Genomic DNA, 287,607 nt, shown 5'->3' with positions numbered 1-287,607 from the left:
CCAAGCATTTTGTTGCTTTTGTATTTTGTTAAGATCTGCTAAAGTAAAGAACAGAATTAAAAGACGTTCGTCAAAAATACATGATGTATTCGTGAAATAGAAACAGAAGCCAGTTACAGATAAATTAATTATCTGATGCTACGGTACTCTGTCGTCCTTTTGGTAGATGGTCAGTGATCTACGTGACATGGCCGCAGCTCGTGTCTGTTCCTCAAGTTAGAACTTCGTGACCGGGACTAATGTGTTCAAGTACCGAATACCTAGGAATTAAACCGCTTCCTTCAAATCTACAAAAACGAAACAAAATTCCTTCGGGGTCAATTTGGGAAAAAATCACCGTTACGTACTTAGATGAGTAATAAAAACTAGACAGCCCGTTATTCAAAAACGCATTTTAGTTGAAAATAACAGTTTTAATTATGTCTACGTATCTAGCAGTTACGAGACTTATTGTTAGGTTCAATGAGTAAAATAAAAATGTTAAAAGCGTATCTATACAATTTTAAATTGATAGAAAAAAATCTGAATGTGAGTGCAGGCGGTTCCTAGAAGGCGGTGGTCACATCTAGATGATATTTTCAGCTATTAAAATAAAAAGATAAAAATGCTGACACATCATTATGTCGCCTCCTCGGGGAGTTAATTGGTAGTTTCGCGTTGGTTGCGTGTGCGCAGCGTTTAAAGCATATTCCGGGAACTATGGAGCGGTGACCATGACTCGCTTCACTGCGTCCTTGGGGAAATCCTGGGACTACATAATCACTATCACCATAAAACTAAATAAATTTAGGACTGCTATTTAGAAAATATTATCAGTTATTATACATGTAAATCATACGAAAATAATTTTATTGTGTAATAAATACTGCTTTCCGCGTTTTTTGTTAATTTGTTAAATTATTATATTTTATTTAGATTATGTATTGTGTACCATGTTACACGCAATATTTTGTTAATAAATAAAAAATAAAATTACACGCTCATTTGTATAAACGCTTCCAGCATTTCGATATTACGTACGCACGAATCTTGAAATATCATTTTTTATACATTTAAAAATTATATACGTAGTAATATGTACCTAACTTGATTATATACACATACGAAATCTATTGGTACGATCGTGATTGCCACATCTTATAATTGTAAATAATTATTGGTATTTTTATTCAAGGCAACACTACGTCCTTATACAGCATCTATTTGCTTCGGTGTTGGCACCATGTATAATTCTTAATTGTGTAATAGCAGCACTTTGGCTTCACCACTAAACACATAACAAAATGGCTGAAAACTAAGATACTAGTATTATATATACGATACTATAATATAAAACTGTCTTATTTTCCAATCAATCATTAAATGCCTTGAGAGTTATAAAACATCTTGAAAATAATTACAACAATGGGAGAATCTAATGAAGTTATTGCGTCTATTGTTTTGAAACGTTAAATAATAATATACAGCGAATTGTTCGATAATATAGTTATACACCGAGCTCCCCATTAATCATTTTTACCGAGTAATCCAAATACGACCTAGCGTGGTTTACGTAACATTCAAAGTGGCACATCGCTTTTAATATTGACACGCCATGAATCTACTTCCTCGGCGAGTTCAATACTTTCTCATGTTTTATGTAATTCCATTATCATGCGATATGACAATGATATTATGTGTATGCAAATGAAAGAGTGCTAAATGCTAAGCATTGTATTTTTCTCAATAGTGGGACGGGGTGACGGAGCAGCGAACGGTGGAAACACATCTATATGTTTAGCAATATATAGCTATATGTTCAGCATTGTCCGTTATATGACGCTAAATATCTATTGCAACGCCAAATTGATATAATATGTATTCTATACATAATTATCGCTATATGTTGAACTAGGTCTGAATGAAGCTATACAATAACTGTCTCGAACTGTTACAATACTCGTCTTATGTATGTTAAAACAAGAAATCCAAAGGTATTCAACTGCAGTTAGAATTAATCATTCATTATTCAATACAAATTAGGCATTCCAAATTCCTAGACCTGATACGATAATAATAAAACTATTCCTAAATAAAATGTGATAATTATATAAGGTTTTTAAACTGGCAGATATTTGGAGAATTCGGTGCCGTTATTGCTCTAAGTTATTCGGTCAACTGTTTACACTATATTGAGCTAAATACTTAGCATATTTATTATTGAATGGAAAGGACGTTCATTCTCCTTTATCTAATAATTTTGTGTGAGATTTTCTGAAGATCGCATTCTCAAGTAGTTTTTAGTGCATAGCAACAGACAGAGAGTTATACTTATTACATTAGAGTTATAACATAACTAGCCAAAAGTGGGTGTCATACGTAATATTATTATATGTTCGTCAACCACCTACACTACATCTTTGTAGAATAAGATGCGTAATGTCAATATTATTTCTCACTTTGTGTGAACAGAAGAGAGTCATCGTTTTAAAGAATTAACTTAAGAAATATGTATTAAATATTAGGTTTATGATACTGGTCTACTTTAAATTAGTGTTGTAAATTGGAAAACAATGCTAGGAGTTACGCGAAGAGAAAGCGGGAAACTTTGTTATGGATACTTTACTTAGTTTCGCGGTAACAACTGTAAACTACTACAATAGCCAATACTTAAATAATAACGTTGCATTACTATATTTCTGTGAAAAGATGCTTGATGGTGGTGCTTGATAAAGAATCTAACACTGAACCCACTATTCAGTAAATAAGCTTACTTAAAGCAATGAAACAAGGTAATATGACGCAACATGTGGGCCATAACCCGCATTAGCTAAGCAAATAATAAAACCAAATATGTTAATTTCAACCTCCGGCACCTACAGATTAAATAAAACATGTTTTACATCGATACTTAAAAAATGTACAGAGTCAGGTAGCTGTCACCCGTGTCTTATGCTATTACCCCATGCATCATAAGGTGACATAAATCCGAACAAATATTTAACGGGATTCGGATTTCATTCTTAGCTCAATCGGATTTTCGGTAATAAATTTTTACCTGTCTAACGCCATTATTACGTAAAAATAATATTTTTCCACTTTTATGCTCGTAAACTTAGTTGTTAGGTAATGGATGCTGTAAACGTCACATGAGAGTATATTAATAAATCTTCACTTTAACTGCTTTATCGTTGCGCTTTGGCCCTTCGAGGGTTATCAGATACAGTGATGCAACTCTGGGAAACTTGAGTTTGACAAGTTTACATTTTTCTATTTCACAAAACATTCATCACTGTAAACGGCGTTGCGTCATAACATATGTATTATATATCCGATGGATGTTACCACATTGGGCGCGAAGGAGGCACAAAATGCGTTAAATTATAAGGTCATGCGGTGACCTGCGGAGGCAGTGCCGAGACTCAATTAACTGTCCCGTGGACCGTAGCCCCAGGTTCGAGGCTCGGTGTGCCCAAGCCGCGGGCGATGCACTTTCTCCCATGGACTTATTTAAAAACGTCTCCAACGCATGATTGACGTTCAAACCAAACTATTGTTAAGTATAACGTGACGTAACACATTTCATGTGCCGTCACTCAATTTACAAGAGGTTTTGTTAATGTGTAATGATGCGTATTCTTTGTGCTTGCCATTTAATTGTTAGGCAATAGATCTGTCCGCTTAACACATGTCTATGTACGAATTATTGCTAAATACGTGCATGCGATGATTTTCACGCCTCGGACGTACACGAAACTATTGAAGTCATTGATATTACTAATGCATCGCAGAGTACAATAAGACTGATAAGTTTGATATTTACTTCGCAATAAGAATTGCAAAAGTTGCTCGTCAATGTACTCTTAGCAATGACACTGACTGTTAAGGGAATCTTAATGAGTAACTAAAGAAATAACAAAACATTGTTCTGGTTTCAACTGTTCAAGTCCGACTACTTCCAGTCAAGCAGTTTATAGAATGCTATTTTTTAAAGCTCTCTTCAGGTTGAACTATATTTTTGTATCGCATTCTTTTTTGTTCTGAAACGCTCGTATGTTAAACGGCATTCCATGTAAATTGGTCAGATTCAGAGAGCAAGAATAATGTTTTATCGTTGCCATTAATTGTCGAGTTCCCGAACGCAATCCAAGTGGACATCTTATTTGAAAGATTGTTAATTTCCAAGAGGTGTTCTTGTTTTAAAATGAATGTTGTCGAGGGCTCAGGGTTTGTAAGAAGGCCGTTGACCGCAAACTCCTGCGTGCCGTGATTCGGCCCAGAATGCATTATTCCGAATGACCGCGGCAGTCCTATATCATTCTCAATCGAAAATTCCACGCTTCACGTCTTCTTTGGTAACAACGCTGCTTTCGATATGATTTATGATCATACTGCTTCAACCGGTAATTACTTGACATTATTTCATACGTACTTTGTTTTTCATCAACATGACTGAGTTTATGTTTTGCTTCTAGTTACTAAAAAAGTTACTTCGTGCTTTCAACGTAATTTGTATACATTTGTTTCGATCATTTAAATTGTTGCCTATATCAGTCTTCATACAAAAGACATCAACGCGCAAAATATTCGATTCTTAAAAAATATATGCGTGCCTCTGTGAATGCGTACCCAGTATTCCGTAACAGCATTTAGTAATAAGTTAGCATGTTAATTAACATAATTATCAAACTTTCAGGTGCAAACAGGGGCCTGTGTTCTAGTTACCACTTATTCTATTAACGGGAACGAATGAGTACATGTTTATTTAGGTCAGTCGGAAGAAATAATCGAATAAACAATACAGGCTCTCATTACTTTACGTTATCTTGAAATCGATACTGCGCGATTTTGTTCGAGCAATAATATGCCCATTGTATTGATGTTGACATGAAAAATATACACGTAGGTACCTACTGGCGTTTGACAGCAATTGATTGCCAAACTGAATGAGAAATAACATAGGCTAAGTAGGCGAGTAAATAGAACGTACTCTTGCTTTAGTTTCTATCGTTGACCTTTGATAAACATATCACTTTTACTGAGTGGTATTTTGTCCAAAAGTGAAATGTTATCTGCGATCTCGAGCTGTTTTCATGGAGGATGAGTAGGCGCTTGCAGTGTGGCACAACAATAGAGATATATGCGGCGACCCGCGCGACCCGCCCGATGTCGCCGCGATAACTTGCGAGAATACAGAATACTTCTTATGCCGGATGAACTTTGCGGGTATTTAGTTCAACGTGAACGGCGTCGTGTACCAAGTACCGTAATACTACAGGGACCGATTTCCCTTTCGATTTATGAAGACAGAAAGGAATTTTATGAATTTATTCGGGCAACACTCCGAATTCAATTAATTAACGCGAATGGTATCTCACAGCTATTTATTGTGCAGAACATTTTTGCTCACACACAAATTGCTTCAAGGTATCTCAAATTATTCCCATGTAATTGAATTCGTTAACGAGGCCTCCAACGTTCGTTGTCGGACAAAATAACATTGGAAATCAGAATTATAAATTCAAATACTAGGTTTATTATAGAATGACCTTTGTTGCAATAAATCTAAATAACTTCGTATATATAAAGTATATGGCAGACTATCTGATAATGCCAGTTTTAAGCTTTAAGCTTAAGATTTAAGGTTCAAAAGCTAGTGACAAATTGATACTCAAACTATTTGATGGCCATTGAGTCAGGTATTAAGTTAAATCACTGGGTTTCTACTTTAAAAAGGCCAAAATGCTTAAGAACTAAACTACTCTTGTACTAAACTTTTGGCAAAAGCCATCTTGAAGAGGAAGAAGCGAGGAAGTAAGGATTTTAATATAATAAATTGTGAAAAGAGTTAGGACTTGACCCATTTGCCACAAGTAGTTCGATGGTGCGAAGGAAACTAAACCTTAATTTTTTTGATAATAGACACCCTTGTTTTTCTATTTTTATATGCATTGTACACGCAAAACCTGTATAAAGATACACCCAAATTAAAGTAAATAAATGCTCACATCCTTGTTCCGATCTCCGGTCGCTCGATGAATCACGCGCATTGCATTCCATGGTCCGCATGCCGCATTACCGTTAATATCTTATATGGCATTAAATTCCCCTTAAAAACCAATGTCAAGTGATAATTCTGCCGTAATTATGGCGCCTCGGCAGCTCATTGCGAGTGTAAATGGCTCATTTGGTAATAATGTCTCTGTTTTCGGCAAAGAATGAGAGCAAAGAATATACGGATAATGAAGAAAGTTCAAAGTTTTATTTGTAGTGATCCGATTTATATTTTGTGTTGAGTAGGTTCAGGTTATTTGGTAAAATGTTCAAAATTCCTTAAACACTTTTTTATTTCTTTTTAATCATTAGCCTAAGTACAAAGTTTGGTATTCCTCTGGTCAAAAACAATACATTTCCCATACAAACATCCACTGAACCTGACTCTATTTTGACTCCTTCGGGGTGGAATTTTTGAAAATCCCTTCTTAGTGAGTGTCTGCGTAACCAAGTGAATATACAGTTCGAATTTTGCTTGATATACTTACCTAATATATTTTTTCTTGATTGGCTGATTTTGACTGATTAGCTCAAGACAAAACATATTGTATTCGAATCAATGTAATGTAGCTTCACTTTGCACCATGTTTCTGCCAATTATAACATTTTTTCAAACGTTGGAAAAGATCAAATTTTTCAATTTAATTACACAGACGGTTACATAAATCACAGCATAAACCACACGATGACAACTTTCAACTTCCTTTGCGCAATACTGATATGTTACGTAAAGTAAAACGTGTTCAAAGCAGACAGAAGACCTCCTATCATACTCCACTTTACTATTGATAAACAAGGCTACTAAAGATTGACCGACAAACCGACCTACATTTAGGACAGTATTATGACACTTAGAAATAACAGGGCCGGCTTAAAATATTAGAAATACGTTTTACAACGAGGCGTGTCCGCTTAAGTAGGAAACGTAAAACCTTAAGATAAAGAACATTTGTAAAAAGCTGTTTTTTATGGAGGAGGGAGGGGCTCAGTGCACGCGCACCTTATCTCAGTTTAGGACAGTTCACTTGTTATCTAAAAACTTACGCCCGAACCCACTTACTGTAAAGTAAACATTTGAGTTAGAAAGTGGAGTTCCGTGTAACGCGTATAGATAACACTCGCGTGTTTGTGATGCTCTGGATGCGTGCCTTCTAATAATAACTCCAAGAAATGGATTTCATTGCGAAGCAAACATGATATCTCCGAACTTGACAGAGGATTTATAATCTTTCACAAGATTCTCCAATGATTATCTTGACAAAAACCACTTCACTTTTCTTCCATAACAAAAAAAAACTTAATCCCTTTTTAAGTAGAGATAATTTTACAACTGTAAAAAAATTAGAAGTTTGAGTACGGCTCAATAGATTGCCTCAGAATCTGAAGTATAAATACTTTTGTGCTGTATTATTAAAACCGGCTCAAGGAATTTCTCAGAAAAGATTGAACGGATTTATAAGTAAGGGAACGCATTAGCCTAATTTTGTTAACATTAAATATATTATGATGAACACAAATCTATGCTTAGCAGTATCTAATAGAGGACTCGAATTGTGTATTCAAGATTTGAACACATCGATCGTGTTCTAGACTTTAAAATAGTAATTTAAAACTGTAATTTTTTAATCTGAATTTAGTCACGAGTTAGTCAGTCGTCGTACAAAGACAAAGTAACGGTCTCGCTGTTAGGTACGTTGTCTATTCAAATGAAAATCACAGTGATCGCGTCAGTTCGCGGTTGTGCGCACATTAATATATAATTATTAACAGTACAATAACTCTGTCTCACCCACACATCTTTAACGAAGCCGTCAATAACGATCAACAGTTTTTGTGCGAACCATATTCAAAACTTGCTTAAACCGCGGAGGTGTTTTAAAAACCCCAGAGACGATTACTGTTAATACGTAATCCGTCACTCTGGTCATTAAAACTAATGGCGAATACTTTTTTATGTGAAACCACAGGATATTATGACCGCTACAGAGAACCGTCGCAAACGCAACCATTTCTCGGAACACAATGGAAGCGCAGCAGTAACTGAGCGTAATGTTGGTCATCGCTACTCAAACGCATAATTTTACGTACCACTGAACACGTCTACACACAAACCGAATCATTTGATATCACCATTGAACATGAAATACTAATTTCTGTTTGAATAAAAGCGTAAAACCGTAAACAAATATGTTACGGTTCTTCTTGCTTAAGAACTGTAAGTCATAAGTCAAGGTTTAGTATAAATGTTCATTGTAAAAGTTTTAAACAATACGTTTAATTGATTGACATTTAAACAAAGAATGTTCGTATGTGAATCTATTCAAGTTGTTACTGTGTGAGAGGGGTTTGTTACTGTGACAATAGTGGTAAACTCTCACGGTTCCAGCCCTGTTATAATAAGCTATTATTGTCATGGACACGGTTCAGAGGAGTGTCGTGGTCGTGAGGGAGCACCCTAAGGACTCCTTGTACGTCGCGATGAGAATTAAGATTACGCTTTGTTACAACTGATGACTTTAATGTACTTACGCTTCAACGGATATGAACGCATCACTGTACGCTTAGTTTGTAGAGTATATTATTGTACATGGATAGTTGTCGTTAACTTAGCTTACTTACTTAGCTTAGCTACTGTATGACAGAGATTGTAAAAAGAATTTCAATTAAAATGTCTTTGAGTACATGTTGATATAATAATGAGTAGCGGACAGTTATACCTAGTTTAGACCTTATCCTTAGTACCATCTAGAGACATATCTTTAAGAATAAAGTTGTTAATGAAATTTCTTTGTTTAATTGCAGATTGAGCGATTGGCGCAATATGAGCGGCTGGTTGGTGGAGGCTGCGCGCGCAGAAGGGCAGCGCGTCTCTCTGACCTGGAGCGCGTACAGGACCTGTTCCCCCACGACTACCTCGCGCTGCACGACGCTGATGCACCTGCAGCTCTGGCCTCGCACCATGCTCAGGTAAATAGAGCTCTAGATGGATCATTTATAATACGAATTTGTTCATACTCCCTTATAATGGATCAACATAAGATCTTTGCTAAACATAACGTGTTGTCCAAACTTAAACCTAAACGAAATCCTATCCGAGATCCCTTATTCGGTACCTACTGCACTAGTCTTTATTCATTGCACCAACGAGACGTTTAATTTCTTATGAATAACTAATTAATCTATGTATTTACTTTGGCTATTTCAGAAACAGAAAAGCCTGCGTAAGCGACCGAGCCTGGACATCAGCGGGACCATCAGTGCGAGCAGTAGCTCCCTGTCCCCGCGCACCTTCATCATGGAGGCGCCGGTGCAGCTCAGTCCACTCGGCACCACCTCCCCGCCGCTCGACCGGCATCTGTTCCTCTTCAGCGACCTCCTGCTCGTCGGCAAAGCAAGGGGAACCAACTGCTTCAAACTCAAAGAAAGTGTCCGCCTGGCTGAAGTGTGGATCTCCTTATCAGACGGTGATGACACAGGGTTCATGATCGGGTGGCCCACCATCACCGGTGTCGCCAACTACCTCGCCATTTACCCCACGCAGGCGGCACGAGACACTTGGTATAGGTAAGTGATTTTGAATTCTACCTGAATTAAATATGTATTATCCGATTAGTGATATTTCAAATCTAACTCGTCTTCTTTTTTTGCAGAAAAATACAAAATGCTTTAACCGCCCAGCTGTCGACTGAACCAAAATCGACGAATATTCAGATATTTTATAAAGACGCGACGAGTTCGATTGAATTTGTAAGTAATAATTCACAATTGCGAACAATAGTATACCACTTTTTTATGACTAGAAAACTTTGGAATACTTATATAACTATTATGATAAATAATATCTTAAATTTGATATTCCAGTGTAAGACAGTGTCAGTGAGCCCGGAGATGAGCGCGCACTGCGTGGTGCGGCAGGCGCTGCAGGTGCTGCAGAACGGGAGCACGGAGCCCGACGCCGACGGCGACGCCGACGACCACGAGACGGACACACGCTGGGGAGCTGTCAACGAGTTCACTCTCTGTGTTCGCACCTCCAGAGACGCACCGCCCACTCCGCTCAGGGGCATCGAGAGACCTCACGCTGTGCAGGTACATACAACACTTATACTACTTACCCAGATTCCAGAAAAGATAAATGTCGGAATCGCTGGATTTCTTAATAACTTCTTTCTATTTAACAGTAATTTCATTTCAATTTCAGATGTCAAGAATAAGGCAAACGCTATCTAACGAGGACGGGTTTGACCTTGAACATGTGAATGCTAAGAACAATCCGTGTGGACTGGTCTTCGAACTGAGGAAGAAAAATCAGGGTTTAAAAAAGTAAGTGGATTTGAAAAGTTAAGATTATCTATGTTTGTTTATGACATTATACACACACACTATTGCAACTTTTTGGAGGTGTTACGGTTAGCTAATGAGTGGTATGTGTTACAGCGGCAACTCGACTGGCGGGCGAGGGTTGAGGCTGCTCCGTCGTGGCGGAAGGCTGTTCGGCGTGGCTCTGACCCGGCTGTGCGGAGGCGCACCGCCGCCCGCGCTGCTACTGGCCATGCGTCGTCTGCGAGCACTCGCGCCGCTCACTCACGGCGTATTCCGCAGAAGTGCTAATGCTAAAGCGCTAAGACTGCTTAGAGATAAGGTAATTACCTTCTCATGTTCTAATTTTTCATTTAAACGTCTTTATTTAAAAAAATTTAAAAGTGTTACGAATGTATTTTAAAAATCAATGTTTATTTTTTAGTTGGACACACTGGGTCCCTGGGCGGAAGGCTGTCCGGAGTTGGAGCGAGCGCCAGTACTATTGCTTGCTGCTCTAGTGAAAGAGTTCTTCCGCGCGCTGCCCCAGCCTTTGCTCTCCGCAGATCTGTACCCTGCTTGGCTTCAAGTTCTAAGTAAGTATCATAATTATCTTAAAATTACACACTAGTACTATATAAGTTAAATATATCTGAGACTGTATAGTTATTTATATTGTATTGCTATAATGATTCCTTTTCATTTATTTCAGCGTTATCACAAAATGAGAAAGTGACGGCGGTGCGCTCGCTGCTCTTGAAGTTGCCGAAGGCTCACTACACGATGCTGACCTACTTCATATGTTTACTGCAAGCTATCGCTAAGAAGTCAAACATAAATCTCATGTGTCCCATGAACCTCGGCGTATGCGTCGGTCCTAGCTTACTATGGCCCAACACACCCTGCGACAAAGCTCCAAAAGCAGTGCCAATGGTCGTAGAACTCCTGATCGTTAAAGCGGAAGCTTTGTTTGGACCACAGATTTCTGGTCTACTGGGCAATGGTAACCCTGAGTCTTCAAATGCATTATTAGACTCTGGAGCCGAGGAAAGCGATAGTCTGCATTCAGTCGGAATATCCTTAGACTCTATGGAACTATCAACACCACGTAAGGAAAAGCTATCGCTAAGCCGAGACTCAGGACTGACGCTCTCAGAAGACGATTCAAACAGTAACGGAGGAAACAGCCCCGCGCCTCGAAACATCCTCCACAGCATGTCCGCGCCCACGTGCAACATGCAGCAAGAATCTAAGCTAGTAGCGCGATACAATATCGATAATCATAATGTAAGCGGCTTGCCTCAAGTCAACCAAAGGCAGAATATTTATTCCAACAAAGCGGAACTTTACAGCACTGTCAATGAAGAGTTATATACTACGCCATATATGGGAGAGAGATATGTACATAACTCCATTAACATTGGTATATCGAATGGTATAGATGAAAGGAATTATATACCAAAGAAAGGATTGCAACGTTCGACAGCTGATATTTACGAACAAAGCCCAGCTAAATATATAACGGGTTTAGAGCCCCAAAAACCACCAAGAAGTAATGTTTCAAAGGCAGCTCGAACTTCAAAGTGTATAGCATGTTTGCAGAAACTCAAGAAGCAAACAAAAATATCTCTAACAAAAATTTCAACAGAGCCAAGAGCTCAGACAATCTCTTAGAATCAAAGCAAGAAAATTTCGACAGTAAACGAGACCTGGTTTCTAGTCAAGAAAATATTGTGTATAGTAACATACACGATCTAGCCATGTTTACAGAAAATATTCAACGACAGAATCATTATCAATCACAAGCAGAAACAGTTTCTAACACGAATTATGCTAGAGTGTATACAGGTTGGGAAAAAAAGAGTGCCAACTATACTAGCAAAACGAACAACAACAATACGGAAAATATATATGGGCAGATGACGAAGAAACAGGGAGAACCATCACAATCAAAAGCGGACGGAAATTTAACACCGGCAGCCACCATTTTTACACGAAATGACTGGACTCGTCAAGCAGCTAGAACAAAAAGTTTAGAAGTTAGCGAAGAAGTCCTCGCAAACGCGGACAAATTACGCAACGGCAGCTATGAAGTAACAAACTGTTGCAGGAAGAGACGGTTTGATCCTGCACACATGTGCACTAAAAGTTGCACCGCTCAACCGGCGAACAGAGAGCAGGAGAAACATACCCCTAATCCTTTACAAAACTCGTATTCTTATGTCGACAGCATACAGAACACCAATTCAGAAGACCACAAGAAATCAAGGCTACGCAATTACAACACGAATAAATTAAACCAATCAAAATCTTTGGCTAATATCATACTCCACAGTGATTCGAGTAGTAGCGACACTTTGTACCAGCCTCAAAATTCGTTCAACAGCCGATCTACGGAGTCACCGGCAAGCGAAAACTCCTTTGAGAATTGCTACACCACGCAATATATTGAGCCCTTGTACACCTCGGTTTATAACCGACGAAGAGACATATTTCACGACATGAAATCCCAAAACATGTTCCCTTCTGACATTTACAAAGCTACTCCGACTGCAGTCAAACCCGAATACAACAATTCGGAATATGAACGCAACAATAATAATAAGGCTCCTCCCCACATGCCTCCACCTGTGCCGCCAAGAAAAATGGTGTATCAGAGAGTGCTTAAGAAGTTCCAACCGGTGCACGTGAATAAGGACGACAAGAACTCACGGTCTAAATCTGTGCCGCGCCTGTTCAGGGAACCATCCAACGGCGCCGACGCGAAAGACCAAAACAATATTATAGCTTTAGAAGGCTCCGAGTCCGATACGGAGTCCGAATCCTATGTTTAGACCTTTCTCAACTAAACACAAAATTAATGTAAGCAATGATTAATGGAGACATATATTTAAATTATTAATAATGCGTATCCTACGTGTTGAAATTGAAGTAACCATGATTTATTTTGAACAAATTTGTTATAGGTAAACAATGAATTAATCTCGATAAGTTTTGAAAGAGTATGTTTAATATCTTCTACGTTTCTAAGACCTTAAGACGACTATGAATTCATAGGAATTATGTAGTTAATATCTAGAGAATCCCGCCTTAAAATTATAATGTGTGACCATAACCAGAGTTGTTTTGGTGATTTAATTCCAAAGACGTAAGAATAGTTTCAAACTAAATGGTATAATGTAGATGGATGTATCAATGGGATATAACTTTATTTTGTCCTAAATCTATTAATGTAGGACATATTTATGCCAATCACTCGCTTTTAAATTTTATTTAACGTTAAATATTTGTGTAACACCGCCCATAAGGACCGGTTCACACGTACGATCCGACGAGCTATGTATCAGGCACAGTAAGAGTTCTCTTAGTGCGCTGACCAGTAAAGTCCTGCAGATGGCGCGTACATGTGAGCCGCTAATTAAGGTCTATATAATTATGTGTCTAGCGCTGTATCAAATAAATGAACCCTTTGGGTATAGTCTAATAACTGAAAATATTGTAATAATATTTGACAATGTAATTAATGAATGCCTGCCGTGTATATAATGTAGATAATTATATTGTACGTACATTTTTAATAAAATATATTAAATGGTTTCGTTGATTTTTTATTTGCAAACTCCTCAATTTTAGAGTCAAAGAACTGCATCATTCATCATACTAAATTACTAAATAGAATTGTAAAATATTTTGTTACATATAAAAAATATGACACTTAATGAAAAATATCATTTATGACTCACCACACTATCCTTAAGAATGTATAGGAAAAAATAATGAAGATGACAACTTTCTACAAATACACAATTTCACTGAGTAATCAAAAATATTACTACATTTTGTAACAGTACATATTTAGGTTGACGATGAATAACAATGAATCTCAATTACACAAAAATTAATTCGCATTCGGGTGGTGGTGGCGGTGATGGTGCGTACCCAATATCTAGGAGGTATAATAAATAGGATATAGGAGTATAATATATAGGAGGTAGGAGTAGTACCTATCCGGACCTGTGGACTACCTAGCGGGTTTACCGGGGCTCCGGCTCGACAAGCAGGAGTAGGAACGGGGTGGTTTTTAGTCAGTAAGAGTCTGACACTCCCTCTCGCCTCGCCCAGGGCGGGAAAAGTCATTAGATGATATTACCCCTAAAAAAAAGGAGTAGTACCTATGGTAGGAGTAGTAGGTACTAACATATTGTCATAAACTTCTCAACTTGAAAAACTCTATAGGAATCAAACTTAGATTCTAGAGGAATCAGACTTACCTATTAAGGTGACATAAAATTGTACTATGACCACAAAACAATATTATAATTAATTTCTAATAATAAAATAAAAACAGGTCTCATATAGAATAATTTAATTAATTTTTAAAAAATTCACATAATTCACTCTTAAATCATCATCACAGTCACGAATAAAACAAAACCTTAATAGTTCAAGTAAACTTATAAAACTTGTGTACAGTCATTAAATTAAAGTATTTATTAATAATTCGGCTATTTACAATAAATGATCATTATTCAATTCGAAAGTACTTATGCGAATATTATATCAATGTATAGGAGTGCCATTGACATACGACAAATTACGTCAAAGCTTCAAAATAGTCAATCCCATAGGCCCAGTAACACTAGGGCGGAACTGTGTCATAATTATCGGGAACTTAGAAACCGAATACTAGCTATTTAGTCCAGTCAATTTAGGAATTCACCTCGGAATTCGAGATACCCAGCTGTAATTTTGTATACACTTGTATATTGACCCCCTAAAACTTGTCTCAAAACCTACATATGATAGGGTGTAAGCAACCCTTAAAATTCAGGGTCAAAGGGCCCAAAAATCGTTTTTTCGCGGTTTTTTCGAAATATCTCATTTCCTATGGGTTTTTGGTAGTTGTATTCAATAGCAATATTGTGGAATACAAAATTTTCTACAACTTTTGTCTGAACTTTTTTTTTATACGGTGAACCGTTTTCGAGATAGAGGGCGGAGAGCGCGCGGTCACTGCATCTCTTCAAAAAATTTTTTTTCGTCTAACCTATCCGTGATGGTTGTCTATGGATAGGACATTAAAAAATACGTCATGGTTCCTAAAACCATTTTTCGTCAAAATCAATCGTTTGAAAGATAGACGCTTCCAAAGTAGAAAAATGAGGTCTATAGAATGTGTCCTGCCCTCTAACTTTTAAAATAAGTGAGTAAGAAAACTAAAAAAAATATATGCTATAGATTTTAATGGAAACTTTCAACGAAAATTGGTTTGAATGAGATATCATAATTAGTTTTTAAGAATTGATTAAAAGAATTGAGAAAGTGGAAAATTAAGTGTGTTTTTTTTTTAAATGTATCAATTCTTAAAAACTAATTATGATATCTCGTTCAAACCAATTTTCTTTGAAAGTTTCCATTAAAATCTACAGCATATATTTTTTTTAGTTTTCTTACTAACTTATTTTAAAAGTTAGAGGGCAGGACACATTCTATAGACCTCATTTTTCCACTTTGGAAGCGTCTATCTTTCAAACGATTGATTTTGACGAAAAATGGTTTTAGGAACCATGACGTATTTTTTAATGTCCTATCCATAGACAACCATCACGGATAGATTAGACGAAAAAAAAATTTTTTGAAGAGATGCAGTGACCGCGCCCTCTCCGCCCTCTATCTCGAAAACGGTTCACCGTATAAAAAAAAAGTTCAGACAAAAGTTGTAGAAAATTTTGTATTTCACAATATTGCTATTGAATACAACTACCAAAAACCCATAGGAAATGAGATATTTCGAAAAAACCGCAAAAAAACGATTTTTGGGCCCTTTGACCCTGAATTTTAAGGGTTGCTTACACCCTACCATATGTAGGTTTTGAGACAAGTTTTAGGGGTCAATATACAAGTATATACAAAATTACAGCTGGGTATCTCGCATTCCGAGATTCTTACCTAATTTTGCCTTATTTGACTGGACTAATTCGGTTAAGTAAGCGGTAAGCGCCCGCACTTGCGGCTTTGTCCCGCACCAGATTTTCATACAATCGGTTCAAAACCGCTGCAGTTCCAACCTAGTGCAACCGAAACCCGGGTTGGTTAGTCATCGCTATAATGAACTTGTGTGAATCAACTAAAAGAGAGCATCTTATAATTCTCCCGCTTTGTATTAGGTCTGTCTGGTCGATTAATAAATTATTATAAAGCACTATCGAAATAACGAATCCAATTAACATTTTAAGTATGACCATACGCTTTCGAATCTCCATTGAATCATCAATATAAATTATTATGTTATCAAGACATTTATTTTCTTACGACATTAATCTATTTTATTTATTTATTGATCCATCAGTACTTTCATGTTCATAATTCATCTTTAGTAACATCATCGTCAACATCATTACATTTGGCCCGCCTGGCGATATTTTCAAAACGATTCTAAAGCTAATATAGCTAAAGTACACATCCACAAGTTACAATTGATCGGTAAAATAATACAAATCGCCAATCGTACTAAAAGTACTGGGCTTATAATTTCATTTCATATAATTATAAATTTGAAATCGCCAACCCGCATTGAGCAAGCGTGGTGATTAATGCTCAAACCTTCTCTGTGTATGAAGAGGCTTTTGGTCAGCAGTGGCCACTTACAGGCTGTTGATGATGTATGTACGTCGAAGTAAGATAGCAGCACTAAAGTATCAAAAACAAAAATGTATGTACTTATATTGACATCTTGTAGCTCAAGTAATTAAATAATTATGGCGATTTAATAATACAAACTTAAATACTACTTAGGGATAAAAATACCTATTCTGCAGACTTATGTACGCGTTACTTGTTGCATTTGTGTGCACTACTTATATATCGGCCTATGTCTTAGGTGAGATCGTGACAGTTGTATCTGTTGTGGAGTTGGAATTCGTCTGTCTCTTGTCTTCTTCTTCTTCTTCTACGGGAGCGATGTAGTTCCAGGATTGAGTCTCGGCTGTGCCAAACAGAATGAAGTAGCCGGCAGACGCAATGTACAGCGACGCACCCGTGATGAACACTGGCCGCCATTCTGCGAATCCATTCTGGAAACGAGGTTAAGAGGTGAGACACACTACTTGGTATAGAAATCCGCAGGTACCTTGAGGCAAATATAAAACTTATGTATGAGCTATGTTTATAAAGAAATAGTGTTAAATGAACAAATCAACACTTGAACTACTTACTCCATTCTTAGTGAAGTGAGCAGTGACCAGCGGCGTAACGAAGCCGGCAGTGTTGCCTATTCCATTGGCAATGCCATACAGTGTGCCAGCGAAGTTAGGTGCCAGGTCCTGATGGTTCACCAAGTTGGTCAGCGTGGCCGCACCGTTGGATCCCATGGAGAATGTGATTAGGGCTACAGATAGGATGGGTGCGCAGCCCGTGTATCCTAACCCGATGAGGAGCAGACCAGGCACCACGTGGGAGAACAGACAGAAGAACTTCCTCATAAACGTTGTTGATACGATGTTTTGTTTGACGATCCTGTAAACAAAGACACGCGTGTTACTTTTCTAAACTAAAATCACAATCACATTATGGCAAAAAAATATATACATAGGTACTCAAAACGGTAGTCTTGAAAATTATACTCGGACAACAGATTACCGTTATCAATAGTTCTTATTACATAAGCAACAGGTGTTATATTCGTAAATCAGATGTCTGATTAACGGTGCAGTTTATTATGTACATATTTGAATAAATGTAGGTACCTGTCACCGATGGCTCCAAATATGAGTGAGAATATCATTCTGGCGAGGTATGGTAGGGAGGAGAGAGTGCCGGTGGAAGTCAGGTTGAAGCCGAGGGCACTGGACACGAACTTGGGAGCCGCTGTCATCACGAAGTATAGACCCCAGTTGCTACCGTAGTGCAAGATCACCATCGCAAGGAATGGGAATGATGTCAAAATTTTTCTGAAGGGAGGAACGACCTGAAATTGAAAACCAAAAAATTTAAACACCGTCTATAAAACTTGAATAGAAATCGTGTAAAATAATCTTTCGATTTTGATTTATTCATAATGTATAGATACTCGAAATTATACTAAAAACCTTTCTAACACTTTATATTGTGTAACATTTAAAGCTATCGTGTACTATTTAACCGTATTTAAAGGACAGTACTACGAAGGCTTTGACTCAAAACCTTGCACCATCGCCGATCACTCCACGTTTCTTCCTCACAACATAAAAAACCCTCACGATTTTACTAATGAGCAAAACAACACGCACTGACATTGAGGTCGCTCGTAAAACATGTATAAGGCAATAGATTAAAGCTAAAAATTCGTATTTGTGCATGGCCAAAATGTTAGTAGAATTTATTTTCTGATTTAATTTCAAGGTATGTCCTAATTTATTTAGTTGTCGTTTTCCTATTAGAGTGTTTTAAGTTGAGGGACATCTGAGCCGTGCATCTGTGTCGTGAATTAAGTTGTTGCTATTAGAAGAAAGGACACATTCAAGTATTATATAGATACCTATGCAAGTATGCACTCAAAAATCATAAAATGTGTTAACTACAGTTTGTTTCACATATTCTTAGCGAAGTAATAGTTTAGAAAGTCTTGACGTCATAAAAAAATACTAATACAATCACCCGTATTTACCTTAGTCTCCGTTGAACTCTGGTTAACTTTGTCGCCTATAGCATCAAGGATGTACTTCTTCTCAGCGTCAGATATCCGAGGATGTTGCACTGGAGAGTCGTAAACCAAAAACCACCATAGGAAACACCATACTAACGCGATTGCTCCTGGAATATGGAAAATACGAAGCGTTAGGGATCGAAGATCACAGATGGGGCTTAGTAGGGCTGTTGCTTATGGAGCTTGCTTGATATGGAGCAGCGAAAGACCTGACATGTTGCTGAGGGTCTGGTTTGAAGAGCAGGAGTAGGAACAGGGAATCGATACCAAGGTTATAATGAAATTGAGATTCAAAAGATAAAAAACTCATACTTAAAATTTTCATTATTTTCTTTAGATTGAAAATTTTAAGTATTAAAACAACCTTTTTCCATTTTAACCTATTTAAATAAATAACATTAGTATTTAATATTATGTTACATTTAAACTAATTCTCGAAGTAATAACTATTTCAAAGACATCTGCAATCCCGTCACGGCTCAATTAACTATGTAGAAATCAGCACCCACCGTCTCGGAATTTAAATAGAGGTAGGTAATAAGAAAGCCAATTTTGTAATACTGCCATTATCTGAGATACCTTGTATTTAAGAATTAAGAAATATGTATTAAGAAATTATTACTGTCTGTCGAATTTAAAAAATAGAAGAGCTAGCTAGCACTCAAATAATCGAAAAACCGAATACTTTATTTATAAATAGCAAGATATTGCAAGTTTTTTTAATTTTATTATTTAAAAATTTGCATTCAAGTTGAATAAACAACTCGAAGAATTAATAAAACAGTAATAGATATAGTTAAAATATACTACAAATATCTATAGTTATTGTCGACCAAAATATTATAGTTAGGTAATTATACTGTCATTTGCGGCTGTTACATAATACTTATGTAAATTCTCTCATCTCGATAAACGATGTGTCCTTTGAGAATACATAATTTAAGGTGACGCATTTCGTACAGTTACACCGGGAGTTCGCTCACCCCAAAAAAGAAATAAGCGTAATAATACGTTCCTGCATAAATTTATGGGAACAAGTCTGCCATCGCTTTAATTTATTTTAAAGTTGCAAAGCAAGCTAAGCCTGGCATTTTTGATAAAGAATGATGTAGGTAGAGGAAATCCCATGTATCGAATAGCAGTTAAGATATTTTTAGATTATAAATTGTGTAATATATTATAAATAAAATAAGTATTGAAAATCTATCATAATGTAAAATTTACAAACTCCATACATTAAAGATTAAAAATTTCAAAATTAAAGATTAGCCAATCAACATAACACATATTTCTTCGCAAAGAATAAACATATTTGCTACGACTCTTTAAAAAATACTTACCGGGAACATAAAACGCGTAATCCCATCCGAAGTTTTCAATAAGAGGTCCTGTTAGCGACCAGGTGACTACAGTACCGATAGCGCCACCTAGCAGAGCGCTCACGAACTTGCCCTTCTCCTGGGGAGGCGCCCAGTGAGCCACTAATGCGTGAAGTGAAGGAAACAGGAATCCCTGAAACAACCGATATATTATTTACATAATGTGGCATAAGATTCCCTTGGAATACTTAAGATCCCGTAATTGATTTCAACAATTCGATTTTTTAATAGAATTCGCACGTCCTACAGTCTAATCTGTCTTAGACATATAAATTGCAATCCAAAATAAGACACTTGTGTCATATTGTGTACAAACAGTATTAGAACTAGTCTCTATTTAAAATTCTTCCCGAGTAGACCGTGCAAAAATATGTACAATAGCATCGATGACACAGATTACATTAATAACACGTAACTTGTCATGGCTACTGTTACACCATGCCACATTGAAGTTATATTCCACGTCTGTTCAAACTATAATAATAACTGTACAGTAACTGTACTGGACAGTACTAGAAATACCAAATCATGTACTATTACTGGGAATTTCGAAATAATATAATCTAAATAACCGCACTAACAACCTTTGTTAATACAAGGGCTTAAAGGGCTCTTTAGGCAAATGTGCTAAAAATGACTTAAATGTATCATTATGACTACAAAACATCATATTACCATAGTTTCACTGTACATACGATATGGCTACTTACGGGCTACGCCATGACTACTTTTTGGATACGCCAAGACTACGTAATACTCGTAGCTACTCAGCGGCTACGCGCTATCTAAGTGACAGATTTGTTTACAATCCTGTTAAGGAAATGTCAACAATCAATGATATTCTGAAATTATGAATATTTAGTTAAAAAAGGCAGTGATGCCTTTTAAATGCTAAGGACATGCAAAGATTGGAAGAATCTTTTATTGTTTTGTAGCCCAGCTCTTACGCCACCCATATAGACTATGTCCATAAATACAAATAGTTGTGTAAAATTATAAAGCCTCCATAAAACACAGGTTGTGGCTAAGACAGCGAAGGTGTTGGACACAAGGCCACTGTAAATCACTTACTTCAACGCAACGTACAGACAAAGATTAAATCTACTAACAACTTCTTGATTTAGTTTAAATTACAAAGACGACCATAATTCCTATACGTTGACATGCCTTTGAAAATTATTATGACGTAGGTTATATTAATTACGTCGAGTGACAACAATTGAGTAACGACTTCATTAAATCGCTGTTACTTATACAGTGGCAATTCCTAGATATACCCTATTCTTTGGGCAATAAGGAACAAAATTGCATCAACGCCGATACGTTGACTGATCATAATAAGTCCACCATTTCCATAAACACCGAGAGAACATTCTGCGAACTTCTATGTACCTACGTGTATTCATAAATATGAAATTATTGTTCAACAGATAACGATTATCGCAAAAAAATGTTCTCTAGCTGTCATAAACGCTTCAACATAAGTATGAACATAAAATATGCGAAAAACCTCCGTTCATTTAAAATAACTGAATAATGTTTTGCTAGACTATTCAGTTTGTTGGTAAGTTTTTAGAAGTATTCATGAACAGGTTAATTTACATTGAAATAAATACAATTGGCACTACCATAAATATATAATGGCCGTGGGAAATTAGGAGTCATCTTTGCTTGTATTAGCGTTCTCCTAAACTGGCGTCTATTAAATATCATAGTTTGAGGTCGTTGTAATTTGTTTCTTATAGTAGCGGAATGGGTTTGGCTTACAAGGCTTTAGGCAAAAAAGTACCTACCTATACGAACATGTTTCATTTTATGGTATAATAAAGACGCATTAATCTTCATTTCTGCTGAGAGTATGGTGCAGACATTTATTATTGTTTACCAATTTGAGGAAAGACTTGTCTGTGTGTGACTGTCACTTAACTAAACAACACCAACGAACTTGTACTGTTAGATGTGATTTATAAGTGAAAAGAAAAATGACTTAAAGTGTCATCTATCTTAGTGGTCTCTTTGAATTTAGGAGAGATTGCACTGAAAACTGAAGATGTTGTTCTTGTTGCTATTTATAAATGTAGGTATAGACATTGTAAGTTTTCCACTGTATATTAAAGATACTTATATACATATATTACATACACTTACTATTTTAATGACAATTTCTGAACGTGTGAATGTTTCTAAATGTTTATTTTACAAAACCTAACTACAGGTGAGAATACAGTTAATATGTATTTGTACTATTAATTCAATTCATGGAATCCGTAATTTCTCGTGTCATAAACGTTAAAGTATCATAAAACATGTTTGCAAATGTAGTTATGTGCCTTATCTACTTCGGTAAATTGAAAATGAATGCGATGAAGCGCACTTTAAAAGGAAAATAACTGTACCTATAATAAGTACCTGTGTATAATAAGCTTTATTTCCTTCAGTAATACCACACTTTTACGACTGTTACAAATTGCTTGCGGTTTTATTATAGCCTTTTAGAAAAGGACTTCGAATAGACAGTTAAATTAATTATTTCCAAGAAATATGTACCTAACGTTAGTTTAGCTTTGTATTCGTGTAGTATGATTTAATAAATGCTAGAATTAAAAGCAAAATTCTATGTTGTATATTAATAGCTTCAAATGATAGAAAGTTTGTCAATATTTTTGTTTACACCTCTTAGGAATTTTAGGTCTTCTTACATGAATTTAGATTTTATTAGATATAAAATGAAAAAAAGAGATGCTTATGCATATAATATTGAAATCATTACTTTTCAAGTCGTCGTTATACCTTTTCCATAAAGTCCTTTTAAAATACCCATTCATAGCACATAAGTACAATTGGATATGCTAATTAATACTTGAATTATAAGCAATTAAAATCAGTATCTCACTAAAATCTTGGTATACTGTAATTATGCCAGCATCATAAAGTACATGTAAGTACATAAATACTTATTTACAATCATAGATAAAGTGTACAAGTAAATTACTATTTGTTTGTCTACCTATACATGTAAAAATTAATCTAGATGTCCCTTGCTCACGTAATAACTTTAAATGCCTTTTGGGGTTAGGAATTAAAGGGTTGTTGGGGAATCAGGATTTGGGAAGATTAGGAAGGGGGTAATTGGGCCTCCGGTAACCTCACTCACCGAAATACCCCTGTTTTACATCGGTTTTCTATGAGGCTGTATTATCACTCCGGTCGAACCGGCCCATTCATGCCGAATCCCACAGTTAAATGGTACCGTACGTTTTTTGTTATTGTAATGGTGTTATCAAACTTTGTAACTTTAAACAAAAAATGATAAATACATACATAATATGTAGTTATCTTTTATAAAAATAGCAAATGGCGTATACGCTAAGACAGAACGAGACACAGCTTTAACAATAAATTCAGATTGTAGTTTCCATTTTCATTAAAACGTATAATTACGATTGTCATTGAGAATTATGAGTATATTGAGTTATGTACTGAATACCGAATAGATTACAGAGTTTATTAATTTGGACAAAGAAACATGCTTGTACACTACGATATTTAAATAATATGACATTTAATTCTATGTAGGTTGTGTCTAATTATAAAAATCTAATGGTCGTTGGTCTTCGAATACCAAATTATTATGCAAATGCCTGTTCTTGAAGGAACTAAGATCTCTACCTATATTCTTACATCGAATTAAATAATAAGACGAAAAGGAACGTTGCTATTTTTTGTTGTTGTCTCTGTCGTTTGATAATCTCATATTTATGATGTAAAATCTAATTTTGTTTTTGAATTGATGATTATCAAAGTATTTTTATTAAGGAATTAATTAACTCTCAATTGAAACTCAAGTAAATATTATTTATAATGACAAAAAATGGTCAACGCTTTGTAACAATATAATAAAACATTATGTATATAAATAAGTAAATATGGCTATGAGCTTGTGACTTCAAGCTTGTGAAGCTTCAAGCTTTGCTTTGCTTCAAGCTTGTAAAAAGGTAGATCGCGTATAAAATTTGCAATCCGCAATAAATAATATCTATCTTTTTACTTTTTGACCATTTCGGAATGACTATTCTTGGCATCATATTTTTTATATTTCTTATATTTAAAGAATAACATGAGTACAAAATAATAATAACTTACCGCTGCTAATCCACTGACGAATCTGACAGCCACGAGTGCCATATAATGTATTCTTGCTGCCTGAGGACTCAAGATAGTCAGGATGGCGATCAACAGCATGGTGACGAAGACCAGCTTCCTTGGACCCCAGAACTCGGCGGCGGTTCCTCCTACCAGGCAGGAGATGGAGTACCCCCAGAAGTATCCGGACAGCACGTAAGCCTGCTGCTGAGCTGTCCAATCGAAGGTAACCACTCCATCTGGCTGTACAAAAAATTATTTATTTTAAAACTGTTTTAATCATTTTGTTGGTAGGTATCGGATTTGATCTCTAGATAATACTGAATGCTGGAAACAATAACTGGTCAAAAATGACTACTCTTACAGGAATTAAAAGTGATTACATTACTTATACTACATTTATGTATATCCTTAGGATAGATAGATGTCCATAGAAATGTACACTATGGAACGAGCAAATAGCTTCACTAGAGGACTGACCGACAGACAGACAATTTGATTTTTTTAATAATGTAATATTTGCTTTAACGTTCAAAAGTACCTTCCTGGTATATTTGAAATAAATAATGTTGACTTTTGACTTTGACTTTTATGTGTGTAAATAATACACGCTGTAGTTAAGGTTAGTTCTAAAATGTCCCATATTTCGCTTTTCAGTTCATACATTGCTATTAGTAAACAATAAACCCGGTAGGTAGTATGTAGCCGTAGTATGTAAAGCCGTTAAACCTCTTTATTATTATTTACCTTGCCACCGCATGAATGTTTGAAGTACTCATTTCTAGTAATAAAATCTCATATCTCTTTGTTGACTATGACATAAATAAATATATGTACAAACATTGGTTTATAACCAACGATCTTTACCTGTTAATATAAATGACTAAGGTATTACTAAAGCCTCTTCTTATTCCAACATAATTTATATTCTTATCAAAACATGTCATACAAAATTATTATAATTCACAATTTAGTAAATTAATCAACAGAAAAACCTAACCGTGAAATATGGCTATTATTCTGCGATTCCATTATATTTGACAAGTCACATTTAAAATTAATATAAGGCATTAATGAAAACACTGTTTAAATGAGAGTTAAAATGAAGGTTTTAATTTTCAAGACACACCTGTGTTACGGAAAATTCGCATGGCGATACGATGAATAGAAAACCATTCATGAATAGGTCGCGTGAATATATACCTACGTTATACTACCTACATGTTACGGTGGAACGTACGAATAAAAAGACGAGACCGTGTGTCCATTGTTTTAAAAAACATAATTTACAAAAAGCAACACGTGCATAAAATTGAACGTGCATAAATTAAAAAGTTAGTAAAAAAGTAAAATTGTTTAGTTCATATATTTAGTAATTTTGTAACTATAGAATCCGATTGGGAAGAATTGAAAACCTTCATTAATGTCTTGGAAAGATTCTATATATAAAGATCTTAAAAAGAAAGGATAAGACTATGAAGGAGAAGGATAGATGTTATATTGTAGTCATTACTACTTATTTTAGAACATTTAAAGGTTATATATGTGACTCCCGCGATGTTCGAGTGGTCGCAAGTGCGACTGCTGGTCAAGGGGTTGATTCCCGGATCGGGCAAATTATTATTGGATTATTTCGTTTTTTTTTAAAAATCTCAGTAGTTCCACGGAGTCTGGGATTGTGCCCAGTATATGGCAATAGGCTCACCCTCTGTTACATGGGACTTATAACACAAATGCTAAAAAGTGGGTGTACATTGTATAGCGGCATTACTTGCCGTAATGTGCACCTCTGCCTACCCTTCGGAGATAAACGGCAAGACGTTTGCTTTCTTTTTCTTGAAGGTTATATAGTAAGTATTTAGTATAAAATATAATATTACCTGTCTTAGTTCTCGCTTGGTGACCACGGTACTGTTATACAACGAAGTGTCGTTTGTCACAATGGCCTCGCACTCGCTTTTCACCCTGTGAATTACAATGAAATAACTATTGTGTACATAAATATAAATGTCTCAACTATCTGATTATAAATACGTGATCCTATTACAAACATTGAACCAATATGCATAGATCAGTACCTAGTTTTATTCTAGCACAGACAAATTTTATTTAAAAATGTAGCTAGAACTAGGAATTACGCAAAATAAATAGTTTAATAAATGTTTTGCTTTAACTGTTGAGTCTAAAAGCAGACAACATGCAAGCAAATATTAATTTGCTTGCTTAATTTGTTTGCTTGCATGTTGTCTACATGAATAACAAAACAAAATACTTTTAAGAAAAAGTAACCCCAATGAAGTTACATTCAAAGCAAGCTTAAAAGGTTTTGTAGAATTAAAAGATAAACCAAATATGCTAAACCTAATCCATTAACATAGTTTTAAAACTAAATCTAATATAATCCACAGTCCGTGTATACAATCTGTTGTCAACATTACTCAGTTTTCATTGAGCCACTAATTGTTACTTAACACGAACACACGCGTGACGTCACTGCGGAAACCTCAAGCAGACGTTATAATCGCACAATGCAATAAGCTGGGTAAAGACTGCTACTTACTATTTACTTATGTTACGAAAATTATGTTAATTGCAGGAACATAATTGTTTAACTTGCAGAAATACTGAGATAATTTTTGCAATACGTGTATTTAGAAACAGGATGGAGTAATCCTACTAATATTATAAATGCGAAAGTTTGTATGTATGTTTGTTTGTTTGTTACTGCTTCACGTCAAAACAACTGAAGGGATAGACATGAAATTTGAAACAGGGGTAAAATTTGGTATGGAATAACACATAGGCTACTTTTTATCCCACTGGAATTCGAAAACGCTGGCAGAAGCTAGTTTCAAATAAAATATGACCTGAAACACTTATTACGTACACGTACTTTTTTAGATAAAGTTATAGGATTACTCTTTTTGCAATGAGCCTATTTCGAACCGAAACTAAAATATAGGTATTTCTAACAACAGTGAGCTATGTAAGTTAACATCGTCATATAGGTACATAGCCAATACACATGAAAAGTCGTAAACAGTTGACACGTATTACTGAAATCGAATGAAAGATAAGTGAGTGTTTACCATGGACGATGTTAATTAACTTTACGTCATAAAAGTGCATTAACAGAGTCATATTATGACACATCTACGTTTATTCTTAGACCTTAATGACAAGGAAATAATTTTCAGAATGTTTCTCTTTCTTTTCTCTAATGGTTATTATGAAAGCTACTGCATCCTTACATAACAGATGCACAGAGATGTTATTATATATAATTATATTATTATTAAACAAATTGCTAAGATTTAAACTAATTATGCATTCGTTACTTAACTGTCGAGCTCACGTGCAGACGTGAAGTTTATGTATAAACCAGTTTATTTACTTGTTTATTACATATGTAGTGTTGAAAATATGAAAATATCTCAGTTCTGTTATACGGAAAGTAATAAAGTAACAATTAGAGTGATTATAAGTAATATAGTGGTACTGTTAGTGCGATGATCGTGAGAATGTTGGCGGCACGTGTCCGGCAACGCGTGGCGAACTGATGCGATTTGAAGCATTGGATATCGGCCTCACGTGTTAACCGCATATTTAATATGCACATTTTTTTACCAAGGTCTCCTTCATGAGTCATACTTATATTAGAGAACGGCGAAAAGTCTAGCAATTTGCGGGTTTTTCCTAATAAATAGCTGAATATTGTTAGAATTAAAATGTCCGTCGACAAAACCGCTCAACTTACAGACGTTTATGTTTCCGGATAAAAAAATAGCTCCTTAGAGATTCTTGTTACTATAGACGTAGTTATTATCCAAATTATTTATTTCATGGAACTAATAGATAAAGTAGTTAATAAAAATATGATTTGAATAAACACGCTAAACAGACTAACTTGTAAACATCACTTGTATTTCCTTGAAAAAAAAGTAAGATGTTACCTACTGAAATAAATAACAAACAACAGGCAAAACTTTCACTATATTTTTATAAAGTATTTAAAAAACAAAGTAGGATCAATGACCTCCACAAACTGAAACATAATTGACCAACTATCTATTATTGCACCTTGAACATTTAGATTGGATTTTTATGAGAAATTACAAATAAATTGTGCTCAAAGTCAAAATTACTTATTTAAAATAGACCGAGAAGGCACTTTTGAACGTCAAGAAGTTGCTATATATTTTATATGTTATGATTGTGTTCTTAGAACAGTCAATTAGTGAGTAATCGCAGATAGCAATTACACATATTAAGGTAACACTTTTTTTAATCTAAACTAATTAGTGTAATCTAGACTGTAACTTTCTAAATAATTTAAGACGGTGCTTATTAACACTTTTGAAATGAAATAATTATGTATCATGTCTAAATTTCACGGAAATTGCAACGTGTATGTTTTCAAAAGGTGCTACACAATCAATTACACTATAAATAATAGAAATATTATAAAAATTTTCAATGAACTACGTGTGAAAAACGCCTTGGTTTTTTAAGTCCGTTAAAATGTGTTCATTTTATACATACTTAAATGGTAAAAAACTCATCTCTGCTAAATGTTGAGAACATATTAATATTTTTATTTATAACAAGTTAATTATGATGATCTAATAAAAACAACGTAATACTTGAATCTGAATAACAATGGCCTAAAAAAAAAGATAATCCTACAAAAATTCCCACCAAATGGTAAAAAAATCTTAACGTTAAAAGGATTTAGCTAATTATTCTAATGGTGTGTAATACCTAAATGATATTTAATCTGATTCTGTATGTAGCGTTGCAGTTGGATGCACATGCAGTTTATACATCTTGCACCACGGCACAGCTTCCTTACAATCTATCGTCATGCATCGCTGATGATTATACCTACATCTTAGTTAGCAAAAACTTCATTCAAAACTAATATTTTTCAACTTTTCACAAAAAATTAGGACATAGAAAGTATCTTATAGTAGTTTTAGGAAGCCATTCATCATTCATTACATTTTATTATTTACTGTGTCGAACAAAATACTTTTAACAATTTTATCAGAAAACTAAAGTATTCTATCATGATCCGAAAAGTACCACAAAATTCTTCGCAAATACTGTCCGTTTTGTCAATTTTGAGATACGAGTAATTGAGTAACTTGTTTAGATTAATAAATGAAAGTTATTGCCATAATTATTGATAAAATTAATATTGAAAACAATAGAAAAAAACAAAGAAAGGAAAGTTTTGTACGTCAATAAAAATAAATAAAATATTTCCTTGAATACTATTTTTATAGTATAAGAAAACCAAGTAATAAATAGGACGAAGGCCTCTCAGCTGATGGGGAAAATGGAAAGTGAAAACTGACAACCTCAAATACCTACCTAAGGGTGTTAGGATACCAATCGATCGATCTCAGAATATAGTAATCGACGTCGTTCGACAGTTTCCAGCTTCTCGAGATTATTATGTATTGCTCCCCAGTAACAAACTGCTTCAAGTATCTTGTTATTGTTTTGTCTAACAATCAACTTTTAAGAATTATATAATACGTATCTATTTTATCAACTGTCACTTAGTCAAATTTTAACATCTTCAGAGGCCGATAAGATAACCGAAATGTATTAGAGAAATGTACTTAAGATTGCGATAGCTTTGAGAAGAGTGGTCTGATAATATTATTGCGTGCACGTGCTAAAATCTACAATGAGTAAACATAAATTTTTTGCACCGTGTATTGCGACGACAGAGTAGAACACATGTATCACCATCCCTGCTCTTCCTATGGGTCATGTTTTTTTTAAACCAGCTGACGGATTTACAGTTTGTAAGCTGTCCGCCCGAAACACCAGAGGCGTTAGATCAAGAATATGACTCATAAAGGCCGACTAAGAGACTACATATTGATAAACACTGGGCAACAGCATTCTCTTAAGAACCCTATATCTTTCAAGCAACGATCTTGAAACCAAGCCAAGTGCATAGCAAACCCCTCTGTGTAAGAGATGGTTCAAAGTCCAACAGTGGACTGACATGGATTATTCCTTAAATTTCTATGGTTTTAGTTCTTGACCTTAATTTTTAGGTATACCATAACGTTTTCATTATTGTCAGATAGACAAAACATAAAATATTACGAATGCTACCTTGGCGCTTATTTCTAATAAGGAAACAAATTAAATAAAATATTTTATAATAGTAACATTATTACCTACTTTATTTTATTCTGGTTTTACGAGTATTGTATCCTTCTTATTGTTGCCTTTAAAAACATAAAAGTTTCTTTACAATGAAAATAATATCTCATTAAACTTTTATCGTCACTTTTTAAAACGAACAGGGGAATAAATATTAAATAATTAATAAATAAATAAATACATTTTAAATAATTAATAAGTATTATTTTTTTATGAATTTAAATGCGGAATTTTGCATGTTTATTTATTTGTTTCACGTCTTCACGTCAAAACAACTGAAGGACACGAGTTGAAATTTGGAACAGATCAAAGATCTGGAGTAACCTGGGAATAACACATAGGCCACTTTTTATTCCCTGGGAAGGCGGATGAGGCCGCTGGCAAATGCTATTTATGTTGAATACTTCTGTGGTCTGGTAAGTACTAAGTCTAGCTTTGGTATATCGAGAAAACAAAATACAATCAAAAACTTATTATTGACAAAATGACGTAAGAGTATCGGTCGCTAAATAACCACAGAGTGTAAGTAGCAATTTGTATGATTATTTAAATATCTATCAATTTATTCTTCTCTTCATTGGTGTATTTCCCAGCCCGTATGCGTCATTTGATTGCTTAATTATTATTTACCTAATTTAAATATGTATAATGTATTACGCAACGAATCTCTTAATTTATTACCTTTCTCAGAAAACTAATACCGCAAAATTAACCAAAGCGAAATTTTATAACTACATCTTTTACTCCCTGAATGGACAGGCAGACAAGTACCTACAAATATAAGAGTGCTTTTCCACTAGAGATGAGCTTTATAGCTGTGCTTCGAAAATGTAATAGCCACTGCTAAGCTATGTGTACCAATGAATACGATTGGTAGAAGCCAAACACATCCACAGCAACATAGCATAGCGCATCTCTGGTTGAAAAGCTGCCTAATGTAACACCGACTTTTCACCGATTAATAGTTCCATGTATTAGGTGACGAGTTAATGATCCATAAATTATTGCCTATTAACACAGGCAATAATAATTGCGATAAAAATATATTACATTTATCGCATAGGGGTGAAACCTACAGCTACATGTAACCATTACTTGTTATACATATTATGACCTAAAAACTAAACAGCGATAATTTTTCTTTAAACATGTCCCAATCCCAATGTAACATTCATAATTTATGTATCAGGGGTCAGTGTACGTAATAATAACAGTAAAGGTAAGTTTCTAATTTTTTGGGCAAAGACCCATTTAAGTCATTAAGGCGAGATAGCGGCCAAACGTGGACCCATCAGATATAAAAAAATAAGGTAAATAGATAATAGAATTATTCTATACATTACGTACATAACATTTCCAAAGCAGTTACGATACAATACGTTGATACTGCGTTAAGTCACGTAGTTACAGATAACGTATTGCGTGGCTTCAAGACCCTTAGTAAAGTATCACTAGTTTATTTTTCTAAGCTATACACACGCTAGATAATTGTACATATTTCTCATTAATTATATTAGTACATATAGCGATTAATCAATATTTTATTAATTGATCACACGCATGTTCAGTGTCTGTATTTAACCAGGAATTCATTAATCTATGCTGGTATCAAAAATAGCTACGGGTTTGTGATTATCAGTTAACAAAGTCTTATACTAATGCTTTCCTAAAACCTTAACCCGTCGTATGCTGGAGCGCAGATCTGTGCGAGACACAGACACAACAGACGAAAGGTTAATATGTATATAGGTCTAATGTTTGTAATTAGTGCTTTCACCATCATGCTTTTAAGATAATCAAATCACTAGAGCATTTTCTAAATTCACCATTTTATCAAACACACTTACGAAGTAGTAGTACTGTCATCGGGCACCATAGCGATGATGTTGACACTCATGTTGACTCGCATCATGTAGTTGACCCAACACGCGAAGAACATCATGATGGCCACGTTGAACCGCGCCGGTATAAAGTCTGTAAAGAATACACCTTCGATTAACATACTACCGTTATGTATAAAAGGTAAATAAACAAGAAGGTATTCAAGGAACCCGGGCAATTACTCAAGCACAAAGCTGAAAGCATTTTCCTTATCGACTCATATTATGTTGATCAACAACCAAACATGTCATAACAAAGTATTATGTAACAAGGTTGAACGCACATTTTAATAACCTTGCATAATTAATTGATAACTTAATCATTCGCCCTGGTACGTTCAATGATTCGAGATGAGATGATTTCGTCATCGACCTTAGACGTATACACGAATGCGGAAATGGACGCGGCTTTTAGACTTTGGCAAATAGTTGTCGACAAGAATTCATGACCTCGCAGTACTGGTAAGTGTGCAGTACATAAACTTTCGAATACATTGTCAATATCAGACGGACAAGCGTTGACGAACGCGCGGTTCATTGCACCCTACATGTTACCTGTTCATTAGAAATACCCTGATTATGCATAAATAAAAAACAAGGCAAAGCGAAAGTCACATATTTTTGCCGCATGAACTAGTTTCTTTCTCCGAAATTACTGACATGATGCAAGTGAATTGATTTCTTCTAAACATAAATGACGCGTTAAATCGTGGCCATAATATTATAATCCACAATCCCAAACGAGTTTTGTCTATTATCACGTTCACAAAAAATGTTTCTGTTCAATGGAACTAGTTTAAAACGCGAAACGCTGCAAAAGTTTTAAACCGTTTATTTTTTTCCGTTTTTATCTTCCTCCTACATTCCAATCTAAAACTGGTAGAATTCCAATAACTTTGGCATATGGAGACTAAGGACTACAATATACAATATTTAAAATGCTCGGCTCCAATTGGCCATAGTGTGATGTTTTATACCCTACTAGCAAACCAGGCGAACTCCGTTTCGCCACCAATTATTTTCCTGTTTTCCTGCTTTCCCTAATATTTTTTTTTAATTTTCTTTGCTATATACGTCGGAGCCCGAGACCTTTCCAACGAATGCAAAACCGTAGAAATCGGTTCGTGCGTTCTGGAGTTATAGCGTCAGGAAGGAAAACCCGACTTATTTTTATATACCCTATAACTTTCCTCGATTAATACACTATCTCACACTAAAATAATTAATCAAATCGAACCAGTAATTCCAGAGATTAGCGCGTGTAAGCAACCAAACTCTTCAGCTTTATGTATTAAGTATAGATAATTATAGATATTAAAAAAAGAAATAAAATAAAAAATAATAATACTAAAACGTAAAAGTATAATAAGTATAGATATAAATAACCACATAGTATTAGTGAGATTGCAAATACCCGAACCTCTCGTCAGTGAATTTTATTTACTTTGCTAACTAAACAAGAGAATCTTATTCATCCCGTGTCAGGCAGACAACATGTATTTCCATAGATTATGTAAAATCGTTTACATACATGTGTAAATTGACTAAAAAGTATATAATATCAACGTTACGTTATCAACAACTCAGGCTGCTATGCATGAAAAAAATAAGATGCCATTTTACTCGGTAAAAAAAAACTATTTTTCTTTATAACTTTTTATGTCATTTTATTATTTTTCTATCAAAAGCGACCAGTATTTGAGTATTTTTTTTAGTTAACGGCCAGTATTTGAATACATAATATACTACAAAAAAGTATTTTATTGTACTCATTGAAAAGAGGTTGACCTATCGACTGGTTTTGTACTACTTATACCAGACAGCAAATTAATTTTGATTACATATATACCACAAAAAGTCATATCGTCTCATAGCTACTATATAAGAAGCTTCGTATTAGATCACGGTAAATACCTAGTAGAATTAATAATCAGCATCTCTTGCAAAAGATCGTGTTTTTCTATGGCCATGGCCTCGTTGAATAACCCCGCGTGATGACAACAAAACAACCTCACGCGGCTACTATTGGCGACTACGGACCATCCATTTTTGTTTTTTCGAAGAAGATACAAACGACCTCTTGGTTCGGCGCTTAAGACACGCCTATCTCACCTATCTGAATAAATTAGCATGACGTAACCTCACAAGACTTCATCAAACTATAATCAAAGAAAAAAGTCTGCGAATTCGACAATTACCAATTTATTGATTAGGAACCAAATATTTGCTGTTAATTGTGTACCTGAACCTAACTGCAATTACTATAAAACACCATTTCCAGTCACTATTGACGTAGGTCAACGTCATTTATTTAATAATTACTATTGTAACAGCTGAATAATTGTGACTTACTTACATGTTTACGTTTTTATAGTTCCACTGAATTGTTATTTATAGTCGTTCAATGAATTTTGATAAAGCGCCTTATTACAATGGGATAATATTGTAAGTCCTGTAAATTATAAGTCTAGTAAGGTTAGGTTACGGTTAAATTATGTGCTTTTAATATAGTTGGTATGAAAATCACAGTTACGAGAATTATAAGCTTTTAGCAAATGAAAATCATAATTTTCAGTATTGCAGATGTTTCCTATTTCAATGTGAGTGCTTGTGACATTTACCATTACCCCATTGGAATTGAAATTGGGCGGTATGAAATAAAATGTTATTGTTCTTAACAAGCGATTTGTTTATCCAAATTACAAAAGTCAGCATCATCTTTTTGCCGCTGGGCGTGATACGATGACATTAAATGTTATGTAGTTTCGCAGAAACATCTGACCGAGGGCGGAGTAGTACATTGTGATGGCAGCCATTGTTATTTGGTGGTCCTATTGTGTCGCCGTGAATAGTCTGTCGTTTACTTAATTGATGTGGTTGCAAACGTAGTCATTACTGCTCGTACCTAGCTGCGTACCAGGCGCGGTGATGAGGCTTGTCGTACCTACTACAAATATATAGGTACTTGTGAACCTTCATAAATCATATAGACGTATGTAGATGTAGAATCTATTGTTTATCATTTTAACGACTTCAAATTAGACGTTTCATAAAGGTTACAAAAAAGCATGAAGAAGGTACCTACATTGTGGTTGGTGTGTTAGCAATTTATTAATGTCAGATTTAATTTATCTGTGAAAATGACAAATGTAGGAACTCTGGTACTCATATAATACTTGTGACTGCGATATGTCTTAGGAGTATTAAAGTCGTCGATTTACGAGCTTTCAATAGGATAGATTATCTAGACACACGGCAGTGTGTCCGCCAAGTTCGAGCAAAAAAACCGACACACCGGCCGTGGGTTATATTACACGAACCATTTCGGGCCAAGTTCGACCCACCTATAACTCAAAATCTATTTTATCTACGCATATGAAATTTCTAGTATCTGTCGAGATCTACTTACTTATCTAAAATACAAAATTTCATTAATGTACCTATTGTAGGTCTTGAGATATTGACGTCAGAAAATCGCTATTTTTACTATACACTCACTGACTGACTCACTCATCAAAAACCTAGACCACTTCCAATGGTCGTATTGACTTGAAATTTGGCATGGAGGTAGGTCTTTAGGTCAAGGTAAAGGAAAAAATCTGAAAATGGCCAAGTGTGAGTCGGTTTTAAAAATAATGAAGGTGTAAATTCATACCCCTAAGGAACTAAAACAAAAAATTTATATTATATCTTCCAATGGTCGTACCGACCTAAAATTCGTTACGAAGGTTTGTATTTAGTCAAAGTAAAGTAAAATAAGAAAAAAAGAAAATAAACCTTACAAAAATAAATGAAATCCCACCCAAAACATAAATGTGAAAGGATGCCAAGTTCGATAATATTGGAATGCTTCGCCTATAAAAGAAGTGAGATCTAAATAAGTACCAAGTTCCATACACAGACCTCAGTTAAAAATGATATAACTTGGCAAGTTTTAATAGAAAATTATATACTTGACTCATTGCGTTTAGTAGGTTTATAACAAAGTGTGTGAAAACTTGCCAACTTGTTATATCATTTTAACTGAGGTCTGTGTATGGAACTTGGTACTTATTTAGATCTCACTTCTTTTATAGGCGAAGCATTCCAATATTATCGAACTTGGCATCCTTTCACATTTATGTTTTGGGTGGTTACTACTACGAGAGTGAGACTTCAACGCATGCTTATCTCAATTAGCTGTTTGACGCAGACAGTGTCAATAATTTGCGTAACGGTGAGTTCTGAACTCGTGCTTGCATTCTGGAAGAATCCGAATGTCTGCGTAGCGGTGAAAGTGCAAGAATGCAGGGTCTGGCTAGGCAGGCGCCGCACGGCCGGCGCGGGCGCCGCGTCCGCTGCAGGCCGGCGCCAGACTCGCGCGCTAATCACTGCCCATCCCGTTCCTGCCCCATAACACTTTATTAGGCCCTTGCGGATTACTTTTATTATTGCGTGTACATTAAATTACTTAAGTGGAGGTCCTAGCAAATTCTTCCTTAATAGTATTTTAATTATTATTGCTTTTACTGTCGTTTTGTATGAGTTTTCTTTTTATTATATGAATGTACATAGCAAGTAAAAATGTAATAATATACATATACTAGTAGTTAAACATAATAAAAGATAGTTATGAATAGATATGCTAAAAATAATATAAAGCAATTTTGATAGTAATGTTGTGCCCTAGGAAGTATCAAAAATATTTTTGCCAAGCAACTGCTGGGGGCTGTCCCTAACTTTCACCGGTCACTATTTATTAGCTAGAGGCGGTCAAGGTCTTTGAAAGTAAGCCAGAAGCTTTTTCTACATGCCTATCTCCCGTATTAATCTCGTGAACACAAAACCTAACGGCGGGCGCTGGATGCAAACACTTATCGAAATAACAAAAGTGACAGATGTCGAACACTGAACTTTCAAATTGATTAAACAGTCGCCGGCGACTTGTTACAAGTACACATACTCTAACGGTACAGCCTACTTATATTAAAAAGGTTTATGATTCATTTCGCATGGCGACGCCGAGATGCAAAATTTCGTCTTCGGAGAACCGGTCAGTGTTTACATCCTTATTCTTTATCGTCGAACTCAATGAGAAACCAGTAACTGAAATATGCATGCAGTTATCGTGGTGTTGATTGTCATTTGTCGTACTCTGTCGGTGATTTAGTATTACTATTATATAGTAGGTCTAGCTCAAGTAAGTCTACCTAGTAGCTCTTAGATGTCGTTATAGCAAACTTATATACAATGTGAATAAATCATCAATAAAGATTGAAATTACAACCTAATAAACCTAGGTAAAATGTGGTGTAAATATTGTATACGGATACGGATACTATTACAGATAGTACAAATACCGTAGCCAATTTAGTACCTAATAAGTATAAACTACAAGGACATACGTAGGTAAATCAATTATCTAAAAATATTCGGGTGCGGAAAACCACATTGATTGTGCAAGTGACCTGTAACTAACTAAGTATATCAATTTCCTATTAGTTCCGCTAACCTCCAGAGAGGCCTTACGTCCACATAATAAAACTGTCACTACTACCTTATTGCTAAACAAACTGCACGTGTAACCTTACAAAACAAAGGACAATGCTGAAAAACACAGCACCGTTGCAAACGAAATGTGTCACAATTTCTAGGTTACCTATAGACCAAATTCGAATGTAAAGATACTCTTTATACAGGATTTCACAAGAATTATTTTTGTTGTAACATTTAAAATTATCATGCTTCAGGCCCGGGTTTTTTGTCATACAAAATGAGTTTTATCCTTTAACATTTCCCTATTTTTATATATAGAACAGCAAAATTAGGTATCTACTGTAGACTAGATCAAAATACTGTAGAATAAAGTGTATCCTCTTACTGAGATCATTATTTAACAGTCACTTACAGTATAAACCTAATCGATATATTTAACTACGGAGCTATTTTTATCTACTACTCTATTTACACTACTTTTTTGATTTATTGCACACAATAAATATGTGCAATTAAACTAATAAATATGTACCTGTTTAAGGTAAAAAAAAACAAATTATAATTTGTATATAACTTACAAATTAATAACTAACAAATTATACTTTTATAGGATAGGCTGGTAAACGAACAGCTGATGGTAAGCAATCGGCGCCACTCACACAATCACGCCTCTTATAGTATGTTGTTACGTTACATACTTAGCAAAGCACTTGTGCTTTACAGGTCTATGGGTGTTAGGAATTTCAGGATTGTTGGGGATTGAGGAAATTGAGGAGGGGGTAATATAATATAGATACATAATAAAATATACAATTAATGAGATAGGGGGAAATCGAGCAAAAGTATCACCTGATAATAAGCCATCAGCTCCACCCACAAATGTCAGCTATAATAATGTAGGTAGCTGTTGACTGCACAGTTGTAGTATCTAACGACTAACTTAATTAAAGGATTTGAATGTCTTAAATATTATCTTTCATGAGACTAACTATCTATGTATGAGAAAAACATTGTCGTTATCTGTTTGTCAAATAAGACTTAAAGATAACAATATTATTTCATTATTAATGAAAACACTAAACAGCACTACCTGAATTGAGATTGCTAGGTAAAAAGTTGAGCACTGGTTTGTTATTTCGGGTGAATAACAATTCAGCAATCGTCCGGAACTGATGAGAATCACTGAACCGCATAGGGACGGATCCAAGCGTGTTAGGTCCCCGCCAAGGGCGTCAGCAATGAACACAAGCCGTGCATAATGTTGTATCATGTATTTTATAAAAAAAACACAAGTTTTCTGCGAACCAAGCCATTATTAACGATGTTTGTACATCCCACATTAATCATCTATTCATTCCATTCGCTTTAGAGCCTTATTTAGGTAGTTTCATTAAAGACATAACTCGTTTCGATTTGGGATTTAGCTCTCTCTTTCCGACAAGTTGTGTTAGTCTTGATTTCGCATAACATCACCGCCGTTGACCATTATTACTACGCGTATAAAAACAAGTTTCTTTTATGCTTTGAACAAACAATATTGCCCATGTTCACACATCTAATTGGCTGTCAAGTTGTAAAGTTGATTGAACATGACTGCAACGTCAATAACGGGCAGTTTGTTTTACATTCAACGTGTTGCAAGTAAACAACAACAACATGCAACAAAGTAACGTGTTCAAGTAACTAGATAGATACAGCCACACAAACATACGCTATACGCCCAGTAAGGCTGATGCCGACCTGAAGCTGCGGACTGCTTAGTGGGTTTACCGGGGCTTCGGTTCGAAAAGCAGGAGTAGGAACGGGATGGTTTTTAATCAATAAGAGCCCGGCACTCCCTGTCACCTCGCCCAAGGCGAGAGAAGTCATTAGATAATTCCCCCCCCCCCCAAAAGGTATTTCGTTATGTTATCTCAGTTCTAATAATATGCTAGTATGTATGTATGTACCCACAAGAAAATTCATTTACGTTCAATAAGGATGAGTCTGACGTAGATAGGATACATTTCTAAAATATTTTTAAGGACTAGGCTTTTATATTTTGATGACACTAGATCCACAAAACACATTATCTTCACTATAATTATACATAGTCACAAACACCCAGGTGCTCCTCTAAACTACATAATTCTCTCGCCATATCGAACTTGCAAACAATATTATTTTCTGACGTGCCACTCAAATCCGACCGGCACCATGGCAAACTGACGCCATTATTCAATTATCAACGCTACATTTCTATTTACAAAGGAAAATAACAAGGTTTAAAATAAAACTGAAAACATTGTAACATATTAACATCTATATACTTACCTGCTTCTAATATCTTAACATTTATCACGTAATTTGTCATCTTACCTAAGTATATTGTTTGTTATTGTATAGGTAAACAGGTATGTATACCTAGTTGATATAGAAAGTTGTATAGGTGTTAAGATGTATTTTATTTATCCATAACTTAGGTAATCCAAACAACATCACACTATTTCTCCACAGATGGTACATACGTATTATGTAAACATATAGATGTGCTTAGCAAAACAAAAACTCAGCGATTTTTCTTTCTGAGGTAATTACATGTTTTTTTTTTGTTGACAGATTTCAAAGTTTCTATATAAAACACGACATTAGTGATCTGCACATACATTTCTTAAGGTAGAATAGAAAAAAATTGAAGTGATTTCCTCTTTTGGAAATGACAATTTCATGATTTTTTTATCAAAATGTAACGAGAGGCAGTATCGTATGCCAAGGTTCAGTTATCTAATTCAGATACAAATGTTCACATGGAATACGAATCATATCATCATATATGATCATATCATCTCTTTATCATGGCACAAGGACTTAAAGAAGATTTGCTTCAAAATAAACAAATATTATTCTTATTATTTACAACTAGCTTTCCGCCCGCGGCTTCGCCCACGTGTAATTCGGTTATATATAGCGTTTTTTAATGATCTCGACAGGGCTTTTTCTTCCACAGGCTGAAATCTTTTTTTCATTTCAATTACGTTTTTGACAATTTCATAGATCTGTTTAAGTATTTGCGTCTGATAGTCATCATCCCATGTGAATGAGCTGATGATGGAAGGTACAACTCCTCAACGGTTAGGAGTTGAAAGAAAATTCTTACGAAGTTATACGTACATGTGAGGCTATTAGGTTGACCTGATAATAAAAAGTAAATCTCATTAACGTTAAGAATTTAGGTGAAAATGGATGCGGACAAATTTCGTCTCTTCACTTGTTTCCTTTTAGCTGTTTGTATGGGTAGTGTTAACACAAAATAGGGATTTAAAGGCGTGATGTTATTAATGTTATGCATGTATGTACATAATTACCTATGTATGTTATTATGTATGTTAAAGAGACGACTGAAAGTTGTCATACAAAGTCTTTTTTTTAAGGATGGGAAATCATCAAATGACCTCTCCCGCTCTGGGTGGAACGGAAGGGAGTGTCAGACTTTTACTGACTAAAACCCACCTCGTTCCTTCAGTTGCCCTTTGCGTTCCGGGGCCACGGTATCTCGTTAGAACTTTCCCGCAGCCCCGGCTCAGTTTATCCCGTTTCCCCCCTTGGGGGTTGACATTTCAAAAATCCCTTCTCAGTGCTCACTTATGTTACTAAAGGAACCTCTGTTCAAAATCTCAGACTCCTATACCGAGCGGTTTCGGCTGTGCGTTAATAAATCAGTCACCCGATCGCACCCCTAAATCACGATTGGAGGGTAGTTTGAAAAAACTTATAATGTCAAACATATTTACTTGCCTATGTACGTGTTCATGCCAAGTTTCAAGTTTATAAACCCAAGGAATAAGATTTTTCATAGAAACGTTTTTACCCCTTTTCCCCCCCCTTGGGGGTTGAATTTCAAAAAATCCTTTCTTAGTGCTCCCCTACATATCCCAAGGAACCTACATTCCAAATTTCAGCTGTCTACGACCAGTAGTTTCGACTGCGTTGTCTGTCAGTCAGTCAGTCACTCAGTAACGGAAGAGTTTTATATATATAGATAACGCAGAAGTAAACTTTACGAAGCCGTGATGGCGCAAAATTACCTACCAACTTTTTATAAATTAAAGATATGTGTACACAAACATAGTCAAGAAAAAAATTTAATCGATTGTGTTTTTTCACAACAAGATATTATAGATTCAAAACTTATTTAGCCAATTCAGTATATTTAGACAGGAATTTCGTAGGCAAAAATACAAGAAAAACCCATCAGCGAACTCCAGCGCATTAAATATCACCTATCAACCCACACACTGGACGGAGTATCTCTGTAATTAAATAATAATAATTCATTCACATGATACACGTTCCTCTAATTCGAATTTTAATAGTTCTTTTTTTCTCTTTTTCTGTTTCGTGGCAATCTGTTGTGTATAACAATAAGTCCCAACTTTGTCTGATATAGTCAATATCTGGTAATAGTTTTTATCTTGGAAGGACATTTCTCAGTTCCGTGTCTCATTCCATCTTTTATTTTTGAATAAATCAAACATGAATTTTATATAAATAAATATCGTCTTAGCTATACGTAGACGCTTATATTCAGTATGTTTCAACAGCTGTTTATTCGTCTGAGGTATATAGATGCCAGTATTTACTAACAGTTACCTATAGAAATCAAAGTAATTAATTGCCTAGCAATAAAAATAACACATTATTTGGGTTATATTACCGACCTAAGTTATGGAAGTAGCAGTTTTCACTATTGTTTTTATTTACGACCTTATTGGTTGAATGATTGCAACAGTGAATGCTGTACAATATGTACTTAATTATGAATCTCTAGAAACCGCTGGCAGAAGCTAGTGCTTCTGCCAGCGGTTTCCCGTCGTAAGATACAAAAATGTCCTATGTGATATTCCAGATCACAATCTACACCTGTTCCAAATTTCATCTCGTTCAGTCAGCTCATTACTTCAGCCATTTTGACATGATTGAGTTATAAACATACCAACACACAAACTCACTAACATTCGCATTTATAATATTAGTAAGATGATGATGGACGTTTTAGTACTTCTGTCTAGTACCTAATCTGCTTGTAGTAAAAAGTCGTTTAGCATTTTTAATTATATAAAATCTCTTCATAATATATATAATTTACGTTTAAAAACATTATATACCAACAGCTTAAGAATGACTATAAGTACTATTGCTGCTTAGCTACCCTGTTTATGCTGTAGGAAAAGCAGGTGCAATATAAATGTTCCTTTCTGTTCCGAGTGCATAACTGTTGTGTAAAAATGTTTAATTGTTCACACATATTGTTTTGTTGCGTTTCTAATTTCTATACAATAATGTTGGATAGGTACTTATACCAACTATGTGTGCGTACATTATTGACAATAATAACAACACTGCAGCACCAAGTCCTTTCAATATGACTGATTTGAATATAATCGCCTAGTTTCTACCACTGGTGTGTTCATGCTGCATTTATTAGAACCTTAATTGAATACTTGAACCATAGAGGTACAATTCGCTGCACAAATCACGCAAAAACTTTATAAGTATCTGATCTGACGGCCACTTACATTAATTACTTTGAACAACACCTCTCGCCTCCACTCGCTGTCCGATAAAAACAACAAATTACGTATTCACTGAAGTTTTCATACAAAAACCACTTCATGGGAATTACCGGCCAAATCTGATGGCACAAATTATCTTGTCATTGTAAATATTGATGGCGGATTTAATTGTTAGGAATACACCTGTAATTACTACTTATTGTGTTAATTACCTTCGCTGTGCCATAAATTTGTCTATGTAAATAAATAATTAAACTTATATTTCTTATTAAATTAACTTACCGAAAAATTTAATGTGAAATTTCATTTTGTTGTATTATGCACGTAACATGGAGAACACAAACAGCCGCACTGAGGTAAGCACGCACGCGCGACGGAGGTTGCGAATACTAGCGAGCTGCGCGCACGCTTGTCTTCCTGCGACTGCCTTGCTCCGCAGCGATGGTTGATCGTCGCCTGCTTTTAGATCCGCACACTGCATTCAACGAAGGCCTCACCTCGCGTGCCACTTCAAAACATCCGATCGTCAATGGGCATTAGCATCAACGTCGTAACTTGAAACCTATGCCGCATACTTGACTGCTAATACTTGCATCTACATACGTCGGTACACTATCTACTTTTGGTGAAATGACCTGTTAAGTAAATAGACTGTATTTAAGTGTTCCACTAATATCTAAGCTAGAGATGCATCTACATACACGTGATCTTGAGAGCGTGTTACTAGTGTCGTACTTGACATTTATCTTAATTTCTAAGTAATTCTAATTGATTATACATACTATGAAGGCTCATTTGGTTTACAACTAAGTCTATTCTAAGAACTTTTACGTCTGTATATCTTTACTGGAACATGTAGGTACGTAAGTAAGACTAACTCTTCCTCGTAGTAAAAATAATGTCAGTACATGCACGAGACAGGTACAGTCTCGCACAGAAATATACTTGTTATTTAAGTCCCAATTCATAACAAATTACTGTAATGGAAAATAAAATTAAACAAAATTGACACCCTCATTTTTCATTGCAATTGACAACATTTTAACTGTACTGTTTACAAATTTATTCATACCTTCCTATCCAAGTAAGTACTACTTTTACCTGCACGTGGCCTATACTGAGACAAAATCTAATTCACTGCTAGACCTCTAGATGACTGACCCTAGGTATTTGCATCGCATTACCTAAGTAAGTGCATCTTTTATTGCTTGTAGGATAAACATAACATTGCCGATTTAATATATACAATGTCCATTTTACTTACCCGTGTAATGTGTTGGAACATAAATATTATAGTGAATCCTATTGCCCTTACTAAGGTCGGCTCTTACGACACCCAAACGCGGGAAGAATAAGGGTGGTGACATATTATGTTCTACTTTGCTGTTACCACACAACATTATGCTACGTAGAGGCTTATAATAACAATAGAAAATCGCAAGTTGAATAAATTATTATAATTACAAGCTTTGTAGTGATCAGATCGACCATTGTTAACTAATAATCCTATTAAAATAGAACAAAAAATCGAAAATGGAAAATAACACCATGCTAATGTAATAAGGAATAATGATTTTGATACTGATTCTTGTAGCACTACTACTACGCCTCTGCTACGCCCCTGCTACGCTACTGCTACGCCTCTGGTACACTGATGCTACGCTACTGCTACGCCTCTGGTACACTGATGCTACGCTACTTCTACGCCTCTGTTACGCTACTACTACGCTTTTGCTATGCCTCTGCTACGCTACTATTCAATATAGGTTGGTTCCCGTGGCAAAATATTATATTAGGTACTGAGTAAAATTTAGTTAATTTTCAGAAATATACCTAATGATAGAGTACTAATAAAAGCATATAAAATACTGATTTCTGGTTAAAAACTTAATTAGATTCATTTAGAGCAGCAAATACCCTATTGTCGTACTTAGTATAGCATCTAATACATAAACCCAACTCTAACCCTGTACGATCGATGGAATGCCTATACGCCCACAAGAAAAAAAACTTAAAAGCAAAACGTAACAATAATTAATTAGACGATACGAAACTCGCAAACCAGTTGGCTTGGCTTTATCTACACAGTAGCTAAGCTAGTAAAAAACGCTATCCGCTAGTGTCAGTGGCCAGAGGCCGTCCCTACTTCTAAAGAGGTACTATGTACCTAAGTACCTACGTTCAGAAGCCGACTCACCTTGACGCCATCGAAGGTCCTATTAGACAAAAGATACCAGAAACTACTCAAGTGAAAGTAACGAAATTAACTTTCAAAAAGTAATAAATTATTTGTAATAAAAACTATATTTTATTTTTAATTTATGTTCCCTGTATTATGGGCGCGTACACTTACACTTTCGCTGTTTTGTTAATGATGAATTTAGATTGACAATCTTGTTTACTTACCTTTCTAACACTATTTTTGGTATCAGTAGCATGGTCTATCAAATTAAGGACTATACAATTTAAAGATGCACGCTACCTCCAACATATAGTTAGTATCCTATCACAATATTTCCAACAGGGATCTCAGACAATTAGCTTAGTAAATAATAGGAACGATTACGGAGCATCGGAGGCAAGATCTAAATAAAATGCCATTGCTCTCGAGTGGTTTGCGATGTTGTACACTTTTTATTCGTTTTCTCATAAACGATGAGGACTTACGTGTATCGTAAGACCAGTTCTGGATGCGGGACAACAGCCCGGTGTAAATTTATGCCATGTACTTACAATAAGAAATAAAAAACCTACAGAAATATTACACGTCTGCCCGAACTTATCTGCTGATTCAACATTGGTAATTTTTTACTTGCCAAAAAAATCAAGATACATCTACAGTAAGCACATATAGACAATTGGCAACAAACGATTGTACCACATACCTACCACATTACATAACCGATGGCTAAGTATAAAAAATAATTGATGGTTGATGGTAGGTACCTATATGCCGTGCAGGGTTACTCCTAGCTTCTGGTTCGTGTATTAAAAATGTTTTGTAGGCACTTATTTACCAGGTTTCTTATTCTCTAAATCATTATGAAATTATTAACAAATAAATAAAATTATGCCTTCTGACGTGTCATACCTACCTGGTATGTACCTATGCAAAAATGAATACAAAATCGTTTATGGTGAGTAGGTAAACCTACCTACTATAAAAGTAAGATAAAAAGAAGATCTGCTCTTTGATCCCTCCCTAGTTCAATATCAACAACATTAATAGACCTAATCGATTAATCTGGATTGATTGACAACAAGCTTATCGATTAAATAAGGATACTCGTAAATAGATTAGATAACAATACTTTCAAAATTCTAAGATTATAAAAATCTCTTGTATCTCTTGAGATGTTTGTTTTGATAGTCTTCATGGCTGCAGCAGCAAGAAGCAACGTGGCCACATCTGTTATCTTAAGATAATGATCTACTATTGACAGATTTGACATAAAGAAGTGCGTGAGTGAAGATAAAAAGACAACAGCACGTGCCATTGAACACGAGGTTTCGTTCTTAATATGACAAAGCATTTACCTATGGATGTTTATAAATCATAAAGAATTAAAACAATAACATGAACCGAAGTCGTGTAACGATCGCATAGAATGCAATAGTACCGAAGCGCTGTATTATGTGAGTATGTAAGTACAATGACTTCGTCACTTCGTTTGTAAACTAGAGAACTATATTGAATAGATTTTTGTAAAATAGTATAATTAACTAAATATTTTTATTTTATTTTTATTTTATTTTTATTTTATTTTTATTTATTTTTATTTATATTTATTTTTATTTTTAATTTATTTTTATTTTATTTTTATTTTATTTTTATTTTTATTTTATTTTTATTTTATTTTTATTTTATTTTTATTTTATTTTTATTTTTATTTTATTTTTATTTTATTTTTATTTTATTTTTATTTTATTTTTATTTTATTTTTATTTTATTTTTATTTTATTTTTATTTTATTTTTATTTTATTTTTATTTTATTTTTTTTTTATTTTTATTTTTATTTTTATTTTTATTTTATTTTTTGTGTGTACATGAGTAACACTGAATTACAAACTCACTACTATTTCTACTCTCATCAAACAATAACGTATTGTCTAAACATGTAATGTAGGTACCAATCAATCTACGTAAGATAAGTATGGTCACAAATTACATAAATAAAACGCAAAATTATTTGGCTATTACATCTATATTTAAAATAAAATCATGTAGTAACGCAAACTAAAGGAAGTAAACATGACTAGTTAATAATTACCTAAATATAATGCTGTTAAGTACATGTCACGTAATATTACGGTAAAGTACTAATCATTATTTGTATTTCTATTTAAGGTGGGATAAACGCCCGATACTCAAACTAGTAATTTACAATACTTTGACAAGTGTAAGAAAACTAGATATAAGCTGTAAAGATTGTTAAGAAAATTACTTACCATTTGTTGTAAATAGAGATATTAAAGTAAATAAACTGATATTTCAAATTATACACAGAATACGAAAAGAAAATAGAACATTTCCCGGTTTTAAAGTTGAAACTCAAGAATTGTATTTCAAGATTAGAAATATTATTACGTATCTTAGAGTTTGAGTATATGGCGTCGATTTTGGTTTTGGGAATCATAAATGATTAAAATATAGTTTTATTTTATTATTGCAGGTAGGACTAAACAATAAAATAATAATTAAACATGCGTTTAACATCGCTGTAGTTCATTAATGGCAAAGCTACACATTTTTTACTACCTATCTACTTTATCTAGGTAATTAAAATAATTATATAATTTTACTTTTTTCCGGATAAAAGTATGATATGAAAAATTACACATTTTAAGGGTAAAATTGATTATATTTATAGCTATGTTTATATAGTTTAAAGTTTAAACAGTGAATCTACACTGTTAAAATATTAATTGATTGACTATTAAAATGTGATTAAACAGTTTTTTATTAATATTATTTTATGGGACTTATTGCACGTAACAAACACGAATTATTGCACGTAACTAAGGTGTTAAATACACATTATTCACGGAACTACTCTATAATTTATTTCTGATTTTTCGATTTACTCGTTTAACAAAGGAATTTGTGTTGATAAATCGGATTAGTAGAAAACCGTAATACAAATATCAGGGTTAGGCTGAAAACACTAATATTTATAGAGTCATATTATAACTTCAATTATTACTATGTATTAAATTTATTAAAATGTTAAAACACGGTGTCCAAGCTTCATTCTGTACAGCGATAAAGTTGAAAAATTCTAAATGTCTACTTCTCTGACTGGTATACAGTGAGCTTCGACTCTTTAGTAAAATGTTAATAAACAACATGTATGTATAGGTCTACATTAAGTTGACGTGACACGGTGACACGCGAGCCGGTAGTGTGACAGCCATTCCCTTTACAAGGTCTATTACCAACTATCCGCCGTTCTCATGTTCACAACAAAAGAACATGTTATTAAGATTCCAAGATTCACGCTTCGTTAATTCAAACATTAATACTATTTAATGTAGCTATGTATGTAAATCTAAACATCAATTGTGGTTCCCATACAAAAACAGACAAAAAACCAAAAAGTATCACGCATTAAAATTAAGTTTGGTGGTAGTCAAGTACAAGTAATAAATATAATTTATTTAAAAGTTTATTGCATTGACGTAAACACTCCATATTTCTGCAAGGACTTAAAAACACTAAAAAGCTTTACATTAAAACTCAATTATGGCTTGTAATTGATTGAAATAGGGACTATTAATTAAGATAAGTCTATCGAACTAAAATTAAACTCTTTAATGATTTGGTGCCGACCAGACGTGCGTATTCCATGAGATCTCCAGTGTCGCTGTCTTTGGCGTTTGTACGTCTCTTGTAATGTCTGTACAACATTATGACTCCGTTCACCCACATGGGGATATAATTCAAGTCGCTTTCTTCAGGATAATTGTCATCGGTGCAGTCCACATCAGGATTGAGCCTCGCGTACGGCGTCGCTTCTAGCTTGGGAATACAGTCTTCCAAGGAGAACCACTTATAGGTCTCCGGGCACAACAAGTCTGATGGGAAGAAGTTTCCTTTATACCGCATTTTGCGGCAGGAGTGTATGTAGTATCCCATGTAGTAATACTCGATTTTAGGGCACACGGAGTGCAATTGTTTTGTGAACTCGATCTCCCTAAAATAAATAACCAATTTTCAGAACTTGAATAACTTTATTTAATTAAAACGTAGTTTGATTGAAAATTATGGCTTCAATATCTATCTACCAGATGAAATAGAACGTAAATTGTGTGTTAAGTTTTTCGGTTTACTCACGTTAACCGTTTGACGAGGAACTCAACTAGTTTAATTTAGTATGTCTGACAAAAGTTACAATACAAGAAATGTAAGGAACTACATGCCAGTTAAACTTATCGGGTAGTTATATTATTATCAGAGTAGTGAATGGTAACCTGGCACAAATTCAAACCATGAGATTCAAAATCTTGACACTCATTCTATTATGAAGTTTCAATACCGTGAAAATAAAGTGCTTTTAAATTTGACTATTTACAAAACTAGTTCGTAAAAACAGCTTACCTCAGCGCACCATAAGTTCCTAAAGTCATGTTCATATACTGAGGGTCGTAGAAGAAGTAGACAGAAGACACGCACTTGGGCAGTATATCTATGACTCCGACGGCAATGATCTTGCCATCTAACCAGTACTGCTGGTGGAACGACCCGTACCCACTCTCTGGACCATCCTCGGTATGTTCTTCCTAATAAAAAGAAAAAGAATATTAAATTCACATTGAATTTTGCGCAGACGAACAACAAAATAAAGTTTAAAATCTATTTAAGAAAATCATACCTGTATAATGTTCAAAACATCAACAAAATACTTCACGGAATAAAATTGTTATCCACGGTTCTATCGAGTATAGTAGCGACATCTATCGTAAACATTCGTAATTATAATTCTTAACGTTAGGCAAATATGTGTAGTGCTAATGACTAGAGCTGTGATTAATGCGAATATTGAAATGATAACCTCTCATAAAGATGGTTTATTATTCAAAAATCTATGTGACAGACTTAAGTGTGACTTGCATCTTCCCCTAATTTAAAGCTAAGGACTTTTCCCATAGTAATAAATTATACTTACCAACAAAGGACTCTGGACTAGAAAGTCATGGAACTTTGGTTCAGTACATTTATCTGGTTTATCATCGTGTATTGTCGTCTGATACTTAACGTACACTTCGTGAGCCTGCTTCGACGTCGCCAGCCATTCAGGGCTGGGAGGTGCTGTTCTTACCAATTTTATCTAGAAAGAAATATTAATATGTAAGCAAGACAATGTGTGGAATCACCTAGAAGTGAAAACGAAGTCATAATAAGTACCATTTAGTATGGTACACCCGCGACACACTTTGATATTAGATGTTTACTCATTCTAGTGTTTACTATAGAGAATTCTGAACAATTATTCTGGCTCATTGGAGCTCGAATCCAAGCCTGAACCCCAAATTCAGCTTACTTGCTTAGCCATTGTAATATGACTAGCCAACCAGACAAAGCAGATTCACCATAACAAACGAATTAGCACTACAAAAAACAATTGACGAACAACAACTCATTCATACGATCGTTATCGATTGGGGAAATACGTCTAACAATTCGACTTATAATGCAAATGGTCATTGAGAAAAAAATCACAATGGGTTGGAAAAAAAACGAATGGTAACTATGTACCTCTCAGATGCGGCCCAGTAGGGCTTATGCCTGATCCGGAGCTGCGGACTACCTAGCGGGTTTACCGGGACTCCGGCTCGAAAATCAGGATAAGGAACGGGGTGGTTTTTAGTCAGTAAGAGTCTGACACTCCCTCTCGCTTCGCCCAAGGCGGGAGAAGACATTGGACGATTTTGCCACCTCAAAAAAAAAAAAAAAAACCATGTACCTCTAGCTTATGTTTGACATCATCGGGTAACTCGTTCAGATAGTCCTCGAGCTGTTTCTCTTTGAACCTCGGCACGGTCGGAGGGAGCTCGTTAATGCCCTTCTCTTTAAGTTTTTCTAATCGCCTCTCTCGCCTGAACTGCTTCGCTTTCTTACGTGATGGTTTATCAGCAACAGGCGGCTCCTGCTCCTGCAATTCTGTAAAATAATATTGATTGTTGTGATTTATGGAAAAGTACTTTTTCAAGTGGAAGAAAAAAGTGATTACACTAACAACAACAAATGTTTTATTTTGTAACAACACTAACACATGTTTTATTTTCCGAAGGGTCGAATGCGAAAGGCTGTCTTGCAATTCAAGAACACATTAGTCAAGTTATTCAAAGGCTCAATTCCAAACTCCGTGAGATGTATATGTATTGCTGAGAATTTAGAAAATAGAACTAATAATAAAATAGAATCTCGCCCGGTCTTTGCATGACCCACAAATTGTTATTCCGGGTTTGGGTGTCAATTGTAATATTGTATGTTTGTAAATGTATGTATATTCATGAGCGGCGCTGATCGCTTACCATCTGGTGACCCGTCTGCTCGTTTTCCCCCTATTCCATAATAAAATAATAATAAAAAAAGTGCAGCCACAGACCAATGGAGAGGAAAAAATCCCAATATTCATTATCTAACTTAGAGACTAAATAGATGTATCATTGTGTTTTAGATACTATTTTACTAAGTGACATAAAAATATTCTACATCCGTAAATGGTAAAATACGATTGTACATTCTGTTACTTGGCTAATAAAAAGAGTTTGTTTATCAAAGTCTAGAGGAAATTACATAAAAATAACAATTTTAAAACAATGGTTTAATTACCCTATGACTCAGGCTTGAATGGGACAGATGAGTCTTATTTTGCTCTAAAACATAGTACATTTTAAAAGACTGCATCTTTTAATTTTCAAATGTGCAACTGATACTGGGTATACCCCTGTCTTCTATGTCACGCCTGTCCATTACTCATACCCATGAAACTTAAAAGGGTCACTAGTATATCCCACTTAAAAGGGGATATCAAACAGAAATTAATAAAGGTTGCCACGTTGGTCGAGTGGCCGCAAGTGCGACTGCCGAGCAAGGGGTCTCCGGTTCGATCCCTGGGTGGGGCGAAGTACAGCAGAGCTTTTTCGGTTTTTCAAAAATTTCTCATTGGTAGAACGGAGTCCGGAAATGTGCCCGATATATGGCAATAGGCTCATTATTACACACCTATTACATACAACATATATTGTGAAAAGTGGGTGTACATTGTACAGTGGCATTACATGCCATAATGTGCACCTCTGCCTACCCCTTCAGGGATTAAAGGCGTGACGATATATTATTATTATAGAAATTAATAAACATGGTAAATATCCCACTTTAAGTTCTAATGATTTGTTGTAAATTGTTAACTATGAAAGCTAGGATAAAGAAATAAAAATTATAACAAACCTTTCTTCACTATTTTCTCCTGTGAAGAATTAGGTTTAGGTTCATTTTTCTTTGCTAAGTCCTTCTGTGCGATACTATCTGAAATTAAACAGTCATAAAATATAAGTTTTCCAATATTGTTTAATAACTCATAATCAGTGTGACAGCCGTATTGATTAAAAATGAGTAATTCTCTACTTTTATTATTAAAATTTTCTTAATTTCCTTACATGACTTTAACATAATAAAGTGTAATTAAAATGTTCTTCAACAAATATAATCTGTATAGCTATCCTATGTTAGTAGGATAGCAGAGATTACAGTTATGATATTAGCTGCCGCACTCAGAGACATTTCATGATAACTTAATGTGTTCCTTAATAACTATTTGGTTCCAAAAACAATTGCTAAGGACTGGATTAAGTAACCATTAAATGACTCTGAGTATGGCAGTAAGCATTTCTACCTGAATAAGGAATGCCACTGAAATATAGATTTTATTGCAATGAACAAAGAGCATTTAATTGAAAAAACAAATTATAATACAAACCTCCAGCTTGTTCCCCAGCGCTGCCGTCAAGCAGTTCACTGTTCTTTACAACATCAAAGTTCAAGTCTTGATGGTCTCTCATAGTTTCAATGAACTGTTCACCTCCTTCCTCGAACCCTTCAGCTAGGACTTCACTACCACTGCTGCAGGTAGACATCTTCCTTTTACTATCACCAGCTGATGCGGCGGCATCTTGACTGGCCAGTATCTTATTCACACGCTTCAACACTTTCTTTTGAGACTTAGTCAGTTTGAACTCTAAAGCTCTGCACCTAAATATCATATTTGAATGTATCATTAAAAATATTCCAGTTAGAATTTTATAACACAACAAACAAATATTTCAGCAATAAAATAGCTTTCTGTGTCATTGGGAATAGTTCAGAATAACTATATACTTACTACTTATACCATTATGTTAATTTATACAAAGTTTTGGTTATGGATTTGAGATATTCATTCAAAATTATAGTAAAGCTTTGAAAGGAAAAATTATAAAATAGTAGTACACTTCATTGTTTGATACCAAGATCCTGAGCAAGCTACAGGCAGAAACTTTATGAAAAAAATACAAACCGTATAGTATACATGGGGCAACAAGTAACTTCCATTGTAGGCTTATAACAATATTTTCCTGACCGCCTCCATCCTCTATCTATTAAATCTTGATAATCGCTTACAGTCATGGCATGAGCCCACATACCTGAATCAATACAACCACTTAAGATTATGTTATAAACAGACATAATATTAAGAAAATGTTTATAAACTTACCATGACTATAATTGGTATCAGGGCTCTTACAGTATCCACATCTATACTGTTCATGTTCTGCATAATACTCCACAATACTGCGCAGCATTTTGTAAGTTATGAATTATTACCACTTTATTATTCAGTTTAGTCAACAATAGAACTAAAATAGCTGACCAACCGAATCCGAAGTGAATAGGAAAATAGGGGTAATAAATGAATGGTTCTGACAGTGACAATCAAAATTTGACAATAAACAGTCTCGTAAAGAAATGTCAAAAAATATTACTTTTTTTAACATGAAACCTAGTCTTTTTGCTTACCCATTTAATATGATTTTTTAGATATTAGCTGTCTTACAGCCTCAAGGCTAATATTTTAAGTGTAGTTAGTCGGTCCTTTATCATTAGTAAATTATTTTAATATCATTATCATCATCAACAGCCGGAAGACGTCCACTGCTAAACCAAAGCCTCCCCCTTGTCCTCCACGTAATATATTTCGTCTAAATTTAAGCATAATTAAATCAAGCCAGATATTAGATAGTGATTATATGCCTTAATTATACCTCATAAGCGCGGTCAATCTCGTAAGGTTATTTTAAGTGGTGAGGTTTAGACTTGACTCCCTACCGTTAACCAACCTCAAGTGTTTTAAAGGATAAATATGTTTGTGAATAGTGAAAAAAATGCAAAACATCATGTATTACGGTGTAACGTACCTTTTTCTGGTAACCAGACACACACACTTTTTTTCCAGTCCTATAAGGAAATAGTTAATAGGAATAACCCTATTGCTATATAGCTACCGGATACAATTCCAGATTTAGGTAATTTCTAATCCAACGTGAAAATTAAACAAATAAATAAGTTAAATTACAATATCTTAATTGATCTTCAAAATAATTTTCCTACCTATTACAAAATATCTAAGCTAAAAGAAACTTTCAAACCATGTAAGTAAATCGGAGTATTAATTTTAATTTTGTGATGGAATCTTTAACATTGATGATCTGATACTGCCTTCTTCAGATATGTTGGACAATATTGACGGTAAAGGGTTGATCGTATATTTTCGCGAGCCTATATTTCGACGCCTGAAAAAGTATTAAAATTTGTGTACACATTTTTATTGATCGAATAATCGAGGTACCTAGGTAAAATATATCGCAATGGTATATGAGCAATCAAGCAATGGTGATTACCTAAAGGGTTACTTTTCTAACTAATCTATCTTGGTATTATTTCAGGACAAATTTAAAAAATCCTTACACTCTTCGAGTTTCATTCCATGGTTGTATGTGAGTTTCTCCCCATATTAAAAATATAAGTCCACTCAGTAATAATATTAGGGCGTGAAAACACCAAATATGCTTCCAGACGATAGGTAGGTTCTAAAATAAAATACCTATGATTATTATAGGTGGTTAGTTTTAGTACCATAAGGTACATCTAAGTCCTAATATGAATACTGAATAGTGCGGACGGATAATAATACGTATGTAATTTATACCAAAATGTATTATAAAACCCTCCTGAATTTCGTTAATAATGCTTTCCAAAGAACCTTCTCTGGTTTACTACCCCATTTTCTAATAGAAAATTGACCTCAGTTTTGAAATCTGTACCAGTAGACCAACAGGACAGTCACGTCTTCTTTGTAAACCTATCAATCAGATTGCACGTAACCATGGGCTTGTATGAACCTACATTATATAAGAATTGCACATACATGGCATTGTATTTAAATATATGGGTGTATTGTGACCAAGGCTTGGACGTAAACTAGGTTTGAAATCACAGCACGCATGCACGTCCTATAGTAGGTAAGTGGATCAGGTCAAAAGTCGAAACTATATGTTCACCATAGAACCACTAGAATCAACATCTAGAGACCCCTATAGAGGAGACTAAAATATACTTACGCTAAATCTGTATGTTACTTGTCCAACACATAGGGAAACTATTATACCCGATGTGTTCCCAATTATTTTGATAACAGTGTTAAGTGAGTTTACAAACGTCGGTGAAAGCTCCTGAAAAAAGCAAACATGAAACCTAAAATTTATAGAGTACACTGTTGTACTTGCTTAATACACTTTATGAAATAATAAAGATTACTTTTTAAGGAGTTAATGTGGTTATTCTTACATAACACAGGTCCAATGTAAGGTCCATTCCCGCAGCGGTCAATGCCACTGCTATAGTTAGTAGAAGAGGACCCGGTATTATTGGCAGCATCCACGAAACACATATCAAAAGTCCTGGGATCACATGAGCTTAATCAAACAAATAATTTTAATAAGTACCTAATCATTAATTGCCTTTTTGCATTTACTTTCAATATGGATACTGCAAAGGAACTGTAATCTTAAAATTTTGGTTAAGTAATATGTATCTAATAATTAATATGTATGTTGTTTGTTTGAAATAATCTCCGGAACTACTGGTTTTTCTCTTGTCTTGGGTTGTCCAATTATCGAGAAAAACAATAGACAGTAAAGCATCACGCTACGATCAATTAGAGCCAAACGGCAGATAAAACCGCGTAGGGAGAGGCTAGTCTTAGATAAGTTACGAAAATAAAATTTCTTACAGACAACAATAAAATATTTTCTTAAGTGGTTAATCCTTCTTACTCGAGGCCTGTGTTTGTACTTTTGAAAAGTTTGAATAAGGATTGTGCCCAACACTAAACGTAAGAAAAACGGAAGGGCTGTAAGTGCTGATGCCTGAAAGAGTAATATTGATATTTATTCTAACCTGAAATAGAGTTAAATTAACCGACACGGAGGTACGTAAGATTCGTAGCAATTGGCGTTCCATTTACTCTACCTACCCCATGGGAGATAGGCATGAAGTTATGCGTATGTATGTATGAAATATAGTGGGAATATTACATGAGCAACAGATACTTGTAATATACTAACAGTGTAAATGCTGAATTTGGAGACCTTTGAGTAGTATAGTGGACCAAAAAGACAAAGCGAGATTATCATCCACGAGTATCCAAAATTAAGTATGCAGAGTGTCCAAAATGATGCAGATCTCACAATCAAGTTCCAAGGAGCTTGAGAGTTAGTCATCTGAAACATAATTTGGTAATTTTCCATATTTATGATTATGGCTGTATGAGGAAATAAAATTAGGGCCAACATAACATGGCACAAGTTCGATGACGTCAAAACTTTCTCATATTTGTTTTCAACTGTCTTGTAAATATAAGGAGCACCCATATTTACATAAATAATGTTGTTTATGTCACCAGAGAGTTGCGTCGACACGTCCTCGAAGATAATGCAAGAGTTTGTACCCATATCCCACTACCTCGCTGGTCGCGTGAGTGAGCACGTGTTCTTGGATTAAATTTCCTGATCGAATAAACCAGTGTTTGTCGATTATGAAATCTCTTAACTAGATAGAACCTACGTGTTTGTTTTTCTCATCATTCTTCCTTATACCACCCTACCCAAGTATCATTGGGAAATATCTCATCGTGCCTACTTATTTTTATGAGTTCTTGAGAAATTATTCGTTACAACACTTACTTTAATCGGAAATATGTTGCCAATAGTGTTAGTTAAATACGTCACTTCATCATTAGATATGTAAGGATGTTGCTTAGGACTATCGGTAACAATAAGGACCCACGTAATTGACCAGATGATTTGCACCCCGCCGGTTATGAAGAATCCTACTGGCCATCGAGAGTAGTAGTGCACTGCGGCGCACATAAGAAACGTGCAGAAAGTTCCTGTGGTAATACCTGGTAACAAATACATGTATGTATACTTTGTTGTTAGTCAGACGTTTTCCAATTATTGTAGTACCTAAGTCGATAAAATACAATTCAATATACGTACAAAATATCAACAATAATTTGTGAATGTGAATGCACTGTATCATGTTAATTTTAATAACTGCAATGGGAGATTAGAAGTTAACTTACCACAATATGCCCACATAAAGTGGTTTCTTTCAATTGGTGGCACCCAATGCCTCAGTACTTGCACCATGCTTGGCTGCATAGCGCCCTATATGAGACAGATTGTTATAAGATTGCACTTGTAACATGTAGTAATGGAACATATTACATCAATTACAACAATAATTAGGTAGGATGATCGTCAACATTTTATTCAGAAGACTGGAAAGATTATATCATCTTTGCCGTCACATGTAGTTCCTTTGGCGTCATTCGAGTGATGGTTGCTTAACTACTAACAAACGTTAATAATCTTTTCAAGAAACTACAACTCGTTTTCTACTATAACGTAGGAAGACAATAGATACTAACAGCACAAAATCCCTTTATAATTCGTACCAAAAATAGCAGCCAAAAGTGATAGTAAGCGGAGGCTGGTGCTAGGCAGCTTAACACTCCGGATAACAAGCCAGCAATACCCACCACCCATGTGGGTCCCAATCTGAAATATAAATAAAACTGAGTCCTATCCTCAAACAAATCTAGTAGTCTTAAAATTCGTTGAGCAAGAAACCCAAATCTTTAACATGTAGCTGTACGACAATACCTACCTGTGTCGTATGTCCCAGTATCCCTGATTAAGTAGGTACTGCGGTAGGTATTTCTCATGAATATAAACCCCATATGGCTTGAAATAATTAGTCAAACCGTCACGTGAGCAAGTCGAAAACCATAATAGGATAAACAAGCGTTTTTTATTTTACTAATCGAAATTTCCAATTGCTACATGTTTCATTGGACTATGTTGTGTTTTACAAGGTTCCTTATGTAAATATTTCATCTAGAAGAAAGCACTGCTCAGAAACGACTTAATCGCTGGTAGTCGTTAGCACGTACTATTTGTTTGAATGCTACTCGAGATCAATGTCGATAAGGAAATGTATTTACCTATCTCATCAAGTAACGTGCATTTTTTCTAATCATAAGGCATCCATCTCACCATATCTACATATACCAAACACATTACTGGCTAACTGTTGATTAAAATTTTGTCTTAAGGCTTTGAAATCAGCATTGCAACAATGAACCTCTCGAAAATTACTGTAGGTCGAATTTACTTTTGGAAATCGGTAAGTAATCCAATTTCAGTAGGTGCCCACAGTAACTTCCCAGTAGTTCGTAGTTGCTACACGGTCGCTATATAATAAGTAATCATAAACTTTAACTACACTTACTTATCTCCAAAGCTATGGAAGATGGGGAAGCAAATGCAATAGCCTATGTGATAGGCTGAGAATAATTTACCAACTTTAGTGTCATCCCAATTAAGTAAGTCCATCATCTGAAAAGTTATGATGAAATACTTAACGTAAATTGCTAATAAATGTCGCATAAACGTTCTTTGAAAGATATGAAAAAGAATATATAGCTCTTATTGTTATTCTATAGAGTTTACTTTACAACAACAACTTTGAAACCACTTTAAAATACTTATGTTTATACTAAATCACCAATAAATTATCTAAGTACCCCAGTCCTCTTCGCCGAACGCCTTTTCGCAACACTCTCTATATCCAGAAGATCGTCATCTCTCAGCATCACTTGTGCCATATCGACTATATGAACACTCAAATTATTACGGACAACATAGATCAAAAAGTACCCAAGAAATATCATTACTCCCACCTACAACAGAATTCAAACATTATAGAAATAGATCAAACGTCTAAATAACTGCATAATACTGCAACTGCTCACTATTGCACGTATCCTAATTTTAATCATTGTCAATGTCCAAAAATATGTGTAAAATGTCAGTGTTAGGTTCTGTGACTGAGCCATGACCAAATGGAAATTAAATACAATTTGACCAATGAAAACATCTAAAAAAGTCGTGTGAGGACTAAAATCACCATCACCCTCAGTTAGTTACATCGACGACTCACTTTGTAAGACGTCGATAGTTGGCTACTGAAATCTTATTTAGTCCTTCTCTCAAAACCATTAAGGGGAAACATTTTTCAAATAAAATAACCATATCACAATCGACGTTTATTTATTTCATGATTGACGATGTTTTAAATAAGTCTAATTAAAATTTTCACATCAATTAAAATTTAAAATCCATAACTAGAATAACTCACAACTAAAAATAAAAACCTAAAACACAATGATCTCAGCGCACCATAATTGATACCAATAAAATCACACGAAAATAGGGATATTATGTTACACATTTATAATTAAAATCCAATCTTTATGCAATAATGTTGCCCTTTCGAAACACCTCCGAGTCCACAGCAGTCATGTCTTGTTACTCTTTAAATCTTATTGTGACATAATTCCAAAAACTTTACAAACAAACAGTCAAGTTTGTCTAAGCATTCATATCGTCATTTCATAAAATAAATCTTACAAAAATTATATGAAAATGGTATCAAATGTATTTGGTTACTAAACGTGATCCTAAACCACTTCTTGGCTGATATAAATATACTTATATTCATTATTAATAAACTTAATTCTTTAGACAGGGTCGTCGTCCCACAGCAGGCAAGATCAATAAGTAGCAACTTGCTACTCAGCACATAAAATAACTGCTATACAATTCCAGTACCTACACGGCTGAACCAGTGCGAGGCTATAACAGTCTATAGTACTAATGAACTATAAATAAATTTATTAATACCACTGGGGATGGCTCCTAACCATAATATGAATATTAATTGTCAGTACATTACATTTTCAATAAATTCAATAAAGATCACAGCGATTACAATGCATTTACATTATTTTAAGATTTACGTCATCATAATAATTTTAACAATAATTACTAATTACCTAAACATAAATGCAAGTACATAAAATAAATAATACATCAATAAAAACTGCTCGAAATGGTAATATTATTGTCAGTTTCAATTAACATTAGATTATAATAAAATATATACATTCATGTCAACATCAGAGCTCCTATTATAGAAGCGTCCCACTAGGCAGTATCTTAGGTCCAATCTTAATAAATGCACTTTGCAGAGATACTCTGGATATAGCAACTATTAATTTCATAATTCTAAGTACACTGCCTTAAGATTCAACTAACAAATGTCTAGAACGAAACTTATCACAATAGAAGGACCATTGTAAAGACTTTGTATGTAGCAACACCTCTATAATAGAACTCTAAAAGCTATCACTTATTTATACAATTCCGTCATTTGTGAAATTTTATATAGGTGGAAGCAAAAATTCCGTCTATATCCTAGTATCTATTTCTTTATCACATATTTGCAGTACATCTTTTACATCAACATGATGTCGACGATCGGAACTATGATGCAAGTTATATTCCCAGTCGCGCTCTCTTATGCCCATATCATTTTACTTAGAAACATTTAAGGCGGTTTCTTTTATCTCTTTCGTCTCAACATTTTTGGGTGGCGCACCATTCATTTCTTTGAGATCTCCATTTGACTTATCATCTTTACCCTTATCTTCAGGTGGGAAGTTCCAAGATTGGATGTTTCCAGTTCCAAAGAATATGAAGAATAGTGCTGATATAATGTAAACTGATGCTCCCACGAAGAAAACTGGACGCCAGCTCTCGAAACTATTCTGTAGGCAAAAAAAAATATTTGTTACGCAATATAAAAAAAAATTAGGCATTGAGTTGGAACTAGTTACATAACCGATATGTATAACCAAAAAAAAAAATTATTCTAAGAACAACATTCTACCGGCGCCTATTAATTGTTTTAATTTAGAATAACAGATAAGCCAGACATTTTTCTTAGTGATAAATACTTAATAAACATTTTCTGTTACGTACCCCTGAGCTTGTAAAATATGCGGTTATCATTGGTGTGAAAAATCCAGCGGTACTGCCAACACAATTAGCGATGCCATACAAGGTCCCTGCATAATTCGGAGCCAAGTCTTGATGATTCTGTAGGTTGGTCAGTGTCGCGGCGCCGTTGAATCCCATTGACATTGTGATCAGAGACACTGATAGTGCTGTAGAACATCCAGCGTATACAAGCAACACTAACAGGACACCAGGCAAGATATGGGAGAACAGACAGAAGAATTTCCTTATAACTGTCGTGGACATCAGTTTCCTTGCCAATATAAAGTCTCCAACCACTCCGAATATCGTCGCAAGGAACAACCTTGCAAGGTATGGAAGAGCAGATATCACTCCTGCGGCTGACAACTCGAATCCTAAGACGCTTGAAACGAACTTTGGTCCCACTGTCATTATAAAGTATAAGCCCCACAGATTTCCGTAATGCAGAATAGTCATAGCCAAGAACGGGAACGATGTTATAATACTCTTGAATGGGGGCAATCCCTGAAAACAAAAAGAGGTATTGTACTTGTGGCAAATGTTACAGTTTCAATTAACACGGACAGGGTCACATACGTGCATAACAAACATTTATCTTTGCACAGTACTATAAACATTATTATTGATGATGTAATGGGGTTTTCGCTACACATCCCATTAGTAGACTTTATTATTTATCCATAGTTAACTAACTGAATGTTTGCCTAACCGAATATATATTTGTCAATTAGCATCAACACGAATAAATTCAAACGATTCGCTATAATTCTTATATATCGGAGAAGCGCGAAACTAACCTTAACATGACAACGTGATTGCAAACATTATCTCACCTTTGATTTCTTGACCTTGTCTCCTAATGCGTCTAATATGTAATTCTTTTCTGCTTCGGTTATCCTGGGATGCTCTGACGGCGTGTCAGCCACGAGGTACCACCAGAAGAAACACCAAACTAGAGTCAAGGCAGCTGGTACGTAGAAGGCTGATGCCCATCCAAACTTTTCCATGAGAGGTCCGGTGAGGGACCATGTGATCACCGTCCCCAAAGTTCCTCCCATCATAGCGCTTACGAACTTGCCTTTTTCCGCGGGCGGGGCCCAGCGCGCCACCAACACGTGAAGTGCAGGATATATAAAACCCTGGAAAGTAGAACAATCATTTACCGTTTACAAACGTGTTTAAGTAACGATCCCGTTGCGATGATCGCAAATACCTCTCTACACATCTGATTCCACACAAGGTTAAAAATGTCATTAGGCATATTTTAAGGACCGGTAAAATAGAAAATACCATCCTATTTGATTTGCTAATAAGTAGTATACCTGATTGTCTTCGTTGCGAAATATGAGGAAAAAAAATGATGTATGCGGCCGATATTTTCTTAACGTATGCGGTCATTAGGCGATCGACTTAATATTTGTTTGTCTATGAATGACTCATTAAATATTGGTTAGGCGACAGCTTACACGTGAGCCTACGGTTGATCATTTCAATTAACATAATGTATAACAAGTTATCCTATAAAGTACAAATGGTTCTCAAACAATATATGTATAAGGAATCACGTTTTTGCAAAACTGTCCACATTATTTCTCTAATTACCCGACTGCGCCAGAAGGAGGGTTATGTTTTTCGAGAGTAAGTATGTATGTATGTATAATTGTTTGGCACGCTCTGCAGCCTAAACGGCTTGATGGATTTTGGCTTGAGAGGTGTCGTTGGATTCGTATTTACTGTGAGAATGACCTCTCTAAACAATACTTTCGTGGAAGTTACTCATATATATGACCAAAACCATCGTCTTGAAGCATTGGTCCCGACCCATTTAAATATAAGTAACTCTTTAATTTTACGGTTGGATTTTTGCGGATAATACCTCTCTATAACACATATTAAATATAAGTAACCTAAGTACGGATAAAAATAACACATACCTATACCTGGTAAATGTAATCTCAAGGAAAAACAAACACTTATGTTTTTTGAAGTCATAATATAAATTAACTTTGAAAACTTTTACGATAACTACTCTTATTTAAGCCTCCTTGGTTGACTGTTCCATTGGTCGAGTAGTTGTGCATTACGCATGGAAATCGACTCCAGAGTTACAGCGTATCTAGAATTGTATCAGATGTGTGGCAACAGGCTCATAATTTATATGTCATGAAACTCTTAGGATAACTGGTGAAAAGTGACTATTCTTCATGTGCTGAGTACCTTTGTTTGCCTTTCCAGTGTGATATTATATTATGTGTAATCCAGCCAAGCCAGAAACCATAATAATTGCTAACGTCTATCTAATTTTTACAGTCAATAACTTTATTTAAAGTCAACTTACCCCAGCACAGCCTAAAAAGAACCTTATAACCACTAAGGCTATATGGCTCAAATTCGCTGCCAATGGGCTGAGGGCTGTCAATACGGCACTGGCGAAGGAGGACACGAGGACGACGTAGCGCGGGCCCCAGCGCTCGGCGGCCATGCCTCCGACCAGTGACGTCACTGGGTAACACCAGAAATATGATCCCAGGATCAACGCCTGCTGCTCGGCTGACCAGTTGAAAGATGCACCTCCCGGGATTTGCTAAAAATAAAAGTACATTATGTGCAAAGAAAATACATGCATAGTGTTTGTAAGAAAGACATTTTTTCCTTAATGGTTGATTAATTCTCTCGATCTCTTGCTCATTCGATTCCGGAAAGACTACCTACTGTTATTTGATCATAATTCTCTTATTTTTAACCTTTTAAATTTGATAGGAAACTGAGGTTTTTGTTTATTATTTTCGACATTCAAAGAATATCATCATATAATTTCTTAGGTACAATATTAGATAGAAGTACCTACATATGTTGATAAGTAACATCCAAAAGCGCAAATTCACAAACCAAAGAAGTACCAAGTGACATCAATGCAAATATTTGAGTATTTATTATTTGAAGCGCTCACCGACTAGACGTCACATTGTACTCTTAGATACCATAATGGACACATATGAATAATTCACTGAACATAACTTTATGTGATAAAAACCTAGCAGATACATTAATATGTTACATAAAAATACTTGATTGTAAGAAATGAAATAACAGGACCTCTTAGATAAGAACACCAAGCTCATGTGGGTTTTTCCCTTCGGCATTTCTTCGGTAAAATTATAAAGAAATCGTTATTACCTTAACATGGGATGCGTGCACATGGACACCGTCGACACGGCGAAGAGTTTCATTTGTCAACACGTCATCTTTCGGGTCACACTGGGATCGTGATCTGATGGAAAACAATAAACTTGAATAAACGTGTCCAAATTACACTAGAGTACAGGGTGGTAGACGAAACATTCGTTGTTATATAGTATCGAGGCTTAGAGATAATACCTGTTTGCAAATAACCCTTTGATATCGCTGAAATATATTCAGATAAGAGAATATGTAAATATACCTACCGACACCATTACATATGTAGATAGTTACTCCTTTCCAGCAAATGGCGCAAAATAACGTAATAGATAGGACTTCAATTGCTTAGATTGCTCTCATAGCTTAAAATCAAAGTAATTGGATAGCAATGAAAAAATATAAGATCAATTTTCCAGTAAATATCTTTGTGCGTCAACGATGACCACACGGCACCTTCATTGATTTAACTAGCAAAACAGATTAATAACTAACCTTTTTAATTAGATATTGTTCTTCTAGTATTTCCATGCCTACATAAAGTGTAGAGTAGAGAGCCTTAAAGAAAATATTATTTTTCCCTGTCATAACACTCATTATTACAAGCAATAAGTTTCATTTTATACGCTTGCCTACGTCAATGGAAGATCTCCGACAACTTGCTTTGAAAAAACTTGTACCTATGTATTAATGTATACATTCATTAAAACGCACATACCTATTCAAAACGATCTCGACTGAGTCAACCCAGTTCTATATTGTAAAAAAAATACCTATACCTGCTTTCTGAGCAATTTTTTATTATAATGACAAAATTATAAATCTACCTAAAAATAGGACAGCCTTGACTTTTTGTGTAGATACTTTTACAAAAACAACCGTTTTACCTTAGAATACTATAGCTTATACTTCAATTTCTAACCACTTCCTCGTCAGTTACCTGCGCACGCACAGGTGAACCACAGCAGTTATACGAACGGAGGAGATTAGTGTAATCAGTACTTGTTACAATGCACGTTAGGAGGCAACCATATTGCCATTTCATCAGAGACAATTTTAAGCTTCTTTATGAGATAGAATGGTAATTCAACATCATCATCATATCAGCCACAAGACGTCCACTGCTGAACATAGGCCTCCCCCAATGACTTCCAATGAATGGCAATTATGATATGGATAAGTTGCGAAAATGAATTCGGAAATCTGCGCCAGTCTTTTTAGTATTCTACAGATTTAAAGGCAGCCCATAATTAATACATACATAACCTCACGCCTGTCTCCCATGAGGGTAGGCAGAAACAATGGAACGCCAATTGCCACGGTTCTTACACACTTCTTTCGCTTCATCAACAATCATCAGTCTTTTCATGCATGCTCGTCGGTTAAAGGTACTTTTAATTTGGCCCTTTTTTAATATATCGCCAATCTGGTCGCTATATGTCCGTCTGGGGCGCCCTCTACCGACGGTCCCACTCATATTCGCCTTGTATACTTCTTTCGTAAATCTGCTTTCATCCATCCTTTCTACATGTCATAATGAATAACGTGTAATATACGTACATAGAGCCATTGGAGTGTGTCTGCGGTACCATGGCAATGAGATTGAGACTCATATTCACTCGGAGCATGTACACCACCCAGCAGCTGGTGAACAGCATCACCCACAAATTGAAACGCACTGGCACCACATCTGTGAAAAGAGAGAGTTAATTTTACATCTAGATTTTTGCTATACTCAAAATCAAATACTATTCTCAAGATATTTTTATCACTGCTTATGTAAAAACAATTAAAATAATTAATTAAACAAATAATTAAGATTAAAAAAGATATTGATATTAATAATTAATATTTTATTAATTAATTATTAAGTTAATATGATATTATTAATAATTAAGACTTTCGCTGTAACAGAGCTTTACAGGTTTCGTACAAACGTAATATGATGTTATTGATGTCTAACCATTTCTAATAACTTAGAATGTAAAGAAGACACCAATCAGCAAAATAGAGACCATTAAGTTCAACGCATAGAAATACGAACAAACCCGTCTCGATTCAATGAAGCAATTAATATAAGTATGATAAAGGAAAAAGACTTCGCATAATAAAATTATACGAAGCTTCCATGAAAACATTGCTTTATAACCTTTATATAACGACGATATTAAATCGTAAACAACAATTTCGAAATCACTTTAAATGAAAGTTTATTCGTAGTATCTATTACATTACCTATAACAATATATTATGTGTTATCTTTATTATAATAACTGACTAACCTAATTTTGTAAGCCACAGAATTAATTATTTAATAATGTTGTATTATGTAGCCATAGTATAAGTTGAACGTTTACAAATAAATTATACAATTTTTGTTAATCTACAATTTGAATCTGATTTTAAGCAGACACGTAGAAAGTATGGATAAACCGAGACAAGACTTTTGGAAACTGTATCAACACAAAATCTTGAATGCCATAGGAACGTGATATACCTCCTTTACTAGCGATTCCCCAAGTTTGCACCTTCGTGCTTCATTTCTTAGTATTGTAGTGATGATCGATTTCTAAGTTATTTGCCAGTCATTATCAAATATTTATTGATCTACGTATGAAGTAGTTTACAGGAACATTCTCTAATTAACCATTTCAACAAGGGTACCTAACTTATTAAGTTCTGTGCCTAATCTCATACAAGGAGGGCAAGAATGTATGCTGTGTTTATAAAACTTACGCAGTAATTCTATTGTCGACTTCACACTTGTCACTTTTTTGTGTTCTAACTTCATTATTTTACTTTATTTTATTATAATCAAATGTTAACTAAAATGTGTACAAAATAAAAATAAAAAATCTAAATTATAAAATTAAACTTATCAAAATGACACTTCTGACAAATTAGAGCTTGGCAATTTGGTGTTAAAAATAAACTATGTGAAAAGGCTAAAAAGGTTCGTTAATAAGTTTGTGATTCACAGAAGAATTAAATAACGCATATAACCCATTGAACCGATAAATAAAATTGCCTAGTGAAATATTGGTTAATCATTTACCTACCTAAACAGTTGTTGATTTTGGATATCCACCTTAGTAAGAATAACACATAAACAAGCACGAAGCACACGCTACACATAAAACAACAATAGCAAAGTCAAAACCTAGGCTTGTTCAAGAATAATTACTTAGGGAAAAAAATGAAAAAATCTTTTACTACGTGAAATTGGTGAAAACTGTCTCTAGAAACGATAAAGTTACAAATAAGCCATAAAATCATAGTAAAAGAAACAAATATACTTAGACTTGTTTTTCTGTAATTAGGTTTCGTTTTGTCATCTATATCTATACATATAATAAAATCGTAGAAAAGTGCTGTCTGTACGATCTTTACCAATCCTAATTCCTCAATCAATCAGCTTATAATCATCATTATCACATCATAAATGCATATATAAGCATTCCCCTATGACTTCTAGCCAAGGATTACCAAATTGTCTGCCTACCTTGTGACTGGACGTCCAACAGTGCGCTTGCCGGTACATAGCCTCCATTACAAAACTTACCACCATAAATTATCGGTTAAGTAAAGGAAAATTCGTAGTAAAATAGAATAAATATTTCCTCCAAACTAAATAGTTATCCTCTAACCTCTATCTCCTACCTAACTTCCTTGTCAGTAAAATCACTTAATTAATTGAAAACACGTAATTAATGTGATTTTCCCTAAACTTTCAGACATTGTCGTGCGAATTGCTTATTACGAATACAAACATAATCAAGAGGAATAAAATTATATTTTAGTTTCAATATTTACTTAAAAGCGTTCGAATTTGACCCTAAATGAAATAGCCAGCAATCAAGTAGACTTATAATCTAGCAACTTTTACAGTAATATGAAGCCTCGTGCGCAAATTACCCTAAATCTGCCACTTTTATAATATTTATATGAAAATTGTGCAAAAGGTCGGTCTAAGTTGAACCAGGAAATCAATTTGTCAGTTATCATATGACGGTCGTATAAACAGTTCAGTGTCCCATGAAACATAAGATGGGCACATTATGCCGATCAACCAACCATACCTAATAATACCGCGGTTAATACGTGTCTGGCTACTTAGCACATGTACCTAATGATAGGTAAATTGTTCCTGCAGAGATGACAATTCTAATCTTCAAGATTATAATCTAAATAGAATACTACCTTATAGAAAAACAAGTGGAAGTTATTATTTCTTTCGTTGCACGTTCTTGCAAAAAAAATATCCTAAATATTGTAATCGAATTCAAAATATTTAAATCAAGTAATGGCCTCCGCTTTAGTCACACGCATGAATTTCATGGACGTACTATTTGTCCAAAAAATTATAGCAACAAAAAAATAAATATATAATGATATTCCGCTACTATCCATTTTGCAAACGATTGTGTACATAATATTATTATAATAGCACGATTTAATTTCTTTATTTATCTAGTCTGCTATGTAGATTGTGGGCATAATAAAATAATGAGCCATTTGTGATCGCAATAAAATATTCAAAGTAATTATAGCATATGGAAATCTTTTTTAAAACAGGTGTTTAATACGGAACCTTGTAAAACTAAAGATGATGTCAAGTATCTTTATCAAAATAGACATAAAGTTGGTCCTAAAGTATTATTTAGCTGCCACAAAAGTAATTAAACTGTGGCATTGTAAATGGTCTCTGCGGTTTCTTTATAGTTACTTTAATCTGAAGTAAAGTGCGACTCACGTAATGTTTGTACTTCAAGAAAATCTTTGCAACTTTATTTTTTCGCAATCATAAAAAAACCTGCCTTAGTGTCATCTTTTTACCGAGATATTTTTCTTAGTAGTTAATGGTTTTAAGATTACAAAAAAAAACAATATACGGCCTTTCTTTAAACATAAACAGCACATTATTCTTATTTGAACAAAAATTAAAGAAGAATTCAAATATCAACAGTAGTTATTACTGTGCAGCCTAATCCTTATTATTGACATCAACCTAGTATTCATTTCGCAATATGCAATGCAATGTGTTCTCAGCCACTAGAACAAATGCCCATTAGAAATAACTACATGCACAGCTACCAATCACAATAATCAAGAGCATATATTCATTTATACTTATCATTGCAATTAAAATAAATGCGGAAAACAATAGGAAATGCGACACGGCATTTGTAATCAAAACGATCATAACATTTACCTATATGAATAGAAAAAAGTACTTAAACCTAATATGGAAAATGTCATAAAACATGAGCATGTTGCTGTAAATGATTAACGTTCCACGTAATACTGAAACAATAATTATGTTACCTAACATTTATATGTTCATGTTACTAACCAATGTATAAGCATTGCAAGACAGAGAACACAAACCCAGATTAATTTTTACAGCCTCAAAGACGTTTCTGGTCCTAAACAAAAACATTCTAATTATGTATTTTAAAGTGCACACGTTTGTATTGTATAGCGATATCATTAAAATATATTTCAAAGCACGAAACTGTAAATTGTTAGCACAAAGAGTGACGAAACTTCGTTGTGACTGTTAAATAATTAACTAGCTTTAACGAGACAATGGTCCTGTCCTCAAATATGTTACACTTGGAACATTATACCAACTGTGTCTAAGTGACAATGCCATTGCTTTCTTGTCAGGATTTTCCAGAACGAAGTCATTGGCCAGTCAATGAGATTTGCGTCGCTAGAGGCCTAGCTTAACATATGTTCTCTGAAGCAATAATATTTGGTAAGAAAACACAAACTCAAATATCAGTTTCTATATTGGATCGATAGTTTGAAGGATAGAATGCATTCGTTGGAAAAGTCTCGGGTTCCGTGAGGTTTATAGCAAAGAAAATTCAGGAAAAATTCAAAAGACAGCAGGAAAACAGGGAAAATCATTGGTGGCGAACCGGAGTTCGCCGGATTTGCTAGTGATGTATAGATACTACTTTTAATCAAACTACTGATTAAAAGTAACCCATGGATTTATACCATACTTCAGTAGTTTATCTAACTCGAAAAACATCATGTGATATAAGGTAAATCTCACATGACATGTCGTTAAGTACATTAGGTCTGTAAAGGCAATAAGTAGTTGACATTGTGTATTTTAGCAAAACATTGTAACCTTAGGGCGAAGGACACATATACGGAAAACATGTTTAGGTACTTCCAAACATACATTAGTAAGAACATAGGTACATCACATACTCGTATCATCACATGATAACATGAACCGATCAATTACCTACTAAAGAAAAATCCGAATTCCATCAAGGACGTATTGTAGTAGGATGTAATAATACTGAAGCACTGTAACTCAATGCCAATGGCGTTTTATAACATGGCCTCGATTACGCACATGGCTGCATTATATTCCGCGTATACACTAAACTAACTATATATAAAACTATTGTTTGCTACATAATGCATCGAGTTATTGTTACAATAAAATCAATCAGTGTCGCTTATTTAAAATCTGTTTTCAATCTAAATCATGAAATCTTCAATATTATTAATTTTTCTTTTCCTTTTTAATAGCTCGGCTTCTGGGCCGGATTTCAGAGTTAGTACGGGCCAAAGCCAAGTGCTAACTCACATTGATGTATTAATTTTAGGTGCGGGTGAACGAAACATTATCTGTTTCGCTTAGGAACTTTCTGACTATGTGGCATGTGTTTAAAATAGCAGCTTTCTGCAGGTTTTGATATGTGTAGGACGGAAGGTCGAGGGTTTTTATGGACTGATGAAGTTGTTTAGGGATGACTCCTGTTGTTGAAAGTACTATAGGGACTATAGTGACGCTGTTAAGTCGCCACATTCGGGTGATTTCAATTTTGAGGTCGGTATACTTAGACAGTTTTTCAGCTATTGTATTTTGGAGGTTGTGGGTGTTTGGTATGGCTATGTCTATAATTTGTGCAGTTTTATTTGTTTTGTCAATGAGGGTGATGTCAGGTCTATTGTAATGAGTTGTTTTGTCTGTGAGGATGGCTCGGTCAAAGTATAATTTATGGGACGAATTTTCAAGCACAGTTTCTGGTTGATATTTATAATACGGTACTGGCGGGGTAGAAATAAGGTTATATTTTAAAGCTATTTTTTGATGGATGATATTTGCTACTTGGTCATGCCTGTGCTTGTAATCCGTTTGAACTATGGATTTGCAGGCGCCTGTAATATGCTGGATAGTTTCCGGGGCACTATTACATCGCCTGCAGGTATCGGTTGCTATAGGGATACGCATGATGTGCTTCTGGTAATTGCGTGTCTCTATTACCTGATCCTGAATCGCGATCATGAATCCTTCAGTCTCGGGAAACAATTCACCACGCCTTAGCCATTCGTTCGATGCAACTTTATCGACGTTAGGCTGGCTAAGATCGTGGTAGTGTCTCCCATGTAGTGACTTCTGGATCCACTCGGAGATTTTGGTTTGTCGGTCGGTTTGTTTTTCATTATTTTGTGTCGCTTGATCGGCCATATTCAAAGGTGTGAGTTTTTTGTCAGATTGAACTATTGCTCTATGTAAGTTTGATACAGTGCTTCTATTGAAAAAGTATGTTCTGAGTGTAGTGATCTGTTTGTTGTGTAAATTTGTGATATCTATGATGCCTCTCCCGCCGTCGTTTCTTGGAAGAGTGAGTCTTTGCACGCATGATCTCGGATGATGTCTCCTGTGTTTTGTTAGGGTGGTGTTTATATTTCGTTGCAGGTTTTGGAGTTCGGTTTTGGACCAGTTTATGATGCCAAAAGAATACGTGAGGGATGGTATAGCATAAGTGTTAATGGCTTTTATAGTGTTCCGGGAATTTAGCTGAGTATTGCATATTACTTTTAATCTATGTTTGAACTGTTTTGTTAGTTGGGATTTAATTTGTTTATGTAGAATTTGTTTTGATTGTATATAGCCTAAATATTTGTATGTACCGTTTTCGTCCAAAGACTCTATATTTTCACCTGACTGTAGTTGGTAAGAGTGTGTATAGGTTTTTCCTGCTTTAACTGAGTTAATTTTGCATTTGTCTATTCCAAAATCCATTTTTATATCCGTTGAAAATCTTTCTGTCGTGTCTGCTAATAAATCTAGATCCTCCGGGGTAGTTGCGTATAGCTTTATGTCATCCATATATAGTAGATGATTTATTTTACAGTTTTCGTTGTCGGTCTGTACAGTAGACATTGATTCCCTATATTGAAATTGTATGCCAGATTCTAAAGACCTTAACTTATTTGAGAGGGGGTTTAACGCTAGACAGAACCATAAAGGGCTTAGTGAGTCGCCTTGGAAAATACCTCGCTGGATCTTTATGGATTCTGTTGCTATAGTTCCTGTAGGTGTATTTAGGTAAAGTCTGGTTTGCCATGTCCTAATAATGTTTTCCAAAAAGTATATGATATGTGGGTGTATTTTGTAGATGTTTAGAATTTGAAGTAACCAGGAGTGAGGCACTGAGTCATACGCTTTTTTGTAATCAATATACATTGTATATAGATCTTTTTTATGTCGTTGTACGTCTTTAAGAATAACCGAGTCTATTATTAATTGCTCTTTACATCCTTGGCTGAATTTCCTGCATCCTTTCTGTTCTTCAGTTAATATTTTTTGGCTATCAATGTGTTTATAAATGATTTGAGTTAAGCATGACGTCATTATTTTATAAATTGTTTGCAAACAGGTTATAGGTCTATATTTGGCGGGGTTAACTGTGTCATTTGGGTCTTTCGGCAACATGTAGGTAATTCCTTCGGATATGTATGAGGGCATGTTAATGGGGTCTTTAATAAAATCGTTAATATGGTTATATAGGTGTGGGTGAATAGTCGTGAATTTCTTGTACCAGTAGTTGTGAATGTGATCGGATCCTGGTGCTTTCCAGTTGTGGGCCTTATTGAGAGCATTATGAAATGTTTGAATATCAATTTGTTCGAATGGCATTTGCTGGATATTGTTATGTTCAGTTATCTCGGCTTTTATCCACTCTGCTTCATTATTATGACAAACAGAGTTTTCCCATATCCCTGCCCAAAATTGCCGTAAACTTTCTTGTGTTGGGAATGTTGTGTGTGTTGTGTTATTTGGTAGTGTGTTGTTAGTTGTTAAATTTTTTAATGTCCGATAAAATTGTTTTTCGTTAGTTTTAAACTGATTATTTTGTGTTTTTCGAAGTGTGCATTTGGTATATCTACATAATCGACTTTTGATTACTACAAGTTTTTGTTTGAGTGTGTCTAAAAAATGTGTGAGTTGTGTGTTAGGTTCTTCATGTATTGTGTGTGTCCTGTAATCTCTAAGTATCCTGTTAACCTCTTTCTCTAATTTCCTACTCCTATGGCCCTGCATGTAGTACGTCAGTCTTCCTATTTTAGCTCTAATTGTATCTAATTTGCGTTCTAACCGTTTTTGCCATTTGGGTTTGTAATCTTTTCGCAGGTTTATTTGATCTTGAGCATATGACAAAGTGACCCTACTACCATTGGCTTTGGCAGCTGTCCACGCCGCACTGTATATAATAGTTTGTAATTGATTAAAATCTGTATATGTACTAACATGTTCTGGTAATATGACTTTGTTAATATAATCTACTATTTGTGCTAACTTTTTGGACGTCTTTTGTTTCGGTAAATAACATCTATTGGTCGGGTGTACGTCGGTAAAGTATTGTAAAGCTTCTAAAAATTGTTGATCTATTTCAGGATTCCTTTCGTAGTTTTCTGTGGTATGTGTAGGTTGTGGTTCTATAATATTATTGTCATTTGTTTCTTGTAAAATACTGAATTCCGCCGATTCTAAAGTCATAGGTTGTGTATATGTGTTTTCTATGTGTATTTGTGATGCTGAATGTATATTACTAGTACTTGTGTGTGAACTTGAATTATTCAGTCTGTCTGGGGCTACCGTACCTGATTCTCGTAATTATTATTAGGGCTATACTCGTAACTATCTGCCTAGCGCTTCTCAAGCGTAAGTAAATATACGAAAACTTGCAAATACTAACGTAATTTTTCCTAACATATGAGTTTATACTTTATTTTGGCATCTCGTACGTAGATTCATGCCAAACATTTGTAGGTCCGAATAGCAATAATGATTATACTTTAGATGTCAAACAGGGTACCCTGTTTCTAAACTAAAGATTGAGTATTATGTATTTGTTAGTACTCCTGAAATCTTTAGCATTAAAATACAACTATTGATAAAGTATTCACCTACACAAGAAAAAGAAAAAAATCCTTATTGAAAAAGTAGTAGAAAAAGTAGATAAAACGCAAAGAGGTAACAAGCAAACTTTCGTATTAACGTATACTTAGTTAGGATTAAGGCAAATAGGACTGTATGACATACAAGGTTTGTTGACAGTGAATCATTAGGCTGATCTAGATTGACCAGTTCAGATTAAAAAGTGTTCCAAAACTACTTTAGAATGTATTATAGTCAGGTCAGTGGTAATTGATTGGAGTGATTTAAAAATAATTAATTCTTATACCAGTTCTTAATGTAAGTGTCGTCTAGTAACCTGGTTCATCCAATCTCAATACTTGACTAAAAATAGTACATTTAAGTGCAAAGTAATCGAATAATGCGTTGCTTTATCCAGTACAAAATGCAGGTTTCATTTATAAAAGCTTACGAACCGTATAAGCTTATAAATTAAATTATTCAGTTACTATAAGTTGAACATTCTATGACTCGCATTTCATGAAATATAAAGTTTTTAATACGGTGTAATATTACCAAAATTTTTAGAGAAGTCAAACATTTTTTTCTAATAAACTACTCAGTATCCTTTGGTAAAATGTTCTACTTTCCACCGACATAAATTACACAATTACATTAGTCCACAATAGGTACTTTTCCTGACACGAGGTTTGAACTTAGCTTAATGTTTACATGGGTAGCAATTGTTTGATTCTTTTTTATTAACTTTTTGATTGTAAAGATTTAATTTAATCGTAACCAATTGTGATTATGTGGTTAGATAAAGGAGCAAGTTCTAGTTTGTGGGCAAGTCATTTTATCGTCGTTTTTTATAGTTATATAGTTTATGGCACTATTGTTCTATTTTATTAAGTTAAGTTCTATATAAATGCTTCCAAGTTAATTCACGACAAAGTGAACTGGGAGTTCTTCTTCATGGCTATGTTCATGTGCAACGGCCGTGCAAGTATGTGCATCGGTATGCAAACACTAAGTGTTTTGGCCGTAATAAAATAAAAACAAATTAATCGGTTTTACACGAAGCGAGATAAAAATCTAATAAAATCACGTTCAAGCGGCCCGCTGGACGGTGCGGCTGCGCTCGCTGAGCGAAAATTCTTTATCGTGGACGGCGTTGTTTCGATACCATCAACATCGGCGAGTATTTGATAACACGGAGGCGACGGTCCGACCAACCAATCCCTCTGTTGACATAACTAGCATGTCGGTCGATACGATTCAATCACTCTGATTTCACAAACATCATTCTTAATGTCTTTTACATATTTTTATCTCGATTATCTCGGTAATGAAATTATAGAAACACATTGTCACCTTACCCTGTTACTGTATAGCATGACACGTGTTACATTCGAGAATGACGAGACTTAATGACATGATGAACCCCAGCAGATAACAAATTGGCATCTTAAGAGCGGTCTAGTCGGCTGCTCGAACTTGCTTTTCGGTGTGGCAAATATGCATGCTGTTCCACCCTACGAGTGTGCAAGTGAGACACACTCATCACATACTCATTAAATAGCAGTATGAAGATATTTCTCTCCGAGAGGAAAAGAGAAATTAAATTACATATGAAATTAATTAAACTCATTACTAATCGAACTTGGTTGGTTCGGTTTTTGTTTAGGAAATGTATGGTGGTTTGTTATTAATTTGCACCCAAAGTTGCGGTAAAATAACTAAAAAACGAAGACTTTGACGGCTTACAACTTTTTAGTGGTTTGTTATTTTAAAACTCTAAAACCGTACCATGTTTAATTGTCATGTTTAATTTTGGATGTAGGTACGAACCCCCGAAATGCATACAGGAAAAAGAATGACTGGAGCCACCATAACAGCAAAGTCTTATGTCGTAGCGGTTAGTCACAAAATGTGAACGTATAGAAATAACAAGGTAACAATATTATGATTTAGTCTATCTATGTCGTAAAATGTAAACAGCTACACTGGAAACTTACCATGGAATTTGTAATAAAAAAACCTATTTGTTGAGTCTAGAAATTACCGGAGTTTCTATACACGTCATAAAGAATGCAATTCATATTATTCGAACTTGGAACGCATGGTTACTTTTTCAGATGGAATGGAACAGCGTGGAGTGTAGTGTACTCCGCAGCTGAGAGCCAACGTGGGTCGTTTTTTGCCAGTGGTTTCTACAACTGCAGTATTTTCTAGAATGACTGTTTATCAACCAATAAGTGAAAGCCGCTCCACAACGTAGGTACTGAGCGTTAGTTTGTTCCAGAATAATTTGTTACCACAACAGTAATTGCTAATGTTATACTTAACCACATTTTCTATGCTACGGTTCAGTTTTATGTAAATTATTTCACAAAGAAATATGTGCAGTACAATGGCTAATTCGAAAGAAATTGGATATTATAACAGTACCTAGCAACCTGTATGTGTAGATAACGAAGACCAATCAGTTTCATTCGTTGAACTAATTGAAAATCACGTTTAAACTATGATAGATTGATAAAGAAACAATGATATTATTTTCATAGTAATTCTTGAAAATCTTCACAAGGAATTACAATACCTCATTCTTCAATTCTCTATGTCAACTAAAGACTGAACTCGCTCAGTCATGCCCGCAAATATCGTAACTTACATAAAAACTTAATATAGGCATTAGCTTTTTGTCACAGAGAAGTTATTATGAATAAGCACATTGCGATACCCATCTATTGTAATTTTGCTTTACATGATATATTTATGTACTTAACTTTAAGTACCAAAGTTAGGTACAGAGTACCTACAGACGCATGACACGCAGATGTGTGCAGACAATGGATCTGCTAAATCCATTGAATACGCCCTGACTTCTTGTATATACTTTAAACAATAACTCTTCCTGGTTCTCTTACGCACATTCCAATGGAATTTTATTACTCAAGTAAGTACTTGAATGAATATGTCATGTACGTCATTGTAAGACCGAGGTAAGAAAATAAATGTTTGGATTTAGATTATAAATGACAATACTTTATTTACACCTAAACTGGACTAACCAATAAGGGGATATGAAAATTAAAAATCTATTTAGTGCGTCAGTTAGGCAATGAAATAATATATATTAGACACGTATTTTTCAACATCACTTACATAAAATTAATCAAGGTATAGGAGTGGAAGCAAATGCGTCATTTCTACATATAAAACGTACCTAGAGGTGAAGATATTTCTAATCAAAAGGTAGGTATATCCTCGAAAGTATTTGTTTCCCTAAGAAAATAAAAAATACATATCGACTGTTTTAAAAAAACCTACAAGACGGAGATTGAAATAAAAATGAGTCATCTACCCAATTTTATAAGTTTTACATGTGCTACAATTTAAAAGCTTTTGATATTATCGTATAATAAATCAACCATAATTTTCAAATCAGGTAAATAAATGTCGAAATGTTTTACAGTGGTTATGAAAGAAGGGAAATGGGCTATCACAAGGAAAATTGTTTGCCTTTTCCGCAATCAATTTGTAGATACTATGAAAATTGAATTGTTTAGCCAGTTCATTCTTTGTATAACAATACGGTCAAGTAAGGTAAACAACTTAGCAAGAGTAACTGTTCTACAAGTATATTATCATGAAAACTTAATGGCACAGCGACTGAAAGGACAGACCAATGCTCGTTATCCACTGATTTCATACTTTCAGAGTACTCAAATTAAATTCGATTCACGAGTCAATTAGGATACGCAGTTAGGATTGTTAGTGAAACAGTCTTATTGACTGCTGTACTTAGGTATTGACGAAGAGTGATTTTGCGAAAAACATAGTAATCGGATAAAAAGGATGGAAATCAAACAAATTGGTTGTACATAATGCAAAACATGAAGTAAAAAAGGGTCATCTTAAACATCGTCGTTAAAAACAGTTTAAGCATTAGGTATTTAGGTAACAACCATAATTCCTCTAAAGTAGTACGGTAAGTAAGTAGATAAGTTAAATCATTTGGATATTATGACTTCTTGTGACTCAAGCTAATGAGCTTAATTTTTCGGCGAAATTAGTGTAATGTCATGTTGAAGTGATAATGGTTTTTTAAAGCATCACATGCCTTTTAGGGAACTATCCAAAACAACTTCCTAACAATAAGTATGGAAATAAAATAAAACTAAGTAAATATTTTTCCCTCAGTATAAAATATGTAAGACAATGTCTCAAGTTATCGTCCTAAGATTTATAAACATTAGCGGATAACGTTCTCGACTTGTAAATGGTCAATATCAGACGCGACCAAAGTGAATGCGATAGCAGCGGTATATCTAGAATATTTAGTCTAACCAAACACTCGAGTATCACTTGAAAATGATCTTAAAAGTATTAAAACATCTGCGATACACAAGTACACTAGGTAATGTAGTCGAACATACATTTAACTCAAAATTGAGAAGCGTGTCAGTATCAATGACTCACTTTACTACTTTCTGAGGGACAGTAACTTGGATATTTGTTTACATTACACTTAATAGCGGTTAGTACCATCATGCCTTATATACCTCAAAAATATTCCATAAGCAAATGTTTTCCCCAGTTTTATATGAGGAGTCTCGTCTCATATGGAACCTAATGCAATAAATTACCGACATACTGAACTTTTATTTTCTGTAATTTAAACAAGTAATACATAAGAATATTTTTTATGTTAAACCAGTTTTAATGAGCTTGCATTGTATGGTCATCAAGATTAAGAGTGTGTACCAAATATCAGATCGATCAGACGTCAGGAAGGGGGTTAAATTGCCAATTACTAGATTTGACCCAAACGAACAAACAGGTCCAGCTAAATAAACCCGTTTAAAAACATGATGTATACAAGCTATAAGTACCTACTTAGCAGTCATCAATACAAGAAACTTTCAAACACGATAATAAAGCACCATACCTAAAGCTGGTTATAATAAATATAAAGCTTGAAGTAATACAAGGTACTTATAAAGTACAGATAAAAATAGCTTTTTATTCGCGTCATTACTTGAGAATAGAAAACAAGCCTCCGTAAACAGGATCGACGTAATTCTGATGGCGCCGCCACGAGACTTGTTGCGTGTAAAAAACGTGCAAAGCTATGTTTGTCCAATAACATGGGTCCTGCGAGATATAAATAGAAGATAGTTCACACATTACTGTACCTAACAACGTTTACTTTCACGTACAGACTTATATCCTTAAATCTTATCTTATTAGTTTACGCAATTTCGCATAACGGCTAAAATCTTATCCTGGCATTCTTAAAATAAGAATTTGGATAAAAATCAACACGGCAACTGTTATTTTTATAACGGTCTTTTAGGTATCGTGATTAACGTGACTTATTGTACAAATAACTACGGCTCAGAATTATGTAGAACGACTCAAACATTTATATATGCTGGCATCCTAGAAATTATAACAGCTGATTATCGCGGCATACCTAAGTACGTATTTTTCCTACGACAACCTACATTGTTTTCAATTAATAATTATAATGTACGTATATTATGAATGTTCGATTAATTTATAAACGATTTTTTATTTGTTCCGTGGAAAATCGGACCTATTCATTAAAAGGTTCGCGTAGTAAAAACTTACAATACAATATGTGCATACAAAAGGTAAACATAAATACAAGATGTTCGTAATTGTGACATGTTAGTTATACAATTACACTTCATTAATCACATACAACATAATTAATATTTCCTTTATAATCTATCATGTTTGCTTTTGTATACATTATACTACTGGTAGTTAACAACCCCGTGGCGTGTTTATAAGCACACTGCTCATGTCGAAAACAATTTATCGACATGGTGCATATAATGAATGTATTTATTATTACATGTTGGAACTAATGATCGTCAAATAAACACATACTGAAGACAATAGCGTGCTTTGTACAAATTTTTATAACAAAGTTGCCATACGTTTGTGTTTAAGAGTGCAACGGAAAATAGTACTTATTGTTGTACCATGACGTGAAAAATACGCGGATGAATTAGATGTTTTACAGAATTTACTAAATCACCTTCCGGAGACTGACCTCGCGTGTCTGATTGTCACTGTCAAAGTCGCGGGCACTAACCACGTGGACCTTAATAGCATAATATGATGAGTTGAGCATGGATAAAATACATTGTAGTTTTACGATTGCCATATACATCATAAGATTTTCTAAGTTAAGTTTATAATTTTCTCTGAAAGTTAAGGCAGGAGCGTCTTTGTAAATCACTTAACTAATATGCGTGTAAGTTATTTATGCGCTTTTATTACCCGACTGCAAAGGAAGGGTTAAGTTTTTAATCCCAATATGATGAGGGTAAGTTTTTAATCCCAATATACATACTAAAGACAAAGTTAACTTAAAATCTTGAAGAAGATTTCGTGAGTATTATGTGACCATCATTATAAAAGATTGCTCTTGGGTTTATCCATTATCTATGAGCTCAACTACCAAGATCCATTAAGTAAACAATTGACGAATCTTTGTTGACAAATTGAATGAAAAAGTTTAAACTTTTTACAGTAATGGATAATCCAGTTACATACACATACCCCGTACTTAAATTAACCCGTAAATTGCAGCAAGATATTTTATTTTATTGCATTTTTTTAATATTATTAATTATTAATAAAGTAATTTATGTTTTACTTTATTACTTAATTGCCTTTAAACATTAATTGTTAAATCGGAAAATTATAATTTCCTAATTTTAAAATGCGTAGTCCAAACAGTAATTACAAATTGAAAGCGAACTAAAACAGCTTCTATTGGATTTACATCATAAACCCATTGATTCATTAAACAATTTCACTTTTCTATTGCCCATAAAATTAATTGGAAAATCTTGAACGTATATGGCTTGTGTTATGTTTTATCTTGACCACGTCAATCTTCCGTTTTATTTCCACAATGTTTAAAAAATCCCTGTTCCATTTAACACCACCAGAATATTTTTTGATCTTATATGGGCGGTAGATTTAAAACTGATAACCGAAACTGCGGACATTATTTAATATTTTTCTTAATTATGATGAAAGGGGTACTTACCAAAAAATTTAATAAATATCACTGCCATTTTGATTAATTTGAGAAATAATGTTTGAAGCAATGTATCACAAGTCAACCGTCACTCTAGAATACGACCATGTTTCCAATAAACGGTAGTTGGCAGGTTGATGGTGGCGGGCAGCGTACAGGTCGCGGCGGCAGGCGACTGCGGAATAAATAAGTGGCTGCGGCGGCTGCCGGCCGACCCGCGGACCATGGGCCACGAACATTGTTTCATCAACAACCCGGGGAGGCTTCGCGTCTCACTATCGCCGCACTTCCGCCGTGACAAACGCACCGCTAACACATTACTTACGGATACTTTCGCGTGCAATCGCTTACTCCTTTTCATATGCAAATTGTTACAATTTTGTGCGTAAGTTCGTAACGTAAAGTCAAGGACATGTCGACATACTTCTAGATAGACAGATTGTAATCTGATTATTAAGCTAATCGGAAAAGTCATGGACTGTTTTTCTTCTTATTATACAAGCAATTATTTTTGAGGAAGATCCACGCTACACCATGACTGCGTCAGTCATGCGTTACAATGTTGGTGGCTATTGTGTGACCGTGCCAGCGCCCGGCCGATGCACGACCTGGTCGCGAAACGATGTATTTTAGTAATACTTATATTTCTCTATATTTATTTAAAATTCTCTAAATTTACATTTTTAAATACTACAACATACAAAATAAAATAATATTTAAAAATATAAAAATAGGAGCCGACCAGTAGCGGGAGCATGGTCCAAGCTACCGGTGGTTAGGGCTCCAGAGACAGAAACCTCCTCACAATACGTGCCCTTTCAAGGAGTACTAACCTTCTGCATCAGACCCTTGATCCATCCGCCCAACCCCAGCCTCCTAAGGTGATTGTCGAGGCATACATATACTTATATTAATTAATTATTATCATTCCAACTTTCACGGAACCCAAATCGCACTTGACCAGCTATTCATTGGAGTATGATTATTGGTTTTCTTTACATTAACCCTGAAACCATTTTACATTGGTAAATAAACCCTTATCAACGTTTGATTTAATTTACTTTCTTATCGTCAAATAGAAACATAAATACGTTAATTACAGTCGCATACTTCGACTGCCTCTGTCGAGTGGTCGCATATACTGAAAGATTCGTCTCGAATTCGATTAATGTTAGATAGGTAAAGTTATTAATAAAGTATTTTTGGTAATAAACTCCACTCCCCTCAAAAAAAGCGACAATTGTTCAAAAGTAAGCTGATAATGTGATTTCATTCTCCGAGTGTAAATACCTATTCCTGTAAATAAATGTAATGCAATCAGTTACACAAATACGCATTGCGATACAATTTCGCCATTGTTGACTCAATAATTGCAAAATGTTATTGACACAGGAGCTAATCGTAATATTTCACTACGCTGTTTTTGTTAAAAAATCTACATTTCCCCAGTTTATGAATCGCTACGCAGTACCTAAGCGTTCCATACTACGCATTTACTACGCTACTACGACGATCTGCTACGCGGTTACTACGTTTCTGCTACGCTACTACGACGTATGTGCTAGGCGGGTACTACATTTCTGCTATGCTACTACAACATATCTGCTACCCTGCTACAGCGTATATGCTACGCTACTACGACGTACGTGCTACGGGGGTACTACGTACGTACGTACGTGGTTACGACCTGTCTGCTAAGCTCCTATTATTTGCCTACTACGCTACTACTAATTTACATTTTTGCTATTATCTATAACACAGATATTACATAATTATGTAAGTGGCTACTACGTAGATGTTACGTAACTACTACGCACAATATTTCTACGTTGCTTCTACTAGTTGTTATAACACAACTACCATTATGTTATGGAAAACTCACGCCGTGGTGGATACGGAACTGTAACGCCACTACCGCGGCACTAAACTTGTACGCATTTGTTTAACTGCTACGCGGCCTAAGGAAGACATCAACGCAGGGTCAAAATTGTAGTTTCATTCGAATGCTGATTTTTTGAAGAGACTAGTACCAAGTCTTCAGTTGCTAATATATATTTGGGAATTGGTGTCGTCTGTCTACAAATAAATTGGCATGAAACATAATCTCGTTTTCATTTTCATGAAAATGTGAATTAGTTGTATTACTACTACTAGTCTTCAGGAAACATTAATTCATAACATTATATTATCATACACTATGACAAACATTCGTCATAGTGTTACTATCGTCTAGCGAGTTATTTAATGTCGACCAATAAAATAGCATTGGTAATGAGGATGACAGGCGCCTTATATCATACAATAAAAAAACCTGAAACAAAAAAAGTTCGTTCCTATAAGTTATACAAAAAATCATATACATATTCTGTTTCTAAGAACTTCAATGAGACGACATCTTCAACACGTGTGTAGAGGAAAAAAGTTAACACGTAATTACTCATCTTGAATCGTTATAAAAGCATTCTCTATACAATGCCTAATGATTAAATCTACCATTACTAGCTATCGGTGAGATGTTAAAAAAGTTCGTGATTTTTTTACAATACATTTTTTAATTGTAAATGTCCTATGAACTACTGGCGTAAATTACCTCAAATGTAAGTATTTGTAGACATATAAGTATGTTTTACTTTCCTCCATAAAATTATATTAAAAAACTTTATAACTTTATACTCTTTGGACCATTTTTTAATACAAACTATAACTGAATAAAATTTTCCAGTTCCAATTTCTGCTCCGAGCCGGGCGGCTGTACCTAATAGTGACCTTACCTCAACCCCGGCCGGAAAATACATCAGTCAAATATTATAACATAGGTAATAGAAATGACTTACGTAATATTTTCCTGTTTAAATTTCTATAGCAAAAAAATAGCATATGATTGTGTTTTTATCAAGTCGATTAGTCCTTGTAAATCACGTGTCTATATTGTTGTATTACCTCGTGAGTACTAGTAAAAAGTGTAGGTATAATATTCACTGATGCTACTTAAAAAGCTTTTGAAAACCTACAATGAATAGACATTATAAATACTTGACATACCTGCTGTTATTCCCCGAATCCCGTGACTTGGAAAGCACGCGTTAGAGCCTTTGGTCCCGCATCTGACCTCTCTCCGGCCCGGTGGTGTCAGTCTGCCGTCTCATCAGGTTCAGAGAGTGCACCTGTGTTTGCGCGCACACTTGTGCACTATAATATCTCCTGCATTCTAGTAGTCGGCTAGTTTAGTTAGACAGACTGGCCACCATGATTAAAAAGTCAGAAAATTTCACGTCGGTTTTCTGTGAGGCTGTAGTATCACTCCGGTCGAGCCGGCCCATTCGCGCCGAAGCATGGCTCTCCCACACTTTAAAATAGATAAATGAACTTTTAACAATAAACTTTTCGAGTTCACATTATTTCTAAGCAAGATGCGAACATTTATCTTTTGTGGGCCTTTTATTGTGGATAGTAGTTCTCATCCATTGAGATAGCATTAATAGGCTTACCTGCAATGTTGATAAATTATTGCAATCTTATTATATTACTCATTTAGAACATTAATTAAGTTTATATTCACTTCACAGTAACAATTAGCACAGTTCTTAAAAAATGGCGCCAAAAAATAAATAAGTTACCAATGTAAAAAAAAAATCTATTATGGTAGATTTTTTTATTGTGAATTTGAAATTAGATTAATAACTGCAACAAAACTGCAACGTAAGTATACTAAAGTTCTATAATAATGTTGTAATTAATGAAGTTTGGTGGACTACCAGAGTGAAAACGCACAAACACAAATCTTTATTTTTTCCATCGCTATGGAAATCGCCTGTGACTGTGACCCAGGGTACATTAAGGAATCATCACACCCAGCAGGCTTCGACCAACCGTTACTTTTGCGGCAGATCCCGCCACATTAACGGTCCTGCGAGTCTGTTTCCCTTCCTAGATGGGCGCGCGTAGAACGCAACACTAACGCCTATTCCCGCCTATACAGCGGACGTCTGACTCCTCCAAGCACAAAAAATTTATTGACTATGCACAAGCAGTAAAATAAATTATCTACAAATGCAAAATAAAATTAAGTTAAAGTAAATTATTTATATATCAAAGACGTATATTTATAATACTGATCTATATTGATGATGCAATCGGCTAAACTGGAAGTCGTTGTGCAGGCATTATATTAAACACTGAACGTCTTGTACCTACCAGTTTTAACTTGTAGCTAATATCTGATAAGATTGTGTTGATATTAAACGTAAGACTTACAATTAAACTTTTATTATAGATTTTGAACTTTGTACTTATGTAGAAACTAACTATTATTACTGCTATTTTTGTTTGGATCCAACAATATTAAAACAGTAAGAATTTATACTAAAGTAAAAATAGTCATGCATCAACACCTTTAGATAATTAAAAATTTGCATAAAAAAAAGAGTATAAAAGAAGCATAAACAGGCTCTGAAAGTCAGTTGTTTTCAGCACTTACGCCTTGGCAACACCATTGTTATTGTCAGTAATGTCAGTCTTACGTCAATTAACTTTGACGCGCTAAATCTGAAGTCCAAAGTGTATTTTTATTTATCTGTTTTCGTATCTTATTTTAGGTCAAACTTCAATGTGTTCAGATATCAGATTATTTTTGTGAAGTGTGATTCTTGTAATCCTTTAGAGCCGTAAATTGAGTGGTGAGTGCTGTTATTGGATGATAACTAATGTGATATTTTAGTGGGGTATGGAAGATTACAGAGTTAATAATGTTTCCCACGATAACATGTAAACTTTCACTAACCCATGAGCAGCGCACAAGTGTATCGGGTTTTATTGAATTCTAGTTTCTGAACGCGTTTCCGCAGATAACTTTTATAATTACTGATAATCATATTTTTTATAAAATGTTATTAGGAAGGATTAGCCAGTTCTTAATTAAACGCTCCATCCACATATCGCCGAGATTGAATCAAGCAATGGGTATCGACGGAAATACGATATTAGCTGAGAGTTTGAAAAAACAGGTGAGTTTTGAACTTTCATCAGTGATAAAACTTTCTAACAAACTTTAAACTTATTTTTCCTCTTGTTTATTTAGTACTAATATAATATCCTTATGTCCATTATATTATAATAATATTACTCATTAAAATAATCTCAATAAATAATTTCCATTTAAGGGCATTGACCTGAATTAAATGCCAATATGTTAATTCACATTAAAAACTCCATCACCTTCACCTGTAAAGTTAATTAATACAAGATATAATATATTCTAGGGTGTGGAGTATGTATTTGGCATAGTTGGTATCCCTGTGATTGAGACGGCCCTGGCGTTCCAATCCGCTGGCTTGAAGTATGTGGGCATGCGCAATGAACAGGCTGCCTGTTACGCTGCACAGGCTGTTGGATACCTAACAGGTAATTATTTATTATTATTAATAACTCCAAATACAATTTTTAAGACACTCTATCTACACACAACATCACCTGACTGTGGTACTTGTACAATTAATTTAAAACAATAGCAATTAATTTCATAAAATGAGCATAGTATGTAATACATCAGCATTCATAATATACATGTTACAAACACATATTAAAGTTTAATTTTAATCATAAATATTCAAATCATTTGCGTTGTTATTAATTAACATAATTAACAATATTAATAAATGTTTAGTTGTAGAAACACTGACCTATGTAATAAATAAAGAGTTATTATATTACATGTATAAGGTAAATTCTATAAAAATCTTTATTAACATTTTGTTTTATCAGTAATCAGTAATATCAATAAGTACAAGAGTACACAGACATGTACTGTAATTGAAAGTACAAAGATATACAACTCCCCCTACCTCCCTTTGTTGCCACCCACCCCACTGTTTGTTATCTGTCTACCTCCCCTTTAAGGTACTTGCTTTCATCACTGTCTGCCAGATTAGTGATTATCTAATCCTATTCCCAATTTTAAGTGGTCTGCTACCTGATACACCAGTATACCAAACTTCATATATTTATAATCATAATCAATATTAATACATACATAGCATAGGTATGAAGTATGTTCAGTTAGAGCTGGCTTTAAAAACACCAGCTATATTTAAAAAGAATGAAACATGGTTTTTTTTAATCTATTTGTGCTTCTTCACACAATGTACATAAGACTAAGATTTTAAGTGTGATAAGCTTATTTTTAAAGATTTAAAGATAGAATATAATAATAGGATTCAAGCATTAAGCCAATAAATTATTTTAATGTATAATAATATATGAAAAACGTGTATTTTATCTGTATCTGAAAGCAGATTATAGATTATTACATTACTATGATAATGATAACTATTACGTGCTTCGGTTGATATCAATAACTGAGATAAATAAAGTTCCATGTGCTTGTTTGTTTTCTATACATCCTGCTACTTTTAAAAATGAATTGATAAGTTTTACTCTGTAGTAAATAATGTACTGAATAAAGTAAACACAAACAGAGAATATTATTATCCCTCATATAAGAATACAGCAGCTATATATTTCAGACAACATGTAGATGCAAATATTTAAATGCACATACACACAAACTCACAGCCCCCATACCAACAAGCACAAAGTACCTACCACCCACACATTAATCAATTGCAGCTACATACAATGCTTTCAAGTACTACATTCATGACCTTTCTGAAGGATATCTCTAATGGAGTTAGTGACGTAATGTATTTGTTCAAATTACAGGCAAACCAGGTGTATGTCTGGCTGTGTCTGGGCCCGGTTTGCTGCACTGCATCGGCGGTATGGCCAATGCTCAAGTGAACTGCTGGCCACTTATAGTCATTGCTGGCTCATGCCCTCAAGACCATGAAGGCATTGGAGGTTTCCAAGAATGGCCTCAGGTATAACAAACTTATATATTCGTAAACAATTAAAAAATAGTACCTCCGCCTTTTTTAATCGGTAAAACATTGACGTTAATAATTGTTATGTAAAAGATAGGTATACAAAATCACTTAAAACTAGTTAAAACTTAATAATTGTCAAGGTTAATATACATTAACATATTAGTATGCAAGTAAGACCAGTTAAATACTTACTTATATAGGTACGTTTTTACAATTTTACGCCACACTGACTTTATATTTGTCTTTCAGCTTTGTAGTTTAATATGTTATTGTAATAAACTTATGTAATGCCCCCATATCTACGTGAACGATAAGATTAAGTGCAAATTCCAAGTTTATAATCTAACAATAAAATAAAATATCAAACAAAACAAGTATTTACTTAGATTGAATTGTCATTGTTAGGTAAACTGTTGAATTGTTAATTTTTATCATGTACAAAGTTCAAAACTGTTGCTTAAGGAACACATTCAAATACATACATACTTATACTTCAACAATATTGAATTAAATTACACTTAATCATTCTTGACTAGACTCAAATCTTGAATTAATAAAATTATTCATTAGTGTTGCTTTACTTTTAAACATTAAAAATTAAGGCTTCCATTCAATGAATTAGGAGTTTCCTTAAATTAACAAGATAATTATTATTTATTGTACATTAACATGAAATCGCAAAAACCTTATATATCTAGCTGTAATTATCAAAATCTTTGAAAGAAATAAGTCATTAGTATTTGCTTGTACTTCAGTGCTTCCCTTGACAACGTCCTTGAATGAAGATTATTGGTATATTAGTACTTATTAGCATATTATATCTTGTAATTATAATTATGATAAGCCCTAGCCTCATTTAGTCGTACATGTTGTCTAGATAGAATATGTACCTAAGTACAACCTATTAAAATTGTGCTTGGCAACAACAAATTGAACTCTTATTAAATACATGTATTGATGCATCGTTCAGATTACCGCCCACACGTATAGATACTAGGTACAGAAAATTGATAAACCTGTGCACCTACCTACCTATATACTCTGTTATCTTAAAACTTATGAATGTAATATTATCATATGCATAAAACGTTAACTAAACCAAAAAAGCAGTAGGTAGCTATACAAAAACTGTGCCATTTGGCTTTCCATTGTCTCTACCTAATGGGAGACAGGTGCACTTAATGATGAGTTTCTGAGTATTCAATGAAAATGAGTAATTATTAAACAAATCTATGTTCACAGGTGGAATCCAGTCGTCTATACTGCAAGTATGCTGCCAGGCCACCGTCGCCCCGTCTCATCCCACTGCACGTGGAGAAAGCAGTGCGCCTCGCCGCCTCAGGCCGCCCTGGAGTCTCCTACCTAGACATGCCTGGAACTTTACTCATGGTAATATATCAGCATACGTATGTATAAGTTTTAAACGTCAGAATTTACCTACTTACTTACTTACCTACATTACAAAAGAACATTAATTATGTCAGTAGGAAAATACAAACTGCAATGACAAGGTCATGACGCGATTATTTTTGGTAGTTGTACCTCCACGTAAGTTTCATTATGTTATCACATTTTCTTATTATAATACATAATAAAAATAGCTATGTGAACATTTACGTGTAAACACTTTTACTGGTATTAACAGTACGATGGTCTATTCATTGTCTTTAAAATCCCATTTACGTAACATGATTAATAGTTTGTTTTGCAACAGTCAAATAAAAGTCAACTGTACAAAGTATTATTACTTAATTGCATTTTCATTCTTAACAACACGTTTATGAGATGCTAATTTAATCTAAGAAGCGACAATAGGAGATATAAAAATGTTATTTTAGCAGTAAACTTTATTAGCATAACACATAAAAAGTAAGTGAAAAAATCTTGTCTAGCTTCCACTTAATTTTGTTTGATTTAATATAGGCTGAAGCTGATGAAGACAAGGTGCCAATGGACTTCTACAACGCGCCTCCAGTAGCCCTGGCGCACCCCAACCCTGCCTTAGTGTCACAAGCCGCGGACCTCTTGTCTAAAGCTGAACGTCCCCTCATCATCGTGGGTAAAGGCGCCGCCCATGCACGCGCCGAGGAAGAAATCTGCAAGCTTGTCGAAAATACTAAACTGCCCTTCTTACCCACACCTATGGGTATGTATGAGACGTCAAGAATTCTATATAATATCAAGGAATGATAATGGATCTTTTTGTTGAATACTATTAAAATTGATTGTTCTTGGTACATCATAACATGGCTCCCATTGCTTCATATAAACAAACATAATCATTGAGCCCTTTATTCTCCGTTTAGGTGGATAGTAGTAGTAGTAGACTTTTCGCTTTCGGCTTCCAAATGTTAAAATATACCTTGCCATTATTTATTCTCTAGCTACAAATATCAGTTCAATTACTACTCCATTCTTACCTCTGAAAACTAACAAAATACTTAATTATTTATTCGCAAATTCAGGCAAAGGAGTGGTACCGGACGAGTCAGAGTATTGCGTGTCGACTGCGCGCACGCAAGCTCTTCTCAAGGCTGACGTCATCCTACTACTGGGCGCGCGACTCAACTGGATGCTACATTTCGGACAACAGCCACGCTTCGCACCCGACGTCAAAGTCATACAGGTAATGTAAAACTAAGATACAGAAATACACTACTTCAAATAAATTGCTAACGTAACATCACTTTTTAATCCCTGAGAGGATAGGCAGAAGTGCACATTATGAAAATGAATTTTCACCAATTACCTACTCATGATGTGTTCTATTCCCATTTAGGAACAGGTTTGAGCATATTACATACATAATACATTATTATGAGCACCTTTTTATCCATTCGAGGAATAAAGAGGCGTGATCAAATCAACTTCAGTTTAATTATATAAACCTCTACTGATAATCTAAATAAACCTAATCATTATCAATCATATGATATCATTAAACAAAATATTACTCGGTTCCAGGTGGACATAAGCCCAGAAGAGTTCCACAACAGCATCAAATCCGAGGTGGCGGTCCACTCCGACATCAAGCCGTTTGCTGCGGCCCTCACACAGAAACTGGCTGAGAAGAAGTTCAGCCTCCAGCCCGCCAGCAACAACTGGTGGCAAGGACTCAAGCAGAAACAGAAGGCTAACACAGAGTTTGTCCAGGTAAAACTACATTTTTTAATATTTACTATTGAGTCTGTTATGTTCTATTACTGTAAAACATACCAAATTATTGATATTTTTATTAATAATAGATTTTGCATTCATCAGAATTATATTATTACGATTCCTTCGTCATCACAATTGACACCTTGTTTTAGGTAACAACAAAGCCTTTGAACACCTTTCTCACGTTGCAATTCTATTCTATCTTGACGAAATATTTATAAATGAAATATTTTTCTCTACCAGGCTCAGGCGAACAACAAGACATTGCCTCTAAACTACTTCGCAGTATTCAAAGCTGTCCAGGCGAACATTCCTAAGGACTCTATCATCGTGAGCGAGGGCGCGAATACCATGGACATCGGCCGTGGAATGTTGCTGAACAACAAGCCGCGACACAGGCTCGACGCTGGCACCTTCGGCACCATGGGAGTAAGTTGAAATCTGTTTTGGGAAAAACTGTTTCTTCTGCAAGTTTGTTGTATCATTAAAATGTTTTTAAATTCAAATTCCATCTCAATTATCGTTGAACCAAACAAATTTACTAATTTTATAAAAGTTACTATAGTCTGGGTGGTTTCTTTTAATGTCGGCTTTTAATATCCTACTAGAACTAGCCAGTGTGGGATTTTTAATTTTGAAAATAAATATATCCGCGATTTAGATGTCCTCATAATCCAATCTAAATAATAATGTCTTTATTCAAGGTGGGCCCTGGTTTCGCCATCGCCGCAGCTATGTGGTGCCGCGACTACGCACCGGGAAAACGTGTTATTTGTGTCGAAGGAGACTCGGCCTTTGGCTTCTCTGGTATGTTTACATTACAAGTAGAATAATGAATACAATGATTAAAAACTCGCTTCATGTTTGAACACTAACAATATTGTCAAGGAATGTCAATAATTACATGTTACAATATCGATTATTATGAATGCATAACCATTATGTCATGAGTCATAAATACGTCGGATTGATTTTCGTATTATATTTCGCAGGTATGGAGATCGAGACTATGTTCCGCTACAAACTGCCCGTAGTTATTGTCATTGTAAACAACAGTGGCATCTACAGTGGCTTCCCTAAAGATGTCATGGAAGACATACAGTCAGGTGGCGACCTCACACAGTGGTGAGTATATACGAATTCAATAACATCAAACATTGGTTGCCTAGTTCTAAAGATTGTTTCATAACATATCAATTATTTTCCCAGCACTCCACCTACTGCTCTCAGCTGTGAGATCAAATACGAAAAGATGATGGAAATTTTCGGTGAGACTGGACACCTCTGCCGTACTGTTGAAGAAATTGAAGCAGCACTAAAGAAAGCATTAGCAGTCACTGACAAACCCAGCATCATCAATATACTTATTGACCCATCATCCAATAGGAAACCACAGACCTTCAACTGGCTAACTGAATCTAAACTGTGATATGGATATATGAAATTGAAATAATAAGAAATTTTGCAAGCACATTACCAAAAGGGTGGTGGGGACAACGAATATCAGAGATAAACTGCCTTCTAAGAATAACATTCTTATTGCATTTCTTGTGATATGTATTATTTTTGTTTGAATTAAGTGGCATTTATGTTTATAAATGTATATACTGTATAGTAATGCTGTTGTAAGGTACTTAAATAAAACAAACATGGACGTTGATATTGTCTGTAATTGAGTCATACTTATTTATGGTCACATTGTTGTAATTGTATATAATAATGAACTTAAAAATATATATAAATTTACATTATAAACTAAATCCCTGTATTTTCATTTAACTCCTGGAGGCAAATGAATCTGCTGTCTTGGTTGTCCAGAGCAACATAAGATGAGCAGAAATTGTATAAGTAATAGTATATTATGTTTACATTTTGCTGAGGCAACCAATCAAAAAATTCTCTATCACAGTTTGTGCTGGAAATGAGAAAACATAATCATTAGTAGAACAGTTCAACAAAGGCTCACATTTCATTGACTTGTAAATATGTTTACCCAGTTTGCAGTTATTGGTAGTGGTCAGTGTGTAAGCATCTTGGTCATAATCATTGGTAAGAGTGAGATCAGCTCCTCGGATAAGGAGCTCATTGCAAGTGTAAGGGAAGTCAGCTGCTGCTGCATACATCAGTGCTGTGCTACCGGACTGAAAACAAAGCAACACAATGAAACACTAGTCCTTTAAAAAAACATTAAGTCAACTACCATAATATCCTTACATCATCTTGTATGTCAGCATCAGCTCCTTCATTGAGAAGAAACTTCACAACCTCATGGTGTCCCCCTGCAGCTGCCAGGTGTAGTGCCGTCTCCCCCTCGGGGCCCCGCATGTTCACATTAGCACCACACCTAGTTACAACAGAAGGCTAAATATAGATGCAATCCCAACACTTATTCAATTAAGCCACATAACACCACAAAACATCAAACTCAGAAAACATTTTCCTCTTATAACTTACTCCCTTTGTCCCATACTAGCAAAATCAATCTTCCTACAGACAAAGAACAAAGGATGTGGAGTGTAAAAGCTAGTACTCACCACACCAAGTCCTGGCAGCTGTTTAACTGGCCATAGCTGGCTGCCCAGTGCAGGGCAGTAAGTCCATGCTCATCAGTGATGTCAACATACTGCTCCAGTTTCACGTCGTCACGAGTTATTTCGCCGCGACCAGCCTTAGCGTGTAAGCTACAATCTGGCTGGGGCAACTCCGGGACTCGCGCCTGCGTATTACCTGCAAAAGCGACCTTGAATGTTTTACCTACTTCAAACCCACAAAGAAACTGCTAGAAATCAATAGATCTAGTCAACCTAACAGAAAAAATACACTCTGTCACTGACGTACCTCTCTGCAAATTGGTTAATGCAGTGCACTGCACAGATTTGTACGGCGTAAATGCGCTTTTTCTCACACCATTCAAATTGGGCGCCCATCGTTGATAGCCCCCGCTTCCACTTTTGCTGCTATCCTGACTTCCCGAATCATATTCGAGCTTATAAGTCTCCAAATTTTCTTGTTTTTCTTGCTTTATATCAAGGTTTTTGCCCTCATGCTTGACAGAAACAGCTTCTTCCATTTTTTTCAGATTGTTTTGTATTTTTAATCAACAACACAACAAAGAGACAGACGGAACGGAACGGATCACTGTTGACACTGTTTTGACAGTTATTAATGTTATGTTGGCAGTACTGGAGTTGCCACTGAAATTCTAAGCTAGTTTATAAATAAAGTAGCCTATTCACGTTTCCTTTTGTATCACATAATTAATAACCACAAATTATTAAAAACATATTAATAACATAAGCAGTACATATTAATAAAACTTAATTAATCTTTACTCAAGTGCACTGGGTTTTCTATTGGTTTCAATTTTAACTTAGACATCAATTGTCGGTATCGTTGTCGAGACTTTCACAGCGGGTAAAAAAAGTAAAACTCTCAATGTCACACAAATGTCAATTGTCAAAAAGTTTCAAGTTTGAATTGTTATTGTTTGAAAGTTTTCTATCAACCGTTCAAATCAAAGTTATATTTCAGTAGGAAATACAAATATAACTCCTCTTTACATAAGGTTCCTACCTATTTAAACTAATACAATAACTTAATAAAATAATATTTTAAAGAAAAATGTCAGCGCTGGGAAACTTGAGTCAGGGAAATCAACAGCAAGATCTGCAAAATGAACTAACGACCGCTAATCAACTTCTAAGACTGATGTAAATATTTTTATCAAAGTTAATAATTTGTTTTACAGTTCTAAAACAATTACTGGTATAAAATGAGCTAGAAGTTAAATATTGCTTTTGCTTTTGTACTGACCAAATTATTTGCTGGTAGCTATTTCGAGTAACAAATTATTTATTGTAAGAAGTTTAATGTAAAAAAATCAACAACTAATTAATATTTACAGATCATTAGAATTAGAGCAAATCAAAAACTTGACCAATCCTGCAGGAGATTTTGCAGCCAATATAAAAAAGGTAATTTATAACTAAAATTAAATTTTAGTAGCTTCCGCTAGCAACTTCTTTGTTATTTCAGAACATAATCTACTTCTGTTCCAAATTTCATCCCAATCCCTTCAGCAATTTTGATGTGATTGTACTCAAACAAACTCACAAACATTTGTATTTATAACATTAGTAAGATTTACCTGCTGTGTTTCAAAATATGTAACACTCAAGTAGTTAACAGTTCATTAAGAGCATAGATAGTTAGTACTTATATTTTTTATTGAAGAAAGGCTTATAACAACATTACAATACTCTTTTGTTGAACATTCCAAAGCCATAAATCTACAAAATTTTGGTCTCCGAGAAATAACATGTGTGTTATTTATGTTATATATCATTTTATTACAGAATGCAGAACTCGTGAAGAAACTAGCAAACATTCAACAGGTAGACTTGACCAACTTACCACCATTTACTAGAAAATATATAGATCTGAATGAGAATGCAAACCAAAATGTGTCTTATGAGGAACACAATACATTCAGAAATGAGTCTGAAATGGATGAGAGCCAGTGAATGTACATATTTAGATTAGTAAACATTATCTGATATTTAGGTTAAGCATTAAAATCTACTGAACTTGTTTATTAATATCTTGTCTGCCGCTAAGTATATGAGACACAATAAAACTACACCACAGTCATGCTAAGCCTTCCAGCAGACTAAACATTTTATATATAATTCTATCTGCCCTGATTGGTCAAAACTGTGAGTTTATTTATGTATTGTAATATTTATTGTGTTATGTTATTACAATTACTACAAAATTTAAGTCGACAAATGGAATATACAAATCTATGACTTGATCCTACAGTGAAATAAATACTCATAACTTTCTTCTACTGTTGTGTAGTCAGGAGAGTAACAATAAGTAATAAAACACATTTAATACATAAATTCTTTATTTATTTTGTGACTAACTTTATAATTCATCACAATTTTAACTTAAAATAAAATCTTTGTTAACATGATAACATATACAAGGCAACATGCATTTTAATTTGAGCTCTTTTAAATTAGGCCGTATTATGTAGGTTTTAATACTAGATCTGGATAAATCTTGGTCTTGAAAATCTTAGTAGTATTCCGAAGTCTCTTTAACACATTTCGGCCATCAAAGTACACACTATCTTATAAGAACAGTTGATTAATTAACTAGTAACATTTAATTTATTTTAGATCTGAGTTAAATATATTTAGTACCTAATAATGGATCCAACATTGGCACGCTTATATTATCTTTCATTCCTTACTTGTGAGAATCTCTTTCTCCTTTTATAATTCATCAGTATCACACTCTTATTTACACGTTTTAGCACTTAGTAAAATACTTAATCTGAATCTCATAAGAGAGAAGAAAGTATTTATAAACGCAATTTATAAGTCCACAGTATTCCTTCTCAGTAAAGCCATGGTAACAGCTTAAGACTAGATTAACTACAAAAATAACATTAAGAGTTATTGAAATACAGCTGCTTTTTCTTTGAATCTTTGCCTCCGCATCGCCTTTTCTTCGGCCTCTCGACGTTTCTCCTCCTGTTCTTGAATGATTTCGTTGTGGAACTTATTGCTCTTGGCGAGTTCCTCGATCTTGGCTTCGAAGAACGTCTTGGCTCCGTTCACTCCAACTTGGTCCACGTTGATTTCTGTCAGTCGGGCGAATGCGTCTAAACCGGAGTCGGTCTCCAGCTCCCCGGCGCGGGCTTTCCTGTAAAACAAACACGGAGTGGTGAAAATCAGAACATAAATCCTACTACCAGCCTAACATTTGTTTCAAAATAATTTACTTAATTCGTAAGAATTTCGTGCGTCAATATTATTTCATTGAGTAAACTTAATTCACAAACATGGCGCTGATTTTAATTTCTCCATATATGGACACGCCAATAGTGATTTATTTTTTTAATTCATAAAGTGACTCAGTTTGCATGTGAGTCAATATAATAGATATTATTGCTATGACGCAGGCAGTAGGCAATTAAATGCGATTTATTAACATTTTATAAGACCCTAGACCGGACTGGTCAGAAGGTTCTTTCCCACAATTCGTATTTACCTTCCTACATGCTTATGATTCAACAACAAACAGGATAAAAGTGAAACTATTGACGCACTACGTTTATTTTCACCTACTTGTGTAGCTAGGTATTTCCTAACTTTTATAATTCTGCTATATTCATATTTTTTAAAGCATTTTCAGTGAAAAGAAATAAATCAATTTACCTATAAATGAGTAAGAATTCTCGGAAGCTTATTCTGTTATCTCCATCCTCGTCGACCTCGGATATCATGGCTTTCAGTCCAAGATGAGTTTGTGGTGCTCCCAAACGTTCCATCATTCGTTTGACTTCGGTCAAGTCAAGGTAACCGTCGCGACCTTCATCGAATCTGGAACAAAGAAAATAGTATTGATTATGTGCCTGCCCTTCATATCTTAGCACTCAGTATTTCTACTTTCTTTACTGGTTTATAAGAATAATATAGAGAATCCACACTGAAAACACGTAGCTTGATATTTTTTGTTCGTTAATTCGTTTTTCAGGCCACATCTATTATCTTTAGTCTTTTTAGTTACTTAATTTATTTCAGTAATTAAAATGTAAAAGCTTTCCCAATTAGATTGCTGTTTACGTAGTAAATAGGTTTTTAATTGAATTTATATATAGGCATAAAAAGCTAATGAATTTAAATAACAACAATTTAAGGACAGTACCTAATGAATGTGCATTTTGAAAAGTAGGATAAGGTACGTACTATTTCTTTGTCACAGAAAACTACAAGGAAAGTAAGTAAGTAACATGGTGGTAGGTACATCTATTAGAAAGAAGACATACATTTTGTCACATAATGGAACGAATGACCGTTACGTTATTCAGTGTCATGTACGGGGAATGCTAATTTATTACGTTTAAATAGGCATGCCACTTTCGCCCAACTTGGTTCGAAGTTAAAATTAATAAAGACGTTTGCGTAAAGCACGAAATTCTCTAAATTATCTATAATTAATCAACAAACTATGTCTCATTATCATTACGACAAATTTTGAATTTATGAAAGTTATCGCTTGGTTTATGGTTATATCACTGAATAAATCTTACGTCGTTATAACTGATTATGATTATGTTAAATACATAATGACATATTCACATAATTCTGCTCATCGTACGTAACTATTCCAAAAATATAGCAGTAAATAAGATACCTTCATAGTAACTACTTTTCTCTCCCCAAAATAAAGTATCTTAACACGTGCAAGAACTGTATATATGTTCCTAAGTAATTGGTATATATTCATAACCATTGACGAACATTATTGGAAAGTGCTTAAAAATATTGTCCTCAAAAATAGTAGGAAAATAGTCGATGTGAATGAACGGACGTGACGTCGAATATTATCAATCTAATTTCATTGAAAATGACTCTTTAACAACATTAAGTACTGATATTATTAGTCAACTACCGTATTACTAAGTTTTAGGTGCTTCGTTGGCTAATTTTAGTGCATGGTGACTTCATATTTGGTGGTGGTACCGCTGCCAGTTGTTTTGTCAAACAAACATGACTAAAGACTTGTTGATATGAGCCGCACGTCCCTGTTTCACTTAGGTAGTTAGGTACCTATATCACCTAGTTACATTCATTGGTGAATTGTTGTGGTTCGTGGTTCGTGAGTAGTGTTTGTACTTAGATACAGACCTATAAAGTACCTTGTTATTTCTTTTTCTTAGTCATAACATAACAAGTACCTAGCATAGGTACTTTTATAACGTATTATACAGGTATCAATCAACACAAGTTCGTGTATTACCTTAAAGTAATATTTTTTTAAGTATATATCTGCCGCACTCAAAGACTTTTAATGATTACTTAAACTATTCTAGTACCTAAGGATTTTGTTCGGAAAACAAATGCTAAGGACTGGGTTAAGTAACCATTAAAAGACAGTGCGGCAGTTAAATACTTATTCATTAATTCATAATAACAGCCGAACCATTTTCTTTTACACAGAACAAACTTAAATGGCATCATAGAGTAGTTTCATCCCACGTGGCGTTGGCGTAGTTAGTCGAAGGGAACTAATTAGATACCCACTTGTACTTAGTACTAAAACATTTATAATAGCTAGTCCACGCCTTAGTACATATTATTCCATCTAAGGTAAACCAGTTTTGTTAAGTATAATGGATATAATTGTAGTTGAGTAATGATGACCACTTATGTATAGTGAATAGGTACATAGGTATTCAGACTTATGCACGCCTAAGTTGGGTGTGGTACCTTTATTTATTTTTGTGTTCATCGCGCTCAAGATATCTGATAAAAATGCAGTAAATTATGATATTAACCGAATTATATCTGGGTGTCGGCTTACTTATGTAATGATTTAATTGAAATGTTACGTAATTATTTCTACCTAGTATACGTTATACTAGGTAGAAATAGATTCCTATCTTTTATTAGAATGCCATAAGTAGGTATTGATATCTTTAATTTATCATGTTTTATATGATGGTTTTAAAAGGTTAATAAAATGTCACTATCAGTTTTAGATAACAGGTATTCTATATTTTAATGTGTATAATGTATGTTACATCATATTTTTCAATTTCACCGGATACTTACTTGTTTTGTTGTTCTTTATGTACCACCTTGACCTGTCCGTCTAAAGTTTATGTAAAGCGTAAAATAATGCTAATTTGCTATGGATAGCAAGTCATGTAGCATGTAGATGTAGACACATATGTATATGTGTGCGAACTGTACGTAGTGTGCAATAGAGTGGGACAAGCAAGGCCATATGTCCCCTTATTTCATTAGCAACCGTTAGCAACCAGTAGCGAAACGATAATAATACGTAGGTACATAGATAGATACTCGCAGATATACACGGGAAGCGTAAAACTGTGATTTATTGTATCCTTTCAAGACGATATGTACTTACCTAACTACGTCATGTTGGTATTTTATTGTACACGCGTAGGTATGTCCACTCCTAGTTGATTCATAAAGAACTAGGTACGCTATATGCCCTAGGTATGATCTTAAGGACAGCCTCATGCATTATATTGACTCTAAATAACTGTTGACATTATTACAAATTGACTGGTACGTAGAGATAAACGAAGATCTCAATGACGTCCTATAGGTCTTATGTGTTTGCTTGCAATCCATTTCAGATTTAAAGGATTTAGAGCGTTAGTATGACTACTTTAATATGCATATTACTTTTATTAGTTGACCTTTAAAGGCTATTAAGTAGGTGTCAATTTCGAACACAAATTAGATAGGTACTTGCACTAAAATAAATCTAGATACTAATCTACTTCCTACAACACAAACTCCTACATACATAGATACTTGTTCTAATTCTAGACATGGACCTTATACTAACAGGTTACAAGTAGTATTGTCTTGGAAGTCGTTTCAAAATTCAAGGCAAGAGAAGGCAACCACAGTCTAGACTCTAGTTCGCCTCATAAATTAAATACAAAAGCTAGTCTTAGATCATAAACCAAACAGTACTAGGTAAGGATGTAGGTTCGTTTGATTGTATGCAAATTAATTGGGTCAACTACAACTCATTAGAGTTAAAGTTTAGTCTCAAGTAAAGTCAATGTATTTTAATATTAGAACTTAAGACGGGATATTTACCATAGGTATTTAAGTATTTGTCTATGAGTTTCCGATATTTCACCACTGTTGCAAATTAAATGAACTCAGTTCATCCGTGATCATGGCACTTGCAACAGTGCTAAAACAACTCATAGACAAATAAACATGGTAAATATCCCGTCTTAAGTTCTAATATTAGTGTTAGTGACCATGTCAGTTTAAAAATGTATAATTCAATTTTACGATACCTCACGATCGTTTTATAAAGGTCACTGAAGGATCGATTCAGTTAAATTAGATAGGCACTTAAACAAACACATTATAAAGTTAATCCACTAAGGTTGGGTCTTCAATTACGAAATTCCGAATGAGGTAAGAACAAAGTTTGGACGTTTGCCTAGTTTTTGGCATTAAGCTCGCCCACTGTTACATTGGGCTTATAAGACAACATAATTGGCTAAAAATGTAGGTGTATCTCCATACTATGCACCTTGGTTCGTTCCTTCGGGGCTTACTCTTTATAAATGTAGTTATTAAACTAAATTCTTATTACCTAGTAATGTATTCGTTTATTTAATTTATCAGCACAATAGGTAAACACTATACTGAGTCAGTATAGTGTCTCTCTAGGGATATATCCCTAGAGGTTTCTGGCTACGTTAGCTGTAAAATTGTACCTATCTAAGTTATATTGGATTATTGCCAAGAAAACTGGTAACGAAGAAAAATGAAAGCCAACAAAAATAAAAATAATAGAAGCAGTGAGGTTTTTATCTACATATGATAGCTACAAACCGGTATGATAACTATTTTAAGAATATTTGTTTTTAGTTAAATTATTTTACCTAATAGGAAGGTAAATGAAATCGATAAAATTAAACAAATATCAAGTTTAAGGAAAAAACATTACAATCGTATAAGTTTAAAATATACATGAATGCTTAAAGAATTCATTAAAAATAATGAGCTAAAGATAACCTAACAATCTCTCGTATGAAGATTAAAGATACCCACACACATAGCAGTATTTACGACACTATACTTAGATTCGTACCTATTGAATATATTTTTGGAAAACCTGCCTTATTGTGTAAAGGTCGCAAGTTCAACACAAGGATTCGATCACCAACAGATTTAAATTTGAATTTAGAATTTATCGGTAAAGAACCAAGTTTTAAAGAAGTCTAGAATATCTACAATAGGGATGATGACTGGATCAAAAATAAATTATTACAACGATTCAATACAATAAAATATTCAAAAACAATCACACTCTCATTCATAAAGATGAACTACCTTATTTTCAATATTTTCTATCTAAATTTCTAGAAATAAGTCTGCTATTTGACGTAAAAATCTGATATATGATGATGACGTCATAATAGAGTATTTCATACAAAGTTCATAGAAAATATTGATTTTGACTATTTTTTTTTTTAATGGGACAAGCCCGCCACAACCTCCCATACCGCTGCAACTCCTGTATGATTTTGACTAGTAGGAATCTAGCCTATTAATATTGGATACGTTTTGTTGACTTTTAGCAACTCTTTGTGGACATTTATAGACTTCATAGTGTAGCCCCGACCTGTCTGTTGAAAGCCGATGCCTGCATTCATAATCTTGTTAAACTTGTTTGTCACTCGTGAACACGCGTTTAGATGCAATATTTTCTTACCACTCTTACTACTCGGATCACTTTTACTTATTCAGTATCAACGATCATTTGCATCTGCTTTTCTCTTGCTAGACGGTCAGTACTCTCGGTGAATAACGCTTCCTACTGCCATGTTATCACTCTTTTATTTATTATAGTTACTGAGTCTAGATATAATATATGCTTGTATGAAGATGATATTACTCATAACTAATGTTCCGTTTGTAAATACGTAGGTCTGGGTATTAAGTCATTTGTTAGTCTCACAATCTTTGAAGAATTCAAATTCAGCAGCGTTAAAAATGTAGGATGTAGGTAATATGTCTAATTTTACGCACTCAGACAGCACAAAAGTGTTCATAATTACGTTGCTTTACTACTAACCGAGTTATTCCAAGGAAGTATGCATCTCTCATACCGAGTTCCCTAAACAGTGACACTCAGCGGGGGACATCTGACTCATGTATTTTTACGACCGACGACAAATAACCAATATTATGGCCGCGTATTATTATACAATTACCCCAATGACGTAAATGATAACAATGAAGTAAAGTCACCGTTTAAATGTGTTTATTTAACAAATTATGTTCGATTTGTGTGAAACTGGCTTACATTTTGTTAAATATTACAATGACCATTATCCAAAAACAAGCGCAAATAGACTTCTTAGGCCGAGCTAGCGTCTTAAATTGTCAACCTTGTTATTGTACGTCCTATCTTTTATTTGCCTAACTAAACGTGTCAATTGTCTCTGTGTAGTAGCAGCACATTTGTAAAATAAACAAATAACCCAATGTACCTCGGTACTATCTACATTCATGTTCGGGTATCTTGCCCGGAACCTTTAGTACCTATATCTCCTACCTACGTTTATACAGCAGGTACCTATCGATCGATAGACATTTTCTTTGCCTACTTAAAACGCGATTATCGTTCGCGCATGCCACGACCCAATAAAACATCATGATGTCTTGGAACTATCCCATAAACACCCACGGAAAGGAGGCCAGTCATAATAAAATGCCATTATTTTGTCCTACTTAAGACCAGGCGCTTTAATGAATTCTCTAACCTCTGCGACTCCGTCTATCCATCAAAATTATAGGCCATTTTGTTATTCAAATGAATTGGTGGGTGAATAATTAATTTGCGACTTGTATGTCTCGATTTCATAAGGAAACACTATTGATGCTGCTTATAAGTATTTTCAAACAAAGATGAGATGAGCCAAAGTTTCATCCTTAAATTTTTTTATTGCTTCTAAATGCTGATTTCTGCAAAAAAACATCTGTGTAAGCCGGTGAAGTTATCCCACTGCCCTATTTTTCTTGAGAGCCATTGTTACTTTTTTCGGATCCCTACTTCAGACCCAGAACGAGGTTGTTCACATTTCGTACGAGGCTTATCAACGGTAGCACCATGTTTGTGATATCGCAATTATTGTAACTGCCAACCGTCGTCGTCGCGAACAGTTCTCTCTATTAATGTCATGTGACATACTTTTTCGTATAGACTGTTAAGAAATTGTAGTTCGCAGACCATATTTTTTGCCTTTCAACGTCTACATTCATCATAATTATTACTACTGTTAGAAGCAATTGAATCTGATAATTTCTAAGAAACATAAGCACTAGTACACGCGTTTTCTGTGTCAGGACTGCATAAGATGAATGATTGCAGTTGTTACATGACCGTAGCGTCAATTAGCAACCTATCGATTACGTAAACTCATTTAAATTTTGGCTGAATTCCAACAGCTCGTGCCTTACTATCTACAACGGAGTTTGGAATACGCTAGTGTGTTGTAAGCAATTTAGGCCATGTGTTTATTTCTATTTTAGGATTAATGGGAGCAATCATAGTAACCATAGGCTCCATGGATTAATTTTATTTGATATTTAAGTTGACTTTGTAATTCATCTTTGTTCTTGTCATTTTCTTTTCTGTGTTTGGTAAGGTTCTTGTATTTCGTCTTGCTCTGAAAATGATCTAAACTTTCAGCTTTTAAAGTTACCACTTTCATTCTGCGTTATTTTGCACCAAAGAGACGTGTCTTATGCGCCAGAACATTAAAATTTTTCACGGAATCACTACGGAACTACAAATTGGATCTTGATGATAATGGGTGCTTAAGTATTTATTGACGACGTGATTTCCAAATTTAGCAGTGTCGTCAATATTAAGAGGTTAGTCACGTCTCTGTTGTTTTTCTTCTTGTCAGTATCTCCTGACAGTGAACTCATTTCTCTTGCAGCTGATAGTAGCATTGCACTAAACCGCAAATTGCAATGCTATTGCTACACAAGTAGAATGTAAATTGTCTGTGAAACGAAACTCTGTCTCAACCATGTGCCCGTGTGATTGTTATTGTTTTACCACTTTTTAGGAAGAATTCATCTAGTTAGCAACTGAATGACTATACTTTACTTGTGTTTACTGCGCAGAACGTACTTTTGAGTTAAGAGATTATAAATATTCATTTGTTGCCAGTCGGATATTTGCTAGAAACGGAATAATTATGAAGATTTGAATAAGAAATTACCTATCTACGTTGGTTTTATTTGCTGCTCGGATTAAATAAGAGTTAGAGGAGGTCATCGACAAATAAGATATAAATATGATGGCATGAATACATAATTATGTAATACATGATCGGAAATAAATGTGATTATGTAGGTACCATCTGCAAATACCTAAACTGATGTGGTTTATGCGGATATTTTTGAATTTCAAATGCGACATGTTTAAAAAGTCGTTCACACGACTCATGTAGAACAGTGGTGTTTGTTACCTACACACACGTCCATATATCGGGTTACTATTGCAGTGTATCCTGTACATTTTCCCATGTAATAGGGAAATTGTGGAAATTCCCTATTTAAATTTAGTTAAAAGGTATATGACCTACTAAATAGTTTAAATATGTCGTTACTACATATTTTATTTTCCTCCCAACTTCAATTGCCTATGAAGTTTATTCAAGGTTTTCAAGAAACGATATAATCGCAATATCCACACCTAACTACTTTAACACGTCACGTTCTTTCAATTTATTTACATTTACAGCTATATATATTGATATAAAACACGAATAGGCAGTATTTCATCAATGAGATTAGGCAAACTGATACACGCTTTCTTTAAAAATTGTAGTTTTGCATGTCGACTTACAATAGAGGGAGCGATATATCGTAAACTACGAATTTAACCGTAAAAACATAAAATTATTTTTACAACAAACGCCAAGGTTTCGGTACGTAAGTAGTTAACGTTATTGTTTGTATGTTTACAAAGTTTAGATAAAATATAAATTGATATAGGCGTGTAGGTAAGTAAGTACTATGTACACATACATGTCCACAATCAGTACATATTTTTATCTTTGTCATATTTGTCCGCTAATACCTAAACACTTATAAAGTGACGGAACATTCATTCAAGTAATCAACGCAATTTCTTAGTAAATACTCACTACAGTTTCGTAGTATTCGTAATAGTAACAGGTGGAATCGATGTCATCGACACGTCATCAAGGAAGCTATTAAGTGTTTAGCACAAATTATTAAATCATCGGATGTGCCCATTACGAGAAGTGAATGTACCTAAGTATGTATATGCTATATCTCAATATCAGCTGTTTACTCACAGTGATTCATACTCGTACAAACTTTAATGACCCATTACGTGTTGTTGATTAACATGCGTCGCGGAAACAAAGGGTAAGGTTGAAACTACATTAAACAAGGCGTAAAATGCAGTTAGCAAAGAGTGAGTCATAGCGATCATTGATTTTGTCGCCCCGAGCTTTATCAACACCCGCTTCCGTCTCACTTCCTCTCAAATGCACTCTGATCAATTTCAATAAAATTGCGAAGCTCTTGTTATAAATTTATTTTTAATTCATGAAGCCAGCTGTCGGTTCTGCTGCGGACTACCTAGCGGGTTTACCGGGGCTCCGGCTCGAAAAGCAGGAGAAGGAACGGGGTGGTTTTTAGTCAGTAAGAGTCTGACACTCCCTCTCGCCTCGCCCAAGGCGAGAAAAGTCATTGGACGATTTTACCCCTCAAAAAAAAAAAAAAAAAAAAAACGGTCGGTTCTGGATATTTTGCGTGATTCGCAATGTAAGCGAGGAGTGCGAATCATAAACCGTGTTACACACTGGGCTAATCCGAACTCTGAATACAAAGTGCGTGTCCACAACATGCACATTTGACATTACCATAATATTTAGTAAACTGTTGGCAGCACGTGGTAGCGGTTACATTATAACTTTATTACCAACTGTGTCAACAGTGATTCATGGTTTGTCGCACAGTTTAACACCTCCGGTTTTGCTAAGAAACATGACTAACTTATTTTGACTAAGCTACTTCCGATTCTACAATTAATCATCTTTATTTCATATTCCATAAAAATGAATAATTTTTCTTAGCATCTAATGTTGGTTACGCTAGTCTATTGATCATTCTTCTATCGCATTGTGTAGTGTTGTTATTGTTGAATGATTTGTTTGATTTCTTTGAAAGTAGCCGATGAGTACTAGTTATTGTTTCAGTAACAAACAGAAAGGAAATGTTTGTATTATTTACAATGTTTGTTTAGTGATATTGTGGTAGACATAGATAAGTGATGCGGGCTGTTCCTGTGTCTCGGAGCCCGTTTAGAACTTCATTGATTGTGTCCCTTTTATTAACTTCCGCTGTGATCCCTTTCATATCGTTTGAGTACGATTATTACCCGCGGTACTTATACATTTACTCATCCACGCCATCTATAGGGCCTTCAAATGTTAATTTTATTACTTTGGGGGCAATATATTACAGACTTTTTTTGTGTGCGTTTGGTCACCAACCCGCTTACGTCCAGGACGGCGACGCGAAAATGTGACCGAAGATGGAGCACACAGACTTAGAAAGTACTTACCTATTTACTCTGACCTTGTTGAATTTAAACTAGTGGTACAAATCTTCCTCTTATTATTAACCACTAACTTGAGTAATGAGTATGTATATGTGCAAAAAGGAATTCCCGTACTGTGTGGGAGACGGACACCGCAATTATGACATAAGCGAGTCATTAATAAAGTCAATTAATTAAACAATTAGTTTGGAAAGCCCTTCAAAAAACCGTTTTATTCCATTATGTATTGTTTCCAACATTAATTAAGTATCAAGTACAATTGTTATTGTTCCTTCCTAAACGGGCAAATTACTGGTAAACATTTTATAATAGAGCTTTCCCTATAGATACTAATGCCAATGTACTTAACAGGTAAAGTTGTAATTAATGTTATAGGAACATACAACAATTACCTGCGTTCTAGACTTTTTGGGTTGTAACCTTATGAGATAGTTAGGTAAACCAGTTTATTACCTTTGCTCATTATAATTGCAAACATTATTTAATAATGAAATCTATTATTTAAATTAAAGCTAAACAAATAGTGCCTTAATTAGAACTATTCCTAATTTAATTAATTATTGCGGATTTATAGTCATGCTCAGAAACATTGATGGATTACTTGATCCAATCCTTAGTAATTGTTTTCAATACAAAATCGTTACAAAGGAATAATTTAAGTAATCATTAAATGTCTCAGAGTGCGGCAGCTAGTGACTTGTTTGTAGTAACAACAATCTGATTAGATAGCAATTTCTGCTGACATTTTCGAACGGAGATGCAACAAATGCACTTAGACTTTGCTCAGATCGTGTGAATGTTATAAGTGGGTACCTACATGTCGCGTTATATCATTACCTAGTTGAATGAAAGTCGCGCGATGATGTAAATTATAAACACAACGTACTCGTAAACATGCCGTGACTCTATTCATTTTTGTCTCCCACGACGATGCGTTGTCATTTCACCTAATAAATGACTCTTTTTAACTAATGTAACGTTATATTATGAACTCAATTTTATGTAATTTGTGTTCTATACCAACTTTCACTTTGTTATTCTTATTGTTATTAAAATTATAATACCGGTAGTTAACATGTTTAGTGTCTTTATTATTTTTAAAGAGCTCGCGATAGAGAATGGTTTTAATTGTGATGGACAAGAAGCTCTTATTGACGAATAAGTAGAAGAGAGATTATGAGATGAAAAAAATGGTTTTAATGTACCATCCCAATGACATCGTCCCCGCAGAACGACGCACTATCAACTTTGAACGACAAATCAACGCGTTATACCATTAGGAAGCTATGGACGTAGATTAGATAGTAGTTACCTGCCTAATTATAAACTAACAGGACACAGTTGCCTTAGGAATAAGGTCGAAAATTGACTGTCAACAATATTTTCTTAGAAGGGAACAATCGACGAACTGTCTGGGAACAACTTAAAGGCTGGTGATGGATATATTTGAAGTTAGGTAACTAGGTACAATGTTATTACTAAAAGTCACGACCTAATTGAAAACATAGTATTATTTTGTAGGTTAAAGATATGTATTTTGAAACATTGCTCTTTTCATATTGAAATGATTTATACAAAGCAAATCGTATCTAAAGGTCAAATGAGATAGCGCAGAATCTGCTCGCTATTTATTGTAAGGTTATTATCCTATCTGTATTGTGTCTTTTGTATCAAATGCGACTAATTTTATTTTGTTATTTGTACTAAATGCGGGTACTATCATAATATTTCCATTAATGAAGCGACATGTTATATTTGTAATTTTGTACTATGCCAGTATGGCCATTTATTTCTTTCAGTATTTTTTCAATTTAGTGTTTATGTACATCGTACCTTTCCTATGTTCTTGTCATTGACATTACTAATATCCAGTGTATAAAATAATACAATACTTTTAATTTAATTTATTTTCGATAGGAACGAAGGCTATAATATGCTAGGAAACCACTTTCCACAAATGGTAATTTTCACTTTATGTGCATAATTAAACGAATTTCCTACCTAGCTGGAGCCCCTACATATCTCAAAAACTAACAGTGTATGTAAGTATTTAAATACAAGTCTACGAGATTACCCGCAGTTTACTAAAAACGTTTGTTTTTTTTTTGCTGCTTCACTTTCATTTATACTCTCAGTCATTAGCATTCTTATAATGATCACATAGAACATGATCCGTATTTACATTAAAGTGTAGATATCCATTAGAGAATATGATCCCATCAAAAACATCCTGTAAAAAACCCAAGTCTCGCAGCTCAGTCTTTCTACCGTCAAAAGTTGTGAGATCCATGTAATACCAAGTCGGTTAATCTATTTAGTGTCTACTTGAAGGACCTTCTGTCTTAAGTTATTACATAAGTTATTATCATGCCAATATTAAAAATATTTAACGTTTTAAACAAATAGATCGACTTGGACATCGCTTGATTTGATTATTAGTATGTATCACACTACACAGCACGACGGGCCAGCGACCAACAGGAACGAGAGTTTCAATCGCGTGAGGCGCGAGAATCTAATATAATATTGTAATATTCATTTTGTTTTCATGCGATGTCCAAGTCGATCTATTTGTTTAAAACGTTAAATATTTTTAATATTGGCATGATAATAACTTATGTAATAACTTAAGACAGAAGGTCCTTCAAGTAGACACTAAATAGATTAACCGACTTGGTATTACATGGATCTCACAACTTTTGACGGTAGAAAGACTGAGCTGCGAGACTTGGGTTTTTTACAGGATGTTTTTGATGGGATCTCACTTCTTTTTGTAGAGCCTTCATTACGTCGACCATTTTACAAGTAATAATGTTGTTCAGTTTCATGGGCTAAACACACCCTTACCCACCCTATACCCCCTCCCTTGCCTCATATGGTAGGTACCTATCTACACCTATTAAATTTATAACCACCACCAACCACCAACTGCATAAATAACTTTGTAATCCCATATATTTATATGGGATTACAAAGTTATTGATGCAGTTGGTGTATTTGGAAAACTGGACCGAAATTACAAAATATTTAAGTTTTCCCATGATTAAGACACTAAACTCTATATGTATTCCAAATATGAAGCTTCTAAGTCTGCTAGAAGTGCCTTGGACTTTTGATGATCGGTGAGTCAGTGAGTGACAAAATTTAGAAACTTTAACAAGTTGTCATTCTTAAACTACTGGTTCAAATTGACTGAAATTTTAAATATTCCGTGTTTATACAATGCCGGATTAGTTACTGAAGATTCAGGTTTCTTGCTTTATCCACAACCGAATTATAGGGGGTCGAAAAAGGCCCGAATTGCTTCGAGAAAAGGATGGTACGGCCGTGTCGCTTTTTTTGCTCAACTTGCCGGGGACACTGCCGTGCCCCCAGATCTTATAATGATCACATAGAACATGATCCGTATTTACATTAAAGTGTAGATATCCATTAGAGAATATGATAGCGACAGTATTTACACATAATTACAGCAATAAAGGTCAGGTGACGCCGGCTGTATTACAGCTTTCTGCGAAGATGCGGCTCTGCCGATCTCTCAGAATCGAGTTTAATAAAATAAAAAGCCCACTTACTTGTTGAAGGTCTCCTCGTATTGTTTTATTTCCTTCCTGGAGAACTCATGAAATTCCGTATAGACGTTTACGAATTTATATTTCGGCTTAACCTCCAAACCCTCCTCCAATTTGTCATTGATCTCCTGCCTCCTCGAGAGAATACCACTGAGCTCGTCTGTTGCGGACATCGTGATTTTTCGCGCCAAAGAAAAGGTAAAAAAATGTTGTTTAGACTGGTGAACGAGCGTCGGGCGGCGCGAGAGGCTGCCTGCGGCTACGACCTTACAAACACTGGTAGTACGGGCCGGCGCGCCGCCAGTCAGTGCCTCGCACTCGCTCCCTCGTAGTGTAATCAAGTCGCGGCCACTCGCAGCCACTCGCGGGGGACGGACGGATCGACGCACGAATGTGCCGCGCACCGCTCCGTCATCCGCCTAATCTCGTTGCAATCCTGGCGGCCTGGTAACCCCACCGACGACATGCCGCCGATACTGCCCCAATCATACGCCACTATCAATGTCAACATTGTCTACTGACGGTCGTTTAGGTCGTACTCAGTTTAATATCATGCTTAAACATAACATTAGCAGTTCTAATTTAGTTTCAATATTTTGTAAACTGAAAACCATTGTGTGGTTATTTAATAGCTAATTAACTTTTAAGAATTAACAGTAGGTCGTATCTCTGTACCTATTTACATGTAGGTAACATACATTATGCTCTTTCTAGTCTTTCTGTGGAGTCCTCTATTTGAGAACTTAAATATCGGTCAATTTTTTTTTCACAGCAATCCTCTGTTGCCAAAATATTAACGAAGCCTGCAGATAGAAAACGAAGTGAAGAGTCTCAAAACAAAAATGTTTTTGAGTTGAAGATGATTTTTGGATGCAAATTACTTCAAAAATTTTAGACTATGTTTCCAAAATGTTGGTCAATTTCATTCAGATCCTTTAGCAAGCTTCACAAAAAAAAAGCATAACGTCATTCTACTAAAGGTAAGGTAAGAGGTAGAAGGATGTCCACATTATAATACGACGTAACTCCCACTATTCAACAGTTGTGTTATTATTCTCAATCCCATCCCTTGTTATAGGGGTGATTCTAGATTCTATTGCCATATACGTACTGAGCACAATTCAAATTACTGATGATCCAATGTTGGTAAGAAAAGTACACAAACAATGAACAGCCATTGTGTTGTGCTATGTCATCATAGACATCAATGGGCCTTACATGTAAACATTTAGGTTCTTAATAAACATTTCTAGTGAGCACTCGTTGTTGTGCAGTTCTAACGGTAGTGTTTGTTAGACAATAGAAAAAAATAAATGCATTTTATATGAATTCCATACGTCAATAAGTGAAGCAGCAACTGCAATATTCTTGAATCGGGTAGTGTTTTTCGTAAAGTTTGCAAGTTTCCGCACTACAAATGTTTGAAGAAGAAAGCGATGATTTTATTCAATAATTTTATGAAGTGAGATTTTTACGGTAGCTTTGAAATAGAAAACGTATGTTGTAGTCCACATTATCTTCAAAGTGCATTAGATTGTGTTTTGGTAGTACTTCTGCTAACTGACTCTTGATCTTCTTTGAATCAGTGACTGCCATTAATTTGTTCATCCCGTTGACGTGTAATTAACCATTCTGTGATTGCATGTAAACCATTAGTCAGTGTTTTAGTGGTGTATATCAATATTTTTAGCTAGAAAGTAGAATGGAACATTTAATAAATGTGAACAGCAAAACGGAAAAGGGAACCAAAACAGAAGAGAAAGGATTCAGCCGAGATTATGCAAAAACCATTGCATTGCTCTCAGCACTTAATTTCAACAGGTTTGACAAATATATTGATGTTTTTAAATGATGGCTAAGTATTTTAAAAATAATTATCTTATGTATTTAAACCAGTATGTACCGAAGTTAACGAACTGTTTGTCCTTTGTTTGTCTGTTATTTTTATAAATATGATAAAATTCATTGTTAATAATATAATCTGTGGAAACCAGAGGCTCAGTAAACATGACGTTATTTCATATTTTGACCCTTTTTGGCCCTTGATGCTCTGATAAAGCAGTCTTATATTGGTAGTAATATGTATGTAGGTGTGAATTACAGACTAAACGGGCGTTTGTGTTGAAATTTAAACAATAGCACATTACTTAAACCTATTCTTAACACGATTCTCCAAAAGTCTTACCAGAACTTTACATGTTGGATGTCAAAAAATTTGAAAGCAAAATAAAAATATTTGCTGTGCGTATTTTTGGCGATTCAAACATAATATGAGTGTGAGTAGGTAACCGTTTTACAATTTTGTCAAACATCTAAGTTTTCTTAAGTTGTAAGTTAAAAGACCATAACATGTCTCTTTTCCCTATTTCAAATTTCAATTATTGTCAATAGTAGCATTTAAGCGTATCTGAAACTGAAACTATTATAAGGACGTATTAAATTAAATCGAAGGACAATGACAAACGTTTTGTTTGACAGTTTAACATTTATTAATATGAGGAAAATACGCATGATAAGGAACATCCGGACTTGATTTGTTAAAATTTGTTGTTTATGAATCAGTATCTGGGAACGGGATTAACCGCATAACAAGAGTAACTAATTATGTACTAGGGATTCTGTGCAAAGGAACTTAAGTCCCGTATTTTAAAGCTTGAGTTAATTTCTTTAGTGAAAGACTCCCCATGTACCTACCCCTACCTACATCAAGAGCATACTCAGAAAACAAAATTTTAAATGTACGTAGTAGATGCTCTTAAAAATATAGGCAATTAGGCACTTACCTAGATATTTGTGCAATATCTAAGTTATCTAAGAACTGGTCCGGTGGGATAGGTACCTATGTTTTTTACACTTTTTTGACGGGAGAAAAAGAAAATCAACCATTGACTTCTCCCGCCCTGAGTGAGGCGAGAGAGAGTTTCAAATTCTTATCGATTAAAATCAAAGGAACGAAGTAATCCTTTAACCTGCTTTGAGCCGGAGCCCCGATTACCCCTTAAGTTGTCCGCAACTCCAGTTTTTGAGTGAGTAACCTAGTGAGTATATTATATAGGACTACATAACATAAGATCGGTAAAGAGTGGATGTTTTTTTAATGGGGGGATAATCATCCAATAACTTCTCCTGCCTATGGCGACGCCTACTAGTGCTATAATATATAGGCCTATAATAAATATCTACATATAGTCTGTAATGAGAGGAAATCAAAAAATATAAGTACAAAATATAGATATAATGAGTAGGTGGATACAACATTTTGATAAGGGATTTATTGTTATTATTATGTTTATTTAATACAATAATGTAAAATCTGAACTTAGTTTTTCAAGCGAAGCCCAGTTGGCATGTTGTGAAGTAAGTAGGTACTTAAATGCAATTTAATAACGAACATATATAAACAATATGTCTAACTTAATTGGAGCATCAAGGAAATCCGAAATTAGCTGTGATTGTGAATTGAGGAAGATCAACGCGTCGAATTCGTCATATAATTTAAGCAGGTTTGAAAATAAATTGTTCACAAGCCGGCGGCGTGAGTCCGTTATGTTATTTTTATAGTTTTCCTCACTTATTACATACTTGTACATAGTTATAAACCATGTAAATATATTATGACAATTATATTTTAGTATTTTGCCTACATTGAATAACATTACACAATTTTGGACACACATTAAGCGGCCATAAATTACCATAACATGTCCTTTTTCCCTATTTCAAAGTTTTACTAAATATTGTACTTAGTTTCCTTTAGGGAATTGGAACGAGTTGATACCAGTAACCAACAATAACAAATTACCTAAATGCCCACAAATATATAGACAAATCCATAATTAACTGGAAGTATTTAACTTAATTAATTCGTATTTTGTTTATCAATTTCTGTATTGCTACTTAGTAATCCCTAATCGACACTTCTCGTGGGAAATTTATATTTATTTCTGTAAATTAGTGCGATATATTATTACCTCCGCATTATGTCATAGCTTACGTATTAGAATACAAGTTGTGGTCTATGGCTTTCCCCGTGAAGTCAAAGGGAAAATGTAGCCTACCTAGGTATAGGTACATCCCTTCATCGTCAAAACTATTTCCAGACCAGGCACAAAAACCGTACGCTATTACTATTATTTAATAGGTACTATTTATAAAAGAAAGACAAACAAACACACTTGCGCATTAATAATATAAGTTGCAATAACATCGATCGCCTCGTTTTATATTCCCCAAAGAATAAACTATGTAGTAGGAAAGTCGGACTGTCGATTACATACACCCACTTTCGCAATTTAAAAAGTAAACTTATCGACTGCGAGTCTGCCTGGGTATACCTAATATTATTTTTTCGAAAACTATCAAACGCCTTATTCATACACATCTTGCCGAATATCAGCTACCCACTTGAAGTAGCTTTGTTCCATATTTCACTTACATTTGTAATTAAATTAGTTAATTAGGTAAAACCTGTAAATAGTTAAACATTTTTGATGTCTTTAGATTTTTCTAACTAAAGTTACTTTATAGATTTAAGTTAAAGTAACATAAAATAAGGGTTTCCTTTTAATTGCGTTTATTTCAAATCATCGAGGTAGGTACCTATATTAATTTTAACAGTTCAAGAATTATACTACAAAAATATTCAGGTTAAATTCCACCATTGACATTAATGTTATTCCATAACACTCCCAAGTGAAACGGGGTAGGGCTGCCAATGTCATAATATTGCAATGAAAACTACAAAGTCATCTATGTTGCGGACGTGCAGGGTGGGCTCAGCAGCCTGTGATGTGCGAACCTTGTTACGATTTGAATATTCATTAAACAAATAATGAAACAAATGTAACGAATTAGTCAGCATTCTACTAAATTTAATTTCTTAATTGGTCAACATGTATCCCTTGGGCTAACATTAACAGCCATGACGTTTTTCTGGTACCAAGCCCAAATTAACAACGCATTTTATTTTATACCCATATTTTGATGTAGTCTTCGCCGAGCATCATGAGGCGACACTCGAGGTACACCTTGGGACCCTAAAATTCAAAGTTAATTATAATCTTTGTCCTACATGCCATATAAATCACTAACAACAAATATTATTGTAGATCGGAAAGCTTCGGGAAGACTCCTGAAACTGTTGAAAATGAAGAAAAACAAGAAAAAACAAAGAGAGCGAAGAGTAGCATCATCAAAGATTACTTGGTAGATTATACTGCTAATTCTAATCTCCATGGATTGAAATACATTGGAGAGAAAGAAAGAACCTATGTGGAAAAGTAAGTTGAATTATCCTTCATACCCTTTACCTACTTGAGATATATTTACTGCATTACTATCAAGCTATACTAAACTTATTCCAGAATATTCTGGCTGTTCATGTTCATATGCTGTGTAGTCCTCTGCGCGGGTTTGATCAGAAAAGTCTGGATAAAATGGAACGAAAGTCCGGTGATTGTAAGTTTTGCAGAGAACCCTACTCCAGTGTGGCAGGTGAGTTCAGTCATGCGTTTGTTTTTCCTCTTTGATTCATGGTACTCTTTCCTTTTCCCTCTTTGGTACATTAAACTATCCTTCATGATGGGACATCGTTCTAAACGTCTGTTTCACCACCTTCATATAAGTGCCCGATAAACTTAGTGACAGACAGTGCATACAAATTAATCCAAAGTTATCTGATACATAGCGGCTATCCAGACATTGTGAAACAGAGTATCCTAAGAGTATTATTTGGGTGTTTTCATATATTAATTTGATTCCAGATTCCTTATCCTGCAGTGACAGTCTGTTTTGAAACAAAAGCGATGCAAAGGAAGTTTAATTTCACGGAATACTATCATCTGTACATGAATCAACGGGACAATCTTTCTCTATATGAGTAAGTTATAAATATACAACATTTTTGGATGAGTCAGAAGATAGAAACTAATTTATTATGTTTGTAGACAACATATGTTTGAAGATCTTACAATGGTCTGCGATGACCATCTTGCACCCGCAAATGGACGAAAATTTTCATCTGGAGTCGACACCGTGAATAATATTAAATCGGTAAGTAGCGTCACGGCTTTTATGCCCGAAGGGGTAGGCAGAAGGCACTTGTACATTACGGCACTTAATGCTACTATATAATATACACCCACTTTTCGCCACTAGTCCCTGTTATAAGTATTACATCGATTTGTACTTATTCACATTATTTCGTTCAATTCTCTTTTATAATTTTCCTATACATAGGTATCGTAAGTGACCCGGTTGTGGCCACTTTAAGAATTTTGTCGACTTTGATGCTTTCTTAACTTGTAGTTTTTGTTATCACGAACATATTTCTTGTAAAAAAGTCATTTAACATGTATTGACCTTGCCTAAGAAAATCCTTTTTTTAAAGAACGTCCAATAGAAAAATAACTGTATAAAAAAGAAAAAAAAAAGGGAGTTTGTGCCATTTTTGGCCAGATTCGTGCCATTTCTGGCCACGGTCGTGTGCCAGTTCTGGCCATCAAAAAATACAATAAAAGTAATCAAAATTTATTAATTAAATTTGACATTTTACAAACAATGGTTTTCATTTAGTTTGGAAAATATGAAATATTATTACTTCACTTGAATTTAACTTACAAATAAAGAGATCAACATTTATATGACGTTGGTAAAAGCTGCAAAGTAAACTGACCTCCCCTTTGTGTGAAGGCAATTTATTGCATCTCTGAAAATGAAAAATGTATTTGTTGATATGTAAAGCCAAGGAAAAATAAAATAAATTACGATAAATGACTAGAAGTTCTATGTACAAAAGTTTTGGCCAGCCATGTGGCCAAAGATGGGGAAATTCATAATTTTGTCTCCATTAGTGGCCACCTTCTAGTACCCTCACTTCAGAAACATATGGCGACAAAATAACTTTAGTTCCACTTAGACAATATATTCTTCATGTAGTATTAACATAAACATCCAAACAATAAGCAAAGATTTAAAAAATTTCAGGTATCTTACCACCCTCAACTAAAAAGAATGACTTGTTGCATCGAAGTGAAGTTTGACACATTAAAGCTGCCAACGGTATCAGTATCTACAATATTCAATATTTTAAATACTGTACATCACAGAGTAATTTATTTGTCCATGCCTTAGTTATAAATATTTGAAGGCCCAAATGGCCACAAAGGGGTCGGTGGCCACAACCGGGTCACTTGCCCTACTTACTTATTGCTTGATTTGGTATCACCAAACTTGACGGAAGTTTTCTTTGGGTGTAAATGGAAAGACATACCAAGCGAAAACTGTTCCGATTTGTTTTCTCCCATTCTGACAGAAGAAGGACTTTGTTATACATTCAATACTTTAGGACCAGATGAAATGTTCAGATTAAATAAGTAAGTAATTTATTTAGACAATAATATACTATATAGCATGACTCTCTATTCTTAGACAAACAAATTGCAGATTTTTAAATCGGTAACTTTATTCTTGTTATTTCTTAGTTTACATAAAAACTACCCGTATTTGGAGCACGATAAACGAGCAGAATCATGGAGTTTGGAAGAGGGATACATGGCAGGAACACCTATAGAAACGTATCCTCATAGAGGCGCAGTGAGTGTTTGCAAATATCATACGTTCAAATACCTAGGTCATGTTTTCAAACCACTATTGAACATAAGCTTCTTTTACAATTAAACTATTGTTATTATACTATTGCTTGTCGTATCATAACAACGTACTTTGTTTTGTTGTAAGTATGTATAATAAAAGTTACAACCATTGTCAATTTGCTGTCACATACCAAGAATAAATGCCCAATACCTATCTAATGATGTCGTTGTTAATGCTCTTATGATTATGAGGCCCGACCGTGGCTTGAAATTATTCGAGTACCTATCTTCACACCAATGAGATGACCACTCAATAATCCATTCTAATGTATTGCGTTTCTAGGATACCTAGTGCATTTTATTGTGTGTATTATTATTTCATATTACAGGGATATGGTGTAAAATCTGGACTCACCTTTTTACTGAAAGCCAAAAAAATCGATCTGGATTATCTATGCAGGGGGCCAGTGCAGGGATTTAAGGTACAACAGCTATTGTGCGTTACATAAAACAAAGTGTAGTTCCGTATATTAAAGTAAAACATAATAAAATAACATTTCCCGTAATGTCTGTAGATACTGTTGCACAATCCGGCAGAGCTGCCGAGGCTTTCACAACAATACTTCCGATCGCCTCTATCGCAAGAGGTAGTTGTTGCGGTGAAACCTAAAATGATGACCACTTCCTACGGCCTCAAACCTTATGAACCTACCAGGTGAATATAATAATAAATAACATCTATTAGTTATTTTATATTATCGAGAAACGAGTCCATAGAATCTGGTGCGAAGTTATACATCTACTCCGTCTGCGTGATGTGTTGGTTTCTATGCTGTGTAAGCCTATCTCCTTTAAGAATGTCGTTATAAATTATGTAAAACATAATTATAACTTACAGTTATATAAAATTAAATTTAGTTTATACATACGGCTTAATGTAGGTAAGTACGCCCTATTCTAAATAGGAAATTTCGTGGCGAATACTTGTTGTACATTGCTCTAATACGCGACTATCTTATTATTGACGTACTGAATTAAATGCAAGAAGATTTAAATTTCTACTTTCATGTTTGAAGGGGTAAAGATAGCCACTATAAAAATAAATAGGTATTTAAAAAATCGTAGATAAGTATTCTGAAACAGTGTTAATAATTCATTTTCCTTCAGACAATAAACTATAAAGTTAGTATCATAATGTTATTAAATAATGTTCTCAACTAATTAGTTGTAACTGCACAAAGTATGAAGTAAGACTCGAATCTCGAACAATGGGTTGCTTTTTCTCGTTCACAGGCGACAATGTTATTTTCCAAGCGAGCGCTATCTTCATTACTTCAAAGTGTACACCCAAGCCAACTGTGAGATGGAGTGTCTAGCGAACTTTACTTACACTCGATGTGGATGCGTGCATTTTGGAATGCCCTGTGAGTATAACGCCTAATTTCAATAGGATTTTGTGTAGTTTCAATTTGTCTGGGTGTCTTCAAAGCCCGAGTGAATAGGTTGCTTATGGGCAGACGTGCTCCATCGTAGGCCGCATCATCACTTTCCATCAGGCAAGATAGCGGCCAGACCCAACAAACATAAAAAAAAAGGTTCTCTCCTACACATCATGGCATGCCACTGCAGGACTATGGGCTCCCTCTTCATAACTCTACATAAGGTTTGTCTTAACCTCCACGCTTGACTAAACAGGCGAGTTTGAGAACACACACACTACTACCCGATTTTGCCCCCTGACATTTAACAGGTATAGTCCCTCAGGCAACTCTTAATATGATGCCCTGATGGGACTATAGGTACATATGATAAAGTTCACCCTATCGGGCCAACGTAACAGATAGAAAAAAACTATTTCCTTGTCACTATATCAAGTACTCAACTCATTAAGCTTATTAAAATACCTTACTTAATACAGAATTGGAAGTAGGTAACTGTAATTACATTTACTCACAAGACTACTACGTAATATATCGTAATACGGTATAAAAATGCACTTTGCATTCCAGATGGGCCAAATATGCAGGTGTGCAATGCTGGCAGCAGAGAATGTATAAAATCAGCTCAGAGTAAGTGGGTCATCAACATCTATCTGTCAATATGTTTTTACCAAGTTAAGCTTTGTAGAACGATTTGAAATATCGTAGGTGGTTGTTGCGTAAGACATAAGACATTAGCATTGCATGATATGTTTTACCATATATTTAACTATGCAATTTTTATAACATTCACGTTTCGTATTAATATTTTAAAGTTTATTTAATTTTAGATATTTCACTTTCTCAACATGAAGGCATACCTTCAATTGTTAGAGCTTTAAAAGCCTTTCCGCGCAGTGAAATAAAAATAACGCGGATTTATTTTAGCATTTCTAAGACTAAAACAAATTGAATCTTATAGAAGTATCCGCTTATACGTATGTAAGTAGATATGATACTTATTTATTTACGTCCTGTACTTTAGTGATAAATCTCATCTATTATTCTTGGTCGTTAAGTAATTCCTAATCCTAACACAATTTAAAACATCTGTGTTTCAGTGGAACTGGTGACAATTGAAATCCAATCGGGTCTTGATAGTCGAGTGGGCAATGATTCTGATTCCCTTGGAGAAGCCCTGGCGGTGTCTTCTAGGTGCCAGTGTCTACCAGCCTGCACATCTATCGAGTACGAAGCAGAGACGTCGCAGGCTGACTATGATTGGGCAGCCATATTCCGAGCCTACAAATTGTACAACATTTCTGAAGAACTAAAGGAGTAAGTTTATGAATTTTCGCAGGTTGAGTTCATATTGTTCTTTATTTAAATATTTATGTTTTCCTAAAATCACAGCATTAAATACGTCATTATGTTTCCGTTATCATGGGTGTTCTATAATAAAAAATCTTCTTGTAGGTCCTATAGAAAACCAAACCTCTTCTTTCAACTAGTTTGAAGACTGCCTAGTCTTCAAACTAGTTTCTTATTTAAGATCAAGATTTACTTAACATACATATACGAGTACCTACCTCTTTGCTCATCTGCCTTCGACAACCTATCAAAAGATAGAAATCTGCAATAATCCAAACATGAATAAATAAAGCGAGGATATTTTGCAATGCTCGATTTATCTGCAAAACCAGCAATCGCTCTATCCTGACAGTACTTCCATACATATAATATAGGAAATAACCGATTTGATAGAAAATCAGATCGACCTTCGTTGTTTAAATTTTTTTATTACCTACTAATTGTTTTAATAAATGAATATAAAACTAGGTGCCTAACTAGGCCGGTAATTTAGTACGGTCCACCTAAAAATATGTTAAAATTTCTGTTACGAAGTTTAAACTAATATTCACCGTATTTCAAATGCTTTTTCACATTATACGTTATTCTGTTATGTCGTTCCATATTCATATTTCAAAATAAGTTGGTAGGTATAATTTTTGTTCCACACACGACTGATTTAACGTTAACGACCTCTCTAAAATAAACTCCCGGTCAATACCTTCTTGGTGAAATGTTTTTAAAACTAAACAGATGTAAAACTGCTAACAGTGGTAAGAAACACACATGTTTGTGTACCTGCCTATTAATTACGTTTAATTGATAGAATAATATTGACAAAGACAGGTCCAGGTTCGGGTTTAGCAGACTTATAACCAAATGCTATTCATAAGCACGTACTTAGGTAGGTACCTACTTACATATCACTAAAACTTTATATCGATTGGACAGAATTAGACAACATTGGTCCCAAAATAATTCCTTGGGGAATCCTGTTATATCACTGTAAAAAAAATCTCGCATAAAATACAAGAGACATTAAATTACAACCAATTTGCGACAATGGGTACCTACTATCTAATATAATACTGTAAGGAAACTTGTGTAAACTAAATATACGTTAATGACGCGTGTTATTAAACCACAATAACCAACAACAGTGCTGTGATTTTAATATTTAGATACCTAATGACAATACTGGAAGTTTGATTGACCTTAATATAAACATTAAAGAAGTACTTACCTACGGCATATGTCATGTACACTACTCTTTTATTGAATAAGGAAATAACGCTGTCTATGCTCGCTGGCTCGATTAAACTACAGTATTTTTTTCAAGTTTGATGAAAATAACAATTCCATGGGGTGGGGTCGCTGGCAAAAAAATGCACAAAAGCTGATATCGTTGTTTATGAAATTTAAAATACCAATTTCCTTTTCAGCCTGACATACGCCCGTGTGATGGTGTTTTTCAAAGAGGCCCAGTTCATCACCTCTCGCCGGTCGGAATTGTATGGTCAAACGGACTTCCTCGCCAACTGCGGTGGTTTGCTTGGACTGTTCATGGGTTTCTCCATCCTGAGCGTCGCTGAAATCGTTTATTTCCTTACATTGAGGTGTGTAGCTTTGCTAAAATAAGAAACATACCTACACGCTGCAGTACCATCCATTCGTAAATCCCTGCTTAGTGGTCGACCCAAGCGGCTGCAACTCCTGCAAGCGCAATTCTACGACCACCTACCGAATAAGGCTTTCTGGTTCGATCATGGTTCATCTTAGTGAGCCATTTCCATATGGCAAGACAAATCATCTGATTGCTGAGCTAACTACTACTAACTAGCTTTTATCGATCCTATGTAACAACGACTGCAGGATTGGCGCAGAGACTGACCGGTTACCTACTTATTGCGCAACGTGTCGCGGATTCAATTCCCGTACGGAACAATCATTTGTGTGGTCCACAATGGCCTGGTCAATTGTTATTCCGCGTCTAAATTACCTGTGTTTGTGAACGCACCCAAAGTTAGGCGGGGCAAAGATCTTTTTAAAGAGCGAGAGCTGTAAATACTTTACGATGAAAAAAAAGGCAAAGGCCTGCGAAGGCCCACCTACGGATCTGAACAACGCACCAAAAACACGTGGTTATTTTTTTTGTATTTTGTTTAATGTTTTTAACGTGTTGTTTTATTTAAACCACAGATTATGCTGTCTTCTTTGGCGCCGTCGGAACAAGCAGCGACGAATTGATTTTGCAAAAAGTTCTAACATTCCTGGGCCAAGTCCTAATAAAGTAATACATCCATACAGCGAATAATATGGGAAAATAAAACTACGAAATCTCATTAAGTGGTCATTTATTGATAAAGAAACATAATATTGGTGTTAACATGGTACTTTACTGAAAGGAGCAACGTGGCATTTTATTGTAATTTAAAAGCACGATCATTTTTGCTGTTTACTCACTAGTTTTTTTAAGTTACTATGTAATTAAGCTTAAATCATTTTACTAATTCTACTAGTTTTAAATGTAATATTAAGAAAAATTTCGATGTACTAAATTAGAAGAGTTTAAATACAAATAAAGATCTGTTCCGCAAATTAAGTTTTATTTCTTAACATAAGTATTTTATTTTACACAGTACTAGGACCACTAAGCTTTTTCTTAGGAGCATATCCAATTCTGTTATGAATTTCTTCAATAGTTTTCACTACATCTAACGGTTTTGGAGTGTCTTCCTGCATTTCACTATTTGACGATGAGTTATTTCCTTGGTCTCTCCGAATAGATTCATATTCTTGAAGATCATCTAGTTTCAGTGTGATTTCTGTTAAAGGTCGTCTGATCATTGTTGCTATAAAAGAAAAAAACAAATAATTAAAAATATTAAATAGGTAAAGTTAAAAAAAGGTTCAAAAAGTCTACAATAATTTTATTCTTTTTTGAACGCAACTTTTGAAATACTATTGAGTCTGATCATGAACGCATCGTTATTAAATGATACGGTTGGTAGCACTGCGATCATTATAGTGATGTTTGTTGTTAGACGCACCTTGAACTGTAATCGATTATCGACTGAATTTTTTCCTGATGTATGATATGAAAATATTAAGATGATACTGCTATGGCTAATATAATCTATTGAAATCAATTTTAGACATGTTATAAGTTATAACTATCCGTTCAACCATTTTGACTTTTATTAAGTTAGTGGAATAACCAAATAGTGGTTGAAGTAATATTTAATTTTTGTAACTACTTTTTTGCTTTTAAATCTTTGAATTCCATCTTATTTATTTATTTAATCTTCATCACAAAAATGATAGTGAATAGCGTACTTAATGCCTTAAGGCATTCTCTGACAGTTAACCGTAGGGTAGAGCAGAAAAATGAAGCGGTTAATGCGAAGCCAGAACACAATCCATTTTATGTCTAGGAAATAGATCTGATAGAAAAAAATAAGTTTAATGTTCACGTGAATACAATATATGGAATCTGAATTTTCCCATAATTAGTAGCGCTTAACAAGTATTTACAATTTTTTGGCGGTGATTGTAGATAAATTTATTTCAGTATGGAGAATATTTATGGAATGTTCAGGACATATTAAAAAATATCAATAGTAAGAGAATCTAAACAAGTCAGTCATCATCAAAAAATTATAATAATGAATAATATAATGGTAAAGTGTTATAACGGTAACTCAAGAAAAAACAAAACAGTACGTGAGTAAGCCGATAACATAATAATTAACTCAAGAAAAGTTGTATAAGTTAAGTCGCTTATGAGATATTTTTTATAATAAACGTTTTAATGTATAGGCAAAAAGCTTATTTTACAGCAGAACATTATTATTTCATACTTTGTATATTACCACTGACCTTTATTTTTACACAACACAAACGAAATCGTTATTTATTAACCGACAAAAAAGGACGTTTAATTAACTATTAAAAATATATCAAAATATTTAATTTACTGTACTGGTTTTTAGAACTTATTAATATTAATCAATAAAATAAGTTTAAATAAAACAAAGGTATATCGATAACACAAAATGAATAACAATTAAAACAAATAGTCTGGTGAGCCCATCACTAGTTACAACCGCAGTTCGTCGCATCGGATTCGTTATAGTCTATGGTGCGGTGACGTCGTAATAGTGTACAGTTGTACACGTCAATATACTAATGCGTAGTTTATTTAAACCGCGATCACTTCGTTTTGTGCTTTACTTGTGTTAAGATCTAACCAATTTTGAGTTCGATTTTGTATAAAAAGTAAATAAAACTTACCAAAATGCTGTATCTTGAAGACTATTTGGAAAGTAAGATATTCTTTGTTCTTCTGCAATGACGTAATTTATAGTTTAGGTGTTGGTACCCCTGTGGCGTGCCCTGAAAAAAGTAGCGCGAAAATTCAAATTATTTGTAATCATCATCGCAGTGTTTTGAAACTTTAATATTTTTTTGCAGTGATTGAACATCTCCCGCAGGAGCTGAGAGATAGATTTACTGAAATGAGAGAAATGGATTTGTCAGTTCAGAGTAAGTCATATATTTAGAATTTAAGGTTTATGTGCCTGATATTGTTATTTATTTATTTTTATTAAATTAATAACATATAAAACATTATTCAGATAACATGGATACGCTAGAAAAGAGAGTCCGTACTCTTTTTAGCGGGTGCAGACGCGGAGAGTTGAACACTGAGCAGGCCAATACCGAATTCTCTGACATTAAGCGTGGATACAACAAGACCCTTGAAGAAGCTGAAGAAAAAACGTCTCTAGCAACTCAGATGTATGACTTAGTTGACCGATATTTACGCAGACTAGGTAAGAAAATAAAATAACATTATTTTATTGTTATATTTTGGGATTTGCAGCAATTTTTTTTATAAATTCTTAAATGTTATTTGTGGCGAATACAAAACATCTAAAATGTATTGGGTAGTAATTATTATACTTTTACTATTTATTATACTTTAACTAAACATGTTTCATATTTACAGACACAGAACTACATAAGTTTAAATGTGAATTGGAAGCCGACAACAAAGGAATCACCGAGCTATTGGAGAAACGGTCTCTGGAACTTGATGTGAATACCAACCACACAAGCACATCAAATAACAATCATTACAAAGAAAACAGGTCTGCTTAATTGTCTATTTATTTATTTCATAATTTTGTAATCTTACATTAAAACTAATGATGTTTAATGGTTATTTAGATTAAGTTTTATTTGTTTTAAATTGTGTATTCAAGTAATGAAATGAGACTTTAGATTATTTATTATTACATACTAAAATTTATTTAAAATTAGGTTGTTAGTCTTATAGTAAGTATCTAACATGATTTTCGGGTAACACAATTACATTGCAATTAATAACAAAATCTGCTGAAAAGCGAGTGTCTTGTAAAGGCAACTCTATGTACACTTTCTAAAAACCAAATGTAATAATATGATGTATGTAATAATTGCAGATACCGCATCCGGGCTGAGAAGCGAAGAGATAGCTGGGGCAATCGTGAATCTCGGGGTCATGCATCTGGAAACTTATCTAGAACGGATTCGGCTATCCAGGTAACTATGTATAAAGTATATTTAAATACCAAGATTATTATTGTAATATCATATCAGCTATCTCCTATTGCGTCAACCAAATACAATGGAATGCCAAATAGCATTATTCTGGCTCACCTTACTTGTTACAATTTAAGCATTTTTTAAATAATATAATTATTGCTTGTTTCCAGGCTGCCTTGGGCAGGGACTCCTATTCTTTAGGTCATGCAGGTAGCGCTATTGCAGCTGCCGCTAGCCAAGCCATAGCAGCTACTCAACAGGTTAGTTTATTAAACTTTTACCATTTGAATATAGTTTTCATGCTGCGCTGGTGTCAATCCTCGTAAAGTTTAAAGTTTTCAGATTTTTAACTTAAAGGCTTTTAAATATGACAAGACAAGATATCTTTTCTCTTTTATAAATATGAAGCTGGACAGATGGTTCTTTTAGAAGTTCGTTACTTTTTAGACCGTATCGTGTCATGTTGCAACGTAAAATATTTACAGATGCAGCACGGTCGCCGCACGGCCTCCCTGAAAGCTTCGTATGAGGCTGTGGCGGGCGGTGAACTGGCACACCATACCTTGCAGACACACCACACACATCACGACCATGGTAGAACACTGATTACAAACTTCCTATTAGGAATTTTGCAGAAATGTTTTGACTGCACGGTTAGCGCAATGGTTGGATGACGAACCGCTGCGTTACGTGTCGCGGGTTCGAGTCCCTCACGGAACAATTGTTTGTTGATATACAAATTATTGCTCCGAGTCTGGGTGTGATGTGTACGTGAATTTGGTGTTTGCGTTATAGTTGCAAATTAAGTGGACCACGCTGTAATTAAATCTAGGATCAGACTGGGTAGAAAGGGCCCAAGATCGATTAGAGCAAAATCAGTGTTTTTTCTTACCATGCGGAGGACTGACTAGCACATGTCCAAATTATTGGTGAATTTGAGGTGTTAAATACCAATCTTGTGGACACATTACTTGTTTTCGAAATTTATGCTATTTCCAATAATTAACTTACGTATTTATACCTATAACTCATTTACTTTCTACAGGGCATGGCATGGCATCAAGCCATACTCAAAACAACAGTGTTCATGGTCATCACACTACAGCTCATGGACACAATGCTTCATCTTCTTCTACTAAGAGGAACAAACAGAAGTGAGTTAATTTATTTTTCTTCGTCTTTTACTATACCTTGACTAAAATAATGTCATCCAGATCTATTCAGTACATTTTATGTGAAAGGTGTTTAATAAAGTTTTTGCTTTGTGAAGATGATGTGATCTTTGCAATATTTCGTTATAATATCAGTATAATCAGACAAAGTGACTAGACTCTCCTACAAGATGGATTTCATCAATGGCTTTTAATTTTTTGTTTCTAATTCCTAGGAAAAGCAACAGTTACAGCTCCACCGGCGTGTCAGCCCATTCTCAGCAGGCCGTCGCATCAGCTGCTAGTCGTTCATCTTCACCTACAGTTGTGTATGTATTAGAAATACTCTAATTTACATGGTTTGATCAATCAATTGTATTTAATGAGTACTAATTACAAAATTCATTTTCTAGGGCCATGAACAACGTCGTGAACAATGTTGCTATTGAAGAGCCAATGGAGGAGGAATGGACGTACGATCCCAACGAACCTCGCTACTGTATTTGCAATCAGGTATCATACGGTGACATGGTTGCCTGTGATAATCAAGATGTAAGTATTATCGTACTGCATTTATTTTTAATAGAACACATTTCATTATTATGTAATTATATCGCTTCAAATATAATATATTTCATTTTCATTTTCAGTGCCCGTATGAGTGGTTTCACTATCCGTGTGTGGGCATTACCGCCCCACCGAAAGGCAAATGGTACTGCCCACAGTGCCAAGGTGCTATGCGTCGCAACCGCGCCCACCGAAAGAACTGAAATCTTTACGACGATGTTATTGCTTGATGCTTAATCTCTTATCGTCTTTATGCCATTAATCTACCTGTATACCTACTTATTGAATAAATAATTCCATGATCAACATTGTGTTGTTAATATGTTATACCTGCATCCAGCAGGTCGCTTCCACTGTGAAACGGCGAAGCATAGTGTACGAGCTATGTTATGCAATAACGTGTCAATCCTAAAAAACCTAAACCGGAGAAATCTCAGCTCAAAGAAATTAACAGCTACAAAAAATACTCATAAGCTATTCTGGTTTTATCCAAAACTTATTAAATAGGTCATCATGTGTTCTAGTGATTCAAACACAGCTTAATAGAGTGAGAGTTACAGGGAAAATTAAAATAAATGAAATAATGATGAATTGTTTATTGCGAAATTACAATCAAGATATTAAGATTTTTGAAATAAACATATAAGCCCAAATAGTTTATTGCAAAATTTTACCAGAGCATTTTTAAGTGCTAAAATGTTTTGCAAGTCCTTGACATATTATTGTTAATTAATAAAAATCATTGAGAAAATGGGGGAGACGTTTTTCCAACAGTGGAACAAGTAGAACAAGGTAACAAAAAATGCAGCAAACTTACGAACATAATTATAAACTTGAAAAAATCAACAAAATTGAGATCGATAAGAAATCACAGCGGTAAATAATTAATCAAAAATAAGAAATCAGTCTTCTCCATCCTCTGATAGCTGTTCAATATCTTCAACATGATATCCATCTATATCTTCATCAATAGAAACACCTGGAGTATGTTTTAAGAAATTATAAAATGGTTTAGCGTCTCTCGGTATCAGTTTCATTAAGTCTTTTAGATCTCTTAATTTTTCTACGCTCAAAGACTTTCCATTTGGCCAGCATTCGGGCAAATTAATATTCTTTAGCACAGGCTTACGGCCTTTCCCTGCCTTCTCAAGATTAACTATCTGAGCATCTTCTTGCGCAATATCAGTTTTGACTTTCAAAATATAGGGAAATGGTTTTTCTATCACTATCTCATGCAGTTTCAACCAATTAACTTTGTTTTTGGCACTGTCAACTTTTCTATTTGTTATAGCCTGTTCTAGTGGCCTGACAGAGAGCATATCGGAGGGTATCATTCTCGAAACCTCAAACTTCTTATTCTTCTTTGACTTCTGAATACTTTCTGCATAATCTTCTAGAGTGTAAAGCCTTTGTTGCGTTTTCAACTGAGATTCTATAACACCAAAATTGGCATCATTTGGTAGGAAGCTATGCCCTGACAAAAGAAACCGCAATGTAATCGATTGTAAAGATGTGTGATGTTGCATGGTATGTATTAACATAAGAACTAACTTAATACTACGATTTTGGCCTCCACATGAATCTGCCCATAAGATTAGATCTGTTACTGGGGATTTTATGTTATTCAAAATGTACTTTCGCAAGCAGGATCCAACTTCTTGAGTACCCTTTCCACCTTCATGTTCAAGCCATAAGTTAAAAATTGAGCGTTTGCTACTTCCTATATAAATCCCTAAATTATACAAATTTAGCTGCCGTTTGTAATAAGCTATATTAGTAGGTATTTTTGGAAGAGGATGGGTTTTTTGCATATCAAAAGTAAGTGTTTCTACAGTATTTTTCTCTGACGCCAAATTCAGATCTGCATTCATTTGCTTTCTAAGCTCTGATGCTTTATTAATATGCAAATCTCGTTGCTTTTTAGCTTCTTCAGCTTCTGTGCCTGTTAATGATTTTATGTTAGCTGCAAAAGTGTCACAAGTTTTACATGTGTCACTTTTTGGGGCTTTAAATCTGAGGTTAAATTTTTCATAAAATATTTTCTTATAAGTTGCAAGACTCGGTAGGTTTTCATTTGTCGGATATTTAGCTTTGAATAAATCGTACATTTTTAATAGGTTGAGTTCAGTATTCAAATAACGACTATCAGTCTTACCTCTACAATAATGGCTAATATATTTGGGAAACGAATCAATATGGCCCACTATTAGATTAATGTCATCTTCATTGATTTTATTTTTGCCACCACTAGCTGTTCCTCTATTGTCTTTGAAATTAGATGATCTATTATTTTTCTGCATCGCTACATCGATTCTACTTTGACAAATACCTAAGGTTTTCAAAAACGTTTGTTTGCATATTTCGGTATCACAAAGCATATATTTTCGTGAATATATTCTCTTTGAATTTGACGAAGTATACGTCCTAGCTTTATGAGTTTGTGTTACTTTACCACAAATGAAAGCACATCGACCTTCGAATGACCCAAGAGACCAAAATTGATCAAATACTTGTTTCCGGCTATCAACTGACAAGATCGTTGTGCATTTCTTTTTGCAATCACAATGGTATGTACTGTCGAATTCTTTTGGTAATACTTCTTTTCCTTTCGCACTGATATACTTTTCGTTTACATTGGCTCTTCGTTTTCGCTCTTTTCTAGGCTGGTCTTCTACTTTTCTTTTTCTTCCGCGCTTGGGTCTACCGATATTATTTCTCTCCAATTGCTGCACATTCTCACGAATTGGTTGTGGTTGTTCGATACAGTTTAAAATGTTCGATTGATTATCATTTTCAGTCAGTTGTGTTGCAGACATATCTATGGAATCTTGAACAACGTTATCAGTATTAGAAGTTACTACTTCTATTTCCGCGATAATTTCGTTTCCTTCGTCATCGTAATCATTAAACATACTAGAAAGGTTGTTAGGAACAATGTCTAAATCATCCAGATGTATTAACTGAGAAGTATCTATAGACTCTTCTATATTACTTACATTTAAATCATTATAGCTTAAGTCACGCTCAAAATGTTTATAAGTTAACGAACGTGAAGCAGTATTATGACGCTTAAGATGTAAATCCTGTTTCAACTGTGCTAAAGTTGTTACGGCTCCATTGTAGGAAGATTCTTCTTCTTCAGATTCTTCTTTTTCATCGTTTTTATTACATAAATGCTCGTCACGAGCCATCGCGACAAGCTTCTGTGCCCTAGAGTTCATGTTATATACCTGAAAATAATTTATTATTGGCTTTAGTTTCGTTATATGAAAAGTATTATACGATGCAAGGTTTTAGCACATACCTAAAACTTTTCATAGCAATTTCGCAATAACCTACTAAAAAAATAAATATTTTAATGTTTTTATAAATTACTATCATCTGCCTACAACGAGTTTATATAGACATTCTTATATGTTATTGTAACCTTCCCTCATAATAATATTAGCTTCTCTTTGGATTAAATTATAGAATAATATAAAAAAGATAAATACACTAATCGTTTCGTTTAAACTACGAGTATTAAAGCAATAACCAGTTACAAATTACACAAATTTAAATTGTCAGCTTTTTCGTAATTATCGGGAAGTTATTTAATTTCATTCCAATTACATGGTTCTTTACGATGAGAAACACCACTTCAGTGCGTTATTGACTGTATAGAACAGGAGAAAACATTATAAGCAAACACTGAAAACTTACCTTGTGCCTTGTTGCAACAAGTAGGTACTTAAAAACTCTTGTAAAATGATGAAATTCACACAACCCACAGTTTCATGAATATTACACAATACTACACTTACATAAAATTTCACTGAAAGGCCCCTTATTGAAAACAAAATTTTAAAAGTAATTGTCGCAGAAGAAAAGCGCGCGTGTCGTGACAGGTTTGTAATCGATTATTGCAAAATTGTTGAAGACTAGTTCCGCAAACTGCAGGAACATATTTTTGGTAGATGGCGTTTTTATAAATTTAGTACATGCCTCAACATTTTTTGAAGGGTTCAGGAGACAGCCTACAAAAGCTAGATGGCGTTAACTTAAAATTCATATTTTTGTGGGTTAACAGGTTATTGCATAACATGGCTCATACAATACATACCAGAGTATGAATTGTGTGAATTTCCTAGTGTGAATTTACCCGTGCCTATCCCATGCAAATCATAGTTAACGTTAGCGCGATCAAATAGGTGAAAAGAAACTCGCACTCACACTGATTCTTTGGCGTAAAAACTGGACAGGAGGTCAGAATTTCTACCAAAAACGACTAATCTATGGGATCGGTAGCATTGAGTAATTATGTTTCTGAAGCTCTTGCTCACCCTACCTATTCTATGTACTCTAGGACTACCTAGAATTCCCCCTTCCTAGACTCCTACCTCCCTCGAGAGAAATATGATTGACTAACAAAAAAATATTTTCACTAAAATAAGTTAGGTAGTTTAACTCGTAAATTCGCATAGTTGAATCAGTTATAGCTTGGCGTCTTGCGGTTGCGATTGACGCGCCGCTGTCAAGTATTCAAGTATTTATTCACAACTATACAAGCTAAACTACCTAACTTATTTGAGCTGGCGGTTTCACACATCAACAAATTCATGAGAGGCGGGCAAGGGCGTCATAGACCTCCGGACATACCCAAATAAAAGAGCTTGCCGCAAAGGGGCATAACTATTAAAATTAGTTTTGTGTTTTTTTATGCGAGTGGTTCTCAGCATCTGGTTACTCCGAAAGCCCCATTATGCTGTAACCGTAACCCATAAATTGGAAGGGCAGGCAGTGATTCTGTTCTGTTCGTGAATAGCGAATGCCTATAATAATTGGTAAATGGTCAAAGGCCAGGAACAAAGGAATATTGAAAGAAGTGAAAAGATGAATAAGTTTAATAAAAATAATCGATTTAATTATTTTTTTCAGGGTGGCAATAATGTTAACCCTAAACTACCCATTATTTATTTCTAGAACTGTATTTCATTCGTTCGCATTCTAGAACGATTCGATTTTCTGAATCATTCATATTCATTCGGCAAAAAGTGTGTGTTTTCCGAGTTAAATTCAAACAATTTTTTATAATTCTTTTTGTGTGAAATAGTACGCTTTAATTGTGAATAATTGCTTAGTGCCAGTAAACAATATAAATTGGTGAATTACGTATATAAATTTCTTAAAAGTTGAAGCAAATACAGCCGTAAAAATGTCTGAAGCTAAAATGAAAGAGGTTTGTAATAAGTTGAAATTGACGCCAGTCAAATACATTTAAATATTATAACCTAAGTTATTTCAATAAAACATGTATTTATTTATTTATAGTTACGCAGTGATATTGATGAGCTGAATGAGCTACTAAAACAGGCTAAAAGAAAGAGGGCTCAAGATTTGTTGTCCTTAGAAATTAGGAAATTGGAAACGGAATGGATAAATTTGAAGGAAAGTGCACAATCTTCGCAAGCTGGAAGCTCGCCGGCACCGTCCACCGCTGCGGCTTCACAACCTAAGAGATACCAAATTAAACTGAATGGATATGGTCAGTACTTCAGTAGAGACATTAAATCCTGAAACATCATAGTTTTAGCCATGTCATGCTACTAGATTTGCACATTTTTATTCTGGTCCTCTATTTAATTGGAATTAATAAGAACTAGAATCCTATTTGAAGTTATAATTTAATTAAACTTTCTTATTGGAATTTCTAACATGAATTTGTAGGTAAACTGAAATAATAATGAAAAACCTACTGATTAGTATAATAACTTGGTATAACTTTTTATTTTTGAGACTTAAAATTTGTTCTCTTTTAAATTCAATCTATTTTAATACCTAACTTCAAGAAGCATTTTTTTCAAACTTATATTTATTTTTTTCAGGTTGGGATCAGTCTGATAAGTACATAAAAGTTTTTGTCACACTAAAGGATGTTCAGTCTCTGCCCAAGGAACAAGTTTACTGTAAGCTGACAGACAAATCTATGGAGTTACATGTTGAAAACTTGGACAATAAAGACTACCTCCTTGTTATCAACAAACTATTGGACACCATCAATGTTGAAGAGAGCCATTGGAAACAGAAAACAGGTATGTTGGTACACTGACTTTTCCTAATATTTTACACAGATGTAGGTATACATTGCCCATACACACCTAGTTATTACACAGATTACTAAAAATTTTATAGTATTTGTCAATTAAATATTTAAATTTATCTGATGTTTTCCATGTAATTAAAAAGTAATGTATTTCTATTTGGATGATTTTTATTAAAAAAATATCACTTTAAATTAGAATATAATGTTTCTCATTTTCCTAGCTAATTGTTATAATGTTATTCTAACTATTTGGTTGCAGATATGGTAGTCATATTCCTGGCTAAGGCGCGCCCCAACATCAAATGGTCCCACATGACAGAGCTTGAGAAGAAGTTTGAAGACCAGCGCAACAGTAAACTTAAGCCCGCCACCCCTGACATGGACAAATCTGATCCACAGGAATCTATTATGAGCCTTATGAAGAATATGTAAGTACTATTATTGTTGGGTTTAAATTTTCCAGCAACATTATCTAGGATTATTTGCTGCATAGAAATTATTTGTCTAAACGAGAACTTCAATCTCAAAATATTGATAAAACTTGCTTTGATTTACAAATTGATAGAAGTTCAAGACAAAAACTAAAAAGTTTTTTAGTTTTTGTCTTGAACTTCTCTCATGTGTTGTGGATGTACATATTGTGTCCACACTCCACATACTTGTTTGGCCCTTGTCTTGATTTGTTTTCTCTACATTTTTTTACCCAACAATAGGAAGGGAATGGTTTTTCCAATAGTTTGCTATCTGCACCCCACAACCTATTTGTGGCTATGCACTTTATGGTGTAAATTAGACAAATATAAATATCTTACGAAACATAAGCTTTACAATTGGCATTGAAACAGTTTGTAAAAATGGATAATAGAGATAGTACACCAAGATAATATAATAAGCATTAAATTCCTGATGATGTCATATACTGGTCTGATTAAAATATTCTATTAAGCCATGATTTACAATAGCATTTGAATTAATGATTATTATTTGAATATGGACAATAAATACTATTTACTTTCAGGTATGAGACTGGTGATGATGAAATGAAGAGAATGATTTCAAAGGCTTGGTATGAAGGGCAGCATAAGAAGAAATCAGATACTCTAGATCTGTAGAATAATGTATAAGCTTGCAAATAGAGTAAATATGTGAAGTAAGAATAAATGGAATCAGATTTAATATATCTTAGTTTTATTCATTAATACCATTTGGTTAGATAATGTTTATTCACAGTTATTTTGTTTATAAGTTCAGTTATCTAAAGTAGTTATCTTAAGGGCGCGGTAAATAAGTAAACAACCACTATTATAACACACGATAATTTATTATTTAGGAATATATTAGAATAAGAGATCGTAATAACATTGAATATATTCTATAAGCTTACAACATTAGCATGTAGAGATTATAAATGTCAATATAGCGTCGCCGTTTAGTCCACTTTGATGGGGTTGTAGTGAGAAGACACAGGCAGCCAACTGAAACTCCTGCAAAAGAACAATCACTTTGTCAGTTCATCAAGAAAGCTAACATGACTTACCTACATATTGAATCTTACATAGAACTCTGCGATTTTTGTATTCAATTACATATTATTTACCTGATATGTGACTTCTCTGTGTGGCTTGGTTTCAGCAACTGCAGGAAGAGGGCGCACAAGTAGGCAGCTTGCAATGTGTACAGAACATATTGCCAGTTAGCTGTGGTAAATTCTTTTTCTGATTCCATTTTGTTGACTATCATTGAAATCTGGTCGCGATTTCTGGACAGTAGTACATTTTGCGAACGAGCTTCAACTAGCTCTCGTTGCCTATTTTCATTTTTCCTGCTAAGTTCTAGTCTGTCGTGCTGTACTTTGCTACGGCGTTCTAAATCAACAAATTGGCTTCGCCTGGATTCATCTCTTACTTCACGAGAATTGCGACTTAGCCTAGAGTCGTCCCTCATTTCGCGGGAATGTCTGCGCTCTGTGTCAGCAGATCTACTTAGCCTCACTCCGGCTCGTACGTCACGGAAGTTCCTGCGTTCTTCATCAGTAGTTTCCCTCATTTCGCGGGTATTTCTGCGTTCCACGGCAGCGGATCGATCTAACCTAGATTCGTCCCTCATTTCACGGGATTGTCTGCGTTCAGTATCAACAGATCTGGTTAGCCTCACTCCGGCTCGTACGTCACGGAAGTTCCTGCGTTCTTCATCAGTAGTTTCCCTCATTTCGCGGGTATTTCTGCGTTCCACGGCAGCGGATCGATCTAACCTAGATTCGTCCCTCATTTCACGGGATTGTCTGCGTTCTGTATCAACAGATCTGGTTAGCCTCACTCCGGCTCGTACGTCACGGAAGTTCCTGCGTTCTTCATCAGTAGTTTCCCTCATTTCGCGGGTATTTCTGCGTTCTACGGCAGCGGATCGATCTAACCTAGATTCGTCCCTCATTTCACGGGATTGTCTGCGTTCAGTATCAACAGATCTACTTAGCCTCACTCCGGCTCGTACGTCACGGAAGTTCCTGCGTTCTTCATCAGTAGTTTCCCTCATTCCGCGGGTATTTCTGCGTTCTACGGCAGCGGATTGGCCTAACCTAGATTCGTCCCTCATTTCACGGGATTGTCTGCGTTCAGTATCAACAGATCTGGTTAGCCTCACTCCGGCTCGTACGTCACGGAAGTTCCTGCGTTCTTCATCAGTAGTTTCCCTCATTTCGCGGGTATTTCTGCGTTCTATGGCAGCGGATCGATCTAATCTAGACTCGTCCCTCATTTCACGGGATTGTCTGCGTTCTGTATCAACAGATCTGGTTAGCCTCACTCCGGCTCGTACGTCACGGAAGTTCCTGCGTTCTTCATCAGTAGTTTCCCTCATTTCGCGGGTATTTCGGCGTTCTCTATCAACAGTTCGGCTTAGTCTTGATTCTTCCTTTATTTCACGAGAGTTCTGGCGTTCTGTTTCCGACGATGGGCTTAGCCTAGATTCATCCCTCATTTCGCGGGAATTCCTACGCTCTGCGTCAACAGATCTGCTTAGTCGAACTCCGTTCCTCAAATCACGGAAGTTTCGGCGTTCGACATCAGTAGTTTCTCTTATTTCACGCACGTTTCGGCGTTCTTCGGAAACAGATCGACCTAATCTAGATTCGTCCCTCACTTTGCGGGTATTTCTTAGTTCTACGTCGATTGATCTACTTTGTCTCAGTCCGGCCCTTACATCACGGAAGTTCAGGCGTTCCTCATCAGCAGATCGGCTTAACCTAGAATCCTGTCTTATTTCACGGTAGTTTTGACGTTCTGATTCTGTATCCCGATTTAGCCGAGGTGTGCTCCTCATTTCGCGGGTATTTTGACGTTCTACGTCAGCAGATCGACTTAGCCTAGATTCAGTCCTCATTTCCCGAGAATTCCTCTGTTCTGAACCAGCAAATCTACTGAGTTCTACTCTCATGTCGCGGATATTTCGGCGTTCTTCGTCTGTAGTTTCTTTGATTTGGTGGGTATTGCGGCGTTCTCCATCAACAGATCGGGTGAACCTAGAGTTTCGTATATCGCGGAAGTTTTGGCGTTTTGTTTCAGAAGATGAGTCTAATCTAGTTTCGTCCCTCATTTCACGGGTATTTTGGCGTTCTACAGCAGCAGTTCGACTTAGTCTGGATGCGGTTCGCATTTCGCGGATATTTCGGCGATCCACGAGAGCTGGTCGATCTTGTCTGGATTCGTCGCTCATTTCGCGAGAATTCCTACGTTCTGCGGCAACAGTTCGGCTAAGTCTAGATTCGTCTCTCATTTCACGGGAGTTTTGGCGTTCATCATTACCGGTTCGAATTTCATCTCGATTTTCGCGAGTATGTCTGCGTTCTTCATCAGCAGATCGCCTTAACCTCAGTCCGGCTCTGACATCGCGGAAGTTTCGACGTTCTTCGTCAACTGATCGGCTTAACCTAGATTCATCTTTCATTTCACGGGTATTTTGGCGTTCTATGGAAGAAGTTCGACTCAGCTTAGGTTCGTCCCTCATTTCACGGGAATTTCTACGTTCTACATCAGCAGATCGGCTTAATCTAAGTTCCACCCTCGTATCACGGAAGTTTCGGCGTTCATCAATAACGACCCTCATTTCCCGAGTATTTCGGCGTTCTTCATCAGTAGATCGTCGTTCCGCTATAACAAATCGACTCAGTCCAGGCACACTCCTCATATCGCGAGCATGTCGTCGCTCTTCATCAGCAGTTCGGGTTGCCCTGGACTCGTCTCTGAGTTCACGGATATTTCGACTTTCTGAGTCAAAAGATCGTGCAGATAGCCTCATTTCGCGTCGATCTTCAGTTTTGATATCTCGGCGTTCTCCAAATATCTGTTCGCGAATGGGTTGCAAATCTTCACGTCGGGTCACACTAAGCCTCTCCCTTGTAACACGTCGATTAATCATACTGCTTTCAGGTTGAAGTGTGTTCCGGGCGAGTCTACGATCTTCGTATCTGAATTGTTCCCTTTGTGTTTCTCGTTGAAGATTACGTCCAGTTCGGTGATCATCTCTAAACATCCTATCGTGTGTTGACTCGGTGGAAATCCTGTCATCTCGGCGTTCTACGGCATTCCTAGAAGTACGAAGTACAATTTTACGTGTTAGGTCTCCAGCAGATCGAGCGGCTGCCTGCCGTTGTACATCTAGAAGCCGTCCACGACTAAAGGAATTCTCTCGACCGTCCACCCGTGACTCAAGAGATGCCCTGACTGTAACAGAGGGTTCTAGTCGTAAAACTCTTTCTCTGTTATTTATCGATGGTCTCTCTGTCACAGAACGACTGTAGTCGCGTTGCTTCAGTTCATACCGTCGGTCTTCATGAATGTCCTCACGATCGTTCAGACGTCTTAAAACAGAAGAAGTTTTGGCGAGCCGGTTTGTTCCATCAAACGGAGACCTCGTATCTCGAAGCAGAGCTGGTGAAAGACGATCGCAACACTGCTGCCTTCCATCAATGAGGTTACGATCGGTGAAAGATGTGATAGGTTGAAAAACCGCGACTACCGCAAGTAGTAGTAAACGCCAGTTATTCATAGTAACTGTGTGCTGTTTGGTGTAGTTTTCTTCCTTTCGCGATGAATTGGTTGGAAGTGTACCGATGGCGGACGCTTCCGAACTGAATTTTGAAACGCTGGGGCCTGCTTATATACGGCTCCGAAGACTATCGATTCAATACTTATTAGGCGCTAGAACGCATTCAATTTTCAGCTTCCCACACACCATGCGATTTCAATGAGGATTATCCAATTTAGATCCTAGACTGCTCACTACTCTACGAAGATGAAGCGAGCTTAGGTACCTAAGTTTTACTACTTTACGGCTACCATCTACCATCATTCAGAATAATTCTATAGCACTGAAGTCCGACTGCTTTTTGACAATTAGTACTTACCTTATCTAAATATGGATAGGTATTTGCAATACTCACAATGCAATGAAAACGACAATGATTAAAATGTATGGAGTAAGGTAGTTTTACTAAATTCTATTTAGGTGATTTGGTTTTTCAATGAAGGCTGGGTCTGGGTCTGTTTCTAAACCATATTCCCTGGTTAGATAGCAAGGGATGAATGGATAAGGATAGGCATAATTATGTCGTATCCCACTTATAATATCTAACTTTGTTCAGACAAAATACCTAGATAAGATAGGGTCTTGGGTTCGATTCTCGAGTTGGACTAAGTAGGTATATTGGGGGATTTTGCGGATATCCGATATTTTTTTAAACGCACGGTATGGAATTTGGCCCGTACTGTATCCTAAACCTAATTAGGTTTAGGATACAGTATAGGTGATCACTCATTATAGGGGTAAATCTAGTATCATTCACACACGGGCCAAATTCCATACCGTGCGTTTAAAAAAATATCGGATATCCGCAAAATCCCCCAATATACCTGTATCCTAAACCTAATTAGGTTTAGGATACAGTAAAATAGCAACTTAAGTTGCTATTTTTTTAATAAAAGTTAAAAGTATCAAAACCGTTCAGATTTGTATTGTCGCGGGTAGCAAGTATTATCGCAGGACACAGCTGCACAAGAAAATTTGTCCCTGCGCGTAAAATAATTATCTGATCGAATCCGCTGGAGCAATAAATGGAATCCATAAATTGATTTCCTATGACGTCAATACAGAATGGGTTATTTCTGTATCGTTTTAACTATGTTTAACCTACAAAGGACATGCTTTTTATAATGTTTTCGTTTAATTTAATATAATGGAATTAATATAAGTCAGTATTAGCTGAGTGAAGGTCTTTTTTTTAACGGAGGAGTAGGAGCATTAACCAGGCTTGCTCAAGGCGAGTAGGCAATTTCCAGCTTATAATTTGATATTATAAATCCTCAGAAAAAGTCAGATTGGTAAGTAATAAAAAGTCACATCACTTGCCAGGTTTCGAACCCGCATTCCCATGACGCGTACCATTTACCTACAGTTAGGTACTTGAACGAGATTTTCACTGATTATGAAAATAGTAGGTATGTTACAGTACCTATATCCACCCCTTTAATCCTTTATTAAAATATAACGTAAGGAAATTTAGACGATGTTACGTAAAGCACGTTTCGTAATAGTAATAAAGACCTCTAGTTTTTTATTGCCAGGTCTCAAACCAGCGGAGTCGTGAAGTTTTTTCATCTTAGCCTGGAATAGGCCCGTTTATAAAATCTTAAAGTTAGGTATTTAATATTAGTATCTCATTTGACGTATCCTGATAATAATCTATGGTGGTAAAATAGCTTGACCGGTCTTGTCTTGGGGCTATATTTTACCGGGATACCACGGTGGCGCGAATGGTTGCCGCTACCAACGAAATGTACACTGCTCTACAGAGTTTTCATCTAGTGTCTGCTTGGTTGAGTAACCCAATCAACCCATATAATACGGCGGCGCGGCCAGTTTGGAACGCCATTGCCCTTATGGCAGCCACACACGATACCTATAGTATACTTGCGCAAGCTTGGACTTGTACAAATTCACGTATTTCGAAGCCGACCACAAATTTCACTGATATTCGTACAAGCGTGCGTACCTGCTCCATTTAAATCAATATAATATTATTCTTGAAAGTGAGCTACCTGGTTGCGTTGTTTTGTGCTATGGATGATGCAGTAGCCTTAGTTGGCTTTATTTTGGCTACGGAAAAACTGAAAATTCACAAGAGAAATCGAATAGTATGGACTAAAGACTGGTTAATAAAAAGAAACCATTATGGCAGCCACGATACACTATACTTGCGCAAGTATACTGTATCGTGTGAAGTGTAGACTGCATGAAAATCTTGCAAAAGGTATTCCAAAATCTTAATAAAAAGCCTAAAATAAAAGTTCATTTCATACTACAAATAGAATATAATATGTTGAACCTATGGCCTAGAAAATACAAAATTTTTCATCCCTAATATTATTTGGTAGAAATGCGTCTATGAGTAACAGGCTCACGTTATGATCAATGGAAGTGGAGCAGTAGCCGAATCGGTGCGGGAATAACTAGGTAATTAAATAGGTATATAAGGACGTCGTCACGTTGGATCTAGTAAATTCACTATTCTACATCTTTGGATTAGTAAATTAACGAAAACTAGGTACTGAATCAGAATAACCAATAACCAACCATATGGTTATATCGGGGATTGAACCCGCGATCCATTGACTGACTTAAGTACATACAGTACCGTAAAATGGGGTGAATAGGGACAGAAGAGAGGTGAATAGGTATAGGGAAATTCTTCATAGTATCTATTCACCCCTCTTTTGTCCCTATTCACCTCTCAATCCCTATTCACCCCGTTTTACTGTACATAATCTACAATTTTTATGAATTTTCAATAGAATAGGTTGTTAGATACAACTATAATTTGCTAGAAGCACTCTAGCTATTATTATTACATGATGATATTCATATTTAGAGGTTGATGGGATCATAATAAAAATACAGTTTTGGGCAACCAAAGGTTTTTATATTTATGTCTTAATCCTAATTGTATCCATAGGATTGGATCACTGCGGTGAATGGTGCTGTCGTCTTCGCAACCTTCTCGCCGGATTCCTTCGTGATCCTCTGTGTAGACAAAAAGAATATTATTAGATACATCCTCAAGCTACACTACTACATATTGTTCTCTAAAATATTGCTCAGTAAAGGTTTCTTTTCATTTGAACTCAAATAATGTAGGTAAGAATGTAATCATCATTTCAAAGTAAAGGATAAATAGCATAAGAGTAATTAAAAAAATTGTTAGTATATTTGAAACAAACCTTCAGCTTCTTCTCGTAGGCCATAAGCTTGACTGACTTGACCTTCCTCTTGTTCTCCAGCTTGCGGACGACATCGCGGTACTTCCAGCCTACTTCGTGAGACAGACGGCCGACGTGACAGTACTACAACAACATTAACTTCAATTAATACTTGCAAGTTTTAACAAATGTTGAGATGGGTTAAATGATTTCTCAGAAAAATAAAAAGTTGCAACATGGTTATTCAGTCGCAAATTACCCAAATGAAACATCATTGTAAACTTAATCCTTCATTGGACAAAGCAGTTTTATTTATTTACAAAAACTTTACGTTTTCATTTTCCCCAATTTAATCCCAAAAAGATAAGTGATAAATGTTAACAAAGTGGACATACCTTACGGCCGGGCTTCAAGCAGAAGACACGGAGAGCGGCAGGCACAACAACACGACGGCGGTTGTCGTATGGTGGTGGGCAACCGTCGTACGCGCGAAGCCTCCTCAACGCGCTCTTTCCGCGCTCAGTTTTGTGTGGGATCATGCCTGTGAGATACACACTACATTAGCATTGAACTTTACAAATGTTGAATGATGTTGTTTTTAGTTCTGCTTCATAATTTTTTTTTACATCATAAACATCAAATAATGTAGGATATAAGTAATCATTAGCATAGGTTTTTGAATGAGAAGTCATTATAGTGTTTATCACACTCTCCCGATACCATACTCAAAAGCAACACACATTTAACTTCATAGGTGATGCAAGTGTCCATAGGCAGCAATGATTGTTTACCATCAGGTGATCCATTTGCTTGTTTATCTACCTATCACAAAAATAACAAAGAATGAAAGAATGTAACTGAAAGTTATAATAAATACCTCTGACAGTCTTCCACAGGATCTTGGAAGGAGCTCTGAAGTGGAAAGGTCCACGAGCTGGGTTCACGTTGCACCTCTTGCGGAGGAAAGACATGAACTTCAGTTTGTTCCTGGAATATAAAATAAAAAATATTTGTACAACTTTGAAATAAGTACAGCATCTTAATAAAGCCATGTAAACATTATCAGATAAATATTATAGTTAACAACATATATTTTGCAATATTCAGTCGCAAATTACCCAATGAAACATCATTTTATTATTAGATGTGCAGAATAGAGATTACTTATTGTTGGACTTCCTTTATGAACACTAACAAAAGGAATTAGGAATACCACACTATATCCTGTATTCCTATGTCCCAGCCCCCAAGCATGCACATGTTCATGTGAAAGCATTTCAATTACATCAATGTGGATTTATCAATAGACAAACATCACAATGTGCTATCCTAAAAAATCTGTATAATACTTGACTTGTAGTTTTTAACGCTACCGAAGTAAAATACACTGAACTGAAAGCAATTATAATGACTACATGCAACAAACAAACACAAATATGGGCAATGTTGTTACCTGAAGAAGTTGCCAGAGATGTTGATCTGCTCACATCGTACGACAACGACTTTGTTACCTTCTAGCAGGACCTTAGCAATTACTGCGGCCAGGCGGCCCAGGAGATGGCCACGGCCATCGATCACTATGGCCTAGAACACAAAAATTCACAGAAGTTAACCGCCGCTGACGTACAGCATAACCTCAAAAGTTATAACACTATTCGAGAGTTTAGTGGTTATTATCACTATTTTTGAAGCTGGAGTTTCGGACTTTTTTGTAATTTAGTTAATACGAACGGTGTTCTACTATAACTCCTTATAATCAAAGTTAGACACGAAAAAGCACGTGTGATGCACGCTCGATGCATGTTGTCGAATTTGTCACACGTCGGATATTACTAAAATGATATAATATAAATCACATTCAAGTCGGCAGTTTAATTTTATATTCACTTTGTTGATTTTTAAGGCTTTTAATTAAATTTTTATATTTTTTCTTCTCACCTTATTGCTAAAGCCCGTCATTTTCACGACAACAAAACGGAAAAGGATAACTTTTTAAAACAGTATGGCTACCGGACGTTGAGCAACAGAAAATGTTGCCATACTAAATTAAAAAAAATATTTCGTATATCGACTAAATTGGTTTAACTTCCTGTGATGATTCGACTATTTAAATCAGCTGTTAAAGAACGATGACATAAATTAAAGTCAGGTTTTATTTTGACGTTTTTGTTTTGGCTATTTTCCAAGAGCAAGATTTTAAAATTACGTGTTCCCCAAGCACTGGGTAGAGAGTTTTAAAAGCAGCTTTTGCTGAAAATGTAATTATTTTTCAAAAAACCATCGCAGTAATTTTAACAAACATGGAGATTCCATACAGAAAGATTGCGATTTACATTTTAACTTTCGTAGCTTATGCCTATACTGGCATGGGCTCTAGTATGTTAAGGAATTTAAAAGATGCGGTACTATCGGCTGAGTCAGTTTTCGGAGATATGTTTAAGAATGTTATTACAGTGGCTGAAAAATTCAAGTCATTGCATGAAGTTTTTGATGCAGCAGTAGAAGAGGAATGCATATTCAACTGCCCTGAAGGTATGTTTAGAATGCTTTACTATAACACTATTTAACGAATGGAGTAGAAAGATTATTAGTAATTATATTTGTTTCATACACCCAAATTTACTTGCTCACTGACGAAATTCATATATTTTTCAGGATCTAGACCAGTGCGCAATAGAAATCATATTCCTAAATCAGATGGCTGTGGATCTCTTGGCTTTGAGATTGCATCAGAATACTTGCCATTAGAAGAAATGACTAAATGCTGTGATAGTCATGATATTTGCTATGATACATGTAACAGTGGTAAAGAAACCTGTGATCTGGATTTCAAAAGGTGCCTTTATAACTACTGTGATAGTTATAAAACTGTGAATGTTGCGGGGGACACAATCACTAAAGGTATGATGTGCTCATAACAATAATTGTTTATTATTTAGTAATTTCATTGTTTTGTGTGTTACTAACAATAGTATAATTCCATTTCAGGTTGCAAAGCTGCAGCAAAATTATTGTTTACTGGGACACTAACACTTGGTTGTAAATCATATCTTGATGCTCAGAAAAATGCCTGCTATTGCCCCCCGGCTAAAAACAATAAGTATAAGAAATACCCAGGAAGTGGGGACTTATAACAGGCTATCTGTTTCACTTTTCTTATATTGTTATCCAAAGACATTTTTCTGCCATTTTGTGATACTTGTATAGGATTATTTATTGAAATAATTTGGGCATAATATTTATTTGATGAGTGGGTTTAGTCAGTTTAGTCTTAAGTCCTCACTCATTGTGAAAGTTTACCTTCTCAAGAGGATTTTAGTTTAAACAAGGATTAAAATCTAGTAAGCATATAATATTATGTAGTGTAAGGGTACAAGAAACAGTTCATACTTTTATATAAAGATAAAATAAAATGTGGTTTGCTTATATCAGTTTATTATTTTAGCGATAAAAATTACATCTTATTTGCTGCAATTACACCTTAATATTTAAATAATTTATTTGCTAAATTTAGATTATGGGGCTTCTTACAAATCTCATGCAAGCACTGGAAGGATGAGCTAGCCATCACATTTCAGGTGATTGCTGTTATTACCCCCATAAGGGAGGTCAGGCCTTTATAGATACACACACTACTAAATGGACGCATAATCAAATACATATTTTATAGATCAATATGTTGAGCGTATAAAAATAATTCATTACAATGTAAATAAATGCTTGTAAAAATATAATGGGATTAATTTATTGTTTGATCTTAGTGATTTTATCTTAGCATCAAAACATAAATCTGAGCGATTACTTGTTATATAGTTCTGGTATAAAATGTTTCATTTCTATGTGAGAAGTTCCTTGATTTCATCTTTTTCTGCAGCTTCGATGTATGGTGTTCCATCAGGGGTCTTTCCGTTTTTAGATGCACCCTGTAATATAACAAAAGTTTCTAATAAGAATCTACCAAAATAATCAACAACAGGTTTGCCTGATACCATTTTACAGAGAGAATTAGCAACTTCTTTAATCTTATAACGGAAAATGAATGACTAACAATTACTGTTATTTAATTTCAAGGCTTACTTGCAAAAGATTAGTTTTATTATTGCAACCCATTACTGTAAAATTGCAAGTCATGCATATTAATTTTGCAAAAAGAATTCATTGTGTACTGAGTAACTTACATTTTTAAGTAATGTTTTAACACAGTCCGTGTGACCTTCCCAAATTGCTGCTAACAGTACTGAAATGCCATGTTTGTCCAACATCTGAAATGTACAATTTAATTAGATAAAATAAATAGGTGCAGTCTTTGTTTACACATCTGTTGTTTGTCTTTTCCCACTTACATTAGGGTCTGCTCCTTTGTCCAGCAAATAGTTCAAAACTGCTGTCTGACCATAGTCAGCAGCATAGTGAAGAGGGACCCTTCCATCAATTAGAGCATTGACATCAATTTTCTGAAAAAGTATAATTATAATTGTTTGGTAAGTGTTGAAGTGATTATTAAATGAAAGAGATATATGAGTAACTGTGAGGAATATAAGCGTAATGACTCTAATCAGCCCATGTCTGCAGTGAGGGCGTGTAATCATAATTAGGCAGTAATCATTATAATAAGCCTATTCCAATTCAGTCATATTCAATGCATTATTGCACAATAATTTAAGATTATATTAGTTGGAAACGATGTAGAATTGAGTCCCCGCTTGTAGTTTATTTTAATTAATATAAATAGAATATTAGTGCAAATTAATGAGAAACATTGCTTTCTCTTGCCAACTACTAAGTAAATTTTCACATTGAAAAATAACCGATTTGCGGATATAAGCAGATTCACTAACCTTGTTTTCTACTATGTCTTTTACTTGATCGATATCGCCGTTTTTAATTCCCCAAACTAATTCACTCATTGTTCCGTACTTTCTAAACCTTTTTATGAATAATATTTTCTAGATTTATTCCGGAATCGAAATAACAATGGATATGGCGTTCTTTGACATGACATCTGTCTGTCAAAGATAAGGATGTAGCTTGAGGAAAATGAAAACAGTTTAGTATTTTTTGTAATGCGATATGTAAATATAAGTTATAACTTGTTGATTTCTACTTTATTAACATATTTTACATAAAAAATTTAATCAAAATTTAATTACGTAAAAAGAAAAATGCCGAGAAAGTACTGCAGGATTGCAGGGTTGATGTAAGGATATTTTGACCTTGACATTGACAGCCGCGATCGATTGTCAAATGTCAACCAACATTGTTTACTTATCCGAGTACATCGTTAACGTTTGAATTTTAAAAATATTAAGTTTTTATAAATTAATGTGAACATGGAAGAAAGTTTTGAAGATCTAGCAGACATTCCCCAAGATGCTCGTGCTGCTACAAAACACATCTTGGTAATAGATATATGGTCATATGAGATAACTTTCGCACGTCTTTATTGTATAAATATTTCACCCAAACTTTTGTGCCTTTTCAGAGTATTTTACTGGACAAAATCCATCCGCTAACGCAACGTTTGCGTAACAAACTATTGTCTTACGATGGCGACGAAGAAAATATAACAAAAATTCGAGATGTTTACACATTATGTTCGAGTCAAATCAATAAATGTTTGATCAGTTTATTCGACATCTTCAAAGTAGAAGCTCGTCATCAAACTCTACTTCAGGTAAAACTCTCAATAGATGTATGAAAATAGTTATATGCTAGTTACATTATTTTATCATTTTTGCAATAAGCAAATAACATATTATTTTCAGAACTTCGACACATACACAATATTGTTTTGTTGAAGTGAAAGACTACTATTTAAATATTATAGTTAAATCCATTGAATGAGTGTTGTTAAAGCATTTTTTCTCAAAACTGAATATTATAAAGGGATTAAAGCTATTTATTTCATATTTCCAGGAAAGTCGTCAATACACCATCGAAAGACTATCATGGTGTATAAACAGATTATTAGTCATTGAGAACCATTTGAATAAAACCTCAACCTCATCTGAAGAGAATGAGAGTGCCAATGATTCCTTCAATGTGACCACAATGTACTTTGTCAACTGGATCGACCACACATTTGATGTGCTTGGTAAACTAGCTGATGCTGTCTATAAGACAGATTACAAGGAATCTGAGGAACTTTATGATCAATGGAAGGATACTGTAAGTAGTACAATTTTACAGGGGCTCTGGCTCGGGGGCTCCGGATTGAAAAGCAAGAGTAGAAGAATGGTTAGTCAGTAGGATGTAGGATAGGTTTTTAGTCAGTAGGAGTCTGACACTCCCTCGCCCCTTTGATGTTTTTCGTCCATTTTAAAAAAGTAGTCCTATTTACTTTAAAAATGTAACTCATAATTCATATTAAGCAATTTAGCATAGTATCAGAAGAAAATATTGTGCTTAGTAAGAATTTGTTAAACATGAAATTGAAATAAGACATGACTCATAAATCATACTTGAGTTCCTCAATAGTCTAACTGCTAGACTACTGAGACAGTCACTAAATAGTCATAATAGCATTAGTTCACAATTTCATGAGAGACATTAACACATTCAATGCCTCGAACACGCCGTTATGAACTTCAAAAAAATAATCGTGGCAGTAAATGAAAGAAGAAACAAGAAAGAACATTAAAGAGAAAGAAGTGCTCTATTAAAAGATTTTAAACACTTTGACTGTAGATTGGCAGAGCTTTTAATAGCTAAAAATCTTCATATAACTATTTGTTATGTTTTCAGATGGTGGAGTCTGTGAGTGAGCTACATGTGTCTATTGATGAACTCCTACTTTCAGCAATGACTCTGTGCAGATATTGTCTGGCTGATGATCAGCATATTGTGAAGGCTCGCTGTCAAGTGGTAAGTAATTATTTAGAGAAAATACTTTTTTTTTTATGAAATACACGCCGGTAAACGAGCGGACGGATCAACTGATGGTAAGCGATCGCCGCCGCCCATAGATGCCGCCATATAACACCTCTGGTGTTTCAAGTGCGTTGTTTGTAATGGCCCAACTATATAATACTGCTATAGTCTTACTACCAGATATGTAAAGAAAAGGACCAAAAGTATATCTCTAGAGGCTTAATCCGCTTAATTATAATGACATATATTCATACTTTTAAACTCTTTTTGCAGGTACTGAGAGAAACAAAAGCACTACTCGGTGAATTGATAGAAGGGGATCTGAGCTCAACAGTTAAAGCTTCTCGAGACACATTGAAGCTTCCTATAATGCCATCAAACGTCAATGTTCTGATTGATGTGCTAAAGGATGTCTTGTATGCCCTAGAGACCAACACAAACACTGCCCTACTGGCTTTAGTAGCACACTGTTTTACTTACAACAAGTCTCCTATATCTATTCTGAAAGACCATTTCAATAATGGCACTAAAGGAACTTGCTCCTGTCTGCTCAAGAGTGAAGATGAAGTCACAGAGAACTGCTCTTTTGTCAAGGATTTTGATTTGTACAATGAAAGATTGCTTCAGATTGGGAACTTTGCTGTTTCCTGCTCTTCTGATCAAAATAGTAAGTTGGTTTGTAATCAAGAAATGATTTAGTTACTTTTGTATATCCAAACAATCCTTTAAATTAAGTCAAAGTGAAAGTATTTATTTCAATTAATCCTTAATTAGGCACTTTTCACACATCAAAATTTAATTATCCGTCTGTCTGTCAGTGTAGTATACTGTATTAATCGGCAAACAGATTTGACATAATTGTTGCTATTCTATAATTTCCAGGGATCCTGTCACTTCGAAGTGGTCTAGCTAGCTTGGAAGCTTTAGACCCTCATCTGGTCCCAGCATTGATGATGTCACCAGACAGCCACCATGCCACTCTGCTGATCAACTCTTGGAAGCATGAAGTTCAAGATATTCGAGATAATGTGTACTTGATTGTAGATCCAAGTGCTTTTGCTGAGGTATGGTAATTTTCAAAATAATAGTAATGAATAACTCTCAGTCTTTGGAAAAGTCTAAAAGAGGCTAGAGTATTATGTGATCGACATATTTGGTCTTGAAAAGTACTTTTTCATTCCTTATAAGCATGGATTACCTCAAGTTTCACGGTGTTTTCAGAAATCGAAGCAAATGATGCATCAGAGAGTACTGGCAGTATTGAAAGACAATAGCTACAACAATGCAGATGTATGTGCAGTCATTAACATGGGATGCATGGTGTATGACTTCTTCAATGTGTACGACAAGTATGAGCCAGATGCCTTGGAGCACCATGAAAAACTATTGGTATTGCTGTCTGATTTGGATAAAGGTATAAATTCTTAGTTAGTGGATTGCTAATGAAACCATACAAAACATTTATATTATTCCTTAGTAAACTATAATGATAATTTACTTTTACAGTTCAAAAAGAATGCAAGATCGTGAGTAATCTACTGAGTACGGATAACGACTTCGTATACGACGTGAAAATGCCGAAGAATAATAAAGAAGTGTCATTTGATCAACTTGTGAAAAGGTTGAAACTTCTGTACACACTGGTGTCGAGAATTCACAGTTTGCATCACCCTAAGGAGAATGAGGATCAGTGGCTTGGTTGTGAAGGTGAAGAAGAACCACAGATGGGCTACAAGAATGCTACACATACTGTCGTTAAGAACTCCGATACTTACGTACAATCGCCACGAAAACCCACCAACATGTCAAGAAGCATTTTCGCAAGAACCAACGTCCGCTCGTCAACAAGAAACTTCCCCTTATTGAAACTAACGAAACACTTGAAGACAAAAATGTGTAGCGAACTGAGTTTTTCCGTTCAATTGGATCAACTGTTTAATAACTCGGGAGATCATGAACAAAACGCTGTTTGTAATGAAACAGTGTTTGTAAACAAACAACTGGGTAGAGTCAGAGATTCGTCATTCTCAGTTCTGTACAACTTTTCACCGATTCGAAATCGTCCGTCGTTGAGACGGGCGGTGTTAAACAGACAGTGCAAGGTACCTGTCTATAGAGATATAGAGGTCAATGATGAAAACAACGGAGATTATGAGAAAGAAGACCTAATGGATGAAACTACAAGTCTACAAATTACAGGTACAATATTAAATTTTAAATCAGTCTTAAAGGAAGTTGTGTTGGCCATAAAAAGTTTTATATTTAACATTTTTTTACAGATATTCTAAATCAAATGAACGATATGACGAGCATGCTATCCACCACCAAGTTAACTCAACCCAACACAAGACAAGAAGGGTCTGGAAAGCACGCTACTAATATTGAATCGAAAAATGTATTGACAATCAACGTTAATAATCAGAATACGACAATAACCAAGCATATATGGAACATTCCAGTAAACGCTAGCATTGTAGAGATGCCTCTAGAAGACAGTGCGGCTAATATAAGTGAACCATCCGATGTCAATACTTTGGAAAGAATCCATGATCTGAAATATGTGGAAAGCAAACTGAACAGCTTGAAGTGCCAGTTAGAAACTAGCTTGTAAGATAATATACCTATGAAATCAAGTGTCTTATTGTATCACCGTCCAATGTTTTATAATGTGAGAAATATTTTATCAAGATTTTTATACTTTGTTTATTCTTTTACAATAAATTACGATATATTTTACTGAGAGTGGTCGTTTTTGCATTTTATCTTCCTTGAATTGATTGTTATAGATTTGTTTCAGGGAAACTCACGCCTAAGTCATAAATCATAGAGATTAACATCTAACAAAAAGACACTCGGATCATTTGAGATCTCAGTTAAACGTATACATAGAGTAGGTGTGTGTCATTTCACTAATTTACCTACTTGCACTTAGGTATACAGTTTTTGTAGTAGTTAAATCTATTTTTTATTTTACTACTTAATTATTCAGATTTTTTACTCTGTAATTAGTCGTGTGTGACGGTAGGAAAGTGAGTGAAGTGACTACACACGATGTATAAACTTTTTTCTTCATTGTGCGGTCGACACCCTCTTGCATATGTATATGACACGCGATAGGTATTATTAGTCTATTAGATGTCTCCTATTGAAATAATTTTAATCCGATTAACTTATCACAATCATTCTCAATCTTCTCAATAGAGATCTTCGGCTGTAGCTATGCTGTGGATGTGGAAAATTACTCTACTTAATCTAAATACATTCTTTAGGTAGTTTATGTACTGTGTTATAAATGATGAAAATGACAAACGATTAATACCTATTGTAAATCAAGATTTTTTAAAGTAAATTAGTCGTGAATATCTTTGTCGTGCATCTTGGCATATTTACATCGGTAATTAATTCCACAGTATATAAGCGACGTTTTACGTGTTTCACTAACTACTTGCCTCTGAGTTCGCGACAAACGTTTTATTGGGTAGAAATTGGAAAGATGATCTTGCCAATTATTTTCACTGCCTTGGTAAATATAAGAAGTTAACTATTATTATTTAAAGTTAAGAAGATATACGTATAAGTTTTTGTTCTGTTTACAGATTAATCTGGCTCCCATTCAAGGCAAGACGGAGTTGGGTAAGTTGTACTACCTACTTGAAATTACCGTTTCTTTTAAATACCAAAAGTTTAGTCAAAAGACCATAGAAAATTGTTGTTTCAGGACAGGTTCCAGTTTTCCGACCAGATAATTTCACGCACTTTGACGTCTATGCTAGTGCACTTCATAAAGCCCATTACAACCCTTGGACCTGCGATTACAGAAGCGAGGTAAATCACATTTTATACATTTTCTGATTTGGGATAAAGTTTTGATTGCCCGTTTGAGTCGAGATCGTAAGATCCTGTTAGTGACTTCAGGGTCTCTATAATTTTATTTCTTCTTATTGTTATAGGTCTTATTATCTTTTAGTAACGAGAACTAATGCATTGTCTGCCATACTTACCATACTACAATTTAATGTTTCTAGTAGTGTACCCCAAGGCTCTGATTTAGGACCAAATTATTTTTTTTTATTTAATAGTTTTTTTTTGTTTACAGCCAGGCTATAGATGTTTGAGTTGCAAAAGTGCACTTCACTGCTACCCTGGCAACTTCGCGCTACTGGTACAATGTGCTGGCATCTTCGCATATTGTCGAAATGGCTACTGTTCAAGGTTTAAGTCTAATGAATGTGAGTTATTAGAATCTGACCACCACTCCATTACTAGTCATAGCAGCACATTGCCACCGTATGTACAACAAGAGTTCAATCTAATAAACAAGACTACCGAAGCGCCTGCCGCATTGAGTGATATGGACTCCAAACCACAAGAGAGTACTTCGAATGTCATCTCTACTCAGTTGAACGATCCGAATAGAATAGACGGTAGTATGACGTCAGACGAACAGACAAACGATCCAGCGAAAGTAAATGTAACCGAAACAAACAAAAATAAATGAAAAAAGTCCGTTATTATGAAATTAATATGATACGAAAGCATTGTTCGAAAGTGATTTATGTGTTAAGTAACTTAAACTTACCTAAATAAATAACTTATTTATTAAATATGTGAATTTATTTTATACCGACGTCTCAAGTTCTATTGTTAGTGTTAGTGACCATCACTAACACTAACATTAGAACTTGATACGGGATATTTACCATGTTTATCCCTGATCATGGCGCTTGCAACAGTGCCGAAATATCGGAAACTCATAAAAGTTGATAAACATGGTAAATATCTCAAGTTCCAATGTTAGTTATTTTATACCTTTAATTCAATGCCAATATGTGCATGGTATTATTGTAACATCACATATGTTAACATAAGTAGAGGTGCGCAAAGCATCAACACAATACATAACTAAATAGTAGTGACTGCGCGGTTGGCGCGATGGCTAGGCGACTGGCTGCCGTGCTATGTTTTGCGGGTGCGATTTCCGCACGGAGCAACTCTTTGTATGATGCACAAGTTGTTGTTTCGAGTCTAGGTGTCACGTGCATGTTAAATTGTAGGTATATTTGTAAACGCACCCACGATGCAGAAGAAAAAAAAACAAGTGTGTTAATTTTTTTTTCAAAATTGAATTCCGAATTCTTACGAATGTTATATGAAAAAAGTCGGTGCCATAAAAAAATATGCCCTAATTTTGTTAGGTTTAGGTTTTCTTTTTTTTGAAGTCGGTAAAAAGGGAAAACACCTAATAAGCCAAGCAGATATAAAATATTGTACAGTTCCTGGGACATAATACAAATTGCATTTAATTAGATTTATTTTATGTATGTGTGCAATAGAATGGTATACAGACAGCCAGGATTCCTTGAGGGCTCTCCTTAAATCATACTACGACAGCAACAGGATATCCTTGGTCCCGGTGCAACCAATCAGCGCATGATTTGTTACCACTAGCGGGCCGTGACATTCCCGACCCCTGGGAATGCCCTCGAGTAAGTATCGCCGCTGAAAAGGTCACAAATGACGTTCTTATTGCAAGCCTCACATCGCAGTGTAATGTTTTTGATTTATAAATGACCCGAGTTAGGTATATGTACTTTCTACGATTATTTAGACACTACTGAAAAACGGTAAAGGAAAATAGCGTGAGGAAAGCTGGGCTTATAATTTCTAATTATAAGTTTGAAATTGCCAACCCTCATCGTAAGTGTGGTGAATAATGTTTAATTCTTCTCCATGTAAATAGAGGCCATTGGTCAATACGGCAACTTAGGTATAGGTGATATGTTTAATATTGATGATGATGATGACTTAATTAATACATAATTACTAAACTGAAGGAAACAGTTTCTTTAGCAATTAAAACAAAACATTTTTGGTTTATTTTCCAGTCTCATTACGTTCCTAATTTAAATGAACTACTTAATCAAAGTTAAAAATATTTTCCTTTGGCTTCTGTTAATTATGTCCTTTTATTTGGTATTATATTTGTAATGCCAATTATTTGGCAAAACCCTATTTTGCAAGCTCCCAATTGTTTCAAGATGATATAGTATATTATGTAACAGTTAGATCAAAATAATACATTATTACGATTGTATCAAGCGGGTAGGAAAATAAAAGAAAAAGAAATTATCCCAATAATAGGTAAGAACGTTGTTACCATGCAAGTATAATATTATGTTACTTTGCTCGATCCGGAAATTGAATCTGAACGAATCCCAGTGATCGGTTTTTACGATCGCGAAGCATTATGATCCAGTAAACACAATTAATTATATACCTACATACTTCTTTTCTTTTCCTTAACTATGATTCATTGCTAAATAAGCAATGTATTTTAGCATGAATCTATCTAGTAGGTATCTGAGTATACAACCTAATTTTTACATTGCTGGCCGAATTCTTGTTGTCACGGCCATATAATTATGAATTACGAAGAAATTAACTTTTTTCTTTATGGCGATTTGGTATTTTTTTTTGCAACACCAGCCAGATATTTAGTAAATAAGAATTGGGTCTTAAAAAATAATTTTGTTGGCAAATTATTTTATAATAGGTCTTTAAAAATGCCTCTTCTTAATTTGAATTTGTATTTTGAAACAGAGATCACAGATAGGTACCTTATAAAGTAAAAAAAAGATTTCTGGTAAAGGAAAATAGGTATGATTGTACTGAGCAATTTTTTTTTACTTGAAAAACTAAACGAAACAAGTGGAAAAGCTTCTCACGTAGTTAATAGTATCTGGGCACAAGGGCCATTTCAATGAGGTTCTATTTTTAGCGTCTCTGGTTAGTATTTTCTTGTGACGAAGGTTTTTCTTGGTTTATGTGTTATTGAGGTCAAAACAGGTCAATATTTTTCTGCTTTTTATTTCAGTAGACAGGCCATTTTTAGAAGCAGAATAAGTATAAATAAGCAGGTTTGCCGGCTCGACCGGAGTGATACCACGACCTCACAGAAAACCGACGTGAAATAACGCTTGCGTGGCGTGTTGAAGTTACCGGAGGCACAATGGGTAATTGTTTCCTTTCCCAATCTTACCAATCCCCGATTCCGGAATTTACATTCCGGGCCATCAAAAGGCCGGCAACGCACTTGTAACGCCTCTGGTGTTTCAAGTACCCATGGGCGGCGGCGATTGCTTACGATCAGGTGATCCGTCTGCTTGTTTACAAGCTTATTTCATAAAATGGTAGAGTTTGATATAGCTACTTATAAAACTAATATTTTAATAAGGTAAAATAAACGAATGTTTTAATTAAACATCAAAACACTGGACAAGGGTCTTATCTCACGGCGAATATTCTAATTGCTTAACTTTGTTCAAGGGTTATATTGAACCTCATTAAATTAAAAGTTTTGGTGTTTAGATAAGTATTATTGATGGGGTTTTAAATGTCATGTGGTTTCTATGTTGCTCTTAATCCTGGAGGTAGGTAATTAGCTAGTCTAAAGGCAGGGAACATGCATGATGTTTTCTGCAATTGGTGTTGTACCCAAACAGTTAAATAGGCACACTATATGGATAGGTACATAATACTAATTATCTATGTGGACCTCTGCCTAACTCATCTAAAATTAAAAGGCTTGACGTTATGTTTTTTATTATCTGTATGCAACTTGGCTTAAAATTAAAAAAACAAAATAAAATTATTATAATATTCTCATTATCAATCCAATCGCCTTTCTTTAAAATCCTTTAGCACTTGCTAATGCTGTGAATCGCACCCAACTTAGTAACGTGTCGTTGTGATATGTGATAACAAGCATAAATTGATTGATGGTTATTATGAGTAAGTATAACAAAGTCTTCAGCCGAAAATAAACTTCCATTATCCTATAGTTCCTGCATAATACGATATTCGCAAAATGTGTTCATAATTACATCAGTACCGCGTGACCTTATAGCTTATTAATTAAAGTGCATGTAGAATACAGTGTGGAAGCTCCTCCCTCATGTAACACGCATGCGCGAGCCTCATGTAGTTTTCTATAAAAGCACTGTTGATGCCGTTCAACAACCATTCCCGCCAAGAACCGCCAACTAAGTAACTAATATCGAGAGCAGTGTCAAGTTCGAAGTTAGTCTAAAGTTTGAAAAAAGTGTGCTGTCCCGGCACGGGGCTCTGCAAAGGTAAGTGTTCGTGAAGCGCTGTTTTCTCCAAGTTTTTCTCTGTTTCGGAAGTAAATTTTCAACAGTCGCGTTAAAATCAAAAGTTTGTAAAATATTTTTGTCATTAAAATAATAAATTTTAAAATATTATTAAACAATTGGTGAACTACTCGGTGTCGCATAGGAAGTTTTGGAAACCAAGTCCTGAAAATAATATCTACTAAATAAATCATAAAAATCATATCGCAATATGTGTCATGAATTTTTTTACTAAGTAAATAAAATATAGGTATACAAATTGACTGTCTTCACAACTGCGTGCTAACTAAAAACACAAAAATTGTAGTAAAATATCTTTTTTATAACTCGTTAAAAGTTTACAAAGCGTAGATATTAACTCAATAATTGTTTTACTAAGAATTCTATTGGTTCATTAAAGTTGTTGCAAAAAATATTTATTAGTTGTAAAACAAATCACTCCTATTTAAATCTAATAACTGCACAATAAATAAATTGTCGAAATCTACGTAGATATGCGCGTAACTTTTGAATAATAAGACAAAGTTATAAATATTTTTTTTTGTTTTAATTATTGTCAGTTTGTACGAAATCATTTGAAATTTCACGAAATATTTTGGAATCAACTCATAAGTGCCTATTGTTAAGCAAAGGCCTCTTCTCAGACGGATAAGGTTCGAGCGTTAATCATCACGACTGCTCAAAACAGGTTCAAAAGTCAAAAGTCAAAGCATTTATTACAAATTAATCCTTAATTAGACACTTTTGAAACGTCAAATTGAATTGTCCGTCAGTCTGTCTGCCAGTAAAGCTAGGTGCTCGTCCCAAAGCAAATTAGCAATACATTTTGGAATACTCATCGGAAAAATCGCAAAAACTCGCGCGGGTCGGGGCTCATGGCTAGTTATTCATGTAAATTCAGTTTGTTCAAACTATTGTATAAATAAACTTAATCCGTGGTATCTGGCTCACTACATGGAGAAAGTTTATCACTAAGGCTATCATTAAAGTTCTCTGATAGGAAAATCCAATTTAAACTTTAGCTAGCATAATAAATTAATCGTGAATGAACTAGACAGCGATACTGCCTAACTAGTTAGTGGGTGAAACTAAGAATAAATAGATTTTATAAATGAATTTCTTATGGTTATCACACTAACATTGCAAATGTGAAAGTTTGTTTATTTGGATCAATCACACAGAAATTATTGAACTTATTTTACATACAATACAGGTTTCATACCCTGACTGTATACCAAATTTACGCGCTAATATTGTTTTTCTATATTTTTTTTAACTATATTATAGATTATTTTTTACCCCACGAGAACGCGGGCGACGCCGCTGTCAGAAACTAATTTAAAATAATGTCCCTTAGCGCTATCGTTTCTTTATATTAACTACAACAACATAAGTACATTTTCCCAAATTATGTTATTTTCGCTTCAGTTCAGTGTTAATTTCAGGTAAAATAAGTACTCAATGATACATAACAACATATTCACAAACTCACTATACATGGTGTCGTTATCGGTTAATATCAATCTCTTACAGCCTTACAGACCAACGTTTTAAAACTTTTTGTATTTGTTTAAAAATATGATTTCGTCTATCTAATTATGTATGGTACTTAACTTACTCAAAGTATTTTTTTAGTTATTACACCTAATTACGTTAATTTTCGTCTTAAAAATAAATGATATTATCTAAACCGCTAAACTGTCGGCATTTATTAAAGCGACCTCATAATAATTATCAGCTTGGACCAGTACTTAATTGAATTGCTGAAATTCAATAAACGAAATGTCTTAATCGAAATTAAATTACATCTGATTGATAGCGAAGGTTCGAGTCACAAGTTTTTCATGATAATTTTTCCTTATGGACGAAGTTTTCCGTTTCAATTAAGAATATTCGATGAAATTCTTGAGAAAGTTTTTGAGTCTTTTGACTGTTTTCTGATATGACAACTGTGACAAAGGTTCTCGACACCTAGTCACTCACTTTTTGTTGAGACGTCCTCTTTTCAAAGTATCTTTGTGTTTCGTCACTACGAACACTTCCCATAATTTGAAAGAGGCTGTTACAGAAATAGCTGCACTTGTATTGTTGGTTAATTGTTTATTAAGTGTAATGGAAAGTTCTAATTAGATACTATGGATTTTTTAAACTTGTCTGTCTGTTAGACTACTGTGACAGCCGAGTCAACAATAAAGGTTCAAGTTTGACTGTTAACGGGTCGGAAAATATTAGTCCATGTTTTAATTTTGTTATTAAGCAGGCATAGTGATTTAGTCCCTGGTTGGTAAGACTATAGCCTCGCTTCCTTTTACATTTCATTGACTCGTACCATGACTAACCATATAAGGTAAAATAGTCCTGTATCGGAATATTTCTTATTAATCAAATTTGCAAGATGATTTCTCAAGAGAGTTTTCAGCTGTTAGGAGTTACTACATTTACTTTTTTCTCCAAAAATGTGCTCAGTAGATATCACACACAAAATATGGATGTATTAAAGGTCGATAAATACCAAATCCAAGGGGATTCCTATAATATCATTATAATGGGATCATATGGAATCCTCTCTATGATTATACCTACAGCGGATTTACCTAATCTCGTATCGTCATATAAATATCACGATATAGATTTCCCCAGAGTCTCGGTCCTTGTAAAATGTTGAGTTTTTTTTTTTAGAAAACGAGTGTCCTTTCACATTGTAATAGTGGTACAAATTGTATTTAAAAAAGTTTAGCAAGCAGCCTCAAGTTTCTTGATAAATTACCTTAGATTTATAACTCTAGAAGATAGATGAGATAACTTTGTTATTTAAGATTATTTACCAATTATTTGTTTAATGTTTTGTTGTAGGAATATAGCACTTTGTCTGTTTTATTAGAGACTATGTGTACACAGTATGGACATCTAACAATGCCTCACATACGAGTATGTCATAGATCTCGAAAACTCTCTATTAACTAAACATTCACTTTAAAAACATTTTGCAGCTTTTTTATTGGAATTTACAGTAGATGATGTACATTTTTCACTTTTTTTTGACAAATAGGCACGCCACCACTGTCTTATAATACAGTAAAAGGATAATACAGTATACAAAAATCAGTTTTTCCTTTCCATTTTACCAAAGTGATATGTGAAACGATAAAAGCTATAGAAACACAATTGAAAATAAAAACACGATTCGCATACACCTCACGTTTCAAAGCAGTTCAGGTGCTTCAAACGGACTTCTACGTAATTGAATCTGCCAACTTCATACCCATCCCGGTGGCAGACTATTATCCAAGTTCCGTCCCCTAACGACCTTTCATTCCAGTCCCTGGCACTGTTAACAGATTTACTCCCAACTTGTAACTCGTTCCACTCAATGTCACAGGGCCATTAATCATAGTTGCAAATTGAATAGTTATGCGACTAATTCGATTACGATCTTGCTTTGTTCGGGATGTTGATCCCGACTAATTTATGCCTTGCTCTTGTATAACTCCGGTAATTAAATCTTAGATTGTGTGAATTGTTCTGGTCTTTGATTTAGAGTGAACTTTTTGGATTTAAGGTCGAAGTTAAATTAATTCAGTTTATGGGTGAAGTTAAAAATATGTTAGCTGTTCTAACATAAATGAAGAATAGTTTAATATTGTACGGTTAACTATTTCATGTTTTAATTTTAACTTAGATGTACAACGTGCGGTCGAGCAGCGGAAAGCACCGCGGCTGTCTCCTACTGTGTGCCACTTTAGCAGTCGCATTCTCCACTTATATTGATCAGGTCTGTTGTTTATTAAGTAGCGATTAAATTTAGTTAAAAATGTGGTTTTGTAGTACGGTACAACTATAAACGTATATTAATTACAATAATAATATTCTTCTTCATTTCACATTTAGGTGGAAAGTTTGCCAGCAGATCCTGACAGTCAATGGCCTACATTCCCGAGAAGAAATATCGCAGCATTAGCCAGAGACGGCTACTTGAGAAGTTCTAGTTCTAAAGCATACAAACGAGGCATTTCTACGCTTGCTAAAAATGGCTTACTGCCTACTTATAGATCTCCATATGTAGAAGCAGACAAGCAAGACCCAGATCAAGATGAATCTCAAGAAAAAAGAAATGTCGCTTCGATTGCAAGGCTCCGCAGTTATGCAGCCATGAAGAGGAACATTCAAGCTCTTGCCAGGGACGGTTACCGCGTGGGTCGAGGACAGTATAATCCTTCTAATGACAAACGCAATATTGCTGCTTTGGCACGCAATGGTCTGCTGCACAAGAAGGACGAACCGAATGAAGAAGAATACTATTTCCCTTTCTACCAAAATCCCATCGCTCCTTTGGCTGAAATTGATCATCCACTAGATGTCAACGAAATGTTTGATTTCCAACAATCCGTAAACCCAGACATGTTCCCATCAATGTCTCAAGTGTTTAAGCGTACTCCTTTTGATCCATACTACGACTACTACAACCAGAAAGAATACGACAACTCGTATTTCAAGAGGAGCTTCGCTGGTAGTCCAATTCATGGACTATACAGACCCAACTTTGAACCTACTACTAGGACCAAACGCTTCGTGCCCTACCCTGATCCGATGGATATAGACGAAGGGATCGAGCAAAATGATATCGAAGGAGAAAAACGTTCCGTAGGTGAGTAAAAAGATGCAACAAATGTTGTGGAACGCTCGTTTGCAAACTCAAACCTAATACAGGAGTAGAGTTTGAGTAAACAGTTTTGTGTTATTTACTTCTGTTCCAGATGATGAGGATGAACTTCGCGAAAATTTTGAGAAACGTCATATTGGCTCTCTTGCTCGGTTAGGTTTATTGCCCTCGTTTAGGTACTCAGGAGGACGTTACAGTAGATCAGGACGAGCCAGGTTGTTGTTACCTAGCCAGGAATTATACAGGTCTCGTAATGTTCGAATATCGTTGTGTAGAATACAAACAGTCGTTATGTGCTTTAGTATATTAGGAGATTGTCTAGACGAACGACAGTATAGAGGCATGATAAATGTTACTAGTGCATTCTTGTTATTGATGTTTAGAATCAAATCAGATTGACTAACCGTGACGCTCAGAATGCGGTAGAATGCTGCACGTAGGTTGGAAGGGCTCTGTTTTAGAGGAAACGGTGATTCTTCACATCGTCGCATGCATAAATGTTTAGTGTTAATTTACATGATGTCTACATGCACTGGATGCCATATAGACAAATTGGACTGACCAATAAATGTTAGAATACTATTTGATGTTTGTTAAAAATTGGTTGTTGATGTTATTCTACAAAGATATGTTGACTAATATAGATTTGTTTTACAGGAAGCATTCCGCTGACGAGAATTTCGGAATTAGGTGAGTGACATATTGAATTACTCAGTAGAAATGTGCTCGAATTTTGGTCTGCTTGCAATAATACCTACCTAAGGTGAATGAACATCTCTCCTATTCAGAATAGTGTTTTAGTGGCAACAGAGTTACTGTGAAACTGTATTTGAGTTATACGTGGAGTTGTAAGCTAGCGTTGTCGTCGCCGCAAGTTTGCCGGAAGTTAGTCATGTACCGGGATACAGAGTGGGTAGCGTAGTACATTAAACTACTCTATTAAGTAGTTAGTTGCAAATAGTATTATCTTTGTGCAAACTGCAAATAATACTTGTTGTTATTATTGTACAGATACTGTTGAAGATTAGGGAAAGAAAAACTGTTATACAAATATGTACTTAGTGATGTCACTGACTGTCCAAATAAATCGTTAACCCAGATGTCTTTAAAATTTCCAATGAAAGTGTAGTATGTAACATAATTTTGTTTGTCCACAGGGAATATCGGTCTAGTGCCGAAGCTGACACAGCAGTCGATTCAGACGACGCCGACCTACCGGCGGCGCCAATACCTGCTCACTCGCACCCGACCGGTCGGATCCTCCGGCAACCGCTAAACAACGACCTCCCGCACTCCAGCCCCCTGCCGCTACCACCGATCGCACCACCTAACTACGTCGAACCATTCGCCAAGAACCGCTGGCAGTCCTACACCAAGGAGACACCCAAGTTTTACTACTTCAGGTCGCTTAAAGTTCCATACCACGTGTCTGGCAAGAGGTATTTGTTGCTCCCGGCCGTTGACAACATCTTGCTCCGAAAAGGCTACCGCAACAGCAGTCTACCAAGCCGTCGTAAGAACCAGTAGCTATGCCAGTGCCCGCTAGGCGACGCCACGCTCTACAGCTCAGGCTACCCTAGCGAATGAACTTTGAGGTGCATTCAGTGTGCCGGCTTTTCTTTCACGTTTTCATTCAATTCCAACGATAGGATTGATCGTAATTTGGAATCTACATAAAGGTGTTAGCATGAATGATGGAAGTTTTATCAATTGATTTTTGGAACTGGATGAAACCATGATCTTGATTCTTTTCTCATGTCGTTGTCATGACGTAGGGAACACGGATTTATGATATAAATTAGACAATAATTCTGAACAATATAATATACCTAACTGTTTGTATTTCATATATGTTAAATGTTGTGATTATTAGTTTAATTGACCTTTAATTGTAAGTCTATGTTAAGCGATCTCATTTTTACAACAAACGACTTTGGCCAGCTTAAGACAGATATATCGTACTCCTAACTTTAATTGTAGATTTTTAAGATGTCAATCGCAAATATATTAAATTATACTAGAGATTAAATATTTGTGTTAACGATTATATCAATATACTGAAATTATACAAATATTCTTCTAGGTATAGCAAACATACAAAAATTGAGGGTTGAAAGAGGAAGTTCGTAGATAGATTTGAAATATATTTTGGGGAAGTCAGCGCAGGTTAAGGAATACGTGGGGCATTTAATGTTATCGTATTGAAAAAAAAAAACAGTCATATCCTTGATGTATCTTTAAATATCAACTATTGAATAGGATTAACTAGCTGTGTTTGACAAATAAAATGATAATATTCTCGAAATTTCTTAGAACATTATTTATTATCAAGCTTAAGCTTTAAAATGAAAGGATCAATGTTTTGAATATTTTAGCGTGAAGTAAAGAAATATTTGTATCGGCGGATATGGTGAGACAGATTTGGAATATCGACAATAAATGAATTATGTGTGACCATAATAATATGATAATAATTTTTAAATTATATCTGTAGTTGGTAGGTTTTATCTTCAATTTTTATGATATATCTGATATCAATCAAAATATTTTTAAAACGAATATTGTAACTGATGATACTCATTGAATTTAGTAATGTGTTATTGTAAATAAAGAAAACCGTGCCATATTATCGTTTGATTTTGAAATATTTCCCCATAATCATTCCCCTATAAGTGTAGATAGATAGGAGTCAGAAAAGAAAACGTAAAATAATTCAAAAGCATTTTATTGGATATACGGTTTAAAACAATATCAATAAGTAAACATATCAATATATAAATTCCAATTTCTGTGTTGATTTATTCTGCCAAATACGATCATATCTGTAAAAGTAGATAATAAAACCATATAATACAAATACACATGATTCTATGTAATAGAGCAAGACTAAAAGATAATAATTTACAGAATTCATTTAATGACGTAAAACCAATTCTAAACATAATTTCCTATTTTGTACATCACACAATGCTAATAGATAGAACAAGAAAAGATTATACAAATGAACAAATAGAACAGGAACTAAATATAAATCTTACCAGGAACTTCTCCAGATTACTTGCTCTTTGTGGTAGAGGTGGAGGTGCTTGAGGAAGATGAGCTCGATGATGAAGAGCTGGATGAAGAACTCGAGGAACTAGAGGTGCTAGTAGATTCAGAAGTAGAAGAAGAAGTTGAAGTTGATGTAGTGTCCTTGCAAAGAGCTCCCTTGGTCATGGAACATTGTCCGTTCCTGCAGTATGGGAACAGTCCGCTGCAGGTGGAGACTGTGCCGATGTTGAAGGGGTAGCAGCGGCGGACTGTGTTGCAGGATGTGCATCTGAAGCCTCCCTAGAAGTTAAAACATTAGGATTAAATTGGCGTAGGGATTGAGGATCCGTTCAAGTCGTGCCAGGTTTAAAAAAATATAAACGAGTAAAGAGTAAGAATACAATTGCGAGTCATTGTTATTGATTCCATTTTAAGTAGGTGCAACTAAAAAAATCCTAAAAAGAAGTAAAGAAAAAAAAAGTACCTTAAACTAGAAATATTGTTAGCTTTCTAAATGATTTACCTCGGTCAAGAAGTTGCACCTAATCACACGGCGGAAGAAGGCATGGTCTTGGCGAGCGTGTTCCGCGTCCACAGGCTCAGCTGCAGCCCTCTTATTGCGAGGACCGCCTCCGGAGATTCCAGGGATGGAAGGCCAGTCGAACTTGGGAGGCTTGAAGGAGAAGTGATCGAATGGTCCTGACGCTGATGATGGCATCGGTGGTTCGGAGCTACCACCGTGGGGAGAGTCAGACGATGGTCCATCCGAGCTTGGAGGCACATCTGTACCATTTTGAGCTAGGACTGCCGCCGGGATCTGTAGGCACGAAAATAATAGTTGATGAACAAAGAAAATAAAATATTAATTAAAATTAATGTAACAAGTTTTACCAGGATAGCGAACAGGATCAGGATATTCTTAACGAAAGCCATTTTTTAGTTTGCTTAGTTCCTCGTGTTCTTCAGATGAAGAAGTTGTTTGATGTGGTCGGTCGCTGGGTTTATATACGATTGACACATAAAGAATATGCTAATCGATACATTTCTGTTGTTAGGGTTGTCTTATAAGTGTGCATTTGTATGTACGAGTATTTATATTATGTAAATTATCCATGTGCCGTTATTGTCTGCAGGTAAAGGAGATTTTTACTTCTTGAATAGATATGGTACTATTGTTTATGATAATAAATCGTTTGGAATTTTTCACCTTATTAGTGTTTTTCTATATTTCAGTAGGTAGATACATATACACGTTCAGGTTATTCAACGTTGTTGTGAGGGGATTTGTAACAATGTGATGTTGTCTTCTAAACTGTGTAGTGTTTTCAAAAGTTCAGAACAATAACAAAATTAAGGACCTAATGATGTCTGACGAATTGAACCTATCTATACAATGTGATAGGGGTGACTTCTAACCCGTTAAGGCTGTGTACTACATCTAATTTTATCGACAAAAGTAGTCGAAGGGGTCGAATCCCTCCTAAACGGCTATTTAAATATTTTTTTTACTTTTTGTGATATCAAAGGTTGTATGCGTCGCAGAAACTTAAAAATACGACAAACGGTAGCTAATAACCTTAGCTAACTGATTTATTACTTTTTTCATATGTTTGATAATGTTTAGGTGAAAAAAAAATCATTTCTGAATTATTTTTACCTAAAAAATCGTCATTTTTCAATATTTTCATTTGGGGGTTCAACCATCCATATTATTTTTTTTGTCGATAAAATTAGATGTAGTACTCAGCCTTAACGGGTAAAGTCTCGCCCCTATCACATTGTATATTGATCAGATATCGTTAAAAGTATTAGAAAATACTGAAATGAATACCTAGATTTGTCAAATAAATCTTGTTTTGATCATTCTACGTCATGTAAAAGATACAGGCGCGTACTGGCGTTATCATAATATTTTGATGTAAATGCATATCTACTGCAGGAATTTGCCACTGCCGAGATATTTTGTGACGCGATTAAAAATATATATTTTCTATAGGGACGCATTTTGTATAATGAAACTGTGTTTCACAATATTTTTAGTACGTTAAACAACATTCTTCCTCGTATAACCACATCCTTATAAGATTATATTTTTTTAACAATTGGGAAAAATACTGGCCTTTGTATGACTTTCTTTTTATGGATGTTTTTAAATCAGTTTTATTTTAGTTTTTGAATTAGCGAGACTAATAATATAATAGGTCCCTAGTTTCAATGTTAACTATCATCTACGTTGGAGAAAAACTACCATAATATTATGTGTGTGTAATGATGTCAAATAAAAACAACAATCTCAGTTTTTGATAAAAAGTATATTGTACTTATAAAACATATATTCTGATCATAGAATGCAGCCTTGATGTCCATCTAAACATGAGCCAAAAGCAAACAGTATGGCTTCCTGTAAACAATCACAGCTCTGAACATGAAAGCGCTTTTATTCCTTACAGAGACGTCACCACCTCGCTTGTCTTACACAATGGGGGAATACAGACACACACCTAGAACAAACGTACATAATTGTGAATGCAGTCGTGACATTTATGTAATTGATAGGTAGAAAACAAACGTGATCAACGTGAAAGATTTGTCGGTACACACAAATTGTGATAAGATAGCGCGTGTGTGGCAATGTTGACATCTCCGCGAGATCACTTCTGCGCCATATTATTCTGTCAGTTTCCTTACAAGACGGTTTGTAAATTGTAACAAATGTTTTGCTCCTCCTGTTCGTGTATTAAAAATTATATTGAGGAATTATGCGTGACCTTTCTGATTTGAAATTATGTCAAACATTACATAATATAATAAGTATGTCTTGGCAGTGGGTGGGATTTCATCAGGGTTGTTTGTTAATAATCCAAAAGTTTTGCGTAAACAAACCTATTGTTTGATCCCTAAGCGGTCAGTCTACGTTTATACCACAAACATTCCTGAAGTCCTACTCACTTTGGTAACTAAGTTTGGACCAACAAATAGGGATGATGACGGGGTATGAAAATTAAAAATATATTTAGTCCGTCAGACAATGAAAAAATATTACACACGCATTTATTTTCTCATATAAGATAACAATATTTAGATAAAACGAATCAAAGTTTAGGAGTGGAGCAACTATCCATTTGACTGAGCTCTCCTAAACTTTCCTAGCATAATAAATGATTCAATTTATTACGCAACACTTTTTCCTTTTTATTTTCACATAGTTGAGTTTGAATCAGTTACTTTCATACACACGTTGAATAGTTGAAGCAGATTTTCATAGATCATTATGGAATAATATCGTGAAGTTTCAAAGCCGCATTCCACAACTCTGTTCAACTACAGATAGTTCATTGTTTTCCATTTGTAACTGTATTGTAACTCCAGCGTGTCGCTATGCACAAAGTTTTATCTTTTCCAACGATTGTTACATAAAAAGTATGTATAATATGTCAGTATAGTAAGCACCTTTAGGTGTTTTTTTAACATTGCCGTTTTAACATGCACGTGTGCGCGTGACATGTTCCGCACGCGGTTCTAAATGCCATCAGACCACCACAGTTGGAGCCCCGTAGGACTGATGCCGGACCTGGAGCTGTGGACTTCTTGGCGGGTTTACCGGGGCTCCGGCTTAACAAGCAGGAGTAGGAATGGGGTGGTTTTTAGTCAGTAAGAGTTTGACACTGCCTCTCGCCTTGCCGATCGCGAGCGAAGTCATAGGATGATTTTCCGTCTTTAAAAAGTCCTATCATTTTATCCTGTGTTATGAATGGGTTCAGATTTGAGTTCTATTTCTGATAGCTAAATAAACGATCCTTCAAATATGAGTATTTAGGTACTCAAATACGAAAATTTGTTCATACAAAGATGATAAGGGGTGAAATATCCCTAAAATGCTCAGTTACAATTGAAAATCTTTCTCGGTGTCAGCCTTTCGATTGTAATACAAGTACATAATGAGCATCGCTGGCTGACATGGGTTGAAAGATATTGGACGCCGCAGTATATTCCGGCTAGGAATTTTCATTACATCACAAAATGTGTTTTTTGGCCACCCTGTAACATGATGTTAATTAGTTCTGAGCAACTGAGCTAACTAATTCGTTTTATTCCATTTCAAAGAGAGTAAAGCTACTTCTACTAATTAATCCGTGGCTTACAAGCCTTTTTGTGCTTCAAGATTTTAAATGTTATTTCAATGAAGCTCTTTTTAAATCTGGACCAGTAGGTATTATGTTACATCTTTGTAAGGAATGTATTTTGATTACAAAAGAATTAATTTAACTACTGAAATAGACACTTATTCATCGGTATATCTATGTGTGAGTAAGAGTAAGTACGGTATTTAAAATAAGAACGAATACAGTTTTAATACAAGATTTTTATTGTAGAATCAAAAAGATAAAAATATTAAAATTTTAGATTGTATTGTATCATATTAGTTTTTGTGATGCCAATAAAAGATTTTAATGAAACAAAGCCGAGGTTCAAAGGTATTTGATGATGTATTAGGTATACCAGTTGAAAGTTTAGGCACATTGAACACTTGGTACAGGAGAACAGATTCCATTGTTGCAATAAGGTCTGCTAGGCTCGTCACAGTTTTTCAGAAGACCTCCAATTGGCTTGCAGATTATCCTTGTGTGGCAATCGCGGCAGGATATCTTCGGGTCGACGAGGTAGTTACAAGTGGTCCAGTTCGCTACTGATTGGGTGATGTCGAAGGTACCGACTTCAGCTTGTCTTCGGGATCGACCCTGGTTCTGATGAGGGCCACCTTGGGAGGTGTTTGGACCACCTTGGGAAGTGTGTGGTCCCCCTTGGGATGATTGAGCCAGTGTCACGGCTAGGACGCACTGAAACGATAAAAACATGTTATTAGTACTTTTTTAATTAGTACTCCATTATTTTGTACGCGAATTACTCAGATTATCGTAGGACCAAATATATCACATGAAAAAGGAATAGCTATTTTAAAATTACTATTAAACTGTTTGTTTGATTTTTGGCAGATGAAGTAACATTTTCTATTTAATTTCTATATCAACATCCTCTAATAAATAAATTGGAGTATAATAAAATTTTACAATTTAAGACATTCTCTTGTTTATGAGGATTTAGTTAAATGTTTAACATATAATATATTAGGAAAGTGTTGTAGTACATACCACGGCCAAACAAATTGCTACGTTTTGAAAGTGAGCCATTGTTAGTTGAATACTTTCTATATGGTGCATGGTGCAAACCTTACCTTTTATACTAATTAATTTATCTAATGTTTACAACATCTTTCTTCGAACAAATAGGGAAATCTCCAACGATCCGCAGGGTTTTCCTGCTGTTGTATCAATAAACACACGCTGTTGTTGTTTTCGAGTAACGTAAGTGAGGTAATTCTATGTGTGCATATTAGTCCGTGTTAGTTCAGTTGCGTTTGTTAGTAAAAACAAAATATGTAGAAGGATTAGTTAGAGGAAAATTCTTGCCAAAAAGAATGAAATTCAGGAAAATGTTCATATATATAACTGTGTATATGTATGTATAACTGTTTCGGAACTGCGGACTGCCTAGCGAGTTACCGGGGTTCCGGTTTGAAAAGCAGGAGTTTGACACTCTCTCTCGCGTCGCAAGGCGGGGGAAGTCATAGGATGAGTGTTTGTGAGCCAATGTTAGTTCTCAGATTTTACTTAAATTTTGCTTGGAACACACGCTACAGAATTCTTGTGAAAAACATTTTTATAGATAAAAGAGGTTTATCTGACTTTTTTATGTATGAATGTCTATGATTTCAGATTAGATTATCTGAAGATAACAGTTGGGAGAAATTGGGAAATCCAACCTTAAATATCTGAATCACTATCGTTATGTTACCTTAGAAACTATTTAGATTATTTTGAAACATCCGTTGATTTTTGACTCGTCAAGATTAGGAATTGTGGGTAATTTAAGTGGTTGTCATTGATTTAGTTGATATTTTAAACGGTTTGTATAGATTTCTTTGTCAAAACAGAGAATTTGTTTATGTTCTATACTTGTCTTATTGTTATGTTACGATAATTGATACCTATTTTAATCTCTAGTTCCATAGAAGTGTGATAGAGTCGGGGTTAGTATCGCGTGTTCAGCAAAATATTATTGTATTTTGTGTCCTCAGAATATCCTTGGTTCCTTTTTATGACATAAGTAACCTAATAGAAATTACCATTACTAACAATTACTACCCAAAACACCTGAGCCGAGCCTTTGAAAAAACGTAGAATAGACATTATTTTGTGTAATAAAAGAACTTTTTGTAGTAAAGTATCATTTATTCAAGAGAAAATTACATTTATTAAGCACATTCAGGAGTAGGTTCATTGGAGCACTTGCCTTCATTGCAATAAGGTACAAAGTTCTTTGGGCATTCAAGCAACAGGCCACCGATTTTCTTACAGATGATTCTAGTATTACAGTCGTAACAGGACTCTGTTGAAACGCCGGAGAAGTCACATGGGACCCAAGTATTGCCACTGTTCGATTTGATTTCTGCCTCATCTATGATGTTTTCCAGTTCATCAGCATTGATCGGTACTTCTTCGTCGGTGGCCTGGCTGTATACACCAGCTAAGATGCACTGTGAATGTAAATTTTTGTATTAAAGTTTTGGTTATAAAAGGTAGTATAAGTATCTTCCCTTACCTAACTTTCAACGAGAATGTGTAGTACAAGGAATCTTTTATGACTTTACATCTACTGAAGTATGGAGTAAGTTTTAATATTGACATCGTAAAACGTTGTCGATGTAGCTTGAGTTTGGTATTATTTTCATACTAGCTTCTGCCAGCAGCTTCGCCCGCGGTTCCGTGGGATAAAAATGTCCTATGTGTTATTCCATCCTAATCCTTTCAGGCGTTTTGACGTGATTGAGTAACAAACACACAAACGCACAAATATTCTTATTTATAATATTAGTTAGATAATAAGATGCATTACAAGAGTTATAAAAGAATATATGTAGGTATAATGTTTCTAATGAAAATGAATGACTTACCAGCACTACCAGAACTAGAACGCTACGAACGGAAGCCATCTTGAGATATCTATTTGAATGAAATCAATAACAAACCTACCTTTTTATACATACCAGCTATCAGTTTATCATAATATGTTTACAACTCAATAGTTTCAAGTGGCCAACGGATAAGAGTTTGGGGGACAATCATCATCTATAATACGTTTTTTCGTCACTACCCCGTGACAATATTGAGTTTTGGTAATTTCGATTTCGAATAGTATGACGAATAGCAAATATTCAGTAGACGTACTGTCACTCATGTTGATCTAATTTACATATCTTGACAGTTTATTACGATAAGTTCGTTTGATAGTGTGGGAAAATGGTCTGACGATACTAATAAGGAAAATCCAGAAGCGTGTGATGCGGCTATACCTTTACATGCACCTAGGTAAATATTAATGCAATCATAAAAACGCCTTTCTGAGCTATTAAATTTATTTAATAAGGAGCAAATGGGGAATCCTAATCTTAACTCAAGAAACCTTAACTCAGACAATAGATGCTACTATTGACTGTATGGTCGACATAGTGCACACTGACTGGGCCCGCTGATTCGAATTTAGAACACGTAGAACAGTTACTATAATTTTGTGTTTTACAAATTGTGTGATGTGAAGTGTTGATGAAAACACGTTTACGACGCGTTTCAGAGAAAATAAAAACTAGAAGCAACGATCTACAAAAGAAGAATACCAATTCTGAGGATCTAATACAAAGAACTGTCAAGGTCTCTAAGCCTGTTTTGCAATCAGGTTTCTGATAACAGTCCATTAAAAATATGTAATAAACAGTTTAAGTAGGTAACAGGAATTCGGTTAAAAAGTTGTCGTTGTAGTCCAGACGTTAGGGTGCTCGCCTACCGCCTACGCTCGAGTTCTTTCTAAGAAACCATTGACAAATGCTGAGGGAAAATATGCGAGGATGCTTGGGCTTATAATTTCTAGTTAAAAGTTTAACATTATTTACCCGCTTTGTGCAAGCGTATAATCAGCATTATTTAATTAAGAATGTATTCATACCATTTTTATTTAATTATGTAAAAGGTTTTGTCTTTCAGAGCCGTTAGAATCACATTAACTTATTAAACATAAAACAATTTACGTACCTACTTATGATCGAGACTTATGGTCTACACATCAATTTGTATAACATTTTTGCCCTATAACAAATTGGGCAAGCAAGACTGTTGTTCACAACGTCGATTTAACCCATTATAGAACCGATTATAACCAAAAACACCCACTCTAACACTTCTATTCCGGACACATTCCATCAGGACATGAAAAACATCATCTATCACGCCACATACATCACAATTTAGGTTCATACTAGTTAGAAGTCGAAACACGAATACTCATTTCTTCTACGTGTGAGAAGAGGCCTTTTCTCAGTAGTTCGATATTTATTGGCAACGCAACGTCACTCCTTTTATCCCCAAAGGGGCAGGCAGAAGAGTACACGTGCATTACGGCACGTAATACCGCTATACAATGTAAACCCACTTTTCACCATTTGTGTCCCATGTAATAGGAGGTGAATTTATTGGCATGTGATATTTTAATTGCCTTTTGTCATGTGGACAGTGAATATTATTGGATCGTTGCATAGGACTTTAAACTCAGTGAAAAGTGCGTGTTGCATAGAAAATGGAAGATACGTATTATATACGATGTTGTACGATATAGGGCTTTGTGTTGTACTAAAATAAAGGTAAGCTCCTGAAAGTAAACAAATCGTACAATTTTTTTTGTATTTTTGCATATCACAAATATAAGTGAATACGTTTGTATTCACTTAAACCTATATTCTATGTTTATAGAAGCTTACAAATTACAAGGGTTACATTCGAGTAGATATACTATGTATTATGTGTACATTAACTACAGTGTGGAGTTAAAATTACTTATTGCGTTTCAGTTATTATTACTGTTACAGATTAATGCGACTTTATATTGAACGAAATGAAAATACAGAACTTTATTAAAATAATAATTTATTTACGAGTATTTACGAACTAGGAATAATTAAATAAAAGTACGTTAACTTACAGTAATTGCTAATGTATTTTATGAAAACAATTTTGATTACAATAGTTAAGGACGCGTTCTCATAATTGACAGGTATCGAATCGCATCACTACATTGACACGACTCTCGACAATACACACATACGCACGGATAGCTGCGGAAATTATGACAAAATGAACTTGATACTTTGAAAGTTTGAATATTTTCTTACTTTCTTTTTTAATATTTTTATTTTGTTTAGTGCGTGCGTAGACTCAAATGTTTTGTGTTATGGGTAGTTCTTCAGAGACAAAATTTTCGATGTCTATGGGAATATTTTTGAAACCAACTAACAAAACGGCATGTAATATTTTTTTTAGTATAGTTTAGCTATATCAGTTACTAGGACAAATAATATTTTTTAAATAATTGCAGTCTAGGTACAAAATATTTTTTTTAAAGCTTGTTCTTCTGATTCATATGGCGTGTCCGTTTGCCATTTTCCGGAACAAAGTAGTCGATTTCGCATTTTCCCTTTGATACTTCAATATAAATTATAATTACATAGAAAGGAGATGAGTTGTCCTCTTCAAAAAAAATATTCATACGTTATAACTATGTTTGTATGATTATAAATAAATAAATAAGAAGTGTCCGGCGTATAATACTGATTCATGTGGCGTAAGCTGCGCATGACCATACTTGGTCGGGTATTAATAATGAGAGTCTGGCTTCCTGCGCGGAGGGAAACCAGGCGTGCAATGAACAAGCTAGGAGGCGGACGTGCGCCTGGTTGGCTTAGATCCAGGTGTTACTAAGGTAAATATCTGATTCATCTGTGTTTGGTTTACATGGCATCCTGATTACAATGCCTATTTTATAAAATTTACTTTACAGTTTTAAAACTTCAATCTATTTTTCGTGTGAAGCTTTTTGGTTATACATTCGTGTAGAAAAATGACAAGAATGAAGTCTGTATATACGATGAGTTATGCACGATTGTAAGCAAAATCCTGATTCATCTGTGCCTGATTCGTATGGTAAAAACCGCATATAAATCATAAAATAAATGATTGATTCTTCTGTACATTTTTTACTAGTCTTATTTTTAAATTAACTTAGCTAAAAAGGTTATAGCTATAATTTAAAAACTTTTTTTTTGAGGAATGTAATTAATATGAGTCTGAAATTGCTAATCCGCCCTGAGCAAGCGTGATGATGAATGACGAGCATTTCTCTGTGCGAAAGTACTCGAAAATGGTATGCTAAAAAGAAATTAAAAGAACGTGAAATTAAAATAAATACAGAGCTCATTTACATACAATTTTCAATAGTTCAACAGATTCATCTGTAACAATTTCTGATTCATCTGGGCAGAAAATATTCGAATGTCGATATCTCGAAAACTATTTTTTAAAAACGAGTCCCTCATTCGAATATACGTTATTTGGTATACCTATTTTCATATGAACACGTGTTACAGATCTTAAAGTGGAATTAAATTTTGGCCATATGAATCAGTCGAAGAATCGAATTTCGAAGAACTACCCTTATGTGTTGTTCAATTCCGTTCAGTGCCGAATTTGGGCTCGGATTATTCGATTGGTGTCATTTTCATAGTTTTCGGAAAGTAAGCGTTCGAAATCAAAAATCAAATGGTGCCAACGCAAAACTAACTTTTTACATGCTTTTATTTAGTTTCATATGTAAAGGATGTATGTATGTGTGTTTGTTTGTATGTTTCTATATAACCGACCTCTTCCAACTCGATTTTTACCCATTTTAAACGGACCGATTTCGTTCAAACTTTGTAGACTTATCAAGGACCGGTGGCAAATTAATACCTCGTAGAAATTAATCAAGGGTCAGGAATCCCTGACGTGGACACTTAACAGCCCAGATGAACCTGAAGAGATATGAATATACTATCTTAAGAAAAGTTGTTCAGCGTGATGAGCACATTTTAGCGCCATACGAAAATCGAGGATGTAGAATCCCTGACATGGACTCCAGCCCAGCCGAACCTGAAGAGATTTGAATCTACTTTCAAGAAAAGATATTTAGCGTGATGAGCACTTTTTCGCCATATCTTTTATACTAATTATTCTCAAAACAATACTAAATTTTCCGCCTACTGTTAGTATTAATATTAAAATTATTTTGTTCGGTTCATCACAAAAACATGTTTTTAAGTTTTTTTAATCTACAATGTGATAGGGGTGGGACTTCTAACCCGTTAAGGCTGAGTACTACATCTAATTTTATCGACAAAAAAAATAATATGGGGGTTGAACCCCTAATTGAAAATATTGAAAAATTGTGATTTTTTCGGTAAAAATAATTCACAAATGATTTTTTTCTCACCAAAACATTATCAAACATTTGAAAAAAGTAATGAATTAGTTAGCCAAGGTTATTAGCTACCGTTTGTCGTTTTTTTTTGTTTCTACGACGCATACAACCTTTGATATCAAAAAAAGTAAAAAAAATATTAAAATTGCCATAATTTTAAGGGGGAGGGGATTCGACCCCTTCGACCCCCGACTTTTGTCGATAAAATTAGATGTAGAACTCAGCCTTAACGGGTTAGAAGTCTCACCCCTATCACATTGTATATTTTATTATGGTTTTATATCAATGGTTTTCGGGGTCGCCAAGACAAAAAAAAAAATTATGGTAACGAACGTGACAAGACCTGGGTGGAACAAACAAAGAAAATACATAAAATAAATTAAACATCAATTCTTTATTTTCACGATATTTGTTTGAATATTAGAGGAATGAGCCCGTAAATTCATATTTCTTGCCTGTCTTGGGTCAATTAATTCCGGAAGAAGACAATTTTTATAAAATCGAATGATACACTCCGTATTCGATATTAGCGACCCCAAAAACCACAACAATGACACTCATGTCGAAAAATGACAATGCCAGAATCTCTATAGAGCTTTGTCCCACCAAAAAAATATAGTGTACAGACATGCCAAATGTAGCATTCTATTGCTGCTCTATTAGTGATAACTAAAAACATGATTAAAAGCCTTTAGATCTTGCGGTTTCTATATGAATCTAAGTACAAAATATTACATTTAGGTTAGGTTAATTGCAGTTATAATGGTAGAAATAATTAAATTACAATGCTATCATAGGGTGTTTAGCTATGAAAGGAAGGAATGTCATCACTCATCACCAATATCACCTTTAGTAATCCTACTTTAATTCATAATCATAACGAAACAACAATGTAAACAGAACAGACAGAGCGAATGTCAAATAATGACTTTTTGGACATAATGACACACGCACGCCAATGAGGTTTCGTTACATCTAATCACTAACGTTCAAACACGAAATCATAATTATAATATGCATTCATTATAATATATATTATATAAAAAAAATTAACTAGCAGTATGTATTAAAACCAAATTCATATTAAAATTCGTACACATTACATTAATAAATCTTTTTTTTATTGAATTACTCGTTTTGTTCCTTGTGCAAGCGTACTAAGAAACGCAGAGGGTCGCGATAAATACAGGAAATAGGCCTTGGGTTTTTAAAATTCTTTTTATTTCCTAATTTTTATCCGCAAGTTTATCAGAATAATAATTAAGTAACCAAGGGTCTTATTTTCATTGCATAATTTTGATTAATTTACATTTTTTGTACATTGATGAAATTAAGTGGGGCAGGATCTGGCATGGTCATTTATACATTTATGTCGGCGCCATCTTGAACTTAGATTTTCACTTTATATTCGTTATAAGCGACCCCAAAAACCATGAAAATGACACCCATGATGGAAAGTTGGCAAATCTAGTCGGCGCCATCTTGGATTTTGATTTTGACTCCATATTCGCTATAAGCGACCCCAAAAACCATGAAAATGACACCCATGATGGAAAGTTGGCAAATCTTGTCGGCGCCATCTTGGATTTTGATTTTGACTCCATATTCGCTATAAGCGACCCCAAAAACCACGAAAATGACACCCATGATGGAAAGTTGGCAAATCTAGTCGGCGCCATCTTGGATTTTGATTTTGACTCCATATTCGCTATAAGCGACCCCAAAAACCATGAAAATGACACCCATGTCGGAAAGTTGGCAAATCTTGTCGGCGCCATCTTGGATTTTGATTTTGACTCCATATTCGCTATAAGCGACCCCAAAAACCACGAAAATGACACCCATGATGGAAAGTTGGCAAATCTAGTCGGCGCCATCTTGGATTTTGATTTTGACTCCATATTCGCTATAAGCGACCCCAAAAACCATGAAAATGACACCCATGATGGAAAGTTGGCAAATCTTGTCGGCGCCATCTTGGATTTTGATTTTGACTCCATATTCGCTATAAGCGACCCCAAAAACCACGAAAATGACACCCATGATGGAAAGTTGGCAAACCTAGTCGGCGCCATCTTGGATTTTGATTTTGACTCCATATTCGCTATAAGCGACCCCAAAAACCATGAAAATGACACCCATGTCGGAAAGTTGGCAAATCTTGTCGGCGCCATCTTGGATTTTGATTTTGACTCCATATTCGCTATAAGCGACCCCAAAAACCATGAAAATGACACCCATGGTGGAAAGTTGGCAAATCTTGTCGGCGCCATCTTGGATTTTGATTTAACCTCATGTTCAAAATAATATAACGAAACATTCTATATTCAGTAAAGTGTTGCTCGTACAGAATGTGTAAAAAAAAAAACAGCCGAACATAGTACCTCCTCCTTTTTGTGAAGTCGGTAAAAATATCAAGATTGGTTTGTGAAGTATAATATCAAATATTTTGTACTCGTACAGCGATCTTTTTCAAGGCCATTTTTTGTAACAGGCGACGCAGCGTCCACCCACGACAGCGCTCGAGCGCGGACTGAAATTTCATTTGACATTTTCTATCCAATAAATCTAAATAGTAAACAAATAAAATAACCCTTATTGCTACGCTTTAAAGTTGATGTCTGACAGCAAAATATGAGAAAAAATTAAACGGGAACTTTTATTTATTTCCGAGACAATTTGAAATATTTTCGTAATTTTTTCCCATAGTATAATTTTTGATTATGTCTGCTTCCCCGGGATATTTTTTTGAGATTCAGAATTATGCGTGTAGTAGCAGTAAAATGTTCCTAAACTCAACCCTTTTTTGTCAATTTTGTGTGAAGAGGTAAAGAAAAATCGTGTTTGCAATAATAAAATACAACTTTTTTTCACATTACAAATCAATATTTTGGAGATAAAGAAGTGATCTATCTATTGTAATTGTTAGTTATGTTCAGTTAAGTTTCTTTTGGTCGTAATATGTACTGAAAAATAGCTTATTTACGTCAGATTTGAGAACGCGTCCTTAAAGTTTCGCCAAAAACGATAATAAACAAAAGAAAATTTGGTACTAATAATTTTAAACAATTCAGAAAAGAAAATAATTTAATATAAAAAAATAACAGATAGTCAACAGTCATTATTGTCAAATAGAGTATTTAAAATTGGAACGCTAACCGACTAACGGAAAATTTGAACACATTGAATTCGATTAGGCAGCGGTAGAAGGAGCAGCGGCATCAGCACTGGCAGCGTCAGCTGGAGCACATTCAGCCGAGGGGGTAGCTGAGCACTCTCCCAGGTTGCAGTAGGGCAGGGTAGGGTCAGTGCAGGCACGCTGTAGGCCTCCGACCTTAGTGCACACCAACCTAGTAGTACAATCCTGGCAGGAACTGCCTACAGTGGTGCAAGGAACCCATTGTGGGTACCAGGGGGCGCTGGCTACCCATGGTGGGATCCAAGGGTTGGCGCCTCCGTTACCCCATCCTGCTCCCCAACCGCCAGCTGGTCCACCAGCTCCGCCCCATCCACCGGCAACAGCCCAAGGCCCGGCACCACCTCCAGTTTGGGCAGGAACAGCTGCCACTACAGCGATCTGTTGGAAATTTGAATATTTAGTAGCGAAAGCCCTGAATTTCCATGAATAATAAAATCCCTATGGTATGTGATTCAACACATAACTGGCGAAAAATAGGTTACTTGTTGCTCGTTTTCAGATAGAGGAATCTGTTTTCTTCAGTTTCCACAACATTTGATATTTGAGCTAAAACTTATTGTTGACCTCAATTTAGTCAATTAAAAATGGGACCTAAAATAAGAGTTTTAAGATTTCAGATAATATTTCTGTGACTACTTACCACAACACAAACAACGAGAACGATTTTCGAAGACATTTTGGTAATATTCGTTTTATTATTCGAGTTCGTATTACTGACAGTTACACTTCGTTAATAATGTTTTGGAAAACAAGACGCTGCTTATATACGCGCATTGTTTGACGTTAGGATTACACGATACCACTTAGGCAGGCACTGTATACACTGAGGTTTTCCCAAATGGAAAGTGTGGGGTGCCATAAAGCTGATAAGATGTGTTTAATCAATAACATGTTGTCAGTAAACGTTTTACAATAACAAGAGCCCGCATAACATGTGACGAATATTAGATTAGTTTGTACTTAAGGGTTAATTGGGTACAAAAAGCGCTGGATCGGAGACGGGGACCGCTTAGAAATTGCCCAATAATGTTGTGTTGTATTTTAGGCCCTTTTGCGCCCTTTGACATTGTCCTGTTTTGTAAATTATGGAGAGAACCTAATCTTTTCAATGTCCTGATATTGTAGTTTGATTTGAACATATTTTGGATTCGACCCTAGGATCAAATAAATTAATTGAATCGACATGTTCAAAGAGGTTATGGAAAATTTGTTATTTCATATTAGCTGGCTCCAATTAAAATGAGAATAACATTTTCTGTAGTGACTATAAACGTAATTGGCGAAAAATATGTGAAATGTGGGAGTTGTCACTCTCTTCCTAATGGAATAATTTATGCGACATCAAATAATTACGTTTATATGTATCAAAAGTTTCTTTCAATTAAACAAAATAATTATTCCGTTCCTGTTAAAATCTTTGATGTTCTACATAAATAGCACTAAATTGGGACAGGACGAAATTGGTTTACTTAATACGGTTTCTACTCGTTGGTTGTGTTTGTTATCTTGTTTCGCAATCTAAAACAAAGCTAACTGAATTTCAGATTGTAGGTCTGCGTCTGCCTATGCATGATGAACTGACTATGCTGATGATGATGATGTGATATTGAGAGTTTGTTTGTCTTTCTTTCACAGTGCAACGTCCACTGACCTAGGTAAACGAGTTTCTTTTTTACATTTTGAAGATACATATGTATAGGATGCTGGCGGGTAACATAGGCAAAGGCTACTTTTTTTCCTTTGGCACATAGGCGAAGTACTAGTTATATAGGTATTGATACTTGGGTTATAGTTATTTAATATTTTTGTTACTGGTACATACGGATATACAGTATACAGCAAAAATATTTTTCTGATAACTGTTGAAAACTTGCTGATCGCCTGGTGCCATTTGGACATCGACTTTAGGGACACTCTGTATAGCAGTATTTGATTCGCAACGTTATCTTGATTTTTAAGAACTTAAGCTGTATTAATGCATTGTTTAACCACTAACTAGTTTACATACAGGTGCACATTTGTTACTAGTGCGTGATTTTGGGGTATTCCCAAAGACATATCATATCATAAACAAACTTTGGAATTTATTTTTTGTTGCGATTCTCCCTTTAAACATATATTATTATGTTTTTGTAAAAAGCCTATACTTCTGTACACTTAGTATGAGTTTGGTTTACGTTTAACGAAATCGAAAAGACACCGCGTTCGGTCTCTGATTGGACGGCTCGAATAAACCAACCAATGAGAGCGCCAAACACGCTCTCGTTTCAATCTCGTTAAAGGAAAAACAAACTCGTTCTAAGCCCTTTGAGTACTTATAGCCAGTCTCTGTTGTGTACTTTGTAAATGCTATTAGGTAATATCTTTCCATTAATCCATTGAAAACAAATCTAGAGAAAGTGCTACAGTGAGACAGTTTTAATAAATAAAATCCTTTGATCAATAAATCAGGGTAGGTACTATGGAAATCAAACACAAAACGTTTGCATTGAAACGTAAACATCATTCTAATAAAACGTTCTAAGATAACCACTGTATATGATCAAATAAATATGTTAGTATACTTAACATAGAGGTTGGAGATCCCGTTCAAAGAGTTTATGAGTTTTTATGACTATTATTGTTGTGTAACAAAAGTCATAAAGGCTTAGCCTCTTATTTTTCAGAAATAAAAAGGATTCGCGAATCGTGTCCAATGTCTAGCCACTATAAAACTTCTGCTATTCACTATTATATGTTGTTTTTGTTACCAAAAAATATTGTCCTACACTAGGATTTCCTCCTGGGTCGTTACTATGGCTAGTACTACGATATAAATTCATATGGACAATATTAGAACCAGATCTAGAACGTAAAACCTTTGATTTGGCGAAAAAAAACCTGGTAATAGGGATGACGATCGGGGAAGAAAATTAAAAATCGATATAGTATTCCGTCAAAAGAAAAAATATTAGACACGGTGTACATAGTGGGATTACGTGCCATAATGTGCACCTCTGCCTACCCCTTCTAGGATTAAAGGCGTGTCGATATGTATGTGTATGTATGCAAGACGGACGATAAAATAAAAATTAGTCATCTACCCTGTTCTATGTATAATTTTGTCTACAGCTTTAGAAAATAAATGAAGTTATAATAGTTTTCATGACTAGATTCAAAGAGATTTAGCCATTCAGGTAGAAAGCAATCACTTTGTCCATCGCAAAGGATGAAGAGATTTATTTAATTCAGAAGTTGTGTAGCGACAGTAAAGTCGAGCGTCTTATATTAATAAACTAAAGATAATATTTGTTAGTGGAAAATAACAAAGATTACATCTTAATACTTAACAATATTACAGTATTTGTGTGCTGATATGTTTTCTTGTAACGTCTGTGTCGTAACAACTAAACAAATAGTTGTATCTACATGATCAACACGCTGATTCATTTCGACAAAGGAGGATGCAATGCCTAAGTTTCCAAATGCAATTATGACGCAAAAATAGCATTACTTGGCTACTGTTTTGGCTGTGAACGGACTAAGATTTGGAACTTGGCCGGGCGGCCCCATAGTAACTTTTATTCAGCGCAAAATTACCTATCCATTGATGTAACTCACATAGTTATTGGAAGTGGGATCAGATTTCATAGAAACTCTGGCATCCTCCTTTACTGTAAATTCGATATTTGAATTTCTATTTCATTGGAATTAAGCCTCGTTCCGAATACATACATACGTACATTTGATAACATTGTGACATCTATATTTAGGTGCTTAACCAGATAAGTCTAATATTAGAGGAGTTATTGGAATATTTAATGAAGTGTTCAGAGCGTGTACCAATAATCTCTCTAAAAATAAAATCAAACGTATCAAAGGTATCGACACAAAGGGATGCGAGTGATTGCTATCGTTATAAATTGATGAATCGTTAATCCGTTGAATGTCGACGGATAAAAAATATTCATCGATTCGATGCTACCGGGGATTATAACCACCCCGCAATCAGGGTTTTATCATACACGTGCAATTTCTTTTATAAAAATACGAGTTCCATAGAATTTTGTAGTGCTTTAGTGCGGTGGCTAATTGAATGGGTCCGTTAGGGGGCGCGCGTGGGCTGCGGATAATCCCACTGTAGTGGAGCTAATTTTGCAGAGACCTTTACGTCTATAATCTGCTTCAAATCAGTTCCGGGAAGTCTACTAGTGTTAGAAATTATAATAAGTAGATTCGAAAAATACGATTAAATTCGAGAAACTAGAAAATTCGTATCTAGCACTCGATGCGAAGTGAACTATTGTGGTTTTCGTATGAATTAGTAATTAGGTCGAACTAGTTGGGAGTAAGTGGAAATGTCTGGTTTCAGATTTGGGTCTGAATTTGGAAGGATTGAGTCGATATACTTATATCGACTCAATCAAGCCCGATCACTTGATCAGGCTTATCGTTCTACGGGGAGGACTAAGGAAGAGGCCTTTGTTCAACAGTGGACTATTCGGGCTGATAATGACGATGAAGTGATCAACGCCACCCATGAATACATGTCCATGGTTGGCGCTGATCACTTATTTTAGATCGACGATCTAGGTGTTCTTTCGTAATTCGTGTCATAAATGGAAAGATGCGTAGGCATTCATAATGCGGTTTTTCAGAAAATCCCACGAGTGAGACACAACAACTACTTAGTGCGACTGAAATAACTAAAATAAACAATTCTGCTTCTTTAAACATTGAATACAGTATTTCATGATAGGCACTTTAAGTATACAATCGTTTACTTTAGCATTAAAACTGTGTTTCGTTAAATAAACAGTAGACAGATAAGAATGTGTGTTTAGCCAAACCTTATAAATGTTCGTTTGTTTGTAAATGTATAAAGGCTCTTGGAAAAATTGGTAAAAGTATATCACGCGCGATAAAATTAACGGATTAAGGGTGTACCTACATCCATGTATTATTTATCATTATATTATTGGTTTGTATTTATTATACACACATTTGTGTGTCAACTAGGTACTTACACGTTGTATAAAATGTAAGTAGGTACACAATACATATACAAAAATCCGAAGAAATTATGTATAATAAATAGGTTAACAAATATTCGTTACATTTAAAAATAGAAACACTTGTCTAATGTCTATGTTGATTCGATTCCCCTCAAACAAGCGCCTTTTAATTTAAGAATAGCAAACAAGATGATCAATGAGACTCGGGAGTTGAATTCGTAGCAGGAGCTTTGTCAGTATTTGATATTAATGTCTTTTACAAGCAGAAAAGTAGATGTAAGACATTTTACTTGTAATTGCTAGATTAGCTAGGATTTATGAAAGGCTAAATTGTCTTATAAATGAATAGGTAATATTATTATAGTTGAACACCAGCTCATTCCTTACGGATTTTAGATTATCTATTTACTAGGTATCTTTAAGGCTAACCGGTGAATTACTTTTTCCCGCGTTATAATTTTATATGTATTGAATTCAGTCAAGTTCTTGAATTCTGTATGTTATATAGGCAGAATGCATGTATTACAATACTTATTAATTTATTATCAAAGTATATAGGTACATAGCTTAGAAATTGCTATCGTTCTATAATAAATTCTGTGAATAAATGTTTATCCTACTAATCTTACTAATATTATAATTGCAAAAGTTGATATATTTGTTTGTTTGTTACTCCTTCCAGCCAAGGGGTAGATTATGGTCTGGAATAAGACATAGGCCCACGGGAACGCGGGTGAAGCCTCTTGTAGAAGCTAGTCGTTAATACTTGAACACCAGCTTATCCCTTACGGATTTTAGATTATTATCTACTACTACTACATGCCCAACTTTCTCCCTCGTTGAATTTATACATTATAGAATAGATATAATGTATATAACAGAATGCTTATGTATTATCAGAATGCCTATCTTCATAGTTTAGAAATTGCTATACTAATTCTCTGAATGAATGTTTCTTCTGCATAATATTGTCTCATTACCTATTTTTATGCATGTGTGTGTAAGTAATGCATCTTAAGCCGATATTATGTCGCTTTTCCCGTTTATATTGTGAAATAGATTTATGAGATTATGTTTGTACCGCTTTCGCGTAGCAATGATGCTCTACTTTATTTTGTATAACTATGTATGAGTCCCTATTCAATTTGAACTGGAATCTATAATATCCTCCATTAAAAATGAATCCATCATTTCCTGATCTCACTACAGCTGAAAAGGACTTTTTTAAAAAAAAAAAACAAAATATATTTTCATATTGTAGGATTCAATAATTTCACAGTCGTGCAGGCGCCTGGTTCTGATGACAATTTGTGATTATTTGATAGGATGCGGTCTAATGCACTTTGTGAATAATGCGAACGAATGTGAATCATCAATTGTGAGTGATGGAAACATGTTTGAGAGTTGTTCATTGCACAATCGATCTTTTTACTGCTTCTCTTGCTGAAGTGTCCATAAAATCCCCGATATTCCCAAAAATGTACAGTTTTCAACAGGCACTGGCAAACCCATGTTTGTATTTGAAACCCTGTAAGAATAGAAATATGTATACAGGTTATTGTATAGCAAATTGATCACAATGTGGCAAGAGTACTGCCACAATACTCATCATTTCAAATTAAAACTACTTGAAACCTCGACATTAAACAGCCATCGACGGCCAGCTTTAGGTGATAGGTTTTACCAAGAACACCTCTTAACTATAAAATACAACATGTTATAAAATGTTGCTGATTAAGTCTTCGGATTACAGACTATTATTATGTATTTGATTTATTGTTTACAACAATGCGACACATCACGTCACTCGACATATTTTGCACCCAGCTCGTGGTTTTAAAACTAAAAAAAAAAAAAACGTTTGCCATTATAGCTTAGTTGACTAACAATGTAGGCAAAAAATTGTCTCGTTATAACTTTTGTTGCCTACCAAATGATGTCATGAAAGCCTCTGGATATGAGTCTGAACCAATGAATGTGTGGGTCATGGCGGTACAATTACAAGAGGCTTTAGATTTATTTCTTGTGATGGGTAAAGTATAATTTTTGATATTGAGGATATTATAGATTAATAGTTCAAATTGATTAGGGACTCATACATAGCCAGCTATACAAAATAAAGTAGAGCATCATTGCTACGCGAAAGCGGTACGAATTTTCGCTGGCTCAGCTATGTTTAAACGTTTGTATGGGATAATTATACCCGCTGTTTTTAGGGCTTTTCCGTCAATTATTTGATATTTTCTCGCCGTAAAAACCATCCTTGAATTCGACGAATATTACAAAAATAGAATTGGCCAAATTGGTCCACGCGTTCTCGAGTTATGCGCTTAACACTTTTGGCGATTCATTTTTATATATAAGATGTTTGTAACACGATAACATCGTACGTCAATCATTATGCTTTGGTTTTTCTAGCTATTGTAGAGATGAGTTTGCATTTTTTATTCCTAAGTAATCGGAAATATGTTGGTATTTCTTCTAGTTCCTAGAAATTTTTCAGCAAAAGTGCACTTTTGTAATTAAGTAGCATTCGTATTGTCTAAGTCACATGGTTTCAAGTTTAAAAGAGCCATGCTTCGACACGAAGACCGGATTGCTATCACGGTCTCAAATAAAACCGACACATTGTCTTTCGTCATGTGAGTGAGATTACCGGAGGTCCAATTGAATTCCCAATCCCTGAATCTCCCCCCGAACCTCCCAACTAGGACGGCAAGAATAGACACATTGATATTGGTCACTGAGTCTGAGACTCCTCTCGTACCCAAGGCGGGAGAGGAAATTATGATTTTCCAATTTAAAAAATACATTGACCACCCTAATTCCCGACAATGCGACAATACGTCACCAAAACCCATCGTGTGTCGTATCTAATAAGCATTACTCGACGTAACAATGTAATGTTATTATCTTGTTGCCTACCCGGACTGCCTCGGTGTCTGGTTGAATGTGTCCATGTCAAACAAGAGGTTTTAGGTTTGATTCTTGTGTTGGGTAAAGTATAATTGTTTATTTTCAACATAAATTAATAGTTTTAATTATTCTATCTATCAGACTGAATGGCAATATGATCACAATGTCCTCTGACTATATGGGACATAATTATAATAAAACCACTTGGCTTTGGCTACAAAAGACATCATTCTATGTCATTACTATCTTGTAATATTATTACAAATATATTTAAGTAACTGTTTCGAACATTCTGCGTAAGGTTCTTAGAATTTTAATGCTCAATTTCCGAGACTCATTTGGTGTACAATAGCCGAAGCATGCAAACAATGTAATCTGTGAGATAAGTTACAAGACAAAAGGTAAATGCACGTGATCTCATAGCGTAATGTTGTCCTTACTGACCCTGACAGTGGAGGTTTTAATTGTACAAGGTTTTATTTTGGGGCCTTGAACAGATCGTACCTAAGGACGGAATTAATAAACAATCTTTGGGTGCGGTCGGTACCAGAGATGGGAACCAGCCAATCGGAACCAACGTAGTGCTATGCTACGTTGGTGTGGATACGTTTGGCTTCCACCAATTATATTCATTGGTATGGATCCAGCAAAGCTAGGTTTTTTATATGGAAAGATGTGTGCTATGAATGCGTGCTATGATGTGTGCTATGGATTTCACTACTATTGATTCATTGCATACTCGAACAACGCATCTTTGTCGCACAGGACATACTAGTATCAGAGGGAACAGTCTCATTATTTTACAGCATAGCTATTCTATTATATCTATAGATCTTCGTAACATACATAGCGCATCTCTGGTGGAAAAGCACCTTTAATCTCTAGATTAATGGATAGGTTTGAATTGAATTAAGTAAGTTCAAAAGTAAAGTTGATAAAATATTTTGGATTAAAATCAGTTAATGATTTCAGCCGTTAATGGTATTAGTGCAGTGTGTTAATTGTATATAAGTTTTATACTAATCACACTGTTTCGTAGGTGCGTTTACAAAAATATAAGTTCACATACTCCCAGACCCAAAACAACAATTTATAGATTCAACAAAGAGTTGCTTCGTGCGGGAACCACTACACGTTGCGTGGCAGTCGGTTGCCTTGCCACCGCGCCAACCGTGCAGTCAGTTGTTATACAGACAGGGTATGAGCTGTCTATCTCATGGGGCGGGACAGGCGAAGCCGCTGATAGAAAGTAGTACTTATAAGAGAAGTTTGTTTCTTTATATCATCGTCATCTTCATCATATTACCAGGCTACATGACATCCATTATGACTTTAATTGCATATTGTGGTATTATTTTAACATTTGCATTGTAGAAAGGATTAGCAATAGTGGCACTGATCTGGTCACATTGCTCGCAGAACCAATGACCGTTAAGGTACTGTTGTTTTAGTATGGAGATTACTTTTAGGTCAATGCAGTGAAGCGCACTCTCTAGTTAGATAGAGTGATCGTTTTGGCAAGATGGCTGGTAGTAGTTGGATCCAAAGAGCTGTAGATTGATTGACATTACTGTAAACTAAAGAATTAAACACTAAAGCTATTGAAGAGGCCTGTTTCCAATAGTCAAGTGCATGAAAACGAGCTAATGATGATTTTTGAAATCGGGCACTAAGCTAGTGGACGGACGAGTAAAAAGTAAAATACTTAAGATGTCCAGATACAGTATCACTACTTAAACAAACTAATTGTAATTCCTGTAGTCATACAAAAAGGTTATCTATGTCGTTAACACCAGACTCAGTTGATACTTGCATAAAAAAACTTATTTGCGTTTATATGTTACTACTTCTCATTTTGACACGCTATGTAAGAGTAAAAAATCAAATTCTAGATCAATCCGAGAGCGCATTTGGCACTCTGATTGGTGGGTTTATTCGAACCGGCCAATCGGACCGCCGAAGGTACTCTGTTTCAAATACTGTTAAAGTAAAGCAAACTCGTACTACAGGTGCTGTGAACTAATGCTTCGATGCTATGATTAATCTTGAGATACTGACCCGAAGTGTAATGAGAGATAACGCAAAGCAAATCATGATAAAGGTTTTGTAAACCACATTATGCAAAATACCCCACTTAGTACTTGAAAAACCCAGGTACACTTTCTAATCCTTGGTGCAAATATTTCTAAGTAGCGCTGTGCAGTAAATATTTTCTTAGATATAATTAATTATATCGATGTTGGAATTTCACTTTACACTAGAAATCTGATAAACAAACAACTGTTGTTAGTCTTAAAATAAAAGTTCGCATTTTTCCCATCAATATCATATGCTTTTCGAGTAATCGATAGGCCGATAGGACTATTTATACTATCAATTAATTACCTTTATTTCCCCAATTAGTAGGACCGTTCTTGTCTTTCTAACTATAATTGTTACCACCGGATATTACGTGTAATATTTAATTCGCACATAAAGCTATTTCCGTTCTGATTATTACGTTGAATGATAACAAACATCCGTTTGTTTGTATGTAACATTTAGTTAGGATTTTCTTTGCTGCATTGATGAGATAGTCGTCATAAAATTATGGCTTGTGTTTACTTTGAGTCAGACGTCGCGAAAACATTTTGTTTGGCCAAGACTTTACTACGCACCAGCTATCTCAGTGGGAGCCATTATCTAACGTTATCTATGTTAATTACTCGTTGAAGTATAAAAGGCCAGGTTTACAAAATTCTAAACAAATTTAAACGAACGAGCTCATACGAAACACAAGTACACATTATTTGAAGTGTGAAACGAACGAATTTCGCGTTTAATGAAAATAAATAATATCACAATCAAAACATACAATATCGGTTCAAAATGAGGATCATTTATTTACTTCTTCTTGTAAGTAATGCTTATTTTAAATGTTTTTATTTTTAAAAGATCTTAGAAGGTTCAGTTAAGTAATTAGTAACAATCATTGGTTTAGTGACGTGTAACAAAGCTTTTACTTATTTGTGTTCAACATGTATGACCAAATTATTGTTATACGTAATATTAGAGTCAAATAGAGTTATGTATTGTGATTAATTTGGTCAGAGTTTATTAGTATTTATATATATATTTTTTTTATTTACAGGTGTCCTTGTTTTGTCTGGTGAGCGCGAAATATTTGCCCAATGAACGTGCTTCAGGCATCTTGCTCAGGAAGCCTAGATCTTTATCAGATGAATCAAATATTTCAAATGAAAGTAATGATGATGATAATACAAATGAAAACGATGACGACAATGACGATTCCTTGGAGCGTAAACAACTTGAACAACAGTTGAAACTTCAAGAGAAAAGAGAGAAAGAGGAGCGAAAACGGATAGAAAGAGAACGTAAACTTCAAGAAAAGCTTGAAGAAGAGGAACGAAAGTTGCAAGAAAAAGCAGCAGAACGGGAACGTAAACTACAGGAAAAACTGGAAAAGGAAGAACGCAAGCGGCAAGAGAAATTAGAAAAAGAAGAGCGTAAACGACTAGAACAAGAAAGAAAACGGCAAGAAAAGCTTGAGAAAGAAGAACGTAAACGCCAAGAAAAGATTCAAAAACATCTAGAAGAGATCGAAAAGCAAACTGCCGAAGAAAATAACCCGGTGGTTGACAGCTCTTCTGAGTCCACAGAGGACAATGATCCCATGGATTTGGAAGATATTTGGAAGAACTATGTGTATTCAAGGTACGGGTTAACTGCTAACAACAGTGACATTGAGAAGCAGGCTGCCGTGAACAGATATTTGTCAGAAGAGCTTGGTTTAAGTGTTAATAGTACTAAGGTTGAATATCGCCAAGCAGTTTTACAACTAGTGCAAAACAAATTGTTAAATGATACTGGTGCACCGGATAGTTTCCATAATTATTTGATTAGTCACGTGAATGCCGTGTACATTCAGAGGCTTAGTGCAGAGTTAGAAGCTAAAATAGCCGAATTGGATAACGAGACTGCTTTATTGCAAAATGTCAGTTTACCGTGGGTGACCGAGGCCCAACAAACAATTGAACAAAAGAGAACCATACTTCAAACTGTTGTTCAATTTTTGTCAAACGTACTTCCCAATTGGATAACTGGAACCCAAACTGGCTCCTCCGCTTCTAATACTCCGACTTCTGACGGCAGTGTATCAGTAGACAATTCATCCCCCGTAGTACCCGTTAATGCTGGCGCCTCAGTAGGTGTTTCATCTAACGCTGCTCCCGCTGACGGTAGTGTAGCAGTAGACAGTTCATCCGCTGCAGGTCCCGCCAATGCTGGCGCCTCAGTAGGCGTTTCATCTAACGCTGCTCCCGCTGACGGCAGTGTAGCTGTAGACAGTTCATCCGCTGCAGGTCCCGCCAATGCTGGCGCCTCAGTAGGCGTTTCATCTAACTCTGCTCCCGCTGACGGCAGTGTAGCAGTAGACAGTTCATCCGCTGCAGGTCCCGCCAATGCTGGCGCCTCAGTAGGCGTTTCATCTAACTCTGCTCCCGCTGACGGCAGTGTAGCAGTAGACAGTTCATCCGCTGCAGGTCCCGCCAATGCTGGCGCCTCAGTAGGCGTTTCATCTAACTCTGCTCCCGCTGACGGCAGTGTAGCAGTAGACAGTTCATCCGCTGCAGGTCCCGCCAATGCTGGCGCCTCAGTAGGCGTTTCATCTAACTCTGCTCCCGCTGACGGCAGTGTAGCAGTAGACAGTTCATCCGCTGCAGGTCCCGCCAATGCTGGCGCCTCAGTAGGCGTTTCATCTAACTCTGCTCCCGCTGACGGCAGTGTAGCAGTAGACAGTTCATCCGCGGCAGTACCCGCCAATGCTGGCGCCTCAGTCGGTGCTTCATCTAACGCTGCTCCCGCTGACGGCAGTGTAGCTGTAGACAGTTCATCCGCGGCAGTACCCGCCAATGCTGGCGCATCAGTCGTTGCTTCATCTAACTCTGCTCCCGCTGACGGCAGTGTAGCAGTAGACAGTTCATCCGCGGCAGTACCCGCCAATGCTGGCGCCTCAATCGGTACTTCATCTAATTCTGTTCCCGCTGACGGCAGTGTAGCTGTAGACAGTTCATCCGCTGCAGGTCCCGCCAATGCTGGCGCCTCAGTAGGTGTTTCATCTAACTCTGCTCCCGCTGACGGCAGTGTAGCAGTAGACAGTTCATCCGCGGCAGTACCCGCCAATGCTGGCGCCTCAGTAGGCGTTTCATCTAACTCTGCTCCCGCTGACGGCAGTGTAGCAGTAGACAGTTCATCCGCAGCAGTACCCGCCAATGCTGGCGCCTCGGTCGGTGCTTCATCTAACTCTGCTCCCGTTGACGGCAGTGTAGCAGTAGACAGTTCATCCGTGGCAGTACCCGCCAATGCTGGCGGCTCAGTCAGTGCTTCATCTAACTCTGCTCCCGCTGACGGCAGTGTAGTAGTAGACAGTTCATCCGCAGCAGTACCCGCCAATGCTGGCGCCTCGGTCGGTGCTTCATCTAACTCTGCTCCCGCTGACGGCAGTGTAGCAGTAGACAGTTCATCCTCCGCAGTACCCGCCAATGCTGGCGCCTCAGTAGCAGTGTCGTCTAACTCTGCCCCATCTGACGCTGGTGTCTCAGTAGATAGTACATCTATTGTTGCCCCCGGTGGTGCAGATGTTTCAGTGGCTGTATCATCCAACGCTGCCCCCGCTGATAGCAGTGTCTCAGTAGACAGCTCATCTGTTACTGCCCCCGCTAGTGTAGATGCCCCAGTAGCCGTGTCGTCTAACTCTGCCCCAGCTAACGCTGGTGGCTCAGTAGAGGGTTCATCTGTTTCTGCTTCCGCTGGTGCAGATGCTTCAGTAGTTGTATCATCTAATCCTGCCCCATCTAATGCGGGTGTCTCAGTAGACAGTACTTCCGTCGTAACCTCTGTTAATACAGCAACCGTTGACGCAGCTCCTGCTGACGCAGCTCCTGCTAACGCGGCCCCCGTAGACGTAGCTTCTGTTGACGCGGCCCCTGCTGACGCAGCTCCTGTTGACGTAGCTCCTGTTGACGTAGCCCCTGTTGACGCGGCTCCCGTTGACGCAGCCCCTGTTGACGCGGCTCCCGTTGATGCAGCCCCTGTTGATGTAGCCTCAGTTGACACCACCACCTCTAATGTAGCCCCTGTTGACGCGGCTCCCGTTGACTTAGCCCCTGTTGACGCTGCTCCCGTTGACGCAGCCCCTGTTGACGCGGCTCCCGTTGATGCAGCCCCTGTTGACGCGGCTCCCGTTGATTCAGCCCCTGTTGACGCAGCCACCGTTGATGTAGCTCCTGTTGATGCGGCTGCCGTTGACGTCGCCCCTGTTGATGCCGCCACCGTTGATGTAGCCCCTGTTGATGCCGCCACCGTTGATGTAGCCCCTGTTGATGCGGCTCCCGTTGACGTCGCCCCGGTTGATGCGGCCCCAGTTGATGCCGCCACCTCTAATGTAGCCCCTGTTGACGCGGCTCCCGTTGACGTCGCTCCTATTGATACCGCCACCGTTGATGCAGCCACCGCTAATGTAGCACCCGTTGACGTCGCCCCTGTTGATGCCGCCACCGTTGATGTAGCTCCTGTTGATGCGGCTCCCGTTGACGTCGCCCCTGTTGACGCAGCCACCGTTGATGTAGCTCCTGTTGATGCGGCTCCCGTTGACGTCGCCCCTGTTGATGCCGCCACCGTTGATGTAGCCCCTGTTGATGCAGCTCCCGTTGACGTCGCCCCTGTTGATGCCGCCACCGTTGATGTAGCCCCTGTTGACGCGGCTCCCGTTGACGCAGCCCCTGTTGATGTAGCCCCAGTTGACGCCGCCACCTCTAATGTAGCCCCTGTTGACGCGGCTCCCGTTGATGCAGCCCCTGTTGACGCAGCTTCTGTTGACGTAGCCCCTGTTGATGCAGCTACCGCTGATGTAGCACCCGTTGATGTAGCACCAGTTGACGTAGCCCCTGTTGAAGCGGCTCCCGTTGACGTAGCCCCTGTTGATGTAGCGCCCGTTGACGTAGCTTCTGTTGACGTAGCACCCGTTGACGTAGCCCCTGTTGACGTAGCCCCCGTTGACGTAGCCCCCGTTGACGCAGCCCCAGTTGACGCATCCCCTGTTGACGCAGTCCCCGTTGATGCGGCTCCTGTTGACGCGGCCAATGTTGACGCAGCTTCCGTTGACGCAGCTCCCGTTGATGTGGCTCCCGTTGATTCGGCTCCCGTTGATGTAGCACCCGTTGATATAGCCCCCGTTGACGCAGCCCCCGTTGACGCAGTCCCCGTTGACGCAGCCCCTGTTGACGCAGCCCCTGTTGACGCAGCCCCCGTTGACGTTGCGCCTGTTGATGTAGCCCCTGTTGATGCAGCTCCCGTTGACACTGCCCCTACCGACGTAGCTCCCGTTGACGCAATCCCTGCTGACTCGGGAAACTCGGTGGTAGAATCATCTAACCCTGCTCCAGCTGATGCTGTTGCGGTTCCAACCGATGCAGGTGTAACTGAGAGCCCTGTTGCCGTTAATACGGAGGGAATTATTTTAAGTTCAACTGACGCCGTACCCATCGATGTTACTAGTGCATCTGAAAGCAACGTATCTCCCTCTGGATCGGCTGATCCAGTTTCTAGCTCTGGACAAGCCTCTGATGCTGTAAATAATGTAGAGACCACTGTGGCACCTTCAGTTGTTCAAGAAAACACTAATACTCCCGCTGTACCGGAGTCAGTCTACGGTGAAACCTTAGCTCCGGTACCTTTTGAAGACGGTGCAGCATTGTTAGAAGTAACTACCCAATAATAATGAATTCTAGATTTGTACAATGTTGATATTAGTTGTTTATTCTTTGATGTTTATTTAATTAAATAAGTTCTGGCATTTGATTTAATGTTTTAATTATTATAACGATTAAATAGGTATATTATACATAATTTGTAAATAGAAACCAATTGAATAGGTATAAGACTATTTGTACATTGAATAAAACAACTGAATAATAATAATTAACCCTTTATTATCTAATGACTCTCTTAGTAACAATTTACAAATGTTTGGTTTTATAATAGGTATATCATTAAATGGAATGCAAAATAGAGGTAATTTCTCACAAACGTTCCTTATTAAAATAATTATTAAACTAAAATGTAATATAAATATATTAAATAAAGTTAATACAATATTTACTAAATAAAATTCCTAGTGATTATGTCAAATCCAGTACTTGTTAGCAGTGTTCGGTGGATTTGGATAGTTGTGCTGGGACAGGGGATCTGATACGTTAGGGAACGAGTAAGGATCATTCATGTACTTATATTCACTTGACAGACCGGCCAGGCTCATATTCAGTGAATTGTGTGACGGACTCCAATTAGAAGCTACAGATGGATCCGCAGAAAGTTTGGAATAATCAGCAGGAACTTTAGGATAGTCATTATTTGGTAACGCTTTGCTATACTCATCACCAGTCGGTTTATCAAAAGTCTCTTCTCTTGGCTCAATAACTTCTTCACTGTTTACTTTATCGTCAACTTCAGCCTCTTTTGGTAAATAATTAATTGGTTTGTTATATATTTCGCTACTAGGATATCTAGCGTAATCATTTCTTGGAATGCCACTTTCCAATAATTGGCTATGGGGTGGGCCATTGGCACTGGGCACTAAGTGGCTAAAAGTGGATCCCGAAGTGCTAGGAAACGCTGCGTTTTGGAAGGCTTGGTTCAAATGTTGGGACTGAGCCATTAGTTGGTTATAGTTGGCATATTTTTGGTGATGCCAGGCATCAGGGTGTTGGGGATGGTGTTGAGATAGAGAAGGTATTTCTCCAGCGGGATAGGGGCATGGTATCTGAGGCATTGGAATGGAAGAGTAGCCACCAATGCCAGGACTTGGATTGGATCCAGTATGTTTTCTTAGACGCGCACGGCGGTTGGAGAACCAGACCTGGAAATTAAAACAAATAATACATTGTAAAATTTTCTAGTAAATACAAATTTCAACACTGTTAGTGGGGCTGGCTAAACTCTTCTTAATTGGAAAATTTAAGATAGCATTTTTTCTAATCTCAGCGAGAGATTAACTACGAAAACAGGCCATAGTATTCTTTGCTTTCCAAACTGAATAAAAGTTTTGCCGCGATACCTGGAAATATGGTACGATTAAATTTTTTCCTCACGTTCTTTGCGTCATTCAAAATCTTAAGAGATATAATTACGTCGTTACAACAAAGAGTGATTGCTGTTATCAGAGGAGAAGTGTTCCTACGTGCGAATAATATTTGTTATTATTAACAAAAGTAAACCAGAATTAATCCTGATGTAGATCACACTTACGTTGAAAGCGACAGTTGTATGTTTGTATGTACGTTTACTAACTAACGTTCATGTCAGATAATATTGTGTTGATATGACAATCTGTATGTTGTGTGTTTGTTTTGTTATGTGATCGTTATCTTTAGATTCAAGTAATTTTGTTTTTAATATTCATAATCAAAACTAGAGTGTAGGATGGTATTCTCGATGATATACTCTAGGATTTTCTCCTGTATTGTGGTTGCGTTTATGAACATACAATTTCACATACACATGACACCCAGACACCAAACAACAATTTGTGTATCACATAGAAAGAGTTACTCCGTGCGGGAATCGAACCCGCTAATTATGTTGCGTGGCAGCCGGTTGTCCAGCCCCCGCACCCACCGTGCAATGAGGGATAAGGGTTGCATACATCCTATAAATATTAATTTTAGTAAAATTTTAACATATCGAGATATGTTGCGGGTGTAACATCTAATATGTTTAAACGTAAACCTATATCTATAAAGGACAAAACATGTAATGTCTGATAATATGAACATTAACAAACTTAAGTAGTCAGTTAAAGACACTTACTTGTATCCTAGCTTCAGTGAGTCCAGTCTGCAGAGCTAACTCCTCACGAGTGTAAACATCAGGGTACTGGGTCCGATGGAAAGCCCTCTCCAATGCATCCAGCTGTTCTCCAGTGAATGTGGTACGAGATCGTCGCTGTTTCCTCTTGAGTGTCAACCCTGGCTCCGAGTCTATGTCTGACGAATCTGAACCTCGCCCTGGAAAGATTAAAAGAAAATTATTATTGATTTTGTGTTACGTCAATAGGTATCAAGCTGATGCTTAATAATGTGAGGATCGAGGTTAACCAAAACTAGAAAAATTACGAAAATAATTTCAGCACAATCCTGAACTAAATTTAATTATTCTTTATACTTTACAATTATAAAATCATGTAATAGGTTATATTTTAAATTTAAATATGCAACTGTTTTTGTGTCCCTAATAAATAAAATAAACGTTATGTAATTTCTAAAACGAGTGAAGTATTTAAGTTAATTATAAACTTGGATTAAATCATTGATAAGGTACGTTTGAACCACGAACCAAAACATGTTGGGATTAAACGAATCCTTGTAGCGATTGTCTATCAAGTCTTCCTTGATGATCTTAATGATAAAATAGAACGTGATAAACTGTCACGTTGCGGCGATCCTATAATTTATTTGACGTTATATTACAGCAATTTGTCTTCATCTCTTTTTTGTAACACGCGTTATTTATTAACGGAGTGTTTTTTGTGTAAACCCACATCATGTTTTAATTCGCCTAAATCAAGAACGGCGGGGCTCGCGGGTCGATCTCATTTATAAATCGGTAGCGGTATCCTACGGAAACTGATTAAAAAACACCCGCAACAATACACGGCTTTGGCCTTAAAACTGATTTCAAAAAATGCGGCTTATATTAATAGCCTTTTGAAAGAAGTCAAAATTGAATGATATGAAAAAATAGGGGCTCAGCGTGGCACGGAATAAGGAACACCCAGAGCGGCGGTCCCTTTGTCGGCCTCTTTGCTGTTCGGGTGACATTTTGGCACCATTCAATATTTTGGTGTCGCGAGCTGGATTTATGACATGTAAGGCGAAAGCACGGGTTTAATACGACACCCGCAGAATTAAATTGGGAGGTGTGCGCAAACATGCGAGCTAACACTCAATTTATGAAGGTTACAAGTAAGTAGGGAACTGAACGCTCGGATGCTGATGGCACCGAGTTTCTGTAGAATATATGTACATTTGAAATTAGACTAAATTGGAGTTTAATCTCTTTTTAGTGATTTTGTTACAGAATAAATTCATTTGAAAAACGCTTCTTTGTTTATGCATCTACTTTTATTTAATGACAAAAGTTTCAAAAACAATTGCGGGATAATAACAAGCCTCGAGAAATAAGCCTACATATAAATGTTTTATCAGAGAGTCTTATTTATTTGCAAAAGTTTAAATATGAGGATATTTGTATGATAAATGGTTTTATTTAACTAATTCGTATCTCCATAATGATGCATCGGCATAATTAAACGCACGAGGCAACATCTCTAAGCACAAAGGTTGCGACAAATAAAAAACAAGGCATTGTAATAAAATGATTTACATTGCTCAAATTCTCCGGCTGGCCGAGACAGGGACAGATTTATTTAGTCTTTTTTGTTACGAGTCCTGATCATAACGTATGAGGCTAAATACAAATCGAAAATACGAAATAATCGAGAGCGATTTAAAACTTTATGGCGTGGTCGTAAAGTTCACTCCGCTTGTTTTCATTGTGGAGGTGCACTAAAGCAAAACTATGAGGGATTTTATGTTCAAAGAAAGGCGAGAGGTTTATGGATGAGTGGTACGTGGGAGAGGGCGAGAGAAACTTTGGCGATTGCCGAAATGTGACCCCGTGAAGAGGCGCGCGCGCGGCTCCACTCAAAAGTCATAATTTGGGAGTTGAAAGAGCGGCGGCGGAGGTTTAACACCTTCATAATCTGGGTTCATTAAAACGGTCGGGTCGGCCTTTGTTTCAGCGGGTTGTTTCCATGTTAACAGATGGTTGGATTAGCACGTCTGCGTGTTGTGGGCGGCGTTGCTTGTTTCTTGCCGCACGCTCGACAGCTTCTTCATTTTAATGTATTATTTCTAAATACTTTTCATTCTTTTTCTGTGTTATGATTTCAAGTTTAAATATTTAAAGTACCGATATTTTCAAAAGCCTTACAATTATTTTTGTTCAGCGTTCCAGTAATATTTCTCTTTTATCCTACTGAAATTTTACTAAAGTTTCAGTTGCGGTTTATCGGTAAAAGCGGGATGGCTGAACTATTACTATAACAAGGTCGCTTTCACCGCTCTGTTGTGGTTTACTATACGTAATTGGCTTAAGCTGCCATTATTCGGCTAACAAATACGTGAAAGGATTCCTCTATTCTTGACCAGACATTGATTCAAAACGTTGTATTGTGAGTTCTTTGACTGGTTTTGAGATGAATGGATGTGTGGCAAAACATTTAAAAAAATTGGATTAATGCAGCAAATGTACCAGCTTCATGACAGCATTACTTCAATCACTTCAAACACACTACAATAGTTTTATTAAAATAAATTCTCTGGGGTCATAAAGAGACACCATAAAGCTATGATGTAAGCTTGTTAATGCTCATTCAAAAGTACTCCGCCTCCTCTTTGTCGGTCGCTCTCGACCACTTCCGGAGTGCCTCGTGTCTTTCTGGGAGGGCTCTCATTGAATAATGTGATGAGACAAAATTGTCTTGAATACAACGCGAGGTAATAAATGCCCACTAAATAATTGTGAGGCCGCGCGTGTTAGACGTTGAATGCGGTTTACATGGCGTATGTACATCAGCGAAAGTGTAGATCAAGTGCTTTGGAATATGACGAATTTTGTACTTGCAGTTGAGGATGCGAATTGTGCATTTTTTAATTTTTGTCAATATAATTGTTGTAAATATAATTTCAAATATCAAAATAAATCGTTGTCACTAAAGCGTTAATTTTTTATTGGGTAACTTTCTAATTTATTTGTTTTTACACAAAGTATAGGAATGTGTTTGTATATAAACAAAATATTCCTTATGTAAAAAGCTTCATAGAAACCAAAGCTAAACCGGAGTTAGATATAGAGTGAGTGTTCTGTTCGTCACTTCGATAATCGCCTCTGTGGTCCCGCGGTCCGCGACATTAGTTGATTCTAACGACCGATGTTATTAAACAAATGCGAGATTTTATCGCCCTCCCGCACTCTTTTGTTTTGCCTTGATGCTCTCATGCGTCTGTGAAAGCAGATTGTTCTTAAAGTAATGTTGTATATCGAAGGTACTTCTGTACAAATGTATCGTGTCTAATTCTGATGATATAAACATTTTTCATCGTTTATTTTATGGTTAGACCTACGTCAAAGGAATGGATTTTTCGTATAGTATAGTTTTGGTGTAGATGTAAATGGGTCAATCTCCAAAACAATCATCAGAGCGATCACAAATAATAATAACAACGCGGCTTGTTAGGGGATGTTTCTATTCTGTTATATAAGATTAGAAATTGTACCTCGTTTATAACTCGCAATAGACATTACTTATTACTTATCTACTATAAGGAAGAAGAGGTATGAAGTTATAATATATTTATACTCTCCATAATATTTATGAGAGCCCTAAAAGTGTTTAATATCTGTAAGTTGATTAGCAATGCAATATATTATGCACTCATGCACATGAACTAAAGCCATCAATGCAGTTATTTAATGATCATTTTTATTATCTATAACGTATCTCTGATGTCGTGGGAAAATAATAAAATTTACATAATGGAAGGTTTTAACTGAAGTACTTGAAGTTATTGGCCTTCATCATCATCATATCAGCCATAAGACGTCCACTGCTGAACATAGGCTTCCCCAATGACTTCCAGTTAGGCTGTCTATCTGTCTGTTATTGACCTTATGTAAGACTGCTACTTCCGCGCGGTTTCACCGCTCTGCTTGGCTGCTTTGGTCATAGCGTGATGTTTTATAACCCATAGTCTTCCTCGATAAATGTACTATTCAATACAAAAATTATTATTCAAATCGGACCAGTAGTTTTGGGGATTAGCGCGTTCAAACAAACAAAAAATCAAACAAACAAACTCTTCAGCTTTATAATATTAGTGTAAGATATCCTCAGCTCAAATAATACCAGTCTTACTAATACCCCAAAATTTGCTTAATTTTAATTGGTAATACTATCTATTATAGCTCTCAAATTGATTTATTATTTTACTGGTCTAAGAGAGCCTAAAATAAAATTTATTATTGTTAGTCTTTTAGGTCCAGAAAATTTATGATTTTTCTTCCAGTACCGTATAGGCTCGCTTACTAGTATTATGGGCTTATAGGCATTAAGAGTAACAAGGGCAAGTTGGATCAGCCAACTGTCTTGGCTGATAATAATAAATTATGTAGGAGCTTTGGATTACTTGTTCAACTTACGTAAGAGTGAGCTACAGTTGGGGGAATAAATAAATAAAAATGCCTGTATTTTTTCCACTCTATCACATCACATCACAGTTTATAAGTGACCACTACTGACAAAAGGCTATACTCGCACGAACAATGTCTGACTCCTAAGTTACCCATTGTCTATCTTATTTTACTCATATATAGGTGAAATAAGTTTAAGTTTTAGGTAATCCAAAATGTCATTTCAATAAACACACAAACAAACAATAATGTTGCTAGACTAAGAAATATTAGTTCCAGCTGCAACTGCTATAAGTTTCGCTAACGTTGGCAACACTTGTTGATTACATTTCAATGGGCCATAAATTTGTTATGATGCCATAATTATTGCTCTGATTGCATATTCCAACCGTTAAAGTTTATCAAATACCTACTAGCAGTACATAATGAAATGGTAAATAAGATTTTCACGGTTCTTTTAAATCAGTATTTAACTTTATTTACCTATTTTTTTCTCTTCCTAAGAATCTTCATTTTAATGTACCGTCAAATCAATATTTGAGAATTGAGAAATAAGTTATTACAATTGGTCTAGCAGATTGCGGAGATTTTGCAATAATTTTGAAGATATTAATATTTATTTCTAAAGAAATATTTAAATGAAATAAATTTAATATCATTTTTACAAATATAATTATGTCAACCTTTGTTATATTATTTCGTTTCAAAATATTTGCTCTAGTTTACGTTCTATATTTTTGTATCGGTATAATTGGTTTTCTTATCTCAAAAGATGAATAAATTGTTCGTATGGAGCCATCACTCAGATTGCAGAAAATAAAAAGTAATATTTCTTTCCTCAATCATCACAATCAATTTATTGCGAATTGTCAACTGAATTAGATGAATAGATCGATCACCAATCAAAAGTATTTTCAGCTACTTGATCGAAATCATTCTAGCAGTTAATTTGATGATTTCTATTTATATTTAGACTTCGCAATTCGTCACATTGAAAATAGACAGTGTTGCGGAAATCGTTTGTGGTGAATACTTGCATAAGATCAAAGCGCGGTGGGCGGCAGTTCTTTCATTGAGGAGTTTTGTCGGTAACAGGTACGGGACATTCGAAGGACAATTAAACTTGGCGACAAAATGGAGCAACAATGACACTACAACCAAAACATGTTACGTAGATTGTTCGTATTTCAGCACTATCGAGACGCGCGGCAGGTGACCGCGGTACACTTTGTCGGTCACCTTTACCTCGCCGGCGTTGGGCTCATTCGCAAAACGCCGCCCTTTGAAACCTCGAGAACAAACTTCAATATTTCAAATGGCAACAATGACGAAGTAAGATTTGTGTGCGGAAATTGATTTTTTGAACTCGACTCGTGAGAAAGCTTTGACAGGTTGCGGCATTAATGTTGCAAAGTAACCTTTTGTGGGCGATGGGAAGTTGTGCAATGTTTGATGGTCCGACAATATTTTTATATTATAGGAAGTTAAATTGATTTATGCATCGATAATCAGCGTTACGGAGGAGCTTGTGCTTTGGTGGACAGTGACATTTAGGGGCCAAATATTTAACAGAAGTAAAATATTAACTTATAGATCTATTTCCAGACACAATTAACATTGTGACTTACCTCCAAGAATTCCATCGATGCTGTAATCCTTCTTTCCATCTGGATCGCGCGCTCCGCCGCGCAGCAGTCGAGATATGGATGAGATGCTGGGTGGGTCGGACACGCCCTCCTGTAACCCAACGCGTTTGTCTCTCACTGCCTTATTATCAATTTAACTTATGAGCTCAGTCGGACAGCAATGGGATGTAAAACAAAGAAACGATTATGGCTGATTTCGTTGTTTGATTTGCTTTTATTGTAATTTAATGGTGCGGTTTGAGACATGTTTTATATACGAAGTTATTGCTACTTAAGTTAGAAAATGGAATTAGTTGATCTGCTCAAATTTTGAATGAAATAAGAAATAAGTTTTGAATGAGTAAACGTATTGTATTATCATCCAGCGTTAAGTTTATCATTCGTTATTGCCACAGATCAAAGTATTGAACTTTAACGATGAAAGATTATTAAATTGAGTAAATCGTTTTATATTTATCAAAAGTTCATTTCTGCTACGTAGCGTAAATACCAGAATGGGGCTTTGGTATTATAGTAAATATTATTCAACCAACTCCATCCCTCTTCGAAAATAGGATTATTAAGTTTAGTTTCAATGCTGAGCTCTAGTCTAACTATAAGCTGTTCAAAGTTTATAAAATGGTCTATTTTAATAAAATGTTTATTAGTTTACAACATTTCGGTCAACAAGCAAAGTAGCATTACTTTACTTACTTACTAAATACTTTAAGTAAGTATTTGATTTTACTAAATTAAATGGTTCTTTATAATTTTATAACTATCGCACTAACACGTCTATAAAAAGTAAAAGTATGGCAGTTATTTTAAAAAGCCTAATGATATTTTTTGTAGCAAGTCGACACAATGCTTAAAAAGAAACAAAATTTGAGCCAAATTTTTTGAGGTGACATATAATTAAATATTTATACCGATTAAATATAGACAATTATTATAATTGGAAAAAAGCACAATAATGAAAAAAAGTATGTACCTTGATGAGTTTTTCCCGTATCTCCCAGGAGAAGATGCCAGGGTTCTGTCTCTTGAGCTCTTCGATTCTGGCTTCAACTTCTGGTGTGGCAACCCTTGGCTTCGAACCTCCAATCACGCCTGGTCTAATAGAACCCGTCTCCTAGGCGAGAGTTATCGTTGTTTTATTATACAAAAAGCTGACTCTAGGTATAATATTTTCTTTAAAATATCAGTTTTTGGGACAACAATATACGTTTTTTTAGACTTACTGAAGCTGAATATTCTTTCATATTCAAATTGCAAACTATGTATAGAAAAAGAATTTCTCTATCAGGTTGGCAACATCGTATTTTGTGACCTAAAAAACTATAAATGCTGTAAAAAAGACGTTGCTTCGATATTCAAATCGAATTTCACAGATAAACAAAAATTCATTTGAAAGTGTAACTGTCTATTTACTCAACAAAAACGTCTTGAAATTGTTGGATATTTTTATTTGTCGATGTAAATGTTGTGCCAATATTTTGTTTGTCCAGAAGATTGTTCGATGGGGTTCGTAAGGGACATTGTACTACGTAAATAGAAACAGTGTTAGACGGTGTAGCTACTTTGTTTTAGATGTGTGTTCGCAGGTAGGTAGCTGAGGTCGTTCCCTATACTCGCGGAGCGTGGCGAAACGTTTCCTGGGCTAAACAATCGCTATTATGCCGGTGTTGGTGTACTATAGCGCCTATAGGAGCGGTGGTGAAAACGAACCTTCAGGCTCGGCTGAACAGCAGATCAATGGCGATTGTTTGCCGGCTGACCAGTTAAAATACGTAGGCGGCACCTCGACCATATAATACTCTTATGTCTATAACATCGGAAATGTTGTTTTGGTCGCAATCGTAAGTTATCGCCTCGATGTGTTTTATTTTATATTGTCGAGGCGCTACATTACTTGAACTTGTGGAGCTTGACTCCATATTTTGTGGTATTGATAATATTATGTTTATTTGTATGTAGCGATTATGATTGAGATTTGTTTCTTCCTTTCGTCTATCTGGCTAGCAAGACATAATTTTCATGTACGATTGATTATTTATAATTAGGACATTTTGGTTTTCGTTAGACGAAGCAATAATCAGTGTATAGAACTTCCGATAAGCTGTAAAAACCGGATACTTTTAAGTATCTGGTTTTTATACCTACCCAAGATATATTTCTTTATTATTTTGTAAGAGACAAGTTTTTATCAAGATTCTGACTGAATAATTTACTGAAATTTTACTTCAAACATTATTTGTTGTGGAACAGTTACTCAAGGTGTAGCAAAAATATTGATAGAGGTTGCACAATTTCTTTTGAAATTAATTTTTCAAGTTTTAGTTAAGAAGTTCCTCTATGATTCTTCATTTTGAACAGTCTTATGATCAAGGATCCCTATATGACTTGAATAGTAGAGTGGTAGTAGTAAGTAGTAGTAATAGACTAGTAGAGCTTTTCTCAGTATATTTACGTGAGTAAACCGTTATGTTTAGTTAATTTAGTATGTCCCACGATAGTTATTATAAAAATTAAGTTTTTCAGACTGAAATGTAGGCCAATAAAGTGAAGATGATTTTTTTGCATGTTTCTTCTACATAAGTTGTCACTCACCTGGTATCTGTTGAGTATCTTGGAGACGCAGCCGTGCGAGACGCGGAGCTGGCGCGAGATGACGCAGGGCCGCACTCCCGCCGCCGCCATCTCCACGATCTTTAGGCGGATGTGGTTCGGCAGCGGACGACCATTGATGAACAATCCGCCCAACTGGTTGACGCGCCCTTGCCCTAACAATATAGCGCATTATTATAATATTCTCTTGCTTAGTTTTGCAAGGAAAACTATTCTTCATGTGCTTTCTTTCATAGTTTTGATTGGTCAATTCTCCGACGGCCTGAACATGTTGTGGATAAAAATTCCGAAAATAATAGGTTCCAAAAAGGGTAATTAAAATTATACAGATCGTTTAAGAATTATTATGTATTCGCACAAATTGAAAAACACTTGATTATTATGTAAAATAGACTTTTATAGACATACATAAATCACATTAATTGGATGAAATTACCTATATCAATTATATCATACACCTATTAATTTAACCTCCACATTAATTATCTCTTTAAAGAGTTTATCGTTATGAGTGAATTGTACTCACGAACCTAAAGCAAACTCCGACGCTGCGACATTCGGCTCGTCAACTTGGCACATGAAATAGTTTTCGAGTTAGATTTGACGAAGGTTCAAAAGTTAGGTCAGACATTTTTAATTTAAACTTTGTTAATACCGAAAACTGTCCAATACACAAGAAATTAGATTAACGTTAAAGGAAATTTGTTAACAAGTATGGTTATTAAAAAAAAAGAAAAACTTATATACCCTTACCTACCCACACATCCATACCATTTTGGTGACGTTCCATAATGGTATGAGATTCGGTTCAGTACGCTTCCATAAACAATCGCGAACTCAAAGTTTATATCACTGTCGAGTCAGTTCGAACATGTTACCGCCACACTAGTATCAGCTAGCTTCAACAAAAAACATCGCGCCGAGCTTTATATCATTTAAGCGTTAACACCGTAAAACGCCACGAATAATGATAAATATCTGTTTACATTAAATTAAGCGAACGAGATCAAAACACATAATTTAAATTGATTATCACCCATTTGTATTTACATAATTAAAACGACATGTTTAATTAATTACGATGTCATAAATATTGTGATCGGAATAAATGTCTGTGGTGTAGCGACGCGTTCGATGTTAGACGTCAGTTGTACCCAACTATATTCATGAAGGCTATCTGGCGACGTTGTTTTTTGGATTTGGAAAAAGATCGATAGATCGCGTTATCTTTTTTTACTGCGCGTGAGTGCAGTAGAGGAGGTTGTGTAGTGAACTGAGAGTGCCTGTGTACGTACGGACACGGGCCGGTGTGGTGGTGTGCGTGTGCCCGCCGAGGAGGCTGTGTAGAGGGCCCCGTGTTGCTGTGTTGGTGAGTGCATGGTACACTCCCACTACACCAGTGTGAGGCTGTAGAGGAGCCATGCGGTGGGGGAGAGCCAATTTCCAGAAAATTCTCACTCAAAAACATTTTATAATTTTATTAAATCCTAGGTACTATTACAGCATTTACAGCACGACACCATTATAAAGCTTTTTCTAACAGATATCATAAAAAACATAGGTAAAAAAATCACACAAAACGTTATGAAACCGAGCACATAATATAATAGGTTATTATATTTATTTCGTCCCTGAGCTAGAACAATATTTATTCAGTTTTCAAATCATGTGGAAATGTTTGTCACCCGAGTGTGGTACCAAAACAGGCGCTTGCGCCGATGGAGGGGATCGTGTTCTGCCCACTCATTGATCGAGGAACGACAGAAATATATTTGTCTCTCTCTGATAAACTATGCTCGGTATTCGAGGGGTTTTTTATTTCAGTATCGAATATTTGAGCGCAATACTGATACTTTCAGTTGTTTTTTATGTAAGTATTGAAGGCTTGTCACTGAAATCAACTATGTAGTGTGTATTGTTTCAAGTGATGTGGATTATGAGCTTTTATAAACAAAGTATGTTCAAAATATGTTTATTGTTTGAAATTATCGTTCATGAAAAATAAGATTGATATCAAAGCATGATTCATTTATAAATAAAGAAAAGCTTGATTTATATTTTGTTTTGAAAGTTGTAAGCTGAAGTTGCGTCAACAGATGGCGCCATGTATCATGCTATTACAGGTTTACTGATTTGTGTATAACTATTATTAAAATGATAAGCGGCTTAAATATTTTAAATCAGAATCAGGTTTCATAATTTCTACTGTAAAGTGACTATAGTGAATGTAGGTTTAATTGTCAAAAAATAACCAGTCAATGCTAATTTTAAGCTGTCGACTAATTACCAGACATTAAATGTCAATCATTTATGTTTTTTTACATGTGTTATCTTGAATCCCATAACATAATGACATCGATGATTTTATATGAACAATAGACATTTTTATATAAAAAAAACCAGGTCAACTTTACCTTAAAAAATAAAATGATATATTGCGCTTTACATTCCCTGGGAGGATAGGCAGACGTACACATAATATTTAATGTAACACCATCTTAACTTTAGTATGAATCCGATTTCAGTATATATGCTAGTACTAATAATAATATTTTTTGTAAATAAGGAAAATCTTATAAAACTGTGCTACGACAAAGTTTTACACAGCACTTTTTTCAGCTATGTATTTTTAACTCAGTCGATTCCAAAAACCTTTTGCGTTTTACCTTGATCTTCCATTTTATTGTTATTTTTATTTAATTTTATTTGTGTTCTTAAAAGCCATGTCCGTGGGTTTGGCCTGAATAAAAATAGTCCACAGTAGCTTTTACGACTAAAAATAATGTTAAGAAAAATATTTATGTGTTTATTTTTACGCATCAACCTGTTTACGGTTGTCAGAAAAATATTAAAAAGCCAGCAATTATTAGAGCGTTTCCACAAGATTTTTGTCATCGCCATCACCATAATCAATATCATCAATAGTCTTGATAGTTTTTTGGTGGAGTATGGGCTTTTACATAAAAGCGTTTGCCATAATCTGCACCCTTGGCAAGTAGGTAGAAGATTGCTGTTTACAAGGTTGGAGTTTCTCAGATACCTGTTGCTCAGTCTCTGCCAAATATGTGTGCGCCTTATTAGACTTTTACCACACTCACGAAAATAGTAAAGGTAGTTGAAAAGTACCTAGAGTACTTGTTAAAATTTTGTGCTGTGTATTTTTTTAATAGGACAATCCTGCCACATTCTCCCAAAACCGCTACAAGTCCTGTAAGCCAGGATCTACAGTAGATACAACCAAGAAAACACCGGAATACTGAAGTCCGGTCATTCATGTCTAGGATGTCTCTTAGACGCGTCCTAGGGACATGAACGACTGTCTTGGATTTCGCAATAGAATAAATCAGAAGATATTATTGGAGGAGAAGAAAAAGAAAACGATAGTTTCCACTTCCCTCGGTGGATTTAATGCAGGAGACAGAATGACTTAAGCCTAAAGGCACAAAAGAGACTGCACAACTGTACCTATTACAGATTACCTACTACAGATTTCCAAACCACATTGTACTACGTTGAAATTCTCAATATAATTAATCCCGCGTAACTTCATTATCAGTGTCAACGGTCCACTGGATGATATATTGGGTAAAGCCGAACCTGATTGATTAATCTAACGTCGGTTAATTAATGTCACCACGTGTCACGTTGCATTGCGTTTGAGCTTTAGGCTGATTACAATATCATTTAATTCAATCTATGAACCAAAATGCCAAATAACATCACCTCACTGGGCATGGTATTCTATCGATCGCATCGCGCATCCTGGAAAGTAAGTAAATGGAATGTATATTTCAGTATTTTCCGTAATTGTATATTAGTACCATCTGTGTGAACCAATAGTACCAAAAATGATTACAAATAATGGAGGTTTTAAAATTCTGAACTCTTTCAATTTGTGGTCAAGCTTTCGACCATTGTGAAAACTGACCGCCTCTTATACCACTATGTTCATGGATGTGTAAACCAATAGTACTTACCCAAATGATTACAAATAATATAAATTTTAAAATCCTGGACCCTACCACTTTGTAGCCGAGCTTTCGACCTTCGTGGAAAGTGACCTCCTCTTATTACTTACCACTATTTTCACCTAATTGTGTATATTCTAAATAAATAAATACCGAGATTAAAGATATAACTGGAGATAAGTTGGAGTACGGGCACACACATCCATATCTCAATTATTCCCTTCATCGAATAACAGGTGCCATGAAAGTAATGTGTGTGTGTTTAATAGAGCACTAAATATTACAACCTAAACTAACCTAAATAACCTACAACCACAATATGTGGTTTCTATAACATTTGAGACTAAAGTTAACCGCATCACTTATGAACTAGTTTCAAAAGGCCTTGCTATGGTAAACCTGAATACCACATAGCCTTATCGACCTACCTTCTAGAGAGCAATTTGCAATTAGAACCAAAAATGACTTTATCAAAACGTTGAAGTAGTAAATGTCAAATAACTGGGTCGGTATACTTGAGTGAAATGATCGACGTTTGGGCACTATAAATTATGTTCCTTTATCAAAATCCTACCAAAACGTTCTGCAGTTTGGTTGTTGATAATTGGATTTCAAATAAATAGGCTCACGAAAATATTAGACTGAGAGTATATCTAATAGTAGTTTCAGTAAAATTCAGCAGTAATACTTATTATTGTTAAAAAAATTGGTTGGAAGCAACCTGCGTCTATAATTACATGTAAAAGCGTTACATACAATTAAATAAATGCACGCATAAATAATTCTAATACCAATTTAACTGCAACTTAATGGCCAATACATTTGATTGATCTGTCACACAAATCGTTTTAAAGTTTCAAATTAGGAAGAAAAATGGCTACTATTCTAGAAAACAGTTTACAATATCATAGAAAATCGAATTCTGGTAGCCTTTCAGAAAAATATTTGTTGCGATATTATATTGTATTTAAAGTTAATATCTCTCCATACTCGTACAAGTTCCGTTTCAAAGGGAAATCATGTGTTTTAATATCAGAAGTTGTGAGTTCCCGTTGTTATTATATTGGTTTATCTGCTACCTTCAGTACGACAGTTTATTAATGAAAGTTACTGCAAACAACGATATTACTATTTATTTATTACTTATTGTTTATATGTGGTCATGATAATAACTATAAGTGTGCGACCCAACTGATAAATAACTGATACTTCTGACTTACTGAAAACGTTCCATTTATACTTTCATCACATTTTTAGGCTTAACCTTAAACTTCGAAATGTTTTTCTATGACTTTCAGACAGCTAGGTTTATCCCCTAAATCCTATTGACGATTTAGAAAATGAAGAACTCTTTAATAATTTTTTGATCTCTGAAACTACCTACTTTGATCATTAATGACTAATTAGTATAAAATTGTTCATACCAATGATTGCCATTTGGTGATTTCATGTACCACTTTTTGTTAGTAAAGTTATACTAATTAAAGTTGATTAAAAGCGTTGCCAAAGCATTAGCACCACCGGTCCATGTTTCGTTTAACATTTTTATATTAAAAATACGTACGTACAACGTCACGCCTTTTATCCCGGAAGGGGTAGGCAGAGGTCCACATTACGGCTAACACTGTACATCCACTTTTCACCATTTGTGTTATAAGTCCCATGTAATAGGAGATGAGCCTATTGCCATATACTTGGCACAATTCCAGACTGAGAAGTTTTCTAAAAACCGAAAAAAGCCCAGCAATACTTTGCCCGACCCGGGAATCGAACCCGAGACCCCAGTCGCATTTGCGACCACTCGACCAACGAAGCAGTCCGTATTAAAAATACATATTATTATGTAAGTACGTATACGACCATCGTATTTACATATGTATCTTCAACATCCCTAACCCAGTAACTAGAATCAATAACATTACAGAAAACACTTCACTTTGAACAGGATTTATAACAAGCTGTGAGAGGCTGAGAGCCGTAGAAATCACTGTAAGCCCATTTTTGCATGCGTGGTCGTTTTCCGTCTGCTCGTTCGCGATATTTTGTACGCAAATAGAATATCCTAAAGGTTTTCATTGAATTGAATAGCCATTGTAAATAAGTGAACCCTTTTGTGATCAATAAGCCTGTGGAGTACTGCTTTTAGGTTTATTGTATTTGTATTAATTTTGCTTGGATTTAGGCTAAGTAAATAGAGAAAAAGGGTTTGTTGGAAATATTTGTATCAAGATAAGTAATTTTTCTAGGTGAATGTATTATGTTAGTAATAGAGAGTATTAGAGAAATGTGTTTGTACATGTTCACGTTCACAAAAAGAGTTAAAAAGTCATAAACGATACTTATAACTTAGTGCTAGCTGCAATTAATTATAGTTTACTTGTTTGTTTAACTGTAAACTAGTAGTTACATCCGGAAATTCCGGATAGACAGAGATGAACCTGTGGATATCCACCAGCACTTGCTGCAAGCTAAACAATACCGAGCGTCGAGAGTACAAAATTGTAATTTGAACGGTGTCGGCCGGCTGGTAACGATGGAAAATCGACTTAAATTGCCATAATTAATTTATTCCAAACAGAATCGGCCTCACAAAGTGCCTTCAAAGCATTCAATTTTGCATTGAATTTGTAATTTTCACGGCACAATAATTTGTAACTGTAACATTTCGTTTTACTGTTTTTTTGCTTATAATTCAAGTACCCACTGAAAGTTCAGAGGAGAACGTTTTCTCACGGTTTTGGAAAGTAAATAGTTAATCTAGCTTTCTTTTTTTGACTTAAGATTTTCTTTATAGCGTTAGGTGGTTACATAGTGTTCTTTTTAGCATTATACGCTTCAATAACTCTGAATGAATCACCCAGCCACATGATTTTTGTTCGTACAGTTTACTATGTATTTTTTACTTTAATTTGTATTTATTTCGACACAAACGAGTGTAAATAAAACTGCCAATGGCGGAATAAATCTGTCAGTACAACTTTTTGTTGCGCTTTCGTTATTACATGATAACTTTGTTACTTTTCCTTGTAATGTTATGACTTCTTGAAATCACCGGAGCAGACCGATTATGTAGGTATACTAATCTGAAAAACTGGTTGTTATGAGGTGATTAGTAGAGGTTAAGTCTCCATCAACTATAATTTCTACAATTCTACACAGGTGAATAGGACATAAACGTATGTATATTACACATTTTATAAGTATGTATATTATACATTTTTGAATTGAGTACATTAACGAGTTGTAGATTGAATTCCTATAGGAAATCCAGTAGGCGTTTCTTTTTAATCTTCTAAACAATGTTCCGACTTTTGATTTATTCTAACAGCACACCTTTGTTGTAGTTTGTAGTCCGTGAGATAACCGTCCTGTAACACTGGTAGCATCAGACTTATCAATGGATTCCACGGAATGAAATGCTATTGTAAACGATCTTTCATTCCAAAACGAACCAGTGAATTCTTGGTCCAAAAGAAAATTGACGTTCTTAATTCATTACGTTAAGGGTCATGTTTGTTTGGCAGATGAATGAAGTTTTTGTGCACTCGAACCTACGTCAGAGGCTATCAATGAAGTCCACTATGGTGTTTGTGTTAAGTCATCGTATTTTAATGAACCGTCGATGACATGCTATACGAGTAATAGACTCACAGTGTTATTCTTTTTAGCGCCGAATTTTTTTAATCGTTCTTTTTGGGATGTGGAAACGAAAAATAAAAAATGTCCGATCCGATGTTTTTTCGTGTGCGTTCCTGGGCAGTGTCCTGTTTCGTTTTATTAGCTTCCTCGTTTTGATTAGTTCGTGCAATCATTAGTCATCATTAAGTTTGCCGAGTTGATTGTGTGGGGTATTGTCATAACTTTACCATAATTTAGGTAATATTTGGAGGGTTTTACTGGCTTACCTGGGTTTGTTACTGAGAAGTAATATGAATCTATTTTATACGTGCTGTTTTATGTGTGGGTTGGTTCTAAATTAATTTCATATTAACAGCATTGAGATGATTTCTCAGAATATTTCGTAGGTCTGTTTTATTGCCTAATGAGTTTGTGGAGGTGGTTAGCGTTGGCACAGCAGGTGTAGTTCCCCGTGATGTCCATTTCCAGCGACCGGAAGCCCCACTATGGCCACTGAAGCGCGTCATTCTCGTTACCGACCCTCATTCCACTCCTGACTCATTTCCTCACAATTTTTTTCTTAAAAATGTAATCTTAACTGGAGTACTTACTGTTTCTCACAGTACAAAACGTAAGTATTTGGTGATAATAGGCTCTCTTGGGAACCAATTATTTGTTGTTAGAAATAGACAGACTTGGAGGCAGCAATTATTGAAATTATTTTTTACGATCGCTACGACGGATTTTAATCGTTTTAATGACGTATAGATTTATATTGTATTTATACATATGTATTTTTACGTTATTCAGTGGAAAATGCATTTGAACTTGAAAACTATTACTAAACTTTAAGTAACAATGTATTAGGTTATATTTGCAAGTAATAAGAGTTAATAATAGCTTTTTTGAGAACCAACACATCAAATAGGACATATTCTTGCAATTAACAAGGTTGGTCTAGATTAAAATCTTAACGTAATACACTAAACACGTTCAAACTTCTTATAAACCAAATCCAAATGAACAAAGGACCTAAAAATAACTCTTTTAGAACAATAACAGTGAATGAGAGCAGTTAATAGCAAGCTTCTGAGGTAATCTAGAGAAGGGTTGGTGACATTCAAGCCGTTCTGACATTAATTGGGTTTCATTCTTCCAATAGTGAGCTCCGGCTTCGATCGAATTGCACAAGTTCATTATAGCCACGAAATAGATTTGAAATTACGTTGGTGTTAGAATAATAGTTTAAGTTTGAATGATGATGATGGAGACAGACATAAAGTGGATTATCATCAGGCTTAAAATAAATTTTAAAGGCATCTTATTATTTTTTGAGATGCAATTGCAGGTGCTGTAATGAAAAAATGGAAATAAAAAAAATACAAAAATCCTGTATTTTGGTATTTAAACTATTGCTTTCGCGAGACATACTAAATTATTAATAATTTAATATTCATATAATATTTAACACTAAAATAATTATTATTAATATAGAATTGTCTCACGAAAGTGTTTTTCGGCTTACTCACGTTGTCTGTCGAGTTCCTCGTCAAATAATTACGTGAGTAAACCGAAATACATAATAATTAATTTAGGTAGGTTTAGGTATTTATTCAGGTCAAATACTTACTCTAAAAACAAATTAAATACTAATAAAAACTAATATTTTACTCTAAAAATAAAATAAAAATTTCAATAACATTTTTCCTTAGTCGGTATCCAAACGTCGCTTGCAGCTACGCTCGTTAGCAAAGAACAACTCAACACTTGTAGTTGTTATTCTGATATAACTGCATCAATAGGTATCAAGATAATTCTTAACAAGAAACATCGTCAATATTATGTATTACTTACTTACATAACACTGTCAAAATTCTGACAAAATGAGAAGTAACTAAAAAGTAGTTATAATTTTACACAATAGATTTACTGCTTCAAAGTATAACAGGAAAACTTAGTACTGATAAATAATAACCGTTTCAGAAAAAATATTTAACCGACTTTTAAAAAAATAAGGTGGTTCTCAGTTTGACCTATGTATGTAAGTTTGTCCGCGATTATCTAACGGTTAACTGAACTGATTTTGATGCGGTTTTTAGATAAATGTTTGTTACGTTTAGGAGGTTTAAGTTGAAGTAGAAGTTGTTTTTTTATTAATTTTTTAACTAGGTTTCACGACTCCGATGAGGATTTTTGAATTATCTTTAGAATCGATCCCAATTTTGTGGGAATATTGGATTAAAACTATCCTACATAGTACTCCCTGAAATATAAGCTTTCCAATAGTAAAGTAATATCACATTAATTGTCAGATCTGTGATTTGATTCCAAAATAGGTCTAAAATAATTAGCCATAAGGAACATCATTTATTGAAATAAAATCAGTATCCTAAGGTATCAATTGCATTATTCTACAACGATTTGTTTATATAAAACATTCACTATTATAACATATTATTATATTGAAAGTAGCAATTGTATTTGAACGCAATAAAAAGATAAGAAAGGAAATATAATATAACATATAATATTTTATATTATAATTTGTAATGTCATTATTTTGAATTTGTATTTCTTTAACAAGCGGCCAGCCAATTAAGGCAATGTTTTCAAGAAAAGTTATTTCACATAGGTATAGAAAGACCTATTTTATTTCTATACAGATTGTGTCAATGTTTATTGCTTTTGTGCATACAATTTACTACCTTCTATTCACAATACATAAGATAAGATATTTAATAGTAAATTATATTTATGTTAATTGCAATGAAGATAAAATTAAATACAATGAATAATTTTACTAAACTTTAAATTTACATTTTCTATTTGAAATAAGCATAATATAGTAGTTATGTACAAGGTACCTAATGGGAAAATCTCAAAAACCAATAATAGGTAAGTAAATATAGAGAGTCGCTAGTGATAGAGCAAAGTGGCGAACAATTGGGGAGGCCTATGTCCAGCAGTGGACTGCTATAGGCTGATGATGATGATGATGAAGTAAATATATGGATTTATGTACGATTGTAAAAGGATAACTAGATGAAATATATCTTCTGAGCACTAAAATGTTATGGCGGACATTCAAAACTTTTCTTTTCTAATCTGACATTTGACAGTGTCGTTATAAAAATATGTCATTAAATGTCATATAATTCTGTCAACAATGAAGGTGTAAACGTCTCAGGAATGTTTCTCAGTCCTCGTGACATTATTTGTCATAAAAAGATAACGCTTTTTTCACCTCACACCATCCATCCATCTCAGGAATTTCTAATTTCCGGTCAATTTTAATTGTTACGTTTCTTTGAACTATCTTGGTCACGTATTTCTTAAATGTTGTTGAAAGAGATGCAATTGTATTATATTTACATACTCACATACGTACATATAAAACTTACATACGTATACTCATATAAAAATGTTTGAAGTGAATACAGGTTAAACAGTTCAACTTTTCATTTCCCAAAAAGTCTAATGCTTTTCCAGTTTTATTTTATTCACTTAACTACTTAGCTTCTGCTTCGCAAACAGCACCTATGTGTTATTTTAGACCATAATCTACCCCTATTTCAAATTTTATCCCGATCCCTTCAGCCATCTTACAAATACTCACATTTATAATACTAGTAAGATGGAATATTGAGAGATAAATTAGTCATAGCTTTTAAAGACAAATTCATAACTTTACTTTGTGGATGACATAATTAAAAATACAATTGTTACCTAACCATACCCTGGAGTAGGATAGATTTCGTCTAGTTTGAATTATTGGACATTAAATGACAAAGGTGAAATCTCTGTGTTGACGTGAATAGCAAATAATTATTGCGAACAATAGTCTATTATAGAGTTTCCTGTAACATGTCTCCCTTATGACAAAGCTAATTTCAGTTTGTGTAGACACTACATTCTGTGTATTAGGGAACGAGAACGATCCGAGTTACAATAATAAGTAGTACAAATCATTACAGAGTTAAAAAAATGTCTATAAGAAAACTAATTTGTACCAGTATGAGTGTACATTTCAAATTTAATATTAATAAGATTATTAAACTCGATATTAAAAACTAGCATATCGCCAGGCCGCTTTGTTTTGCTACAATCGCTACGGCAAAAGATCAGTGCTACGAACAAATCCACAGGTTGATATACGTAGCTATGTATATGTTTGGACGTAATAATATGTTTGTACACGCATAAAAAGTGCTCTATCGGTCGGTCCGTCCTTTGTTAAATAAATTAGTTTCGGTGTCTACCAAATTACGCCTCGGACCTATCTATATGTACAGCACATCTTGGCAGGAAAATATGCTCTACCTATTATATGACTATGAATAAATTAACATACTTGAGAGTGTAAAACAAAACGGGAGTTGAGACAATAGCAGATCATACATCATTGAAAAAGCTTTTAGGAACACTAGTAGCCGAATACTATTTGTTTTCATTGATTTATTCATGGTCAGACTGTGGATACAAGGCGCCGACAAAGACGGTCCTTTTGAAATACCAACTTTTTCGAATTGGTAATGAGAGTTTGTGTGAAACGTTACAAAATAACAAGTCACGTACTGCCTACCTCGAGTGAAACCGCACAATTGTTTCAAGGGATACAGAATTTGGAAAACAAATAGCTCTCTAGGATTCCACCTGAATCTTTCAAGTTGATGGAGTGCCTCTACACGTGTAGGTAGTTAGCTGGAATAATGGCTATTGTTTATTTAAGTTTCTTCTCATATAAAATTTATCAGTGCATTCTGTGATAAGGCCACATGTGATAAATTGCCTGTTTCATAAGGCGTTCATTAGAAGCGTGCAAAATGCGCTCCGTTGCGCAGCGATAACTTCACCGATAACGGTTTTATTGCCTCAAAATATTACCTATTTGCGTATCTAAAGTTGCTTTTTGTTTTCAAAATATCATAGTGACAATGAATAGACGGAGAAAATTTACGATTGCAATTTTGATACATATATTACTTTGATTTACATTCGTAGGCACGAGTTGAATTGATTAATGCTTAAGATTTTTGATTTCGATTATTCAACGTAGGTAATAATCATAAAATATAATTTGATAACAGTTGGTTACATGATTTATCTGATTCGAGCCATGAGGTCAAGTTCGTAAATATGTTTGGCGCGTCAGAATGATTTAATAGTTAGTAGAGCCAATTTCGTGACGTACTGTGTAGTACCCTACATAGATCCATCTCACAGTCACTGGGTCTACTCTGACAGCGTAGTGCAAAGCGTCGATGTAAAACTTAGAGTGACTCGCACCGCCTTCTTTCCTACAATTACTTTGCGTACACGAACGTCATCGATCAGTCATATCAAAACGAACTTTATATAACCCTGACCTTTGTTTCTCCGAATACCTCACGATACCTTTTCGTACAAACTCAGCAGGTACATCATAAACAATAATGTTAACGGCTTCATCGAAATATCAACCTCCCAATGTATTAATTAATACAAATCGCAATTTCCTTATATGCTATAATGATCGGCAACAAATATTCATTGCAAATAAACGATACAGAAATAATTGCTTTTGGTTGATTAGGATTGAAACAACGTTATTTTGACGGTATTATCCGCTCTGAGGACATCTCGTACAATGACGAAGATTGCAGCTGACTTGCATTGCCGCATGTTATTCACTTCTTTAATTAACTATCAAACCGGAGGCACTCTCGATTATAAGACGCGGCTACTCGGCTTTGTGCCCGCTGTGCCTACCTGCCACTGAACTCTGCATAATACGATTTCATTAAAACAGACGAAAATTAACTCTATCACCCGGTAATAAGGTCAACCGCACAGATTCAAAGTTCCACTGGCGACTGGATGTCTCGACTTTGATATTGTTTTTTGTATGTGGATATTAGGAGTTCGTTGTATGAGCATGATCATTAAAGTCAGATTTGGATGTGTAAAACGTTAAAATGTAGTTTGTCAGGTAAGTGCCTACATCCTTTCGTTTTTTAACATTGCAGATGGTTGGTTGTGCACAATTAGCCTAATAAAATGTTTGTTGTCGATTACGACGTTCGTTTTATAGTTCCAAGTGATGATATTATAATTGGTTGATGAAGTGTCAATTTCATACTAGTAGAAGAACAAGTTTTGCGATGTATTTGTCTTCTCACGTGTCGGAACGAATTGTAAGAATAGCTGTCCGTTTTGTTGGTATCGTGTTAGCAAGTTGTAGCGTGTGGTCCAAAAGACCGAGTATCCTTACACAGTTTTTTAATTGCAAGTAATATATTAGCAGCGATTTTGCTAATACTTGCCAAACCGGTTCGGAAAGGCTAGTTGGTTTTGGCTGTGTACTCAGTAGAAGATAATGTATAAAGTGGTGTTGTCACTCTCCCAAACCTGCTACGACTAGAATGAAGAGGTCCACTCTATGCTGGGAAGACCGAAAAACAATTACCTATTTAATACCACGAACTACGACTATATACCTCGCTAATAGATAAACGAGGCAGTAAAATCAAAGTCACTTTAGAATGTAACTGTAAAATGGTTTTACATGAAAATGTTGAAGCCTACATACGATCTTCTCCTTGTGCCTACGTGTTCACCCAAACATAAGCACGTCTGACGGCTGACAGCGCAGTATCTAGTAGTATTGTTTTCGTTTCGCTCCAATAAACACGTGAAAAGGAAAACTTCACTCCTGCTGACAGAAACCTCGACTGTTTGGGGTTGTTCATATTTGATAAGCATTGTTTGTGCTTGCAATAACTGCAAATAATTTTCATGAAAATTTTCGAAAATTATATTAAATGTACAAAGCTTTACAGATCTTTCATTTGAAAATAAAGTCAAATACCAAGCTTAGAGACAACTTGTTCTTTATACAGAGCATTATAAAAAGTAAAGTCTTGTTCTTACCCATTGGACATCTACACACATTAATACATTCCCCAATCAACATAGTTCAATTGTCAACAAGAACAACAGTGTTCGAATTCCATTTAACTATAATAACATATTCAGATAATAACAAAAAGTACTACATCCATCCATATATCAAAGGTGACAAATCAAAATAAACAAGACACGCATTCCGGTTCAGTGCGGACAAGAAGCACAAATCTGAGATCGGCATTCAATGCCTAATGTATATTAAATATGAGTAGACGCCTTACTACATGGCATTCAAGTGAAAAACAGTGCAAAAACGGAATGGAATTGCCTTTATAGCTTATAAAGTTATAACTCAATCAGTCGCGTTGCGTCCTGTGCCTGCGGGGCGGCACGGCAGTATGGCGGCGCGCCGGACTGGCTCGATAGGAATTTTATACTTTTTCATCCATTATCTGCATTCTTGTCGCGACAGATATGTCGTCCGACAAACAGACTGACAAGTGAACGCTTTAGAAAATAGAGAAAATTGAACGCTACGAAGAAAATTCCTGGGATTCCTACGCGATTTCTAATGGCGTTAAAATTTCATTTGTTTGTAATGAGCAGCTTTCGAACTGTTTTAATTTTGGTTTTGTAAAATAAAAATAAGTAGTGCTTTTAAGAAAATAAAAGAAGAAGGTTCTTTGACGTAAATTGTAAGTCTAAAAGTAAAAAAAAAACATTATTAAAACTTACAAGTTATCGCTCTTGATGTTATCATAAAAACCAAAATATGTTAGTCCGAAAAGCAAAGCTTCGTTCTAAAAAATTTGATTAGTTAAAAAAAAGTACTTATACAAATACTAAAATAATGTCCGTTTTATTAGATTATGTTCGTAAGAATATCTTTTTGAGCAAATAGTTATACAATAAATATTTTAATACAGAACTTTTCACCACAAAGGAATCTAATTTCTTAACAAAAGGCATGTACAAGTTCTTCAGTAGAAGAGAGAGTTCCACCATTTTATTTGTTTTACGCAAATTCCGAAATCGCTTTGTAAAAATCCGATATAAGCTTACAAAAAGGTATTTATTTTTACATCACATAATGTACGCTGGGAACAGACTGTACTCAAAGGACGAGAATTTAATACGAGAATGGTATGTCGCTGTCTTCTTTGTAGTAATCTCACGAACTCACCACACACACAACAAATAAACAACGAACACAGAGCATATATGTAATTAATCATAGAAGCTTCTGCATTTCTCTGAGATTACAATTGTGTTTTCTCTCAATGGAAGTGCTCATAGTGATGAGACAGCTCCCGATTTAATTTCAAATCACAATCACGGAGATGTTACTTTTATTTTCTTATTACGATCGATTTAATGAATGTTTTAGTTTAATGGACAGAACTGAATAGTTCATCGAGCTGGTGTGTAGTAACCAGCATAATAAAGGCGGGTAATCAAGTTTCAAATCGCTTTTTGCACACGGTAACTATCATTACGTAATTTAGTTCATTCTGAATGCTTCCTTAATTAAACTGCTTTATATCGCATTTTAAAAAGAGGACTGATTTCATATCTCATTTCTCATTGTCGTGAACACAACACATCAGCGCGAATTTTATCAGATGCGGCAAAAAGTACTTTGGGTGAAAAAGGTATTACCGACATACGCATGTAATCTGCATGGCCGCGCGCTGAGACAGTTTTGACGGCGTTGTGAAATGATGGACGGTCATTACGATGTCATTGACATCATTTGTTTTTTCATAGTCCTTTTACTTTGAGTTTCAAGTTCGAAAAACCGCAACGTTATTGTTGTGGCTAGCTACCACACCGACATGTGGTTTATCTAGCTTCGGAAGTAAATATTATAATCAATTAGAATTGAGGTAATAGCTATTTTAATGAAGGTCGTTTATTTTAGTTTTCTTTTACAAAACGATTAGCACTATGAACGTACATGGGCACAATTATATACACACATGAATTACTTCTTGGGATGTGGCTAGCACTATGAGCTTAGTATAATAGAAGTGGCTACTCATTTAGTGTTCCTAATTGAAGTACATTGTACCACGATACATACAGAAAGATAAGACAGATTCCATCAGTTAATCTATGAGTAAAGCGTTAGATTCGTCCAATTTCAGATCAGTTACTCGGCTTTGCTGCATCATCGGTGATCTAATCATGTATCAGTGGAGATTAAAACAGGCCGGCCGGATCGCATCAAAGGCGGTATCACACTGTTATTTTGACTGATTGATCTCTTCCAACAAAAAAAGGTTGCATCGCTACCGAGATCGACAGTAGCCGAGAAAAAACAAATTAGTTGGCTAAACCTTTTCATAAAGCATTGTTATTATCACCACCTACCCCGTCCTGACCAGAACGTATTGACGATCGAAAATGCGCTCGTGGTAAGTATTCTATTTAAGGTTCAGAATTGTGGTTCGATCAGTCCGGGACCCGCCGAGTGATCGACGCGGCCGCTTGTAATCGCGGTTGTCGAAAGGCGAAAATCATGCTGCGTTTGCGACCTTGCGTTCGTTACAAAAAACGCGATTTATTTTTTGGAGAAATGTTTTTCGGTGTCAGATGTAGCGGCTCGAGCTTTGATTGTTGAGATTCTCATATTTAGTTTTAATTGGTGGCTTTATCGAGTTTACATTTTACGGTCGGAGTCGATGAGAGGTTAATAAGCGGCACTTTGAAAGGTATCTTCGTTTTTTAGAGTTCCGCGTTAATAGGTAGGTAATAGAAATATGACTGTGTCTGCATCGTCGTTGAGATTTTATTAGGGTTAAGCGAGTTTATAATATTCAGATAATCCCAAGATAAGTATTGCTATCAATTTTTCTAATCGATTGAGTGCTGTGATTCGAGTCACATTTATAGCTTCGGCGTCGCGTGGGTTAATGCCATGTCCAGCAGTATAATTAAAAAATCAACATGCGGCATGGTAACAACGAGAGAGACATTAGTGTACAGATCACATGAGTCCGCGATAGGAATGTTATAACAATTCTTTACGGAACCGTTCATGGAAAATAAATGTAATGTGCTGTGCCCAATTTTTTATTGTTTAGGCAATAGTCGATATTGATTTCGGGTCTTTGATTCCGACGTATTATTGCTTGTTTTATTGGTACCTGGGAACATCGTAATTAACCATATCGGGCCTTTTTTCTCATCTTTCTGGATCCTTTCGTGTCTACGGACAATAATAATTCGATGCTCACCTTGAAAGGCGTACGCGCCGAAAATTGGTCTCATATTGTTCATCGAAGACGTAGTTCCTGTTGTGTAATCCATTTTATAATATTTTTAATTACGGCTCTGTGTTCTTTCACTTCACTATCGTCTTTTGTATGAAGAGAATGTAATATCTGAGGAAATCATGATTAAATATAACGATCACAATGTTTATACAGTTTTTCCTTGTACGTGACTTTCATATGCACAACACTTTACGATGTTATTTATTTTAATACTGGAACTTTTATGGACACTTTGAGCACTGACTATATTCGAATATTGCACGAGTTTGGTCGAGTTATGGGGTACGTTTGAATGACTGCAGCAAAGTTCGTTGCGTGCGACATAAGCGAATCAATTACTAAGTCGATGGCGTCCTGAGCATTATCTTTCGCACCCTACTCATGTTCAGTGTTACAATAGCATTTCGCTCCACCTCTTTGCTCCCCTACCACTTTTTATTTACTGGTAATAATAGTAAATCACAAGGAACAGTCGCGTATGTGTTACCGCGTCAAAGGACGCGCATAAAAAGGGTGTAAATTTATGTATAAATGCTTTATTGCCGTTCAGTATGTTAATGACATTTGTATACATAGTGATCGTTACTGTTACATCTCCGTTCACTAGTATCATTTTTCATGTCTATTTTACTCGAAGTTTTACGTTGTTTTCACTGTTGTTAGTTTTAAAGAAATAATATTTAGTTATTGGAACTTTATGCGTCCCTGTTGTACTTACAAATATAAATACTAAATAATTTTCTTATTCACATGTTATAAGTTCAGAAGATATATCGACTGTATATGTGTAAGTCTAACATTTATTTATGAAAAATTAGCTTAGAGACCGAAAGTTGATACTAAAAGCACATTTCACGGCAATAAAACGAGAGCACCTTTGAAGCCAGTTTCTACGCATCACGGTAAAGTAATATTTTCAAAGTAAGTATTTACGCGCCCTTAAAATTATGTTCACTGAGGACTTCACACACCTCAGTGTCGTGAAACTTTCAGTTTTATCGACAAAATTTTATCGAAATAATCTGTCAAAGAATCGTTGAACGTGCAGCTGCCATTGGATTGTCGACAATAGTATCGATAAAAAGCCGTCATGCAAATTATCGACTATTGTATCGCGGTATTGTACGATGAACGCTGAACGCATGCGACTGTCCTGCGAACGATGTGCGCGATTCGATTCGCGTTTCGTTTTTTGGGGAATCTCAGTGTTTCCAAAAGCAGCTGGTAGGACTCTTGCATATTGTATACTTGTACGTAAATGTATGATGGCGATAAATATTATTTTTGCAGTTTTAAAATAGACACGACTTCCTATTTTATATTTAAGACTATAACTAGATGAATAGGTGCTTGCATCAAAGATAATACTGTATGCTAAATAGCAAAATATCGATACGAGAAAAATAATTGCAATTGTTTATCTACTAATTGATACTATTATTGAAATCAGTGTCCAAGAACTATTATTATAGTAGGCACATTTTGGAAGCTGAACGTAATCAAAATTGTAAGGATAATTTCTTGAATTCCTCGGCACCTCGAAATGTGCTGATTCATATTTAGTTATTATGAGCTTTCATTCACACTTCAATACCAAAAAACGATTTGAATGAGCACTCCGTCTCGGTTTTTGTTCACGAAGTGATGTATCAGATATTATGAAGTTACAGTGGCAGGATTCCTTGTGACACGATCGAGTGTGTCAAAACAAAATCGAGTGGCGTCTAGGGAGTTGTCGTTCACCCGAATGCGGAATCACCGACTGTGTCGAACAAAAGCGAGAAGTTGTTACTTAACACTGTTTTTGTGATTCCTATCTTAGTTCAAGTATTTTTATCGGAATTTGATTGTCAATTTAGTCAATGAAAGATCTTTTCTGCTTTGGAGTATGCACATAAAACGACTCTTTTTGCTTCTTTGACAACGTGACTCTAGTGGTAGACACCAAATATTGGGACAATGTCCGTAAAATTATGTCAGTAGTAAATCTAAATGTAGACTAATAGAAGAAGTCAGGTCGCTGGAAGATTGCGTATTTAGAAAGAGATCGAATAAGTCGATACAATGGACTTAACTGTACACAAGCAGGGGACATTGGTATGTAGGTGTGCGCTATGGTGGTACTGAGCTCTCTACAAACAACCAGTCCCCATTGTTCTTCAACGTGGTGCGTTTGTCAAGGCGCTTGAAAGCTGAGGACCACTTTCACCGGCTCACATGCAAATCGGCTGGACGTTGCCTGCATTACAGCTATTAAGCTCAGAGCCTTCAACGGACACAACTATGCACACGACTCTATTTGAAAAGGGAGGAATGTAAGAACCATTAAGTTGAATCTGACTTGAGACCACATAAAGCTTAGGTTGTTTCTGTTTGACGTAATTGATATTAGCGTGTCTAATCCTAAGTACATTTATATTTAGATATTCTTCCTTTCCTGTTATCGATGCTCTATGTTTTGAATCCTATTTATTAATTACATCTACACGGAAATTAATCGTATGGTAAAGCCGTCAAAACATATTTAATTGTTCATCTCGCGCGACCTTTCTCAGTTAAATGTCAGGTTTACAGAAAATTAATAAAATATGTGAATGTTAATTTTAGTCATTAGCCTTAGTCAAGTTGAGAGGATGCCGACGAATAAAAAATATGTTAAGAAATGTGTGATGTGGCCGCCCGCGCCGGCGCACGCCTCCACCGCGACCGACTGTTTGTGGAAACAACTCAAATGTGTTAAATATGGAACGTGAGCTCCGCGGAACTGTTGTCACATGCACCACTAGAAGTGACACCATAATATTATCGTCGCCCGTCGACAGGAATGAACAGACCTATTGATTGAAGCAATCCAATTTTATTTCTACTCATAAAATTACGAAATAAGGAAACGTTGAACAAATCAAAAAAGATTTCAGAAACAATACACGATGTGCTAAAATTGAGGAAGCCTTTAAATATGCAATATATCTGCCTAAGGATATAACCTGTTTGGTATAACAAAACGACGTGACTAAGTCGTAAAACATATTTTTTGTATTATAAATAGTTTAAGAAATCGTTAATTGGTTTTGGTAAGTTTTTATTGACATTAGCCAATTATTCAATTACCTAGAGGCGTCGACGGAGTGTATAAAGAACAGGTAAGCTTGAAATTAACATTTATGTCGCTTCTATGGTTTTGTTTCTGTGGACAGCCCATTAGCTTATTCAATTCACCCTGAGTGAATTGGATTTTCCTTCCTATAATGGACTCTAATCCGTCGGCACATGTCTTCAAGGGCGGTCTAATGCCCCTGTTGCATGAGACACTATTAGTGTTTTTCGTAACGGACCATTACAATATGTTATCGTGACGTAGAAAAATTTTACATGTCATTTGGACATATTTTTACGAGTGTTTGTTTTACACATGGGGCGGGCTCATTTCACACGGTGCGTTATATATCCAGAGCTACGTTTCACTACATTTACTTTGACGTGGATTTTGATCTTTTACACATTTTATGTCACTAGTTAATTTCTTCTGTGGGTCGTTTGGAATTAGTTTTATGTTTATGTCTTCTTTACAGAAATCAGATGTGATGTAATAATTTGTTTCTCTAGAATTCTCATGAGAAATTTAGAAACTAATATTTTTAGGATTTGAGCTTTCAGATGGTTCATAAGAAAACTGTTAGGTATTTCGAGACAAAATATTAGCAATAATTTATCAACGTTTACAAAACAAGAAACACACTTAAAAACTTAAACCTCCAATTTATTTGGTGGTCCCCAAAGGCAACATTGATATCATTAGTGTGGTCTAATATGAAATATATTTGTAAGTCTATGAGTTATATCCCCGGAACAGCGCAGGGCATGTCGAATGCAACTAATTACGGACAGGCCACGGACCTGCTGTGACATGTGGCCTATATTACGACATACGACATATCATTCTGACTTATTAATGCGTTACGTTCATTTGAACCACGATTTTTTATAAGGAAATAGTTCAAATTTTAACGGTGACTCATTTTAATTATATTCCTTGTTTATATTAGTAATCAAATAAACATTGTTGGTAATCTGGTACACGCCCACATAAATACATCCTACGCAGACTAATGATTCTCGTACGAGCGGGTCTTTATCTGATCCGACAGTGCGAAAACACTTGTAGGAACGTTAATTAACCTTATTCCTTCATAATGATATGTGTCGTGTAACACTTTTTTGTCAGCAATTAGCAGACCGTCGCGTGGACGTCGTCGCATCCGTGATGTTAATTTATGGCGGGACGACCACCGACCGCCCCTCATTAGCGATCTGTACAAAAACAGGCCCAGTTATTTACGCGGCCCGTGACTCACCGCGAATCAAACACTACCAGCCGCGTCTAAACAATAGCGGACCAAATAATTTATCTGCACGTGTTCCCGCTTTGATAAGCCAAGACAGATTTGTTACACCAATTTGTAATTAGTGCTTTATGATCTCTGATTTCATGTGTATAAAAGCCGTTTATCTAATCACTTTTGTTTCTCGTTCGATTCGGAAATATCTCTAAGTGGATAATGCTGTGAAGTAAAACGAGCTTGTTGGCCACTCATGGGAAAGTGTTAGTTACTCATAAAATGGAGGTTCATCGATGCGATGCGAGAACTAGCAATTATCTATAGATACATGCGTATACGCACCGATTATACATAAAACGTCTCATGATCTTTTAATAAATGTTCTTTTGTGATGTGTAAAATCCAAATAAGTATAACTTAAGACATTTTAGTCTTATAAGAAATACAATTAAACTTCTTAAGCTCTAAAAATCTTATAAGACTTTTAAAGCACTTTATTTCTTATTGTCAATAAAAAATCATGTACAAATAAACATCCCGCCTTCGTGTGCGGCCCATCAGCGCATAGTTTCAGCGGCATCTTTGGCGCGCAATGGGCCCTGAAGCGTATGCGCAACGATTTCAGCGCATTTCACGCCTTTTTTGTGCGCTGCGCAAGCGACGAGTCTCGTATGAAGATTGTTAATAACGCGTGAAGTGACAACTGTGGGTTTAATTGCAACCGTAAGTTATTAGTGTGAACTTATATGTCGGGTAGACACGGGGAGAAGCTGTCATAGCAGTTTTATTGTTCTACAACAATCGATTTGTCGGTACCTATGATAAAAATTGTTATGAACGATTTTATCCTGACATTTATATTTAAAGAAATATTAATTAGAGAATTAAGGAGCGCGGTTTAATTAGATTGCGAATATTAAAACCAAAATCTTAGGCACAATGACTTAATTACAAAAGGCTTTACTTGAGTTGATTAGGGGAGCATACCAGCTTCAATCTGAGACAATATGGAGCACGAATGTCCCAAATATTTGACAATATAGGAGTAACCACGATATTTACGTCGAATTGCCTTTGTGTGGAGGCTAAATCGAGTAACCTCTTCTAAAGCTATTAATGTGCAAATAGGCCAGATACAAATTAAGGGTTTTGTAAACCGCAAGAGCGATGAAGCGTTGGTTGATTTTTAATTAAAAATGTTGGTAACTCAACTCAAGGCTGTAGTGTTAATGAATCGACGATTTCTGTTCGTTTCGATATTGCATTGTTTCCTGTCTTGTTTATTAAAGGCTCGTGTACATTTGTTTTTAAATTTTGACGTTGTTCGGTTTTTAAATTAGGTCTGGTTATTGTACTGCCTGTGTTGAACGAGGTCTTGTTCCAAATTAAGTTTTTTAAATATGTATGTATGGACGAGTCGTCTCTTGTTCAAAAAAGTATGGTTCATTGTTTTCTTAAAAGTTGCAATGTAGTTAAGTAAAAATGTTGAAAAAAATTGGGTTGTTTATTTATGTTTAAGAGACAATAGTAAGAAAATAATACTAGAGGGTTACAATATGATGAAAGAATATAATTAAATATTTTCTACACACAAACAAAATAATACAGACTAGGCACCAGTCTCCCCCAATATTGTATTAAGTATCAATTTGTTTTGCTTCTGAACTCTAGCGTTATCTTTATATTAAGAAATTATGTCATTAATGACAATTATTTTTTCTTTAGATTTAACATTATTGATATTGTTAGCTTTGTTTTTATATTACAAATTTTTACACATAGATTACACATTTTTGACCCATAGAAGTCTCTTTTATACCACTTTCAAATAAAACACCAAAACCTAACCTAACCTAAAAAAAAATATCACCTAGCACAAAACACACAAACCATAATCCACACTAATTATCAGAAGACCATCTATATTTAAACGTCCAATAAAACTAAGTGGACTTAAACAAATTATCTATGCGGGTTCGCCTTTAGCACAGCTTTGTTATGCTAACTCGCTGGTGTGGAGGTAGGTTTACGTTGCTTCGCTTATGAAACCCCGGCCTTGTGACTGTGCTAAAAACCTCAGACAATAAGTATTTACCTACCAATGACACGTTCACTTAATTACTTCTAAACTTGTAATTAACTTACTTTAATTACGTACTCATTTAATTTATTCATATTTTAAAATTAATTAGTTAATTTAGCTATGATATTGTATTGGTTTGGTGGAATGAAATTGTATCTAACTGTAATTTTTGTGCAATATTTGTGCAAGGGTTTTAAAATAGAACTGTTAATTTTGACGGTTAAAATTGTATTGGTATAATAAAATAACCCTTTTGTAGACAGGTAAACTAATAAACGGGACATTGTTTTTGTCTCAGTCTTATTGTAACCGCAACGTGGGATGAGCGCAAGAGCATAAGGGTGTGACTGTATTTTTTTCTATTACTACCAATAGAGTTATTACTACAGATGAATGTATAGCAAAAATAATTAGTTTAAATTATTGTATTTAAACCTTAAATCGTCGAATACATTATAAATATGGTTAATTATGACATTATTTCAGAAAATAGACTATGGTGAGTTCATAAGAACTTAATAACATTAATGTCGGCAGAACCGAGAGTTACACTATAAAATACTGAAAAATCATACACATTGAAACTAAATGTGTCCTGTACACGAACACAGATTTACATTGCAATTAACTCACACAAGCATGCTGTAACATTTTCTTGGTGTGCTTACAAACTCCGCCCCAATCAAATTTTGACCAATCCCCGATCGTTGTAGGCATAGATCGTTGTGGCAACACGCCTCGTATTTTTCGTCACGGAACAGCGACTCAGGCGCGACTCACACATTGTTAATGTAAGCGTTCTTCGCTTTGAAGATACCGGATCCGAGGCTTCGTGCTATCTCGTTTCCACACCGGTCGCTCTCCCGGTACGCCATCGATGGTTAAATCTTTATGAAAATCTAAAATAACAGCTGAAATTTAAATTTCACTTCTTTTGACGAATAGGAAATTTGATAATCTATCTATATTATAAGTGTTTACAGCAGAATTGGGTATTTTATTTAAAAGTTTAGCGACCGGTGATTCGTCGGATGACAAAAACAGTCGGCTGGTAGAAAGAGACAAACAATCAGGTGGAGCGGTTTCGAAGGCTGCGGAGGCGGCCAGTTTGACCATTTTTTGTTGGTCCGTTGATTGTGAAAGATTACACTTGAGAGTCGAAATACATCTTTACATCACACGTCAGTGGGCACTGAGCTGTCTTCAAAGTAACACGGATTAGACACACGCAGTTTCCTTTACGTAATTATGTCTGCGTTCTTGCTGTGATAGTGAAAGACTGAAATAGTGATCTTCTGGGACTTTTGCATGTGTTCGGACTAATTTGGTGTTTAGAGCTACTCGTCTTTTTCACTTAGCTCATAATTTATTGGCGTCCATGGCTGTATCAACACTGAATATGACACCGTACTTCACCGGATACTCTTTTCAAGGTAAGCCTTCAGATACTATGTAGTTATTTCCTACCGTAATATTTCTTTCATATACTTTGTTATTTATATCAGCGAGTACATCTGCATTTATTTGTTTATGTGTATTGTTTATTTTTATCTTCTGTAGTTTTTCATTTTTAGTACCTAACTGTTAAACATTTATATTAATTGTTTTATTAACTGCTATATTAACACTAGCAAGTGTTTCACTGAGAGTGGCACTAACATTTTTATTTTTATCAATATATTATTTTGTTTTATTATTATAAATTTAATCACTTTGCTTTAATTTAGGATTAGTAATTATTATCCAATTTGCCCTATTTAGGATTGTATTTCTTCGAACAACATAAGCATCAGATTTATTCAAATCAATTAAACTTCAAATTATGACTCTAAAACCACAACAGGGCCAATAAATAAAACACGATGTTTCACCCATGATTAGCTGACATTTAGCAGCTGATTATGTGTCGGTTATACCAGTTGGATCTAAATTATGCCATAAACACAGACAACCGCTGTTTCGGACTAAAGGGCCCGAAACGATCATAAAACTATAAAATCACGAAGAAATTACAAAGTGCCTTTTACAGCTACCAATATAACAATATTTCATCTTCGCGCGTCGGGCACAGGGCAAACGAATAAACTATAGTCTACTTTTTTCTTGTTTATAACAGAACCTTGTTTAGGCTGCACTTTCTGGAATGGTCAAGGACCGTAAGCTATAGAAAGTTGTTTGTCTCTGTTTCAATAAAGCATTTCTGTCACGACTGATCTATTGTCATACCAGTCATTGTCCGTATGATCTTGATCTTAATTGATAAAGAATAAAGGAAGCTGATCATATTTTAATATTGCTTTATCTAGCAATATTGAAATTATCACTTTTTTCGAAGCTATACGAAGGTCTATTGTTACTGTTCTAAGGTTTACAATACTGTTTCTTGTGTTCACCTTTATCGCATTTATAAACATGTATTTGCACAACCAAATAACATCATTCCGAAATAACTACACGCATTTCATACAAATACACAAAATTATTTCACTAAAACAAGATTGTACAACTAAAAGTGGCTTGCTCAATAGAGCCAAATCTAAAAACCCTTTCTGACGACGAAAATACAAAACAAAAGTTGATAACTACCATCCGAAGATATTTGTGGAGATTGTATACAATCGTTGCAGTTAAAATTTAAGAGAAATTATTACCCGTCATAAAATTACTGAATAACTTTTGTTTTCTAAGCGTCCTGTCGTTTCTCTGTATCGGAGTTTATTACCGGCGACATTTTTTTATGGACAACTAGTTTCACGGACAACCGTTCGTAAATAGTATTCTACTTCTGTACACATTTCAGTTTTTTGCTGCAACTACAGTTCCTTGTACTATTTTAAACGTTTCTTTTCTAATTTTGTGTCTATAAAAACAATTACTAAATTTGACAACTGATGTCTGAACATGGTCGGTGTCCGATATTATTATAAGACTCATATAGTACGGCGTGTTATATTTCATAAGGTTTTAAATTAAATATTCCATTGTTTCCCCCGCGGCTGGACTTTAAGATCGCCTCAAAGGCTTACCGTGTATAAATAAAACGAATACTGGTCCAAAAAGCTCTTGCACTGACGGTTTTACACATAAATCATTAGCATACGAAAACATTTCGACTGCATTGTTAAAAATGTCACTTCGACTTATGACCTGTTTCGTCTAAGGTAAATTAAAAAGAAAGAGATAAACATATTTGAAAGGGTTGGGAGAGGAGAGCCATAACATTAAAGAATGCCGACGACATTCGTATGGATACTCAGTTTTATATTTTTTTCTTATTATATTTTATTCACACTTAGGGACTAGTAATTTGTTCTGAATGTTACAGAAACTTTTAACAAGTCAACTTATTGTTTACTTAGAAATTACTAAGCGCTACTAAGTTATTAATTTACGTTGAAATCAGAAAAAGTTTTCAAAACATAAATGCTCCATTTAAACATGACTTTAATCATTTGGATGTAACGGTATTTAAGATATACATAAAACATGGGAAAAAGTCCTTTGAAAAAATGTTAGTTTCGTGCTTTTCTTCCATGAGTCACGTTTGGTGTGCGCAAGCGGCGCGGCGCGGTAGGCGTGCAGACCTCTTTGAAATATTAAAAAAATATCTCGATTTTTAATTCGAATTCAAATTATATGAGTTTCTGAAGTACAAGTATAAATCGGGATTAGTGTCTTATAAGTCCATCTGATGTGCCCGTGAACATCACAAAACGTTTGTTCAAGCTTTCGCTTTAAGAGGATGAAAGATTATTTACAAATATGCGGCCATTTGTAATTTGTAGAAATTAATTTTGTTTTTGTTTTGAATTATGAGATCCATGATTAATGTTATCTGCTTAGGTGCTTACGATTTATAAAAGTCGAAGTACCACGTTGCAGATTAATCTTCAGCATTATGTCTCATATCAGAATTTTCTAATGCCAAGACACAGTGCATAATGATGCATTTGCGTATAGTTTAAGTATGGAAGTTAATGTCGATATTAGTTGGCATAATATCTGCGATGAGTGGTGCGCCGCGATCAGATGCGCCCGCGGCTAGGTGACGGCGATGAAGCGCGATACTGATCGCCAACGCGTTGCACCTTGTAATTTTCTCTGCGAACGAGAGTGCATTTTTCATAAATCTCGCTATAAACATTTTAGAGGCTGCAACATAAGATTTGCGACAGCTATAACGTTTGTTGTTAATTACTCGGATCAGTCGTAAATTCTCTTCTCAATTAGAGTTAAACAGTTTCGACGGAGCCAATTATAAGAATGATACTACCTACATGACGGTGCATTGGATTTCTGACCTTTATGTGGGGTTCAGTACCATAATCAAGGTTTAGTCACATTCATATCACGGGCCGACAAGCGGTGCACATCTCGCGCACACGCACACATCTTGCCGGCGCGCCCGCGCAGATCAAAGGCACCGACAGGCTCTTTTAGCCGCATAATATGACGCGCCCCCCGCCTCCGCCCGCGGCCGGCGAAATGCCTCACCGCCCGATCAACCTTCAGGGCGCTTACTTGCCATTACTTATGCCGATCTATTAATAAACAAATTGATATAACGGATATTTGAAGCGGGACCTTTGATTTAACGTCATGTTGTATTAATCAAAATCAGTTTATTAGATAATTTGCTTATGAAATACGCATAATGGAGAAACTCAAAAGAGCCTCCTTTCGAATAGATCTGGTTGTGTTCGTGTACTAGTTTTAATTCGACTCATGAGTAATGTAAGACAATTATGGCCAATTAGCAACACAAACAATGTATGAATCATCAATGATTTGCTTAAAATCATTTCTGTCTAAGCTAATCGAATCTGATTATCAAAACCGAAGTCATCGATACACTCGCTTAGGTGTTGAAACGTTTTAAAGCGATTATCAGATTAACCGCGGCCCATGAGATCAGAATCTGTATCTAAAGAGCCGAGGGCGAAGCGCCTCTTTGTCGCAAAGATACACCTTTCTCTTACACAATCATTTTTTCCTTTTAATTATTACATTCCAGTTTCAATTTTACTTGTGGGTTTTTATAATTGCTTTGCATTTGACTGTCGGATTAGTAATTATATTAGCTCCGAAATTAGAACTAGTTCGAGGTTTAGCTTTCTAGATTAATTCAATAATTTGGAGCACCAGGTCATGTTATTGTACTTTGTTTATACCTGACTGACATTAATTGATTTAGTTCGATTTGTTTGATTCATTAATTAATTGATCCAAGAAATATTTGATTAAAATTGAATTTCAAATGAAATAAGTCACGTCATGTTTGTCTCATTGTTGGAATTCAAAATCATTTTCATAATCTTAATTAAGTAGCTTTATTAAAAAGTAATTGAATACTTACAGCGAGTATTAAAAATAGTGGTCCATATATTTACTGTGTTAAACAATTTAATAATGAATTCCGGCACCGAACTCGAAATAATACTTTCTGCGGTAGTAACATTTTTAGAACTAAATAATATTTACACTGGCTATTTGCACAAGTGGTAGTTCACATCTGCCATTTTCATCTGCAATATACCTTTTCATTCGCGATATCATCTCCAAAAATTAGTATGAAATATTATAACGTTGCTATAACCACAATCAGGCTTGATTGGACCAAACAACGCAATCAATTTGAGGTATTTTTGACGCACAAACAACTACGGGTATATTTATTAGTTTCTTAAGCGAAATCCTTTGTCCAAGCGGCAAGTGACGACGTCAAAGAGTCCATTTCGTGCAAGAAAAGAAAAGAATCCGTCAAATTAGTACATAACGCGTTATGAATACAGAATGAGGTCAAACAGGGCACTCTCAAACATAGCCTATTATATTGAAATAAAATATTCAGTTCCATTCATTACCTACGTAGGTACGTACATTATATTCAGCTCTGACATGCCGAAAGGCGTTGCCTCAGTTTGAACAGTTGGCAACGCGTTCAATGGGGCGACTCGTGTTTTAACAAATTAGAAAAAGTTTTGTGTTCCTGCCGGCCTAGCTACAGTACCACTTGCTGAGATGTGGAATTCACAGTACATGTCACATGAAGCTGGAACTAAAAAATAACAATATTTAAAATTACCTGACCTATTTTCATAAATATTATAACAGTTTTTTCTTACAAAGAAACACGCTTGAAATGAAAATTTCACGCCATCTACAAAGTAAACAGAATTCAGAATTTCCAAAGTCCGACCGCGATGCGTATAAGTCGGTATCTGAGATGTAACTCGTATGAGAGTATAATAGAATTGATTTGATATTCGATTGCTACATTTAGTGGCGGAGCGGCCACGCGACCACGGGCCACACAGAATACTTCGAAGACTTGAAGAAGGCTTAATGGAATGACACAGCCTTTGTGAACGCCGCCCAATTCTAATGCCTATTCAGATGGCATTTCACCTCTCTTTGTTGTTTGATTTCGGATAGTAATAGGTTATTTTATTAGTGTACAGATGATTTTTAACGAGAAAAGAAATCTTGTATCGGTATGAATCGTTATTTTTAGTTTGGCAATGAAATGGATTACCTCGTTATTAAAGCGGACCATGTATTGTTGGAAACTTCTTGTTGATCGAATTAGATTTTGTATGCTCCGTGCATGCTTCATTGCGGATTTAAATCGCTCTACATATTATTGCAATTTATTTTTCACTAGGTTTACGATGTGACTTTATTCTAGTATTGTTGTACTTCTGTTGTTTGTATTATGGCTGGTGAAAATAATTTGGCTCGAGACCAGTGTTAAGCTTGACGGCACCTCTTCGCAACTAATTCACGACATTCCACTAGCGCTAGGCTACAATGCTGAGTATGTAGTCGTTTGTACCGCTCTCACGTTTATATGAACAACCACGAAAACACATGTTTTATTTTCCTAGACAAATGTGTATACCAAAAGTCTGCATGAATTTTGAACTTGAAGCATATACGCACATACCTTTAAATTTAAAACATAACTCGAATTAGCAAATATTTTGCAGGCCTACGACAAAAGTTAGATTTGGCTCTCCAATTAAGTTTATTCATTGTCTATAACGTAAACTACAAACACTAATAAATCAAGTGCATGTGCATTAACGTTCAATTTCTAATGTTGTTACATGTTAACATCATTGATGCACGGCGACGCAAGCGGCGGCGCGGCGTAGAAGTGCGTACAAAACGAGTTGTAGCTTCATAATTTGCAATACGAAGGCAAAAACGACTGGAACATTAATTAGATTTCCTGAACTATGACCAGGTTTCGCAGAACCCACTCGTCGTACAGTTATCGTTGGTACAACTCATGTGGAAGGAAAGCGGCATGGCGTGTGACGTAAAGCCCCATATAAATTTTACTATAGGCACATTAATGTCGCTACGTGAAATTGATTTGCAAGCAGAAACATATTATGATTGTGAAAACGGGGTTTACGATTTATTTACACAATACGATATCGACTTAAAACATTATAAACTATCACTGTACCATTGTTATCAAGAACTTGCGGCAAGTTCGCCAATTGTTTTAATTTAACTACAAGAAATACATTCGACAAACATTACTTATGGACTTCTTGTTCCAACGAAATGAATAAACATCTGACAAGTGAAAGAGCGGTTGTTTAAGTCCTTCATGAACTTGCAAGAGCTATTCTAACTGGTAAATAATCAAAGCAGTTATAGTGTGCCCAGGTGTACGTCGAAGCCTGGTATGAGGTCGAGATATCTTTACGCCTATTGCGCTCATAACTTTTATTAGCCGTCATTCCCGTGTAGAACCCATTGCTAGTGCAATAGCAATTCCCTAAGACATCAAACGTTTCAACAATATAAAGTGCAATACATTGAAACAAAGTGCACCATTTCAGTTCGTACCGATTAGTGCAAATCAAAGTGCAACGTACTTTGACGCGGTTTTTAAATTAAGAAATAGAAGTTGTACAAACAGAAAATGAATTTCGTCATAGCAAAGATGGAAGGTTAAGAAATTCAATCTGTATCCGACAATGGAAGTGATAACCCGAAAGTACTACGAAGGTTGATGAAAATGTGATTGTTAATTAAAGTTGACACAGAAATGCGAATGGTGAATTCAGAATCTTCATTTATTCGGTCACGGTTTGCCTCTTACGTTTAGCATTAAATGATTGACTCTGTTTCAATTTCGTCTAACACGAACGCAACGGTTGAACGAATCGGAACACGATTATGTGATTGTGAGAAAATTTTATACTTCAACGGTGCAACGGTGTCTATGTCTAAGTTTAGTGTGTGATTATGTTTCAAGCAGACGAGACTTGCTTGCTATGAATAAAACGCGTGAGTAAAAAAATATTGACAAATAGGGTATAATTGATACATTCGGCTACTGTATTTTCGACGTCGACCTAGTGACTGAGTTTTTTTCATGTCAATTCAACTGTATTCGCAGTGGCTAACATTGGCGTACCACCCTCGTAGATGTTATTGTTGCGCTCAACTTGTGCATGATCTGAAAGCACTTCCGGACGATTAGTTTCCAATGAATGTTTGAATTTGTTGTTAACTTCACCTTCTTTTGCGTTAATAGCGTTACAATATTTGCGAATTCTATTACGCATTGTGCACTCGAGATGCTCTTTGTGAATTCTATTGTGATGTTTTCATCAATTGCGTGTTTGACTGATCCTGTTAGTTCGTTTGAAAATAGGAATCCGAATCACGTTTAGCTGGTTGTTTTTTTCGGTAAATTCAATCCATTCACAATTTTCAATGTCTGGTTTTAATTGAGAATCCTATATTAATGAAATAATTTAAGTATTGATATATGGGATTTGATCTTTCATCGTCATCAATATAATGTATCATGTTAGACAAAAAATCAATAGAGCTATAAATATGACGGTTATAAAGTATCTCGCCAAAATGAGAACTATATTATAATGAAGTGATACATTACTACAAAGCCACCCACATTTGTATAGCGGGGTTGTTATGGACACGTTATGCGTCATAAATATTTCGGGAACATAAAATTAACACTCAAAAACATGGGCTTTCGAGGCACCGCAACGTCTACGGCCGCCTACAAAAAATATGGGGATCGCTTGCAGAACCGCGGCGTGACTCCGGACACCACAAAAGCACTTCATTATAAAAACAATAATAGTTTTACTGTCCACAGAAAGAAGGTTCAAAATCCTATATTCTTTATAGCTTTCCTGTTCGTTCGGGAGTTTGTATTGATGGATACAGTTATTAACTCTAAGTTGTTTGTGTTATGGTCTACTTTTGATTGTATAATTTATATCCGTATCGGTTTCTTGTCTTATCAAAGGACATACTTGTTGACATGTTGTCTAATTGATTGGTGGTTCTCAGTAGGGGTCTAGGGCCTTACATGAGGCGGAACCTTTGAGGAATTATTTGAAATTGATAAACTATAAATGCCTTCACAAGTGGAACATGCCACTGTAACATATTTTTTTGACTAGTATTATGCGGTCAGGGATTACTAAAGTCAATTAAAATTAAATAGTTTCATGTTTTCTGTTTTTTTTTACAAGATGTAGACAATTTCTACAACATGAAAGAAGACTCGTAATTAAAAAATATTAAATCTGTCGTTGTCTTGTAATAGATTTACTGTTATTTAATAAAAAACATCTTCACAATCACATTGATGGCATTAGCTATTGTATAATATAGCTGATAGATATATTTTATCATTATCTCGTTTCCAATAGAAGTTAACATGCATGCACGAAGGCGTTGCAAAAATCGACGACTGTCGGCTTCCTTTGACGTTAGGTGGTCTCCCAACCACCGGCCGCACGAATGATGTGATTATAATAGCGACACTTTACGCACACATAACCACATTAATATATCCAGAAATAATACAATTTATATTCCAAGGGATTTTATTCGCAAACACCATTGAAGCCGCCAACTTAATTACCGCTCACGATACCCATCGCTATAAAATACCAATTAAAAATTTGATGACTTTCTTTTGACTGTTGAAAATCAAGAATGATTCATCAATCTTTGTGATTCTCCACACAACAAGAACTTGGGAGAAACTATTTCATTTAATCTAGGAATAACATATATTTTTTGTGAGAACAGAAGTCGATACTCGTAAAATGTAACAAGTCGATCCCAACAAAGGCCAGAAATAGTTTAAGTGTTATCGTTTCTGCTTGACCGCACTCGTGTAAAAGAAATTGGATACTCTTGCTTGAGAACACTGCCAATGAAACGTATAATTACGAGGTGATCGAGGCCTACCGATGACGTAGGTACATATTATTGTAGAGCGTGTAGGAGCGACGGACGTGCAACCGTGCCGCAGCTTTGTGATCCATAATGTATTGTTGCTATTCATACTTTACGCATTATTTGAGTTTAATATAGCTACTGGTTGGCCTACTAATACAGATCCAATATAAAGGCGAGCCTCCATTCGGGCGACAGCACCACAAAACATTTCACAATAATCTAATATATTGATGTATTTACGTCTATAAAGATGAGAGTACGCCATAGAATCAGGAACATAAAGAATACTGGAATATATTCTTCACGAGTAGAATACACACAATCAGAGGGCTTAGCTTTTATAGCCAAGCCGATTCGTAACTGGTTTCCATACACGTTCCCTGTTTATGTTCATTTTAGTGAGTTAGGTATTGTGAGGGAAAACTTTATTTATATTGGGATAATGCTAAGAGATTGCTTAATTCCACAGGTCAGGGTCGTATGAACCAGTTGGGTGGCGTGTTCATCAATGGTCGTCCGCTGCCGAACCACATCCGCCTAAAGATCGTGGAGATGGCGGCGGCGGGAGTGCGGCCCTGCGTCATCTCGCGCCAGCTCCGCGTCTCGCACGGCTGCGTCTCCAAGATACTCAACAGATACCAGGTGAGGAAACCACAAATCAACACATATTCGAGTTTATCGATAAAAATTATTGGATATAGTTTAAATTTTGATCACGAGGAACACGAGAGAAGGTGTAAGACTAAAGAACTTCTTTATTGTCACCAGGAAACGGGCTCCATTCGTCCCGGTGTCATTGGTGGGTCCAAGCCAAGAGTTGCAACTCCTGAAGTTGAGAACAGGATAGAAGAGCTGAAGAGACAAAACCCAGGTATATTTTCCTGGGAAATTAGAGATAAACTAATTAAAGAAGGCATTTGTGATAAAAACACAGCGCCATCTGTGAGTTCCATTTCGAGACTAATACGAGGAGGCAAAAGGGATGAATCAGATCCTAGAAGAAATCACAGCATTGATGGTATTCTAGGTAAGTAATAATACTTACCTCGGATTGTTAGACATTGTTTTGCATTATTGAATTGATTTCAATTTGCAATGTTTTCAATAACAATTCACAATGCGAACAAACATGTTGCAGTGACCTTAGGCAGTCTGCCGTATCAGTTGGTAGCATAGTTTGAAGGAGCACTTTACCGCTTGAAAAGTAATACCGCGTAGTGTGTTTGCATAAAACTTTATATTGCTCTAGTTTGTTGTGCTACTCTCTTGATAAAGAATTAACTGTGCTGTGGTTTATTCTGAGTCTATTATTTCCACGAAGGTCAACGTGGATAGGTACTGCTGAAAGTTTAGTAATATTTCAAAGTCCCTGACAGATTCAATTCAGTAATTTAAAAAGTGTCTGACGAAACCTTCGACATAATGACGCGTACATAACTCGCCGTGTCATCGTAGTCCTTAACGCTGATTCGAGACCATAATCACTTAATTTAGTTCAAAGCATACTATTATTATAAATTTATTCTTATAATGAGACTGTCGGAACGTTTGCAAACTTCACAAAATGGCGTATAAAGTTAATAATCCACGTAAAAGTGAAGCGGGCGCGGCGCGCGCGCACGCCACGGCAGCGCCCCTTGTGTCGGCTTCGAAATTGTAGGTTATAAAAATGAAATTAGTATCCAAAGGTGTTATTATCCCATCGCGTTTGGCCGCGGGGCTTGCATTACGACAATCTGTCCGTACTGCACGTCTTGTGCCGTATAGCTATCCAATATAAAATGGCGCTCCTAATATCCCGGTTCAGTGACGGAGCGCGGTTTTGCCGGCGAGATTCTGCGCACCGATAAGATTATGCATATTAAGTTGTGCGCGGCCAAAGTAATATCTACACTGGAAAAGCGGCCCCCTTTACTGCGCGAGCTCGCGTATTGAAAATTTGCTGTTCGTGCCTGTCCTGTGACGGCGGGTAACGGTACATTTCGGTCGCGAGTTTTTCGTGGAAATATTTGCATACGCGCGGACTTTGGGAACATCGGCCGTTGATTATTATTTCAGGGTCCGAACAAGTTTTGCATATTGAAAATTTGCATACTTGTACTTTTGTTTATTTTCCCTTTGTCCGATCCAAACAAACGTACGAACAGCAAAAAATGTTGGACCCGATGCCTCATCTGTTCATAACGTGATCAAGTTCTCTATAATCTAATTCCATTTTATTATCAGCTAGCATAAAGTAATATTTATTAAGGCCCCGAAGAATTCATTTGAGGCTAGTAGAGGCGTAGTGTAATGTGGTTACGTTTAATTTAATCGAGGCCGCGTGTGGTCCGCGCGGTAGTCCAATATAATCGACGTAAAACAAAAACAAATGATGTTAGAAAGTCGCAATAAAAATTATTACAAAATTATTACGACAAAACTCATGTTATTTCAAAAGTCATCTATGTGACTGAGGCCATCTGGAACAAACTTTAATAACATTTATTTAATAGCAACCGTAGAATTAGTCTCTCGATGATATTAATGCCTTATTTTAGCTCCGCACTTACCGCCTTGTACCAACGAAGTATTTTTTTACCCATCAGGTCCATCATCTTGTGAAGACTCAGATACCGAGTCGGAGCCAGGAATCACGCTGAAGAGGAAACAGCGTAGATCTAGGACTACCTTCTCAGGAGACCAGCTGGAGGCTTTGGAGCGCGCTTTCACCAGGACTCAGTACCCTGATGTATACACCAGGGAAGAACTCGCACAGAAAACCAAGTTAACTGAAGCTAGAGTTCAGGTATGAATAACATTGAAATCTTTAAAATCTTTCAGAATAGTTGCTTTTCCAGAAATAATTCACATCTCAATGTTTTCAACTTCGAGTATAATGATATAGACCGTATAAATATGAAACCGCCAAGCAACTTTTTAACACGTCTGATTGAACCTGTAATTTGTTTTCTCAAGAGCATGCGATACAATGAGTATCGGTAGCCAACCCGAAACAGGTTGGGAGTATCAATGATAGATGAACGCTATCAAACAATCCCATTGTTGGCCGCACTCACTTCCCGCCCCTACAAAAGCGTGGCACTAAAAAAACATAATTACCTTTATAATTAATTACAACAATAGTAAGAGCTACCATATGTTGTTCATCGCTACCGATGTTTTATCAGTTTTTGTTCAATTTGTTGCCCCTCGTAATTGTAGGCTTCTATAAGACAGTGTAATCGACTTACCACTGTAATTATCTATTGATGAGTTGGGCATTCGTAATATTTATAGCAGTATCAATCGCAGCTACTGTCAAAGCATCATAATATTTTGCTCGCATAAATTCAAATCATGTTTTTTGCGAGGCTTACGATCGAAGCCTTATAATGTGAAGACTTTGTAACAATATTAATTATAAACGTAATTAACTGATTGGATTCCTCGCTTAGATTGCATTGAGCAATCAGTAATGTTTAATTATTCTTAACAAGGAGTTAATTAAAGTTTGTTTTCTTTAGGTATGGTTTTCTAACCGAAGAGCTCGACTTCGAAAACAATTGAACTCGCAACAACTGAGCGCCTTCAACACCATGTCTCTGCAGTCAGCGTTCCCATCAGTGCACCAACAATACGAGCCTCCATCTACTTTCAACGCTCAATGTGCTTCTTGGCAACAATCGTATTCATCCGCGTTGGGTACTAGCTCCGTCCTGAACTCCGCTCTAGCTCCTTCCCTTCATCAATCAGCATTAACTGCTCCTTCTGTATGCCAGTCAGCGCTTGCAGCGTCCAGTCTCCATCCACCAACTTCAAGTTCATTCTCCTCTGGTAACCTAACGCCCCTTTCCCACTCTTCTGAACTTGCTACTCCCTTGCAAGCACCTACTGAGCCAACCCCTCCGAGCTCGAGTCCAACCACGACGAGTCCTTCTGCAAACCAGAGCAGTGCACTCACTTACCAACACTCAACATATGCGAACCCAAGTGAACCTGTATCTCACCCGTATGGTTACGGAGACTACTCGAAGCAAGAGCACGCCATGTCAGCACACAACCACTGGACCACTAGGCAACTCAGCGGACACCCGCAAAACAAACTCGCAGAAGTCAGCGCCTGGCCTGAAAACTATAGGTAAGTTGATTAATTCTAATTTAACGTAACGTTTATATTAAACAAACACAGCTTCAAACATCTCAATAATCCCCGACGGCAACTAAGTAGTTCTATGAATTATTGATGTCGAGCTACTCATCTGGCTTAGCTTATACGGATGAATATGCAATTACAATAAAGTGACCTTTGCTGCCAACCATTTAAATAACTATCTATTATGTGGATACCAGATATGACTGTTACACTAATAGTAGGTTTAGGGCGCACGTTCGCAATGACATCATTTCGTGTTAGTCAATATGTACAAGTGAGGAGTATGACGCGAGCTGTCGTCGTCATCTCGTGTCGTGAGCTCGTGATTCTCGACCGTGTACATAGGATGCGTGTAATGCCGCGTCCGGTGGCTATCGATCGGGCGTGGGCTCGATCGCAAATCGGGGTGCGTACGTTTTATTTCTTTTCACCTTCCTTTATCATTAGCCGAAGCGGCCGCTAATCAATTAAGAGTGTAAGAAGTCGGCCATTATACGCCGCGCGGGTGGTTATTACAGCGCGCGCCTCGTAATACGCCGATCCGATCGTGAACGCAATAGGGCTGCGAATTTTATAGTGATTTCGCATCGATTTTTAATTAAATTTTTACTTAGTTATTTTAAATTATGTTACGATATGCGATGTATTATCGTCTTTGAAACCGGAGTTTTATTACAACAGAAAGAGGGTCGTAGAAAACATTTCGCTCGTGCCGTGTCGATGGCATATGTAACTACCAAAGTGAATTTGTCGAATGACAATGTGACAAATACATTGTCGCTTTGTACTGTATACGGCGACGACATTTATCTGTGTTATCGAGACAAAGCACGTCTATAAACCTTACATTGGACCACACACAATATCTCTCCTTGTACAATAGAAGACAAACTAATAATATATGGGTTAGCTACGTTTGCGTGTCGGTATGTCTTATCTAGTCCTTTACGCGCGCTTGATTGACGTAACACTTCGTTTCAACTCTATTTGTTATTTTTGTCTGCCAAAAATATTGTATTGTGTGCCGAAAGTGTGGCTAATGGCCGTTTCATATCTATTTGTTGACGAAAATAATAGAAGGAAATTCATTTGATGGAACCTTTGTCGGTTGTAGGCAATGTTGGTGTGGCCGGAAAAGCTATATTTTGTACAATGTCCATGAGTCACAATAAATCAGCAAGCGGCCTATGTATTAGTAGTGAGATACGTACGTAATTACCTATCGCTATAATTAACATGGCCACTTGGACAGTCATTGGCCATAAATAGCGATTGTGATTGTCACCTCATAGCTTATTTTATTTGTCGCTCCGGTGGTTTTATTACACTAGTATTTACTTGAAATTACGGTGTACTTGATCACTGCACGTTACACACAGTGTAAAACGATTAGTTATTTTATCGACGTTGAAATATAAAAACCTTTCTGTACTTGCCTACATAGGATATCGATACCCCGATCATATTAATCATAATTTTGACTCACCACTACCTATACAATTTTTGGAATCGAAATAATATTCAAAATTGTACGTATCGTTGTTTTAAAGAGAAAAATACCGCTTCATTATTACTGATATTAATTCTTCGCCGTCCGTTACTGAAATGTTTAATTAAACGACACATTTCATTCGCATAATCGATGAAAGTAAACACAATCAGCTGCCCTTTATTTATTGATACCCATATTTCTTAATTCATGAAATTTCAGTAACATTTATGCTATTTCATTGACTTGGAAATAGCAACAACACAGCGTTTGTTTAGGTTAATGGCTTCCAAGTACTGCTGGCCGATCATTTATTGATATTAGAAATCTACGCCGGTACAATACGTAGCGGATAACAGATAAACACACGTTGCTTTGTGGCCGGCTCGGCAATTAATGAGAGGCCGAACGTGACATTAGTGCAGTGAACCTAAGCATTATGCTAACGCGAACCCGGTATTAAAACTTATCTGCAGCTATTTGCATTCGACTTCCTAAACTGCAGTAAGCCTCGCGTGCGGCGCGGAGCAACCACCTTGCCTCGAACACTTTCCTCCACAGAAACACTCGCCCGGTTATTGTTTTCGCACGTGTTGCATTCTCATGTTAAAATGTTTATGCACATATTTACCATAAGGATACACTATGGTATGCGGGATGAAGTTAAGTAATAACTAATAACTAATAGTCCTGCCTACACCATCTAGCCAGCTCTCGGAACTACCTAGAATAATATTCACAAAAGAAAACGTTTTTACTGCCTTCCAAAGTAATTATGCTATTCAGAGCAGCAAAATGTAGGTTTTCATTGTGATCGTAGCATTACGTGCGGCCTTCGTTGTTTATGAGCGATGTACGACACTAATGTACCTTAATAATGTATTAGCCACTGTATTAACTATAAATTAAAATTTTATTGCACGCCCGGTCACGAAATGCTTCCGAAAATCCCACTGTTCATTGTGCATATAGAGACCTCGAGTAAATTATGTAGTTCGGTAGGCCGGTACGAGTCACAATTACAAGGCGGCATTAAAGCTTACACTGTGTTATTATTTAATTATGTTTAGTGTAATCGATAGATTCTCGATACTACGTTTATTCACCGAACGGAACCTATGAAGCGATTAAATTACGCAATACAACCCGTATCCCACGCTCAGAGTTTTAATATAATGCAATATAGATATTCCATGTTGTGAAGCATATTGACAATATGGAAGACGTGTCTGCGACATCAAAGTAAAAAGACCAAGAATTATGTAGTCTTCTATGCATTGTTACGTGACGCCTACGTGTAGGCTTTAGAAGTATCTGCTATTAATAGTTATTGGATATAACGAGCTCCAATATAAGGCGGTGCGCTAACATGAAATATAAGATTTTTAATATTCATTTTTCTTTTGTTACAGTTCATTCTTCGGCACCAACGCGTCTCACTACGCTTCGCACGCGCACTCGCCCACTGAGGCCAAGTCTGGGTATCCTTACTTAGGACAACTTGGTGGTATGGACATGGGCAGAGTACACTAGACAAATGCCTTACGAAACAGTAGTTTCTATTAAATTATATTTAGATTCACAATACATGGTCCAGATCATATCGGAATGTGCCTTCATAATACCGAATCTAATAAAATTTCTTTATTAAAGAATATTTATATTTACAACGACGCAATAAAGATGTATATTGTATCCGATAGATATTTTCAGAGCCTTCATTAGACTTTTCTGTATCATAGAGATGTATTATATAATACGTAGTTTCATAGCATGTTTTATATTATAATGTTTTATGGTTCCTCATCTAGAAAGCGCACTAAATAAAATGTTTCCCGTAGATTTTATCCCCTTTTAGGTATAGATCGTTGCTACATTTTATAAGTTGTTATATGTATATTGTATTTTAGATATAATCAATGTTAGTAATCAATATTGAATTAATGTTTTAAAATAACAATAGACATGTAACTTTTCCTAATATTTAAATGTAATATAGTTGCTAAAAGATGGATAACTTTTTCTCTAGATCTATTTTTATTTGTACATATTTTAGTGACGAATTAAATAATCTGTTTTCTTTCTGTTAGCGACTATACTAAAAGATTGACCCTAAAATTGCCTTGAATAAAGTTGTGATTTTATATGGATAATGTATTTATTTATAGGTATACTATTGTAACTTAGATTTAGTTATGTATAGAGTATAAGCACTTTGTAAAATAACGGTTTACCCAGAATAAATGAATGCTAATGAAAATAGTCTGTGATTTTTTTTAAAACACCCCAATCTTATGATGCTTGTACTACAATAAAGTATCATAATACTAGTATTGTTAAAGCAATATCCTTCGTATTGTCTAGGCATTACGTACGAGTATTGTTTAGGCTTATCTAAGGGCTGTCAAATACAGGTGAATTAATTCAATAGGCAAGCTCTACACGTGCCGATCATCGTAGCTTTGAGGTTTCGTTAGTCCGTCTATCTAGACGTCGATGGCAGACAAGCGGATCTCTTTGACACAGAAACATTCTTGTTAATGATGACCAGGTTTAATACTGATTTCCAAAATCTATTGAAATTGAATGGAAAGTTTGTACTGTTTTGAACGATAGAAGAACTTAAGTACATTGCAAAGACCCGAAGTTACTTGTTTACCTAGTGGGATTTCCGGGACTCCTGCTTGAAAAGTATGAGTAGGAACGGGGTAATTTTTAGTCATTAAGAGTATAACACTCCATCTCGCATCGCCAAAAGCGTGAGAAATCAGTGGATGATATAAGTTTTTAAACTGGCATGGGCACTAATAATATCATTAGAACTTAAAACGTGACAAAAACTAATAAATATGGTAAATATTTTAGGTTTTAAGCAATGGACATTGAATGATTTTCAAAATTCATCATATTTTACGTATGTATTGCAAAAGTCAATGGAATTATTAAAGTAGAATCGTCTTGATCTTTTGTTATACAGATCAAAGATATGAATAGAAGAAGATTATTGTGCTCTTTTGGGATAAATAATCTCGATTCGCATATTTCATTAATATTCCGTGTATAATAATGTTGCATATGAAACTGCAAAGATATACGTATGAAATATTTTTATATTCAAGTCTTAAAATACTAACTTTCTTTGAGACAGTGCAAAAGTCTCATTTAACTTTGAAGTTACCCACCCACTTGTCTCGAATTCAGACTTAAGTTTCCACATGCAAACCCAAGTTTCTGACTTAAATATTTAAGATAAGGAACTTGGAAAACTTACTTAGTACTTACTTAGGTACTTACGTAGGAAATGTGGTTGGATTTTCTTCTGCAATATCACTTAAATATACAGGTAAATGTTAGGCTTATAGCTGTTGTTATATTTTCTTTAAATGAACCTTGTAGCATTACAGTTGAATTCATGTGACCATTTTACGGTTATGAACAGTTGCAATGGCCGGAGGAACTATATGGTTTTTTGAATTTGTAACTATGTGTCGTACAAATTAGGTTGCAAATTGTACCTACCATTGTATTAGAGAAGATTAAAAGTTATCATTGTGATTGTGGATAATTTTTGAGAGTAAAGATAGATACAGTATTGCGAATATGTTGCTATGTATTCCAATTCAATTCCGAGTCGGGTAAGGATTGCTGAACATGTTTCTGTTTTCTGGAAAGCTTTAATTAGTTAAAAAGAAAATATGGGGTCTAAAATTTGACACTTACTATACTTATGTGCATTGAACTATAACATAATGGGTGATACGAGTACATAACGTACATATGTATATGTGTTTTTTTGTCAATATTAAAAATGTACCAGTATTTATGTTAATCTAGGAAACGATCACTTTATAAACGGTATTCATATCAGCAACAATAACAGGAATTCCTACACATATAGACAATGCCAGAAGCTGTCTTTCAGCATTGTATGGGCGTAATGAGGCAGTCAAATACAAGCCCCGCATGTAATCCGACTAATTATGCTGAAGACTCGTATATTCCGTATCATACTGGGAGTGGGCGGTACCACTGATGAGAATAGCTTTGAAGGGCAGGCAGAGTTGTAGGCTTTGTGTATGATGCACTTATGAGCTAACAATGTTAATAATTTCACGTTGTTAAGAGATTTTGGTTTTCTTTTTGAACAGCATTGCACACTATGTAGTACTTTCTCCTGTGTCGTGGGTGCGTTTACAAACATAGAAGTTCACATATACAGGACACCCAGTCCCGAAACAATAATTTTTGGATCACACAAAGAGTTGTTCACGGCTACACGTTGCGCGGTAGCCGGTACTCCAGCCACCGTGCCACACAGACCCTAATTAACAATTTGTCGATCACACAAAGTGTTGTTCCGTGCGGAAATCGAACCCGCTACACGTTGCGCGGCAGTCGGTTACATCTAGTCTAGATTTAGACTGGAAGTAGTGTTGATAATTTCAAACCGGAACCGATATTTTGGCACGTCAGTGTTTTAAATGCTGATCAGTAATGAACTCTATATCTGCTATTAAACGGTCTGTAATTGGCATTTAACCCCCTTCCTGACGTCTGATCGATTTAATATTTCGTACACACTCTTAATCTTGATGACCATGCAATAAAATCCCAATAAAACACGTTTAACATCAAAACTTTTTACGTAGGTACTACTTGTTTCTAAAAACACACAATTTTTATAAATGACAATGTAGTACTGACTATTCGTACTTTGGTTTATTTCCACAATAAAATGACAGGCTTATATTCATCCGGTTTTCCGAATAAGTAAAACCGTCTTTTTGTGGGCAAATTGATATTTTTATATCTTACCTTGTAAGTATAACGGATATAGGGATAAAAGTGGATAATAAATGTTACTTATCCGGGTTACTATTGAAGCTTTTCCGGATATATTTTTGTTAGAATAGATAAAAGTATTATTTCCTCAAGGTTGTACGTAGTAGCAGATGTGATTACTGGGTACCCGCTATGGTGTACTTATGTGCTTTTTACGGAGTATTTTCACAAATAAAGGAGAACAGCAACCTTCATAGGGATTTAGAAGAACCAGAGACAGGTAAAGTTTATTTTCCTTAATATTTGATCTACTTATTTGAATACTGTTTTTTTATGTAATAAGCCGGTAAACGAGCAGACGTATCACCTGATGGTAAGCAATCGCCGCCGCCAATGGATACTTGAAATACCGGAGGCGTTACAAGTGTGTTGCCAGCCTTTTGGGGGTTAGAAATTTAAAGGTTGTTAAGGGTTTGGGAAGATTCTGAAATGGGGGTAATTGGGTCTCCAGTAACCTCATTCATTCACACAACGAAACACAACACAAGTGTATCTTTTAGTTACTAATTCTAGTGTAAACTATGCAAATTGATGACTATTTGGTATTCTCTTTTAACTATCAAAGTCCATATTAGTTTTAACCTTATTTACCAAACAATAAGGTCGGGTGGTACGGAAATGTTAATCAAAGGTTCAAGTGTTCTCAAATAATCCCTTTCCAATCTAGAGTGGAAAACATTTTAATTTGTGAATTTAATTAACATAGGTACATAGTTCTCTATGTATGTGTTTGGGATAAGTCCAGTTCAATGTCCGTTCAGGGTAGTAGTATTATATGTTGACATAGTTATGTTGGTGGTACTAATAACGTAGGCCAGCGACTCTCAAACTATTCTCTCTCTAACTATATTCGTGACTGATTTAGGTGTTCATAGTTTAATGTAAAAGTTTAGTAATACTTATTTAAAAAAAGATTCATATGAAAGTGATCCTTCAAGTTTTTCTGTTTTTCCGTTTAACTACAAAGTTGAAGGAGCGCAAAGGATTTATGTTCTATTGCTAAATGTAGTACACAACACATACATATACAACGTCACCTCTTTTAACCCCGAAAGAGTAGATAGTGGTGCACATTAGGGCACGTAATGCCGCTATACAATGTACACCCACTTTTCAACATTGTGTTATAGGTCCCATGTAATAGGGTGGTGAACACATTGCCATAATTCCAGACTCCGTGCTACTATTGATAAAGTTTCGAAAACCAGTAAAAGTTTGCCCGACTCAGGAATCGAACCCGAGATTCCTTGTTGGGCAGTCGCACTTACGACAACTCGGCCAACGAGCAGCTTAATGTAGTACTTATAACTTAATTGATGAAGTATTTGTATTCACACAAAATAAACAAATGGAGGTACTTACCTAATGTTGCGATGCCACCCCACACTTTATTTACGACGCCTCGCCTAGCCGTAAATCCGTAAGTCTTAATTTGAGAAACACTGGCCTAGCCGATCAAAAGAGCTCTTCATAATATATTTTCGTCTCAGTGAATTTCCACTAAGTCTTTATTGGAACGATGAAATGTTGGGTATTAAGTATCGAGTGATATCACCTAAATCTAAAGAGACGCTTTGCGAAATCCTTATGAAAGGGGTTTTGTTGTTTTTGTTAGTATTGTCGTCTATCGTGTTTACGTAGCTGTGAATATAATGTTGGATTTCGATATTAGGTCAAATATTTTTTAAAAAAAACGTTGTTCCACATTAGGACTTTGGTCTTGTATCGTGAGTGCCTTTACAAACATACAATTTCACATATACGTCACACCCAGACCCGAAACACCGAAACAACAACTTGTGGATCACACAAAGAGTTGCTCCGTGCGTTAATAGAACCCGTGACACGTAGTGCGGCAGTCATTTGCCCAGCTACCGCACCGACTGTGCAGTTGAGATTATTAATGCAAAAGTGTGTGCGTCTGTTTATTAGCCCGACTTTCACGGAAAAATCACCACAGATTCATCATTTTTGTACCGTGATTATTGTGTTTTCAGATAGAGAGTTGGATGTGTAGGCCTTTTTTCCTTTGACGACATTTTCGAAGGCTCATTCATTACAAACGTTTCTTTATTTCCTACAGAAGTGTATCCGTACTAAAACTAGTTCAGCCATAAAAATAGGGACAATTACTTCGCAAGGAAGATTTTGCTCTACGAGGAAGTTAATCTTTTATTTGATGTTTGTCCTCCCTAAATCCCAAAATAACTTTACAAGGTGAATGACCATCTATTTGTTACTTGTTTAATTTAATTAGAATCAACACGAAGACCTACGAGTATTCACTACTATTTAATTAACGATTTAAACTTCTAGGCTATTGTTTTGTTACTCTAATTCTGTTGACATTGTTGGAACTAAAATAACTGTTTTAACTAGTAATTATCTAAGTTTGAGAGACAGACAAGGGTCTTTGTATTAGAAAAGTTTATAGAATAGTCAGTCGTTTAGTGTTTTGAAGACTGGGAACAAAAAAATATCGTAGTCAGGAATACTAAAACGCAATATCCCTCCTAATCTTCCCAATCCCCGATTCCTCAACAACCCTTAAATTCCTAAGTTCCTAACTCTCAAAAAACCGGCAATGCACTGGTAATACTTCTGGTGTTTCAGGTGGCGACGGTTATTGCATTCCATCAAGTTATCCGTCTTATTGTAACTTTCGTGAGACATACTAAATTAATTATAATGTTATCGGCTTGAAACTAGTCCAGTTCCTCGTCAAAATGTCACGTGAGTAAGCCGATATCATAATAATTAAGTTATCCGTCTGTTAGTTTACCGGCTTATAACTTATCTTATTAACATTAGAAATAAATAACAAGTAACTTCAAATGATGAAGTTCTCCCTGAAATCAATCAACATTTATTATTGAACTTTTCTTAAATTAGAAAACATGCTTTAATAAAAAAAATATCGTTATTTATTTTCTAGGGGTAAGAAATACTGCCAATTATAATAAAAATAAAACTCCACTAGACTTCATATTTCAGTATATTCAGCTTAGACATTAACTAGACTCCACTTATAACAATAATCCATCAAACCGTGGTCACTTAAGATATCGATGATGTTGACGTCGCGACGCGATGTTGACGCCGACGTCAGCCGCGCTCGATGAACGCGGAAGGCGAATCAACACAGTAAAGCTTTTGAATCAGAAACGTGATTTCAGTCAGGTTTTTACCACAAAAACGGAGTGTTCAACGCAAAAAGTATTCGGTAAGGCACACGCGTGGGAACCGCAGTGGACTTGACGACGATATTCGTTTGTGCCGTGGATTCGAGAAGTTTGGATAGGAAGTTTAGAGGACTGTCAGTAGAGAGGGATAAGTTTTAAAATTGTTTGTTGATTACAAACATATGGATGATGGCTATTTATGTAGTAAGTATTTTACAAGTAATACATAAAAATAGTTTTTTTTATGTTGAACGGTTTTAATGAGCTTATATTGCTTGTATGGTCATCAAGATTAAAGGTGTGTACCAAATATCATATCGATCTGACGACAGGACAAACTGGTCAAGCTAAATAAAATCGTAATCACAATAGATTTACACAAAAGATTAAGAAAAGAGCATACTCCTTTTTAAAAGGCCGGCAACGCACCTGTGTCTCCTCTGGTGTTGCGGGCGCTGATCGCTTACCATTATAAGGTGACACGTCTCCTCGTTTGCCACCTATTCCATAAAAAACCACGTTACGTCTTTTTATATTTATTAAAGGAACATGACATTACAATTTTATACTTGTATCGTAAAAGCTTTTGTTATTTACCACCAGAGTCGTTACATTTAAATCAAAAAAAAAATCAAATAATTTATTTACAGAAAATATCTACAATAATATTTGAAACACTATATTACTGTACACTCTTTCATACAAAAGTAAATCATATATTGGTCAGCAAGATGACAAACATTCCTATCCATTATTTCTTTTAAATCCAAGTATCTACGAACGCCGATGAGAAAAATCGTGGCTCCGTTTTAATTGGACATGACGAATCAACTTTGTTGGAAAAACTGGGCGGGGTCTCTTTGTGGAGGCGGATGTGGGTTTTTGTGGCACTAGACACCACGCCACTACTGTTCGAGGACATTAATATGAATAAGGATTAATATGTCCACATTCCTTCATTAATCCACCATTTTTTCTTAACAAATTCAGTGATATTCAGGCTCTCACGTTACCTAAATAAGTTAAAAAATCAGAATGGTTCGTTCCAAAACGAGTTATTTTTATGATTTCTTAATAGCTAAACTATAAAATAACATTCAAGTGCTATCAATATGAGTCATACTAACAAACTCAGCTACTAACAATTCATTCATGAAAGCCCAACATTTAAAACAAATGTTATAAATAATTGAATTATCACCGTGGTACATAACAATAGTTATATGAACCGCATTTATTTCCGGCATGTTATAAATACATAGCAATCTTGTATTTGCGTATCGGACAGCGGTAATCGTATCTAACGACTACTAAAACATGTAAAACTCTCTAGCTGATTGTTCTCACACTACAGCGCGTGAGAACGAAAAATCACAAAATTGAATTACGGGCTAACTGTTCGGCAATTAAATATTCAAAAATATCAGCGACAGTTATACCGGCCGGGTGTGATCGCAGGTGCTTCGTGGGTCTCGGATTTTAGGGATAGTGGGGATCGTCACGTCAGTAATCGGACGTCGGCTTTTGGTTTTTCGGAAAAATCTTATCGGTACTAGATCGATTTTCACAGCGGATAATTCACGCACGTGTCACGATCCGACCCGATAGGGATTGGACACACTGTCGCTACCTGATTGAGTTGTGTCCACTAAAACGCGACAGGTTGTTTGCTGAAACTGTCTCTCGAGCTCAGGGAATGTGATAGTAATTAATTTCTTACTTTCTTTTGCAATTTTGTTGGCGTTTTTAAAGATTTCAGATATGATTTCTTGTGACCTTCGTAGGATCAATCGCAAATTAATTGGATGATATTTGTAAGGGCGAAAGTAACATACGGTGGCGGTGTGCGGTATGCCCTGCGTGGGCTGAGCACCGCCAAGTCCTCAGGGATGTGGTCGGCGACGGCGACCTCTCGCGCCCGGCACTGGTTCAGGCCATGGTGCGGAGCGAGAGGGACTGGGATGCCGTCTCCTCCTTCTGCGAAGCAGTCATGCTAGCTAAGGAGGAGGCGGGGCGCGTGAGAGAACAAACCTCCTCACGCCCCAGCCGTCGCGAGAGACACTCCGGGCGTAGGGGATCGCGAGACGATCTCCGGCTACCGTAAGTGCGGGCCTGCGGACGGCGAGCAAGGGTAGCTCGCCACCCGACCAGATCGAGACCCGTGCGTGCGGCGCGTCGCGTTCCGCGCGCGCCTCAAAGAGCCATCAGGCCACCACAGATGGGGCCCAGCAGGGCTGATGCCTGATCCGGAGCTGCGGACTACCTAGCGGGTTTACCGGGGCTTCGGGTCGAAAAGCAGGAGAAGGAACGGGGTGGTTTTTAGTCAGTAAGAGTCTGACACTCCCTTTTGCCTTGCCCAAGGCGGGAGAAGTCATTGGATGATTTTCCCCCTCAAAAAAAAAAAAAAAAGGGCGAAAGTAATTACCAGTTGAGAATAATATTATTTTTACTTGTCTTCTAATTGAAATCTAATGATAAAAATGTTATGTAATAGTACAAAAGAAATCTAATCAAGACTTGACACAATTCTCAGGACTCTCGAAAATAAATGACATTTAACATTTTAGTAGACATTTAAAATTGCTTCTCAAGAAAGCTATTTAGTAGCGTGACGAAAGCATTTGCTTAGCAAAAATTTACAATCACCCAAAAATATTTGATGATGGCACTTGACGCTGGTAGCCGTTCATCGGTTCTCACGAGAAATGATTCGGCGGCATTCCGTTGTCCACAGAGCTTCTATCAAACGCGAAAGTCGTGCATGTCCACTGATCACTCGACCAAAAAAGTCAACACAGATTCCTAGTTTTTGTCGAATATTGACTAAAATAAAACGTTTTTTATTTGCAAGCTAGCGCAAGTAGGCGGATTTATTTAATTCTACAAACGGACGATTGAGCAATGAATGGTTTTAGACGACGATCTGTTTCTTTGCTACCTTTGAAAGATGCAGTACAAAAGACCATGTTTCAGACGTAGATTGAAAAGAAGGAAACTCGAATAGTATTTACTTTTATTTATGAAGAAAGCTCTCGATATAATAAATTCTAACTTCGTGTTTAAAGAAGAAAAACATTTATTTGAAAGAAATATCTAACGGAGAAACTCAGAAGTAATAATATATGAATAACGGCCTACATTATCGTTTTAAGGCACGCATCACAAAGGGTGACATTCGTTCCGTGTTTTTGTCGAACATTATGACAGTACAGGAATTGAAACAGTACTAAATAATAGATGCGAGGGTGTCGACACGCCGTTTTGTTTTCTAATCAACAATAGAGGACTTTCGTCGCTCATTTGGACCTCATACTGCGACCCTTTATCAGGAGTATAGAGTCGAAGAGCGTGTCTTGTTTTGAACAAATTATTAGTCTGGTTTGGCATAGAAGGGACAACAATCGCTCGTGATTCCTGTAAGCACGGTGGAAGTCTTAACAATGATATATTTATAGTCCGTGAGTCATCGGTAGCCATTAGTCGAGGACATTGTCTTAGCTGGTCCTCGCTGCTCCTCGCAGCTGGAGCGCTTTGCGTGTTTACAAACATTTTATTGAGGTGTTATGTTTAATGGCTCCTTTAGAAGGTGACATTCTTTGTTTTGTTGACAATAATGTTTGTCTATGTATGGCTATTACTGGAATTAAACTACAATAAAACTTTTAAATACATGGTATATCTGCAAAAATAAAATAGAATAGGTATAAAATAAAACACTCGTACTTAAAACATACGAACAGCAACTACTGTTGTTGTAGGTAACATGAATTAATTCCACCAATTCCAAATAACACCTCCACAAAATCTACAAAATGTAATTAATATCTGCATTCCAATATCCACACAATATTTCAATGGAATCAATATTCAGTCGACTCTCGATAATTAAAACCTTCGATAATTCGAACCTCTCCGTAATGACAAGTTATTATGAAGTCCCAAGAAAATCTCTTTATATTTCGAACTAAATAAATCAATACATTTTTGTGCACTCGATAATTCGAACAAAAAAAGTCAGTGCTACGTAACCAAATGACTTGTTAATTCGAACTCATCGGCGTCAAAGAGACAGAAAGATCTCAGAGTTTGCAGATGTAAGCACCCAAATTCTGAGGCAAGCTCAAACTTCGGATCATTCGGTAATTCGAATTCGAACATTCGGTAATCCGAAATATTTTAGAGTCCCTCGAATTTCAAATTAACGAGAGTCGACTGTACATCATAATACGTATATGGAAATAATCCTCTTTAATATAATTATATTTCACGTACACAGAATTCAATTTACATCATTCGAGCACTAATTAATGGTAAATATTCGCGTCCGAGTATTAATTACAGTGAAGAGATTTCGATTTCATTGTGAAAACGAATGAAATGAAATTAAATGAAATGCCACGCGTTATTAAAACAGTTTGCAGGAATTGACTTTGTGTGTTGGTTAACTCATTAATAACTGAAATAATTCTCTTTCATTTTAACGAGGATTTCATTATAAGTTTCATTTCACATTACCGTATTCATGGAAAATTTGATGTTTTGCTGAAATACGAGGTAAATATTATAGTTAGTCAAAATACATTCTTTTTTTTTATGGAATAGGAGGCAAACGAGCAAACGAGTCACCTGATGGTAAGCGATCAGCGCCGCCCATGGACACCCGCAAAACCAGAGGAGTCACAGGTGCGTTGCCGGCCTTTTTTTTTTAAAAAGGAGTATGCTCTTTTCTTGAAGGTTTGAAGGTCGTATCACTGTAGAACAAAAACTACGGCACTGAACATTTTGAATGTACTAAGTGCTCCAGTAGTGGCGGGTTGAATAATATACCGTTGTTAAAATGCAAGGTAATGAGAGTGCCCATTAGAAAAACATCTTTAGGGTTACAAATATTTTCTAGGTATTTAAGACATTTGCTATAGAACAAGGGTTCAAAAATAAAAGATGACTGTTTTACTGGTTGAGTAATCTGATCACGTGTGGTATTATAAGCGTGGTAATTTACACTGGGTAGAGGAGGTACTCAGGGATACTCGGGTCGTATAATATTGTTAATGTTAAGGATACCCATTTATACAATGGTCGGGAAAAGTATGACTGTAATTAATAATTCTTACTATGAGTTAGGAGTCAAGAGTTCTCTTTTGGCGACAGGCGTGATGTTTTTTTATTATGCTATAAGCCGGTAAACGAGCAGACACCTAAAACACTACAGGCATTACAAGTGCGTTGCCGGCTTTTTGGAGGTTAGGAATTTAAGGGTTGTTAGGATATCAGGGATTGGAAAGGGAGGTAATTGGGTCTACGGTAACCTCACTCATACAACGCAAGCGGTGTTTCACGTCGGTTTTCTGTGATGCCGTGGTCTCAAGCCGGTTCATTCGTGCCGAAGCATGGTTCACTTGTTAGTAATCAGTAAAACACATATTTATTAAAAACAGCAAATATAACAGTTTAACACAGGAAATCACTAGCATTCAGTACATATTAATAAATTCAAATGTTGTTCAACGTCTTCATTTGTCATTGAGAAACAATGGCAGCAGTTAGGAGCAATGTCGCCGATTGTGACAGAGGACAAAGGGCCTAACAGTACAAGAGGACAGTTTTATTGTTTTACTGCCCAGCTCCTGCGCCCGTAGGAGGTAGCACCCAAAAATATTGTGTGAAATGTTTAGAGCTTTATACACTGGCAATTAAGTAGATTTACAACCGGCCATGTTCTCGGAACACGGTCACCGTTTTGAGCGACAGATCCTTATTTGTTTTGCCTTGAATTGTTCATTTCGTGATAATCACTGTTTGTGTTTGGAATGTGAGTATTGATGATTTCTTGTAGTTTGCTTTTTTATGTTGCTGTTTTTTTTTTGAGAAATTTATATAAATAGATGTTTTTTTTCTATGAATAAAATCATTTTTTTTTTCTTTGATTTCAGATAGTATAATGTACAATGTATATTATTGTAATTATGTATTTGCAAAATTGTAACAGTTTTGCAAATTGTTCAGAAAAAAATAATCTAAAGATTTTTCACGATCTATTTAAATTTTCTTGCTTCAAGAGCTACGTCCGATAAAGAACCATTTATACATACATACATAACCTCACGCCTGTCTCCCATGGGGGTAGGCAGAGACAATGGAACGCCAATTGCCACGGTTCTTACACACTTCTTTCGCTTCATCAACAGTCATCAGTCTTTTCATGCATGCTCGTCATATATTAAGTAACTAAATAAAATATACATAATATACGAGTAGGTAGATAGAAATAAACTTCCAATAAATGTTTACATACATCACTATTTACATACAAAACCTTTAAACCTTTACAAGTTGTTTATTGAGTACCTTTGTCTAATTAAAAATAAAAATAAAAATAAAAATAAAAATAAAAATAAAAATAAAAATAAAAATAAAAATAAAAATAAAAATAAAAATAAAAATAAAAATAAAAATAAAAATAAAAATAAAAATAAAAATAAAAATAAAAATAAAAATAAAAATAAAAATAAAAATAAAAATAAAAATAAAAATAAAAATAAAAATAAAAATAAATATAAAAATTAAATTAAATTAAAATAAAAATAAAATAAAAATAAAATAAAAATAAAAAAAATAAAAATAAAAAAAATAAAATAAAAATAAAATAAAATAAAAATAAAATAAAAATAAAATAAAAATAAAATAAAAATAAAAATAAAAATAAAATAAAAATAAAATAAAAATAAAATAAAAATAAAATAAAAATAAAATAAAAATAAAATAAAAATAAAATAAAAATAAAATAAAAATAAAATAAAAATAAAATAAAAATAAAATAAAAATAAAATAAAAATAAAATAAAAATAAAATAAAAATAAAATAAAAATAAAATAAAAATAAAATAAAAATAAAATAAAAATAAAATAAAAATAAAATAAAAATAAAATAAAAATAAAATAAAAATAAAATAAAAATAAAATAAAAATAAAATAAAAATAAAATAAAAATAAAATAAAAAAAAATAAAAATAAAATAAAAATAAAAAAAAAAAAAATAAAAAATAAAGCGGTATTTCAGCCCTTTCCCTTGTCCTATAAATAGGACAAACATATTGTTATCGCCACGCTATTGTCTTCGGAGTTGTGAATACGATCGAACCCTATTATTATACTTAATTAACATTAGCTGGAAATTTATCGGCCGTACCCCTACTTTCCAATACCTTTACTGTGCCTAATACATGAGTATATTTAGGTAAATGTATCAATATTAAACATATATTTTGTATAATAGTTGAGTAATAGTAAATGTAATAAATTGTGTCTGGTCCTTGAAGTCACATCATTTCGAAATAGACTTAAGTTATGAAAGCTTTTTCATTTGTTATTATTTGATGCTTTCTGTCTGTATGTGTGTCAAAAGTATAAGTTTATGTATGCATTTTTGATGTTACTACTGATATTACTACGGACAAATATTTGCTACTGAGCATGATATGAATCGTGGCCTGTTCAACAGAGGACGTCTTCCGGCTGATGATGACGATAATAAGAATGTTTGTTGCGTATCGTGATTTTTAAAAAGTATTGCTTTACCTAAAATTTTATATAAAGGAGGTTGATATTTTGACGTAATTAGTACCTAGGTATTTATTACGTATTTACTCTGATTACTTCTGCAACTATGATTCAGATAACAATCAATGTCAATTTACATAAAACAATGACTAATAATGTAATTGTTAAGTATTAAGTGTTATACCTACTTTGATTAATGTATCAATGCTCGACATTGCACGATCATGTTAATTCTATTACGAGTTTACTATTAATATAGGTAAAACAATGCCTTTGTTTTAGCTCAATTTCCAGGTACTTTGGTGATTCACATTAGAAATGAAGACGGGATATTTACCATGTTTATTTATGTCTATGAGTTTCCAATATTTCGGCACTGTTGCAAGCGCCATGATCACGGATGAACTGATTAACTCATAGACATATGTAAATAAACATGGTAAATATCCCGTCTTAAGTTCTAATGTTAGTGTTAGTGACCATGTCAGTTTAAAAACTTTGGTGATTTCATATCTTTTGCTCTTATTTGTTGGACTAACTTAAATAAATACAACAACTACTGAACGGACGATCAATATTGGCACTATTTAATGGTGTTGGTCTATTCACTATTCAGTAAGATAGAACAGCTTTATAGGTCCGCCCCACTGTTTCAAATAAAACCGTGTGTCGATGTCGTTAAAGTAACAATAAACCTGGCCTTCCAACCAGTTTGCTGATTCTCCTCCAGTTTTATTAACATTTACCGGTGCCGTGATACCTCTTAATAAACCTAGTTCAAGAAATGTTCGTAAAATCTTACTATTGACTTCTTAAACGTGGCATTTTCAACCTTATGTCAATGGAATAACAGTGACAGAATCGAATAAATAAATGGTGGTGAAATTTTGATATCTATTTTAGTAGGAAATTAATGTCGTGTCACCAAGATGGCGTTTATTTAATTTGACGCGCAATTGTCACAGTGTGGGTGAGGTCTTCGTTAACTTCGGTTTTGGTCATTGTCATTCCAAAGATATTGTTGTTAATTACGACGAACGCTCTAAAAAGTCTGAAAACAAAATCACCCTTCTTCGAACTGTTTAAAAATTTGTAAAGTCTTAATTTGTGGTCTGTGACCATTTCTTCTGGCGACCACAAAATGATTGGACCACATGTTGGGATAAGAACAAAGGGTGTGGTACTACTGTTCAGTAGCTAAAGTCGACCCCCATGATGCTACTGTGCTCAATCAAAAACCACAAACAAGACTATTGAAGTACGGAGCTTGCCTCCGTACGGCATTGTATTGTCTTCTCTTGAAAGTACATTTAAGTGAAGTTCTTTGTTGGAAACCAAACTATGATGCTACCGGTGGGTGGTGGACCATTCTATCGTGCGGTTTGGCTTACCTGATGACAGATCTATGACCGGTTATTGATTACTTCCTTGACAAATATATGTTTGTTACCCCTAGAGGTGTTCGCCTGTTAACTTTGTTACTAAGAAAAACAATACGTGTTTGTTTTGTGCTACAATATTTCTTATATAATACAATAATATGCAAAGTTATGTGATAAATGATATTTATTTCTGCAAGTAGGTTATAAAATAACACTTTTACACGTCAATATTAGATGAGGCCGGCATTTCCTATCCTATGTGAACTTTATATTTTACATAACAAATGTTTTTGCAATTAGGTAATAAGTGATATTTTGGCCAAGTGCTGATTTAAAGCTTATGATAATATCTAAGTAGGATTTCGGTCTTTAAGTATCTGAGATATAAATAAAGATACCAAAATAAATGTTTAAAAGTAAGTCTTGCTAACGAGAGTTTTCCAAGTCGAGTATTATTTGAACTAAACACATTAATCATTGCTACAATACAAAATTTCCCAAGTCTAAAACTGTAATGAATACTTTAAAAGTATATAAGTAAGTTTGGACTTCCTACCTTGAACCACCCAAGTTCTGCCACACACAGCAAAGGGCGTGGCTACTTTGTCACCTCGTGAATGCGTTCAGATAGCATCAAAGGTATTATGTGTTATAAAGGACTGGCCGCCTAATTCGTGGCTAATACATCAAATACTGGCTGTAGAGAATGAAGATTGTTCGATTTTTGAAAAGGCCGCTACAGTTATTGACATTTATGTTGGCGGCATTGTGTGTGGCGTCAGGGACATGAATGGAGCCGGGGTGCCTCGTAATAGGTGTGAAGTGTCGCACTATTGTAGTCTGTTTTTCAAGACAGGTATTCGAGATGCGCGAATAATACTCGATGTGTGACGCGGCTTTTATGATGGGAACGACGCAAGTGCTAGTGAAGTAATCATATTATCTCATGTTTGTGTTTATCTATCTCAGTACTGTATTTACTTTAGCCATATGTGGTGTTTATTGTATAGTAAACACGATAGAAATGGATACTGCTATCATATATGTATAATTATAAAATAGACATAGAATACATCGAACCACTGTTTTTACGATTATACAATAATGCTTTTCATATAATCGAATTTCTCCACAATCCAATAATAATGCTGTTAATACTGGCAGCTACAATAACTCAAGCGCACTTTATTTGCTGGTAACCGACGACGTAATGGCTGAAACAAATGGCTCGGAATTTCGTTCCAACTTTGTATGGGTCGGAATGTTTTCGAGACATTTCGCCGTGTCACAAGTACCGAGTTCTTAACATAGCTGGATATCCAATTTCTGTGTCTAAGGGACCGTTTTTGCATACATATGTCTTACCAGGAATAATCAACGAGTATCATTGAAAACCGTTACGTTATCCAATAGAATGTACTTACTAAGTCTTCCTTCTTTTATTTTCTAACTGGTATTTAGTTATTTGACTACATAATAACGTGTTTTCGTTACTGTATAAAATGTTATTTAGTATCACATAATCTGATGGAGTTGAAGCTCATTCAGCAGTAATTGCTTTTCGGGGAAAATTGCTTAGAAATTTTATTACAATGTACACAATATTGCCTATAGAGGTGTGACGACTACTATGCAAATGTTCGTTGACTATGTCAAGAAGTTGTTAAAATATACGGTGCTAATGATACCTAAGTGGATAATTAGGTACTGTTATGCATTTTATTTAACATGATTTAGAACTAACAAATAGAAACCAGATTGGTGATATATTAAAGAATGACCAAATTAAAAGTACCCTTAACCGTCGAGCATCATTAAAAAGACTGATCACTATTAATGAAGTGAAAGACATTTGTAACATTCGTAGAAATTGGCGTTCAATTGTTTCTGTATACCCCCATGGGAGACAGGCGTGAGGTTATGTATGTATGTATGATGTAGAACCTATTTTTTTCAGTAGTTTATACATAATATACATCTACTTATACATAGTATTTCAATTCCATTTTATGTAAGCTTCAAATGCTCTCTTCGTTTCAATGTTGACATTTTTAAATTGAATAAATAATATATTTTCTTGAAAAATTCAAAGAATATACAGTTACACTACACAACCAGTTAGCAATGTGACTTACATTTAACAGGAAATGAGTTTCTGTCGCGAATGTTCAGCGCTGAAACTTACGTCTTTCTTCTTCGTAAAAAGTATTTTTTACTTACAGTTTGAAAATAATTCCATTTGCAGTTTTGTATCTTTGTCTCGTCTTGCAGTGGTTTTTAGAAGCAGTATGTTTTTCCTCCACGTCCCGCGTCGCAATGCAACGAGGCGATTTTATGGTATAATTTTTTGGATATGAGGAAAATAGCTAGATATACTTTCCTTCGTGTTACTAAGCGGATGAAGTGTAATTAACGTACCTAGTTAACGGTTTAAAACGTGATTTATATTTTGTTTAAAATATATGTAGGCACATTATGGATTTATCGTGAAGTGTCTGAAAAATGTCTAGTAAATTAGAAAATATTTTATAGACCCAAAACTTTGGCTTGAGTTTACAAAGTCATATAGAAAACTTTAATTAATCAAATAAGTTATTATCACATTATGACTAAAGTATAAACCAGACATTTTAAATAAAACTAAATTTCTCAAAACTTCCACTGAACTTAAAATCTTACAACAAAAACAGAAACGGCTACAGTATTCTTAAACGTATCCCCAAGGGACTGTCAGCCGTAAGTTCCACTTATTTCAAAATATCTATTGTTTGTTTCTGTTTTAAAAGTGTTGGCTACTGAATTGTGAGGTGCATGTTAAACGGGACTTAGACATACAGGCTGTGCATAATAAGTGCTCCCCTAGTTGCTCCACTGAACTATATTCCAACTGTGTGGACGGTAAAATATCGGTAAATGTTTTTAGTTAAAGAATGTTTATATTGTAATGATTTTCATTGTTTTTTACGATGTGTAAGGTAGAAATATTGCAAGATGAAAGATAAAAAATACGTGGTTTGACACAGTATAGTGATAGTTTAGTATAATGGTTGAATACTATTACATTTACGATTAGATTAATTTAATCTATTAAAAATAAATAAATAAAGGCACTGGATGGAATTAGCTATAGGATTATGTAATTAAGTACTATAAACACTAACATACGTATGGACTACTATTGGGTAATAAATAAAATAAAGAAATTTTATTTATTTTATACTTTCATTTAATACGTTTTACGATCGATATGAGTTCAGAATCTTGAGGCGAATGATATTCCTGGCAGTAATCGTAAAAAAAAACTTACCTAAAACGTTCAAAAACATTACAAGCACAACAACAAGAGAAAATGTTTACAAAACAAATTGTTTGCTCCAACAAAACATGCTATACACCGCGTCGTTTATCCGTACACACGCTTAACTTTGTTTCATACTCCGTTGGTATATCCGAAGTAAATCCCGTCGACCGTCGGGAACAATCGTCTTCCCACCCAATACCCTACTTTGCCAATGTCAATGCCAAGAGCGCTACCACCGTCGGGGAAAATCACTTAACAACAAATTGGCGGAGGAAATTCACCCTCATCACAACGTTGTGAGGGTAAAAGCTACGGTAATTCAGTTGTGTGTCTAATGTTTGATGTTCGAAACAATCAGCTTCGTACTAAACCTTACTACTTTGGAACTATTCTTTCGTAAATTGCTAGAAACTAGAACACATCTCAGACAAAATATGTCGAACTTCTTTGTAAAATTATGTTTTTTTTTTTCTAGCTTTTTGTTTTATCCTCGATCCACTTCTCTGTAATCGAGTCTCGCTTTAAACAATTTCAAAGTTACTCGATGTACAAACTCAATAAATCTCGTTCGGTATTTTGTTGCGAAAATGTTGGCAACGGTTACAACTTTGTTGCACTAAATCCCCTGTTATTTTTGAATGACGTTTTTATTGTTGTAGAAGGAAAAAGTATAATGAAATCAAAATGGCGTCATCAGTATAGGGGTGTTCAAAATAATCAGGGCAGTAATGGAAGCCGTTTATTTACTTTTTGCGATTTATATTTAGCTGGGGTGATGTAGGGGTGGTTTAGAATTTATTCGTCGGGGTTTTGTAATGGTAACGTCGTTCGGTTATGCCTCGTTGAGTAGGGGATGTTATTGTTTGGGGATCGGTGACTAGCTTTCACGCGGGGAATTTCACCCTGATGTTTGTAAAGAAGTTTTAAATTATAAGAGCAATTTATCACCCACCCTGTAGCTGCAGGCCGTTAGAGAAATAGTAGAATGTGTTGGCTATAAAACGTGGCAGAAAATACAAATATGTGTTCATATATTACGATCAAAAATATAATGAGGCATATCGTATGGTTATAATTATATACTGCACTTAAATTGAAAACTTTTTGATAAACAATGCTTAAAGCAGTATTTGGGTTAAATCACCTTCCTGTGCAGTAGTAGTTTTGACTTAGCATTCAAAACTTCGATGAAGACGACGACTACTAACGACATAAGCGTATGAGAAGACAGGCTTTAGCTTCAGCGTTCAAAACTAGACATACTTCATAAGAATTCTACACAGGATAGTGTTGTTGAGAACTCGCAAGTTTCGAATACCTCACTGAATACTGAAGCTGGTTAAATACAAATTTGCTGTGGTAAGTAGTTTATAGATAAGTTACTTAAATATTTCCCATTTTTAAAGGCTACGTAAATTAGTACGGTTTTATTGTACTGGATTATTAGAAGATTCCAATGATTACATGAGTAGTTCTTTGATACAGCAAATTTGGTTCATGGGATAGATTTTTAATGGTGAAAGTTGAAGCAAAATTATATCTAGTTATTTTATATATATCTTTACATAGTCTCGACCTTATTTATTTCCATTAGAAACTTCTCGAGTGCCGATTTCAAGTAAAGTTAGTGACATTAACATCTTTATAACACCCGTGAGACTTCTGAAGGTTCCATTACTTAGATACGGGATCCAATGAAATTCATCAAAACGTTGTCTTGGCACTAATTGATTCACATACAAGTATGTGAATGTATTCGTGAAAGTTTTCTTACTCGCATTGTAAGAATAAAAATGTTCGTCACGCCGATCTTCATGTGAAAGAATTCGTTCGTTTACTTTTGTGAATGAAACGTAACTACGTGTTGATTCAATAACAACTAACGATAAGTGACTACAGTTAATTTAGAGTTGTCAATAAAACAATACAATGATATGGCTGGTGTCGGCATTCCCACAGTAACAGTACTATTAGCCATGGTTTAGCAAGAGTGATAATAAAAATTGACATTAACGATGAACGCATACATAAATATGAATTATTCAACGTCTTCATGCTTGTATTTTATATGACTAAACGATGCATGAAATTATCGAAAGCCCCGAGGTTTGTGTTACCTTCTTTAATTATAATCGTCGCAACACTGACGCGTTCGCTGTGAAAAGTCTTTGAATGGTTAAAAGAAAATTGTTATTTCTGTGATAAAATGGGCTGTAGATTAAAATGTATTTTTGGATGTAATAGTTATTCTACTTTTGTATACGCGAACAAATAATATTCACTCAGTACCTTTATGCCATAAAATGTCCCGTCCATCAGTACAATAGTGCTTACGCCTGTATTAAGGTTATATTACTAACTTAGTTAGGTCGACGTAACTTAATTAAGTGGTCTGAATTTGATTATGTGAAGCGTGCGCCCGCATGTTATCATCTGCCACCAAATATACAGCTAATAAATGGCTGGTAGCTCGTGTATTTTGTTTAAAGACTTAGTTATATCATCATTTTGTTTGAACAGTGAACAGTTAAACAGTTAAATCCTGCGTACTTTCTACTTTTGCATATACACACCTAATTATTCTATGGATGTTTTAAAAGCCGACTAAGCGATTATGAATTTGACGCAGACCGATAGCAGTGCTTTATACGCGAATCTTTTAAGCTGCGATCTGCAAATCACCTGCCGCGCGCGGAAGTTGTGGCTAATTTTCTTGGAGGCATTGTCTAGCATTGATCTATGATGTAGAAATTACGGTCTTGAAAACAATAAAGCACATACTAACTACATATAATTATATACTTTCATCATCATCGTCATATCAGCCAGAAGATGTCCACTGCGGAACATAGCCCTCCCATAAGCGACCTGTATCCAGCGCCTCCTTGCTACCTTGATCAGGTCGTGTCCACCATGTGCGTGCACATCTTACGCTGTGCTTGCCGGTACGCGGTCTTCATTCGAAAACCTATCTGCCCCAGCAGCCAGTGGTTCTTCCCGCTAGATGTGCCCTGCTCTTTTTTATGCAATAAGCCGGTAAACGAGCAGACGGATCACCTGATGGTAAACAACCGCCGCCGCCCATGGACACTTGAAACACGCTGCTCACTGCTACTTTAGCTTATATATATACTTTACTGTATAAAAAACTCACCAAATAGTATGACGCAGTTAACTTTCCTTTAAGGTAAAAATATTTCTAAATTGTTTTCCACTAGTTATCCTTTGTCCTTACCCTGGCCACGTGAAGGTCACGAGACGTAAACGTGATCACAAGTTTTGTTGAATTACCAACGAACTTTGATAAGTATTCGCTTTCAGGGACAAAACAATTTCAAAATTAATATCACTTGTATGGTTTACAATTCGAATGAAATTCTTTGGCAATTTTGTTGGGCTATTTGGCTATAGATTCAATAAATTATACGTGACTCGTAATGTAACCGGTGAAAAGTGTATTAGGGGATTTAAAGACGTGGTGTTATAAGTATTATGTACTGTTTAGGGCTTAGTTATAGTGGTTGTACAATTTATTTGGTTAGCAAACTATTGTAGTTTTGTTGGACTGCACACTAGCTTATAAGTTTTAACCTGTACCACAATGTAATAAATAAATAAATTAATAATATTTAATAAATAAATAATCTTTTTATTTAATCTTTGCCACCCAATCTGTGATTTGTGACCAAATTATGGGTGTTTTGGAAATGAATTTGTGGGTGCTACAAGAATATAACCTTTTTAAGTCGATTTTAAAACAAAATTCCTTAGTTCAAATAGCAATATAAAATGTCTTTGTTGCAATATCAAAATTGAGTTAGAAAAATATAATTCACATAAGTAATAATTTGTTGCTCTTTCAGTACAATACCAAACTGTCAATACAATTCAAGTTTCAATACATTTTATATTTAATTCGACTAGAACTGTATTGGATTTCCAATTTAGTTCCATACCAGTAATCGAATCAGCGCTTAGCAGCAAATTCAATGAACTGGACTGTAGTCAACAAGAAAATATTATAAAGTTAATGAATGTTGATTGGAAACTCATATCTGTATGAGTTATTTTTTTCTTGAGATATTAATCAAACAGTCGAGTAATTTCATTCAATATTTTTTGAAAGTTATAAATGTAGTTGTTTTATTAAATTAGACACCAAATTGAATTTTATTCACGGTTTTTTTAATGTCCGTTTGATAGCTTATTATACTATCATACAAGTTTTGATGCACATGACATGATGATACCCAGACCTGGAACAACTCTTCGTGTGATCCACAAATTGTTCTTTTGGGTATCGAACTTGCTACACGTTGCACGGCAGCCGCTTATCCAGCCACCACACCAACCATGCAGTCAAACATTACTTTTAAGAAGTATTCGAAACGAATTTCATAGAACAGATCCGATCTCACATATTATGAGGATTTTTCGTATACTTAGTACTTATAATATACTAGGTAAGTAAATCTAGTTAGTTTCTAAGCAAGCCAAGTCTATAATAAATTGAGCTTCAATATTTCAAGTAATAGTTGAGCACATGCTATGCTAAGCTTATGCAAATAACTGCTACGGTTGCCACAGTTCTAAGTTATTAAGTATGTACTTATATTAGGTTATAACTTACAACATAATTTAAATGTAAATAAATAACTCAAAATTATACAAATCATAGTTATAACAGGTAGTGTTTGTTATTTTATTAAATAGTTAAGTTAATTATTATGTTATCAGCTTACTCACGTAACTGTTTGACGAGGAACTCGACTAGTTTCAAGCGATGCTAGAGGCTCATATTCATGAGCAGCATTCCGCGACACACGACGCGATAAGCTGATAACATAATAATTAATTTAGTATGTCTCACGAAAGTTATAATAAAAAAGAATAATAGTTAAGTCTTTATTATCGCATACATGTAAGATACGAATGAGGAAACATGATTTCTAGAGACTGTAATAATAAAGAGTTAAAAACGCTTTCATCAAGTCATTTAACCAACTTTATTATTTCACTTTCCAACAGAAGTACCTAATGTCGAATAACCGTTTTCCTAATGATAATGAGGAGAGATGTGGAAGCAGACTGCCTTGATATCTAATGTAATTTAATTCAAACGTGAGTAAGTTTGTAAAGTTCGTAATAATACACTGCGAGTGAAAACTTGATGGAGCGTGGAAAATCTGTACATAATTAAAATTAATAAACTTGACATTAGTTCACAGTAAGTATTCCGTGCTCGCGTCCCACCTGCTAGTATGTTTGACGAACTTATGTTCCTTTAAGCCGTGTCAAATTAACATAAGGGATGAATTTTCACGCAAATGTTACGCATACCCGCGTGTACGTACTGGGAGGACGTGGAACTGCCGCGGTTACGGAACCTAATTCCAAACGAGTTTCATTTCCTCCCATACATTTGTTAAATTAAATTTTACAAACACGACATCTTGTTACAATGTACGTAACGGTGACACGCCGAATGTTAATAAACTTGTTACCTAAAGCAGAAAAATGTTGGTGAAATTATATTACCGCAACAAGTGCATTTTGTAATACTAAGTAAACAATTTGTAAGTATTAACATGCACGCGTTATTTCATTAGGCATACTTTCAGCCGTCGTCGTACTGGCGTGCCGGCGCAGCGTGCACCTGCGCATAACACGATAGAACTACATACGGGCCACGCGTAAAATCAAATGTATAATGCTAAGATACGTGTAAAATTAAGTGTTAAAAATGAGTGTAGAAATGCTGATTAGATCCAGGTATTTAGTGGCTGTGGTGCACGATTGAGTGGTCACATCTCCTCCATAGAGCACGGCCGACACGCATCTGACACGCCGTCATATCACAATGCCATGCCTCGTTTGTTCCATTGTGATACCCGTTGAATTCATGTCATATGCCTAATTATATTACACTAATTTTAAGTGTGCTCAATCGATAGTTTCGCCTTTAACCGGATTGGAACAAACCTCTTTATAAGGCGGTACACGACATATTTTTTTAGTGGATTCAAGTGATTCGTCGAATGGCTTTGTGTATTGTTTTGTGTGGAAGCGACCTTGTCTGGACAATGATGGATCTCGGTGCTCGCTGTGCTTCATTATAACTAAGAATTGACATTTAAAGAGGCCTCGCGCCTTTGTTACCACGAGACTACTAGTATTACACATGGGAATCACCAATCAAACTTTGACGTTTCTGAGATCATCGAAGTGGGAGTAATCAGTCTTTCTTCATTTGAGAACGTTCAATATATTGAGGCTCGTCAATCATACAGAGTGGCTTCTGATGTTGGCAATTTCTCTTTTTTATTTCAATACTGGAAATAAATTAAGATTCTGCACATTTGTTACGATGAAGGATAACATTTGTAAAGCAGCGGTTATTATTCATTCTTGTTGTTTGATTTGAATCCCGGTTAAGTTAGTGAGGATCCTATAAGATAGATACGAATACTTTTACATTGTTTTTGTGAATTATTTTTTAATACTTTCGGTAGCGGGTCAAAGACTCGGCTTAGCGAATAATACGTTTGTCTACAGACGGGATTTAGCCATAGTTCGTGATGTTAAATTTAACATAAGAAGATAAAGCTTCATTTGTATAGGACTGTATAAAGGTACGATGCCTTTGATTCGCTTTGTTCTGGATATCCTTTTAGATCCAGGATTATAAGGGAGAGTACATTTTCGTATATTATTATGTTTATCATTCTGATAATATAAAGTATATGAGTTAAAGAGAATAATAATATTAATCAAAAAAACTAATAAAGGAATGTTGACTAAATTACAATAACAAAATATGAAAAGAGTTATTTTGAGAAAATGACGTCATTAATTTTACGAAGCTGAACATTATAATAAAGAGCATTGGAGGCAATATATCAGGATCATCAACGTCGTGACATAACAATAAAGAATTGAACGTAAAAATTAATTATTCGCTATCGGCACGCTATTCTAATAATCATAAATAACTACTGCAATCGGATCAAACGCGGTGGGTCCGTTTTGCTGACGAACAATGTGCGAAACATTAAAAATATCAACAAAGGAACTTTTGACTTTCATAGTACATACACCGAAACAAATTAATGAGATGAATGAGAAACATCAGGTAATACAAATATCGACCCTAACCCATAAAACTTAAGGTACACAATGTTTGCCGTAGAAAGCAAACAGTACGTGGTTTATAGCTGTCGCTCGCGCCAGCTGGCGTACCGTGGAAAATCGATTTTCACGTGAGACCGACGGATGTCGCATCTGCGCGCGACTGTACGGCCGCCGCTTGTCTGCACCCAAAATACGCGGCGATCTGTGAAGGGAAATCATGTGAGAGCGACATTAAAAGCACACTCATATTTACGTACGTACAATGGAATAATTGGCTTTAATCGATGCACGCAGAGTTGCTAACTCCGGTTGAATCTAAATTCGTGAAGCCAAATTGCGTGTTGAGGATTAGTCGCGGCGGGTCAAAGAACTTACGACTTTATAAAGCCAATCTGTGTACCAGATATCAATTATTTTGAAGCTAAAGGTGTCTTGTCAAATCGATCCTAAAATGTCAATTAAAATAGTTAAGTTTACAGTCGTATTTTCGGTCGTGGGAAATGAGGAAACCGTTCCGTTTGATCACTCAAACGTCAAATTATTGACGGGCGAACTAATAACAAAAAGCAAACAAGTAATTATCCAAAACGAGCGCAGGACCACACAGGGACAGAAACATGGGCGAAATTCACGAAAGCTATCACCGTTACAAATCGTTTTAACGCAAACGTATAATCGGTCGTGAGCCGTTCTATTTGTTTTAAGTTGGCCGTAACCGGGATTTGGAATAAAAACATCAAAGGGGGTGCGTAAGAGTAAACCCGAAGGAGTAATTATGATTTGTCTCGGTTAAGCGGAAATAGTTTGTGTCGCTATTAATCGCGCTCGTATTCCGGGAACGTCGCGCTTGCGCGCGCGCGGCGTCGCACGGAGGTCCTGCGCCCGCGCAGACTCGCTGGCAGCTTGAGGACCATGCCGTACTGTGGGCCAACAATGTAGGAACACTGTTACATAATATAATTACGTATACTATGCACAGTTTCGCAATAGAAGCCACCATTTGATTACATCGCCTTATGTAAACTGAGCAGGTTTATTTTATTTCAGTGAGTAACTCATGGAAGCAAGACGAATGAACCTTAACGTGATGAAAGCAAAGATGTTATTGGTACCTATTACTTTTGAGGATACTGATATTGTAAGAGGTCGTAACACTCTGAAGTTAAGTAACTCAATGTATAATCGGCTTTGCTCGATGTTGTACGTGAAATCTGTTAAAAGTGTAGGAACCTTTATTTCTACTGTGTATATGTGATACTGAAAGATTTAATTATGTAATTATAGGATATATTCAATTACAATACTTAATACAATAAGTGTTTAAAAAAATATTTTACTACCTATTTCTGAAACCAAAGGAAAACTTGATCTTAATGTCCTAGATACCCCATTTGCATCTAAAGCTGGTTTCCCTAACTTTGTTCGCTCAATGCAAGCCTTCATAAACTTTATAACAAGATCCTGACTGTCCCTCACTGTTTCTGTAAGAGTGGAAATAACGTACTAAGTAGTAGTTGCTCTATAAATAAAAGCAGGAACAAAGTTATTGTAATCTTTAGGATAAAAACAATCTGTATGAAAAAATATTTCCTAGTTTAAAATGCCCTTTTCTTTTTGCTAAATTATTACTTTTACCTTTTACCCATTTTTAAATGAAACCATTTGAAGAGAAACTTGATCTATTTGTTTGGGCCTATTTTAACAATTAGCATTTAACCCCCTTCCTGACGTCCGATCGATCTGATATTTGGTACACACTCTCAATCTTGATGACCATACAATATAAGCCTATTAAAACCGTGTAACATAAAACATGTTTTTATGTATTACTTGTGAGTACCTTTTATTACCTAGAATGTAGTCTGCAGTACGTAAATCATTGTACGGAAACTGGAGCAGTCGTGGATAACTTGTTGAGTCTGCTTGTTGAGCCAACTTTGCATATTTAAAGTGTTGGTAGCTTATAGGTATAGCTCTGATTTAGTTGTCTTCGATTTAATGTATCAATATCAAGATTTTGTTCCTTAATTTAACATTGTCTTATATACCGAATCATGAACTCATCTTAGACGGAATTCACTATTTAAGGACTTTTTAGAATAAGGAATATAATTCAAATTCAAAACAATTTGATTCAAATCATTATAATAATAGAGCATAATTTAAATTATTCAAAATGGCTGACGGATTAATTTTAGCTTACACGCGGCACAATCTACTGCACAAAACGAACGCATGTCAGCATCAAAGGCCAGTAAACCCACCCCTAAACAGAATGAACTAAGCTGAGCTAAAATAGCTCTTAAAGCAAATAAAAATAAAAGTTTTAACATTTACTTTGTATTTACATAGACAAAGTTCGTCCCACGTGAGCGGGTGCGGGTACGCGGGTACGCGGGTACGGACAGCAGCGACCGGTGCGTGGATCACCGTGTCGCATCGCGATTTCCACGCATCCATCCCGACGAGCCGCGCCTTTGTCACAAAGGAAATTAACTAGTTATACGTACCGTGTGTGTGTGTCTATGTGTGCGGCGGTACGGTGCGCAGAATAAGTTGGTTTTATTTTTAATGTTTTTTTTTAAATTTTATTTTATTACAACGTTTGTGACTTTACATAGCCATAATGTATTCTCAAAATGTGTTATCAAATAAGATATTAATTAATTGTTGTCTAATTTAATTAGAGACAAATTACGAACATATTTATCAAAATATGTGGTCTAGGTAGCTTTTATGTTAAATGTTCTTATATACATCAGGTATCTAACTGTTTACTATTACGAAAACTGATGACGTATTTTAAGCTTGCTGACACTGTGATGTGAACCCCTACCATTATACTAGAGTGTACTAGAGTGTGACTATAAAGAAGTATGTATATTATGAATAGGAATACTTTTTAATGGTATTCTATAATATTTTTTCACCAATGAAACATTCATTATAATAATATTAAACAAAAATATTATGTATATAAATATTTTATGAAATTATTTTGCTATCCGTACCTAAGCAGTAATCAAACGCCAGTGTGCCAATGAAGGAAGGGCTATTGTTGTAAAGTTGAATGAAAACTTCTATTTAAGAAGACTGCCTTGCTTTTTATATAGTTTTTAAATTATTTTCAGCAGATGTGCGGTTGATGGATCACATTCGGACCTGAATAGGACATTATTTCTAGGGTAGTGTGAAATTGTCTTTATGGTAGGATGACGGGAGAACTAACCAAGTTTTTTAATTACCTTTATGATTAGTAGCTAGCACACCAGCATATCAACCTATCCTTATCACTACGCAATAGATTTTAGCTTTATGACAAAGACATAAAGATGGAAATGTATCTGAATAATTTTGCAGATTGGAGTAACTTGACTTGCGTATATTTAGGTAAGTGTCCATTGACCGGGCGTGACGTTATTGATGTCACGTTATACAGGTACTTAAGGTGATGCTAATTACTTTTCTTTTATTATCTTTTTTTTTGGTTAATAAGACATCATTTGTATTTTCAAAGGGGTGAATAACAGCACTATACATATACCTACGTATATGTATAGTGTTGTTATTTAATTACGACTTTATTAAATTTGTAAGTACCGACTGCCTCGTTGGTCGAGTCGTAACTGCATCTGCCGGACAAGGGGTCTCGGGTTCGATTCCCGGGTCAGACACAGTATTACTGGGCTTTTTTCGGCTTTTCGAAAATTTCTTATTCGTAGCACGGAGTCTGGATTTGTGTGATTTGTGCTCAGTATAAAGCAATAGGCTCACCCCCTATTACATAGGACTTAAAACACAAATGGTGAAAAATGGGTGTACATTGTATAGCAGCATTACATGCCGTAATGTGCACCTCTGCTTACCCCAACGGTGATAAAAGGCGTGGCGTTGCGTAATTTATTAGTATTACGTAACGGATGACTTCCTACTACAAACAAATAGATAGTTTTCACTTACAATTATTATTCGGGTTACCACTGAGAATACTGAAAATAAAAACTTCAGTAACAATGTCTAAATCGACATTCAAAGCCTTTTGAGTTTGGAAATTACATTTAAACCCGCTTCACAATTTTCAACTATCGATTCTTCTCAATACAAAAACTTCTGCTTATTATAAAAACCTAATTCTGTAACTATGCCGACATTTAACATAGTTTGGCTATTAAGTTAATTTTAATAACTTAATTGACAGTATTTATTTAAATGTAATTATAACAACGTTTGTCAGGAAACAAATACCTAACTAAATTATAAAGAACCATTGTTAGCTGTGTTTAAAAAAATTAGGAATTTAGACGTATATATTGTTCGTTGAGTTTTGTGGTTCCGTACCTATACCATACGTCATATTTTTAAAGTACTATGAATATATTGCCCTAATTTTTATATAATGTAACATTATATCTTTTATGGAGACCTTAATTAATAATTTCACTAGACCATGCTAGTAGTCACCGGCATCATCATGGGTCATCTGCGAAAAAATTAACACTTAATAGGGAAGGGAGTATTTAAAGATGAACCTTACATATTTTTATAGTACTAATTGCTTGCTATATCACACTAAAGGATATAGCAAGCAATTAGTACCAATATTGCCTTATTTCTACAGACCATGTTTGTTGAAAAAATATATTAATCTTCATCCAGTTGACGCCAATTTATTGTGCTTGATGGACAGAAAACACACCACTTGGATAAAATTATAAAACGCAAAAAGAGGCAACGAACATTAAAGCATGAAAATTTAGAACGAGATCTCATATTTGCAAACCACACGTGGAACCCTAAACACAAACATAGGATTTCTTATTGGCTAAAAATGATTGTTAATAATATTCTATTCGGTGGATCTATCGTTTTTCGAAACCGTGGGAAAGGTTCGTTGTTTATTTTTCTATGTTTCTGACAAATGACTGTTTTTTCTCTTTTGCAAATTACGGATCCGGCTGACGGAGCAATCGGTTCTGCGATTCACGATCGTCGAAGATTATAAAATAAGGTAGTAAAAAAATAATTACTAGCTTTGGATTTCGTATTTCGAGTAAGTAGTGCATATCATTTGCACAATAGTTCTGTATGCAAAGATGAAACCAGCTCATTCACAGGCGACCCATAACATTTGCCAACATTTATTTAACGCTTGTTTGCGATAAACGAAATTTTAGAATTAAATATTGAAATGGATGCTATCTATTTATTCTTTTCAAGTTGACTTCTTGGTCTAATGGTTGCATTGTACTTGGTTTTCATTAAACCTCAGGTCAATGGCCTCACGTACTAAGGCAAACCGATGAATAGATTCACAATCAACATTTCTATTGAATATTCAATACAGTCGTACTTATGGGAAACACTTCCAACAAGAACTTTGTAAATTCGTATTGGAATATGGACACAAAATTGAATAAACTCTAGAGTGGAACAATTGTTAAATTAAATCTTGATTTTATTAACTCCAATCGTACAAACTGGATTTTATTACTAAAGTTCCGAGTGGTTCGGATTCCAATAAAATTTTAGCTGTGAACTGAAGAAGAAAATATTTTTCCCGATAATAAATACGTTGGCGTTACTTAATTAAATCACGACTGAAAAGAAAATAACCCTCGTAAATACAGTATTTATGTAACAGTTTTCAGAACGCGTGTTTGTATATTGAACTTTATTACATTTTAAATTGATTAAATGCTTGATATCAGAGAACAGTAACTACCACGACACAATCTACGATACGACCTTCAAACCTTCAAGAAAGGAGCGTACTGCTTTGTAGATTAGCAACAACGTACATTTTAACTCCTCTGAAGTTGCTAGTGTCTACAGGCGACGCTGATGTTTTACCTTTTCTTGTTTTGTCTGCTCGTTTGCCTATCACAAAAAATACGAATGAAAAGAGGTTTTAATTGGTAATGGATTTTTTTCTATTTATCTACCTATCATTTATTTTCTACTAGCGACCCGCTCGGCTTCTCTCAGATATTTATTTTTTGTACTATATTACAAAATCCAAATTCCGTTGCGTAATTTTAAAGATCTAAACATACAGACAATAAGACATTGAAAAGCGACTTTGTTTCAAATTATGTAGTGATCATCTAAAAAGCTAATTTTCAAAGACATGTTCACCTCTATAATTAATGTATTCCACCACCATGTTCTATTAAAACCTCCTTTATTAGAGAGGGTAATGAACAGATATTGTTTAACGACTAAGTACTTAGCTTCAAAGCTTTGAGGCTAAGTAACAATTAAATTAGGTTAATAGGCTGAGGTTAATTAAAAGATCTTAGGTACGATCCATAGATATAATAAAATATTTCTATGGGTACGTCAAGGGTACTAACTTATTTTTATTAAGTAATTAAGTAAAGATGGTTGTATTTTATCTCTTTTTAGTTTAAAACATAAATACTCTAGTTTTTGGTAAATAAATCAAATATAATTCGTATGCTTTTTATGTCATGTGGTGACATGACAAGTGACTGATAACAGAAGTCACACATAGACGATCGACTAACAAATCAACGGATGACGTCACTGATCGCACATATGAAGTTTACATGCGGATAAATATAGATAGAAAATCCCTACGCACAACAGTTGGGCAGAAAACCCGCCAGTCACGATCACCTTACCCTGTCAGAAGATCCTCCTTTTCTAAGGGAACTTTACGCCCTGTTCCTTAAATCATAAATATGTATTTCCCGAAAAAAGTTAGAGAAGTAATTTTGAAAATGATCTGTTGTTTACATGTGTTTTTGTCAGTTATAGTGGCTTCACATCTTAGGATTTAAGAGTGTCTGTAACGTGTATTATGTTAATAGTTTCATGCAATAGCAAACCTTTGAAAATGCTGAAACTTTCAATAGTAGGTACCTACCTATGTTGTCTTTGATTCGATCTCATAACATCATGATGTATGTTGTTGTTGTATCGTCACACCTTTAATCTCCAAAGGGGTAAGCAGAGGTGCACATTACTAATGCCACTGTATAAAGTACACTCACTTTTCACCATTTGAGTTATAAGTCCCATGTAATAGGGGGTGACCCTATTGCCGTATACCAGACACAATTCCAGACTCCGTGTGACTCCGTGATTACTGAGAAATTTTCGAAAAACAGAAATTCATTCCAGCAATACTTTGCCTGACACGGCAATCGAATCAAGACCCCTTGCCCAGTAGTCGCGTTTCCAGCAACTAGACCAACGAGGCAGTATCTTTTTAAATAAACTTAACAAACAAGCGATTAAGTTGAAACAAAAAATATAATAATTAAATGTTGCAGTTCAGTAAATAAACATGCTAAATTATTTCAGGCGTCGATTGCAGTGTCATTGCACTCGGTTTTCATCACAATTGTTGATCTATTGTTTCCTAATAAAGAAGTATCGAGAAAAAGCTATTGTCATCTGTTTTTATTGATGTTTTTATAAGTAAATATCGAACGTCTTGAATTAATTCTTGTAAATTAGTTTAGTAAATTAGCTGTATATTTTTATTAGGATAAAAACGAAACAGTTTAAAATTTCAAAGAAGTGTATGGAACTTATTTTATAAACGGTACAATCCCTTTTATTTCAGTTGTGATAAGTTATTGGAATCTTTATCCTGACATCATTGAGCCCAAAATGTAATCAGTGAAAAGACAAAAAAATTGGTGAAATTGTATAAAATATTTTTATTTCAGAAGCTATATAAATTACAATCAGCTGCATATTTCTGTAAAAGTTATATTCCAATAATAGAAAATGGGAAATCTGAATAAATACCGCAAGCCAACAAATAGTTTTTCTTTCCTATCTTAACATTGAAAATATTATGAATAGAATGCAAGCACGTGCACCGGTGCGTTGGAAGTATTGAATAAATGTTTATTTATTGGTTTTCCAATAACTTATTCAGGCTTCGCTGTAACATTTATATCAAGGCTTCATAGACATTTCTAGGTAAGTTGCGTCTGTTCATTCTTATGATTTTCAAGTCAAGTTGAGTTATTTCGAAACTGGAGGGTCTCTTAAAGAATTTCGAATTACTGAATGTTCGAAACACCAAATGGTTGGAAATTAGAACTTGCCTCAAAATGTAGGTATTACTCTCTACAAATTTTGACATCTTTCTGTTTCTTTCACTTCAAATTGTCCAGAGTTTGACGGCGATGAGTTCAAATGTAGTTCAAATTAACGACTCATTTGGTTATGTAGCAAAGATATTTTCGTTCGAATTACCAAGAGTAAAAAAATGATATTGTTCGAAATGTAAAGAGATTTTCTAGGAACAGGTTTGCAACTGTATTCCTATTAATATGATGGTTTTCATTTTGCGCATTCAAGTTTTGTATAACACACAAATCGGTCCTGAAACTTTGAAATAAGAAGTAATTGATTAACAAGACAATAGGCACTATGCCAACATGTCTGCTAATCATACGTAAAATTCTTGCTTCCTTGACATTTACTTCAAATATATTGGCAACTTTATGTATCGTCGGGTGGTCTGACGTGGTCTTCAAGAACCTCCCAAATATCCAGGAATAGGTGAAACAAATTTTTAAGGAGTGCTTCAATGGGTTATTGGGGTCTGTTCCCAGTGAAGTCAGCCAGGACATCGGTAACAATGCGTCTATAAAACTTATCGCCTTTGCTCGCCTGTTTGCGAAGGCTGAATGTAACGTCAGGAATTTATGCAAACCGCCTTTGGGTGATGTTCGAGAAATTCAAGGGAGAAATGATGCTTGCTTTTGTAACGATTCTGTTGTATGTGTGTTTGTACGTATAGTAGACTGTCAATAATTTTATTTAAGAATACCCGATTAGTTAACTACTAAGAGAATTTGACCACTGAAAATTTGTACCTCAATAAATTAGATAAGTTTTTGAACTATATTGGTTTCATTAAAAGTGATAAAATACAGTACTACCACTACTTGACCTACACCCATCATTTGACTAATAAACCCACCTTACAACACATTTAAAGAGCTTCTTTAGCTTAAAAATTTTCACCCACTTTCCCGTTAATGTCGAATAAAAACATAAACGTAAGTGGTGTGTCTGATACCGTGATGAATATTCACTTAAGCACCGGATCGTGTCATCGCGTTCCTCGTGACAAAGCTAAAGTGAATATAATAATGTAATTGAAGGTAATAAGCTGTTATTTACCCCACGCCCGCCTTTTACCGGCTACGTGACGTATCCTGGCAACGGTAAAACCACACAGCACATCGAAATACACTAATTTATCGAATTTCTTTAATAAATTACCAGCCTTATTTACTTCATATTAAAGTTTAAAATCGATTGAAGGTTTTTGACAGTATCGGGTAGCTTTACATGCGGTCTGTACATACTTTCAACAAGTCTAAACTTAGTGTTACGTAGGTGTATATCATTTACTATAATGACCATTAATTCTGCTGATTGCCTGATTTCTCTTGTCATATGTTACATGTGTGTCGGGTTGTTTGTCATAGGTCAATTGTATGGTAAAAAGGCTGTTTAATTATTTTATTAGTGACCATGTTTGTGGGTGGTAAGTACTGGTACGAGTGAACTAACGAATTTGACTCTAGGTATTTTTATTTTAATTACATAAGATAAGACAAGAATATTTTACTTTTTCCTTAGTAACTAATGTGATCTTAAGATATATTGACTATTTATTTATTTTATACATCAAATATAAAGAGAGACTACACTTAAAGTAGATGCTTAAGATTTTTCTAAGTAGTATCTTCCCACTACACTTTTAATTAAGTCAACGTAATTACCACTAGATACTTACTATAGAGTGTTAATTAATTTTGTCGCAAAGCTGAAATTCCAGTAAACGTACGTATAAAACGTAATTTAATTCGACCTTAACATTTTCCAGGAATGCATCCTTAGTAAATAGTAGCTTCAATATCTGCCTGTTGTCACTCCAAAGAGGCCTTGCTCTACAAGTGGGTCACGGGATAAAGTCCTTGGGAGGAGTGCCCTTCTAACATTTCATTAGCTATACGATAAAATACATTTCCAATATGTATCGGCGTGTTCATTGAACAAAATCTGGTCACGTTTATGAGTCCCTTTGTTATGTCATGGATATAGATATTTTGTCATTTTTATGCAAATGGAGAATGTGATGTTTTTGCTGAATGATTTTTGTATCCCGTTTTTTGTTTGGATTCTCTTTACAATATGCAGTTTTTACATTTTTTTTGCAGCATTGCTGATGGTAACCATCGCCGCCCATGTACACCCGAAACACCAGAAGCGTTAGAAGTGCGTTGTCAGCCTTTTGGGAGTTAGGAATCTACGGGTTGTTGGGGAATCGGAGAATGGCTTTCGGTAACCTCATTCACATAACGCAAGCGTTGCTTCATGTCTGTTTTCTGTGAGACCGTGGTTACATACATAATTATCCGTGTTACAAATAGATTAATTTCATATTCACTTCTAAATTAGTTTATTTAGTTATGATCGACCAAGGAAAAGTATTTATACCATATTTTTATGTACATGTAGAATGCGGGACAACACTAAACCATCCTTTCGATATTCAATCGAACAAACTGAGAGCGGTAATTAAAAAAGATATCATGTCTCCCACATAATCGGGAAGTGTCGTCACAGGGGACGATTGTGACAAAGCCCGCCGAATGACTTGCGATATTCGCCATTAGAATTACGAACTAGGGTTAATATAGTTAATGACAGTCGACCATTACAAGTTGTTAGGCAAACGACACATAACGAACCTCGCCGAAACGTATTCGCCACGCTGCGTTTACGGGACCTCTAGTGTGACGTCAAACGTTTCGACCATTAGTGGTAACTGGTGGAGTTAGGATGAGGTGTCACTTACAATTTGCCATTTTGTGTTATGGTAGAATCATATTATGTACTCGTACATGTCGTATATTTGCAGATAATAATGTCTAAATTGTGTAACATACATACATAATATTGTGTCAGCTCATATTAAGTACGGTTAAGTGAACTTGGAGATAAGACTCGTCAAAAATAAAAAAAATCTTAGCGAGACTATAAGTTTGTGACTTACTTGTGAACACTAAAACTAGTGAGTCACACCTTTACTAACAATTGTTTATAAAAAAACTTTAATAAAAATTCATAGTTACATTTAAATCGATTACGTTCTACGTTCCTTGTGGGTAGTCGTGAGTCATACTCAAGTCCTACTGAAAATATATTTAGTAAAAGAGTTAAAGAAAATTCTGTTTGAATATAAAAACAACGCTGCTAACGCCATCTATTGCGATTATTGCGAGATTGTATCTAAGTACTGAAATTATTGTGTAGCATTTATATTGGAATAAAGATACAAAAACCTTGAATTTTTATGGTATAAGCCGGTAAACAAGCAGACGGATCACCTGATAGTGAGCAATCGCCGCCGCTCAAGGACACCCGAAACTCCAGAGGCGTTACAAGTGCGTTGCCGGCTTTTTGGAGGTTGTTGGGAAATCCGGAATTTTGAAGTCGGGAAAGGGGCCCCCGGTGACCTTACTCACACAACGAAACACAACCCAAGCGTTGTTTCACGTCGGCTTTCTGTGAGGCCATGGTATCACTCCGGTCGAGCCGCCTTATTCGTGCCAAAGCATGACTTTCCCACACTTAATTTGATTGAATTTAAAAACACCCCTGAACTGTACAGATACAGATTCAGATTTTAATTGTACGTATTTGAATATAGAAATATTATAAATATACCTCATCATTCTCAACACATTTCAAGGAATGCCTTTTTTAATTTTACCTAGAAACTTTCGATATTGAGATTCTTTTATAGAATTTCATTTTCTTTTATGTTTCTGTGGAATTCCTTTATGAAACCTAGTATTATTTTGCAAATATGTATTACTGTTTTGATATTAAAAATCAATCTTACAATTCTTACTAGTATTATAAATGCGAAAGTTTGCGAGTTTATGTGCTTGTGTGTATGTTTGTTACTCAATCACATCAA

The 287,607-nt window shown here is 35.3% G+C and overlaps 27 protein-coding genes and 1 long non-coding RNA gene across 41 annotated transcripts in view; 12 read left to right on the top strand and 16 right to left on the bottom strand.

Moving 5' to 3' along the window:
• LOC118271900 (uncharacterized) overlaps nucleotides 1-13,928 on the top strand; it is a 141,911-nt gene extending 127,983 nt beyond the window's left edge. The window contains 9 exon segments of the mRNA XM_035588161.2: nucleotides 8,836-9,000; nucleotides 9,239-9,597; nucleotides 9,684-9,780; nucleotides 9,895-10,122; nucleotides 10,235-10,356; nucleotides 10,471-10,675; nucleotides 10,778-10,928; nucleotides 11,045-11,908; nucleotides 11,911-13,928. Of these exon segments, the coding sequence (XP_035444054.2) occupies nucleotides 8,836-9,000; nucleotides 9,239-9,597; nucleotides 9,684-9,780; nucleotides 9,895-10,122; nucleotides 10,235-10,356; nucleotides 10,471-10,675; nucleotides 10,778-10,928; nucleotides 11,045-11,908; nucleotides 11,911-13,166 (3,447 nt within the window). The 3' untranslated portion in view covers nucleotides 13,167-13,928.
• A 755-nt stretch (nucleotides 13,929-14,683) lies between these two features.
• LOC118271948 (uncharacterized transporter slc-17.2) lies at nucleotides 14,684-44,091 on the bottom strand. The gene is made up of 9 exons (XM_035588218.2): nucleotides 43,916-44,091; nucleotides 32,574-32,700; nucleotides 26,418-26,502; nucleotides 24,538-24,780; nucleotides 20,356-20,527; nucleotides 18,977-19,122; nucleotides 18,078-18,298; nucleotides 17,547-17,847; nucleotides 14,684-17,405 (listed from the first exon to the last, which is right to left on the bottom strand). The coding sequence occupies exons 1-9, from the start codon at nucleotides 43,938-43,940 to the stop codon at nucleotides 17,202-17,204; spliced, it is 1,524 nt and encodes a 507-aa protein (XP_035444111.1). The 5' UTR covers nucleotides 43,941-44,091; the 3' UTR covers nucleotides 14,684-17,201.
• Nucleotides 44,092-47,820: 3,729 nt separating this feature from the next.
• LOC118271692 (arginyl-tRNA--protein transferase 1) lies at nucleotides 47,821-54,613 on the bottom strand. The gene is made up of 8 exons (XM_035587848.2): nucleotides 54,392-54,613; nucleotides 54,194-54,320; nucleotides 53,618-53,889; nucleotides 53,089-53,166; nucleotides 51,599-51,795; nucleotides 50,801-50,962; nucleotides 50,233-50,414; nucleotides 47,821-49,828 (listed from the first exon to the last, which is right to left on the bottom strand). The coding sequence occupies exons 1-8, from the start codon at nucleotides 54,477-54,479 to the stop codon at nucleotides 49,423-49,425; spliced, it is 1,512 nt and encodes a 503-aa protein (XP_035443741.1). The 5' UTR covers nucleotides 54,480-54,613; the 3' UTR covers nucleotides 47,821-49,422.
• A 623-nt stretch (nucleotides 54,614-55,236) lies between these two features.
• LOC118271694 (sialin-like) lies at nucleotides 55,237-60,131 on the bottom strand. The gene is made up of 12 exons (XM_035587849.2): nucleotides 60,053-60,131; nucleotides 59,825-59,980; nucleotides 59,530-59,636; nucleotides 58,667-58,796; nucleotides 58,319-58,403; nucleotides 57,918-58,135; nucleotides 57,300-57,455; nucleotides 56,966-57,101; nucleotides 56,521-56,648; nucleotides 56,295-56,405; nucleotides 55,642-55,763; nucleotides 55,237-55,466 (listed from the first exon to the last, which is right to left on the bottom strand). Exons 1-12 carry the CDS (start codon nucleotides 60,077-60,079, stop codon nucleotides 55,349-55,351), a joined length of 1,494 nt encoding a protein of 497 aa, XP_035443742.2. The 5' UTR covers nucleotides 60,080-60,131; the 3' UTR covers nucleotides 55,237-55,348.
• A 202-nt stretch (nucleotides 60,132-60,333) lies between these two features.
• On the bottom strand, nucleotides 60,334-82,834 carry LOC118271691 (sialin). Of its 2 annotated transcripts, none has more exons than XM_035587847.2 (7): nucleotides 82,595-82,834; nucleotides 66,879-67,008; nucleotides 65,319-65,412; nucleotides 64,480-64,725; nucleotides 62,975-63,280; nucleotides 62,124-62,645; nucleotides 60,334-61,909 (listed from the first exon to the last, which is right to left on the bottom strand). In XM_035587847.2, exons 1-7 carry the CDS (start codon nucleotides 82,620-82,622, stop codon nucleotides 61,676-61,678), a joined length of 1,560 nt encoding a protein of 519 aa, XP_035443740.1. In that variant the 5' UTR covers nucleotides 82,623-82,834; the 3' UTR covers nucleotides 60,334-61,675. The 2 variants fall into 2 exon arrangements, with proteins under 2 accessions (XP_035443740.1, XP_035443739.1); XM_035587846.2 differs by lacking the exon at nucleotides 82,595-82,834 and adding an exon at nucleotides 68,055-68,220.
• A 4,231-nt stretch (nucleotides 82,835-87,065) lies between these two features.
• On the top strand, nucleotides 87,066-94,385 carry LOC118271809 (2-hydroxyacyl-CoA lyase 1). 2 transcript variants are annotated; one of them, XM_035588040.2, is made up of 12 exons: nucleotides 87,066-87,261; nucleotides 87,479-87,588; nucleotides 87,844-87,985; nucleotides 89,303-89,460; nucleotides 90,709-90,855; nucleotides 91,390-91,612; nucleotides 91,932-92,092; nucleotides 92,431-92,619; nucleotides 92,869-93,054; nucleotides 93,330-93,432; nucleotides 93,618-93,750; nucleotides 93,835-94,385. In XM_035588040.2, the coding sequence occupies exons 2-12, from the start codon at nucleotides 87,541-87,543 to the stop codon at nucleotides 94,052-94,054; spliced, it is 1,710 nt and encodes a 569-aa protein (XP_035443933.1). In that variant the 5' UTR covers nucleotides 87,066-87,261; nucleotides 87,479-87,540; the 3' UTR covers nucleotides 94,055-94,385. The 2 variants fall into 2 exon arrangements, with proteins under 2 accessions (XP_035443933.1, XP_035443932.1); XM_035588039.2 differs by lacking the exon at nucleotides 87,066-87,261 and having other exon boundaries at nucleotides 87,342-87,588.
• On the bottom strand, nucleotides 94,278-95,786 carry LOC118271810 (DNA-binding protein RFXANK). Its single transcript, XM_035588041.2, has 5 exons — nucleotides 95,464-95,786; nucleotides 95,160-95,352; nucleotides 94,840-94,969; nucleotides 94,619-94,766; nucleotides 94,278-94,540 (listed from the first exon to the last, which is right to left on the bottom strand). The coding sequence occupies exons 1-5, from the start codon at nucleotides 95,693-95,695 to the stop codon at nucleotides 94,491-94,493; spliced, it is 753 nt and encodes a 250-aa protein (XP_035443934.1). The 5' UTR covers nucleotides 95,696-95,786; the 3' UTR covers nucleotides 94,278-94,490.
• A 353-nt stretch (nucleotides 95,787-96,139) lies between these two features.
• Nucleotides 96,140-97,223, top strand: LOC118271842 (uncharacterized). Its single transcript, XM_035588080.2, has 3 exons — nucleotides 96,140-96,335; nucleotides 96,530-96,599; nucleotides 96,981-97,223. Exons 1-3 carry the CDS (start codon nucleotides 96,247-96,249, stop codon nucleotides 97,146-97,148), a joined length of 327 nt encoding a protein of 108 aa, XP_035443973.1. The 5' UTR covers nucleotides 96,140-96,246; the 3' UTR covers nucleotides 97,149-97,223.
• A 293-nt stretch (nucleotides 97,224-97,516) lies between these two features.
• LOC118271841 (EF-hand domain-containing protein D2 homolog) lies at nucleotides 97,517-112,845 on the bottom strand. Its single transcript, XM_035588079.2, has 3 exons — nucleotides 112,401-112,845; nucleotides 98,856-99,020; nucleotides 97,517-98,340 (listed from the first exon to the last, which is right to left on the bottom strand). The coding sequence occupies exons 1-3, from the start codon at nucleotides 112,568-112,570 to the stop codon at nucleotides 98,091-98,093; spliced, it is 585 nt and encodes a 194-aa protein (XP_035443972.1). The 5' UTR covers nucleotides 112,571-112,845; the 3' UTR covers nucleotides 97,517-98,090.
• Nucleotides 112,846-113,640: 795 nt separating this feature from the next.
• On the top strand, nucleotides 113,641-125,355 carry LOC118271745 (pickpocket protein 28). Of its 4 annotated transcripts, none has more exons than XM_050693651.1 (14): nucleotides 113,641-113,859; nucleotides 117,506-117,676; nucleotides 117,761-117,890; nucleotides 118,160-118,275; nucleotides 118,343-118,451; nucleotides 119,619-119,770; nucleotides 119,879-119,990; nucleotides 120,379-120,471; nucleotides 120,565-120,704; nucleotides 121,283-121,413; nucleotides 121,999-122,058; nucleotides 122,529-122,745; nucleotides 124,200-124,373; nucleotides 124,957-125,355. In XM_050693651.1, exons 1-14 carry the CDS (start codon nucleotides 113,834-113,836, stop codon nucleotides 125,069-125,071), a joined length of 1,746 nt encoding a protein of 581 aa, XP_050549608.1. In that variant the 5' UTR covers nucleotides 113,641-113,833; the 3' UTR covers nucleotides 125,072-125,355. The 4 variants fall into 4 exon arrangements, with proteins under 4 accessions (XP_050549608.1, XP_050549606.1, XP_050549607.1 ...); XM_050693649.1 differs by lacking the exon at nucleotides 113,641-113,859 and adding an exon at nucleotides 113,872-114,218; XM_050693650.1 differs by lacking the exon at nucleotides 113,641-113,859 and adding an exon at nucleotides 115,723-115,900.
• LOC118271748 (uncharacterized) lies at nucleotides 125,095-127,224 on the bottom strand. Its single transcript, XR_004783321.2, has 2 exons — nucleotides 127,051-127,224; nucleotides 125,095-125,609 (listed from the first exon to the last, which is right to left on the bottom strand). It is a non-coding gene; the product is annotated as an uncharacterized LOC118271748 (long non-coding RNA).
• On the top strand, nucleotides 126,872-130,370 carry LOC118271746 (inhibitor of growth protein 3). Its single transcript, XM_035587924.2, has 11 exons — nucleotides 126,872-127,082; nucleotides 127,231-127,302; nucleotides 127,395-127,592; nucleotides 127,769-127,910; nucleotides 128,244-128,343; nucleotides 128,517-128,606; nucleotides 128,832-128,940; nucleotides 129,392-129,500; nucleotides 129,734-129,826; nucleotides 129,911-130,049; nucleotides 130,148-130,370. Exons 1-11 carry the CDS (start codon nucleotides 127,055-127,057, stop codon nucleotides 130,265-130,267), a joined length of 1,200 nt encoding a protein of 399 aa, XP_035443817.1. The 5' UTR covers nucleotides 126,872-127,054; the 3' UTR covers nucleotides 130,268-130,370.
• A 66-nt stretch (nucleotides 130,371-130,436) lies between these two features.
• LOC118271744 (uncharacterized) lies at nucleotides 130,437-134,288 on the bottom strand. Its single transcript, XM_035587918.2, has 2 exons — nucleotides 133,767-134,288; nucleotides 130,437-133,294 (listed from the first exon to the last, which is right to left on the bottom strand). Exon 2 carries the CDS (start codon nucleotides 133,283-133,285, stop codon nucleotides 130,967-130,969), a length of 2,319 nt encoding a protein of 772 aa, XP_035443811.2. The 5' UTR covers nucleotides 133,286-133,294; nucleotides 133,767-134,288; the 3' UTR covers nucleotides 130,437-130,966.
• A 763-nt stretch (nucleotides 134,289-135,051) lies between these two features.
• LOC118271747 (calcyclin-binding protein) lies at nucleotides 135,052-137,324 on the top strand. Its single transcript, XM_035587925.2, has 5 exons — nucleotides 135,052-135,282; nucleotides 135,375-135,588; nucleotides 135,929-136,135; nucleotides 136,406-136,574; nucleotides 137,165-137,324. The coding sequence occupies exons 1-5, from the start codon at nucleotides 135,259-135,261 to the stop codon at nucleotides 137,256-137,258; spliced, it is 708 nt and encodes a 235-aa protein (XP_035443818.1). The 5' UTR covers nucleotides 135,052-135,258; the 3' UTR covers nucleotides 137,259-137,324.
• Nucleotides 137,325-137,446: 122 nt separating this feature from the next.
• On the bottom strand, nucleotides 137,447-141,285 carry LOC118272011 (zinc finger CCCH domain-containing protein 13-like). Of its 4 annotated transcripts, none has more exons than XM_050693656.1 (4): nucleotides 138,722-141,285; nucleotides 138,398-138,559; nucleotides 137,744-138,235; nucleotides 137,447-137,630 (listed from the first exon to the last, which is right to left on the bottom strand). In XM_050693656.1, the coding sequence occupies exons 1-4, from the start codon at nucleotides 141,187-141,189 to the stop codon at nucleotides 137,576-137,578; spliced, it is 3,177 nt and encodes a 1,058-aa protein (XP_050549613.1). In that variant the 5' UTR covers nucleotides 141,190-141,285; the 3' UTR covers nucleotides 137,447-137,575. The 4 variants fall into 4 exon arrangements, with proteins under 4 accessions (XP_050549613.1, XP_050549614.1, XP_050549612.1 ...); XM_050693657.1 differs by having other exon boundaries at nucleotides 137,744-138,073; XM_050693655.1 differs by lacking the exon at nucleotides 138,398-138,559 and having other exon boundaries at nucleotides 137,744-138,397.
• Nucleotides 141,286-144,096: 2,811 nt separating this feature from the next.
• LOC118271703 (60S ribosomal protein L13a-like) lies at nucleotides 144,097-146,492 on the bottom strand. Its single transcript, XM_035587859.2, has 6 exons — nucleotides 146,334-146,492; nucleotides 145,849-145,979; nucleotides 145,273-145,382; nucleotides 144,791-144,936; nucleotides 144,417-144,539; nucleotides 144,097-144,219 (listed from the first exon to the last, which is right to left on the bottom strand). Exons 1-6 carry the CDS (start codon nucleotides 146,352-146,354, stop codon nucleotides 144,136-144,138), a joined length of 615 nt encoding a protein of 204 aa, XP_035443752.1. The 5' UTR covers nucleotides 146,355-146,492; the 3' UTR covers nucleotides 144,097-144,135.
• Nucleotides 146,493-146,548: 56 nt separating this feature from the next.
• Nucleotides 146,549-147,821, top strand: LOC118271702 (group XIIA secretory phospholipase A2). The gene is made up of 3 exons (XM_035587858.2): nucleotides 146,549-146,927; nucleotides 147,051-147,296; nucleotides 147,384-147,821. Exons 1-3 carry the CDS (start codon nucleotides 146,696-146,698, stop codon nucleotides 147,527-147,529), a joined length of 624 nt encoding a protein of 207 aa, XP_035443751.1. The 5' UTR covers nucleotides 146,549-146,695; the 3' UTR covers nucleotides 147,530-147,821.
• On the bottom strand, nucleotides 147,811-149,589 carry LOC118271705 (myotrophin). The gene is made up of 4 exons (XM_035587860.2): nucleotides 149,234-149,589; nucleotides 148,739-148,849; nucleotides 148,574-148,657; nucleotides 147,811-148,318 (listed from the first exon to the last, which is right to left on the bottom strand). Exons 1-4 carry the CDS (start codon nucleotides 149,300-149,302, stop codon nucleotides 148,232-148,234), a joined length of 351 nt encoding a protein of 116 aa, XP_035443753.1. The 5' UTR covers nucleotides 149,303-149,589; the 3' UTR covers nucleotides 147,811-148,231.
• Nucleotides 149,590-149,593: 4 nt separating this feature from the next.
• Nucleotides 149,594-154,007, top strand: LOC118271701 (serendipity locus protein alpha). Its single transcript, XM_035587857.2, has 9 exons — nucleotides 149,594-149,794; nucleotides 149,878-150,069; nucleotides 150,312-150,563; nucleotides 151,140-151,259; nucleotides 151,539-151,932; nucleotides 152,148-152,329; nucleotides 152,487-152,679; nucleotides 152,772-153,464; nucleotides 153,545-154,007. The coding sequence occupies exons 1-9, from the start codon at nucleotides 149,726-149,728 to the stop codon at nucleotides 153,874-153,876; spliced, it is 2,427 nt and encodes an 808-aa protein (XP_035443750.2). The 5' UTR covers nucleotides 149,594-149,725; the 3' UTR covers nucleotides 153,877-154,007.
• A 668-nt stretch (nucleotides 154,008-154,675) lies between these two features.
• On the top strand, nucleotides 154,676-155,869 carry LOC118271980 (uncharacterized). Its single transcript, XM_035588262.2, has 4 exons — nucleotides 154,676-154,788; nucleotides 154,862-154,898; nucleotides 154,984-155,090; nucleotides 155,362-155,869. The coding sequence occupies exons 1-4, from the start codon at nucleotides 154,759-154,761 to the stop codon at nucleotides 155,761-155,763; spliced, it is 576 nt and encodes a 191-aa protein (XP_035444155.2). The 5' UTR covers nucleotides 154,676-154,758; the 3' UTR covers nucleotides 155,764-155,869.
• Nucleotides 155,870-159,246: 3,377 nt separating this feature from the next.
• LOC118271872 (neuropeptide-like precursor 1) lies at nucleotides 159,247-166,699 on the top strand. The gene is made up of 6 exons (XM_035588124.2): nucleotides 159,247-159,397; nucleotides 163,095-163,187; nucleotides 163,304-164,060; nucleotides 164,170-164,320; nucleotides 164,733-164,765; nucleotides 165,233-166,699. Exons 2-6 carry the CDS (start codon nucleotides 163,095-163,097, stop codon nucleotides 165,600-165,602), a joined length of 1,404 nt encoding a protein of 467 aa, XP_035444017.2. The 5' UTR covers nucleotides 159,247-159,397; the 3' UTR covers nucleotides 165,603-166,699.
• An 85-nt stretch (nucleotides 166,700-166,784) lies between these two features.
• On the bottom strand, nucleotides 166,785-168,164 carry LOC118271873 (trinucleotide repeat-containing gene 18 protein). Its single transcript, XM_035588125.2, has 4 exons — nucleotides 167,997-168,164; nucleotides 167,629-167,922; nucleotides 167,114-167,405; nucleotides 166,785-166,897 (listed from the first exon to the last, which is right to left on the bottom strand). Exons 1-3 carry the CDS (start codon nucleotides 168,036-168,038, stop codon nucleotides 167,130-167,132), a joined length of 612 nt encoding a protein of 203 aa, XP_035444018.2. The 5' UTR covers nucleotides 168,039-168,164; the 3' UTR covers nucleotides 166,785-166,897; nucleotides 167,114-167,129.
• A 3,289-nt stretch (nucleotides 168,165-171,453) lies between these two features.
• On the bottom strand, nucleotides 171,454-172,401 carry LOC118271874 (uncharacterized). The gene is made up of 2 exons (XM_035588126.2): nucleotides 172,256-172,401; nucleotides 171,454-171,943 (listed from the first exon to the last, which is right to left on the bottom strand). Exons 1-2 carry the CDS (start codon nucleotides 172,322-172,324, stop codon nucleotides 171,617-171,619), a joined length of 396 nt encoding a protein of 131 aa, XP_035444019.2. The 5' UTR covers nucleotides 172,325-172,401; the 3' UTR covers nucleotides 171,454-171,616.
• A 973-nt stretch (nucleotides 172,402-173,374) lies between these two features.
• On the bottom strand, nucleotides 173,375-174,203 carry LOC118271875 (uncharacterized). The gene is made up of 2 exons (XM_035588127.2): nucleotides 174,118-174,203; nucleotides 173,375-173,700 (listed from the first exon to the last, which is right to left on the bottom strand). The coding sequence occupies exons 1-2, from the start codon at nucleotides 174,154-174,156 to the stop codon at nucleotides 173,419-173,421; spliced, it is 321 nt and encodes a 106-aa protein (XP_035444020.2). The 5' UTR covers nucleotides 174,157-174,203; the 3' UTR covers nucleotides 173,375-173,418.
• A 7,142-nt stretch (nucleotides 174,204-181,345) lies between these two features.
• Nucleotides 181,346-182,510, bottom strand: LOC118271792 (uncharacterized). Its single transcript, XM_035588005.2, has 2 exons — nucleotides 182,342-182,510; nucleotides 181,346-182,079 (listed from the first exon to the last, which is right to left on the bottom strand). Exons 1-2 carry the CDS (start codon nucleotides 182,375-182,377, stop codon nucleotides 181,696-181,698), a joined length of 420 nt encoding a protein of 139 aa, XP_035443898.2. The 5' UTR covers nucleotides 182,378-182,510; the 3' UTR covers nucleotides 181,346-181,695.
• Nucleotides 182,511-192,339: 9,829 nt separating this feature from the next.
• On the top strand, nucleotides 192,340-197,468 carry LOC118271689 (calphotin). The gene is made up of 5 exons (XM_050693915.1): nucleotides 192,340-192,506; nucleotides 192,742-193,882; nucleotides 193,973-194,692; nucleotides 195,053-196,082; nucleotides 196,173-197,468. The coding sequence occupies exons 1-5, from the start codon at nucleotides 192,480-192,482 to the stop codon at nucleotides 197,383-197,385; spliced, it is 4,131 nt and encodes a 1,376-aa protein (XP_050549872.1). The 5' UTR covers nucleotides 192,340-192,479; the 3' UTR covers nucleotides 197,386-197,468.
• A 111-nt stretch (nucleotides 197,469-197,579) lies between these two features.
• On the bottom strand, nucleotides 197,580-209,510 carry LOC118271690 (protein gooseberry-neuro). 4 transcript variants are annotated; one of them, XM_035587842.2, is made up of 7 exons: nucleotides 208,925-209,510; nucleotides 208,702-208,740; nucleotides 208,154-208,326; nucleotides 206,535-206,672; nucleotides 205,547-205,655; nucleotides 199,476-199,672; nucleotides 197,580-198,525 (listed from the first exon to the last, which is right to left on the bottom strand). In XM_035587842.2, exons 1-7 carry the CDS (start codon nucleotides 208,959-208,961, stop codon nucleotides 197,794-197,796), a joined length of 1,425 nt encoding a protein of 474 aa, XP_035443735.1. In that variant the 5' UTR covers nucleotides 208,962-209,510; the 3' UTR covers nucleotides 197,580-197,793. The 4 variants fall into 4 exon arrangements, with proteins under 4 accessions (XP_035443735.1, XP_035443734.1, XP_035443736.1 ...); XM_035587841.2 differs by having other exon boundaries at nucleotides 206,535-206,675; nucleotides 208,925-209,506; XM_035587843.2 differs by lacking the exon at nucleotides 208,702-208,740 and having other exon boundaries at nucleotides 206,535-206,675; nucleotides 208,925-209,503.
• A 23,971-nt stretch (nucleotides 209,511-233,481) lies between these two features.
• LOC118271953 (protein gooseberry) lies at nucleotides 233,482-250,483 on the top strand. Of its 3 annotated transcripts, none has more exons than XM_035588224.2 (6): nucleotides 233,482-233,776; nucleotides 243,067-243,239; nucleotides 243,366-243,624; nucleotides 245,186-245,385; nucleotides 246,104-246,717; nucleotides 249,634-250,483. In XM_035588224.2, the coding sequence occupies exons 1-6, from the start codon at nucleotides 233,722-233,724 to the stop codon at nucleotides 249,752-249,754; spliced, it is 1,422 nt and encodes a 473-aa protein (XP_035444117.2). In that variant the 5' UTR covers nucleotides 233,482-233,721; the 3' UTR covers nucleotides 249,755-250,483. The 3 variants fall into 3 exon arrangements, with proteins under 3 accessions (XP_035444117.2, XP_050549637.1, XP_050549636.1); XM_050693680.1 differs by having other exon boundaries at nucleotides 233,486-233,776; nucleotides 243,366-243,468; XM_050693679.1 differs by lacking the exon at nucleotides 233,482-233,776 and adding an exon at nucleotides 240,496-240,653.
• Nucleotides 250,484-287,607: the final 37,124 nt, after the last annotated feature.

This window comes from Spodoptera frugiperda, chromosome 5 (assembly GCF_023101765.2).
Source record: "Spodoptera frugiperda isolate SF20-4 chromosome 5, AGI-APGP_CSIRO_Sfru_2.0, whole genome shotgun sequence".
Classification (NCBI taxonomy): Eukaryota; Metazoa; Arthropoda; class Insecta; order Lepidoptera; family Noctuidae; genus Spodoptera; species Spodoptera frugiperda.
The sequence above is the reverse complement of the archived record's forward strand: the minus strand, read 5'-3'. Positions and strand labels throughout refer to the sequence as shown.

Excerpts from the sequence above, each read along its gene's own strand:
- LOC118271948 (XM_035588218.2), bottom strand. The coding sequence starts at position 43,940 with ATGAAATTTCACATTAAATTTTTCG. Across the intron at positions 26,503-32,573 it reads GATGACAGTACTACTACTTC|GGTGAAAAGCGAGTGCGAGG; the intron begins GTAAGTGTGTTT and ends TGTAATTCACAG. Across the intron at positions 19,123-20,355 it reads TTACGCGTTTTATGTTCCCG|GAGCAATCGCGTTAGTATGG; the intron begins GTAAGTATTTTT and ends TCCATATTCCAG.
- LOC118271692 (XM_035587848.2), bottom strand. The coding sequence starts at position 54,479 with ATGCTGCGCAGTATTGTGGAGTATTATGCAGAACATGAACAGTATAGA. Across the intron at positions 51,796-53,088 it reads GGAGAAAATAGTGAAGAAAG|AATTGCAGGAGCAGGAGCCG; the intron begins GTTTGTTATAAT and ends ATTATTTTACAG. Across the intron at positions 50,963-51,598 it reads ATGTCAAACATAAGCTAGAG|ATAAAATTGGTAAGAACAGC; the intron begins GTACATGGTTTT and ends ATTTCTTTCTAG.
- LOC118271694 (XM_035587849.2), bottom strand. The coding sequence starts at position 60,079 with ATGATTAAAATTAGGATACGTGCAATA. Across the intron at positions 56,406-56,520 it reads TTACATTGGACCTGTGTTAT|GAGCTTTCACCGACGTTTGT; the intron begins GTAAGAATAACC and ends TGCTTTTTTCAG. Across the intron at positions 55,467-55,641 it reads TGGAATGAAACTCGAAGAGT|GCGTCGAAATATAGGCTCGC; the intron begins GTAAGGATTTTT and ends ATACTTTTTCAG.
- LOC118271691 (XM_035587846.2), bottom strand. The coding sequence starts at position 68,109 with ATGAAGTTAGAACACAAAAAAGTGACAAGTGTGAAGTCGACAATAGAA. Across the intron at positions 64,726-65,318 it reads TGCACGCATCCCATGTTAAG|CAAATCCCGGGAGGTGCATC; the intron begins GTAATAACGATT and ends TTTTATTTTTAG. Across the intron at positions 63,281-64,479 it reads TCTTTTTAGGCTGTGCTGGG|GGTTTTATATATCCTGCACT; the intron begins GTAAGTTGACTT and ends TCTACTTTCCAG.
- LOC118271809 (XM_035588039.2), top strand. The coding sequence starts at position 87,469 with ATGTTATTAGGAAGGATTAGCCAGTTCTTAATTAAACGCTCCATCCAC. Across the intron at positions 93,055-93,329 it reads GCACCTTCGGCACCATGGGA|GTGGGCCCTGGTTTCGCCAT; the intron begins GTAAGTTGAAAT and ends TCTTTATTCAAG. Across the intron at positions 93,751-93,834 it reads GGTGGCGACCTCACACAGTG|CACTCCACCTACTGCTCTCA; the intron begins GTGAGTATATAC and ends TTATTTTCCCAG.
- LOC118271810 (XM_035588041.2), bottom strand. The coding sequence starts at position 95,695 with ATGGAAGAAGCTGTTTCTGTCAAGCATGAGGGCAAAAACCTTGATATA. Across the intron at positions 94,970-95,159 it reads AGCTGCCAGGACTTGGTGTG|GTGTGGTGCTAATGTGAACA; the intron begins GTGAGTACTAGC and ends TGTTGTAACTAG. Across the intron at positions 94,541-94,618 it reads TACCAATAACTGCAAACTGG|CACAAACTGTGATAGAGAAT; the intron begins GTAAACATATTT and ends TCTCATTTCCAG.
- LOC118271842 (XM_035588080.2), top strand. The coding sequence starts at position 96,247 with ATGTCAGCGCTGGGAAACTTGAGTCAGGGAAATCAACAGCAAGATCTG. Across the intron at positions 96,336-96,529 it reads AATCAACTTCTAAGACTGAT|ATCATTAGAATTAGAGCAAA; the intron begins GTAAATATTTTT and ends TAATATTTACAG. Across the intron at positions 96,600-96,980 it reads TTGCAGCCAATATAAAAAAG|AATGCAGAACTCGTGAAGAA; the intron begins GTAATTTATAAC and ends ATTTTATTACAG.
- LOC118271841 (XM_035588079.2), bottom strand. The coding sequence starts at position 112,570 with ATGTCCGCAACAGACGAGCTCAGTGGTATTCTCTCGAGGAGGCAGGAG. Across the intron at positions 99,021-112,400 it reads TACGAGGAGACCTTCAACAA|ATTCGATGAAGGTCGCGACG; the intron begins GTAAGTGGGCTT and ends TCTTTGTTCCAG. Across the intron at positions 98,341-98,855 it reads GAATTCTTACTCATTTATAG|GAAAGCCCGCGCCGGGGAGC; the intron begins GTAAATTGATTT and ends TTTGTTTTACAG.
- LOC118271745 (XM_050693649.1), top strand. The coding sequence starts at position 114,100 with ATGGAACATTTAATAAATGTGAACAGCAAAACGGAAAAGGGAACCAAA. Across the intron at positions 118,276-118,342 it reads GACAATCTTTCTCTATATGA|ACAACATATGTTTGAAGATC; the intron begins GTAAGTTATAAA and ends TTATGTTTGTAG. Across the intron at positions 119,771-119,878 it reads GAAATGTTCAGATTAAATAA|TTTACATAAAAACTACCCGT; the intron begins GTAAGTAATTTA and ends GTTATTTCTTAG.
- LOC118271746 (XM_035587924.2), top strand. The coding sequence starts at position 127,055 with ATGCTGTATCTTGAAGACTATTTGGAAA. Across the intron at positions 128,344-128,516 it reads GAACGGATTCGGCTATCCAG|GCTGCCTTGGGCAGGGACTC; the intron begins GTAACTATGTAT and ends GCTTGTTTCCAG. Across the intron at positions 130,050-130,147 it reads TTGCCTGTGATAATCAAGAT|TGCCCGTATGAGTGGTTTCA; the intron begins GTAAGTATTATC and ends TTTCATTTTCAG.
- LOC118271744 (XM_035587918.2), bottom strand. The coding sequence starts at position 133,285 with ATGAACTCTAGGGCACAGAAGCTTGTCGCGATGGCTCGTGACGAGCAT.
- LOC118271747 (XM_035587925.2), top strand. The coding sequence starts at position 135,259 with ATGTCTGAAGCTAAAATGAAAGAG. Across the intron at positions 135,589-135,928 it reads AATTAAACTGAATGGATATG|GTTGGGATCAGTCTGATAAG; the intron begins GTCAGTACTTCA and ends TATTTTTTTCAG. Across the intron at positions 136,575-137,164 it reads ATGAGCCTTATGAAGAATAT|GTATGAGACTGGTGATGATG; the intron begins GTAAGTACTATT and ends ATTTACTTTCAG.
- LOC118272011 (XM_050693654.1), bottom strand. The coding sequence starts at position 141,189 with ATGAATAACTGGCGTTTACTACTACTTGCGGTAGTCGCGGTTTTTCAA. Across the intron at positions 138,560-138,721 it reads GAAATGAGGGACGAATCTAG|GTTAGATCGATCCGCTGCCG; the intron begins GTTAGGCCAATC and ends GGACGAATCTAG. Across the intron at positions 137,631-137,743 it reads ACAGAGAAGTCACATATCAG|GAGTTTCAGTTGGCTGCCTG; the intron begins GTAAATAATATG and ends GTTCTTTTGCAG.
- LOC118271703 (XM_035587859.2), bottom strand. The coding sequence starts at position 146,354 with ATGACGGGCTTTAGCAATAAG. Across the intron at positions 145,980-146,333 it reads TGACGGGCTTTAGCAATAAG|GCCATAGTGATCGATGGCCG; the intron begins GTGAGAAGAAAA and ends TTTGTGTTCTAG. Across the intron at positions 144,937-145,272 it reads CCTGTGGAAGACTGTCAGAG|GCATGATCCCACACAAAACT; the intron begins GTATTTATTATA and ends TGTATCTCACAG.
- LOC118271702 (XM_035587858.2), top strand. The coding sequence starts at position 146,696 with ATGGAGATTCCATACAGAAAGATTGCGATTTACATTTTAACTTTCGTA. Across the intron at positions 146,928-147,050 it reads CATATTCAACTGCCCTGAAG|GATCTAGACCAGTGCGCAAT; the intron begins GTATGTTTAGAA and ends TATATTTTTCAG. Across the intron at positions 147,297-147,383 it reads GGGGGACACAATCACTAAAG|GTTGCAAAGCTGCAGCAAAA; the intron begins GTATGATGTGCT and ends ATTCCATTTCAG.
- LOC118271705 (XM_035587860.2), bottom strand. The coding sequence starts at position 149,302 with ATGAGTGAATTAGTTTGGGGAATTAAAAACGGCGATATCGATCAAGTA. Across the intron at positions 148,850-149,233 it reads AAGACATAGTAGAAAACAAG|AAAATTGATGTCAATGCTCT; the intron begins GTTAGTGAATCT and ends ATACTTTTTCAG. Across the intron at positions 148,658-148,738 it reads ACAAAGGAGCAGACCCTAAT|ATGTTGGACAAACATGGCAT; the intron begins GTAAGTGGGAAA and ends TGTACATTTCAG.
- LOC118271701 (XM_035587857.2), top strand. The coding sequence starts at position 149,726 with ATGGAAGAAAGTTTTGAAGATCTAGCAGACATTCCCCAAGATGCTCGT. Across the intron at positions 152,330-152,486 it reads ATCCAAGTGCTTTTGCTGAG|AAATCGAAGCAAATGATGCA; the intron begins GTATGGTAATTT and ends CGGTGTTTTCAG. Across the intron at positions 152,680-152,771 it reads GCTGTCTGATTTGGATAAAG|TTCAAAAAGAATGCAAGATC; the intron begins GTATAAATTCTT and ends TTACTTTTACAG.
- LOC118271980 (XM_035588262.2), top strand. The coding sequence starts at position 154,759 with ATGATCTTGCCAATTATTTTCACTGCCTTG. Across the intron at positions 154,899-154,983 it reads TCAAGGCAAGACGGAGTTGG|GACAGGTTCCAGTTTTCCGA; the intron begins GTAAGTTGTACT and ends TTGTTGTTTCAG. Across the intron at positions 155,091-155,361 it reads CCTGCGATTACAGAAGCGAG|CCAGGCTATAGATGTTTGAG; the intron begins GTAAATCACATT and ends TTTTGTTTACAG.
- LOC118271872 (XM_035588124.2), top strand. The coding sequence starts at position 163,095 with ATGTACAACGTGCGGTCGAGCAGCGGAAAGCACCGCGGCTGTCTCCTA. Across the intron at positions 164,061-164,169 it reads AGGAGAAAAACGTTCCGTAG|ATGATGAGGATGAACTTCGC; the intron begins GTGAGTAAAAAG and ends CTTCTGTTCCAG. Across the intron at positions 164,766-165,232 it reads GACGAGAATTTCGGAATTAG|GGAATATCGGTCTAGTGCCG; the intron begins GTGAGTGACATA and ends GTTTGTCCACAG.
- LOC118271873 (XM_035588125.2), bottom strand. The coding sequence starts at position 168,038 with ATGGCTTTCGTTAAGAATATCCTGATCCTGTTCGCTATCCTG. Across the intron at positions 167,923-167,996 it reads TGATCCTGTTCGCTATCCTG|ATCCCGGCGGCAGTCCTAGC; the intron begins GTAAAACTTGTT and ends TCGTGCCTACAG. Across the intron at positions 167,406-167,628 it reads GGTGCAACTTCTTGACCGAG|GGAGGCTTCAGATGCACATC; the intron begins GTAAATCATTTA and ends TTTAACTTCTAG.
- LOC118271874 (XM_035588126.2), bottom strand. The coding sequence starts at position 172,324 with ATGCACCATATAGAAAGTATTCAACTAACAATGGCTCACTTTCAAAAC. Across the intron at positions 171,944-172,255 it reads TAGCAATTTGTTTGGCCGTG|TGCGTCCTAGCCGTGACACT; the intron begins GTATGTACTACA and ends TTATCGTTTCAG.
- LOC118271875 (XM_035588127.2), bottom strand. The coding sequence starts at position 174,156 with ATGGCTTCCGTTCGTAGCGTTCTAGTTCTGGTAGTGCTG. Across the intron at positions 173,701-174,117 it reads TTCTAGTTCTGGTAGTGCTG|TGCATCTTAGCTGGTGTATA; the intron begins GTAAGTCATTCA and ends TTACATTCACAG.
- LOC118271792 (XM_035588005.2), bottom strand. The coding sequence starts at position 182,377 with ATGTCTTCGAAAATCGTTCTCGTTGTTTGTGTTGTG. Across the intron at positions 182,080-182,341 it reads TTCTCGTTGTTTGTGTTGTG|ATCGCTGTAGTGGCAGCTGT; the intron begins GTAAGTAGTCAC and ends AATTTCCAACAG.
- LOC118271689 (XM_050693915.1), top strand. The coding sequence starts at position 192,480 with ATGAGGATCATTTATTTACTTCTTCTT. Across the intron at positions 192,507-192,741 it reads TCATTTATTTACTTCTTCTT|GTGTCCTTGTTTTGTCTGGT; the intron begins GTAAGTAATGCT and ends TTTTATTTACAG. Across the intron at positions 196,083-196,172 it reads GTTGACGCGGCTCCCGTTGA|TGTAGCTCCTGTTGATGCGG; the intron begins CGTCGCTCCTAT and ends CGCCACCGTTGA.
- LOC118271690 (XM_035587841.2), bottom strand. The coding sequence starts at position 208,961 with ATGGAACGTCACCAAAATGGTATGGATGTGTGGGTAG. Across the intron at positions 206,676-208,153 it reads AGATACTCAACAGATACCAG|GAGACGGGTTCTATTAGACC; the intron begins GTGAGTGACAAC and ends ACTCTCGCCTAG. Across the intron at positions 199,673-205,546 it reads CATCGATGGAATTCTTGGAG|GGCGAGGTTCAGATTCGTCA; the intron begins GTAAGTCACAAT and ends TAATCTTTCCAG.
- LOC118271953 (XM_035588224.2), top strand. The coding sequence starts at position 233,722 with ATGGCTGTATCAACACTGAATATGACACCGTACTTCACCGGATACTCT. Across the intron at positions 243,240-243,365 it reads AGATACTCAACAGATACCAG|GAAACGGGCTCCATTCGTCC; the intron begins GTGAGGAAACCA and ends TATTGTCACCAG. Across the intron at positions 243,625-245,185 it reads CAGCATTGATGGTATTCTAG|GTCCATCATCTTGTGAAGAC; the intron begins GTAAGTAATAAT and ends TTTACCCATCAG.